This window comes from Rhinatrema bivittatum, chromosome 2 (assembly GCF_901001135.1).
Source record: "Rhinatrema bivittatum chromosome 2, aRhiBiv1.1, whole genome shotgun sequence".
NCBI lineage: Eukaryota > Metazoa > Chordata > Amphibia > Gymnophiona > Rhinatrematidae > Rhinatrema > Rhinatrema bivittatum.
Window position 1 is genome coordinate 651,131,610 of NC_042616.1, and position 288,358 is coordinate 651,419,967.

The 288,358-nt window shown below is 45.1% G+C and overlaps 1 protein-coding gene across 1 annotated transcript; it reads left to right on the forward strand.

The window, feature by feature from the left end:
- The first annotated feature begins 21,241 nt into the window (after positions 1-21,241).
- YTHDF3 (YTH N6-methyladenosine RNA binding protein 3) lies at positions 21,242-206,711 on the forward strand. The gene is given in 6 exon segments (XM_029591383.1): positions 21,242-21,595; positions 22,056-22,080; positions 40,921-41,006; positions 107,356-108,055; positions 108,058-108,932; positions 204,266-206,711. Coding segments are annotated over 6 exon segments (1,734 nt in total). The 5' UTR covers positions 21,242-21,571; the 3' UTR covers positions 204,290-206,711.
- Positions 206,712-288,358: the final 81,647 nt, after the last annotated feature.

Sequence of the window (288,358 nt, forward strand, 5' to 3'; positions counted from 1 at the left end):
ATGAAAATTTTTTTTCGTTTATTTTTTTCATTAAACATATGGGAAAATTATTACAGTCTATAATAGGCTGTAGAATAGTGAATTAATTTTATATCAATTGTAATGAAACTTGGGAGAAAAAATCATGAAAAGGGGGAAAGAGGCACAAGGTATTTTAGAAAAATGCAAAGTAGAATCAAAATGGTTTAGGGTACAAACATTATGGGATTGGCAGTTCTCTAATTCAGTGTAAGTGAAACAAAGAAGCAGGAAGAAGAGGAAGAAAACCTCAAAGTTTAGAAAGAGGATGGCTACCCAACAATAGTGCCATGAACAGTTGAACCCAAGTAAATTGAAAGGCATTTGAGAATGGTCCCGGCCTGTGGGCCTTCGGTCACTCCAGAGGTTCCAGGGGATTCACTAATTATTACTACCACTTTATAGCATACTACTCCTTGCTGGCAGTGCCCTCATGGCTATGATCCGTAAAGGCAGCGACACCAAAAACTGGTCACCTGAAGCCCTCACTGCTTTCCAGAAACTTAAGGATGCCTTCCTCTCAGGCCCTTGCCTGCGCCACCCAGACCCGTATCACCCCTTTGTTGTGGAAGTGGACGCCTCTGCCTTAGGGGCTGAGGCAGTTCTGAGTCAGCACTTGACCCAAGGAGTCCTCCATCTGCAAGTTTTCCTCTGCTGAGCAAAATTACAGTATCGGTGATAGGGAGTTGCTCGTGATTAAACTTGCCCTCGAAGAGTGGCACCCCTGATTTGAGGGTGCTCAGTTCAAGTTCACCATTTTCACTGACCATAAAAACCTCAAGCACCTTAGACACGCCCAGCATCTCAACACTCGCCAGGCCCGCTGGGCAGTTTTTCTCCCGGTTTAACTTTGAGCTTTGTTATTGTCTGATGCAGAAGAACCTTTGAGCGGACGCTTTCTCCTGCTCCTTTGAACCAGATGACACTACGGAGAAACCTAATCATGTCATCAATCCCGCCTGTATCTGTCTGTCTGCCACCATCACATTTCCAGCCGGGAAGACAGTAGTACCTCACCGCCTCCGAAAGGTCTTGCATTGGGCACATGATTTGAAGATAGCCGGTCATCCAGGATGCGCCCGAACTCTGTCTCTTCTCCAATGCTAATATTGGTGGCCCACCATGTCTACCGACACCCGTGCCTACATGGACACCTGTCCAACTTGTGCTCAGCAGAAGCCACCAGTAGGTCGACCCTGGGGTCTCCTTCAGCCATTATCTGCACCCAAAGAGCCATGGACCCACTTATCCACAGACTTTTTGGTGGACCTTCCACCTTCTAAAGGGAATAGGGTCATCTGGGTCATTGTGGACCGATTCTCCAAAATGGCTCATTTTGTCCCCTTGCCTGCCTTACCTTCAGCCCTCGAGCTAGCATGTCTCTTTTTCCTGCACGTGTTCCGCTTGCATGGTCTACCCACAGATATTGCCTCTGACAGAGGTCCCCAGTTTGTCGCTCGCTATTGGCGTGCCTTGGGTAGTAAATTTGGCATCACCGTCAGCCTGATGGCTGCATATCACCCTCAGGCCAATGGCCAGGCTGAGCGGATGAACCGCTCACTCAAGAGCTTTCTTCGCACCTACACACCTACTTGAAGAAGGCCATGGTGGAAATTGCTGCAACAGGAGAAATAACAGGATTCTGTGGACCCAGCATCTCACTTTAGTGAGATCAAATTTAGGGCAACTTGATGATATCATCAATAGCACACAAGTTGCAGCATCCATTTCAATTTGTTTTCTTTGCTAGCGAGTGTTGCGCCAGAGGTGGACCCTTGGCCCGAAGTGGGGTTGACGCTACCCGCAAGACAACTGGGTGGAGTTACTTACGTGGGCGGAGTTTCCCCACAACTCCCACATTGCAGTGGCCACCGGTGTCTCACCATTCTCCATAGTTTATGGCAGGCAACTGCAGCTCCCGTTACCAATCCTGCTTTCGGTACCCTCGCCAGCAGCTCAGGCCACTGCAGATGCCTTCCAGGCGCTTTGGGCCCAAACCAACTTTCGTCTGTGCCAGGCCGCGGCTCGGGCCAAGAAAGCTACAGATGCTCATTGTTGACCTGCTCCAGAGTTCCAGCCAGGCCAAAAGGTCTGGTTAAGTACACACTCTATTCGACTCAAGCTTCCTTCACAGAGATTTGCATCAAGATTCATTGGCCCTTTTCCTGTTACCCGGCGTATTGGACCAGTCATGTACCAACTCCAACTATCACAGACTCTTGGTATACATAATTTATTTTTTATTTAGAAACTTTTATATACCGGCATTAGTGGGGACATCATACCGGTTCATAATTCCTTTCATGTATCCTTACTTAAACCGGTGGTACTCTCCTGGCCTTCTCGTAAGACTTCTGTGCCTTCCCAAATTACTGCTGAGACTGATACTATATATCAAGTTCAATAAGTCCTCGATGTCCGCAGAAGAGGCCGCCGCTGGGAATATCTTCTCTCGTGAGAGGGCTATGGCCCCGAAGAAAATTCATGGGAGCCTGCGAGTAATATTCTGGACAAGGGGCTCCTCCTCCGATTCCATCGTGCCCATCTGGGCAAACCCAAGCCTCCAAGAGGGGGGCGTAAAGGGGGGGGAGGTACTGTTGCGTGTCCCATTCATGGCAGGCCCACGTCCTGGCCCATTTACCCTCGGCACCCAGCTCCCAGTCCTGGTCTGTCCTCCCTTGCAGCTGTGGGCAGCTGCCTACGCTCCCGAGCCTTTTCTGCCATCCCCGGCTCCACCATGGACCTCTCTGCTTCCCGGCGGGTTTCCCCACGTGTGCCGTGGGGAGATGCCGCTGTCCAGCACCCTGCCACCCTCTAGGCACGCACGTGCACCTTGACAGGTTTTTAAGGGGTAGTGGCGGGAATCCAACCCGTGTCCTTGGATGATGATGTCACCAGGCCCTGCTATATAAGGCAGGGCCCACCACTTGTTCCCTGCTTTGGCAACAGGTCTCCACGCTTGCTGTGTGCTCGTTGCTCATTCCTGATCCTGACTCCGTTCCTTGTTCCTGTTCCTGATCCGAACCTGGTCCCTTCCTTATCATGCTTGGACAGACTTCTGGCTTGACCCTTGCTCACTTTGACCACGCTTGGACTGATTTCTGGCTTTGACCCTTGCTACGTCTGGACCACGCTTGGACTGACTTCTGGTTTTGACCCTTGCTCGTTTGACTGCCCTTCCATGTCTGCTGCCTGCCCTGATGCCAGCCTGCTCTCTACTACGTCTTCTGGTATCTCCCTGGACTTGGCCTTTCAGGCTCCGGCCTACTATTATTCGGGCACCACCTGTCTTCATGTCTGGATCCCTGCCTCGTCTGGACCTGCTTTGGCCTTCCTATTACCTTTGTTGGTCCCTGGCTGATTACCACTTCATCTACTGGGAGTCGTCTGACAGAGGCCTGTCTAAGACCAGCCTGCCCTGGCACCCAAGGGCTCAACCTGCGGGGAACATGGGCTGGTATTGGCGAAGCTCCAGTCGGCCTCTGTCTCTCAGCCAGCTCCGCCATCTGATGGTGGGGACCGGTAGGGCTTGCCCTGCGGGTAGCGTCAACCCCACTTTGGGCCAAGGGTCCACCTCTGGCGCAACACTCGCTAGCAAAGAAAACAAATTGAAATGGATGCTGCAACTTGTGTGCTATTGATGATATCATCAGGTTGCCCCTAAATTTGATCTCACTAAAGTGAGATGCTGGGTCCACAGAATCCTGTTATTTCTCCTGCTGCAGCAATTCCCACCACGGCTTTCTTCAAGTTAATTAAAATAAATCTAGCCCCTGGTTACTATATTGCAAGACTTCTTTCCCAAGAACTGCCTACACTGGGAGCCTCTTGTTACTGTGTCTATCAACACTGAATATCTGCTCTTTCTAGTTTCTTTACCTGGTCAGCAGAGCATATCCTCCTGTCTAAAGTAGCAATTTGGTCTCAGAAAGTGAGAATGAGGAATGTGTGCATGTGTTTCATCTCATGTCTTAGGTGCAAGAATGGAGCAATGTGCATTTCTAGGTGTAAACAGGATCTTTAGAACCTCAGTTATCATCCAGCTTCTCTTTCACACCAACTGAAAAATCTAATTAATTATAATTTCATATTTTCCCTTAATTTTTGTCTTCAGTCTCTAAGGAATCATACACATCATGGCAGAGCTAAACATACATGCTCAGACCTGCCAAGAGACCAGATTGCTAGAGGGTATCTTTAGGCAGTCAAGGTTTGGGTCATCCTTTTCCCCTTCTCAGTGTTGCCAGTTGGGTAGTCTTCCCACTCAATTGGGTGAGTTTTTGAGATAGACTGCGGGACATTTTTGTCTTTTTTCAGTTGAGATTTTTTGGGCGTCTTTTCTCTCTCATGCAGAACAAATGCCGAACGGGTGCAGAGTGGGTAGGGCATACGGCCTTAAAGCTGCAGGCAGACGTTCAGTCACAACATATCTTATTTCTTTGTAGCATTGTCTTATAAAATTGTGGGATAGTCTCTATGGATGATTTATTCAATCTAGTATGGTAATATGGCTTATCTATTGCCTATGCTGTTTCGTAGTTTTTGTAGCTATGTATTTTGGGGTTGAATCAAGCTATTTACCCTGCCATATATAACTCACGGAAAAGGTTTGATCCAAACCCTTATATATGTTTGCATTTTATAAATATTTTGGCAGTGTCTTGTGCATTTTACTGTTCAAAAACTCATCAGTGAGATTTAAAGATGTGTCAGTAGTTTTGTTGGGAATATTAAAAATGTGCATTGATATACAACCTACACTTTTTATAGCTATGAAAATTATTAATATTTTTGTCTTGTAATATATAATATCGGTTGGCATTTTTATGTGATTTCAAAAGTGTACCATAAAAATAAATACTCTGTACTCTTTATTTCATCGGAAGTTTTGCAATTGGGGTACGTCTGAAAAATACAGTTTTAATGGAGTCTGTACAGCAGTTTTATATAAGGTAGCTGGGTATATATGATATACCACTGAAAAAATGGATGCATGGACCTCATGGTGAATGTCTGAATTATGTTAAAGGGTAAATACCCTCAAAATTATTTGTCTGTCCTGATGTGTTTTTCCATGCCCCAAAATATTTGAAAGTGTCTTTCGGATTCTTAAGACTTTCTGTATCTTAGCTAAGTGCAGAATTACCAGTTTAAAGACTCTTTTGCACACTTTTCAAAGCGTTACTCCTGTCAGTCGCAGATGGCTGCGAGCATTAATGCTCACTTCTTTCTTTGCTGCATTATCATCCTTTGGAAGAACAGCGGCCAGTCACCGCCGACCAGCCTGGAGTTCTGGGATGGCTTGGGCGCTGCCGACCACCATCTTGTTCCAGGAATTACTTAGGCACAAGCGCGCATAGGCCACCTTTGTACAAGTCATGGCGGGAACCTCAGGGGCATCCCCTCCGGATGACGTCACTCATCTCTTGTACTTAAGCTGGCTGGCCCTTGCTTCTACAAGTTAGCAAGGAGTTCCCTCGTTGCTGAATTCCGCTCCATCCTTGGACTTCCAGTTCCAGATTCTACGTTTGGCATAAGACATTCTGGGTACCTGCTCCTCAGGGGTCCTACTTCGTCTCTGGCTATCTGCTCCTCGGAGGGCCTTTCCACCTTGGACTTCTATCACCCACGCTTCCCGGGACCTCCACCAGAACTACCTCCTGTGAGTACTTAGTTCTACAGGATCTCTACTATCAAGCCTCGTTGTAGGATCCTCTTCGGTGTACCCCGTGCCTCGGGCCACTACCGCTTCATACCAGAAGGAACCACTCCAGTATACCCTGCCTGCAGGTCATTACTGTACCACTTCTACAGGAACTTCATCGGGGTGCCTGTACCTCGGACCACTACTTCATCACTATCTCTCCGGCATACCCTGCTCTGTGGGCCACTACTGGATCTATACATCTGAGGTATTTCTACACTACTGCAAGGTTTCCTGGTGTACCCTGTTCCGTGGACCACTACCGGATATTCACATCTGAGGTATCACTCTTGGGTATACCCTCCTGCTCAGAGCTTTACTTTACTGCAACTCCCGCTCCATGGGTTTTGCTTTTCTCTTCTTTTAATAAAAAGACTATTCCATAGCTGTGTCTGACATCGCTGAGACCGCGTCTACCGACGGTGAGGCTCACAGGCCTCCTCCCTGTGGGCGGAGACACCTCTCACCTCGGCCCAGGGGTTCACACTTTTACAAAACATAACAGATTGCTAACTCCATGAACCCGGCTCAGGTCTCAGCCATCCAGGCCATCCCTGGCCTGGTCCAACGGATCTCAGAGACTTTGGCTAATGCCATCAATCAGCTAAGCTCTCGGCTGGATTCAGCCTCAATGCCTGTCAAGCCCACCTCCACTTCACAGACGCTGCCTGTATGGTTTTTCTGTGCCCTTGCCAGCACCTACTCATTTTACAGGTGATCCCTTGTTATATAGGGGCTTTCTGAATCAATGCTGTATGCACTTTTCACTGCACCATACCTATTTTCCAGACGTAGTGTCCAAAACTACATACATCTTGTCCCTTTTGGATGGGAAAGCCCTGGCCTGGGCATCACCTCTTTGGTAGAGAATGGATCCAATCCTCAATGATTTGACAGGTTTCCTTACTCTATTTCATTCTGAATTTGACGACCCTGCTCACAAGGCTGTCGCTGGATCTGCACTCCTGCATCTACAATAAGGTACCAGACTTTTAACTGAGTATGTGATTGAGTTTAAAACCCTGTCCTCGGAACTACATTGGGATCTGGGATGTCTACATGCTATATTCCTGGAGAGTCTCAATGCACGCATTAAAGACAAATTAGCTGCAAGTGAGCTCCCAGAGACTCTGGACTCTCTCATTATCCTCGCCGGTCACATTGATCGTCGCCTGCGTGAGCGATCCCAGGAGACGAAGGGCTCCAAGATGTTCTCGGGGGTTACGCGCCCTCGTCCAACACTGGTCACCCAGACTACTCCCACATCCTGTATCGAAGAAGAAAAACCCATGCAAATGGGCCGCAGTCACCTTTCTGCTAAGGAGAGACGTCACCGGCAAAGATTAGGCCTCTGCATGAACTACGGTCAGCCAGGGCTCGCGGCACCCTCTTACCTTATCTGTCCTGGAAACTCTCAGACCTAGTATCTGCTGGAGGACTCCTCCTAGGTCTCACCTCTCCATCTCCTCCATTGACACTTCCAGTCTCCATTAACTCGGATATCTTTGAGTTTCATACTTTAGCCATGGTGGACTCCGGTGCCAGGGGAACTTTATATTCAGACAACTCGTGGAGCACCTATGAATCCCCACCGTTCGGACACCTACACCTCTGCTATTATCATCAATTCATGGCAACCCATTGCCTGGCAAAGTCACCTATTCCACGCAACCTATCAAACTCCGCACTGGATCTCTGCACACGGAGACCATTTCCTTCTTGGTCTTAGATAAAGCAATACACCTGGTGGTACTTGGACTGCCATGGTACAAATGCACACACCCCAATTCGACTGGAGTACCCTGCAATTGTCTCAATGGAGTAATTCCTGCCATGGGAAGTGCCTAGAGACTATGACTCCTATGCCTTGCCTGACCACCACCACATCTCTTCCGGGTTTACCTCCGCAGTACTCCTCTTATCAAGTCATATTCTCTAAGAAGGTGGTGGACACTTTGTCTCCTCACAGATCTTTTGACTGCGCCATAAATTTATTACCCAACACAGAACCCCCCAGAGGAAGGGTGTACCCACTTTCTCTGACGGAGACCAAGGCGATGTCCAATTATATGCAAGAAAATTTGGCGAAGGGTTTTATTCGGCCCTCCAAGTCTCCTGCTGGAGTTGGGTTCTTTTTTGTGGGAAAGAAGGATGGATCCCTTCGCCCATGCATAGACTATTGCGGTTTAAATGAGATCACTATGAAAGACCGCTACACATTACCATTGATCTCTGAACTCTTTGATAGGCTCCAAGGGGCCACATTTAATACCCGCGACGGCCATTTTGAATATTTAGTCATGTCCTTTGGCCTCTGCAACGCCCCGGCCATTTTTCAAAACATGATGAATGAAATCTTCAGGGACATGATTTACAGCTGAGTAGTAGTATACCTAGATGACATACTGGTCTTCTCTCAAGATCTCCAGAGCCATCAACTAGACGTCATTAACGTTCTGCAGAGATTACAAGACAACCACCTATATGCTAAATTGGAAAAATGCTCCTTCCACCAGGAGTCTGTCCCCTTTTTAGGCTACATGGTGTCCAGCAAAGGGTTCCAGAAGGATCCGCAAAAAACCAAGAGCATTCGGGACTGGCCACAACCCATTGGCCTTAAGGCTCTGCGAAGATTCCTAGGATTCACTAACTACTACAGATCATTCATTCATCATTATTCTACATTGACCGCTCTTACAGCCATAACCCGAAAGGGAGCTAATCCCTCTCTTTGGTCTCCAGAAACCGTGACCGCCTTTCAGGAACTTAAAGAGGTGTTTCTCCAAGAGCCGTGTTTTCGCCACCCAGACCATTGACAACCCTTCATCATAGAGGTGGATGCTTCCGACATAGGGGATGGTGCTATCCTCAGCCAACATAAGGACAACCATACCTTACATCCCTGCTCATTCTTTTCTCAATGATTTTCCCCTGCCGAGCGAAACTACGGGATTGGAGACAAAGAGTTATTGGCAATTAAGTTGGCATTCGAGGAATGGTGCCATGGCTCGAGGGTGCACAACATCAAATCACGGTTTACACCAACCACAAAATCCTTGAATACTTATGTCATGCGCAACGCCTGAACCATAGGCAGGCCCGCTGGTCTTTATTTTTTAATCGCTTTGACTTCCTCTTGTGATACCGTCCCATGGACAAGAATGCCCGCGCTGAAGCACTCTCCCATTCCTTTTCCATGGAAGATGTACCTGATACTCTGCGTCACATCATTGACCCTGCAAGAGTACTCCTATCCGCTACGCACACGGTTCCGGCCAGGAAGATGGTTGTTCTGCAAGTGCTCAGAAAAAAATCCTCAGATGGGCACATGACTCCCTGCTTGCAGGTCATCCTGGGGAAGCCAGAACACTTGCCACTCTACAGAGGTTCTACTGGTGGCCCACCATGAAGAAAGATGTCCAGACCTACGTAGTTGCACTCGACAAAAATCACCGGTTGGTCGTCCCTGGGGACTCCTTCAGCCACTCCCTGCACCTAGCGAACCGTGGATGCATATAGCCATGGATTTCATTGTTGACTTACCTGTATCCAATGGCAACAATACCATCTGGGTCACTGTAGGCCGCTTTTCAAAGATGGTTCATTTTGTGGCATTACCCGGGTTACCTTCAGTTCCTGAATTGGCGAAGCTTTTCATCCAACATGTCTTTTGTCTGCATGGCCTGCCAAGACATAAGAACATAAGAATATGCCATGCTGGATCAGACGAAAGGTCCATCAAGCCCAGCAACCTGTTTCCAAAGAGGCCAATCCAGGCCATAAGACCTGGCAAGTACCCAAAAACTAAGTTTATTCCATGTTACCATTGCTAGTAATAGCAGTGGTTATTTTCTAAGTCAACTTAATTAATAGCAGGTAATGGTCTTCTCCTCCAAGAACTTATCCAATCCTTTTTTAAGCACACCTATACTAACTGCACTAACCACATCCTCTGGCAACAAATTCCAGAGTTTAATTGTGCGTTGAGTGAAAAAGAACTTTCTCCGATTAGTTTTAAATGTGCCACATGCTAACTTCATGGAGTGCCCCCTAGTCTTTCTATTATCTGAAAGAGTAAATAACCGATTCCCATCTACCCGTTCTAGACCTCTCATGATTTTAAACACCTCTATCATCTCCCCCCCTCAGCCATCTCTTCTCCAAGCTGAAAAGACCTAACCTCTTTAGTCTTTCCTCATAGGGAAGCTGTTCCATTCCCTTTATCATTTTGGTTGCCCTTCTCTGTACCTTCTCCACCGCAATTATATCTTTTTTGAGATGCAGAATTGTACACAGTATTCAAGGTGTGGTCTCACCATGGAGCGATACAGAGGCATTATGACATTTTACGTTTTATTCACCATTCCCTTTCTAATAATTCCCAATATTCTGCTTTTTTGATTGCCGCAGCACACTGAACCGACAATTTCAATGTGTTATCCACTATAATGCCTAGATCTCTTTCTTGGGTGGTATATATATCTACTCCCACTTTGCCACCTACTCTCTAAACTAGGACTACATTTTTTTCTTATATGCAGACGACGTACAAATACTTATTCCCATTCGGAAATCCCTCAATGAAACCCTGCAGTACTGGGAAATTTGTCTGACATCCATCAACACTCTCCTCTCCAATCTCCACCTTGCACTCAATGCCTCTAAAACTGAAATCCTTATCCTAACAAATCAACCAATCGACGCGATCCACCAAATGATTCAAAACGCCTCACAAGCTCACACACTACCGCCCAGTGTCAGAGACTTAGGAGTTTCCCTAGACAATCAACTAAGCTTCAAATCCCACATTAAATCACTGCTAAAAGGGGGCTTCTATAAACTTCAAACCCTCAAAAAACTGAAGCCCCTCCTACACGCCCATGACTTCCGTACTGTTATGCAAACTACCATATTATCTAAACTCGACTATTGTAACTCCCTTTTCATAGGCCTCCCAGCTTCCACTATTAAACCCCTTCAAATCCTCCAAAATGCTATGGCAAGAATCTTAACAAACACCAGAAAAACTGATCACTCCCATATTACAAGATCTACATTGGCTCCCCATTGCCTTCCGTTCCCAATACAAAACACTTACCATCCTCCATAACACATTATACAAAAACAACTCCCCCTGGCTTGAAGATATGCCACAGTTCCGTCAAACTAATCGCCCTACTAGAAACTCCCTTGCTGGCACCCTTCAAACCCCCTCACTCAAAATTGGGCACCTTACCACTACCAGGGAAAGAGCCTTCTCCATTGCGGGTCCCACCCTCTGGAACTCCCTCCCTGCCAAACTCCATTTAGAACCGTCCCTGAGCCATTTCAAAAAAGGAATCAAGACATGGCTCTTTAAACAGGCTTACCCCAACTCCTCTCAACCCTAGTCATTGTTCATCTCTGAACTATCTCAGCTCCCGCCCAGCCTTCATACCTTCTCCTTGACCTCCCTCTTACCATCACAGTACCCCCCCTGCTCCCTCCCCCACACCCTTCCCCTGCGCCCCGCAGCCTCCCTTCCACCCCGCCCTTCACCCCTTAGCAACCTTTCCTTGAAAGTACCTTGCCATAATGTTTCCTTGTTCCCTCCACCCCCTCCTCCTTTCCCCTCCTTGCTCCCTCCCTCTTCCCCCTGCATATAATTGTGCATAAGTGCACATGCCTCCTTTATACTGTAAATAAGTTCATATACTAAGTTTATAAGTGCACACACACGCCTCCTTATCATTGCTTATGCATATTTAATCTTAACATGGATAAGCAAATTCCATGTCGTTCAACAAAGTTGTATCCCTGCTCGTTGACTCTCTATCCTGTACTTTCATATGTTATCCAGTTTTGTATATTATCCAACTATTTCCCAGTTAGCCCTCCATCCTCGTTCATTGTTATTTCCTTTCTCAGTTACTTGTGAACCGACATGATGTGTCCTACGAATGCCGGTATATAAAAAGTGTTAAATAAATAAATAAATAGCACCTAATATGGAACCTAACATTGTGTAACTATAGCATGGGTTATTTTTCCCTATATGCATCAACTTGCACTTATCCACATTAAATTTCATCTGACATTTCGATGCCCAATTTTCCAGTCTCACAAGGTCTTCCTGCAATTTATCACAATCTGTTTGTGATTTAACTACTCTGAACAATATTGTATCATCTGCAAATCTGATTATCTCACTCGTCGTATTTCTTTCCAGATCATTTATAAATATATTGAAAAATAAGGGTCCCAATACAGATCCCTGAGGCACACCACTGCCCACTCTCTTCCACTGAGAAAATTGTCCATTTAATCCCACTCTCTGTTTCCTATCTTTTAGCCAGTTTGTAATCCACGAAAGGACATCGCCACCTACCCCATGACTTTTTACTTTTCCTAGAAGCCTCTCATGAGGAACTTTGTCAAACGCCATTCTCTCCGACCGAGGGGTCCAATTTACAGCAAGATTCTGGAGATCCCTATGCAAAAAATTTGACATCTCCCTGGATCTCACATCAGCTTACCATCCGCAGGCCAATGGACAGCCTGAGAGGACGAACTGCACACTAAAACAGTTTCTCCGGGCATACGTTAATTCCAGACAGAGTGACTGGTCCGAATTGTTTCCCTGAGCCGAATTTGCATTAAATTCACACCAGTCTGCTTCAATCGGTTCTTCACCTTTCCAAATCGTCTACGGACGTCAACCTTTACCTTCTCTCCCAGTGCCTTTGTCGGTAACGTCATCTGCAGTGTATCCTTCGGTGCAAGAACTGCACCAACTCTGGGAGCATACCAAGCAACTCCTCCAAAAAGCTGGGCAAAAGGCTAAGAAGTTCTGTGATGCTCAGCATCGTGCAGCTCCGCAGTTGCAGCCTGGAGACAAGGTGTGGCTCAGCACCCGTTTAATCCACTTAAAGCTGCCCTCTGCTCAATTTGCGCCGAGATACATTGGACCTTTTTTGGTACTTCACCGCCTGGGTCCAGTCATTTATGGCCTTCTGTTGCCCTCTTCTCTTAGAATCCACAACGCCTTCCACATCTCCTTTCTAAAACCACTCATTCTCTCGGAATTCTCAAAGAGTACACCTGAACCTCAACCTCTTACTGCAGAAGAGGACATTACTTATCAGGTCGAGGATTATTGGATGTAAGAAAACGCGGAAGGCACTGAGAGAATCTCATCTCATGGGAAGGATTTGGTCCCGAGGAGAATAGTTGGGAACCTGCAAGCAACATCCTCAACAAGGAGTTGATCAGACAATTCCACATTTCTCATCCTAGGAAACCAAAACCCTCGGGGAGGGGCCCTAAGAAGAGGGGTACTGTTATTAGAGATGTGAATCGTGTCCTCGATCGTCTTAACGATCGATTTCGGCTGGGAGGGGGAGGGAATCGTATTGTTGCCGTTTGGGTGTGTAAACTATCGTGAAAAATCGTTAAAATCGTGAGCCGGCACACTAAACCCCCCTAAAACCCACCCCGACCCTTTAAATTAAATCCCCCCCCCTCCCGAACCCCCCCCCCCCAAATGCTTTAAATTACCTGGGGATCCGGCGGTGGTCCAGAACGGCGGCGGTCCGGAACGGTCCCCTCAATAGAATCGTGTTGTCTTCAGCCGGCGCCATTTTTCAAAATGGCCGCCGCAAAATGGCAGCGGCCATAGACAAAAACGATTCGACGGAGGAGGTCGTTCCGGACCCCCGCTGGACTTTTGGCAAGTCTTGGGGGGTCAGGAGGCCCCCCCAAGCTGGCCAAAAGTTTCCTGGGAGTCCAGCGGGGTTCTGGGAGCGATTTCTTGCCGCAAATCATTTTCGTACGGAAAATGGCGCCGGCAGGAGATCGACTGCAGGAGGTCGTTCAGCGGGGGTTCCGGACCGCCGCTGAACGACCTCCTGCACTTGATCTCCTGCCGGCGCCATTTTCCGTACGAAAACGATTCGCGGCAAGAAATCGCTCCCGGAACCCCGCTGGACTCCCAGGAAACTTTTGGCCAGCTTGGGGGGGCCTCCTGACCCCCACAAGACTTGCCAAAAGTCCAGCGGGGGTCCGGAACGACCTCCTCCGTCGAATCGTTTTTGTCTATGGCCGCCGCCATTTTGCGGCGGCCATTTTGAAAAATGGCGCCGGCTGAAGACAACACGATTCTATTGAGGGGGCCATTCCGGACCGCCGCCGTTCTGGACCACCGCCGGATCCCCAGGTAATTTAAAGCATTGGGGGGGGGGTTCGGGAGGGTGGGGGATTTAATTTAAAGGGTCGGGGGTGGGTTTTAGGGGGTTTTAGTGTGCCGGTTTTCCTGCCCTCCCCCTTCCCCCTTCCCCCGATTTACGATTTTTTTAACGATAAATCGGGGGAATTGGAATTGTATCGTGGCCCTAACGATTTTTTGACGATTTAAAATATATCGGACGATATTTTAAATCGTCAAAAAACGATTCACATCCCTAACTGTTATACCCGTCAGTTGCAGACGGCTGCGACCACTAATGCTCACCTCTTTCTTTGCTGCATTATCATCCTTTGGAAGAATGGTGGCTTCTGCCAGCCACCACCGACCAGCCTGGTGTTCCCGGGATGGCGTGGGCAGTGCCGACCACCATCTTGTTCCAGGAATTACTTAGGCACGTGTGCATGGGCCACCTTTGTACATGTCATGGCGGAAACCTCGGGGGCGTCCCCTCTGGATGACGTCACTCTTCTCTTGTACTTAAGCTGGCTGGCCCTTCGCTTCTACGAGTTAGAAACATATAGAAACATAGAAATGATGGCAGAAAAAGACCAAACGGTCCATCCAGTCTGCCCAGCAAGCTTTCTCACTTTTTTTTTTCATACTTTTCTGATACTCATGTCCCTTTAAATAATTTTTTTGGTTCTATTTCCCTTCCACCCCCGCCATTGTAGATAGCAGTGCTGGAGCTGCATCTAAGTGAAGTATCCAGCTAATTGGTTTGGGGTAGTAAACGCCGTAATAAGGAAGCTACTCCCACGCTTGTTTACCCAGCCTGTGCAATTCAGTCCTTGTTGGTTATTTGAATATAAATCCTCTTTTCTTCATTCCCCTGTCGTTGAAGCAGTGAACTGCGCTGGATATGTATTCTAAGTGAAGTATCAGGCTTGATTTGGGGAAGTAACCGCCGAAACAAGCAAGCTACACCCATGCTTATTTGTTTTACCCAGACTATGTAATTCAGTCCTTGTTGGTAGATGTCTGAAAATAAAACATCTTTTCTTCATTCCCCCTGCCGTTGAAGCATAGAGCTATGCTGGATATATATTCAAAGTGAAGTATCAGGCATTTTTGGTTTGGGGTAGTAACCACCGTAACCAGCAAGCTACTCCCCTGCTTTTATGTGGATGCAAATCCTTTTTTCCACATTTCCTCTTGCCGTTGAAGCATAGAGCAGTGTTGGAGTTGCATTAACCGTGTGTATGTTTATTGAATAAGGATATTCATCTCCAGGTAGTAGCTGTCATTCCCGCAAGCCACCCCCATGCCTATTCTCTTCATTCACTTCCTCTAGACTTTATGGATCCACAGTATTTATCCCATGCCCCTTTGAAATCCTTCACAGTTTTGGTCTTCACCACTTCCTCCGGAAGGGCGTTCCAGGCATCCACTACTCTCTCCATGAAGAAATACTTCCTGACATTGGTTCTGAGTCTTACTCCCTGGAGTTTCAAATCGTGACCCTTGGTTCTGCTGATTTTTTTGCAACGGAAAAGGTTTGTTGTTGTCGTTGGATCATTAAAACCTTTCAGGTATCTGAAAGTCTGTATCATATCACCCCTGCTCCTCCTTTCCTCCAGGGTGTACATATTTAGATTCTTCCATCTCTCCTCATAAGTCATTTGATGAAGACCCTCCACCTTTTTGGTCACCCTTCTCTGGACCGCTGCCATCCTGTCTCTGTCCCTTCGGAGATACGGTCTCCAGAACTGAACACAGTACTCCAGGTGAGGCCTCACCAAGGACCTGTACACGGGGGTAATCACTTCCCTTTTCTTACTCGATATTCCTCTCTTTATGCAGCCCAGCATTCTTCTGGCTTTAGCTATCGCCTTGTCACATTGTTTCGCCGACTTCACATCATTAGACACTATCACCCCAAGGTCTCTCTCTCCTGCCCCGTGCACATCAGCCCTTCTCCCCCATTGAATACAGTTCTTTCAGATTTCCACACCCCATTCAATGTACGTCTTGGCATTGAATCTCAGCTGCCATATCTTCGACCACTCTTCCAGTTTCCTTAAATCCCGTCTCATTCTCTCCACTTCTTCGGCGTGTCCACTCTGTTGCAGATCTTAGTTTCATCCGCAAAAAAGACAAACCTTACCTTCTATCCTGTCCGCAATGTCGCTCACAAAGATATTGAACAGGACTGGTCCCAACACAGACCCTTTCGGCACTCTGCTCAACACCGCTCTCTCTTCAGAGTAAGTTGCATTTACCATCACACATTGTCTTCTGTCCGTCAACCAGTTTGCAATCCAGGCCACCACCTTGGCACTCACTCCTAAGCTTCTTAATTTATTCACCAGTCTCCTGTGCGGAACCGTATCAAAAGCTTTGCTGAAGTCCAAGTAGATGACATTGAGTGCTCTTCCTTGATCCAATTCCTTGGTTACCCAGTCAAAAAAGTCTATCAGATTTGTCTGACAGGATCTTCCCCTGGTGCATCCATGCTGCTTCTGGTCTAGCAATTCTTCCGACTGTAGATAGTTCACTATTCCTTTTTTTAACAGTGACACCATTACTTTTCCCACCACCGAGATGAGGCTAACCGGTCTGTAGTTACCAGCCTCTTCTCTGTTTCCACTCTTATGAAGCGGGATCACCACCGCTGTTCTCCAATCACTCGGCACCACTCCCGTTTCTAGGGATCTATTGAACAGGTTACACAGTGGACCCACCAGCACATCTCTGAGCTCCTTCAGTATCCTGGGATGAACCTCATCAGACCCCATGGCTTTGTCTACTTTCAGTTTCCCCAGCTCTTCCCATACATTCTCTACTGTAAATGGAGTTAAATCTACTCCATTCCCCTCTAGTTTCTTGTTAACTAGTGACGGTCCTTCTCCAGAGTCTTCTTTAGTGAACACAGAACTGAAGTATTCATTTAATATTTCTGCCATTTCTTCGTCTCTCTCCACATATTAATCCTTTTCACCTTTCAATTTCACTATACCACTTTGAAATTTTCTCCTTTATTTATTTATTTAAAAATTTTTCTATACCGTCGTTAAGTTAAATACCATCCCAACGGTTTACAGAAGGGCACGATAAAGAGAAATATGGGTGGTATGGATTACAAATTACTCGTGTGCCATCATAGTATGGTAACAATTTAAAATAATAAACTAGGTGTGTAAGTTAAACCTGATTGTTAGGAACAAATTAGGCAGTTTGATTTTAACATTAATATGCTTATGTAGGTTACTAAAAACATCTAGCTTGGTGCATCCTTATCGCTCAACTATTTTTCTCCTTTTCTTTATCTTTTCTTTATCCTTTCACTGATGTATCTGAAAAATGTTTTGTCACCTCTCCTTACCTCTTTGGCAATCCTTTCTTCTGCTTGAATTTTTGCCGTCTTGATTACTTTCTTTGTCTCCCTCAGTTCTACCAGATATTCTTCTTTGTGCTCCTCCCTGTTCTTTGTGCTCCTCCCTGTTCTTTTAGTCTTTATGTTGTCAGTCACCTCCTTGGAGAACCAGAAAGGTTTCATTTCATTGCTGAATTCCACTCCATCCTTGGACTTCTGATTCCAGATTCTATGTTTGGCGTGAGACATTCTGGGTACCTGCGCCTCGGGGGCCCTACATCTTCTCCGGCCGTGCGCTCCTCGGAGGGCTTTTCCACCTTGGACTTCTATCGCTCCCACTTCCCGGGACCTCTACCAAAACTACCTCCTGTGAGTACTTAATTCTACAGGATCTCTATTAAGCCTCGTTGTGGGATCCTCTTCGGTGTATCCCGACCCTCGGGCCACTCCTGCTTCATCCCAGAGGGAACCACTCCGGTATACCCTGCCTGCAGGTCATTACCGCACCACCTCTACAGGAACCTCATTGGGGTCCCTGACCTCAGACAACCTCAACACTACCTCTCCAGTGTACCCTGCTCCGCGAGCTACTACCGGATCTACACGACTGAGGTATCACCCTTGGGTATAGCCTCTGCTCAGAACTTTACTGTATCTCCCGCTCCGCGGGTTGTGCCTTTCTCTTCTTTTAATAAAAAGACTCTATTCCACAGCTGTGTCTGACATTGCTGAGACTGCATCTACTGACGGTGAGGCTCACAGAGCTCCTCCCTGTGGGCGGTGACACCTCACCTCGGCCCAGGGGTTCACACTTTTACAAAACATAACACAAAGTAGCAGCTTGATCTACGTCTTTTTATTGACATTTTGATGCAGGCTTGGGACACTGTTTCTCAGGGAGTTTTATGAGACGTGAGCTCAAGCAACAAGAAAAAATGAGTAGCACTTTCAGAAAATGTAGCTTTAAAAACAAAATCAGCAAAATTGTTGATGCTGATATTGCAAACAAAAGGAAGGATGAGTTATAGTTTATTTTGGTTGATTTATATGGAAGATGGCAGGGTAATACCAGAATTTGTTTAAAAAAAACCAAACCCTGAGGGCTTGACTTGGCTGGCTAAGTTTAGGAAAATTTTCAGCCATCACCTTGTCAACCACATTGTGGCTGAACATTTGTCCAAGCTAACGTAGCCATCTAAAATCTAGTTGGCTAATGTAGGCATCTAAAATCTAGTAGGTCAGGGGCTTTTGAAAACATACCCCGGCAGAACTTAGGGTTATTTCTGACCTTAAGGGTCTTCTGAAAAAAATGAAAAGCTTTTATGGTTGATTTTTAAAGATGTTTAATGATGATAATGTTTTTTTTTTAATTCTTTATTTATCACTTTTTCTAATACATGAAGTATTTTAAAGTATACAGGAAACGTGATACCACATTAGAGAACATTTTTAACATAAGTAATTACATATATAACACAAGAAAATTCGAATGCGCTAACCCCAATCTCAATACAATTGAAACTCTGGAGGCTAAACTTAGAGTATTAGGAAATTAAGCAAATGTAATAAGGCTTTACCTGATCACAGAGCTGTTTTTCTTTTATTTATCTGGTTCCCTATGGTACTTCCTGGGAAAGAAAAGAATCTAAATAAACTCGCAGCTATTCAGGAGAATAGAATATATAGGTATCACTCTCTTTCTTTATGATACATTTGCAGGGTATCGTAATATAAAGGAGGCCCCTTTAGATATAGCCTCCTGTCTCATGTTTAGAAAACCCTTCCGTCTCTCCTGAGTGACCATGATGATATTGTTTTATTGTACTGCTATTGTTTTATGTTTGCTTAGTATTTTGTAAATAATGGCAGTTAATAAGTATTATAAATAGGGCATTTATTTATTTATTTAATTGCCCCCTTAAGTGTTGCGGCAGTGGACCCTTGTTCTGAGATGGAGTTGGCACAACGTGTAGGGAGGAGCCCAGCAGGTTCCCACCATTGGCAGGTGGAACTGGCTGAAGCAGAGACCCAGTTGGAGCTTCACCAATTCCAGCCATCGTTCCCCTTAGGTTGTGCCCTCTGGTGCCGGGGCCAGCTGGACTTAGGCGCAGGCCACTGTGGTGGTGAAGATCTGTGGCATAGAAGATGTTGCAGGCCAGCATGGAGAGGCTCGGAGACAGGACAAGCAGCAGCCAGGGCAGGCAGCAGACAAAGCAGGGTCAGAGTCAGGCTGTGGTCAGAGGCAGACAGAGTTCTTTCAGAGTCATGGTTCAGACAGTGGTTAGGGCGGGCAGCGTTCAGTCAATAATGATTCATAATTATTATTATTGTTATTAATTCTTATAGCTATGTTTGCTAGTATTTTGATTTTATTAATGTTATTGTATTTTCCCTACTTTTACTGTATTGTAAACCATAGTGAAGGTTTTACTGATACGAAACTAATAAACTAGAAACTAAAAACATAGGCAGTGATCAGTGGCAGGTGAAGGTCAAGCAGCATTAAGGTCTAATCTAAAGCTAGAAGTCCAAACCGAGGTCAAGGGTAGAAGATCAATCCAAAGACAAGGATTGAAAGGAGGACGAGGGACCACAGGAGCAGGACGAGGAGCAGAAGACAGATGAGGAGGACTGACCAAGAAAACAAGAGCTCAAGTTGAACCAGATTTCCAACAGAACCAGGCACAAGACATGGGAACTCAGGAAACACAGAAGGAATCATGATCAGGAGTCAGGAACCAGGAACGTAGAGGCTATGCACTTCTCTAAGGAGTCAACCTATTGCTGAGGAAAGGAAGGCCTGCCGCTCTTGTCTCTTACAGGCCCCAATGTGAGACATCATCTTCAGGCGCCTCCGGGGTTTTCCCACCATGGACACTTTAAGAGGGAAGCCGTTGGCAAGTTGTGCCCCTAGGAGGGACCTGAGGCAGAAGCAGTGATGGCGGCAGGCCAGGCTCAGTGGCCTAACGTGAGTCAGCGGGAAGCCCAGCAGAGGAGGTGGATGAAGTGCATCAGTCTGCTGCATGCGCACAGTGTGATCTCCCTCAACGTTGGCAGCTGGCATCTGGGGCTGGAGGTAAGAGCAGCGGTCCATGGGATGGGTCCGCAGATCGCCAAACATAACATTACGTTAGCTGGTACAGCCTTAGGGAAAAAAAAAAAGGATCCCCCCCATACTCCCACTCTGCACCCTGATCAGACACATATGCTGCTAGTAGGGCTCTCTCCTAGCCCATTGGCCACAACACATATATACAGATTTTCTGACAACACTGAACACAACAACCTAGATTTCTAGGCTTTTCTAGTCGATTTTAAACTTTATATCCATAGTTACTTTTGTTAACTTGTCTGCATGCAATGCAGGACTTTGTAAAGAATCTTGAATAATTTTTTTTTTGTGCATTTTTTTAAATGTTGGCCTATTTTTGGGCTATGTTTTGTGATCAGTGGGGTTATAAAATTTTTTGACATCTGGCAACACTGCCTCTTCTGTTTCAGCCTGACATATAGATTGCAGATAACTTAATTGGCATGACAATTTTAGGTGTTGCCAAAGTAATACATAGAATTATTAGAACAGAAAAACATTACAAAATGGTAATGTCAAGTAAAAGACAGACCTGGACCTTTATTTACATGAGTTAAAACTTTAAAAATTCAATATAAAAAAAATCCACTGGTATACTTTTTTTCACTGGAAAGTTGTTGATAGTAATTTTGATTTATCGATTGCAACTTTAAAAACTAGAGATGAGCCATAACGTTCCTGTTGTCACTAGTAGCTCTGCATTCGACTTTCAAGACCTAGACCGCAACATAGCTCTTGGCGAAGCAAGTCCTAACCCTCCATGTCTCCACAGTGCCCACAGACATTCCCAAATGTATCCGCCCCCTCGCGCGAGCCCACGCTCACGTGATAGGAGGAACAGGGTTCGCGATTGACGTCAGGAGCGGAAGGTCAGGCTGCTCTGGAGCGGAAGTGAGATTACTAGCCTGACAGCCATAACAGAATCAGAGGAGGACGAGGGGGTTGTATAGGGAAAGCTGCCCAGTCTGTAATTTGCGCCTCGCCACCCGTGGCTGTGTCCCGTTTTTTTTTTTGTGGCGCAGGCAGAGAGCACGTGTGTGCGAGAAAGGGAGTGAACAGAGCCCTCGAGTTGCCAGAATCAGCGCCGGGCAGCCGAGAGCGCGCGGGAGCGCGCGCGTCCGCCCGCGTCTGACTTCCCCCTCCCCTCCCCTTCCCTTCCCCCACCCCTCTGGCGCAGGCGCAGACACAGCCTGAGTCCGAGCGGCGGCGGCTCCGAGAAGAATGTCAGCCACCAGTGTCGACCAGGTAACCGGGAGCAGAGGGAGGCAGAGACCAGATCACCGCCGCCCGGGGACAAGTCATAGCTGGGCTGGAGCGGACGCACCTTTTCCCCATGGGAACTGTTATGTATGTGGTCCGGGGCCTTCAGAAGCTGCCGCCACTAGTTTCAGGGGAAGGGCGGTGGGAACAAGTGCCAGGGGCCTGATCTCCGGGACTGATGCGGCCCTTAGCCGGAATCCTGGAGCTCTTAGCTGACTGTAGCGTTTCACGATTTGGGATTTTTTCGCATGTGAATTTGGCAATAGTGTTGGTGTCTGGAGGTCCCCTGGCTTCCTTTCCAGACCTTCTCACGTTTTTAGCAAAAGGGACGTATACCCTCCGGAATCCTGGTCTCGCACGGCCCGTAATATTTACTTATCTTTATAGACTAGACACTGGTTATACGTTCACTTTCTGCAACTTATTGTCGTTCTTTCACTTACAGAGACCTAAAGGACAAGGAAGTAAAGGTGGGTGTTTGTTTTTACTGTTGGCAACCTGTGATCCTGTGCTGTGGTAAACAGCTACTGTTTATTTATTGCATTTATATTCTGTCTTTTAGCCATTTTAAAAGGGGATTCCATTCAGGTGCTATGATTGCCAACATATTCAGTGACTTGGAAAATTATTTGCCCCCCTGAAAAGGCCAGCAGATTTGTGTTGATTACAGATTGTTCCAGACAATGTTTATTGTAAACCAGTATGCTTGTAAAGTAATTTTTCAAAGTTATAATTTGTCTGTATTTTTTTGTAAAATAAACTGAAACATGCTGCTTGCATAAGTATTCAGCCCTGTGCTGTGAAAGTTACACAGATGAAAGATAGTGCCTACCAAGTGACTTGCAATTGGCCTTTACCTGTGAATCATTAAAAACGTCTGCTTTTCTGGATAAAAGACCCCCTAATTTCAGTACCATTGGTCAGACTGTGAATCTGAAGGAAAGTTGTGAAAATGGTCTAAAGAGCATTCTAATGAAATTTAAAAATAAAATTATAGACGTACACAAGATAAGAAAAAGCCACACAATGATATCCAAGTGATTGGATATCCCAATGAGCACTGTTGGATTAGTTGTGAGGAAATGGAAGCTGCATCATATCACCCAGACAAAGCCATCCCTCAAAACTCAGCTTCAGAACAAGGAGACTTGTGAGGGAAGCCGAAGAGAGGCCAACAATCACTTTGAAGGAACTACAGAGTTCAGTGATTGAGACTGAAGTTGGAGGTGCACCAGTCAACCATATCAAGAGCTCTGCATACTACTGATTTGAATGGGAGGGTGGCTCGAAAGAAGCTATTACTGTAGAAAAACCCCATCAGAGCATGTCAGAAGTTTGTCAGAAAGCATCAGTGACCCAGCTAAAATGTGGGATAAAGTTTTGTGGTCAGATGAGACAAAGCATTTTGGCCAAGATTCAAAATGCTGTGTGTGGTGCAAACCTAACACTGTCCATTCTTCATCTAACACTATCCCAACAGTAAAGTGTGAGGATGCTCTTCCTCAGTGGAGACTGGGCATCTTGTTAATTTGGAGGACAAATTGATGGTGCAACATACAGGAAAATACTACAAGACAGCCCAGTTTAGTCTGCTAAAAACTAAAACTTGGGATAAAGTTCACCTTTCAGCAGGACAATGATACCAAGCACAAGGCCAAAGCAATAAAAAGCTGAATGTTCCACAATGGTAAAGCCAAAATCCAGATAATCCAATAGAGACTCTGTAGCACTATTTGAAAATTGCTGTCCATAAGCATTATTCAACCAGTCTGAACAACCTGGAGCAAATCTGCCAGCAAGAATGGGCAAAAATCACTCCAATGTGCAAAGCTAGTGGAAACTTACCCAACAGACTTAAAGCTGTTGTTGCAGCAAAAGATGGTTCTACCAAGGTCTGAAAGAGGTGACTACTTATACAAGTAGCATTTTTCAGTTTTATTTTATAAAAAATGCAGAGAAATAATGAATTGTGACTTTGAAAATTTTCTTTAAGAGCATACTGGTTTTCAATAAGCATACTGTCTGGAACAATCTGTGTTTGTAATCAACACAAATCTGCTGACTTTAGGTGGGCAAATACTTTTGCAAGCCACTGTAGTTGGTGTTCTTAAACTGTGCTTTGGATTTTTATATATAGAATTAGGTAACTTTTAATTTGCTTTTGGTATTAAATGTGTTTAAAGTATTGAAGGGGTCTTTTAGTTTGATAGCTTTTTCCATCCTAGAATCCAGGGAGTTGTAAAGAAATATACATAGGCTGTACCAAAAGTAAGACTTGTGAAAGTTACAAGATAGGAAGTAAACGAGGTAAATAATTTTTTTTCCCCAGTGGAAAGGAAGGTCTAGGACAAGGGGCCATGGTATAAGGTGAAAATGGGGTAGACTGAGGAGTCCAAATAATGTAAGGGTGTGTGAAGACAAGTAAATCACTGATAGGCCAATTCAGTATAGTCCGCGGGAGAGCGGGCAAATGCCCGCTCTATGCCCACTCTCCGGCGCGCACACAGGCCACTCTCCTGTGCGCGCGATTCTGTATTTAAATGAGGCCCGGCGGTAAAAACGGGCAAAAGGAGGTGCTAGGGACACTAGCGCGTCCCTAGCGCCTCCTTTTGGACCGGAGCGGCGGCTGTCAGCGGGTTTGACAGCCGCCGCTCAATTTTGCTGGCATCTGTTCTCGAGGCCGCTGACAGCCACGGGCTCGGAAACCGGACGCTGGCAAAATTGAGCGTCTGGTTTTCGACCCGACAGCCGCCGGCCAACTTCAAATTTTTTTTAATTTTTTTTTTTACTTTTGGATAGTTTCGGGACCTCCGACTTAATATCGCCATGATATTAAGTCAGAGGGTGCACAGGAAAGCAGTTTTTACTGCTTTTCTGTGCACTTTCCTGCTGCCCGAAGAAATTAGCGCCCACCTTTGGGTAGGCGCTAATTTCTGAAAGTAAAATCTGCGGCTTGGCTGCACATTTTACTTTCTGTATCGCGCTGGAATATCTAATAGGGCCATCAACATGCATTTGCATGTTGTGGGCGCTATTAGGTTTGGCGGATTGGATGCATGTTTTTGGCCCCCTACTGAATAAGGGGTAAGGGAAAATGTGCGTCCAGTGGCGGGTTAACAGTGCGCTCCGGAGTGCACTGTTCTGTATCGGCCTGCCTGTGAATAAAAACTGCTTCTAGTCTACCACTGTCTTTGTGCCTGTAGATGATCTACTTGTCCTGACACACCCTTACATTATTTGTATTTTTCCGTTGGTGTGTCCTGCTCTCCACTTATTTGGTGGTCGACTGAGGAGTATCATAAGGAAACATTTCTTCACAAAAATGGTGGTGGCATCCACCTCAATCTGGCTGGGCCAGTTTGATTATTTGTAGAGAGAGGCACTTGGTGCTTGCCCACCTGGAAATTTGTTGTGCCTCCTCTGTGCTGCCCTCCCTCAATACAAACATTTTTGGAGCACTTGCTGAGTTTTGTTAGTTTTTGTTTTTAATTGTTTTGAGTATTTAGTTATTTTTAGAGAGCTGTAGTGTAGAATGTACCCAGCACCTTAATAAATGCATATTTTGTGTAATAAGAGATTTAATCTTCCCATTGTGGCCAGGGTCCAAATTGCTTCATGTCTCTAGTGAGGTCTGGTGGTAGTGCATTAAATACCCATATTGAACAGGCTCTCAGTCTCTGCCAAGTGTTCAAGAAGTTCTTAGTCCTAATACATGTTCTTAGCCAGGAAGAGGCCAAGATGATATAAAATGACTGATTACTTAATATTTACTTGTCAGAATGTCTTTAAACTATGGCCCAAAGGCTAGATGCAGGGTCTTGGCTGAATTTTTTCCAGCCTCTAGCAGCAACGGCAGAAGAGGCTTGAACTGGCCCGCAGCAGTGATGATAGTTTGATCTGGCCTGCAGTGGGAGCACATTCTGCTGCTATTGAGTCAAAAGTACATCATCAGAGCGGCATGAACAGGACATGCCAGTGCAAGGCCATCACTGATTTGGCTGTATTATGCATTATTGATGTTAGTGCCACTTGTATAGGTGGAACCAAGTGGTAGATAGCGAGAGAGGCTGCAGTACAGCTAGAAGGAGTTTTTGGCCAGGGTGGTGTAGGTAATGGGGAGGAAGCAAAGGAAGGTAATGAGCTGTGGATTCTGTGGGGCTGCCAAGAAAAGTCAGGTAAGGATGGTAGTTTCTGGAGCACATAATCCATGTTTTTATCTCTTCAGAGTTGTGGGGGAGGGGGCATGGGCATGGTCCCATAAGGATTCAGGCTTTGGAGTGCAGAAATCCTCATTAGTATAACCCAGATACCAAGTTCAGTGTTTCTCCTTGGATTAGGGTCTTGTTTTGTTAATACCATGAATTTGGCATATTGCAAGAGAAGGGGGAATGAGAGGGAGGGAAAATAGGAGAAGTAGAGGGAGCAAGATTGCATAGGGCTTGTGCACACCATACACACAAATACCCACCCACTCTCTGCCATCCATTCACCCTTCAACTTTCCTGTCCCTGCTTCTCTAGGTGGGCAGATATTGGTGAAATGTTTCTGGAGTGTGGCAGGACTGTCAACGTTGGAGAAATACTGTCAGTAATATCTGCTATACCCTACATCACTGGGAATCCTGCCTTCTACCTTCCCCCTTCCCCCTAGCATTTCAAATCACCGAAAGGGCTAGACATGCACCCTCCCAAATAAAGGTCATCCTTAAGCAAACGACTCCAAGAGTCTCACTCCCCGCTCCCCTCCTTCAGCAAATTCCTTACTCTTGCCCTTATGATTTGAATTGTCCTATGTGGCCCTTCTCTTGAAAAATTTGCTAATCCGTGACCTGTGTGTCTGTGACATGAGGGCGGGGTGGTCTTTATACTTGTACTCAACCCATTTTGTACTGGCATGTTTGGTATCTGAAGAACATAAAATCCCATTGAGTAATAACCTGGAGCACCAGGGAGAAAATTATAGATTTAGTTAAACAATTAATATGAATTGAACATTAATTCACAAATTCAGGCACATGTTGTTTTATGATGTTCCCAAGCATCTGAGGCTATGTTTCCAGTATTATAATTTTAGATCCAAATGTTTGAAAAAATGCAAAGAAGGGCCAGTAAGCTAATAAGAGGATTTGGTGACTTAAGTATACTGAACTGTAGGTATTTATATTTTAAAAATAGATGTGATTTAATTACAGTATATAACTATATTCATGCACAATAGGGTCTTTCCAAACCTGTCCTGTTGATCCCATAGCGAGTTGGGTGTTCAGGATATCCAGAATGAATATCCATGTTTGGAAATCCTGATGCACTGCTCTACAAGAATTGCTTTTTGTTTCCTTTTCCCCAAGCAGTTTTAAACAAACCAAGATGATGTCTTGAAGGGCTAATGGGTAATATATTTCACCATCTTCAAGCAAGATTTTTTACTTCATAGCAAAATTATGGAACTTTTGCCAGCAGAAATAGTCATGGCGACGCTAAATTAATTCAAAAGTAAATTGAGCTGAACACCATATTTGGGGGTCAGGAAGAGTTGCTGAACTGGCTACAGATGTTCAGTGTTTTTCAGTCAGAGGAAAGAAAGTTGTGTTCAGTGGACATCTGATATTCAGCCTAACCAACTATTTAAAATATGGTACAATAGATAGTAGTTATGGAGGGGGTGAGGATAGAGCAAAGAAAAGTCTGAGACCCCCTTTCCCTCAAAAGAACAAAAAAAATACTGTACATAGAGTGGAATAAGAAAAAGCAAGCTAAAGAGCCATAAAAACTAAGAAAAAATTCCTTTGCACTTAAGTTTTATATATGTTTCGTTCCCTGATCATAGGACTAAATTTATCTTAGAATCCCAGATCTGTGTCTTAACAGACTTGACTTAGTGAGCTACTGCAGCTGATTTGTCTGACTCTAATGGACTTCATTAAGCCTTCTGAGACTCCATGAACAGCATTTAAAGTGGTTTCAGATTTCATGAATTGTCTGTTGGTGAAATGGGTGACTTGTCTTGAATACAATGATATTACTGTGAACTTGATCGCCTTGTATCAATATTTGTTCTGTTAGTAGTTTGTACATGAGCAATGCTTTATAGTTCTGCTTGTTATAGTGGAAATATCCATCAACACATGCTGAGATTAATAGGAAAGATGTGGTATTGGTATTAGAAATGCAATTTATTCCCTTCTGAATTCTTCTGTTCCACTTGGCTGGGAATCTCACTGTAGATATGAACTTTTTAAGGTTTAGAACTAGGTCACTTTTTGTCTGATATTTAATTTAACAATACATACATGGTTCATTAGTAACATTTCTAGCAGGCCAGCAAGTTTCACTCCCTGTGGTCAAAAGGTGGTAGACCATCCACAAGGTGTTTGATTTAATGGCTCCCTCATATCAGTATTTGAATTTTGAATATAATGAGCAGTTTTGAAAGTATGTGCTACTTGATTTGTCATAAAACATTTTTCAGCAGGATTGTATTTTAATTACATGAAGCATACCGTCTTCTTTTCTCTGATGGTCTGGGACGTTATTAGTGACATCCTGCATTGTAATGATAGCAGAAAAAGACTAAATGGTCCATGAGTCCGCCCATCAAATTTCTTATGGTAGTAACTGCCACTCCGTGCAGGTTACTCCCAGGCCTTATGTTAAGGATAGTAATATTAACAAAAAAGCAAGCAAAGGTTAATCCCACATTTATTTGTTCTAGAACAGTGGTTCTCAACCCTGTCCTGGGGACCCCCCAGCCAGTCGGGTTTTCATGATATCCACAATGAATATGCATGAGAGAAAATTTGCATGTTATGGAGGCAGTGCATGCAAATTTCCTCTCATGCATATTCATTGTGGATATCATGAAAACCCGACTGGCTGGGGGGTCCCCAGGACAGGGTTGAGAACCACTGTTCTAGAAGGAGAAGTAATTTGCCTTCAGCAATCCCTGAATGGGATCTGAACCCTGGCTTCTCTAGTTCAGAGCCCATTGCTCTAATCACTAGGCTGCTACTCTATGCCAAAAAATGCCATGCTGGTTCAGAACAAGGTCGATTGAGCCCAGCATCCTATGTCTGACAATTAGTATCCAGTTTGCAAGTACCTGGCAGATCCCATAAAGTAGATTTGTTTCTTGTTGCTCAGGCCCAGAGATAGCAATAACTTTCTTTAGTCTACCTGACTAATAATTTGTTATGGATTTTTCCTCCAGGAGCATGTAAATCTGTTGGTGGTTAGTTTCATGGAATGTCCCCTTTCTTTTGAAAGGGTAAATCATTCTTTTATTTACCCATTCCATGATTTTATAAATGGCTGAGAGGGGACACAATAGACATCTTTTCCATGCTGAAGAGCTCTAGCCTGTGTAGCCTCTCATCATAGGAGAACTGTTCAATTCTTTTTTATCATTTTTGTTGCCCTCTGCACCTTTTCGAGTTCTGGTATTTACCCAGGATCACATTTTCTTCTCCAGAGCCTTTGATGCTGACAGTGTACGTCCAGTTGTACCTGCTCTTGCACTGCCCTTTGTAATGATACCAACTTTCTTCACTACAGATGACAAGCGTTAGCACGAATAGGTTGAGGTGAGGAATTGATTACCTGCAACACACATTTTGGAGATTTTATAATATGATTTGTAAGTAGTTAAGATGTCGCAAGTTCCAATCTGCATCAGTTCACTCTGAGCCATATGCATCCCATGAAACAGGTGGAGTGTGACGGATCAGCTGCTGACACAACCCTTGGCATCTAGTTCTGTCAAACACTTTGACTTGTGACTCATAACTGTTACTTCCTGTGTTGCATCCATGCATTCAAACAAAGCTTTCCAGAATGAGTAGCCTGGGCACCTGATTTTGGAGTTTGATTTTTCCCATGCTGCAGAATCTCCTTTTACATCGACTAGGTTCAAAGAAATTAGAGAGCCAGTACATTGGGAGTCAGCTTGGCTGTAGGAACTGCCATTATGAAGGAGGCCATCCATTCATCTGCCTGTTGGTGCTTCACTCCTAGACTGATTGTCAAAGCTAAAGAGCTCAGTCTGCCCTGCCATTGAGAGGGCTAGTAGCTACAGTCTCATGGATGTTAGGTGTAATTTCCTATGTCAGGGTAAGGATTGGTCTAATACTCCACCCTGGGGTGCCATTTTGCTGCAGCCATTGGCATCCAGAGGCTTGCCGGGTCTGCATGGTAGCAGCCCAGTGTATGTTTGACAATTGCAATTAGTATCATCAACTTTTTATTACAGTTTCAGGCAAACAAAGTATAACCTAGCTGTTCATGTTAGACTGCTAAAATTTGTTACCCTTTTTATGCACTATGGGAACCAAAATGTTACTGGGAGAAATGTGTAGCATATTTGTGTAATATTTTACTAATGCAACATAAGATCAAGTTGCTTAATGTAAAGTAATTTATTATATGTAACTTAAATTTTAATTTTATTACATTTTTTTCCAGTTAATATTTTGCATTCTACGGTAATGCTGGTTTCATTTAATTGAGTTCTGTGTTCATTTCTGGAGATCGTATCTCAAAAAGGATAAAAACAGGATGGAAGCGGTCCAGAGAGAGCCAACCAAATTAGTGTGGGGTCTGCACTGGAAAATTTGAGATGACACTGAAGGACATAAATATGTACACCCTGGAGGAGAGAAGGGACAGGGGAGAGATGCTAGATTTTTAAATACATGAAAGGGGTTAATAGAATTCAAAAGGACATGGGATAAACACAGATGATCCTTAATGGCTAAAGGATAGAAATGAAGTAAAGGGGTAACCTGCACAGAGCGGCAGTTACCACTCTTAACAGAAGGTGTATTGGGGGAGTTAACATGGCAGTTACTGCTCTAGGCAATTGACTGGGCATAATGGATGGACCATTTTGTACTTTTTGTGCTGCTGTTTATTATACTATTATGACAGTGACCTTTAGGCTTCAGAGTGAAAGACTGAACTGAAGTTCATTACTTCTTGGGACAATGCTTGGTTAAAAGATGTTTGATGTGCTGGGGAAATAAGCAATATGAGAGTGCCTACTTAAAGCTTAACACATTGAGAGGGATGCATGTATTTCAGAGAGCCCTGAATATACAGTGCCTATTGAAAATCAAAGAACATAAGGAGTTACCATACTAGGTCAGATCAAGGGCCCATCAAGCACAGCATCTTGTTTCCAACAGTAGCCAGTCCAGGTCGCAAGTACCCAAACATTAAAAAGGTCCCAAGCTACTAAAGCTGATGATAAATAGTGGCTATTCCCTGAGTCAGCTTGATTTACAGCAGTTTATGGACTTTTCCTCTAGGAACTTATCCAAACCTTTTGTTAATCCCAGCTACCCTAACTGCATTAACCACATCCTCCAGAGCTTAATTGTGCGTTGAGTGAAAAAGAATATTCTTCAATTTGTTTTGCTAACTTCATGTAGTGCCCCCTAGCCCGAATTGATTCACATTTAAGAACATAAGAAATTGCCATGCTGAGTCAGACCAAGGGTCCATCAAGCCCAGCATCCTGTTTCCAACAGAGTCCAAAACCAGGCCACAAGAACCTGGCAATTACCCAAACACTACCCTAACTGCCTTAACCACATCCTCCAGAGCTTAATTGTGCGTTGAGTGAAAAAATATTCTTCAATTTGTTACTGATGCAATTAATAGTAGTGGCTATTCCCTAAGTATAATTGATTAATAGCCATTAATGGACTTCTCCTCCAAGAACTTATCCAAACCTTTTTTGAACCCAGCTACACTAACTGCACTAACCACATCCTCTGGCAACAAATTCCAGAGCTTTATTGTGCGTTGAGTGAAAGAATTTTCTCCGATTAGTCTTAAATGTGCTACTTGCTAACTTCATGGAATGCCCCCTAGACCTTCTATTATTCGAAAGTGTAAATAACCGAGTCACATCTACTCATTCAAGGCCTCTCATGATCTTAAAGTCCTCTATCATATCCCCCCCCCCTCAGCCATCTCTTCTCCAAGCTGAACAGCCCTAACCTCTTCGGCCTTTTCTCATAGGGGAGCTGTTCCATCCCCTTTATCATTTTGGTTGCCCTTCTCTGTACCTTCTCCATCTCCGTTCAAGTCCTTTCATGATTTCATAGATCTGTATCATAACCCCCCCCCCCCCAGCAGTCTTCTTCAAGCTGAACTGCCGTAACTTCTTTAGTCTTTCCTCGCAGGGAAGCTGTTCCCATCCCCTTTTATCATTTTGGTTGCCTTTCTCTTCACCTTTTGCAGTGCAACTATACCTCCTTGAACATTTTTCACGTTTGGGTGTATCAGTGTGTCAAACTTGAATGTGTTTAGATGAGATGAATTTTTACCAACTCATAAATGCACCAGACTCTACACCTTTCAGTGCCAAAAATGTTTTATTGGGGAACAAAGTATATACATAGCGAAAAGACAAATCTGAAATCCAACAATGTAAGTCCTTACTCTTCTCCCCTTTTCCCCCCTCCCCTCACCTGAGTCAGTACTTGGTGGAAGCACCTTTGGCAGCAGTTAGAGCTGGAACCTGTTTGGCTAGGTCTTCAACTTTGCAACCTAGTTTTATCAGTGTTAGACCATTCCTCCTAAAAAAAAACAAACCAAAACAAAAACCCAAGCTCTGTCAAGTTCCTTGAGGAGTGTTAATGGATAGCCATCTGCAAGTCATACTACAGCTTGCTTATTTATTTATTTTATTTATTATTTTTACTATACCGGCTTTCATGACATGGATCACATCAAACCGGTTTACATTTAACAAAGTGTGCAAGAAACGTGATAACTCAAAACAACTGAAACAAGAGCATTGTAAGGAGAGTGACAGTTACATTAAAACAGGGAAATAAATAACTGGGAGTTAGAGGTGAGAAGAGGGGGGATATAACTTACAGCAAATTATTTACAAGGTTACAAGATTGAAGCTTGTAAAGATTGATTACAAGATTTTACAAGATTACAAGATTACAATATTACAAGATATTACAAGCTTGTCAGTTTAGATTGATTTTAGACTCTCACTCTAGGACACTTACTTTTTTGTTCCTTAGCCACTCCAGTGTAGCTTTGGCTGTATGCTGTGGGTCATTGTCTTGCCGATTGTCTGTTTCAACTTTTGTGCAAAGGGCAGCAGGTTTTTCCTCAAGGGCTTTTCTCTACTTTCATCCTTTTATTGGCTCTCCTATCCTGACAAGTGCTCCAGTCTCTATTGATGAGAAACAGCCCCATAACAATGCTACCTCCCCCATGTTTCATAGAAGGCATAGTATTTTGTAGGCTCTGTGCTTTGTGGAGTTTGCACCAAACATGCTTTGCATTTGGGCCATAAAGTTCTATTTTAGTTTCATCAGACCCCAAAACCTTTTGCCACATGGCTAGCGTATCCCCTGTATATTCCTTTGCAAACTTCAAACAGGATTCAAGGTGTGCTTCCTTGCCCCTATATCATACAGGCTAGATTTGTGGAATGCTTGGGATATTGTCACATAAACACTTTGATAATCTTGGCCATGGAAGCCAACTCTTTTTCAGTTGCCATTGATCTCTTGGTTGCTTCTCCGAACAATCTACTTCTTCCTCAGTCATCCATTTTGGAGGGATGGCTGGATCTAGGCAGGGTTTTGCTGCTGTCATACACCTAGTTAATAATTGTCTTGACAGTGCTCCAGGGGATAGTCAAGGACATTAGTTTTTTATACCCACCCCCAAATCTGTACCTTTCCACAACTTTATCTCAGAACTCTTTTGACAGCTCCTTGGTTGGGTCTTTGCTTTGAAATGTACTGAGCAGAGAGAACTTACAGGACCTGCTGAATTTATCTTCTCTTCATGTGAATCAATACAATTTAATGCAGGTGGGGCCAATTCACTTGTGTGCTTTTGAAAGCAATTGGTTATTCCAGAGCTTTTAGTATTTCTACAGAGGTACAAGGGAGATGGGGGACTTTTCTATGCTTTTATTTCTGCTTTATATGAGAATTCCTTTGAAAATATATTTTTCATTAGGCAGTTCTGGGGTGTAGGATATGTGGGTACACGGAATAAACCCTGTTTTTAATGCATTTTACTTTCCAGGCTAAAGGCAAGACAAGGTGAACATTTTGGAAGGGGGTGTAGACTTTCTGTAGCCACTATATAATTAGATGAAAATGACAGGATTTTTACAGTTTGGAAGGTTTGAGGGAGTGAATGGATGGTAGTTGGTGACTTTTCGCCTTGCACCAGAGTCTCTTCTCTCCCTCCACACCAGGTTTTCTCTGCTCCCTCTCCTCCCCACCATTCTTTCCTTTTTTTTTTTTTTACTCCAGCCTCTTTACTTTCCTCTTTCTCTTTCTGTTCCACATCCTACCATCTACCTTTTCCCCAATTAGCCTTCTTCCTTTCAGCAGGCTCCTTCCCTTTTTTCTCTCCCTATCAGCTTCTGTCTTCTTTCTCTCAGTTGTGCAAGGAGTGCTCCATGTGGAACAATTTCAGTTTTGCTTCAAAATGTTACAGGATTAGATGACAAAAGAGTGGGCTGATATTTAATGGTGGCAAAATATCCATTCTCTAGATTGGGAAACAATTTATTGGACCTTATCCAGATATAGCTCTGGGTAATCATATATTGCAGGTAAAATATGAAGCTTGCAATTTAGGTATATTAATAGACTTGAAATTGTCATTATGATCACAAATCAATAGAGTGGCCCAATTAGCCTTTTATAAACTTTGGCTTGTTGGTCCGCTTAAGAGAGTGTTAAAGAGTGTTAAGAGAGTGTTTGGGTACTTGCCAGGTACTGTAGCCTGGCTTGGCCACTGTTGGAAACAGGATACTGGGCTTGGTGGACCCTTGGTCTGATCCAGAATGGTAATTTCTTATGTAGTGTTACCATTTAATGAGTTTTAAACTTGTGAGATAAGCCCTTGTGTTAAGTCATGACTACTGTAGTTCTGTCTATTTTGGACTGCCTGCTTATTTGCTTAAATTACAACTGGTGCAGAATGATGTAGTGAGAACTTACCCCCACCAAGCCTGCCCCTATCCCCTCTTTCCTCCACTTGTCTTCATGCTGGCCTCCAATGACTGATCATATTGCTGCTACTGCTTCCTCCTTGTTGACCCCCCTTGGGCCAAGTATTTTGTTAAACAGTAGACTGAGGTGACCACAAAAATAAATTTAGATAATGAACTGTTACTACAAGAAATGAACGGCTTCAGACTGTTCATAAGGATATAATTCACTGCCTCTTGCCTTGCAAAGGGCTGCAAGCGGTATCAGACAGCAGCACTGAAAATCATTCATTTGCTGGTTCAAGTGTGACTACTTGGCCTCAAAAACAATTTTTTATTTTCCCAAAACAATCTAAACCAAAATAGTTACCCTTACTAATCAGTGTGTACATAAAAGTAAAAAAGGACTTATCTCACATATTCCTTGTCCTTATTTCCTAACATGCAAACACCAAATTCTATGCAGCCTTGATTTTGCTTGATGGAATATTCCAAATCATTACTGCCCAACATAGGCCCATGTTTTGGCAGTGAAATCCGCCTGCTTCAGGGGGTCAAACCCATTTAGTTCTGTAAAAGATAAAAAGAAAAACCACTATCTAAACAAATCCACACAATGCCAACATATATAGTTCTAAAGGTTCGCTCACTCCACACATGTACCTATTAAATACATAGATATCTCAAAATGGCAGCAGCTGACAAAGAATGCAGACTAATCCTCCCTTTTAAAAACATTTCAACCATTCAGAAATACTCAAGCACACAACCAATCAAAAATATAAAAGAAACAAAAAAACCCTCTCAACCCCTTCTCAACCACATTATAAAACCACAGTGATGTGATGTTTAACTGCTAATTCCTTGCTTTTTACAATAAAGTAAAAAAACCAAAACCTTTAAAGAACATGCCACTGATATGACCTTTGTATTCAACAGAAAAATAATACCCGATGAATAGCGTGAAATGCTTGAGTCAAAACAAAGAAAGTATTCCGCTATATATACGGGCTGTGCGGGATTTATATAAATATAAGAACGATGACCGTCCTACAAATGCCCTTTACAGCTTGTGGCTTATGTAAAGCCTTTTAGAGCGCCGGGCTTTTCTAATCCTAGGTCTGCATTGTGAAAGATTCACTCCAAAGTTAAGTGCATTGTTATAGCCCCAGTAGGGGAATTTTGAACACACACATAAGAACGAGACCTAGGATTAGAAAAGCCCGGCACTCTAAAAGGCTTTACGTAAGCCACAAGCTGTAAAGGGCATTGTATGACGGTCATCATTTTTATATTTATATAAATCCCACACAGCCCATAAGAACATAAGAAAATGCCATACTGGTTTAGACCAAGGGTCCATCAAGCCCAGCATCCTGTTTCCAACAGTGGCCAATCCAGGCCATAAGAACCTGGCAAGTACCCAAACACTAAGTCTATTCCATGTAACCATTGCTAATGGCAGTGGCTATTCTCTAAGTGAACTTAATAGCGGAATACTTTCTACTTTGTTTTTGATTGATATGACCTTAGCATGCAGCCTACTCAGCTTCCTTGTTCAAACTATGGGGTGCTATAGTATTTAATTTATAAATCCATCTTTGCTCCTTCCTCACCAAAAACTCACTATTGCCACCACGGGAATAATCTGAGAGCTTTTCCAATACCGAGAATGTAAAATGTTCAAATGAATTGTGAGCTGATATGTAATGTTCCACTAAAGGAGCATCCTATTTCTGTTGGGTAATTTTGATCATACACACTCTCAAAGGTCTTTATCTTACTGATATAAATCAACTGGCATGTACACCTCATTGTTAACCATCCCTTGGTTCTACAAGTAGTGCAAAATCTCAGAATAAGTTTGTAAAAACTCAAAAGGTAAATATATTACCATCAAAAGACTGGTCACACATTGAACAGTGGCCACAAGGGTGATTACCACCACTAGATTGTAAAAGTGCAGAATGTAATTCATCATTTCAAACCCCACAGGCTAATCTTCTCGCTCTCGCCGATATGCTGGCCATCACGGACCAGTCGTCTTATTGTGCCTCCATGCTATTCCCTTTGCATGAATACCACTGGTGCCCCTGTTTGTGCTGATGTCACAGCGCCCTGCAGGCATCCCTCCCCCCCGATCCCCTAAATATCTTGGGGTGGAGTGCCAGGAGTTTGAGACAGACACTTATCTGGCAAGTACCCAAACATTACACTCTGCATCAAGGATGGGGGATGGCAGGAAATTTGAATCAAACAGTTATCAACAAGGGCCCTGAACTTGGTGGTTGGTGAAACAGATAAGTATGGGAAAATAAGTGTGGGAGCTTTCTGGGCAGACTGGATGGGCCGATTGGTCTTTTTCCTGCCGTCATTTCTATGTTTCTGTTTCTATCTAATAGCATAAGTGTAATCAGTTGTTCTTGGAAGATTAAAGCTGAGGTTTTAGATACTTAAAAAATAAGCAAACTGATATTTAGGTGGTGGTTCCCCTTTTGGTTTTATCATTGTTGTCTTGTTGTATTTTATACTAACAAACATTTGGAATAAAGTAGGTGATTCTTTTTATTTATGGTTAAGTTTATTTGTATTGTGGCTCCTCTGTTTTTAGAGCTCTCCTTTCTCCAGGTGGCTATACATTTTTTTGTACTTTTCATACCCAGAATTTGATTCTTTTGTATGACTTTTAGGTGGTTTATCACAGCAGTACCTGGAATACTGAGATTTATAACACTGATAGTGGCTAAATAGGGAAAACATTAACTACCTCGGAAATTATAAATCTGAATGAAGAAGAGTGTTTTTTTTAACAACATTTCAACTAACTGAATTCTCTTGTACTTTTTGTTCAGAACTCCTAGCACAATTTCCATCCCCCACTGAAGTTTTTATTTATTTTTCATTTTTTCCCCCTTAATCACAAGGAAAATCACATTTCTTGTGATTCACTCCTACAATCTGACCTTATGCCAAATGAGTTCTTCAAGTACTTTCTCCAGCACTAACGGAAATGAAAATAATAAACAGCTGATATTCCTTCCCAGTTCTCAAATTCTTGGCATGGGAAGGGCAGGCCAACATTTTAATGGAGGCTGTAAACAATGTAGAATTTTTATAAGAGTAAAGGTTGAATATTTTTTTCCTGAGTGCCATTCTGTTTTGAATCCTGTAACTCATTAAAACACACTCCATTGCTCCGCCAAGCACACTAGGTATGGAGTAGGCAAATTGGACAACAGCTTCCTAAACCTGGTTGTAATTTTATTAAATTTAGAAATTGTTTCTAAAACAATTTCTTCCTCCTCTGTAGGTACAGTATAGGAGGTATCTCCTACTTGCACACTGAAATAGTCATGGCAGCCTTTGTCCAGTTTTACTACTCAGCACCTAGTGTGCTTGGTAGAGAAATGGAGTGAAGATGTAGGGCAGAGCTTTCCAAACTTTTCATGTTGGTGACACACTTTTTAGACAAACATAATTTCATGACACAGTAATTGTCTACTAGCAAACCAGAGGTTAAAGGTTAAACGAGCAAAACGTAGTTCAACAATGTATGTATGTTTCCTTAAATATATACATACATTTTTGTGGATTACATAATGTTACACCCACACTGACCCCCAGGCAGCTCCCATTCATTCTCATACCGCTCCCCCCCCCCCCCCCCAGGCATGCACACATACACCACACATAGGCAGGCACCTATTCTCACACAGACAGACCCCAGGAAGACACCCATTCGTTCTCATACACAGATACAGCCTCAGGTAGGCACCCATACATTCACACATATACACCCCCAGGCAGACTCCTATTCAAACACTTGCACAAACTGAAGGCAGACCCTCCCCCTCTTTCTTTTGCCAGCAACCTCAGAGCCTCTCTCATTCCTTTGCTACTGCTGTCACTGCTGCCGCGTGGCTATTGGGGAGGTGCTGATTGCTGCTACTGGCACTGAAGCCCATTCTGCTGCCGCCTCTGTGCATGCCCAGCGGTATTAAAGATTTGTGGGCTTCCACTTCCTCCATGCCGATCTCGTACATTGCGAGATCGGCATAGTGAAAGTGCTATTCTTGCACATTCCCAAAGATAACAAATGCCAATCACTAAAATAATTTTTTTTTACCTTTGCTGTCTGATCTTAGTTTTCTAATCAGTTGGCAGGCTTTTTTTCCACCTTCCTTTCTTTTTTTGCCAATTCCTTTTAGTCTTTTTTTTTTTCTATTTTTCTCTTCATCTGTCGTCTTCCCTCAAACACACAATCGGGTTCTCATTCTCACAGCGGCCCTAATACGGGTTTCCTCCTCTTCTCGGGCCACCGCGACGTGGGATATGCGTCGGCCCATTAACGCCGCTCTTCTTCTGTACGCGGTAGATGCTGCTCCTCCTCCCTGCCCACGCGGCTCCGGCAACATTTTTCTTACGGAGCTGCGCAGGCAGGAAGGAGGAGGAGTGAATGTGACCCTTTTCTTCGGGCCGTGGTGAGGTAAGCATTTGGAATAAAGTAGGTTTGGAATAAAGCATTTGGAATAAACTCCGATCTTCCTGCTGTAGTTCCCTGCTTCCACCAGCCCTGCTGCTATGTGGACCGGGCGACACACCTTCCCACTGCAGGCGACACACTAACATGTCGCGACACACAGTTTGGGAAAGCTCTGATCTAGGGATTATGATCCCAGTCAAGATTGACTCAAGCTTTTGTAAAAATATACCATTACTTCCTTTCAGCTAATATGAGGGAGATGGAAATCAAGCTACTTCATAGAAGATATATTTCAAGGGTATTGTGTGTTAAAATGAAACTTTGGGACTGATTTATATCTGAAGTGCAAGGTCCTTCCTGGCAGTTTTTGCCATATGTTAACTGGCTGCCAAAAGCTCCAATATTTCTTTTGGATAACGTTACAGGATTTATTGAAAAAATCCTTGGCTGTGAAGTTTCCTGGTTGGGGGTTTTACTTTACCTTTGCATTTGGGAAAATAATATTGGTTTGCCTAAAGGGGGAAGGGAGAGAAATTTCACTGCCATAGCTCTTATAGTGGCAAAAAAACTAAACTGCTATGTTGGAGGTCGGAAGAGCTTCCAATATATGGTCAGTGGTTGCAGTTGATGAAACTAATTGCACAGTTGGAGACCCTCCGGAAGAAGGATGCATCATGTCTCCGGAAGAAGGAGACATGATGCATGTCTCCTTCTTCCGGAGGTCGGAAGAGCTTCCAATATATGGTCAGTGGTTGCAGTTGATGAAACTAATTGCACAGTTGGAGACCCTCTGGAAGAAGGATGCATCATGTCAAAAATATCTAAATAAATAAATAAAATGTTCCAAATCATTTTTCTCTCTGAAAAGATATTTTGAATTGTGGGATAAAGTGCAGCCACAATTTAGAAGCAAAGTGCATGATTATGGGAGTTGTACACAGGTGCTGAATACTGTGCGTGTGGTTTGAATGAGTGCATGGGTATGAATATGGTGTGTATGTTGGGGGCTGTTACCGATTTTGGGGGGGGAGAAATAATCTGGAAAAGCTGAGTCGAGTTCACGTTTATTGGTGCATTGCCTTTCACTATTTTGCTTATGTTTATTGTTTAAAGTCAAGATGACTTGTACATTTCGTGACTCAAAGAGTTAAAATTAGTATGTTTTTTAAATTAAGAAAAACCCAAAAACCAAAATGTTCGTGAATCAGAGGTTCCCCAAAGACTGAGCTGCAATCTTAGTGTATTTCTTGTTCATAGGTAGCTCTCAGAAAAAAATTACCTCATTGTTGCTTCTTGATTATTTATTAGTGAATGTTAAAAACTTTCTTACCCCTAAAGCAATTTAGAAAAACATAACCAGTGTCTGGCTATTTGAGCTATTCTATGCATTCAGTTAAGTGCCAATTTAAAATGAGTTGATAGAAATTTGCTGTAGAAGACGAGTACCTTGCTAGGTACTTGTAGCCTGGATTGGCCACTGTTAGAAACAGGATGCTGGGCTTGATGGACCCTTGGTCTGACCCAGTATGACAATTTCTTATGTTATCTATCTCTAGGTTCTTGATCTTTTTCCATTGCTGATAAATAGGAAAGCATGTTGTATGGCGGTTGGTATAGTATCGAATATACTGGGTCACTGTTAATCTCCTTCATAACAGACTTTGGTTGTAAGAAACTGAAGTCCTGTCCAGAAGACTAGGTCTTGGCTAGAATTTAATTTTTTTTGTTTTTCAGATGAAATCCTCTTTGGTTAGCTGCCTTCTTAGCCCCTTTGTGTGATGGATTATGATATATTGAAATTACTTTTTATCACTGTATAATACAAGGTTTTGTACTTCTTTAGTTTCAGTTCAGAACGGTTCGATGCATCAGAAGGATGCAGTGCATGATGATGATTTTGAGCCATACTTGAGTAGCCAGACAAATCAGGTAAGCTACAACAATTCAACAAGAGAATCTAAAATTGTAAATTATAAAGTATGTTTTGATAGTGAATCTTCTTCCCATTCCCCTGCCACTTTTACCCTACCTTCACAGCTCAAACTGATCAACACTTCCTCCATTGAACAGAATGGTTATGAATTGTAACATTTACTTAGCTTTGAATTTAGAAAATTCTTATAAGAGAGTCTGACTTTATAAAGTCGTCATGTCTGTGTATCTGTTTTTCCCTCTAATAACCTTTAAGCCATTTGTCCAATTTCATTCAAATTTGTGCCACAGAATGCCTATTGTCTCCAAGCTTTTGCTTTCCATGTTCCCAAAATGACCCTAATGCTTAGAATCCATATTTATTTTTATTAACTGTAGGGAAATAGTAATGTTCAGAATACATTGTGTTTCCCGTTGATAGCAAGGTCTGAATTAGCCATGCTGTCATGGGAACTGTCTATCTGGAGCCGGGAGGCGGAGCTGTCTAAAGAGGAAATCAGAGCTTTTGCTCCCTGTGGCTGCGTGTCTGTTCCCGCGCGGGAAACAGAATATCCTCAGTCTGTTTCTTTCCGCGCGCGGGATCGCACACGGAGCTGACTTCTCCTCAGCGTTTTTTCTCTTTGAAGTCAAGATGTCTCAGAAAACAGCTCCGAGGCCGTCTGGGTTCAAACCCTGCAAGTGCGGTAAGATCATGTCTAATACTGATGGCATCGACCATGACCAGGACGAGTGTATACACTGCTGCTGCATGTCACTTCGAGCCAGAAGACAACGGGCACAAAAAGTGGAGGACTTGAAGAATCAGGCAGGAGATTTGTATGCCCCTCCCTCCGAATTTCATTCCTCGCTGGGCCCAGCTAAACCCCAGGGCTTACCAGCGCGAAGAGCCTCCTCAATGGAACCCTCAACCTCCAGTCCTTGGAGGTACAGGAGAGCCCAAAAAGATTGAAGGGGGTCAGGAACCTCACAAGACTTCTTCCAAGGGACACCGGGACAAGGCACAGCGATTGCGCCGCTCTCACCCGGAGCAGTCTACGCATGACCGGAAGCACTGCGCCGAAAATCTCTTAAAAAGCCAAGAATTGCGTCGACCGCAGACGAGTCCAGCGCAGCAATTGATACAATCGGCGCCGAAGCCGATGCACTGTCCGGCGCCACAGCCGACACCCCATCCATCGACGTCTACGCCATGTTTGAAGCATCCACAGGAGCAGAAGCAAAAGGCGTCGGCGTCAGCTGCGTCAGAACATGTGCTGACAGTGATCCACAGTGCTGCTGAAAGACACAGCTCAAATCTTCGATGCATAAACCTAAAACCTCGACGCATAAGGTGTTGCTTGCGCCGCAGGAGTTAGAGGACGAAACATTCACCCTCAGTGTGTCTGCTCACATAGAAGAGGGAACATCAGAGACTGGGACCAGTCTGCCTCGTGTATAAGAAATCCAACTTCAAGCATCGGATTCCTACCCATTTTTCCAGTGAACTTCCTTTGCACAGAACCGGATGTGATTCCACGCGATCTCACTCACCCATGTCCAGTTTTCATCATTCCAGACGATCCACTTCTGCGGGACAACTGGATCTAGAAGATCAATCAACATCGGAAGATGACTGGTTAAAAATTACATCTCATTCTCATTGTCCGTGGCATCACAAGTTTTTTCTGACCTCTCCTCTGTCGCTAAACGGCGTGCACAAGACAGAAACCTACAGGAACCACTTTCCAAAAAGCGGAAAGTAGAGGTTGAAAAGGGACAACATCGATCTCATGGTGGGACAGGAAAAAAGACACACTCAAGGCAACCGTGACACCTCGGCACCATCACAAACCACCAAAATCACGTATGCCACCCCAAACGCAGCAAGCGTTTTCGCATTTATTGGAAGCCCTCTCCGGGTTCTTCGACACGTTACAAGCTTCTTTTCAGTTGCCACCCTCGCCCACAGCAAGTTCCGCTTCATCGACACCTCCTTTGAGGGAGGCCTCTCTGCATCCACCTACACAAGATCAACCATATCATTCACAAGACCCTGCTCAGGTACCGCTTTCACCGGTCCATTCCAATACCCCTGTATCATCTCCAGATATATCTACAGGTTATCCTTCAGATCCTCCCGAAGATCCCCCAGAACCGTACTCTCCACTGGAAGATCTTTCCTATCCCAAATTCCTTGAGAAAGTGGGTTCCATTCTACACCTGGATGTGCAAAAGTTGACAGACCCTAGAGCTGAAACCTTGGGCATACTAAAAATTTTTGATCTACCAGCAGAGCCCACTTTTCTACATTCGCACCAGGTTCTTGATACGCTTCTTGAAAAAACCTGGGAATCACCATTCACCAATCCTCCAGTCGCCAGAAAAATTGACTTGAAGTTTAAAATAAAACTCTGTTTTACTCCCAACCACAACTTCCTCACAATTCAATTGTGGTAGAATCTGCCCTACAGAAGGTGAGGAACAGAAACTCCATGCTTCCATGCCGCTGGGTAGACATAATCTTCTCTTAGACGAATTTGCTAAATGTGCTTTCCAATCTGCAATGCTGGCATCACGCATCAATCATCACCAGTTTTACATCGTTCAATATTTATTTGAATGTGTATAAGCCATGAAGGGGATGATTTATACAGCGGAATTGCCCTCAATGTCAACATCTCAACTAATATAGGACATTGAGGAGGGACAGACACTTTCTCAGGACCATCTATGAAGGCTTTGAAACATCAACCAGGTCTTCAGCATCAGTCAGCGCGGCATGTAGAATGGCATGGCTTCGTGCCAGTACCATACGTGAAGACGTACATGAAAAACTTGCAAATCTCCCTTGTGAGGGGGATAACCTATTTGGCGAAGGATTCCAGGAGACTGGCAAAATTGAAAGAACAGTCTGTAGCAATTCAGTCCCTAGCTGCACCTTCCACTTTTCATGCGCCATGCCGCTACTTCTCGGGTTCTCGCAGGCAAGCTTTTATACGCCGTCCTTTCCAGCCTTGCACCTCGTACCGCCAGCCACCCTACCAACCTCAACAAAGATCTCAACCAACATAGCTCCAAAGCAGAAGGGGAAGACCTAGATCTCAACGTTCTCAAACCCAACCGCAAGTGACGTCAGCCAAACCGTCCCAATCTTTTTAAGATTATTTACACTACTGCTGCAACCATCGCCGCCAGGACAAATAACAGCACGTCTACAGGCATGGGAGGCCATGACGTCAGATCAATGGGTACTGGAGATCGTACAGAAGGGATGCCAACTATACTTCCTCACCCCCACCCCAGCTTCCCCATCCATCAAACAGAGGACCCAGGTTACACCAACCCCAGTTGGCATCGGAAATAGCCTCGCTGATCAAACAACGAGCCGTCTGCAAGATTCAGATTCATACCCACAACACAGGGTTCTATTCTCCATACTTCCTAATTCCCAAGAAGTTCGGAGACCTCTGTCCCATACTGGACCTCCGAGAGTTGAACAAATATCTAGTGAAGGAAAAGTTCAAAATGGTATCCTTAAAAACCATTCTATCCCTACTCCAACCCAAAGATTGGATGTGTGCGATAGATTTGAAAGATGCATATACTCATATCCCTAACCACCTATCTTAATGGTGTTACCTGTCATTTCAGTTCCAACACACTCTATACCAATACACAGTCCTTCCATTTGAACTATCAGCAGCCTCCAGAGTGTTCACGAAATGTATGGCAGTGGTGGTGGCATCTCTGCGACAACACGGCATGAGAATTTTCCCCTACTTGGACGATTGGCTACTGGTAGCATCGGATCCCACAACTGACTCAAGTGCAACAAATCAGAGTTCTTGGACCAGCTTGGCCTAGCCATCAACTACCAGAAATCTCTGACCCCAATGCAAATTTTGCAATTCATAGGAGCGCATCTGGATACCACACAAAGCAGGGCATTCCTACCAGAGGACAGGCAATTACAGATGCACTCTCTACTACGCTCACTCAATGACACAACAACCTTCAGCATGGCAGAGGCTTACAATATTGGGAGACATGGCAGCAGCCATTTATACTGTGCCCAACACCAGATTGCATATGCGTCGCCTGCAGTGGGGGTTGAAACATCAGTGGAGACAGCACTCACATCCACTGACTCAAAAACGTTTCCTAACCCAGGAGATGTTACAAGACGTGGACTGGTGATTGAACAAAACCACCTGTTGAAGGGAGCTTTTTCCACACTACGCCTTACAACGAAGTTCTCATGACGGATGCCTGGGGGGCACACTTGGACAAACTACAAACACAAGGTCAATGGTCTCTTCAAGAACAGTTTGCACATAAATCTCCTGGAACTCGGAGCAATTTGAAACATCCTACAGGTTTTTCTCCTTCAACTTCAAGGTCGCCGTGTCATGATATACACTGACAATCAGGTAGCAATGTTCTACATCAACAAACAAGGAGGGTACGGTTCATGGTCCCTCTGCAAGGAGACACTGCTAATATTTGACCATGCTCACCGCCATTCCATCCACCTCTAAGCGACATACTTGCCGGGGATTGTCAACACTCGAGCGGACAGACTGAGTTGAATATTCTACCCCCACGAATGGTTGATCAACCAACAGGTGATTCACCGCGTATTCACTCAGTGGGGGCTACCAACCTTGGATCTCTTCGCCATGGAGCAGAACACGAAGGTCCCTCGTTTCTGTTTGGTGTGGCCCAGTCATCGTCAGATAGCACAGGATGCTTTCCTACTCCCTTGGACAGAATGTCTACTGTACACATTTCCTCCAATTCCTCTGATCACAAGGACTATTCAAAAATGTATGCAGGATGCAGCTCAGCTAATACTGATTGCACCAGCTTGGTCCCGGCAACTGTGGTACACCTATCTACTACATCTCTCCATAGCAGAGCCCATCCAGTTATCAGACCGGCCAGATCTATTGACACAAGAAGGGGGAACCCTTTTTCACTCCATGCACTCTTCCCTGCACTTAACAGCCTGGAAGTTGAGCGGAGCCTCATGACAGAACGGGGCGTTTCCGAAGAGGCCCAAGAAGTCCTTGTGGAATCCAGGAAACCTTCCACGAGAAGGAACTACGGCTTCAAGTGGAACCGATACTCCACATGGTGCACTTCCAAAGGGATACTACCTCCCTTAGACTGTCCACCGGAATCACTGCTGGACTACCTTCACACACTATACAAAGGAGGTCTCACAACTTCTTCGGTGAGAGTTCATCTCAGTGCCATAGCGGCATACCATCGCCCACAGTGGCCAGCCAGTCTCATTGCATCCCTACGGCCACCCATCGCAAAACCTCCAGTACCATGGAACCTTAACCTCATCTTGGAGCAGCTCATGCTAGCACCCTTTGAACCTATGGAGTCCGCCCACATGAAATACCTCACCTGGAAAGTGGTTTTTCTTATGGCTGTAACCCCGGCACGCAGAGTGAATGAACTACAGGCATTAGTTCTCTACAGCCCTTATCTACAATTTTATCACCACAAGGTCGTTCTCCGGATGCATCCATCCTTTCTTCCAAAGAGTGTTTCTTAGTTCCATTTGAATCAATCCATAGAGCTACCCACATTCTTTCCCAAACCCCATCAGAATGACAGGGAGCGTTTACTACATACCTTAGACTGTAAACGTGCGTTGGCCTACTATAAGAATAGAACACTCACGGATTCCAGAGCGTCACAGTTTGTTTCCTTCAATCTGAATGTACCAGGACTACTGGTGGCTAAACGTACCATCTCTAGCGGGATTGTTCAATGCATACAATTTTGTTATCACAAAAATAAACTCATCCTTCCGTCCCACCCCATAGCTCATCAATTGAGAGTGGTGTCGACTTCCATAGCTCACTTGCGACATGTCCAACCTATTGACATTTGTAAGGCAGCCACTTGGTCTTCCTTGCATACCTTCACATCACAATACTGTCTGGACCAACAGTCGTCAGAAGATGCCAGAATGGGTTGGGAGATTCTCCAATCCTTACCAACTTAAGAACACGGTCCACTTTCCACAGACTTGAATCATGCTCAACCAGATTACTTAAACCACAGCATGATAGGGAGCTTGGGACTCACATGACAACATGGCTAATTCAGCCCTGCTATCGACGGGATAGCAGGATGAATTAGCCATGCTGCACCTCCCTGGAAAGTTGACAACACCTTCGTTTGATCCTATACTGCTTAATCACAGACTGAGGAGATTGTTTCCTGCGTGCGAACACACGCGCAACCGCACAGAGCAAAAGCTCTGACTTCCTCTTTGGACAGCTCCGCCTCCCAGGCCCTGATAGACAGTTCCCATGACAGCATGGCTAATTCATCCTGCTATCTATGGAAACACAGTTTACGGTAAGCAAACTTGCTTATGTCCCTTGCCTGCCATTGGTTGGCATTTTGAAAATTGCCATGCCATTGGTTAGTGCCTGTAGCCACCAGCTGACTTCCTTTCTTGTCTAGTTTCCTGTAGGGAAAAAGTTTAATAATTAATGATATAGTTAAAAAAAAAAAAAAATGTTTGTAATGTGCAAATTTGTGTACCAAGGAAGAAAACTAGAGGACATGAAAGGTTCACATCTTCTTGTTTAAAATAGTTAATTATTCTGTGTTCTATTGCATTTATTTTTATTTGCATGAATTTGGTGAATTTCTGGAGTTAGATTATTGTGATTAATATACTACTGTTCAAAATTTTAAAAGGTGAATTTTAAAAGCTGGATGTGTGCTGAAATTAGGAGATGTGCAAATGTTGGGCTGGTGCATGCTGATCGAATTTTAAAAGCTGGCTGGATATGCCTGTACTTGCTGCTGCGTGCACAAATGAAAAGGCTAAAAAAAAAAAAAAAAAAGGGGAGGGGGGAGGGACATGGACTCTCTGGGATTTTTTTACATGAAATTTGCACACAAATATGTGCACTGGCACGTGCCAGTGTCCCCTGCTGCGTAACTTTACTTATGCTATGGATGATGTGTAAGTAGTAAAACATGAAAACATAGGCAGGTTAGCGGGATTTTAAAACTCAGGCTAAGGGGGGAGGGAGGCAATTAAACTATGGGGGTTTGAAAGTCCTATCCCTTAACTGGATGAACTGGGAACAAACTGGTAATGGCCAATGGCATTGGCGTGCATGGCTTTTAAAATTCCCCCACTTATGTGACAGAAATGACATTTGCCCGCACATGTGCACATGGACAGGCACATACATTGGAAGGTGACCAATATAACCCCAATATTTAAAAAGGGCTCCAGGGGTGATGGAAACTATTCTAAAGATCAAAATCATAGAGCATATAGAAAGACATGGTTTAATGGAACACATTCAGCATGTATTTACCCTTTTTTTTTTAAAAGGGGTTAATGTGGATAAAGATGAACTAGTAGATGTAGTATATTTGGATCTTCAGAAGGTGCTTCACAAAGTCCCTCATGAGAGGCTTCTAAGAAAACTAAAAAGTCATGGGATCGGAGGCAATGTCCTTTTCGTGTATTACATATTGGTTAAAAGACTGGAAACAGAGTAGGATAAAAAGGTCAATTTTCTCAGTGGAAAAGTGGAGTGCCTCGGGTTCTGTACTTGGAATGGTGCTTTTCAATATATTTATAAATGATCTGGAAGGGAATGCAATGAGTGAAGTAATCAAATTTTCAGATACAAAATTATTCAGAGTAGTTAAATCATAACCTGATTGTAATAAATTTCAGGAAGACCTTGCTAGACTGGAAGATTGGACATATAAATGGCAGATGAAATTTAATGTGGATAAGTGCAAGGTGATGCATATAGGGAAAAATAACCCATCTTGTAGTTACACGATTTTAAGTTCCATATTAAGAGCTACCACCCAGGAAAAATATCTAGGCATCATAGTGGATAATACATTAAAAACTGCAGCAGTGAAAAAAGCGAACAGAATGTTAGGAATTATTAGGAAGGAAATGGTGAATAAAACAGAAAATGTCATAATGCCTCTATCGCTCCGTGGTGAGACAGCATAAGAACATAAGGTATGCCATACTGGGTCAGACCAAGGGTCCAACAAGCCCAGTATCCTGTTTCCAACAGTGGCCAGTATGTCACAGGTACCTGGCAAGTACCTAAACATTAGATAAATCACAAGCTACTATTGCTTATTAATTACCTTAATAGTTTCTGGATTTTCCTCTAGTAACTTATCCAAACCTTTTTTAAACCCAGTTACGCTAACTGTTGTAACCACATCCTCTGGCAATGCAGAGCTTAACTATGCGCGGAGTGAAAAATAATTTTCTTTGATTTGTTTTAAATGAGCTACTTGCTAACTTCATGGAGTGCCCTCTGGTCCTTCTATTATCATACAGGCCCAGTAAAGTGCGCTCAGGCTGAGTGCACTGTTAGCCTACTTTTGGCTGCGTGTTTTCGAAGCGCTATTTTTACTCCTTATACCAGTGATGGCCAACCTTTTGAGCTCAGTGTGTCAAAATTCATAAAAAAAACCGAGCATAACTCGGGTGGTGTGTCACTTCTAGAAAAATCCATAATTTTGTGATATTTGTAGCTCTAATCAATAACAAAGTTATAATTTTAATATGTACTGTATTTATTAATAAAGCAAAAACAAATAATTCTTTACCTTACCTGCTTAGTGACTTTTTTGTTGCTGAATTTCATTGGCTAAATCTTCAATTGAAGGTTGGTATTTCGTACACTTCAAGTCCAAGCAAGCATTACAAACTTTATCTGTCAGTCGGTTTCTTTTATTGGCTTCCATTCATTTTTACACCTTTCCCTCCCCATCCCCCAGGCATGCACACATTCATTCTCACACACACAGACCCCCAGGCAGGCACCCATGCATTCACACACATACACCCCCAGGCAGAGTCTCATTCATACACATGCACACACTAAAGGCAGACCCCCTCTCTTTCTTTTGCCAGCAATCTCGGAACCTCTCTCATTCCTCTGCTGCCACTGTCACTGCCTCCGCATGGCAATTGGGGAGGTACCGATTGCTGCTACTGACACTGAAGCCCATTCTGCTGCCTCCTCTGTGCAGGCCCCGTGGGCTTCCACTTTCTCCATGCTGATCTCGTACATTGTGAGATCCGTAGAGAAAGTGCTATTCTTGCACATTCCCAAAGATTACATGTGCCAATCACTAAAAAGTAATTTTTTTTTTTTTTGCCTTTGCTGTCTGATCTTAGTTTTCTAATTGGTTGGTTACAGGCTTTTTTTTTCCACCTTCCCTTTCTTATTTTTTTGCCAATTCCTTTTATATTGTCTTTTTTTCTGTTTCTTTTCTCTCCATCTTCTTCCCTCAAACACACAGTCAGGTTCTCTTTCTCACACACACAGGCTTTCACTGGCACATGCTCTCTCTCTCATACAATCATTCATACACACAGGCTCTCACTGGCACATGCTCTCTCTCATACAATCATTCATACACATAGGCTCTCACTGGCACATTCTCTCTCTCTCTCTCTCTCTCTCTCACACAAACACACAGAGGCTCTCACTTGCTGTCTCTGCAAACATTCAGGTCTTCACTCCCACACACAGTCTCTCAGCTCATCTCAAACACGCACACATGCACACTCTACAGACCCTCAGCCTCTCTCTCACCTCTGGGCCTCCTCTTCGCGGGTCGCCGCAGGATGGGCTCTGCAGCGGCCCTGATCTTCTCGGGCCGCGGCGGCCCTGCTACCGGGCCTCTTCCTCTTCTCGGGCCGCTGCGACTTGGAATTCGTGGCGGCCCACGCAAATGCTGCTCCTCTTCTGCACGTGCTGATGCTTCACATCCTTCCTGCCCACGCGGCTCCGGCAACGTTTACTTCCGGGGACGCACAGGCAGGAAGGAGGAGGAGCATCAGCGCATTTAAACGTGATCTTTGTCTTGAGCCTCATCGCTGCGCCGCATGAGCCTCCCTGTGCCCGGGGGCATTGGTGGAGGGCTCCAGAGGGTAGGTCGATACTAAAAAAAAAAAACAAACAAATTTTAAAGGGTCGGCGCAGCCGATTAAAAAAAAAAAAAAAAAAAAATCCCGATAGTCCTTGAAACGCTGCATGTGTCAGCAAAAACGTCTCGGCGTGTCACCTCTGACACGTGTGTCATAGGTTAGCCATCACTGCCTTATACAATAAGGCCAACCCCCCCCCCCAAAACTAATAGCGCTCGTAACATGCAAATGCATGTTGATGGGTCTTAGTCATTCCTGTGTGATACAGAAAATCAAATGTGCAGGAAAGCCGTACATTTTACTTTTGGAAATTAACGCCTGCCAAAGGCAGGAGTTGAGTTCGGCCGGCACCGGGAAAGTGTACAGAAAAGCAGAAAAAACTGCTTTTCTGTATACCCTCCGACTTAATATAATAGCGATATTAAGTTGGAGGCCCCAAAAATTAAAAAAAATTAAAAAAAAAAATTAAAAATCTGCCCGCGGGTTGGAAGATGGATGCTCAATTTTACCGGCGTCCGTTTTCCGAACCTGTGGCTGTCCAGTGGGTTCCAGAACAGACGCCGGTAAAATTGAGAGTAGGCTGTCAAACCTGCTGACAGCCGCCACTTCTGTCAAAAAGGAGGCGCTAGACGTGCTAGTGTCCCTAGCGCCTCCTTTTACCGCGTGTCCTCATTTGCATACTGGCCGATACTGAATTGCGCCCAGGAGAGTGGGCTGAGTGCGCTCCGGGAGAGCGGGCACTCACCGGCTCTCCTGCAGGTTTTTCTGTATCGGCCCTTGAAAGAGTAAATTACCGATTTATATTAACTTGTTTCCTTTCACGATTTTGTAGACTTCTATTATATCCCCCTCATTCATCACTTCTCCAAACTGAACATCCCTAACTTCTTTAGCCTTTCCTCATACGGCAGCTATTCCATGCCCCTTATTTTGGTCACCATTCTCTGCACTTTCTCCAGTGCACCTATATTCTTTTTGAGATATGGTGACCAGAATTGCACATAGTATTCAAGGTGCGGTCTCACCATGGATCGATATAGAGGCATTATGACATTGTCTGTTTTAATTTGCCATTCCCTTCCTAATAATTCCTAACATTGTTTGCTTTTTTTTGATCCCCAAAACACACTGGGTTGACAATTTCAATGTATTATCCCCTATGATGCCTAGGTCTCTTTCCTGGGTGGTAACTCTTAAAATAGAACCTAACATTGTGTAACTACAGCAAGGATTATTTTTCCCTATATGCATCACTTTGCACTTGTCCACATTAAATTTCATCTGCCATTTGGAAGTCCAGTCTTCCAGTTTCGCAAGGTCCTCCTGCAATTCATCACAATCTGCTTGAGATTTAACTACTCTGCATAATTTTGTGTACTGTTTACAATTCTGGTCGCCACATCTCAAAAAAGATATAGTTGCACTGGAGAAGGTACAGATAAGGGTGACAAAAATGATAAAGGGGATGGATTGACTCTCCTTTGAGGAAAGGCTAGAGAGGTTAGGGCTGTTCAGCTTAGAGAAGAGGCTGCTGAGGGGCGTTATGATAGAGGTCTATAAAATCATGAGGTCTAGAACAGGTAAATGTGAATCAGTTATTTACTGTTTCGGATAGGTCCATTAACTGCTATTAATCAAGTTGACTTATGGAATAGCCACTACTATTAATGGCATTAGTAGCATGGGATCTATTTAATGTTTTGAGTACTTGCCAGGTACTTGTAAATTGAATTGGCCACTGTTGGAAACAGGATGCTGGGCTTGATAGACCCTTGATCTGACCCAGTATGGCAACTTCTTATGTTCTTTTATATAAGGGCTTTTATATGGCCGTATCTATGGGTGCAGGCTAACTAATGCGTCCGCGTGCTTCTATGAAGGTTACCGTTTGTGTCCAATTCTTGGCTGATGCAGTAACCTGGGCGTTGAGAGCCTGTGGGCTGAATTTCAGCATACAGTTTTAACGCACAAGTTAATATATATATTTTTTTAACTCCTAGTGCTGTAGCTAATGCTATGCTAAAGTATTGAGAGTTAAAATGAACATACACAATCAATATGCTTGGCCAACACAGGCTGAAAATACATTTCAACTCTGGAGGGAAGGGGCTGAACATGAGAGCGCATAGAGGAGCTTATCTTATGTTGTGCTCCCAATTTAGGTTCCCATCCTTTGCTATTCGCCAATTAAGGAGCTCATCTTTTCTTGTGCTCCTAGCCAGCTAGTACGGTTAGGCTTAAGATTTCCTAGTTTCTCACAGGACAAGCAGGATGGTAGTCCTCGCATATGGGTGACATCACAGGATGGAGCCCAATCACGGAACACTTTTGTCAAAGTTTCTAGAACTTTGACTGGCCCCTACTAGGCATGCCCAGCATGGCACTGACCCTGCAGCCAGCAGGGGTCCCTCTTCAGTCTTCTTTTTTTCCATGCAGTAGTAGCCACACGGTTAAGGAGCTCTGCATGGATTCCTGACAGGAATTTTCCTCACGGAATTAGTAAAAGTTAAATTGCCCCACAGGGGTCCGTCCGTTAACTTTTTCAGTCCGTGGTACTCGATAAGTTTTTACCCGTTTTCCGTCGATTACCATCGAGTTTGGCCCTTGCGGCCTACTGACCGTCGACCGTACCGTGGCTCGATTTTTCTATGGCCATGGCGTCGGGGTTCCATCAGTGCCTGGACTGTACTCGTACCATGTCCATTACAGACCTGCATAAAGTCTGTATAATGTGTCTTGGATGAGAGCACGATGTCTTGACCTGCACCAAATGTGCCCTAATGACACCAAAAGGTCTCAAGGCCAGAATGGAGAATATGGGACTTCTCTTCCGTGCTCAAACCTCGACTCCATCCATTGCATCGACGTCATTTGAACCGGCACCATCAACGTCGCGCCAGCATAGACCACCGACCGGCATTGACAACTTCTCGGCCTTCGACACCCTCTTCTCCCCCTCAGGACCGAGTGGATCATAAAGAGAAACATCACCATCAGCACCGAAAGTCTCGGACCATCGAGGGAGCAAAACCATCGACCTCGCCATCGTCCGAGCCGCCGTCGAAGAAACCCCGTCCAGAAAAGGCACAGACCTTTCCGGCGACCGAGTCACCGAGGCAATCCTCGCCTGACAGGGCATCGGAAGCCGTGACTCCGCCTTTAATGGTGGTCCCTCCAGCTATGCCTCTGCCTCCTTCTTCTGTTCCGGTGCCAGGGCTGCTTGCTCCAGGTCTCCGAGAAGAACAGGACTGGATGGTTCAGGAGGCCATCAACAAGGTGATGCACAGACTCCAGGTTTCCCCGGCACAGACATCGGTACCAATAGTGGAACCCACTACTGACCCGATTCCAGCAGCCTTGGCACCGCTGCTATCGAGGATGGAAGCGCTTATAGCCGCTTTTCCAATGATGGTGCCCTCCCCGCTTACTTTATCATCGGGCGGAGAAACACCGTTCCACATCCCTCCATCGGGAGTTCTGCCTCAGCCATCGAGATCGGTGCCGATACCTCCATCAGTGCCATTGAGCCATCCACCAATGCCCTCGATGCTTGCGCCAGGGCCTTCATTGCTTTCATCGGTGCCTCCGGTTATTCCTCCGATGCCTTCGGAGCCTAGACCGGGACCTTCAGGTATCCAACTACCCCATCCCTCTCCAGTTCCTAGAGGGACAGGTGCTGATCCTTATGATACCTGGACTGATGATTTCTCACCAGACACCGATGATTTGCCATCACCTCCTTCACCCACTGAGAGTAGAAAGCATTCTCCTCCAGAGGATCTTTCTTTCATAAATTTTGTGAAGGAAATATCTGAATTGGTCCCCTTCCAAATACTGACTGAACATGACGACAGACATCAAATGATGGAGTTGCTTCAATTCCTGGATGCGCCCAAGGAAATCACCTCCATCCCTATCCACCAAGTTCTTCTAGATCTCCTCAAGAAGAACTGGGATCATCTTGGCTCCATTGCACCAGTCCACAGAAAAACTGACTACCTATTTGGTGCAGTCAGCTCCAGGCTTTCAGAAACCTCAGTTGGATCACCAATCTGTGGTGGTTGAATCTGCGCAAAAGAGAGCAAATAGGTCGAAACATCACACTTCCTTTCCCCCTGGCAAGGAACAGAAGTTTTTAGATAACGTTGGTCGCCGAGTCTTTCAAGGATCAATGCTGATCCTCCGAATTGCCACTTACCAACTTTTATATGACCCAATATAATAGGGTCATTTTTAAGCAGATACAGGAGTTGACAACCTCCATGCCTCAGTCCCTTCCAGAACAACTCCACATCCTAATTAACAAGGGTTTGGAGGCAGGCAAACATGAGATTAGATCATGTTATGACATCTTTGACACTGCAACCAGAGTATCTGCAGCTGCTATTTCAGCGAGACGATGGGCCTGGCTCAAGTCTTCAGACCTTCAACCGGAAGTCCAAGATAGGTTGTCTGACCTCCCTTGCATAGGAGACGATCTCTTTGGCGAGCAGATTCAAAAGACAATGGCTGAACTAAAGGACCATCATGAGACTCTCAAGCAGTTCTCTCTGATACCTTCGAATTATCCTTCCAAACAGCCTTTCTGGAAGGTAAAAAGTCTTTCTACAGACCAAAGAAGTCCTACCCGCCAGCAGCCAGATGTCGTTCTGCGAGACCATTCCTCAAATCACAGTCTCGTCAGACCCGAAAACAAAAGCCCCCAGCTGGGCCCTGCTTCTGGCTTTTGACTCTCGCGTAGAGAGCAGCAGCCAGATTCCATTACCACACATACCAGTGGGAGGGCGGTTATGCCATTTCAACAACATATGGCAATCAATCACCTCTGACCACTGGGTCCTAGCAATAATTGCTCAAGGCCATCATCTCAATTTTCTCTCCATCCCACCGGATTCCCCACCTCTAATGACGTGGAAAACATCTGACCATTCATGCTCCTGGAGCAGGAGGTCTCCCTCCTATTCCAGTCCAGAGCAATAGAACCAGTACCATTTCCTCAGCAAGGCCTATGGTTCTATTCCCGGTACTTTCTAATACCCAAAAGATCGGGAGGCGTTTGTCCAATTCTGGATATATGAGCCCTCAACAAGTACCTCCAGAGAGAAATGTTCAAGATGGTAACCTTGGGCTCTCTTCTTCCTCTTCTACAAAGAGTAGACCGGCTCTGCTCTCTCGACCTCCAGGACACATACACTCATATTGCGATAACTCCATCTCATCGCAGATACCTGAGGTTTCTCGTAGGCCCCAAGCACTATCAGTATCGCGTGCTTCCATTCGGCCTAGCGTCTGTACCACGAGTCTTTACAAAATGCCTCGTCGTGGTTGCCGCTTTCCTTAGGACTCAAGGTGTTCACGTCTACCCCTATCTGGACGATTGGTTAATCAGGGCTCCGACTCAGCAAGCCGCTTTGTCATCCCTACATCTCACCTTAACCACTCTAATTTCACTCTGATTTCTCGTCAACTACGACAAATCCTGCTTAGTCCCATCTCAAACCTTATCGTTCATTGGGGCAGACTTGGACACCTTACAAGCAAAGGCTTTCCTGCCTCGACAACGAGCCCTCACTCTCGTGTCTCTGGTGCATCAGCTGCAGTCTCAATGCTTGACGACTGCTTATTGTTTTCTCATCCTCCTAGGACACATGGCGTCCTCGGTTCAGGTCACCCCAATGGCTCGCCTGGCCATGAGTCATGCAGTGGACCCTAAGGTCGCAATGGACTCATTCCCTTCAGCCCCTGTCGACCATTGTCCATGTCACCGACTCAATCAGTTTATGTCTCTCGCCTGGTGGACGAATCAAATCAATCTACTACAGGGCTCGCCCTTTCAGGCACCAAACCATCAAATAACTCTAACCACCGATGCTTCCAACTTCGGGTGGGGAGCCCATGTGGCCGATCTCCAGACATAAGGTTCTTGGTCTCCAGAGGAAGCCAAACACTAGATAAATTTCCTGGAACTACGAGCAATTCGATACGCTCTCAGAGTATTTCAGGATCGCCTGCCCAATCAAGTCATCCTGATCCAGATGGACAACTAGGTGGTCATGTGGTACCTCAGGGCCACCTACTTGCCGGGAGTGGACAATGTGTTGGCAGAGAAGTTGAGTCGCACCTTCCAACCACACAAGTGGTCTCTAAACCCCTCAGTAGCGAACTCCATCTTCCAAAAATGGGGTTAAACTCAAATAGACCTCTTTGCATCTCCCCAGAATAGCAAAGTAGGCAATTTCTGCTCTCTCACTTGCAGCCAACATTATCCACCAAGAGACGCGCTTCTAATGACTCCAAATGACGGGTGCCTTCGCCACCCCAATCTTCAAGCCCTGTCCCTGACTGCATGGATGTTGAAAGGTTAATCCTTCAGCCGCTTAACCTTTCTGATCCAGTCTCCCGTGTCTTGATTGCTTCACGGAAGCCTTCCACGAGAAAATAGTATTCTTACAAATGGAGCAGGTTCACGTCATGGTGCTCTTCTCAGGCCCTTGATCCCTTTACCTGTCCAATCCCGCAGTTTCTAGACTACCTCTGGCACTTGTCAGTCAGGTCTTAAAACTTCCTCCATCAGAATGCATGTCAGTGCGGTAGCCGCCTTCCATAAAGGTATCGGGGGTGTCCCTATCTCAGTACAATCCCTTGTAACACACTTCTTGAAGGGCTTGCTTCACCTCAAGCCTCCACTGTGTGTTCCGGCCCCTTCTTGGGACCTCAACCTGGTTTTGGGTCGGCTCATGAAACCACCATTTGAGCCTCTCCAATCCTGTGAACTTCGCTATCTCACATGAAAAGTGATTTTCCTTTTGGCAATCACTTCGGCTCGCAGAGTTAGTGAACTACAGACCCTAGATACCTTATCCGCCTTACACTAAACTTCTGCAGGACCGGGTGGTACTTCGCACTCACCCTAAATTCTTGCCTAAGGTAGTATCAGAGTTTCATCTCAATCAATCCATTATACTACCTACCTTTTTTCCCAGGCCCCATTCCAGTCCAGGAGATCAGGCTCTGCATACCCTTGATTGCAATCGGGCTCTTCCTTTCTACCTAGACCGTACAGCTACCCACAGAAAGAGCACTCAATTATTTATCTCTTTCCATCCTAACAAATTGGGGCAGCCAGTAGGTAAGCAGACTCTCTCCTCCTTGCTAGCGGATTGCATATCCTTTTGCTATCAGCAAGCAGGCATTCCACTTCAAGACCATGTTTAAAGCACACTCCGTGAGGGCCATGGCGACTTCAGTAGCACATCTACGATCGGTGCTGCTTCCTGGCATTTGCAGGGCTGGCACCTGGAGTTCTCTCCATATTTTTACAGCTCACTATTGCTTAGACAAAGCTGGAAGACAAGATTCCATCTTCGGCCAGTCTGTCTTGCATAACTTATTTACGACGTGACGTACCAACACCCTTCCGCCTGCCAGGTAGGGTTCAGGATGCCCTCCCCCAAATTCTACCCCAATTGTTGTGCCTGTTGCACGTCTTGGGTACATTTGATGCATGTCCGGACATCCTCAGCTCGGTACTCACCCATATGTGAGGACTACCATCCTGCTTGTCCTGTGAGAAAGCAAATGTTGCTTACCTGTAACAGGTGTTCTCACAGGACAACAGGCTGTTAGTCCTCACGAAACCCGCCCGCCACCCTGGGGTGTTGGGTTCGTTTTTTAATTTTATTTTTCGGCACTGCCTGTAGCTTTGTAACCAGACTGAAGAGGGACCCCTGCTGGCTGCAGGGTTAGTGCCATGCTGGGCATGCCCAGTAGGGGCCAGTCAAAGTTCTAGAAACTTTGACAAAAGTGTTCCGTGATTGGGCTCCATCCTGTGATGTCACCTATATGTCACCCATCCTGTGATGTCACCTGTTACAGGTAAGCAACATTTGCTATCTACTAGACAGATGGATTCAGGACCAGTGACTTATGCACCTCTACCAGCAGATGGAGATGGAGCAAACTGATGTCACAGTATATATATTCCTGCAGTGACAGCCTGCCAGTATTCTCCATCTCTAGCAGATGATGGATGTGCATTTCCCTACTGGGGATTGCTTCAAAAATTAGAGGAGAATTAATTGGAGATTAGAGTTGCCCCTCTCTTCTGTGGTGATTCTTAATGGTCTCTCCCCCAGTTGGGAATTCCTGAGGTGATTTCCGTGGTCCCTCAGATGAGTGCCTTGGTCCAGGATCTGGTTCTTCAACTGGCAAGGACTTAGCTGAATTAAACAGCTCAGTCAGCGGGTGCAGGAAGCAGAGCGTGGCAGTGATGGTATATGCCCTTCCCCCCCCCCCCCCCCACACAGTAGGAGACAGTCTCTTTTTACTCAGCCGGGAAGGCGTTTTCATGCACTTTTTTTCTGCGCATTCAGCTGCTCTCTACAGGAGTGTTGGTGCGTGCAAATGAGTCCAGTTTTGTGTCTGATTTGTACACCCATTTTGTTTTGGGCGCGCTACCTGTGCGCACATTCTGGCACATATCAGTTGTCTGCCCAGGTTTGGCACAGTGACAGTGCGCTTAGTTTTGTGGTGCATAGACTCAGGATACCTAAATTTTGTGCCCCTAAATTTTTCAGTATGAACTCAGCTGGACGCACAACTTTAGTCACTTGCTAAGCATACTGACAAACTATTGGTGCCAGTGGCTAAGAAACCTAAGCGCCTTTCCCGCTGTGCTGACTGTAATATTTTGGGCATCTCAGCCTGGAGTGCCCTCTAACTTGTGCCAGCGCTGCTTATTGGCTCAAGGAGAATTATCTTCCCTTGATTTTACTAAGCCTGGTTCTTCCCAGCCTGTTGATGACCTAATTAAGGACATGTCAGGAGGTACCATATAGGACCATGTTGTGGTTCTTTCATAGAGATGAATTGCCAGCCCTGATTTCCCAGACGATGATGCTGGGAGTACCTGGGGCAGATTCATGTTTGAGCCAAAGAAAAAGCCTCTTGTTTTTTTTTTCCCTGTTATGGAGGCCATTCAAGAATTGATTGATCTTGAGTGGGATGCCCCAAGGCATATTTCAAAGGGAGTTGGACCTTGGAAGGCCTGTGTACCCTTTGGATACAGTGGTGAGAGAGCATCTGCGTTTTCTGAAAGTGGATGTGCTTGTCTGTGTTGTCACTGAACAGACTGCTATTCTCGTGGAGGGAGAAGCGACCTTGAAGGATGTGCATGATAGAAGGATTGAGGCTATCCTTAAACAAGCATTTGAAGCAGTGGCAATGATATTGCAGATAGTTTCCTGTTTCCCATTGATAGCAGGGCTCAATTAGCCATGCTGTCATGGGAACTGTCCCATCAGGGCCCAGGAGGCGGAGTTTTTGAGTAGAACACAGTTTTGTTCTGTGCGGCTGGGCATACCTTCCTGCACAGAAAAATGTCTCTCCTCAGTCTGGGAGCTAGTTTCTCCTCAGACCTAGTAAAAAACAAACAGAGGAAATGGCACAAAAACCGGCTCTGAGGCTTCCAGGGTTCAAACCATGCGGTTGCGGCAAATCGTTGCCTGGAGCCGCACCATCAGCAAGCCGCATGCAAACATTGCGGCAGGATGTTGCTGCAAGCCAGGCGGTAGAGGACCCATAACATTCAGGCCCTGAGGGAAGCGCATGCCCCACCTTTGGAGGCACACTCGTCACCGGGTCCAAGACAGCGCATGACTCCCAAGGTAAAGAGAGCGGCATCCGTGGAGCCTTCCACCTCCAGGACTGGAGGATCGGAGGAAGGAGAGAGAGCCCGGAGTCAAGGCCTTTATAGCCACGACTCGATGAGGCATATATCGCGGGGGCGTTCGAAAGAGCCGAGGCCGTGAGGAGCAGGGGACTCCAGTACATCTGGGGTGTCGGCGTCGAAGCATGAGTCAGGGACCCGACCGAAGCAGTCCACCCCATCGCCACCAAAATCGGTGCATTCCCACGCATCAACGCTGTCAAAGGAATCTGCGTCGAGGCACAAAATACCGACGCATGATAAATCAAAGCCGAAGCATAGAGCGTCGATGGCGTCACAAAGCCTCAGAGCTGATGCGCGAAGCATCAGCAACGATGCAAGATGCACCGGGATCGACGCATGAAGCATCGAAGGACGCAGGGAGCGTCCACATCGACGCCTAAACCTCCAAAATAGACGCAAAAAGCATCGAGTGAGACTCAAAAAGAGTCTGCTTCGAAGCAACGACCAATCACAATGTCACATGTCCCCTCACCAACTCCACATTCATTAAAATCGATGCATGGCAAATCCAAACAAGCAATGACGACTCCACCGCACACATCTAGGAGTCATACAATAACAAAAGCCATGGGCAGCAGCCTAACCTCTTCAATATCCTCGGAGGGAGCAGGGATTCTTATCTCACACCCTCCTCCCCAGATACTCCATAGCTCCCGGTTCTCGGGCCAGTCCTTCTCCCCCAGAAGTGAAACCCATACATCGGGACCACAATCGGAAGGGGAATATGTAAGAATTACGTCCTCGTCCCTCCTCCCTGAGACAACATCATGCATCACGATCTCCTCGAGAAAGGGAGGAAATATTGCCCCCACCACCTGTAAAGAAACGGAGAAAAACAGGTGTGACTGGGGTAGAACCGTCACCCCTTCATGCGGACACACATGGCAAACAGAGTATGCCACCAAAAACCAAGGAGGCATTTTTTCAGTTATTGGCCCTATTGGGACTTTTCGAGACACTGCAATCCTCATTTTAAATACCATCATCCCCTACGAGTACTTTGCCACCGTCACCTCAACAAGGGTCATCACCGGAAAGAATAAGAAACCAGCCTCCTCCAGGACCATCACAAACACCTAGAACCTCAGAAAGGGAACACTCTTCAGTAAGAACAGATTCGGATTCCCCTCCATCACCTGCATTATCAATGGGATATCCCTCTGATCCTCCGGAGGATATTCCTGAACCTTACTCGCCTCCGGAAGACCTCTCATATCCCAAATTCCTGGACAAGATGGGGAAAGTTCTTAACCTACAGATCCAAAAGTTACAGGACCTACAGCGGAAACGCTCGGCCTTCTTAAGATATTTGATGTTCCGGCTGGGCCTACATCCTTACCATCCCACAATATATTGGATTCGGTCCTTGAAAAATCCTGGGAGATGCCATATACTATCCCGCTGGTCTCCAAAAAGACAGACATCAAATTTCGAATGCAAAAATCAAAATTTTATTCCACAACACAGCTGCCCCATGCTTCGTTGGTTATGGAATCCGCAATGCAGAGCATCAAACGATCTCGACTGCATGCGTCAACACCTTCAGGGAAAGACCAATGAATCCTGGATGAGTTTGGTAAGAGGGCATATCAATCATCTATGATCTCCTCCAGAATTGGCCAACACCAATTCTACCTGGTCCAATATCTGTATGAAAATCTGCAGACCTTGAAGGCAGCTTTACCTGTTCCGGAGACACCAGCCGATACAAGACCTCGAGGAGGGAATTCGACACCTTCTCTGGACAGTATACGAGTCGTTCGAGGAGTCGACTCATACATCCGCATCAGCCATTGCCGCCTGCTGTATGGCCTGGCTCTGCTCCAGTGCCATTAGGGAAGACCTTCATGAGTGTCTAGCGAACATACCATGCAAGGGCAACAACCTTTTTGGAGACAAGTTCCAAGAAACTGTGGCGAATTTGAAAGACTAGGCAATAGCTGTCCAATCGTTGACACGTACCTCATCCTTTGCCGCACAACGGAGATATTACTCCACCAACTGCAGGCAACAATATCAACGACTCCCCTATAGGCAATATCAGCAGTTTCATTCTATTCCTTACAACTCACCACAAAGGACACCACCACCAGGCGAGGAGGGGCAGGGTAAGACAACAGAACACCGGCACAACAGCCATCATCACTACCACTGCAACCCCCCCCCCCCGGGGAGGCTCACCTTATACCTTCCATGCTGGGAGTCCATAACTACAGACCTAATGGGTTCTAGAAATTGCAAGACAGGGATATCAACTTCGCTTCCGCAACAAACCAAATCTACCACACCTCATTCCCGGTCACCAACAGCAAAACACAGGAAACTTCATCCCTACTGCAACAACGAGCGATCCAACGGATTCCTCTACATGCTCGATACAAGGGTTTCTATTCACCTTATTTCCTCATTCCCAAGAAAACAGGAGGACAACGACCAATTTTGGATCTGCAGGAGCTGAACAAACATCTAATCAAAAAATAGTTCAAAATGGTCTCCCTAAAGACCATATTACCACTTCTACAACCCAAGGACTGGATGTGCTCAATAGATCTGAAAGATGCTTACACACACATCCCTATCCACCATTCTTCGTGGCGGTACCTCTTTTTCCATTCTGGAATGCCACTTCCAATACAGAGTACTACCCTTTGGCCTCTCATCAGCCCCAAGGGTCTTCACTAAGTGCATGGCAGTGGTGGTGGCATATCTTTGCCAAAAGGGCATCAACATCTTTCCTTATCTGGACGACTGGCTCATAGTGGCCTCGTCACAGCAGTCCCTCAAAAAATACCTTCACCAAATGCTACAATGCCTACATTGTGAATAATGGTAAACCTATGGTAAACCACCAGAAATCCAATATGCTACCGACGCAGTCTCTTCAATTTATTGGAGTATGTCTGGATACCCTCAGCACCAGATCTTTTCTACCAGTAGATGGGAGACTAGAGATGTGACGCCTTTTCCACTCCACCAGGTTGCTCAAACAGCCCTCAGCGCGACAGATCCTCATACTTCTGGGTCCCATGGCGGCAGCCATTCATACGGTCCCGAACACCCGACTTCACATGCGTCGACTTCAATGGGGTCTCAAAGGGCAGTGGAAACAGCACTCCCAAGCATTAACGACCCGAGTGCGACTAACTCACTCCATGCTACAAGATATAACGTGGTGGCTCCAGCCAAAAACACGAAGGGAGCACTATTCACGATACCCCCCCCCACAATACAGTTCTGATCAGCGATGCCTCTCGCAAGGGTTGGGGAGCTCATTTGGACCATCTGCAAACACAAGGCTTATGGCCCCAGCAGAAAGGAATCTACAAATCAATCTACTCGAACTCAGAGCGATAAAGAACACTCTCCAAATATTTCTTCCGCACTTAAGAGGCCGGCGAGTCATGGTCTACACAGTCAATCAAGTAGCCATGTACTACATCAACAAACAAGGAGGGTCCGGTTCATGGTCCCTCTGCAGGGAAACTTTACAAATTCTGGAACATGCGTCACGTCACTCCATATACCTTCAAGCGACATACCTACCGGGAGCCATCAATACTCAAGCCGACCGTCTGAGCCGTATATTCTACCTTCACGAGTGGTCACTCAATCAGCAAGTAGCAGATATGTTGTTCGAACAATGGGGATGACCAACGATCGACCTCTTCGCGACAGAACTCAACGCGAAGATCCCTCGCTTTTGTTCAGTCTGGACCAGCACTCGGCGAACGTCTCAGGATACGTTCCTCCTTCCATGGACAGAACCTCTGATGTATGCGTTTCCCCCAATACCCCTCATTACCAGAACGTTACAAAAGTGCATAAGACGCAGCACAGTTAATTCTGATAGCGCCAGCGTGGCCACGCCAACCGTGGTATACCCACCTTCTACACCTATCAATAGCGCAACCAATAACACTACCAGATCGCAGGGATCTGTTGACGCAAGAGCAAGGAACACTGCTCCATCCCATGCACAAATCGCTACATTTGACAGCATGGAGATTGAGCGGCTCCTCTTGACGGAACAGGGAATATCAGTCTCCGCACAAACTATACTTCTCGCCTCAAGAAAACCATCCACACGAAGGAATTATAGCTTCAAATGGAAAAGATATTCATCCTGGTGCTCTGCACAGAGTATACCTCCATTAGACTGTGCATCAGAAAAACTGTTGGACTATCTTCACTACTCATACATCATGGGACTGGCAACTTCTTCAATCAGAGTACATCTCAGTGCGATAGCAGCCTACCACCGGCCATATAGAGGATAACTCATCTCTGTCTAGCCCTTTGTCTCCCGTTTCCTAAAGGGACTGCCTCACGTCTGGCCTCCGATTTCCAAGCCACTGATACCATGGAATCTGAATGTCGTATTGGAACAACTAATGGTAGCCCCCTTTGAACTGATGGAGGAGGCACACATTAAATATCTTACATGGAAAGTAGTATTTTATTGCCTTAACATCCGCATGCAGAGTCGGTGAACTACAGGCACTGGTATACTACAGCCCTTATATGCAATTCTATCATAACAAGGTGGTACTTCGCACACATCCTTCTTTCCTTCTGAAAGTGGGCAGCCAATTCCACTTGAACCAATCAATTGAATTACCCACATTCTTTCCCAAGCCTCACCAAAATGATAGAGAAAGATTACTACACACCTTGGACTGCAAAATAGCACTATCATATTATAAACAACGTACGTAGTCCGAGTCAAGAGCCTCTCAACTATTTGTCTCTTTCAAGCCGAACGCTCCCGGTCTACCGATAGCAAAACGGACCATATCTAGCTGGATAACCCAGTGCATTCAATTCTGTTACACAAAACACAACTTAACCTTGCCTTCACAACCTAATGCACATCAGGCAAGGGCAATATCGGCCTCCCTGGCCCATCTTTGACATGTGGCGGCCATAGATATTTGCAAGGCATCCACCTGGTCATCGGTACATACATTCACATCTCATTACTATCTGGATCAACAGACAACTGATGATGCTAAACTTGGACGAGTTATTCTACAAACTATGTCCACCTGAAACTTACTTGACTATCCACAAACTTGCATCACGCATAATACTTTCCTAAATACCTGTGTGCGTGATTGGGAGCTTAGGACTCCCATGACAGCATGGCTAATTCAGCCCTGCTATCAACGGGGAAAAAGCAAGTTTGCTTACCATAAACAGTGTTTCCATAGATAGCAGGATGAATTAGCCATGCTGTGACCCACCCACCTCCCTGGATAGTCAATCACTTAAGTGAGTACGCTACTTAATCACAGACTGAAGAGAGACTGTTTTTTCCGCACGGGAAGGCCCGCACAGAGCAAAGCTCTGTGTTCTACTCAGAAACTCCGCCTCCTGGGCCCTGATGAACAGTTCCCATGACAGCATGGCTAATTCATCCTGCTATCTATGGAAATACCGTTTACGGAAAGCAAACTTGTTTTTGTTCCCTGGTGGCTCGCTCTTGTTTGCTTCTCTCTCAGGAGGTTGATGACTCTGTAGTGAATTCCAGGGCAGCTATGGAACCAGATGCCTCCTTTTTTAGCAGATGTGGGCTGTGATTTGGTCTGTACCTCAGCCAGAGGAATGGCTTTGGTAATAGCAGTTATGACTGAGAAATTGGTTGGCTGATGCGACTTCCAAAGCTAATCTTACAAAATTGCCTTTTAAAGGCTTGCTCTTGTTTGTGAGTGAGTTGGCTAAACTGGCCAGTAAGTTGGACAAATCCTTGATTGCTGGAGGATAAGAAGCAGTTGCCATGCTCCTTTGGTTTGAGGGGTCATCACAGGGGTTCCAAGTGGTTTTGTCACTACACAGGGACAACCTTTCAGAGGACTCTGCCTTGCGGCAGGTCTCAGTCCTTTGGTCACAGACAGCCCAAGTGAGGCACAGGCTCATTTTAGTTGAACCTCCTGAGCCTCCCAGTGAAAGTTTGCCCACCCCTGGGAACAGGAAGTGGGGGGGGGGGGGGTTGTTCCTCTCATGTCAGAGGTAGGTCAAGATCACATCAGATCAGTGGGTCCTGGAGGTGATAAAAGGCTACATGTTGGAGTTTCTCAGTATTCCTCGGGACATGTTCATGGTGTTTCCCTGTCATTCCCTGCAGAAGAAGCAGGCAATAGAATGTATACTGTCAAGGCTCCTAAGCCTGAGGGCTGTGGTTCCAGTACCTACGATTCAAGAAAATATGGTTCGATATTCCATTTATTTTGTTGTGCCCAAGAAAGAGGGCTCTTTCAGTCCCATTTTGGATCTCCAAAGAATCAACAGTCATTTGCAGGTGACTCATTTTTGCATGGAAACATTATGCTCAGTGATAATGACCATACAGTCAGGGGAGTTTGACCACCTTGGATTTGTCCAAGGCGTACCTCCATATTCCCATTTGATTGGAGCACCAAAGTTTTTTTTCTGTGTTTTGCATGTTGGGGTGCCATTATTAGTTTTGGGGGCTACCTTTTGGTCTGGCCACCGCTCCCAGAACTTTTTCCAAGGTTATGGTGCTGGCAGCAGAGTTGAGAAAGGATGGGGTCCTCGTACACTCTTATTTGGACAATTGGCTGATTTGGGCCAAGTCTTTAGAAGAGAGCCACCTGGTGATCTCCAAGGTGATCTCCCTGTTGCAGGAGCTCGGTTGGGTAGTGAACCTACAATCAACCAAAATATGGGGAATATAAATTTTTGTGAATAAACTCTGGTATCTTTATTATGGGTAACAAAAAAAAAATAGGAAGTACCTCAATGCTAATATATACAGTTTTTACTTTTAATTTTATATATGAACTTGGTGAACTTGTGCTCCGATATGTGTGTAGCCATTATACTCTCAACTTTTGAAAAGTCTTCTTAAATAAGCTTTCCTTGAATAACCACAGGCCTTTACATGTTTTAAGAACGGCTGGTGTTGTGGGTAACTTTCTCAAAGCACTGTAAAGCCGCCTTAACATATTTCTAGAACGGCTAGTGATACTGATTTAACTTGCCATGAAAAGTAAACGGTCCGCCACTTTGCAGGTGATTTTCTCAAGGCGCTGTTCATTTGTTCATTTTTCATCGATCTAAAAGAATAGACCTGAAAGAGAATTGATAATCTAAGAGTTGACTTGAGAGAGCCAGGTAACTTTTTTTCTCTGAAGGTCGGGGGTGACAGAAAACCTGTAATTCATACAGACAGAACAACTTTCATTTTTTTGGCATATTGTATCTTCATACTGCTATAATAAAGAGACAGAATGGTCAGTGCTTTTCGGACCGATAATAAGATCGCGGTCATGGATATTTACAGATTTTCTATTTGGATTATTTATATTTTCCATAGATAAGCAGCTGAATTAGCCATGCTGTCTGGGTACGTCCTCCGTGCCACTAGGTGGCAGAGCTCTCCAAGGTCACCCAAAGTCTTTTGGTGAGGTGTTCCCTCCTGCCTGTCCCTGTGCCTCCTCGAGGCTCCTCAGTCCGTTTTTTTCCACGTGACTGAATGCACACGGAGCTCTTCTCTCTTGTGAAGAAAAATTTGTTGTGAGGAGAAAAACTTGATAAGAGTTGTTTAAAAGTTACACAGAATATTTAACTTAAACATGCCTTGTTTTTGTGACTGTGGAAAAATGTCTGTAACTGACAGACATCAATTCTGTTATCTTTGCCTTGGTCCAAAACACGATCAGGCGAATTGCAGGGACACTGGACGCATGTCCCCATGGGCACAGCGCCAAAGAGCCACGCGGATTGCCCAGCGCAGAGGAGGCCTCAGGCTCGTATGCCCCCTCTGAAGCTTCAGCCAGGTTGTCTCTGGGACCGAAGACGTCCCCTAAACCGCAAAGCCCATCGAAGGGCCACCTCTACGGACCCTCTAGTTCCAAAAGGGAAAAAGAAATCTAAAGTCCCCTCGACGCAGGGCGCGGGAGATGCGCTGCGGACGTAGCTTGCGTCCAAAGGATCATGGCGTTGAAGCATCTACACATAAAAGATAAGCCGACACATTGATGCTCCAACACATCGGAAAAACATTGACGCACCGGAGGAGCGCCGATGCACTTATGACACTGTGCCAAAGCCGAAGTCACCGGAGCTACCGATGCAACCCACAAAAAAATCCAACTGGTCATAAAAGACCTAGAAGTCCATCCCCACTACTAGTGGTAGACTCTGAGGATAGTCTATCCCCACCACGACTATCAGTAACCTCTTCTCCATCATCTGAGGTTTTTTCCGGACTCTCTGCGGCCTCTCATCACTGTAGCAGGTTACTATTGCAGGATCCACTAAATCCCAAACTTTCCTATCTACGGAAAGATGTCTGACGTCCTAGAGGACCAGACATCCTCAAAGCAGCCCTATTGCCATTAGGCCAAAGACTGGATCCAAAACTATCCACTCCAACTTCAGCTGCTGATACTTTAACACAGATTACTACTATCTTATCACAATTTTTGACATCTGTTCAGCAGCAACACCAACCAATCCCTACTGAACCGGAGAAAATACCTTCATCACCAAAACCTGGACTAGCACCAAAAACAAAACCTTGCAGACCATCACCTCCTTCAGTGGATTTTCCTAGTCCATCCTCTTCCCCAGGGCCGTCAATCAGCTACCCCTCTGACCCACAAGATTTACCTTCGGAGCCGGTTTCACCACCGGAGGATCTCATACTCCCAATTCTTAGAGAAAGTGGGTCAGTGATTGGGAGTGGAAACAAAAAAGATACCTGACCCTAGACAGGAGATGTTTGGCATCTTGAAAATATTCGACACTCTGGCTGAATCCACAGCACTTCCTTCTTACCCAGTGCTAGAATCAGTATTGGAGAAAAATTGGGACTCTGTTTTCCACAACCCCAACCTCGCAGAAAATGGACTTGAAATATAGAATGCGAGATTCTGTGTCATACACCATCGTGCAATTACCGCATGCATCAGTTGGAGTTGAATCTGCCATGCAAAAAGCACGCAAATCCAGGTTATATTCGAATAATCCACCAAGCAGAGACAATAAGAATCTCGATGACTTCGCAAAGAAAGCTTTTCAATCAGGAGTTTTGAACGCCAAGATACAGAATCACCAATTTTACATAGCTCAGTATTTGTTTGAGTGCCTGCAGACCTTAAAACCTTTTTTACAAAAAGATTCAGAAGACAACATACCTCCACCTGAATTTCATGATATGGAGGAAGGTCTATTTGAGGGATTTGAAACCTCAGATCTAAAACCACAGCTAACGCCATAGCAGCCAGACTGGCATGGTTACGAGCGAGCGCCATAAGAGATGACAAACACGATAAGCTTGCCAATCTTCCCTGTAGACTAGAAAACCTGTTCGGTGATAATTTTGACACAGTTTCTGTGAGTTTAAAGGAACAGAAAGTGATGGTGCTTTTGTTGATCCATGACACGTCATTTTGGTTCATATAAAAAATCTTACCAAAGACGTCTATGTCGGCCTTATACTACCTAGGCCCCAGCAGTATCAAACAAATCGCCAACAGCCAGCTTCACGTTGTGGCCCACGCGCTCCTCGTTAACCACGCCAGTCTACAGACCCTCCACCCCCTAAAAACCAACAAAGTTTTTAGAACTAATTCGGCCACCACTACCCACCCAGAAAGTAGGAGGACGGCTGTCCCACTTTCTTTCACAATGGAGCACCATAACATCATATTCGTGGGTCCTTGCTATAATACGAGATGGATACTCAATTTCACATCCCCTCCATCTCTCCCACATAGTTGTCACCAAACATCAAACTATTCATCGGGGAGACTCTTCTTCAAGAAGTCAATCACCTACTTCAACAGCATTGTATACAAGAGGTATCGCCCATCCCGACATCAGAAAGGATTTTATTCACAATACTTCCTCATTCTCAAAAACTCGGAGGCTTACGACACATTCGGAAAGAGAAATTCAAAATGGACTTCTCTCAAATCAGTTCTTCCCTTCCTATAGCCATGGACTGGATGTGCTCCATAGATCTCAAAGATGCATATGCCAACATACCAGTGCACCCTCAAATCTTGTACTTCTGTTTTCAAACAGAAAGAAACACTTTCAATACAAAGTCCTTCCCTTCAGTCTCTCATCTGCTCCCAGAGTATTCACAAATGTCCTAGTGGTAGTGATGGCACCACCTCCATCAACAGGGGGTTCGATATTCACTTATCTCAATGATTGGCTGTTAGTAGGCCTCAATCCTGTTTTCCTCAGAGACAATTTAGTTCGCAAAATCAACTGCCTGGACAGTCTGGGTCTCCTCGTAAACTATGAAAAATCATATCTTCCATCTGCTCAGACGTTGGACTTCAACGGAGCTTCTATAAACACCATTCAAGACAAAGCTTTCATACCACAACCTCGAGCGCTAGCTCTTACTACACTAGCCCATTGTCCTTTTGAATCTTACGACGACTACAGTCCACCAAGTCTTGACCATACTGGGTCATATGGCAGCATGCCACCTACATGGTTCCACACATGAGGCTCCACATGCGTCACCTACAATGGGGCCTAAAAAACCAATGGTCTCTGTTCCGAAGCCCATTGACTACCCTAGTGACATTACAACCAATATGAAAATAGACCTACGCTGGTGGATAACCCCACCAGCATTGACAGAAGGCTCACCGCTAAGGCCCCCTCAACATCAATTGCTTCTTATTACAGATGCCTCGCCCACAGGATGGGGAGCTCATCATCATACAACCTACAAACTCAGGGATTGTGGCCCGTCCACGAACACACTTATCACTTCAACCTCCTGGAACTGCGGGCCATCAAGAATGCCCTTCGAGCTTTCAAACACAATCTGTGACACCATGTCATCATGATTCATACAGACAACCAAATAGTGATTTACATAAAAAAGCAAGGAGGGTCCGGTTCATGGAACCTTTGCAAAGAAACAATAAAGATTCTAGAATGGGCCCACAGCAAGGGAATCTCCCTACAAGCAAGATACCTGCCAGGAATCAACAATTCCAAAATGGATAAGTTGAGCAGGATATTTCACCCACACGAATGGGAACTAGACCAACAGTTAGCAAATTGGATTCTTTCAATTGGGGTCTTCCCCAGATCGATCTTTTTTGCAAACAGAACGCCACAAGAAGGTCAACCTTTTTTGTTCAGTATACCCCAGCACACACAGATTGCTACAGGACACATTCCTCCTAGATTGGTCTCAGGGACTCCTTTACGCATTCCTTCTGATCTCTCGCACAGTACAGAGATGCATCGAGGACAAAGTGGATCTAATCCTCATTGCACCAGCATGGGCACGCCAACCGTGGTACAGTTACCTAATTCAACTATCAATCTGCAAAACAATTTCCTCTAGAGAACAACCCCAGCCTCCTCACCCACATGAAGGTTTACTTCTCCATCCGCTTCACGCATCCTTGAATCTCACTGCATGGAGATTGAAAGGCTCATATTTCAAACACTAAACATCTCTCCACAGCTAGAGAATATTCTCGTAGCATCAAGGAAACCATCAACACGACTTAACTATCAACGAAAATGGAAACATTATGCTCCATGAGCATAGACCCACTCATATGTCCACCTGAACGTCTTCTGACTTACCTCCACCTACTTTACACACAAGGTCTGGCCACCGCCTCCCTTCGTGTTCACCTCAGCGCAATATCAGCTTACCACACTCCCCTCAACGGAGAATCTATAGCTTGTCATGTTCTGGTTTCCCGGTTTATGAAGGGCATACTACGCATACGACCCCCAATCTAGAAACCACTAGCTCCCATGGGATATCAACCAACCGTTCTGGAACAACTTATGCTACCGCCCTTTGACAACCATTGGACACTTGCCTCCTAGATACCTTTCCTGGAAAGTACTATTTTTTAGTTTCCCTCAACGTCCGCAACGGCGAATCAACAAACTTCAAGCATTGATTCACTACTCACCTTTCCTTGAATTTACCATAACAGGGTTACACTACGTACACACCCTAACTTTCTTGCTAAGGTAGTTTCCAACTTTCACTTAAACCAAACCATAACCCTATCAACTTTCCATCCTAAACCGCACGCAAATGACAGCGAGCGGCGTCTTCGTTCCTTGGACTGTAAATGTGCTCTTGCCGTACTATAAAGAAACGCACTCTCTACTACCAGACCCTCACAATTTCTTCCTCTTTCAATCCAAATACTCCAGGTCTTCCTGTTACTAAAAGAACATTATCATCCTGGCTTTCCAACTGTATACGTTTCTGCTATAAAAAATGTTCGGACTCCTTATCTTCCATACCCAAAGCACACCAAGTTTGTGCGATGGCTGCTTCTGTTGCTCACCTCCATGATATATCTCTCTTGGATATCTGCAAAGCAGCCACATGGTCTTCACTGCACACCTTTGCATCCCATTACTGCTTAGATAAACAGGCGGGGGATGGACGCAAGGATTGTGGGCGGATAATCCTCTAAAAGAACACTTGATTACTTCGACAGCCTTATAAGAACCTGCCCCCGCCTCTTATTCTGTTTTGAGCAATAACTTACCTACAAAATACTCACATAGATTAATACACTCAATACGTAAGCTGGAGGACTCCCATACAGCATGGCTAATTCAACTGCTTATCTATGGAAAAAAGCAAGCTTGCTTACCGTAAACAGTGTCTTCTGTAGATAGCAGATGAATTAGCCATGCTGACCCTCCCACCTCCCCAGACAGTTCCAGCATTGCATATAGTCCTTGCTTTGATACGAACTGAGGAGCCTCGAGGAGGCACAGAGATAGGCAGGAGGGAACACCTCACCAAAAGACTTTGGGTGATCTTGGAGAGCTCCGCCACCTAGTCGCACGGATCAAATGGCTAATTCATCTGCTATCTATGGAAAACACCATTTACGGTAAGCAAACTTGCTTATACATACACCCAGCAGTTTCTTTTTCATTGACGTAAAACAAAGGACCTGAAAGAAAACTGACCATATAAGAGTTGACCAGAGAGAACTAGTAAACATCTTTTTCTCTGAATGTCAGAATCTCTCATTGAGATTAGAGAGAGATTCCATCAGTATCTGAATGTTTGTTTTTGTGTGTGTGTGTTTTTTTTTTAGCCAATCCTCATAAGATGAGGGTGGGACAGAGTCCCCTTGTAAGCCATCATTGGTCCCGGTTTCCTTTAAATATTTAGGAGGACAATATGGCCACCGTCCGATTAAACAGCAGAGTCGTCCATATCCCAGTTTGATATCACAGTAAGTTTTTTGAAAATGTAATTGTGCTATATACTCTGTCAATACGGATATTTATTCTCATGTTGACAGTTGCCCCTCTGGCCCCTGAAGCAGGCATAATCTGCTGAAACACTGACAGTGTCAGGGTGGCTTCGCAGCGCCTTGAGAAAATCACCTGCAAGGTGGCGGACCATTTACTTTTCATGGCAAGTTAAGTTGGTATGACTAGCCGTTCTAGAAATTTAAGGGCTTTACAATGCTTTGAGAAAATTACCCGCAATGCTAGCCATTCTTGAAACATGTAAAGGCCTGTAGTTATCAAGGAGAGCTTATTTAAGATGACTTTTTTAAGATGACTTTTCAAAAGTTGAGTATAATAACTACACACATAATGGAGCACAAGTTCACTAAGTTCACATATAAAATTAAAAGTAAAAACGGTATACATTAGCATTGAGGTACTTCCTATTTATCTTACCCATAATAAAGATACTGGATGTTAGTTTATTCACAAAAATTTATATTCCCCATATTTTGGTTGATTGTTAAAGAAAGGGGGTATTTTGTTTTGAGGTTCGGTAATTTTGCGTAGTAAACCTAGTCAAGAGCAGTCTTCACCTATCTCAGTTGTTGGCGTTACCTGGGTGTTCGGTTCAATGCAAGGCAGGGCAAAGTTTGCTTGCCAGAAGCTCATTTTCAGAATTTGATGTCAAGTGCGTCACCAGACAGTGTGGTCCTATCTACAGGTATTCGGTTTGATGGCAGCAACCCTGGAAGTGGTGCCATGGGCGAAGGTGCATATGCATCCTTTTCAGCACTCCGTGCTGTCTCCTTGGAACCAACAGTCTCAGGACTATCTGATTCGACTCCACCTGCCGATGGAAGTCTGCTAATGGAACATAGTTGACAAAGTCCCTCATGAGAGGCTTCTAAGAAAACTAAAAAGTCATGGGATAGGAGGCAATGTCCTTTCGTGGATAACAAACTGGTTAAAAAACAGGAAACAGAGTAGGATTAAATGGTCAATTTTCTCAGTGGAAAAGGGTAAACAGTGGAGTGCCTCAGGGATCTGTACTTGGACCAGTGCTTTTCAATATATATATAAATGATCTGGAAAGGAATACGACAAGTGAGGTTATCAAATTTGCGGATGATATAAAATTATTCAGAGTAGTTAAATCACAAGCGGATTGTGATACATTACAGGAGGACTTTGCAAGACTGGAAGATTGGGCATCCAAATGGCAGATGAAATTTAATGTGGACAAGTGCAAGGTATTGCATATAGGGAAAAATAACCCTTGCTGTAGTTACACGATGTTAGGTTCCATATTAGGAACTACCACCCAGGAAAAAGATCTAGGCATCATAGTGGATAATACTTTAAAATCGTTGGCTCAGTGTGCTGCAGCAGTCAAAAAAGCAAACAGAATGTTAGGAATTATTAGGAAGGGAATGGTTAATAAAACAGAAAATGTCATAATGCCTCTTTATCGCTCCATGGTAAGACCGCACCTTGAATACTGTGTATAGTTCTGGTCACCACATCTCAAAAAAGATATAGTTGTGACGGAGAAGGTACAGAGAAGGGCAACCAAAATGATAAAGGAGATGGAACAGCTCCCCTATGAGGAAAGGCTGAAGAGGTTATGGCTGTTCAGCTTGGAGAAGAGACGGCTGAGGGGGGATATGATAGAGGTCTTTAGGATCATGAGAGGTCTTGAACGAGTAGATGTGAATCGGTTATTTACACTTTCGAATAATAGGACTAGGGGGGTCATTCCATGAAGTTAGCAAGTAACACATTTAAGACTAATCGGAGAAAATTCTTTTTCACTCAGCGCACAATAAAGCTCTGGAATTTCTTGCCAGAGGATGTGGTTAGTGCAGTTAGTGTAGCTGGGTTCAAAAAAGGTTTGGATAAGTTCTTGGAGGAGACGTCCATTAATGGCTATTAATCAAGCTTACTAAGGGAATAGCCACTGCTATTAATTGCATCAGTAGCTTGGGATCTTCTTAGTATTTGAGTAGTTGCCAGGTTCTTGTGGCCTGGTTTGGCCTCTGTTGGAAGCAGGATGCTGGGCTTGATGAACCCTTGGTCTGACCCAGCATGGCAATTTCTTATGTTCTTATGCTCTCACCTCCAGTGGTGGTTGCAAGCGGGATCCTCTGAGAGAGGGAGTTTCCCTGACATAGTTGGACTTATTTGCACTGATGACAGGTGTGAGCCTTCAGGGTTGGGGAGCTCACTTTCATGAACTAACTCTGCAAGGGCGTTGGAATACAGAAGAGTCTCTCTGGAAGCCTGGAAGTCCAGTTGGCGTGCTTGCAGTTCAGCGGCAGGCTGTAGGTTTGAGCAGTCCAAGTAATGTCGGACAGTGCAATGATGGTGGCTTACATCAGTCGGCAGGGAGGAGCCAAGAGCCAGCCAAGTGTCACGGGAGAGATAGACCAACTTATGGAATGGGCGGAAGCCCATCTTCAAGAGATCTTGGCTTCACACATTGCAGGAAAAGACAATGTAAAAGCAGATTTTCTCAGCAGGGAGAGTCTGGTCCCAGGAGAATGGGTATTGTCGGTTGAGGCGTTTTCAGCTGTTGGTGGGGCCTCCCATTTCTAGACCTGCTGGCAACTTCTCACAATGCGAAGGTTTCTCTCTCTCTCTCTCTCTTTTTTTTTTTTTTTTCTAGTCACAGGAGAGATCCAAAGTCCTTGGCTATTGATCCTCTTGGGCAGAATATTTGAGGATCGAAGGGCACAGGGGGATGTTGCTTTTGGTGGTACCAGATTGGCCCAGGTGACTGTAGTATGCAGATTTGTGAAGACTCTTGGTAGACTCCATCTTCTGGCACACAGGAATCTGTTGCAGTAGGGGCCTGTTCTTTGCGAAGATCTGGCTCTTGCAGTGGAGCCATTTTTAGAAACTTTAGTCCACCTCTGACTAGGAGCTAAGTTTCTAGCCCTAAGAAATTAAGCACTCAGCCAGCACACCTCTCTGTATTGGGAGTGAATGCTTAATGTCTTCATTTGCATGGAATTTTCCATGTGAGTGCAGTGCAGTGAGCGCACATTTTGTTTAGGTAAAATGCCTTTCTGCATTGGGAGTAATGTTAGGTGCCCATTTTGTGCAGGCAAACTGGGTAAAACCATGCTTTCAGCTGAATGCATTTTATTGCCTTGTACGGAACCACTTAGAGTTGTTCCATGTGTTGTCAGAATTTGAGTTGATCAATCTAAATCAATCTAAAGGGGCTTTTCTGGCGTATAAAACCCATTTATATGAAAAAGTTAAATTGGACACTTGCTTTCAGATGTTCTAGATCAGGGGTGTGTAAACTCTTTTGTGGTGGGCCCACATTACAAGTAATTGAGCTCAATAAGGGCCAAAGGGCATGGCGTGGTAAGGCGGATGCAGTGGGTCCAAGACAACGCAATCGAATCTCTACAACTTGCTGCAGGCATTTTAGTATCCAGCAGGCACCTTGATTAAATTCAGAAATACCTTAAACCCAACAGGTACAGCTATCAGACCTTACTTCTGTCACAAATGCAGGCTATAAAGAATAAGTAGTAAGGTGCAGACAAAAAAAACTGGACTGGAAACCACTAAAAGCCAGACTCATATGCAGTGTAATAAAACAGAAATATCACCATTCCTCATAAAACAGTCAAATTTTTAAAGGTTTAGCGGGCTGGATAGAAGTCATTGATGGGCCATGGTTTGCCAACCCCTGTTCTAGATAGAATTTAAAATGTGATAAATAACTTTCTGCAGAACTTTATTTTAAAGCATTGTCTTCTAAAAGTTGAGGTAGTGATTTTGGTGATTTTTCCAATACATTTGCTTGATGAACATCAATACTATCAAAATGCATGATGAGTGAGGTTGATGAACAGTTCCTTTTGCACTTATGGTATATCAACAAGCAAATAAATCCAAATACAGATGAAAACTTCAAACATACCTTTCAAAAATTAATCTTTGAATTTCACCAAGGAAAGTTAATTTGATCCCGTGTGTGTGTGTGTGTATTCCCAAGGTGCCAGCTGGAGAAGATCACAAGTTCCTTCTGTCTGCAGATTGGGCTTCCCAGGATAGTTCCACCCTTCTGGTATCCTCCAACCACGATGAGGTTCTTGGCTCAGAAGTGGTCTCTGGGTGGGCCCACACACCTATTCCAGCTTACTTTAATGTCCAGCGCCACAGTTCCATGCAAGCTCAGCTCCGAAGTAAAGAATCAAAGTCCACAACCAAAACACATTAATGGTGCACAGTGTCCAGGGTGATCGCTTCTTGAGCCCACCGATCCAAACAACTGTTCTCTATGCACTCCTCAACCCCATGTCCTGTTTCTCTCATACCAGGCTGTTGAGGACCCTCTGGGGCAGTCCCCTTCTCTGTCTTGTTCAGGTCAGATGAGGTTCTTCCTCACAATGCAAATTATAGATTCCTTCAGTTCGTTGGGAGTGACAAACAAGCTTTGCTTTCTGTCAAGCGAACCGGCCTGCTAGGCAGTAGCCCAACATGCCCCCTTCTCCCCACTGCTGTGCTTCAGGTAACAGTCTTCCCAATCCTTAAACAAACAAACAAGCCATTGAAGCAAACATCTATCACAGATCTAACATTGAAGACTGTGTTTTTAGTATCTATCACTTCTGCTAGATTACTAAACTTCAATCCTTATGTAGAGATCCATTTTTAAAGATAAACACATTTAGCAACTATAACTCCTGTATCTTCCTTTTGCCAAAAGTAATTTCACCTTTTCCTTTAAATCCATTCACTTGCCAGCATTTTTAAAGGAGGAATTTCAAGAGGAAAATCCTTAATTTAAAATGTTCAAATACTAATTAAATACTTAGAAGTTAAATTCATTTTGCAAGACAAGTTTGTGGTTTTTGGGGGACAATGCAAAGGGTAAGCAGTGCCCAAAGCAACAGTAGCAAGTGGTCTTAAACAATTTCTTCTGAATACATATTGAAAAGAAAACAGGTTTCGGAAATAAAAATACACTCGAGCGCATTTGTCTTCATGGGCACAGTTGAGTGCAGTTCATCTAGTAGATATTTATAAAGCAGCTATTTCTTCATCATTACATACCTATTAGACATTACAGGCTGGATGTTCTTGTAAAGGAAGATGCAGGTTATGGAGCAAACATCCTAAAAACGGGTTTAACGTCCTCTCACCCAATGTAGTTGGGCTTTGGTACTTTCCAAATGTTCTGGACTGGTGTAACAACGACAAGGAACAAAAAAATTAAAATCAGATAATTTTCTTTCCTTTATTTCTGCTACATTAGTCCAGAAACCACCCCCCCCCCCAAAAAAAAAAAAAAAAAAAAAAAAAAGTTTGAAGGAAAGTTTAAGAGCTGCTGCTTAAACAATTATTTTAAGAATTATTAGTTAGAATACTCTCCAGATGGTTTTGTGATCCAAGCTTTGAGAGAGGATCAGGTTCTACCGCCTTCAGTCGTAGTGATGTCATATTAAAAAAAAAAAAACCAAAAGAAAAAACACCCAGTACTCTGCCTCCATCAGGTGGGAGTGGGACAAACACACACATTTTGGGCTGATGTAGCAAAAAGCTAAGAGAATTATGAGATACAGTTTAAATTTTTCTCAATTCATTTCATTAAACTGAACCATTCCACCTTGGCATTCATGTGCTGCATCTGTACTGATTTTAAAATGAAAATACAGTATTGCTCATACTGATTTTAAAGCCACTTCTTCATCACTTCCCCCCTCTCCCACAGAAGATAGAACTTGATCAGTGATCTCCAACTGAGATCAAAAAAAGTATGTTCTGCAATGTTTTACCCTCTGTGCTTAATTTTAGTGTGCAGACAAGTCATGTTCAATTAAACCTATCCTTGATGGTTTTATTAGACCCATGTAGGATTTTAGGCAAGGACAAACAATAACATAGATTAGAAACTTTGAAAATCTGTACTACCAGTAAGGGTATGCCCCCAGTCTGTACCTTGTATTTTGTGCTTGCATATTGGATTTTTACTTTAAAATCAGTACGGCTGCAAGGCATGAATGCTGAGAGAGAGATGTACATTTTAATGTTAATGTTCTATTAGTTCAGTCTGATATCTTGCCAGGCATATAAGGGGTAGGAGACGTGACCATTGGAGAAATTTCTACACATTTCCCTACAAGGTAACTAACTTTAAATATGACCTGTGTGGTTTGCCTGCAGAATGTTATTTTCGAGAAAGATGCTAAGTTGGAGATGTAATAGTGTTCCCTGATGCAGAGCAATCCAAACATGAACTTGTGTTGGCTGGGACAGATGCCAGATAAGTGATGGGATAAACACACTTTTGGAAGATAAATTTAAGATTTCTGATACAATTTTAATTAAAAAACAAGACTAATGGATCCATGATTATATTGAGAAATATATACAAGGCAATTCATTTTATAGCGCCAAAGTGGTCCACATAGATGCTCCAAAAACTTTAATATCCATGACTTGACGGACATTGGATCAAATTAACTTTTTGGTGAAATTCAAAGGGGTGAACTTTTGAAGGGTACTTTAAATAATACCATAAAACTATTAACATTGAGATCACAGATGAAAAAGAGTATAGAATAAACAATTTAAACACCAAGGGTAGATCTGTGATTGCCAAATTCTGATTTCTGGCCTATTCCCACATTTTTCTTCCATCCACTGCTGGTGCAGGTTGTCTTAAGTTTTCAGCTGGCTCTGGGCTGAACAGAAGTTGTCTGAATCAGGAAGCTTCAATTCTCTTCTATCAGCAGGAGTGTCCATATGAAGATCGGATCACCATCCATGATGGTTCTGCCAGGCTACTGAACAATTGTCTTATCTGTGTTCAGTGAAAGAAAGTGTTTTGAGACTAAAACTAAAGATTTCTGATGTCATGCCTTTTAAGTATATTGTGAGGAATGAAGTACAAGTCTCATACAGCATCCTAACACACAACTCTGATGCTGATTTTGAACTGGATGTATCTTTGAACTGGCAGAACTTACCTGATAGTTTAATATATTGTTCCTCAGTATGTAAATGCATACAGTACTCTATTATTGTATTTGTTTAAAGAGCTTAATGCTGTGTAGATAATTTACATTTCTGAGCCTTAAGAACACTTCTGATTTCTTTTTCTCTGAACTTCTGAATATCTTTTTGGAAGTCTGGTAGAAAAAAATAATTTAGATGTGGGCAGCAGGAAATGTGAAACCACATCCTACTATACTATTAGTCAATGCACAGAATAGTCTGCTGACATCATTACTGGCTTTTGTTGAGTGCTTTTCAGTAGAGCATGTGAATGATCTTGCCAGCAGAGTAGGAATAAAAATGGTTCCTCTTATGGATGTGTTATAAAGACTTAAGTTGACATCAGCCAAAATATTTTATCTAAAAATCCACTTAAGGCCACATTAGAAGAAATCTTTTTTTTTTTTTTGGTTAGGTTTTTTTCTTGGCAGCCAATGGTAACAGCTGTTTTGATTAAGGAGTCACAAATCTCAATCTGCAGATTGTTTAGCTAAGTAGCTTGGAATGGGGATGCAAACTCCTTTCTTCTTGGTCCATAGTTTTTGAATCTCGCCAAAATAGGTAGCAACAAAGTTGCATGAAATGTGGTGTCTGTCCAATTTTCAGTTTCATAGTGTTCATTTTGCTAAAATTCCTCTATCATAGTTGGCTTTAATTGGAGTGTTTGTGTGTAATGAAAGATTGAAAAGAGTATGGTTATATACAGATTAAAGGACAAAAGATGACCTAGAATATTGCTAAACTTTGTGACCACTCAAACCTCATGTTCAGGAACTGGAAATGGAGAATGGCCTGCACATCTCCTTTATACTGATGTAAAACAATTCTTTTCCACGAACCTCAACAGAAAAGGGAAATTTATTCCTGTGGCAATCGGCTAAAGTTCGTTTTAAGGTCATCTTATAGTTCTCTTTCCATTGGGATTGTACAGCTTTTTTACTGTTTTGTTTCACAGAAACTTTCCAAGTTCCCTCATTCAAAGCAGCTAACGTTCCACCCAATCAGTCCTCACACAAAGATCTTTAAGTTTGAAATCTTTATTATAAAGCTAATTTATAATACTTACAAGAGTTGGTTTCAAACGTCTGTGCCACTGGCAGAGATCCTTGTAGCTGGATGAAGGCAGGGGAAGGAAGGTGAAGATTCTTGGGGCGCAGGGAAAGAAAACGTGGGGTTGAGGCTGATTAGTCTTATAAATAAGCGGTAGGAGGAACGTAAAAAGCTGTTCTGTAACAACGGTTACAGGCACGTAAGTCTGCTGCTGGCTTGGCTGGGACTAACCCACCGTCATGGCAGTGAATACTGGAGAAACTCTCCTCAGGCTGAGGTAAGGGCGAGAACCAATAGCAGAGAGCCCAGGACCCAGTGTCTCAGGAGGGAACCTGAAGGGAGGGGGCTTTTGTTAAAGGCATACTCCCTTTTAAAGGCAGGGCTTTCAGACTTCTCTGCTGGGTTACTGAAAGTGTCACAATTACTAGTAAGGAGGGGCTGTGGTAAACACAGGTGGGCTGCACTATCTGCAAACATAAACATGTACCCATTAATGGGGACAGAACACTCCCCGTCTGGTATCACAAGATACCACAACATCAGTTATCATATAAACATGCAACAGTGAAAAGTTCATTGTAACTGGATCTTTTCGACGTTCAGGGAAGTTCACAGTCGTCTCGGTCATCCAGTCATCTAGGCGGTGGATGATGTCTTCCTCAAGGAGTTTCACCAAGCTGAAACAAGACAGACAACCCAGAAAGAGAGAGAGAGAGTCTTTGGTGTGGACAGCGGTCCACGAAGTTCAGGTTTCTTCACGTGGCATGAGGAGTACCACTTCACTGACGGGTCTGTAGAAGATCTTGGCTGTTCCTTGGTTCGTAGTCTTTACTTCGATCTTACAAATTCGTCCGTTTCCGGGGTGAGTCTTGATGACGAGCCCCAGGGGCCAGCTGTTGCGTTGGGTTTGATCATTTTTGAGAAGAACAAAGTCCCCTTCTCGGATGTTGGGTTTGTTGGATTGCCATTTGCTTCGAAACTGGAGAGTCGGTAAGTATTCTTTCTTCCAACGACTCCAAAAGGAGTTGGCAAGCTGTTGGACTTGTTTCCATTGGCGTTTGTGAATTCGTTTGCCATCAAAGTCCCCATGCGGCACAGGAATGTTATTAGTCTTTTGTGTTAAAAGCATGGCTGGGGTCAAGATCAGTGGTGACTCGGGGTCAGTGGATACCGGGACTAGTGGTCTCACATTGAGGATAGCCATGCTAGGAGAGTGGTTAGGACTTCATGGGTGAGTCGAGTCGGACTAGTTTCTATCAGCATGGCATCGAGGATTCGGCGGGCCATCCCAATCATTCGCTCCCATGATCCGCCCATGTGTGAGGCGTGGGGCGGATTGAACTTCCATGTGCATTTCTGATTGCCAAGGTATCTTTCAACGGTAGGATAGTCAATCTTAACAGAGGCAATGTTTAGTTCTTTGCAAGTTCCTACGAAGTTAGTTCCACAGTCGGAGCGGATTTGGGCGGCTGGACCTCTGATCGCAAAGAATCTGCACAATGCAATTATGGAACTAGAGGTATCGAAAGACTCGACGACTTCAATGTGTACAGCTCTAATACTCATGCAGGTGAATATCACTGCCCAGCGTTTGTTGTTCGCTCATCCCCCTCGGGTGCGCCTGGATGTGATCAGCCAGGGCCCAAAGACGTCTAGCCCCACATAAGTAAACGGAGGCTCGGTACTGAGTCGATCTGCTGGCAAGTCGGCCATTTGTTGTTGTTGGAAGGTACCACGTAGTTTGCGACACTTGATGCATTTGTGAATTACGGAGGTGATGCATCGTTTTGCTCCCACAATCCACAGCCCTGCTGCTCTGACAGCTCCTTCAGTGAAGTGTCGACCTTGATGCCGCACCTGTTCATGGTAGTGTCATACAAGCAGGACAGCTATGTGATGCTGACCAGGAACAACGACGGGGTTCTTTTCTCCCATGTCCAGTTCTGCTTGGGTGAGACGGCCACCAATTCGCATCAGGCCGTTCTTGTCAATGAAAGGATTCAACTTTCGGAGGGGGCTGTCTTTGGGCAAGCCCGCACCTCTGCTGATGCGTTTCCATTCTTCTGCATACATTTGCCATTGTACACAGCGTAAGATGGTGTTCTCCGCTCGGGTGAGCTTGTTCACCGAGAAGGATTCTGTACAGAGGTGCCATCGACGACAGGTGTTCCGCCTATTGTTAGCTGGTAGGTGTCTTGATAGCGCTATATGGATGAGGAGCGCCATCGCTTTTCTCAGTGTCGTCCAGCTTGAAAAGCGCAGGAAACGGTGAGCTCCCAGACCGCTCCTGGGAACAATACCGGTGAGGAGAGTAGTTGTGACTGGGTGAATCTCCGAATCTGCGTCGGGGTCTGTGAGATCGAATAAGCATTCGGGAGACCTGTGTTCTGGTTTCCGGAGAAATTCTGGTCCCTTCAGCCACATCGTTTCCATTAAATGGGATGCTGGCACTTCTTGTCGCGTGATCTGCTGGATTCTGATCGGTGGGCACATAATGCCATTGTTCTGGGTGTGTTGACTTGCGTATACGTTCAACTCTGTTGCTAACATACACGTGGAACCTTCTTGTCTGGTTGTAAATGTATGGTCAAATATATATTTTTAAGCTATCCTGGGTCTACCACAGGTATTATCACTAGTAGTGCACAAACAATATACCCGTGTTTACAATTAAATGTTTCAATTTTTATTTCTCAACACTTTTTTTTTTAAATACATAAACCATACCTATTACATCAAAACCATTCATACCACACTCACCTAAACATTATACAATGTTAAAATTTCACAAAACAAGTCAGTTACATTTTAACTTTCAGCATACACAAATATTGCAACAATCCCTAGTTACAATGTAAACATTCCACAAATATTGCAACAATCCCTAGTTACAATGTAAACATTCCACAAATATTGCAACAATCCCTAATTACAATGTAAACATTCTTTTATCCTTGTTCCACCTCATTTAACAATGATTCCCTATGAGTTAATTAAACCTTTTTGGATGTAGTTAATACTTCTCTTTAGACTACTTTTAAACTGATAGTTCTTATTGAATTTTATTAAACAATGTCCCGACAGGAAGCTCCTGTTTCACCCGTTGGTTTCTTCAGGGGATTTGCTCTCAAACTCACATCCAACGATTTTCATATAGCATCTTCTTAAATTCAGAACTCCCGCTTCAAATTCATTGCCCATTCACAATGTATTTAGGGAACCTACATTCCAGTGCTTACTCAACTTTCTCTATTTCCAACGTCGCTTAAATGGCTGTATATTTCACTAGTGTCAGCGCTCTTCCTGTAAAACTTTATTGTTCTGTTCTACGAAATCATATTTCTCTCAAACTGCTCTTATCCACCACTGCTTGTATCTACAATTTCTTCGTTTTAATCGAGCCTCTCTTTCATTTCACAGAGACCGCCATAATTCAAACCTCTCCTCTTAGCGAAACAACGCTGAAGAGTGCTGACACTAGTGAAATATACAGCCATTTAAGCGACGTTGGAAATAGAGAAAGTTGAGTAAGCATTGGAACGTAGGTTCCCTAAATACATTGTGAATGGGCAATGAATTTGAAGCGGGAGTTCTGAATTTAAGAAGATGCTATATGAAAATCGTTGGATGTGAGTTTGAGAGCAAATCCCCTGAAGAAACCAACGGGTGAAACAGGAGCTTCCTGTCGGGACATTGTTTAATAAAATTCAATAAGAACTATCAGTTTAAAAGTAGTCTAAAGAGAAGTATTAACTACATCCAAAAAGGTTTAATTAACTCATAGGGAATCATTAAGTGAGGTGGAACAAGGATAAAAGAATGTTTACATTGTAATTAGGGATTGTTGCAATATTTGTGGAATGTTTACATTGTAACTAGGGTTTGTTGCAATATTTGTGTATGCTGAAAGTTAAAATGTAACTGACTTGTTTTGTGAAATTTTAACATTGTATAATGTTTAGATGAGTGAGTGTGGTATGAATGGTTTTGATGTAATAGGTATGGTTTATGTATTTAAAAAAAAAGTGTTGAGAAATAAAAATTGAAACATTTAATTGTAAACACGGGTATATTGTTTGTGCACTGGTTGTAAATGTAACCTAGTACTACTTTGCTATCCGTGTAGTAGTGAATAGCGTCAATTTGCGTGTCTATCTCGGCTGTTATCAGCTCCATTATTTCCACTGCTAGCACCGCTCCACACAATTCTAGGCGTGGTATGGTGTGGTCGGGTTGTGGTGCTAATTTTGCCTTTATTAACTTAATCGTTTCCCTTGCGGTAGGCAAGGACTTTAATCCGTCATCTACGTAGAAGTCCTTCTCCACAAAGCGTCTGGCTTCTGTACCATACTCTTTTTCTCCTTCTTGAGCTGTCCTCCTGAGCCCGTATGTGGCTACTGCAGGCGATGGACTATTCTCTACCGAAAGGGTAGGTTTGTCGTCATCCCTGGCGACTTGAAGCACTGGGTCCCCTAGATGTTCCTCTGCATCTGATGGGGAGGTGATCCGGCTGGTAGCTGAATTGAGATTTGGTCCTTTACAGCTTAGGATCTCCTTGGTGCTTAGGTGGTTAGGGCACGGTTCAAACAGGGTAGGATTTCTATCCTCTGAGATATTCGTGGCGTATGTCTGAACGCTTGGTCCTTTTGTTCGCTTCAAGCCGACTTCGCCAACTATTACCCATCCCAAGGCGAGTCGGTATGCGTAGGGACCGGCTGTTGGGCCATCATGCGTCTCTAAGACCTTGGTCAATGCTGGTGCGTCTCTGCCCAATAACAGCAGGATCTCTGCTTCTGGGTCTAGTGGTGGGTTCTGGTGCATTATAGACTTTAGATAAGGAAGGTGCCGAGTGGCTTCTGGTGTGGGAATCTCATCCCTGTTGTCAGGCATCTGGTTGCACTCGATGAGCGTAGGCAAGTTTGACTTGTAGCTGCCGTCCATCGCTTCTACCACGTATCCGCCTGCCCTCCTCCCTGTTACACGGGTGACTCCTGAGCAGGTTTTGAGGTTGTACGGAGTATAGTGGTGACGGATGTCAAACAAGTCGAAGAATTCCGGCCTTGCCAGGGATCTGTTGCTTCGCTCATCTATAATGACGTACATTTTGACTGCCTTCTCAGGTGACTCTTCGGGATACACTCTGGCCAAGCATATTTTTGTGCAGGATTTCCCATCACTGTTCCTCCCACACACCTGTGTACATTTTGGGACCACTTCAGGTTCTGGCGTTTGTTCATCCTTCTCCTCCCCGCCGTGGTTTGAACTGGGGTGTGAAGTTCTTGAAGGATGAGGTTTTGCTTCATCAGGGTGCAGAGCGCTATTATGTTGTTCGCTCCCACACTCTGAACACTTGATGATTGTGTTACAGTCTTTTAGCCATGTGGCTAGACGAAGAGCAGCACCTGTAGCAAATTCTGTACTTTTTCAACAGTTCTTTGCGTTTTCAAAGGTTTCCCTTTGAATCCTCGGCACTTTCTGAGCGGGTGAGGTTTTTTGTGTATGGGGCACTGCCGTTCCGGATCCTCCACCTCACTCATTTCAGGAAGTTCATCTTGTGTAGATGTCTTGGGTGACACTTCCGTTTTGTGCACAGAAATGGGCCTCCTGTTGCTGCCATACTTTTTGGCTGGCTTTTCACCCACTTGGTAGCTGATTCGGTGTGTCTCACGTGTGCTGAACTGGAAGCTAGGGTCGTTCCTGTGCTTTGCCAAGTCACGTATGAATTTTGTGAGGACATGGAACGGTGGGTGCATGTTGTTGTCCTCTTTGTACTGTGCACCGTGAGATGCCCATTTGTCTTGTATATCGCTTGGCAGTTTATTTATAATGGTGTTCATGCCCCGTGGTGTGTCTAAGATGCTGAGACTCGGGTAAATTAGTTCGGCTTTCGCTGTCTCCACCTCTTGGAGAAGATCTCCCAATTCTAATAGCTTTCGGTTGTCTTTTCTGGATATTTCTGGAAAGTTTTCCAGTTCTTCGAACCATGCATTTTTTTATGGTGACTGGGTTTCCATAGTATTGCTAGAGTCTCTCCCACATTTCCTTTAATGCTGCAGAGGGAGTCTTTAGTTGGGCGGTTCTCAATCTGCTCACGTGTTCAGCCGATTCCCGTCCTAACCATTTCATCATCAGGTTCACCTCTTCTGACGATCCCAACTTCATATCCTTCACATCATGCCTGTGAGCGTAAGTATTTACGTGCAAATTTCAAGGTGAAATCCAGGAATGCCCATGCCCCACCCAGACCATGCCCAGAGCCTTTTTTCTGAACTTTTCATTTGTGTGCATGGAAGGAGATACGAACGTACACGGGTGGCTTGTAAAATCCGCTCGGCGCACATTGGCCAAACTTCAGCACTTATCTCCCAGTTTTAGCTCACACCAGGCTTTTAAAATTCACCTTAAAGTGTACCAGAACTAGCACCAAGGCGAGTCTCATCCTACTTCCTAGCCAGCAGCATCTAATTGACTACATGACAATTTGTGGCATTCTCAGGTGTACCAGAAAACACTGAATTTCCTGTCCCAAAATGCAATCCCAGAGTGATCAAGTCTAGTGGCTATAACATTTATGTGCAAGTACAGTGGAATCTGAAATTTTATACCCCTGTTCTGTCCCCATTAATGGGTACATGTTTGTGTTTGTAGATAGTGCAGCCCACCTGTGTTTACCATGTCCTGTAATCCTTGGGCTGATCGTTGAACACATAGAGGCTGGTGGTTATGAGTTCTCGGTGAGACATGTACCTTGATAAGTCTTCTCTTTCTGAAGGCTCCTCCTGAAAGGTGACGGGCCTCGCTGGATTAATATCCTGTGGTTGACTATGCACATCTCTCCTGTTGTGCGTTGGCTCGGGGTGTTCGGCTGGAACGTTTCCTGTGTGTGGCTGCCTTACATTCGCATGATTTAGAACCAGTGGACTGCTGCCATGAGGTTTGGTACTCATGGCCATTTGTGCTTCAGGTTTGATTTCTCTGTTTGAGGTCTCTATTTGTGAAGGGAGGTGTGCTCCTTCCCGATGCGGGGGTTGCTCTGGAGGAGGCGACGCGCTGGCATGAGTTAGAGGGTGAGTTATGACGTACTCTAGCGTCCGTCGGACTGGTTCTTGTTGGGCCGTGCATTTGAGTAGGTCCTCCCCATTGTCCTGATCTGGGGGCGCATCCAGTACTTTAATTTGAGCTTCAAGGGCTGCTGCTTCTCCCTTTTGTTGCAACAGGTCTAAGGCAATCTCTAGCTCAGCCTTTCTGCGCTCCTCGGCGGCGGCTGTAGCGGCAGCAGCTGTGGCAGCGGCTTTCTGTTGTTCTTCTATTTTGAGCCCTTCTATCTTGAGGGCTGCTGCTTGTTCAGCATACTGTATGCGCGCCCTAGCTGCTTGGGACTCTGCTTTCTTTTGGAGGATGATAGAGCTGAGTTGAGAGTGGCTCGAGTATCTTGACCCTTGTGACCTAACAGATCTTGATGTACACTTAGAGGTGTGAGAGTGCTGAGAGTTGGTCTCATCTATTACGTCACCTGCTTTTGCACTGTTAATAGTGTCTGTTACCATTCTCTGGCGTATTTGGTGAAAACTCTGCTGGCGGCCCTTTTCTTCAAGGCTTTCTGCAGTATTAATCCGTGTTAAGAACCCTAGATACTCTTCTGTGTTGAGCTGATAAGTTTGAAAATAAAGCCTCAGCTGCTCTGTGATACTTAAGATTGGTGGGGTTTTCTAAAATCTTTTCCTTTTTCTTAGTAATGGTATGCCATTCCCTTTCTAGCTTGTCTTCATACTTCAGCTTCTTTTCCTCATATCTCTGTGCAGCTCTGTCTGTAAGCGCACACAATCTCTTTGATTCCCTGCCTTCATCTTTCTCTTCTCTGCCTTCCTTTCCCTCTTGTGTGTCACTTTGTACTGTGATGGCTTTGACTAGCTGTTCTGCAGTTTCAGCCATGATGCTCCCTGTAATTGTGTCTGTTCAGGCTGAGTTTCTCTTAATTGACACTACAAAGGTTTGTTTTGCTAGTCTATCAGAGTGTAGTGAAGAGGGTGAGAAGTTTTAGCAGCGAAGTGTAACACAGGGTTGTGTGGAAGGTTGAAATAACTTCTATCTTCCCTGCCTTCCTGCCGTGGCTTCTGTTCTCTCTAGTCCCTGTAACAGAAGGACTCCTGCTTTGGTTTCTATGGCAACTGACTGCTCTCTGCTTGTAGCAATTGCAAGGGGGGGAGGGGTGAGTTCCTCAGCTTAGAAACTTCCCGCCTCGTCTCTGCTCACACAAAGCCAACGTTTCTTTACTGCTCCTATTCAATGTATACCTTCTGTGGCAGGCTGAAATCCCTTTATCCTTCTACTGCACACGGGTTTTTTAAAGGCTTCAAAGTTTCACAGATTGTACAAGTGAATTTAACTGAGTTCCTTCTTTGCTCTTCTCCAAGCAGCTTTTACTTTTTTTTACCTTCTGTGTGATCTGAGCTTTATTTATAGATCACTGGCTGCCTTTCTCTGCAGCTCCCAGTAATATGCTCCACTAAGGCAGACTAGCTTCCGCTTGTAACCCTCTTCAGAGAAACCAGCTTTTTACTGTACAGTTCTCAACTGTACAGCATTTCACTGTACAGCTTTTTTTACTGTTTGTTCACAGAAACTTTCCAAGTTCCCTCATTCAAAGCAGCTAACGTTCCACCCAATCAGTCCTCACACAAAGATCTTTAAGTTTGAAATCTTTATTGTAAAGCTAATTTATAACTACCTACAAGAGTTGGTTTCAAACGTCTGTGCCACTGGCAGAGATCCTTGTAGCTGGATGAAGGCAGGGAAAGGAAGGTGAAGATTCTTGGGGCGCAGGGAAAGAAAACGTGGGGTTGAGGCTGATTAGTCTTATAAATAAGCGGTAGGAGGAACGTAAAAAGCTGTTCTGTAACAACGGTTACAGGCACGTAAGTCTGCTGCTGGCTTGGCTGGGACTAACCCACCGTCATGGCAATGAATACCGGAGAAACTCTCCTCAGGCTGAGGTAAGGGCAAGAACCAATAGCAGAGAGCCCAGGACCCAGTGTCTCAGGAGGGAACCTGAAGGGAGGGGGCTTTTGTTAAAGGCATACTCCCTTTTAAAGGTAGGGCTTTCAGACTTCTCTGCTGGGTTACTGAAAGTGTCACAATTACTAGTAAGGAGGGGCTGTGGTAAACACAGGTGGGCTGCACTATCTACAAACACAAACATGTACCCATTAATGGGGACAGAACAGGGGTATAAAATTTCAGATTCCACTGTACTTGCACATAAATGTTATAGCCACTAGACTTGATCACTCTGGGATTGCATTTTGGGACAGGAAATTCAGTGTTTTCTGGTACACCTGAGAATGCCACAAATTGTCATGTAGTCAATTAGATGCTGCTGGCTAGGAAGTAGGATGAGACTCGCCTTGGTGCTAGTTCTGGTACACTTTAAGGTGAATTTTAAAAGCCTGGTGTGAGCTAAAACTGGGAGATAAGTGCTGAAGTTTGGCCAATGTGCGCCGAGCGGATTTTACAAGCCACCGTGTACGTTCGTATCTCCTTCTATGCACACAAATGAAAAGTTCAGAAAAAAGGCTCTGGGCATGGTCTGGGTGGGGCATGGGCATTCCTGGATTTCACCTTGAAATTTGCACGTAAATACTTACGCTCACAGGCATGCTGTGGGGACCCTGGCACGTAAGAACTTCCTCTATGGATAGTGTGTAAGTCGTAAAACAATAAACACATCAGTGGGATTTTAAGAGTCAGGTCTAACAGGGAAGAAGGGAGGATGTTCAACTAGGGGTGGGGGGCCTTTGGAAGACCTGGGTGAACTGGGAACAAACTGGTAAAACTGGTAATGGTGTTGGTATACTTGTGTTTTAAAATCTCTCCACTAATACAATAGAAGCGTTTTTTACGTGCATAAGCACGTGTCCACTTAGAATTGCACGCACATACACACAGGCTATTTTATAATATGCACATATGTTATACAATAATGTGTCTCTAGGAACAGTCTGAACATGCACAAGGCCCCTGCATGCCTGTTTATAAGTTACCATCTTACAGTATAAGCCATAGAAAAGGCCAGAGAATGAGTCTTAATATCCACTATAGTTTTAAAAGTATCTGTATATTCTGGTACAGATTTGCAGACTCAACATGTCTTCAGTTTCTCTTTCGGTGACATATTGTTGCTGTTAGTCCACTTGAAAGTGTACAAATAAGGTATAGATGATACCTTTTATCGGATTAACTGCATACATCTGCGACTAGCTTTCAAGGGATGTGTACTTCATTAGGTTAGTGAAGAAATGGCATGGTTACTAACTTTAAATAGGTCTTAGCAAGACCTTGGCTTGTCTGGATAAGCTCGAGAATGGGGCTAGGATGAATAGAGGCAGCAGTGATAGTCTTTTTAAACTGTAAATTTATCCTATTACTGATAATAGATGAGAAAGCCGGTGCCCTTATTGTATCCTTTTATGGTTTTTGTTTTTCCAGTGATCTTAATTTCAAATGTTTTGCATTCTTTAAGTACGGATTGTGAAATTAAGGGAGTGGTCTTCCTTTAAGAAATGTTAATCTACTCAGATGTCACTCTGTATTTTATCTGTGAAGGTTTATTCTTGTTAATTTTTGGCTTTCTTCATTGATGTAGCATCCCTTTTCACATTTTTTTGCATTGGATCATGTATACTATTTATTTATTTTATTTATATTCTTTTATATACCGAAGTATAGCTGAGTGCCTTCACCCCGGGTTTACAGTGAAACAACTTCATACAGAGAACGAGTTATAAAACTTCATACAGAGAACGAGTTATAGGTTGAAAATAATTACAGATAATATAAATATAACATCTCGGCAAAAGGCAGAGTAGAATAAGTTATCAGTAGGCAATATATAACTTAAATAGAAAAAGGCTTGTTACAGAAATCAAGAAGTGGGATAAACCAAGATTTATCAATCAGTCTGTGAATGATTGTCTAAACAACCATGTTTTTAGTTCTTTTTTGAAGGTTTTGGGATCTCTGATAGAGCTTAGGTATCCTGGGATAGAGTTCCATATTATCGGTCCTGCTATCGAGAAGGCTCTATCTCTAGTGGCCGATAGTTTCGCAGATGACAGGGGTGGAATGATTAGAAGTAGTTTGTCAGAGGATCTTGAAGTACGTGGTGATTTGTGTATTGAGATCATGTTGTTCAGAGGAATTGTTATCTTTGTAAATTTCGTTATGGAGAATGGTTAAGGACTTGTATTTAATTCTTTGTGAAATAGGTAGCCAATGAAGATTTTTTAGGGTTTGAGAAATGTGATCAAATTTTCTTTTGCCAGTGCAGCGGCATTTTGCAGTAATTGTAGTGGTTTTAGAGTAGCTTTGGGTAGCCCTAAGAAAATTACGTTGCAATAATCCAGGCTTGAGAAAATGAGGGTTTGAAGAATTGTTCTGAAGTCATTTGGATACAAAAGAGGTTTTGAGGTGTTTGAGAATCTGGAGTTTATGAAAACCTTCTCTTGTTTTTATAGCAATACAATTCTTGAAGCTCAGATCATTATCTATCCAGATGCCAAGATCCTTTATTGGATTCTTCATTTGAATATTGGAGTTATCAATTTGAATGTAGGGTATTTGTGAGGGGTTGGACTGAGGAGTTTCTTTTTATTAGGATCCATTCGGTTTTGTTCATATTTAAACATAGTTTTAGTTGGTTTAGAAAAATTTGGATTGATTTGAGGTATTTTACTTTAGGCAAATGGCTTCTTCAATAGTAGATGTTATAGGGATTAGTAGCTGGATGTCGTCGGCATAGAGGAAGAATGAGATGCCTAGATTAGAAATGAAGTGGCAGAGTGGTAGAAGATAAATATTAAATAGGATGGCAGACAGGGCAGATCCTTGCGGCACACCTGTTTCAAGTGGGTAGGGATCAGATGAGCAGTTATTAAAGGTGACTTTGAAGAATCTGTCTTTTAGAAATGAAGTGAACCAACTGAGGGTGTTTCCAGTTAGGCCTATGTTGGCAAGGCTTGTTATAAGTAGATTATGGTCTACTGCAGTGGTTCTCAACCTTTTTTCTGTCGGGACACACCTGACAGATGGTTCTCACATGCGTGACACACTGACCCATGATCGTCACGGGGCTAGATGTAAAAATACAGTTTGCATCCACGGGAACCCCCCTGACCCACAATAATGGATGTAAAGCAGAATTATGACATTCCCCATACAACTCACCCTACAAAAAAGATATTCTGGTTCTGGTGTCATCTCAGTAACAGCAACTCAAACTCCTTCTACTTCCAGGCTCAATAGCCCTACTTATGAAAAGACAGCAGTTTACCACCAATGCATGTCCTCTTGAGAAAACACAACAAATAAGACTGATAAAACTCTTACATGCTAGTAAAATATTTCATCTCTGTAACAGACACAGAACCGACCTAACATACTCCCAGGATCTGTAGTAATGCACATAAACTAATCCGCACACATTTACACCTGTATTATGGAATACACTCAAATAGGAGCAAACCTATCTATGAAAAGGCAACACTATAAATATTAAATCAGGCCCTAAAAACCAATACACCTCTTATTAGGAAAACAGAACTAGCAAGCAGCTATAGATCCCCACACAGAAATAACTGTAAAACTATACTAATAAGCAGAATAAATGTTTCTAAACAGCTATGAACAGAATAACATCCAACAATTAAAAACTCATAAAAACTATTAAATTCTCCAAACACCAATAAAATATTTCAAAAAAAGCAGACACATCACATAATATTAAATAATTAAAATGGAAGTCAATCAAGAAAAATAAACTTAAAAAGCCACCTTTACTTACCCCCTCCAGCAGCTCTCCTACTCCTCTTCCATGCAGGCCGTAACACACAGCAGAAGCAGCAGTAGAGGCTAAGCTCTATACTCATGGTCCTCTTCCTTAATGCCCATGTCTCTCACACACACACACCATACCAGTCATGCCCCCATGACCAGTTTTTGTCTCTCACACACTAATCATCTCCCAGTCTTTGACACACACACCAGTCACCTTCCTGAACAGTTTCTCTCATGCCATACACACACATAGACTTCCCACTCCCTTGTTCTACTTACATATACAGGCTTCTCACTCTCATAATCATTTTCTCTGTCTCACACACATACACCAGTCTCTCACTCCCATGCTTGTTCTCTCCACATGCACAGGCTTCTCATTCCCATAATCACTTTCTTTCTCTCACACACACACACACCAGTCACCTGATCTCTCTCATGCATACACACACACAGGCTTCCCACTCCCATGTTCTTTCAGGTATACAGGTTTCTCACTCCCATGCTCACTCTTCACATGCACAGGTTTCTCATTCCCATAATCACTTTCTTTCTCACACACACACCAGTCACCTGATCTCTCTCATGCATACACACACAGGCTTCCCACTTCCATGTTCTGTCTTGCATATACAGGCTTCTCCCTCACATGCTGTGTCTCACACACACCCAGGTTTCTCACTCCCATGCTCACTCTCTTCACATGCACAGGCTTCTCATTCCCATAATCATTTTCTCTCTGTTACACACACACACATACATACACACACACACACACACACACACACACACACAAGTCTCTCTCTCATTTCCATGCTCGCTCTCCACTGCACAGGCTTCTCATTCCCTGAATCACATTTTCTCATTCACACACACCAGTCTCTTTCTCTCACACACCCCGTCACCTTACCAACCAGTCTCTCGCTCTCATGCATGCACACACACAGGCTTCCCACTCCCATGCTCTTTCTCTCACATAATAAGGCTTCTCACTCCCATGCTTTTTTTCACACCCCCCCCCCCCCCAACAGCAGGCTTCTTACGTCCATGCTTTCTCACATACCCAGATTTCTCACTTCAATGCTTTTTCTCTCTCACACACACACACATCAGTCACCTCCCTGACTGTCTCACACTCTCACATACACATCAGTCATCTCCTTGAGCAGTCACTTTCATTGTCTCTCACATATACACACACATCAGCTCTCTGACCAGTTTCTCTCACTCACACACATGCTCTATCACACGCAGGCTGGCTGCTTCTTTCTCACTCACTTCCTCTTCCCCGCCCCTCCCCAAGCACAAATGTTAGCTGCAGCAGCCTCCTCCTCCAGCCCCCGCAAGCCAAGAAAGTAGAATTCCATCGGCCGCGGGAGGCTCAAGCTGCTCTCTCCTTTCTCGATTACCGGCTGCTTCGATTGCCCGGGGGCGATGATGCTGCCGCTGCTACTTTATCACGCAGCACGGGCCGGCTCTTTCTCCTTCCCGCGCACCGCGTATCACTTCCTGTTCCGGGTCACGGGGGGGGGGGGGCGGGGCGCGGGAAGAAGAAAAGGCCCAGCCACAAGTGCCACAGCTTCTTTTAGCGCCGCTGCTGTTCCCGCTGGGCTTGAAAGTGCTGTTAGCCCAGCGGCAACGGCAGCAGGGAAGAAAGAGCAGCGGGAGAGACCGGGAACACGCGACACAGCAGCCGGTGCTTGGCGACACACTAGGGTGTTGCGACACACCGGTTGAGAACCGCTGGTCTACTGTATCAAAGGCAGCAGATAGATCAAGCATAATTAATAGGTGATTCAGTTTGTTATCAAATCCTCTTGTTAATTTATTAGTTAAATTTATCAGAAGGGTTTCAGTGCTGCGGTTCTTTCTGAAACCATGTTGAGCAGGGTGAAGTATGTGGTTGTTTTCAAGGTGCTCATTTAGTTGAAATAGAACAGTTTTCTCAATCAGTTTGGCTAGTAAAGGAAGGTTGGAAATTGGACGATAGTTATTTAGATCATTGGGATCAAGGTTCTTTTTCTTAGGGATCGGAGTAATGGTTGCAGTTTTCAGGTTGGTTGGGAGTAAGCCTTCTTCGAGTGACTTGTTTATAATTGCGGTTAATGTAGGAGCAATAATATGTGATATTTCCTTTATAATTCGAGTGGGAATAGTATCGAGCTCATGTCGTGCTGGGTTTATTTTTTGAAGTATCTTTTCTAGTTCAATGTTGGAAATTGATTCGAATTTTGACCAGGAAGTTGATGATGTAGTGTGAGGAATATTAAAAGAAGGGGTGTTAAAAGTTTGTGATTTTGTCAATTTTGTTTTTAAAGAACTTTGCGAGGTCTTGACAGATTATTAGTATTGGAGGTTGGTTTACCTATGCAGCTGCTTTCTATTAGGTTCTTCACTATGTTGAATAGGGAGTTTGATTTATTTGTGGCGTTTTTAATCTTTAGACTATAGTATTCGCGTTTGGCATTTAGGATCGCTTTCTTGTATTCAGCAAGTTTTGAGCGATATCTTTGGTTGGTTACTTGGCATTTGGATTTGCGCCATTCTTTTTCCAACTTTCTGAGGTTAGATTTCAAATTCAAAAGTTCAGAATTGAACCAGGGATTGTTTTTTGCTCTCTTGTGTTTTATAATTTTTGTTTTCTCTGGATTTATGTTGTTAGCAGTTTGTTTTGTGAGACTAAACCAGGACTGGGTAGCATTCTGGATGTTGGATAAATCTAGGTTTGTGATTTGTTTACTCAATTCTTGTTTGAGGGAGTTGAGTTGGAAGGGGGGGGTCTGTATTTGAAAGATAGTGGCGTTTTGTGTTCATAAATTTGGTTTGTGATTACTTGGGCACTGCATTTAATGAGAAAGTGATCAGACCAAGGAACTGGTTTAATAGATGTTGTGTGAGTATTAAAGTAATGGTTAGTGAAAATTAGATCTAGGGTGTTACCAGCTCTGTGAGTGGGGTTGTTTATAATTTGGTTCATGTTGAGGCTGGAAAGCATGTCAAGTAGCATTTGATAATTTTGTAGAAGACTGTAAACTGAATTTTCTTCTCATGAGGGTAGTTGTAGGATCCTGTGATATTCGCTGGTGCAGCTTACATTGTGGTGTTATGCATATTTTTGTGCCATTTCTTTTTTTTTATTTGGGACACCTACTTTCAAAGCTCCAGTTTCCATCCTTTGTATATAAAGTCCATAAGCTTCACTATACCACCATTTAGTTCTGACCCAGAGAACAGGGACTGTACTTGATAAACAAAAGGACTATCATTCCAAAATGATCTCCAAGAAAATCATGTCCTCAATCAAAATATTAGGGAACATCTACTATAGTACAGAGGAGAACCATAGAGCAGATACTATTCATAGTAACATACAACCCAGAGGTAGGAAACCTAAGAGGGACCATTAGGCCTATAGCCATTACTACTAAAGGATGAGAATTACTGAAAGAAACATTCTCTATTTTTAGTTCTACCATTATGGGAACACCTAATCTGAAACAAAAGTTAAGTAGGAGGTTTCAAGCAGAACCCAAGATAGAATAAAATGGCATAACACCCTGCAATATACTATGATGTGAGAATATCACAGAAACCTGCAGCTACCCACATGGGAAGGATGCTCAACATGAAGGCTTCATGCTGCTCTATGAGCGTGGTATAAATAGGCCAGTGCAATGGTGTAACAAGCCTGAATTTGAGGGCAAGAATAAACCACCTCAGAGGACAAGCAGGATGGTAATCCTCACACATGGGTGACAACAGATGGAGCCCCGATGTGGAAAACATATGTCAAAGTTTCTAGAACTTTGACTAGGCACACTGAGCATGCCCAGCATGTCTTATACCACGTGTCCAAGTGGGGTCCCTCTCCAGTCTCTCTAATTCCACAGAGCTGTAAGCCTTGTGGTGTGAGTGAGCTTACTTTTGGCTGTTTTTGACCTTGTGGAAAACCTTTTTTTTTTCTCCTTGTGTTTTTCATGTTTTTTTTCTCTTGTAATTTCTTCGCTGGGTCCCTCTCAGTGCCTCCCCATAGTTTTACTAGTCAGGGTGTTCAGCAAGTCTGGTAAGTTTCCTTTCGCAGTCGATTTCTCATGGTGATGCTCGCCTGCCGGCATCATTTTAGTTTGTGCCCCTCTTTGTTTCGTCTCAAAGTGGCCACAGTCCAGTTTTAGGCAATGCCCCGGTGTCTGAGGACTGTCTATCACTGATCCGCATGAGATATACCCTCTGCCTTTGGGAATCGCATGATATCTGGGGTCATCTGGGCGCAAAAGCGGCAGCCGCGAAGGGATGTCTGCTTTGACTCGACAAGAAGGAGCAGCTCTTCGTGTTGAAGCTTGAGCCATTGGCATCGATGGATCTGGGAGCCTCACCAATGGACACCATACCGTTGGTGCCATCGTGGGATAGGGGCGCCAGAGACAGACCACTGTCTCTCCTCCAGGCCGAGGACGTCTGGCTCCTCGTTGTCAGCCTCGGCACCAAGGAAGGACCGGGCCAAACATCGTAAGAAGCATTGGCCCCGGTCCCCATTGATGCATGGTGCCAAGCACAGGGATGTACCAGCTCATGCCCCATGGCGAAGAGAGAGCCAGTCCTCCTCCAGTGCCAGGGGTCTGTGATGGTCTCCACCGGTCCTGATGCCAGTCACTGATCTGCCTCGTGGGTCAGAAGATCTGGCCACCCCTCCTTCCTCCCAGTCAGGGTTTGGCATTGGCAACATTTTGAGGAGGAGCTGGATCAGTCAGTCCAGCTGGCGGTCTACCAGATGCTGTAAGGCTTCTGACCAGTGGCACAGACAGCACCAGACCTGATGTCGCTCATCCTCATACCGCTGCTGGAGAAGCTCAACGTGCTTATCTGTGCATTACTGACCCAGCTGGCCTCTGTTCCCTGGACAGCATCTCTGTGCGGTGGGGCTCTGAAGCCTCTCCCTACAGATACGGTGGTTGTTGCCAGTTCCTCCAAGGATGAAGCTCCATCTAGGCCGGCAGAGATGCAAAGGCCTGCAGTCCCTCATCTAGTGCCAGCACCTCTGGACGAAGGCCAAGCACCTAGGGCCCCCATCCCCTGTAGCCTATAGTGAGGAGGAGGAGAAATCCTGACTCCTGGGGGCATGATGCTTCGGAGTCTTCTGAGGGCTCTAATGGTTTCCCATCAGGCCCTTCTCAGAGGAAGTCTCCGTTGGAGAACTTGACCTTTTCAGGTTTTGTGAAGGTGATGGCAGAAACCATCCTGTTTTAGTTATTAATGGAGGAGGATGCCAGGCACAAAATGATTGAGATCCTCCAGTTCGTGGAGCCTCGTAAAGAGATTGACTGTCCTGGTACACGAGATCCTTAAGGAGCTGCTGCTAAGGATATGGGAACACCCCCTCACAATGCTGCCTGTTAAGAAGGCGGACAGAATCTACCTTGTCCAGAAGGCTCCTGGATTTGATAAGCATTAGCTGCCCCTACCAGTTAGTGATGGTCAAGGGCAAAGCGCTCTGACTCACTTCTTGGAACCATGGGGAAGGAAAGTAGAGCGATGGATGCTCTTGGAAAGAAGGTATTTCAAGGTGCCATGCCTATTGCCTGCATAGCTGTCTCTACCAGCTCTACATGAGCCAGTATTTGTGGGACATCTGGAAGCAGGTGTAGGAGGTGGCCGAGCAGCTGCCTCAGCAGCAGGACACCCCCATGTCGCTGGCGTACAAGGACTTGGTGTCTGGAAAACACAAGATCCATGTGACCTACAATGTTTTCAAGACTGCATGGAGAGTCTCTGCAGTGGGCATCGGGGCCTGCAGAATGGTATGACTGTGGGCCTCAGATCTCAGACTAGACGTACAGGAACAGCTTGCCAACATACCATGTACTGGGGAGAATCTCTTTAGAGATAGAGGGACACTGTGGTCCAACTTCGGGAGCACCATGAAACCCTCCACCAGCACTCCTGACCCATCCTTCTCTTCCAGGAGGTCAGCGAGATAGGAATAAAGGAAGTCTTTCTTTCACTATAGTAAGTACTATTCTCCACTCCCTTGCTTCCATTAACACCATCAGGTCTCTTGCGGCCATCCTAGGCAGCAGAAAGCCCCCAAGCCGGAGCCTCAGTCAACTCCAGGGCAAGGGTTTTGACTGGGTCGTAGGGAGTGTAGGCCAGTTGCCCATATCCAGGATGTTGGAATCTCCGTTCAAGGGTAGGCTGTGGTTCTTCGCGAACCAGTGGCCCAGTATAACCTCAAATCAGTGAGGTTTTTTTTTCCCATCATCCATCAAGGGTACCAATTAAATCTATTGGATGTCCTGCCAAATTTTCCTCTGAGATTGTGGGCAGGTAGTGTGTCAGGAGGTACTGCTAATGGAGCTCTCCTCCCTCTTAACGGCCAGAGTGGTCGAGCCTGTCCCACTAGGGCAGAAAGGGTGGGGATTCTACTCCAAGTACTTTCTGATTCCAAAGAGAACAGGATGACTCCATCCCAACCTAGCCCTAAGGACCTTGAACAAATTTCTAAAAAAGAAAAGTTCAAGATGATTTCCCTGGGCTTCTTGATCCCACTTTTACAAAAAGGGGACTGGCTATGCTCCCTCTCTCTCTAAAGGGTGAATACTCACATTGAGATCTTTCTCTGTCACAGGAAGTATCTCCAGTTTGTGGTGGGAAAACAGCACTTCCAGTACCGGGTGTTGCCATTCGGGCTAACGGCAACCACATGTGTCTTCACAAAATGCCTGGCTGTGGTGGCAGCGCAACTTCACAGGCTGGGTGCATGTTTTCCCTATCTGGATGATTGTACATCTTAAGCAGGAGCAACCAGGCCCCTGTGCTTGATCCATCCAGGTGCTGGAGTCACTAGGGTTTGTCGTCAACCACCCAAAGTTCCATTTCAGACCGTCACTTCATTTGAATTTCATAGGCGCCCTGCTACACACAGCTCAGGCCAAGGCGCCTCTGCCTCATCAAAGAACCATCACCTTGACAACTATCGTGACAGAGATTCAGTAGAGCCAGCAGGTATCAGCCTGGCACATATTGAGGCTGTTGGGCCAGATGTCTGCAACTCTGCATGTTACTCCCTTAGCACTTTTACACATGCGCAGAGCCCAATGGACCCAGAGGTCACAGTGGCGCCAGGCCACTCAAAGCCTCCAGAATTGCATCAGTTACCCCGTCTCTCCAGAACTCGTTGTGGTGGCAGGTACTTTTAAATCTAGAATGGGAGATCACTTTTTGAAGTCCCCCTTCCCAAATTGTCCTAACCACAGATGCATCCACCCTGGGTGTGTAGCTCATATAGATAGGCTCAGCACTCAGTCTTTGGTCTGCTTAGAAATGCTCTTGTCAAATCAATTTCCTGGAGGTTCAGGTCATCAGGTATGTGCTATGGACTTTTAGAGATCAGCTGATCTAAACTGACAACCAGGTAGCCATGTGGTATGTCAAGCAGGGAGTCACAGGATCATACCTCCTGGGTCAGAAAGTGGTTCAGATATGGTTTTGGGCCCTGTCTCACGGGATGGTGTTCAGGGCCATGTACCTGGCCAGGATGAAGAATATGGTAGCGGACAGGCTGAGTAGAGTCTTCAGACCCCATGTGTGGTCCTTGGACTGGAGGTAGCGAATCGGATCTTCCACCTCTGGGGGAGCCAGGATGTAGATCTGTTAGCATTCCCCTGCAAACAGACAGGTGCCTCGGTTCTGCTCCCTGTACAGGTTAGATGGCAAATTAGCCTCGGATGCAGTTGCCAGTCATTGGAGCAAGGGACTTCTGATTGCTTATCCTCAAATTCTCTTTTTTTTTTTTTTTAAATTCTTTATTTATTGCATTTTAAACATAAACAAAAAGAAAACATTTGCTTATTAGAAACACCGTGAATACTTTCATTACAAAAAGCAAATACAAATTCCTTTGCCACTTCAAATAAGAAGAAAAAACAATAAATTTATATTCATATCTTTTTAAACACAATCTTAGTATGCAAAGGATTTATATAATTCTTTAACCATTATTCATATAATTCTAGTTTCACTCCCAGCAGAAAATAATTTTAGATCCAGAAAACATTTAAGGAACATATAAGGTAATTGACAAACTAACTTTACTGGTTGCACGTAAACTGCAGTCAAAATCTATATTTAGGTTATGATGTTGGTTTTCCTGGCTTCTATAAACTCCTGTAATTGTTTAGGAATGAAGAACACCAAATCGCTCATTATCTTTCATGAGAAAGCATTTACAAGGAAACTGTATTTTTACGATATATCCCAGCCTCCTAGCCTCTTGTCTGAGGGATAAAAACCCCCGACGCCTGGCTTGGGTAGCTGGTGCAAGATCAGGAAATATTTTTACAGCTGCCTCATGAAAATTCAGCGGATATTTTCTAAAATATGCTTTCATTACTAGGCGGATATCTTTAACAGTTATAAAGGACACCAAAAGCGTCCCTCTATTTATAACATCTAATGTCGAGTCCTCTAAAAATCCTGTTAAGTTCCCTGCAAAGGGAACGTTTTCAGGGTTCCCTGGGCGCGTCGACAAAGGGAGAAAGAAGCAGGAGTTAATGGAAGGCATATTTAACTCGGTCAATTCCAAACTTTCAATAAAGAATCTCTTCAAAGTGGTGTATGGGATTTCTCCCACCACTTTGGGAAAATTGATGATACGAAGATTCAAATATCTAGATTTGTTCTCAAATTCTCTTAGTGGTGAAGACTCTCTTGAAGCTTTGCAAGGTTAAGGGGACTATGATCCTTATAGCCCCTTATTGGATGAGACAGGTCTGGTTTCTACCCCTATGGGAGTTGTCCATCCGGAGACCAATCAGTCTGGTGACTTCCCCAGATTTCATCATGCAAGATTAAGGCCAGCTGCAGCATCCAAACCTCCAGGCCATTGCTCACACCTGGATGTTGAGAGGTTAATTCTGCAACTGCTCGATCTCTGAGAGGATATGTTTTGGATCCTGGTAACTTCCAGAAAGCCTTCCACTAGAACGTTCTTATGGACTGAAGTGGAAAAGTTTTTTTCCATGTGGTGTGAGCAGAAGGCCCTAGTTCCATTCTCCTGTCCCACCCAAAAACACTTGACACCTTCTACACATCAGAAGCTGGCTTAAAAACAAACTCCATTAGAATTCATCTCAGTGGAATTGGTGCATACCATCAAGGTGCAGATGGTACACCCATTTCTCTAAAGCTTATAATTGTATGATTCATGTGGGGCCTACTTCATTCGAAGCCTCCGCTGTGTCTTTGGATCTCAGTGTGGTGTTGGCTCAGCTGATGAAAGCTCTTTTTGAACCGCTGCATTCCTGTGACCTGAAGTACCTGATCTGGAAGGTCATTTTTGGTGGCAGTCACTTCAGCATGCAGGGTCAGCAAGCTCCAGGCCGTAGTGACTTATCCAGATTATACTAAGATTTATCATGACAGGGTGGTCTTGCGTACATACCTTAAGTTCCTGCCTACGGTGATGACAGACTTTCATCTTAACCGGCCCATCGTCTTTTCAGCATTCTTTCCCAGGCCTCATTCGCACCAAGGCGAACTAGCACTTCACAGCTTGGACTGCAAGCAAGCTTTAGCCTTCTATCTGGAGTGGACAGAAGTCCATAGACAGTCCACCCAACTTTCTATTTCTTTTGATAGGAAAAGGTTGGATGTTGCCATTCCAAACTATCTAGTTGACTAGCAGGCTGCATCTTCTGTTATGCCCAGTTGGGATTGCATCTTGGAGTCATGTCCAGGCTCATTTTGTCAGAGCCGTGGCAAAGTCGGTGGCCCACTTGTGAGCAGTTCCCGTGGAGAACTGCAGGGCTGCGAAATGGAGTTCTTTTCGCATAATCACATAGCACTATTGTCTGGATAAGGATGGCTGACGCAACAGTAGGTTTGGCCAGTCTGTCCTTCGGAACCTGTTTGAGGTGTAAAACCCAACTCTCCCCACCTAGACCCTGTTTAGGTTCAGGCTGTCTCCTCTCTCTGTTACCAACAGCACTACTGTTGTACCCTTTGGCATCTGGTTGGGTGTCTGTTGGTCCCCTTTTCTGTTAGGGAGCAGCCTGTAGCTAGAGATTCACCCATGTGTGAGGACTACCATCCTGCTAGTTTTTGGAGAAAACAGTTGCTTACCTGTAACAGATGTTCTCTGAAGACAGCAGGATATTAGTCCTCATGAAACCTGCCCGCCACCCCGCAGAATTGGGTTTCTCCTATTTTTTTGTTTCATTTATAAATTCTATGTTACAAGATTGGAGAGGGACCCTACGTGGGCATGTGGTATAGGGCATCTTGGGCATGTCTAGTCAAAAGTTTAAAAACTTTGACATAAGTTTTCCGTATAGGGGCTCCAACTGATGTCACCCATGTGTGAGGGATAACATCCTGTTGTCCTTGGAGAAATCTTGTTACAGGTAAGCAACTCTGCTTTTACAGATCAAAATAACACATTACAGAGCATTTCTGTAAGGAAGATCACATCCTTGATCTCATAATCAACTTAAATGGAACTGCAGGAGTACACAAGAATACAAAACATTAGAAATTAAGGTGATCAAACATTTTGAAACAGAAATAATTTTCTAAAGATACTGGCTTTCTTATTCCTTGTCAAGCGTAGGCTCCTTGAACTGTAAAGATTTTGCTGTCATTGTCCCCAGGGCTGACCCTAGGAAATTCAGGGCTCCCTGAAATTAAATGGGGGTGAGTGAGGATGGTGCTTCTCCCCCCTCCAAGATTGAATAAGAGGGAGGGGGGTGTTCAGACCCTCTGAGACAGTAGCTCTGCTGTTTTTGCTGCACAGACTGTTGCAGTTCCTGGGCCACTGGCATTCTAGCAGTGATAAGGGAGAAACAAGAAGTGAGGACAGCTGTCAAGAAATTACTCTTTTCTAAGGAAGGCCTTGACTGTTGCCCCCTCCCCCCTTTTCCCAGATCTGCAAGGGTATATGCAGATAACCTAAGGCCTAGCCTACTCTTTACTATTTAAATCAAATGACTGCTGTTTCCTCACTGACCTGGTAAAGGGAGTATAATTCTTGAAAGCTAGTCACAGTTTGTAAGAAATAGTTTCACATGGAAGGCTATTGAGCAACAGTAAATTGCTGAAACTCTGTGGTACAGCTGTGAAGAAGTCTCTGGTATGCAGTATTAAAATATATGGAACAAATCTCAGACTTTAAAGGGCAGCCTAGGATCCAGTCAGATATAGTTACTTTTTTGTTTGGACACTAGTTACAGAGAACATTTGCTGGTAAAGCATCATGAAAATCTCAGTTCTCAACTGTTAAAGGCTTTAGTCTTCTGGTCGTTTTGCATGCTATGCTTCTTAGAATAATTTGGTGTAGATGTGCAAGCCTAGTGACAGAAGATAAGCTAATAACCAGTGTCCTGATACTACCGGTATGTTGCATTCCTCTCTACTTTATTGGTACCAGATTTGCTTTCTTGTGTCTCTATTTTCTCCCATTGTAGCTTTTACTTCAGCAGCTAAAAAATACCCCATTCTCTGTGAGGAGCAGATAATAGCTCCTGTGACACTTCCGGGTTGTGAGTAAATCACTAATTACTATTTGGGTAATGTAATCAGCAAACAATGACAGTCTCTCAAATATAACCAGTTAAGCTATCTTTCAAGAAAGTAACCTAAACAGATGGCTACTGCAATTTGTGTTTTTGACTATTGTAAATGAACATGATTTATTACTTCTCATGTAAATTTGTATTTCTGGAAACAGCATAACTTTTTTTTTTCTTAAATGTTTTAGAGTTTTTAATTTGACAGTGTGATAGTGTAACACTGGTTTTCCTGTTAACAGCATAAAAGCTTCTTCTGCAGTGGTGTGCGCAGGAAAATAGCCCAACAGTTTGATATTTGGGCCTTTATATATACAGACAAGGCCTCAAAGCAATTTTCTTTTCATAGGGAGGTTTTTTTAGGGCCACTTTTCCACTCTACTCTTCTCAGGACTTCTGATATTTACCCTCTTCTCTCACATTCCCTATTTGTAGGCTAACTATCACAGTGATTTCCTTTAGATAGAGAAGAATACAGGTTCTTCAGATACTGCTTCTTGCTCATTTTGGCTTTATTCTTAGTTTTTTCCTTCTTCCAGGGGCCAAGAATTGCTTTAGCAGCCTCATCAGTTGTGGCCTGCAGCAAGAGCTGGAGGCAGAGCCTGGTCATAAAGGAAGCCATTTTTAAGAGCTTGGTTAAATGTTTCACTAATGTGACATATTCAGTTTTCATTTCTTAAACATTTCAGATACCATGTAGATATCATAAGATATGGTAATACAAATTTTATTTTTGCTTTTGAAGGAATGTGGTGGTAGTGTGTTTGAATTGTTAAAGGATGTAATTTTGTTGTATTGAGCTTTAAGTGAACAGAAGGCACAATTCAGCATGTGTATAATTCAAGTATGTATGAGTATTGTGAACAGATTCCAATAATGTCTAAAAAGCTTTGTGATCTGTTTGAATATATTTCTGTATTTTGTAAAAATGTGCACTTCTGATATTGCTTTATTGTCTTGCAGAGTAACAGCTATCCACCAATGTCAGACCCGTACATGCCTAGTTATTATGCTCCATCTATTGGATTTCCATACTCTCTTGGGGAAGCAGCATGGTCTACAGCAGGAGACCCACCAATGCCATACTTGGCTACCTATGGACAGATGAGCAATGGTGAACACCACTATATACCAGACGGTGTGTTCAGTCAACCTGGGGCTTTGGGAAACACCCCGCCATTCCTCAGCCAACATGGATTTAATTTTTTTCCTGGGAATGCAGATTTTTCCACATGGGGTACCAGTGGATCTCAGGGACAATCGACACAAAGCTCTGCTTATAGTAGCAGCTATGGCTATCCACCCAGTTCCCTTGGCAGAGCCATAGCTGATGGACAGGCTGGATTTGGCAGTGATAATTTGAGCAAGGTGCCTGGTATTAACAGCATTGAGCAAGGCATGACTGGATTAAAGCTTGGTGGGGATATGACATCTGCTGTGACAAAAACTGTGGGTTCAGCTTTGAACAGTGCAGGCATGACCAGCATTGCTGCTAACGTGCCACCAGTTAGTAGTTCAGCACCTAAGCCAACGTCATGGGCTGCCATTGCTCGAAAACCTGCTAAACCTCAGCCAAAACTTAAACCTAAAGGCAATATAGGACTTGGAGGTTCTGCTGTCCCACCGCCTCCCATAAAACACAACATGAATATTGGAACTTGGGATGAAAAGGAGCAGTGGTAAAAACTTCTCCTACTCAACCAGTTCTGCCTCCTCACCCTGTCATCCAGCAGCCTCAGCCATTAATTCAGCCACCACCTATGGTGCAAAGCCAGTTGCCTCAACAGCAGCCTCAGCCACTACAACAAGGACCTCAGCATCAAGCTCTGCCTCACCAGGTTCAACAGCAGCAGCTGCAAAGTCGCTGGGTAGCTCCTAGGAACAGGGGAGTGAGCTTCAGTCAGAACAATGGAGCTGGTAATGAGAGCTTTGGTTTAGGTGTTGTCCCTGTGAACTCATCACCTTCTGGTGCTGAACTGCACCCAGTCCTGGAGAAACTAAAGGCCATAAACAACTATAACCCCAAAGACTTTGATTGGAATGTGAAGAATGGACGTGTGTTTATAATCAAAAGTTACTCTGAGGACGATATACACCGCTCTATTAAGTACTCCATCTGGTGTAGTACTGAGCATGGTAACAAACGTTTGGATGCTGCTTACCGCTCTCTGAATGCTAAAGGCCCACTCTATTTACTCTTCAGTGTGAATGGCAGTGGACATTTTTGTGGTGTGGCAGAGATGAAGTCTGTTGTGGATTACAATGCATATGCTGGAGTCTGGTCTCAGGATAAGTGGAAGGGCAAATTTGACATTAAGTGGATTTTTGTCAAAGATGTTCCTAATAACCAGCTGCGTCACATTCGCTTGGAAAATAATGACAACAAACCAGTTACCAATTCACGAGACACTCAAGAGGTACCTCTAGAAAAAGCCAAGCAAGTGCTTAAAATAATTGCTACTTTCAAGCATACCACCTCAATCTTTGATGACTTTGCACATTATGAAAAGCGTCAGGAGGAGGAGGAAGCCATGCGTAGGGTAAGGATACCAACACTAGAGTGGTAACAATCTTTGTTTTAGTATATTGTGAGATATATATATATATATATATATATATATTTTTTTTTTTTTCTTTTTAAAACAATAGCTTTTTTTTCACAGGTAATGCAGGAAATATTACTGTTTTCACCAGATACCATTTTGACAGTGTGCTTGTCTGAATTTAAACATTCAAATTCTGTCTAACTGGGTTTGGTTCTTAAGTGATGAAAGTGAATGCCCCTGGTTTAAAAACGTGTGGTTAGGCATCCTAATGTGTGTGTGCAAGTGGCCTGTAAATTATCACCTGCCTTAGGGTAGGTAGAAGTTGAAATGTGTGATCTCAAAATCAAGAGTCTACTGAAACTTTTTTTTTTTTTTTAAATTCAGAACTTGCATTTGTATTACCAAACTCAAGGTCAGACTAACCTTTTTAGAACGTTACTAAAATAACTCTGGGACATACTACATATTTTTATTCAGGGTATGAAATTGAAATCACCTTTCAAATATTCCCTGGAGGCACAGAGCTATAAATTTACTTGTCAAGTATGGGAGCACGTGGCTAACTGAGCATTCTCTTTTCTTCAGTGATTACTCAAGCTTCATATTAAAATTGATTTGACTGTTCTTAACTTTCTTGAAATATTTTATTTGTGTGAATGCTTTTTGTTATTGAACTTAGCTGTGTTATCACACCGTTCCCAAGAAACCTGTGAATATGGTAACTAGCTCTCAAGCCTTTTGCCCGTCTCTCATGTGGGACAGAAAACCCATTAAAGTAGTATTAACACTAGTTTTGTCCTACTTTCAGGCTGATCCATTTTCTAGGGGTGTGGGGCTTTTTATCTGAGGAAAAATAAAATAAACTTGCTTCAGTGCTGTTCTTAGATGTGTACCAGCGGGTGTTCCTCTTTTGGTTTGGCAGAAAGTTTCCTTACCACTGTCAAGTTTCAGCTTTCATTTATTCTATTTTAAGTTGAGGTATTGGCACTCACTGTAGTTTAACTGTAGCCTAAATCTACTGTGTAAAGTTCCAGTTAAGGACATGCTACTTGTTGAAGGAAAATTCAAAGCTGCCTCCCTGTGGCCCTTAAAAGATTGCCTTACTGCCTGTATAGAGGTAAGCCAATGGAAAGGAGCATATGCAAATCACAGTAATGCTAAAAAAAAAAAAAAAAATCATATCTGTTGCACTCAATACAGTAAATGGGGGGTTTTGCCCTAAAACAAGGCAAAAACCCCATTTAATGTATAGAGTATCTTCTAAAAGTCTTCACACTGTATTTTTCATATTCTTATCAAAATGCATTATAGTAACTTTCAGTGAGCTACACAAAATACTGTACACTTTCATCATGAAAGAACAATTAGAATCTTCCAAAAGTAATTACTGTAAGAATAAGTGTCTTGATTTGCATAAGGGTTCACATTTTTATCACCACAAACCCAAATTAGCCCAAATTATTAAAAAAAAACTATCTTAAGGCTTAGAATTTAGTCTACCTGTGTCCAGTCATAATAGTTGAGCTGAATCAAATCTTCTGGATAAAACGTGGAACTGTTACTGTTTGTGTGAAGTGAATTTGATGCAAGGGTCAAAATATGCTGAACAAGGAACTGCCAAAAGAATTTTAGGATAATGTTATTCAAAGGTACAGATTGGAGGAATGCAATAAGATTATTTTCTGTCAATTAGCAGGTTTTTAGCTCTACTGAGCATGTGCAAGAGTTGCCTCCTTAGCCGGCTCAGTCACTTCATCTCTATTTTTTTTCTTCAAACTTCTTTGTTTTAAAAACTTGTTTCTGCCTTGCTTCGCTGCTGCTGCAGTCATACAACAGCACTTTTCAATGCTACAAAACAAGTGAATTACTGAAGTGGTTTACCTCAGCAAAAAACTCTACTACGGTGAGTGGATTTAAGAATTATCTGCGACAAGATCATGTTGCTCACTAAGAGCCCCGAGTTCTATCTTCGGTGTCTGGGAGCTGACCACGACCAGAAAAATTGTGAAGCCTGAGGATGAATGTCTCAGAGTTCACAATGCTCTAGAGCATTGTGCATGGAAGAACTGTAAATCTTTTGAGTCACAGTAGGTCTTCCTCCCATAGTGCAGCATCATGGGCCAACTTAGGAAAAGTCTCTTGAACATCCCAGAGCAGAAGCACTTGTAATTAGGTGGAATATAAATTACTGTAAATAAAGAGCAGCTCTTCCAAAAATCCTCCATACGCTTAGACCAAGGCAACAGGGTTGGCATGACTTCCTGGAGCTGGCCCAGTCTGTCAAAAAAACCCCCCATAAACATTGCAGTGCATCAGCACTAGCGCCATCTGAGCACTTCCTACTCGTTGCTGGAGGTCCACGGTGCTACACAGCTTCATCAATACATGATCCCTTGATGCACTCAAAACATGGTGCACTGAAGTACCAGAAGAGTGGTGCATCTGAAGTACATTGCACCAATGCACACTATACCAGCTCACTCAATTTGCACAGATACTATACATCAGGCCTTTGATGCCACAATGATGCACTCCAGGCATGATGCATCGGCACACTGTATGTAGGCTTTGATGTACTTGACACACTTCACTCCATGAAGATCTGGCTGATCAGTCTCAAGCTTTCAACTCCCCTCCCCTCCCCAGGGCAGCAGAAAAATACTTCAAAGGGCTCACAGTCCTCTGGAACATCCAGGCATTCAGCTCCCTTGCCCCATTCTGCTTTCTTGAATCAAGCAGGGTTGCCTACACAGCAATATACTAATCTTAAGTTCTGCAGGAGAAAGTGTGAGGTTACCTTTACCACCTCCTATAGTTAAAAGGCTAACATCTTAGTTATTGTGTGTGTGCAGTAGTTCTCCAATGGGAAAATTGACCATTTATCCTTACTATTTTCTATCTTTCAACCAGTTCACAATCCTTAGTAGGAAACCGCCCCCATCCCATGATTTTTTAATTTCCTAAAAGCCTCACGTGAGGGACTGTGGAATGCTTTCTGGAAATTCAGGTACACTTTATCCACATGTTTGTTTATCCCCTCAAAAAAATGTAACATTGATGAGGCAAGACTTCGCTTGGCTAAATTCTTGTTGGCTTTTCCCCATTAAATTATGCCTTTCTATCAGGTTGATACTGTAACGTGCGGTTGAAGATTTCCCGTCTGTAACGTGCTGGGAGCGCACAATTCGGACACGTAAGGCGATCCAGCGATACAGTCTCCAGTTTCACGCGTCCTTAGCGCTTCTTAAAACAGACGCATAACCCTTTCCACACGCAGCATGTATATGATATGTAAATGAACGAATTAGCTGTATAATGAAGGAATTAGCTATTCCCCTCCGATACTGTGACGCGCGCTCCGACTATCGCTTTTTTTCCCTGCCGATTTGCCGCACGTTTAACCTGTTAGTTTACCGCCTACCCCAACCCCTGCGTTAGAGGCAGGAGTAAGGGTAAGCGGCAAACTTTCCCCCAGCCCCCGCTCACCTGCCCTGGTCGCGTCCATGGGCGCCGGTCTCCAGGGTAGCCCCAGTCCTCTCCCTCCTCCCGAAGCAAAAAAAAAGCGAAAAAAGAAAATCCAATGCGGCCCGACTTCGGCAGCTCCCCTTCGGCAGCCCCCTTCGGCGGAGACGGCACTGTAAAGCGAGACAAACCGCGGCGCAAGGAGAGGAGGAGAGAGAAGACGCAACTTACTCCAGCCAGCCCTCCTCCAGACAGCGGCTCCTCTGCCTCCCAGCTGCCGGCGAAAATAGACGCCCGAATGGGTAGGCCCCTCGTGCAATTTGACCTCAAGGCGTGACGTGCATGCCGTTGACGCCAACGTCAGTGCACGTCACGCCTTGAGGTCAAATTGCACGAGGGGCCTACCCGTTCGGGCGTCTATCTTCGCCGGCAGCTGGGAGGCAAGAGGAGCCGCTGTCCGGAGGAGGGCTGGCTGAGTAAGTTGCGTCTTCTCTCTCCTCTCCTTGCTGAAGGTCCGTCTTGCTTTACACTGCCGTCTCCGCCATAGGGGGGCTGCCGAAGGGGAGCTGCCGAAGTGGGGGCTGGCTGGAGTAAGTTGCGTCTTCTCTCCTTGCAGCCGCGGCTCCTGCCTCCAGCTGTCAGAACAGATGCATCGCACGTGGGAAAGCGGCCCCTATGCGTGCAATTGGCTGCTCAAGACGTGACGCCAAACGTCGTGACGTCACGTCTTGAGCAGCCAATTGCACGCATAGGGGCCGCTTTCCCACGTGCTGATGCATCTGTCTGACAGCTGGAGGCTGGAGCCGCGGTCGTCGCCGATGTCCGGAGGGGGGGGGCTGCAAAAGTAAGTCGCTTCGTCGCTTTAAACTGCCCCCCCCCCTCCTCCCGGAGTAAGGCTGCTTTTCGCGCCCTGCTTCGGGAGGAGAGGAGAAGGGGATTAGCAGGCCCGAGCCTAGGATTGCCCGTCTCCCCTCGCTCTCTTGCTACTTTTTCGGTTTTTTTTTTTTGCTTCGGGAGGAGGGGACAGGACTGGGGCTGCACCGGAGACCGGACGTGGCCAGGGCAGGTGAGCGGGGGCTGGGGGAAAGTTTGCCGAGCATCGGAGAACATAACTGTCCACTTCCTGGTACCTGTCATTTCAAATGTCATTTGAAATGACAGGTACTTTCTGTGACCGTATTTCACCAGCTTACATTCGTTATATTAGCTACCCATCAAGTATAGAATTAAGTACAAATTGGCTTCATTGATTCATATTCTTATACATAGTCTCAGCGTATTAGTTGGAACAGTTTTGCGGGATTGTAAGCCTACTTGGAAAGCAGATCTCAGGGCAAGTTTGCTGTACCGTATTTTTCAGACTATAAGGCGCACCGGATTATAAGGCGCATTATCAAAAGGTGCCTGCTAATGCGTCCTGGTTCATATATAAGCCGCACCGGATTATACTGCTGGAGCACAGAAACTCCGCGGGGATCCTGCGCAAGGAGCTGTACGCAGTGGGTGGGCGGCCGCCTTGGGCGCCGGGTCTAAGGCTCAGAGCCTTTTTTTTAATCGGTTGCGCCCTTTAAACTACGGTACCGGTACTTTTTTATTATCCCCCATATGCCCCCGGGGGCAGATCGGCAGGCGCTGATGCTGGCTCCCTGCCGCAAGTAACAAGGAGGCGGGTTCTGGCTGCCGCGGAACGCAGCTTGATGTCGGCATCTCCAGCCACATGGATGGTTGAAAGCGCTGCATGCGCTGATGCTCCTCCTCCTTCCTGCCTGTGCGTCCCCGGAAGTAAACGTTGCCGGAGCCACGTGGGCAGGAAGGAGGGGAAGCATCAGCGCATGCAGCGCTTTCAACCATCCATGTGGCCGGAGATGCCGACATCAAGCTGCGTTCCGCGGCAGCCAGAACCCGCCTCCTTGTTACTTGCGGCAGGGAGCCACGAGTCTTCATCCTTGTCTTCAGCGGCATGGAGCCGCCACCGCTGGGGCCTGTTCTGTGGCCTGGGTGGCCCCTGAAGGAGTCCTTGCGGCAGGGGACGCAGCGGCCCGAGAAGACGAAGAGGCCCGGTGAGTGAGAGACTGAGTATGAATGATTGTATGAGACACAGCATGTGACAGTGAGAGCCAGTGTGTGTGTGTGAGAGAGAGAAAAGCATGTGAGAATGAGAACCTGTTTGTTTGAGGGAGAAGATGGAGAGAAAAGAAACAGAAAAAAAATTCATATATAAGGTGCACCGGACTATAAGGCGCACTTCCGATTTCTGAGAAAATTGTAGGTTTTTATGTGCGCCTTATAGTCCGAAAAATACGGTAAGTTCCCTTGATAAAGTCTACACATTTAGTCTATACTAGAGCGAGCTGTCTCTGTTACAGGACTGAATTTCTGGAATTTACCTGACTACATCTGGAAGATGTAATATCAGAACTCTCTTAAAAAGGCACTGAAGACCTTTTTGTTCACAAGAGCATATATTCAGAGGCTTGCCTCTTTTAATCTGGGCAACTTTTCTGTCAAGCTTAAAAGCAGTTGTCATAGCCATAGGCCTTCTTAGTCCTGAATTTAGACATGGCACAGGCTGTATTGCATTGTCTTATGTATGTTGTAACGTTTGTTAATGGAATATTTATATTTTAATCCACATCGAACTCTGTGAGACTAGCTCGGACAATACATTTTTAATAAATAGAAATAGGAAAAATAGCTCTGATACTGACTGAGGAGGCTCATGAGGCAACACCTGTGTGGGAACTCCCGCACATACACAGTAAAGCTAAAAGCTCTACAAGCTTGGGGGCCTCACTTGTTAAGCATTTTTCCGATAGATACAGAATGAGAGGAAAGCCGTAGTAAATCAGGCTTTGGAGAGAAGTCTGTTCGGTGCCACCAGATGACATTACCCATCTGTAATTCATCATGCAATCTATGCAAAAGACAGTTTTCAGTAAGCAAACTTGCTTTTCAGTGTGTTTGAATATCCCTTGGGGTACATTCAGATTTATCATTCTAAAGTAGAAACAATTTGGCACCGCCAGTACACTGCTGTGATTGGGCCATTCCTTCAAAGTCAGAAGCCTTGGTCTAAGGAAACTTTCACAGAAGGTCACTGAGGTTTAAGATTGAGACTGGAGAAAATATTGACTGTTCAGTTTCAGGATTACTTGTCGAGCATGGCCTCTATAGGAGGGTGGCATGAGAAAAAGCCACTGCTGAAGAAGAGCTATGTGATGTGCCATATGTTTGCAAAAAAAAAAAAAAAGGGGTACCCTGCACTCATTTGAGGGAAAAAATTGTGTGGTGTGAGGCCAAACTGGAACTTTTTGGAGTCGGTGCAGAGAAATGTGTGGACACAGCACATCCTGCTAAAACCATTTTCTACAGTAAAGCATTGTGCTGGCAGCATTATGTTGTGATGCTTTACAGCTTATGAAGCTGGAGGGAAAGATGAATGGTGCAAAGTACAAGGACTATCCTGGAGGAAAACCTGTTGGTCCATAGATCTGGGAATTAGGGGGGCGGGGGGAAGTTTCACCTTTTCAGCAGGACATTGATCCTAAGCACAAAGTCAAAGTTACAATGGAGTGGAGAGCAGTGAGAAGAAAACTCCTCGCATGGCCCAGTCAAAATATAGACCTGAATCCTGTAGAAAATCTGTGGCAAGACACAGACTACAGTCCACAGGCTATCCCTAGCCAACTCGAAAGAGATTGAGCTTTTCCGCCAAGAATGGGCAAAAGCTGCATCATCTTACTTTGCAAAGTTGGTAGACACATCTTAAATGACTCATGGCTATTATTGCTGCAGAAGGGGTTTTGCCAAGTATCAAGTTGCACTGTGAAGACTTGTGCAATCAAGATTGTTTTGGGTTTTTTTTATTCTTAATTACTTTTGGAATATTTATATTTTTTCATAATGAAAGCATTTTGGGGCGGATTTTCAGAGCCCTGCTCGCCTAAATCCGGGCGGATTTAGGCGAGCAGGACCCTGCATGCCGGTGCGCCTATGTTCAATAGGCCTACCGGCGCGCGCAGACCCCGGGACTCGCGTAAGTCCCGGGGTTTTCCGTCGGGGGCGTGTCGAGGGGGCGGGCTCGATATGGACGGCGTTTTCGGGGCGGGCTGTAGCGTTTTGGGGGCAGGCCCGGGGGCGTGGCCGCACCCTCCGGACCAGACCCCAGGTCGCGTCCCGGCGCGCTAGTGGCCCGCTGGCGCGCGGGGATTTACGACTCCCTCCGGGAGGCGTAAATCTCCCGACAAAGGTAAGGGGGGGGTTTAGACAGGGCCGGGCGGGTGGGTTAGGTAGGGGAAGGGAGGGGAAGGTGAGGGGAGGGCAAAAGAAAGTTCCCTCCGAGGCCGCTCCGATTCGGAGCGGCCTCGGAGGGAACGGAGGTTAGGCTGCGCGGCTTGGCGCGCGCCGGCTATACGGAATCGATAGCCTTGCGTGCGCCGATCCCGGATTTTAGCGGATACGCGCGGCTACGCGCGTATCTACTAAAATCCAGCGTACTTTTGTTTGCGCCTGATGCGCCAACAAAAGTACGCCAAATCGCGCTATTTGAAAATCTACCCCAGTGTGTGTATTTATTTAGTAGTTTTTATATACCGATGAACGTTGGGAACATCTCATCGGTTCACAATAAACGAAATGCAGCAAAACGTGTAGATCAGTGAAACAGCCTTCTACCTTAATGCATTTTGATTTGAAGTTTTTATGCAGCAGAATATGAAAAATGTACAACTGTGTGAAGACCTTTTTGCAAGGCACTATAATAGTAATGGGCTATGTGTGCTTTTGCTGCATGATATTATTCTGGTGGCCTTTGCAGTGAAATCTACGATTTAAGGTCATCTTTAATTTATTTATTTATTTAGAAACTTTTATATACCGGCATTAGTGGGTACATCATACCCACTAATAATAATAAATAATAATAATAACTAATAATAAAAGAACATTTGTCTACTAAAGTCACTAGTATGTAATGTAGCATGTTGACCAGCATGTTGCACACGTATAATGTAGTGGGAGCAGGTCGTCATAAATACCTGTAACTTTTAGCATCATGTAAGTCTGAATCCGAAAGCTTTCGTGCAGCTCCTGTTTTTTTCACCCTGTCAGGGCTCGATGTAATATGCGCTCGACTGTATATTCTTGTTTACACCTGGTTGTGTGTGCAATTTTTGAGTTCTCTACTGATTTAGCAAGGAGTTTTTGCACTGAAAAAAAATGTACACGCAACCAGGCGCTAATTTGTATGTGCGAATTAGGGTTCCTTCATGCAAATCCTATATTAATGATGGCATTACCTATTACTTCTCAATGCAGAGGTGCGCTAACTTCTCATGTTTTCTTAGTGCTGGAAACTTAACTTTGTCAGAGGTGGAGTAAAGTTTCCAGAGCTGGTGATGAAGCTGAAATACAGATGCCTGCACCAGTACTCGAGATTTTTGTGTAGAAAATGTAGTTTGTGTGCACAAACTGTGTTCTTCCCAAAAATATGATTTTATATGCAGAAATCATGGTGTTAAGAACTGTAAACTTTCTTTTTGAATACATTTTTTAGTTAAGTGTGTTTTTTTTTAAACTTCTGTTGCATTAGGATAGCATTTACTTATTGCATCAGGAGTGAATTTTTTTAAAGCATGCTTTAAGAATTTGCTGAATTTCAGCACACAGTTTTAATGCATTGATCAGCCCTTTAGTTTTTTGTTTTTTTTAAAATACCTTTTGCATCCTACTGGCTTTGAGGGGTCTCAAAATTTCTTGATCATTACTGATTTTGTTATATAATTTTAGGCATACTTTTCTCAGGGTTTGCTGATTTCACAGTCTTCCTGCCTCCTTGTTTGATGTTGGTCCATTTTCTGTAGCTGTTCATACACTTTTGTAAGATGGACTTCTTGGTATAAAAGTCACTTGTAGCGCACAATTTTTTTCTATGCTGTTACAAAAGGGGTAGATTTTAAAAGGCCCGCGTGTGTCCATGTGTACACGGTTCCTGGCATGCGCACATGGACGTGGCTATTTTATAACGTATGCATGTCTGCGCGTGCATGTTATAAAATGCGATTCTCATGCACATATGCGCGCTGGTTTTTAATGTTTGCATGCACATGTGCGGGCAGATGGCCACCTTTTGGTGTGGGGAGCGGGGAGTTTAAAAGAATTGCGCAGTGATGCGATTGGGCCTTTGCCCAGTTCCCTCCCAGTACTCTACAATAAAGGAGTGGACTGGGAGGGAACATCCCTAAACTTATCCTTCCTACCTCTTCCCCTCTCCTCCCCAACCCCTAAACCTACCATAGCTAGCCCCAATTTTTTTGTGTTTATACTTATTGCTCTTCTGGAATAGAAGTGAAATCCACGTGCCGGCCAGCTGCAGACGCGCTTCTCTAGTACAGTGTCTAATGGTGCTGTCCTGGCCCGCCCCTTTCTTCAGGCCCGGCACTTCTGCACGTTTCGGGAGTTACACACATGGCTGGACCCTTTCTAAAATGTCTGATCACTTGAGTTACCCCTGGTATTTGTGTACACAGACCTTTTAAAATTGACTTGAAATTGTCTAAAATCCTATCTGAGAAAGTCAGTAGGGAATTTAAAAAATATATTTAACCATTGCCAAAGTGACTTATGTTGCTATGGACTTCTGAGAAAATGCTTCTGACCTGTGGTAGGAACAGACTAAGTACAAGACATTTTTGTCCTCTTGGTGAAATATCAGAAGTTTATTTTTAAACATATTAGGCCATAGCATTGTGCAATAAAACCTTGACCTCTGAGGAGAAAACTTGATTTAAAAACACGTACGTCATCATCACGAACTTTGAGCCAGGACTTGTGTCACTGACTTTGCAGACCTCGAGGAAGTGTTAAGCTTGACTTTGAGCAGGGCATCATTCTCCCTCCCTTAAAAAAAAAAAAAAAAAAAAAGGCAGTACAAGATAATTTATATATTTCTTTTTGTAAATCTAAAACCAGGAAAAGATGAAGACGCATAGCATTATGAAGTACATGGCATAGACTGGGATCGCTGTATTTGTTTTCAGCATTTAAAATACTCATATGTTCAATTCTGCCAATATCCCTTGAAATATTTCATCAAGAAGATATTTTTTCCCACCATCCACCTGCTAGATAATTTTCTGCTAATGCAATGCAAACATTTTATAAATGGAAAAGCTGGTTGAAAATTAACATAAATGTTTTCCAGTTGCTGTAAACTGTTGAAACCAAGTACAAGCTTTGTTTGAGGCCTTCTTACAGACAGAGTAAATGCAGCAGCCAGTGCAGAGGTGGAAAACTTTTAGAAAAGTTAAGACACAGGCCAAAATGCTTAAGAGCAAGGGCAAAATTTTATGGTGTTTTTATACATTTATTTTTTAAATCTCTGGCTACAATAGGTTTCTATTGTATTTATTTGCTGAGAGGGAATATTGTGATGCTGTTGTAATATATATATTGGTTTATATAGTTTTTATATATGTGATTAAGCCTGTTGTAACATGTGTGGATTTGTGCCATAGAGGCATGAGTAACCCTAAACTCTTGTTTTATCTTTTTTTTTTTTTAATGCTTTTGATATTTTATGCTCTTTTCTCTCAACTCTCCTCTCCTTCCTCCTACAGCCTGGCAGCGGTACCTGGCTCCAGTGGCAGGTGCTGCAGCTTCCATACCTAGTACCCTTTCCAGCCCCAATACTTGTTTCTCCTCTTTCTGGCCTTGAACACTCCCAACTGCTTGTCCAGCCTCTCCACCTCCCACCCTGGCAGCCACTGCTCCTCCCTGGCTCCAGCAGGCCGTCGTTCTTCCCGGACCAGGCCCCCTTCCTCCAGTCCTGGCAGCCCCTTCTCCTTCTAGCTACTGCTGCTGTTCTTCTTTCTGGTTCCATTTCCCAGCCCCAACTTCACTACCAGGCTTCTCTTTCTAGCCCTCAGTATATTCATACTGCAGGTGCCAGTTGACAGGTCCTGTCTACCAAGGGTTTAGAAACCTTAAGGCCTGATTTTTAATCCCCTGCGCGCAGAGACAACGGGGGTTACGAGTGCGGCTGAGTGCATTTTAGAAGCGGCCCGGCCACGTGTGTAAGGTCCATTACGCGCACAGGAGCCAGGCCTCTTCCAAGAGGCGGGCCATGGGGCGGAGCTGGAGGCCGCTGTGCTTGGGGGATCGTGCGCCGGCAGCCTGCCACGTGCGCAGCTTACGCCAGTTCAGGAGCTGGTATAAGTTCGAAAACGAAAAAAAAAACAAAAAGGGCCTTCAAAGGGGGAGGGGGAAGAGGGTGGGAGGGTAGGTGGGGTAGGGAACTGGGGGAAGCCTGATCTAGTCACCGGGCACAAATTGCTATTTTCAACCCCCTCCTTTGCATGAGCCGCCCCGGATTTTATAACATACACGTGTGCCGGGTAGCCCGTGCACATGGACGCGCACACGTATTTTTTTTTTTTTTTAAATCTACCTGTTAATTTTTGTAGGGTGGTTTTTTTTTTTAAAATCAGGGATTTGTTTATTATTACAAGAACAGAAACAGGATAAAATCAGTGGAAAATTGTGACTCATTATTTTTCTGGGTAAATATCTGAGTTTATTTTGGTGGACAGAAGCAAGGTCAATAAAACAATATTAAGCAGATTTACCCACTTAGCAGTATCCCTATCTCTACTCCATCTCCTGCCAAGTCCCTTTCTCAATTCATGCCCACTCTTCTTCTCTCCCCCCTCCGCCATTACAACAGCATTCATTCTTGCTAGTGGTTTCAAACCTCCTCTATCCTTCAGCATTATGCTTACTGAGGCTCCTGTGCTCTGCAGCACTGCACTACTTCTGCTTTTATGCAGGGCTAGGATAATCTCCCTGGTGAACATGGCGTGCTTTTAAATGCCTGATTGGCAGCACCAAACAAAGGGTACTTTGGCTGTTTTGGAGAGGGAATGGGAGATAGGACTTGAAATGCCATGTTAGTGGCACTGGTTGGCAGGGGACTTAAAACACTGCAAATGTTTTGGCTCGCACTGGCTTCCAACAGTTGCTAGAACTACTCAGACACTGCATCTGCAGTTCTGGAGCTGCCCTTTAATCAGGATGAAAATTGGTTTAAACTGAAAACAAAGGATCCTACAAGGGTTATACCCAATTAGCAAACCTGAGTTCTTGGTTTACTGAAGTCAACAGAATATCGTATATACTGTAAATAATTACGCCTCACTCTCTTAATTCTCTCTAGCTTTCCCTCTTCTCCCAGTTTGATCAGCCTTGATTTATTGTAACTTCATGGTTTCTTTTGCACTCGTTCTATGTTCTTGTTTCACCCACTCCCCCTGTTAATTGTAAACCAGCACGATGTGATTCTATTATGAATGCCGGTATATAAAAACATTAAATAAATAAAACAGGGCTATGCTTTCAATTTGAATTTCAGACACTGATGTGCTTGGATTCAATCCAGATAGGAAGTAGAAAAATTATTGTAGCTTAATGAATATAGGTGGTGGTGGTGATCTAAGTTTAGAAACTTAATAAACCTTCCATTCATTCATAAAATAAGGCTTGCACGGTCTGTTAGTAAAGTCTGTAATTGTATTATTCTGTAATTGTATACATGCTGAGTGGTGCATGATATACTCCTTCACTGTTTGGTTTGTGGGGGTGAGTAGATAGGCTCCCTTTTCAAAGTAAAACTGCAAAATGTATGTGGATTTGTTTGTATTCATATAATTCAGGTGAAAACTTCTTCAAGTGGAACTGTATAGTAATCTGAGCTCCAGTTTGAAAAGAGGAATTTTTTTGTGCATTCAGTCTGTACTACCTTAATGTCTGTTTACAGTATGTTGGTGTCTTTCACTCGGGGTTTGTCTGGATTGCTACCAGTTTTCTCTGGCATATTCCCTTCATTTATTTTGTTTTTAATGCTGCAAAATAGTATTAAAAGTAAATGACTGAAACTTAGCTGAAGACCTTGTAGTTCATTTCTCTTTGGTTTGTTTGTTAAAATAAAATTGCTGGTTCATAAACTTTGTTTTTGTTTTGGGGGACTGATATTAATAGGTTATTCATTTTAAATGTTGAAATATTTTACAGTTGTTTGGCTATAATCAGATATCTTGACCAGAGTAATGCAATCCTCCTCATCTTTGAGGATCGCAAACAGGACTAGTTTTCTGGATAACTATACTTAAAATATTCAGTGATACTGTATACCAGTGGTTCTCAACCTTTTCTGTCAGGACATACCTGACAGATGGTTCTCACATGAGTGACACACTGAACACATGATTGTCACGGGGCTAAATGTAAACATATACTCTGTATCTACAGGATCCACCCTGACACCCCCCCCCCCCCCCCCCAACAATGGCTACAGAATAGAACTAGGACATTCCCCATTCAGTTTACCATACAAAAGAGAGATTTATGTTGCTGTTACTGAGATGACACCAGAAACACTCTCCTACCAGGTGCAATAGTCCTCCTTATGAAAAAACAGTAATTTACCACCAATGCATGTTCTATTGAGAAAACACAACAAATACTATTGATACAAATGCTTACATGCTAGTAAAATACTTCACCTCTGTCACACACACAGAATCGACCTTCACCAAGTACAGAAAGCCACAAATTACAAATATGGAAACAGAAACTGGAATGGAAACCCAAAAAAGCCACTCTGCATCCTGTGCAAAACAGAAATATAGCACCTAACAGATTTCCAGGATCTGCAATAATGTACACAAATGAATGCGCACAAAGTTACACCTGCATTATTGAACTCAAACAGTAATAACCCTACCTATGAAAAGGCAGCACTGCAAAAATTACCTAAACACCAATATACCTCCTATTAATAAAATAGAACAAGCCAGGCTGTTATAGATCCCTACCAAGAAACTACAAGCTCGCAGAACACCCTTAGCAGGGTCATACACGCAGAACACAGACAGACCCTCACCAAATACAGAATAAAGTGACCATAAAGCTATTGTTTTTGTTTTTTGCATTGTTGCACTGCATACAGAGTTTGGCTTCTTGCTGTTTCCAGTTCAGATTTTGTTTCCACATTTCTATTTATACATTCCTCGAGAAATATAAAATTTTAAAATTAGAATGTTTCAAAACTGATAATGGAATAACATCCAATCATTAAAAATTTTCAAAATTATAAAAAATTCTCCAAACGCCAATAAAATATTTCTAACATCAGACACATCACATAATACCCAATAATTAAAATGTCAGTCAATCAAGAAAGATAAACTTAAAAAGCCACCTTTACTTACTCTCTCCAGTAACTCTCCTTTCCCTTGTAGGCCAATAGCACTTACCAGAAGCAGCAAGGGCTGCTGAAGCTCTGTCTGTCGTTCTTCCTTAGGGCCCATGTCTAGTCTATTTCACACACACCAGTCACCTCACTGACCAATCTCTTTCTCTCTCTCTCTCTCACACACACATTCTTTCATTACACACATGCTGGCTTACTCTCTCACGCACCCCCACCCACAGCACACATGACAGCTATAGCACAAGGTAGCCGGTATGCTGCTATTAAAAGCAGCAGGAGTGAGCTCCCCGCACCCCAGTGGTAAGAAGGCAGCACTCAGCTGATTGCTTGTGCTGCTATCACAGCACAGAGCAGTCAGCCTAGAATGTAATTCTATGCTTTTTCTTCTCCCCACCCCAGCCTTATTTTTTTTTTTTTTTTGCAGTTTGATTATTATTTTTGTTTTCTTGCTGTTGCATTGGCCAGAGAAGGGGAGGTCAGAGCCAGGCCAAGGTGGGGGGGGGGGGCAGGCCAGCAGCGGCACCATACTCCTGCAGCCCCTGACAAAGTGGCCAGCATCGATCTTCAACTCCGGGTCCGGGCAGCTGATGGATGGCTTCCCCAACAGCCGCGTGGCAGGAAATCCCGGCGGCCACATTCTCAGCTGACTACTCTGTGCCGCGATGATCGCAGCACAGGCAAACTGCTGAGTGTAGCGGGACTGGGAAGAGCCTTGGGGTGCAATTTCTGAAGCAGCAGCATGCATGCATGGCATTTTCTTCTTCCCGCGTGCCCGGTAAACATCACTTCTTCTTCCGGGCCACAGGGGCGGGAAGAAAAGGTCATGTTCCATTGCCGGCTTCCATAATCACTGCTACTGTTCCCCCTCGGGGCTTGCATGTGCTGATAGCCTGGGCAGGAACGGCAGCAGTGTTGGTCTCGCTGAGGTGAAGAGGGGGGGGGGGGAGAGCAGCGGGGTGTACGACACACCTGCCGGTGCTTCGCGATACACTAGTGTGCCGTGACGCACGGGTTGAGAACATCTGCTGTATACTATGTTCTATTTTAAATTGAAGCATATTTATTAATTGTTAATATATTTTATTACTTTTGAGGTAAATTTAATTTGTATTGTCCTGATGGTCAAACAAATGGATAAAGTGGCAAAAGCCAGAAAGATGCTTACTGCATATGGAGAGGAATGGTCAGTCGAAAAAGGAAGATATTGCACCTATATAGGTCCCTGGTGACACCTCATTTGGAATAATTTGTGCAATTTCTAGACCGCACCTTTTTTTTAAATTTTATATTTATGCAATTTTACAATATTTCAAGAACATAAATCTTGTACAGAAAAGAAAGAACCATACAATCATACAAACTGTATTTTTACAATTTTCATACTTAAACCACAGACAAATTTTATAGTTCCTCTTCTAGAGATCCACAAAAATAGAGGGGGAGGATCGACCAAACCCAAAGAAAATAGTATATAACTACACAATATATTACCAGATAATTAGTGTCATATTTTCATAGAGGACTTAGAGCCTCTTCACGAGGTATTTCAGCTGTTACTAGAGACTTACCCACTAAGAATTGGGTTAACTGGGGTGGATCGAAAAAAACATATGTATTTTGTGAATGCTTTACCACACACTTGCAAGGCTTTTTGAGGAAATATCTTGCCCCAATTAACAAAACCTGCGGTCTCAGGAGTAAGAAAGCTTTCCTCCTCCTCTGTGTTTCACGGGAGAGATCAGGGAAGGCCCTAACCAAAAGCCCAAGAAATCTTACACTTCTGTGTTTTATACTCAGTCTTAATATCCTTTCCCTGTCTATCTCTGAGGAAAAAGTCACAATTAAAGTTGCAGGAATAGCCATCTCAGTGTCAGATGTTTCTAGGAGTGCTGTTATATTTAAAAGTTGATCATCAATAGGTGCCATGTTCTCAACTTCTCCTTCTTGATCTACTGCTTCTATTTTAGGTTTCGGCAAATAGAATATCTTTATGACTGATGGAACTTGATCCTCTGGAATTTTCAATATTTCCAACATGTATTTATTTAAAACTTCCCTTGGTGATCTCATTGGCAATTGAAGGGAATTTATATATCTTAAATTTCGACTCTTTGCATAGTTTTCCAAATTTTCTATCTTTGAAACAATAGTCGTATTGTCTCTCATCAGCATTGATTGTGTTTGCTGAACCATTTTTATCTCAGTCCGAATAGTTGCAGTTTGTTGATCCAATTCCACATTTGTCTTTTCAAGCACTTCCAATTTCTTTTCATGCCCTTTAATTTGTTCCCTTACTGGCATAAGTTGTTGTAATACATTAGTTTTCATTTCATTTATGGCTTCCCACAAAGTTTCAAAAGAAAACACAAGCGGTCTTACCAATGATGGTATCTCTATTACGGGGGTAAGAACAGCAGCAGCTGAGACTTCTCCTCACGTGGCTCCATTACCTTCATCGCTTTGCCCCAGCACTTCAATGGGGCTCGATGCCGCCGGCGGGACTTCTCCATGCCTCGCTGGTGAAATCTCCTGCACACTCAGGTTGGAGATTCCTTCCCCTGGATACAGTACCTCTCTCCCGGCGGCTGGGTTTAGCGGAGGAGTCCTCTCCTTGGGACTCAAAGGTGATATCGAGCCAGGCAATGAAGGGAGCTCAACTTCCCCTCCCCTACACTGCAGCGGCTGGTCTCCCGATGTTCTAACACTGCGTGTGACATGGGCGTCCATCGGGCCGGTCGGAGCACTCACCAAAGGCTCTGCGGAGTAAGAAATCCTTGGTTTGTGCTTCATTTCCATTATTGAGGAAAAAAGAAGGTCGCAAGAAAAACGTTTTTAGAATTGCATGAGGACGCTCTGAACACACACCCTCATCCGGTGGCCATCTTGGATCCTCCCCCTAGACCACACCTTTAAAAGGATATAAACAGGGCGTCTTCCACTAGAAAGTCCTATGGACTGAAGTGGAGGAGGTTTGCTGTGCATTGTGAGCATAGGGGCATAGAGCCTCTCTTCTCCACACAAAAACTGCTTGACTACCTTCTGCATCTCTCTGAAGATGGTCTTAAACTGTTTTGGTACACCTTAGTGCAATAGGTGCATATCATCATGTAGGTGAGCCCAACTCTGTACAGCCTTTAGTTGTATGCTTCATGGGGTTTTGTTTCATTTGAAGCCTTCCATAAGACTTCCTACTGTGTCTTGGGACTGCAACCTAGTTTTGTCCCTGCTGATGAAAGCTCCCCTTGAGCTGCTGCACTCCAGTGAGCTGAAGAACCTGACCTGGAAGGTTGTATTTTTGGTGGCTGTTCCTTCAGCACGCAGAGTCAGTGAACTTGATGCCTTAATGACTTATCCACCCTAAATATTTTTTCATGATAGGGGGTAGTCTTGCATATGCACCCTAAGTTTCTGCCTAAGGTGGTGTTGGAATTCCATCTTAACAAGTCAGTTGTCTTTCCAACCGTCCGGCATCGACGACATCTCAGCCTTCGACACCCTCTACTCGACCGAGGGGACCGTAGAGACAAACATCGCTATTGACACCATAAGTCTCGGGCCATTGAGGGAGCAAAATCATCGACCGAGCTGCTGTCGAAGAAACCCTGTCCAGAAAAGGCACAGACCTTTTTGGCGACCGGGTCACCGAGGCAACCCTCACCCGACAGAGGATCGGGAGCCTTGACTCCACCTTTAACGGTGGTCCCTCTGGCTATGCCTTTGCCTCCTTCTTATGTTCCGGAGCCAGGGCTGCTTGCTCCAGGTCTCCGAGAAGAACTGGACTGGGATTGTTCAGGAGGCCATCGACAAGGCGATGCAACGACCCCAGGTTCCACTGACACCGGTACTGATTGCGGAACCGTCCACCGACCCGGTTCCGGCAGCATTGGCACTGCTGCTCTTCAGGATGGAAGCGCTCATTGCCGCTTTTCCATCGATTGACCCTGGTTCGCCGATGGCTCCAATGCCCTTCCTGCTTACATTGTCATCGGGAGGAGAAACACTGTTTCCCATCCCTCCATTGGGAGTTCTGCCTCAGCCATCGATGCCAATATGTCCCTCACCACCGATCCAACAATCGGTGCAGATACGTCCGCCACTGAACCATCCATCGATGCCCTCTACGCCTGCGCCGATGCCTTCATCGGTGCCTCCGATAATTCCTCAGATTCTTTCGGAGCCTAGGCCAGGACCTTCAGGTATCCCACCACCCTGTCCTCCTCTACTTCCTAGAGGGACAGGTGCTGATCCTTATGATACCTGGACTGATGACTCCTCGCCAGACACCAATGATTTACCTTCACTACATTCACCCACTGAAAGTAGGAAGCATTCTCCTCCAGAAGACCTCTCCTTTATACATTTTGTGAAGGAAATGTCTGAATTGGTTCCCTTCCAGTTGCAGACTGAACAGGATGACAGACAGACATGATGGAGTTGCTCCAATTCTTGGATGCACCTAAAGAAATAATCTCCATTTCTATCCACTAGGTTCTTCTAGATCTCCTCAAGAAGAGCTGGGAACATCCTGGATCCATTACTCCAGTGCATAGAAAGGCTGACACTACCTACTTGGTGCAGTCAGCTCCAGGCTTTCAGAAAATTTAATTGGATCACCAATCTGTAGTTGTTGAATGTGCACAAAAGAGAGCAAAAAGATCAAAGCCTCACACTTCTTTCCCCCCTGGCAAGGAACAGAGCTTTCTAGATGCCATTGGACGCAGAGTATTCCAAGGCTCAGTGTTCATCTCCTGGATTGCTGCTTATCAGCGCTATATGACCCAATATAATAGGGTCATTTTTAAGCAGATGCAAGACTTGACAGATACCCTGCCTCGACAATTCCAAGATCAGCTTCAAACCCTAGTAAACAAGGGTTTTGAGGCAGGCAATCATGAGATCAGATCATCCTAGGATATCTTCGATACTGCTACCAGAGTGTCTGCAGCAGCTATTTCAGCAAGGAGATGGGCCTGGCTCAAGTCTTCTGACCTTCGTCCTGAGGTACAAGACAGGTTATCACCCACACAGGGTAGGTCAGATAACCTATTTGGAGAACAGATTCAACGGACAGTGGCGGAACTTAAGGACCATCATGAGACTCTGACAGCTCTCATTGATTCCTCCTGACTACTCTTCAAAACAGCCCTTCCGAAAGGACTCTAAGAAGTCCTTCTTCCGGCTGAAGAAGTCCTACCTGCCACCAACCAGATCCCGTGCCACGAGACCTTTTCAAAAACCCAGTCTCGTCAGACACGAAAACAAAAGCCACAAGCAGCTCCTCAGCCAGGGCCTGCTTCAGGTTTTTGACTTCCACCTAGAGAGCAGCAGCCAGATTCCACTGCCTCACCAGTGGGAGGTTGATTGTGCCACTTCCACATCATATGGCACTCAATCACCTCAGACCAATGGGTACTGGCAATAATTAATTGTTCAGGGTTATCATCTGAACTTTCTCTCCCTGCCACCAGACTCCCCACTTCTACCGATGTGGAGAACATCCGATCATTCCATCCTTCTGGATCAAGAGGTCTCCCTCCTTCTCCAGTCCAAGGCAATAGAACCCGTACCCTACTCTCAGCACGGCATAGGGTTCTATTCCTGGTACTTTCTAATCCCCCAAAAATCTGTAGGCGTTCGTCCTATCCTGGACCTACAGGTCCTCAACAAGTACCTCCAGCGAGAGAAGTTCAAGATGGTAACATTAGGCTCACTTCTTCCTCTTCTACAAAGAAGAGACTGGCTCTGATCTCTTGACCTCCAGGACGCATACACTCATATTGCGATAACTCCATCTCATTGCAAATACCTGAGGTTTTTAGTAGGCCCCACGCACTATCAATACCGAGTGCTTCCATTCAGCCTAGCATCTGCGCCATGAGTCTTCACAAAATGCCTCGTGGTAGTTGCAGCCTTCCTCAGGACCCAAGGTGTACATGTCTACCCCTATCTAGACGACTGGTTAATCAGGGCTCCCACTCAGCAAGCTGCTCTGTCGTCCCTCAATCTAACCTTACAGACTTTAATTTCATTAGGATTTCTCGTCAACTACGACAAATCCTACTTAGTCCCCATCTCAAACCTAGTCGTTCATTGGGGCAGACTTGGACACCTTGTAGGCAAAGGCTTTTCTGCCTCGTGAGCGAGCTCTCACTCTCGTCTCTCTTGCTCACCAGCTGCAGTCTCAGCACTCCACGACTGCATGCCACTTTCTCATCCTCCTAGGACACATGGCGTCCTCAGTTCAGCTCACACCAATGGCCTGCTTGGCCATGAGTCATGCAGTGGACTCTAAGGTCTCAATGGACTCAAAGCATTCAGCCCCTGTCGACCATTATCCACGTAACAGACTCACTCCGTCAGTCTCTTGCCTGGTGGAAAAATCAGAACAATCTCCTCCAAGGCTTGACCTTTCAGGCTCCAGACCATCAAATAACTCTCACCACCAATGCTTCCAACCTCGGCTGGGGAGCCCATGTGGTCAATCTGCAGACACAAGGATCTTGGTCTCCAGAGGAAGCCAAACACCAAATAAATTTTCTGGAGCTTCAAGCAATAAGATACACTCTCAGAGCATTTCAGGATCACCTCTCAAATCAAGTTATCCTGATCCAGACGGACAACCAGGTGGCTATGTGGTACATCAACAAACAAGGGGGCACGGGCTCATTCCTTCTGTGTCAGGAAGCTGCGCAGATATGGGTGGAAGCTCTCTCCCATTCGATGTACCTCAGAGCCACCTGGTTGCCGGGAGTGGACAATGTGTTGGCAGACACACTGAGTCGCGTCTCTCAACCCCTCGGTGGGGAACTCCATCTTCCAACAATGGGGATATCCTCAGTAAGACCTCTTTGTGTCCCTTCAAAACCGCAAAGTAGAGAACTTCTGCTCTCTAATTCGCAGCAAACACTCTCAGCCCAGAGACGCATTCTCCCTCTCATGGACAACCGGTCTGCTTTATGCATTCCCTCCACTTCCTCTTCTCTCGAAGACTCTCATGAAGTTACGTCAGGACAAGGGAACTTTGATCCAGATAGCACCTCCCTGGCCACGCCAAGTGTGGTTTCCAATACTACAGGATCTCTCCATTCGCAGGCGTATTCCCTTAGGAACGGACCCGCTCCTGATAACTCAAAACGACGGGTGCCTCTGCCATCCCAATCTTCACGCCTTGTCCCTGATGGCATGGATGTTGAAAGGTTACTTCAGCCACTTAACCTTTCTGACCCAGTTTCCCGTGTCTTGATTGCTTCACGGAAGCCTTCCACGAGAAAAGCTTACTCTTATAAATGGAAAAGGTTCACGTCATGGTGCTCTTCTCAGTCCCATGACCCCTTTACCTGTCCAATCACAAAGTTTTTGGACTATCTCTGGCATTTATCAGAGTTGGGTCTAAAAAGTCTTCCAGTAGGATGCATGTCAGTGCGGTAGCCGCCTTCCATAAAGGTATCGGGGATGTTCCTATATCAGTACAACCCCTTGTAACACGTTTTCTAAAAGGCTTGCTTCACCTCAACCCTCCACTGCATCCTCCGGCCCCTTCTTGGGACCTTAACCTGGCTTTAGGTCGGCTCATGAAACCACCATTTGAGCCTCTCCACTCCTGTGAACTTTGATATCTCACATGGAAAGTGATTTTCCTTTTGACAATCACTTCAGCTCGCAGAGTTAGTGAATTACAGGTCCTAGTTACCTATCCGCCTTACACTAAATTTCTGCAGGACCGGGCAGTACTCCGCACTCACCCTAAGTTTTTACCTAAGGTAGTTTCGGATTTTCACCTCAATCTATCCATCATACTACCTACCTTTTTTCCCAGGCCCCATTCCAAGCCAGGAGAGCAGGCTCTACATACCCTAGATTGCAAACGGGCTCTAATGTTCTACCTAGACCGTACAGCTGCCCACAGGAAGGGCACTCAATTGTTTCTCTCTTTCCATCCTAACAAATTAGGACAGCCTGTGGGTAAGCAGACTCTCTCCTCCTGGTTGGCGGACTGCATATCCTTTTGCTATCAGCAAGCAGTCATTCTATTTCAAGACTGTGTTAAAGCACACTCTGTGAGGGCCATGGCGACTTCAGTAGCACACCTACGATCGGTGCTGCTTCCTGACATTTGCAGCCCACTATTGCTTGGACAAAGCCGGAAGACAAGATTTCATCTTTGGCCAGTCTGTCCTTCGTAACCTGTTTACAACGTGACATACCAACACCCTTCCACCTGCCCGGTGGGGTTCAGGATGCCCTCTACCAAATTCCACCTCAGTTGTTGTGCCTGTTGCATGCCTTTGGGTACATTTGGTGCATGTTTGGACATCCTCAGCTCGGTACTCACCCATGTGAGGACTACCATCCTGCTTGTCCTGTGAGAAAGCAAATGTTGCTTACCTGTAATAGGTGTTCTCACAGGACAGCAGGATATTAGTCCTCAAGAAACCCGCCCGCCGCCCTGCGGTGTTGGGTTCGTAACGTTTTCTTATTTTATTTTTCGGCACTGCCTGTAGCTTTTAAACAAGACTGAAGGAGGACATGGTAATTTGGAAACTTTCTGTACCTTACTTAAAAATACCCTGGGATGCCCTGTTTTCCCTGTTCTTAGTATCCTTCAGCGAGACATCATTCCAAACCATGCACTTCCGAGCAACTGTCTGCTTTCCCCCATCTAGTTTAAAAGCTGCACTATCTCCTTTTTAAAGGTTAGTGCTAGCAGCCTGGTTCCACTCTGTATACATCTACAGAAAACATTGTTTATGGTAAGCAAATATGGTGACAGGCTGGTAGTAATTGCCAGAGAGGGCAGAGCAAGCCTAGGCTGATGATGGAGATGTTTGCCAGTGAGTTTATCTGCCTGCAGAATTTATGGCCCTTGTTGGCAGCAGTGATGATCACTGAAAAAGGAAAAGTTGGGAGCAGACCCATATCATTCCTGTAGTACCCGGATCAGTCCAGACAGTGGGTTGAGCCTCCTTTCCAGCAGGTGGAGACAAACTAAAACTTGAAGGATGCCCTATATCAGGGCAGAGCCTATCCTCTAACCCTTCAGTATTCGTCTGTCTCCAGCAGGTGCAGCATCTCCCCTTCGGTTCTCTGCTGTAGGCTAGTCAGCCTCTTTTCTATCTGTCTTTTGCTAGGCTCAAGCAAGTATTTCTTTTGGTTCTTGCTTGTTTAAAAAAAAAAAAAAAAGAAACAGAGAAGGGAAGTTGCCTTTTATTTTTAGTGCTCTTCCCTTTCTGTGTGGGAGACTGTTTCGTCTCCCAGCTCTTTCCCGGCTCAGGGGGGCTTTGCCCCTTTTGCAGGAGGGGTATTCCCTGCATAGCCTGAGTCCATGGACGCTTCCAGGTGTGGGGACTGAGTCTCTCTTGGTCTCGTTCCCCCCTCTGGCTGCCGAGAGGGTTTTTTGAGCACGCTGCTGCGCTCAGTGTAAAAAAAAAAAAAAAAAAAAAAAAGTTTTAAACTTTAAATAAGTTGCAGGTACTCACCTACCTCTAACTTATTTGCAGCAGTTGACCAGCATTTTTTATTTTTTCTGGTCAGAGCAGGCCTTGAACCGGCAGCCAGACTAGCAGGAGGCAGCAGGTTTCCCTCCTGCTCTCTCCTGCTGTGCAGGCTGTCAATGAAACCTTTTTTTCTACTTTTTTTTCTTCAGCCGCGGCTCTGCTATGTCCCGCAGGTGGGCTGCCCTCTTCGCGTTTTTCACGGCAGGGTCTCTGCACTGCTTGCCTGCCGGGTGGGGAAGGTCCCTCCTCAGCAGGACAAGCAAATTTAGCCTGGGGCTCCACTCCTCCCGCCAGGCCTTTCCCGGGTCAGCAGAGCCCGGGAACGGTGGCCATATTGGATTTTTCGTCGGGGCTGATTTCAGTGCTCCCTGGGGCTGGGGGGCCGGATATTTTTGATTTAACCCCTGATTTGGCCCCCCGTGGGTCCCCAGGAGGGGGTCCTCGCCCCCCTCCCCCCCCCCCCACCGTCAAATCCAGGGTCCCTTTTTCAGCAGATTTCATCCTCCTCATGCACAAATCTTATTTAGCTAGCTTGCATGAACAGGACGAAAGCCCCCCCCCTGTTCCCCCCCCCCGCCAAAAATCCCTCGCTCAGTGCCGTTGACTGCCGGACTGGCTGCGGAGCCCCAGGGACCAGTGCGGGTGGTCCGGGGGTCATCCCCCCCCCCCCTCCCGGTGTCTCCCGGGTCCTCGGACCCTGCCGCGTCCTCGGATTCGGCAGATGCCCCCCCCCCCCCTTGAGGGGGTTGATCCCAGAGTCCTTCGCCTTTTTCGTAAGGAGGAATTGGAGCCCCTCCTGCCCTTTGTTCTGCAGGAGCTGGGTCTGGAGAGTCCCTCCATGGATAATCTCATGGCCTCGCTTCCTAAGGATATGAACCCGGTCCTGGGGGGGCTCGGCCTTTCCCTTCCACCCCCATGCTCAAGCTCCTTATCCTGCGGGAATGGGAGGCCTCCGAGGGTGCGCTCCGGGTGGGGCGTGCAATGGATAAGCTCTGTCCCCTTCCGGAGGAGGGTTTGGAGCTGCTGCGATATCCCTCGGTGGATTCTTATGTCTCTGCGGTGGCCAAGCACACCACGATTCCGGTGGAAGGTTCCACGGATCTGAAGGATCCACAGGATCGTAAGTTGGAGGCTCACTTGAAGCGCATCTTCGACGTTCTGGCCCTCGGGGTCCGGGCCTCTTGCTGTAGCAACCTCATGATGCGGGCAGGCCTTCAGTGGGTTCAACAGTTACTCTGTGCCCGGGATCTTCCGCCAGCAGAGGCAGAGCAAGCAGAACGTCTGGAGGCCGTAACCGCCTACATATCGGACGCCATCTACGACCTGGTCCGTGTGCAGGCGAAGGCGATGGTTTCGGCGGTGGCTGCCCGGAGGCTCCTTTGGCTACGCCATTGGTCGGCTGATCAGACGTCGAAGACTAGGCTGGGCACGCTGCCCTTCAAAGGTAAGATGCTCTTTGGAGAGGATCTCGAGAAGCTTATGGACTCCTTGGCTGACAACAAGGTCCATAAGCTTCCAGAGGACTGCCCTAAGTCTTCCCGGTCCTTCGTGCCGTCCCGCTCTCGCTTCAGGGGCCAGCATCGCTTCTCGGGGGCGGGGCGGCTCCGCGAGGGGTTCTTCTCGTGCTCAGTCCTGGTCGCAGTCCTTTCGTGGCAGGCGGCCCTTTCGTGAGGGCCAGCCCGGGCGTGCCACCTCTAAACCTGCCACACAATGAAGTTTCAGCTGACCCATTCCTTAGTTCCTTACCTAGGCGGACGCCTCTCCCTGTTCTTCGTGGAATGGGTCAAGATCACGTCAGATCAGTGGGCCCTCGACATTATCAAAGACGGGTACGCTTTTGAGCTCGTCAGGGACCTGCCGGATCTCTTTCTTTTCTCGCCTTGCGGACGGGCCAAGAGGGATGCGGTGGTCCAGGCTCTCTCCAAACTCCTGGATCTGAAAGCGGTGGTCCCAGTTCCGGAAAAGGAGATTGGCGCAGGCCAGTATTCTATTTACTTCACCGTGCCCAAAAAGGACGCATCCTTCCGCCCCATTCTGGACCTCAAGAGGGTCAATCGGGCCCTCAAGATCCCCCACTTCCGCATGGAAACCCTGCAGGCGGTCATTGCGGTGGTCCACCCCGGAGAGTTCCTTGCTTCTCTCGATCTCGCAGAAGCGTACTTCCACATTCCCATCCACCACGACTACCAGAAGTATCTCCGATTCCACATCCTCAACCAGGACGTCCAGTTTCGAGCTCTCCCCTTCAGCCTCGCGACCGCTCCTCGCACCTTTACGAAGGTCATGGTAGTGGTAGCGACGGCCCTGCGCCGGGAGGGGATTCTCGTCCACTCCTATCTGGACGACTGGCTCATCAGGGCCAAGTCGGAGGCCTCTTGCCAACGGGCGGTGGCTCGCATCTTGGAGCTCCTTGCCTCCCTCGGGTGGATAGTGAACTTTTTCAAGAGCAAGCTTCAGCCCTCCCAGGAGTTGGAAATTCCTGGGAGCCCACTTCGACACCCGAGTAGGCAAAGTCTTCTTACCACGGGTGCGCGCCCTCAAGCTGATCGATCAGGTCCGGAATCTGATCGCGCTACCTTCTCCGACCGCCTGGGATTATCTTCAAGTCCTGGGATCCATGGCTTCCACCATCGACCTTGTCCCCTGGGCTTTTGCTCATATGCGTCCATTGCAGAAAGCTTTGCTATCCCATTGGCAGCCAGTGTCGGAGCAGTTTCACGTAGTCCTTCTGTTTTTGGATTCTACTGCCGACGAATTACAGTGGTGGCTGTCTCTTCCTAATCTTCTGCAAGGGATGCCTCTTCAAGCTCCACAGTGGACGATAGTGACCACAGACGCCAGTCTCCTGGTCTGGGGTGCAGTCTGCCTTTCTCAATCCTCCCAGGGAATATGGTCGCAGACTCAGTCGCGCTGGCACATCAATCGACTGGAAACCTTGGCGGTCCGCCTGGCTCTTCAGGAGTTCCTTCTCCTGATCCGCGCAAGGCGGGTAAGAGTCCTGTCCGACAACTCCACCACAGTGGCCTAGGGGGCACTCGCAGTCCCCTGGTAGCCTTGGAAGCCAGCCGTCTCCTCTCTTGGGCGGAGCGCCACCTACAGTGCCTTGCGGCCTCTCACATAGCAGGCAAAGAAAATGTTCAAGCCGACTACCTCAGCCGGCAGTCACTCGATCCGGGAGAGTGGGAGCTCTCGGACGCGGCCATGACTCTGATAGTGGACAGGTGGGGTCCTCCTCACCTCTACCTCATGGCGACCCTGCGCAATGCCAAGGCAAATCGATTCTTCAGCCGCTGGAGGGAGCTCGGTGCAGAGGGCGTGGATGCTCTGGCTCTACCTTGGCCAGCGGACGTCCTTCTGTACGTGTTCCCCCTGTGGCCACTGATGACCGGGGACCGGTGATTCTCGTCGCTCCCGAGTGGCCGCGAAGACCGTGGTTCGCGAATCTCATCAATCTAGCGGTGGACGGGCCCTTGCGACTCAGTCATCTCCCTCGTCTTCTCTGGCAGGGGCCTGTATTTTTCGACCAGGCCGATCGCTTCTGTCTAGTGGCCTGGCTTTTGAACGGCGTCGCCTGAGGCGCAAGGATTATGAGGAGGAGGTCATCTCCACCCTGCTGCGAGCCCGGAAGCAGTCAACTTCTCTGGCCCATGTGCGCATCTGGAAAGTTTTTGAGTCCGCGTGTGCGGAGTCTGGTATTCCGGCGCGCTCTGCCTCTATTCCTCTGGTCCTTTCTTTTCTTCAGAAGGGTCTCTCTAAGGGCCTCTCCTTCAGTTCTCTACGCGTTTAAGTCTCTGCGCTCGGCTCTCTCCTGGGTCGGGTGGACGGTCATTCCTTAGCTGCTCACCCGGATGTGATTAGTTTCCTGAGGGGTGTTAGGCACCTTCGTCCCCCCTCTCGTGCCACGTGTCCATCGTGGAGTCTCAACCTAGTCCTTCGTGCTCTCTGTACGGCTCCCTTTGAGCCTCTTCGCCACGCTACGCTCAAGGATCTAACACTCAAAACTGTCTTTCTGGTCGCTATCTCCTCTGCTTGCCGGATTTCCGAGCTCCAGGCGCTGTCCTGTCGGGAGCCCTTCTTGCATTTTTCTGATTCCGGGGTTTCTCTCAGGACGGTTCCTTCCTTCTTGCCTAAGGTTGTCTCCGCTTTTCATGTCAACCAGTCGGTAGAACTGTCCGCGTTCTCTCCGGAGGAGATTGCGGGTACTGCTGGTGGCGATGTCAAACGAGTCTTGCTTCGCTATCTCCAGGTCACCAATGACTTTCGCGTTATCGGACCATCTCTTTGTCCTTTGGAGTGGTCCCAACCAGGGTAAACAGGCTTCTAAGTCTACGATTGCGCAGTGGTTGAAAGAAGCCATTTCCTCGGCATATCTTTGTCAAGGTCGTCCGCTTCCTGAGGGTCTGAAGGCCCATTCTCTACATTCTCAGGCTACTTCATTTATTTTATTTATTTATTTATATTCTTTTATATACCATAAGAACATAAGAAAATGCCATACTGGGTCAGACCAAGGGTCCATCAAGCCCAGCATCCTGTTTCCAACAGTGGCCAATCCAGGCCATAAGAACCTGGCAAGTACCCAAAAACTAAGTCTATTCCATGTAACCATTGCTAATGGCAGTGGCTATTCTCTAAGTGAACTTAATAGCAGGTAATGGACTTCTCCTCCAAGAACTTATCCAATCCTTTTTTAAACACAGCTATACTAACTGCACGAACCACATCCTCTGGCAACAAATTCCAGAGTTTAATTGTGCGTTGAGTAAAAAAGAACTTTCTCCGATTAGTTTTAAATGTGCCCCATGCTAACTTCATGGAGTGTCCCCTAGTCCTTCTACTATCCGAAAGAGTAAATAACCGATTCACATCTACCCGTTCTAGACCTCTCATGATTTTAAACACCTCTATCATATCCCCCCTCAGTCGTCTCTTCTCCAAGCTGAAAAGTCCTAACCTCTTTAGTCTTTCCTCATAGGGGAGTTGTTCCATTCCCCTTATCATTTTGGTAGCCCTTCTCTGTACCTTCTCCATCGCAATTATATCTTTTTTGAGATGCGGCGACCAGAATTGTACACAGTATTCAAGGTGCGGTCTCACCATGGAGCGATACAGAGGCATTATGACATTTTCCGTTTTATTCATCATTCCTTTTCTAATAATTCCCAACATTCTGTTTGCTTTTTTGACTGCCGCAGCACACTGAACCGACGATTTCAATGTGTTATCCACTATGACACCTAGATCTCTTTCTTGGGTTGTAGCACCTAATATGGAACCCAACATCGTGTAATTATAGCATGGGTTATTTTTCCCTATATGCATCACCTTGCACTTATCCACATTAAATTTCATCTACACTTATCCACATTAAATCTACACTTATCCACATTAAATTTCATCTACCGAAGTATAGCTGAGTGCCTTCACCCCGGTTTACAGTGTAACAACTTCATACAAAGAACACGTTATAAGTTATAACGCAATTACAGATAATAGATATAACATCTCGGCAAAAAACAGAGTATAACATGTTATCAGGAGACAATTTATAACTAAATTTAGAAGATACTTATTAAAGAAAGAATTAGGGTTCAAGATGAAGACTAAGATTAATCATATCAGTCTGTGAATGATTGTCTAAACAACCATGTTTTTAGTTCTTTTTTGAAGGTTTTGGAGTCTCTGATAGTACTTAGGTAGCCTGGGATAGAGTTCCATTCTTTCGGTCCTGCTATCGAGAAGGCTCTATCTCTAGTAGCAGATAGTTTCATGGGCGGAGAGTCAATCTGTCTCCCCGCAGGATATTTGCAGGGCCGCCACTTTGGACGTCTCTGCACACTTTTGCTCGGCACTACCGTCTGGATGTGCACGCTCTAGTTTTCGGTTCCTTTGGGCAGCAAGTGCTTCGAGCGGGACTGTCTCGGTCCCACCCAGTTTAGGGAAGCTTTGGTACATCCCACTGTCTGGACTGATCGGGTACGTACAGGAAAGGAAAATTAGTTCTTACCTGTTAATTTTCGTTCCTGTAGTACCACGGATCAGTCCAGACGCCTCTCTCTGTCCTCTCGAAACTTGTTTTCTTGCAGGTTTGCAGATTTTCATATTTCACTTTGTGCAAGATTACTGAGCAATTACACCGGAAGCCTTGGTTGTTTGTATACCAAGTTTATGCAAGAGCGTATGGTTATACCATGTTTCTACTTTTTCTATAGTTGTTCCTTTGAGCTTTATGGTTACTTGCTTGACCCTATTCTTGGGTTTGTTGTTTTTTTCTGCTTTGACATACGTTATACTGAAGGGTTAGAGGATAGGCTCTGTCCTGATATAGGGCATCCTTCAAGTTTTAGTCTGTCTCCACCTGCTGGAAAGGAGGCTCAACCCACTGTCTGGACTGATCCGTGGTACTACAAGAACGAAAATTAACAGGTAAGAACTAATTTTCCTTTTCTTCCTGGGCTGGTAGTGGTATACATGGTCCCTGTTCACTCTTTAGCGGATAGGTGTGTATGAAAGATAGCAATGGAGAACTGACATTCTGCTGTGCTCAGCCTAATGGCTATTAGGAAAGTACAGGCTAGCTATATTCATCAACTGATCACATGGTGGCAGCTGTACCTACATAGACTTTTTTTTTTTTACTTGTGGATGTACTCATAGTGGCAAACCACAGTTTTGAAAATGCTGCTATAGGAACAGGTAGCTGGAATGCTGTAAGTAATATTGGTGTGTGCTAGCTCTCAAATTGTGGAGAACTTTTTTTTATTAAAAAAATAAATAAAAATTGTACAGAGCAGTATATAGTATTACATTTTAATGTTCTGTACCCATAAGACTGTTTCATCATAACTGACTTTTGAACTGAAATGCTATATTTAACTGTGCAGACTGCTTTAAAAACTATCTTTGCAGTGATCCACTAGTGATTGTGAAAAATACTTTTCATATAGCTTTCACACACTAAAGTGAAGGAATTGAAGCAACCCTAAAAATTGCTTTTACAGATTCCTGAAGAAATGTTGCCAATATTATTTCATAATGGATTCAAGTGTAATTTGCCTTATTTAACTGTACTTTTCAGATGCAAAGTTTTTTATTGGTACTGTTTAATATGCTGGCTAGATCCTCCGAAAGATTTACAACAGGACAATTATTTGCAACAAATCCATTCTTTATCAAGGCTTTCCTGCCACAGCCCAGGGATAGCACAAGAGTTAGAAAAATGTGACATGTTCAAAATTACACAGATTCTGCAGCATTTTGGAATATAGTTTAAAATATTTAATATGCAGCAAAACCAATTTTATATTCATTTTTTCTTTTAAAATGTTCTTATCCTTTTATGTATCTAATTTTTTCATAAATTTTCCTTTCTGTACTGTTATTCTTTAAATTTTTTCCTTTTTTTAATTACTTTATTTCTCACAGGACAAGCACTATGGTAGCCCTCACATATGGGCGACATCACAGGATGGAGCCCAATCATGGAACACTTTTGTCAAAGTTTCTAGAACTTTGGCTAGCACCTACTGGGCATGCTCACCATGGCACTAACCCTGCATCCAGCAGGGGTCCCCCTTCAGTCTCTTTTTTTTACGTGCAGCAGAAGTCACGCGGGTTAAGGAGCTCTCTAGAGATTCCTGACAGGAATTTTCCTCACGGAACTACTTTAAAAATTTTCAAAAAATTCTACCCCATAGGGGATCCCCCTATCGATATCCGTACTCCGCAGTCGAAAGGTAAGGCTTTACCCTAGTTTGCGGTCGATTCCCGTCTAGTTTTCTCTTCAGGGCCTACTGGCCTTCGATCGCACCGCAGCTAAAGTTTTGTCTAAGCCATGGTGTTGGGTTTTCGTCGGTGCCCCGATTGTCCTCGGACAATGTCCATCAAAGACCCGCATAGAGTTTGTGTATTGTGCTTGGGGTCCGGCCATGATACCCTAACTTGCACCAAATGTGCCCAAATGACGTCAAAGGGCTGTAAAGTCCGCTTAGAGAAGATAGTTTCTTTTTCATTCAAAACCCCCGACTCCATTGACCGCTTCAACTTCATCTGAGCCGATGCCATTGACCTCTCGCCAGCAGCGGGACACCGGTGCTGCCCGACCGGCATAGACTACTCCGAAGGTGTCGACTTCTTCCTCATTGCCTTAGGAGAAGGACCGAGGAGAACATCATGAAAAGCGTCAACACCGGCATAGGAAGCCTCAGTCCGTTGATCCCGGAAAGCCCCCCCCCCGGCATCGGCATCAACAGAGCCACCGACAAAGAAATCCCGTCCAGAGAAGGCCCCATCCACCTCTGTGACCGAGTCACCGAGGCGTTCCCCCACCTTCATCGGTGCAGGGAGCCGCGACTCCACTTTTACCGGTAGACCCTCCGGCTACGCCTCTATTGCCTCCTACTCCGGAGCCGGGGTTACATGCCTCAGGCTTCCATGAGGAATTGGATCGGATGATCCAAGAGGCCATCGGTAAAGCACTTCCAGCCTCCATTGACACCTGTACCAGTGCCCGAGCCGGTCACCAATCCGATTCCCACGGTGCTCGCATTGCTACTGGGTAGACTGGATGCATTGATAGGTGCCCTTCCACCGCTGGAAGCAAGGACCACCAGTATGCCCTCTTCCTTCGCAGATACATTTGTCATTGGAAGGCGAAGAAACACAGATACCCATACCTCCATCTGGAATTCTGCCACCGACTCATCCATCGATATCGCCGGTTCCATCGGTGCCTCTTCCGACGCTGTCGATGCCTAGGCCTGGCCCTTCAGGAATAACGCCATTTCTCCCCTCTGAAGATCCTCAAGGAGCTGGTGATCAACCTTATGATCCTTGAACTGATGGTTCTTCCCAGGATACAGATGATCTCCCTTCAGATCCCTCTCCTCCTGAAGAGAGAAGGCGTTCTCCTCCAGAGGATCTGTCCTTTATTAACTTCATTAAAGAAATGTCTGAGACAATTCCATTTCAACGTCAGGCTTAAGAGGATTCAAGGCACAAGATGCTGGAAATACTCCAGTTTCTTGATGCTCCTAAGGAAATCATGTCTCTTCCTATTCATGAAATCCTAATTGATCTTTTAAAGAGGAATTGGGAGCACCCAGGTTCGGTTCCGCCTGTCAACTGTAAGACAGATGCCACCTATCTTGTACATTCAGCTCCTGTTTCAAAGATCACAACTGGATCATCACTCTGTGGTTGTGGAATGAGCCCAGAAAAAGGCCCGGCATTCCAAATCTCATTCCTCCATACCTTCAGGGAAGGAGCAGAAATCCCTGGATGCTTTTGGCAGACGGGTCTTTCATGGCTCAATGCTTATATCTCGCATTGCTTCTTACCAGTTATATATGACCCAGTATAACAGAAACCTTTTTAAGAAGATCCAGGATGAGCTTAATGCTCTGGCTCAAAAAGGTCTGGATGCGGGCAAGCATGAGGTCCGCGTTGCGCACAACATATTCAACACTGCCTCTAGGGTGTCCGCAGCGGGGATTAGTGCAAGAAGGTGGGCCTGGTTGAAATCCTCCGACCTAAGACCCAGAGGTACAGGACAGGTTGGCTGACCTGCCCTGTGCTGGTGCTAATCTCTTTGGAGACAAAATCCAGGAGACTGTGGTGCAGCTAAAGGACCATCATAGAATGCTGCGTCAACTTTCTTCAGTGCCTGCTGATTTCTCGTCCAACTCCAAGAGGACATTCAGGCGAGACTCTGTAGCTGGCCTACAAACCAAGAAGGTATTATCCTCCGGCTTCCTGAGGTCGCCTTTCCAAGCCTTATCAAAAAGGTCAGTCCAGGCAATCCCGACCTCTGGTCGGGATTGCCTGGACTGGTCCCGGACTGATTGCCTGGACTGGTCCCGGACTGATTGCCTGGACTGGTCCCGGCTGAGGAGCTGGCCCAGCCAGCTCCTCAGCCGGGACCAGCATCAGGGTTTTGATTCCTCCCTGGAGAGCATATGCCAACCTCCTCTTCCGGTCAGCGGTCGATTGTGCTACTTCACCAACATTTGGCAAACAGTCACCACCGATCAATGGGTGCTTGTGGTAGTCACCTCAACTTCCTGACTACTGGCGGACTCCCCACCTCGGCTGATATGGGGATCGTCCGACCACCCTTCCCTTCTAGAACAGGTGGTTTCAATCCTCCAGTTCCGGGCAATAGAACTGTACCCCTCTCCCAACAGGGGCAGGGGTTCAATCCCCGGTATTTTCTCATCCCAAAAAAGTCAGGTGGCGTTCGTCCAATCCTGGACCTTCGCGCCCTAAGCAAATATCTACAAAGGGAAAAGTTCAAGATGATAACCTTGGGCTCTCTACTTCCTCTTCTACAAAGAGGAGATTGGCTGTGCTCTCTGGATCTCCATCTCAATTGTTCCATCTCATCGCAAATTCCTGCGATTCCTGGTTGGCCCTAGTCACTTCCAGTACCATGTACTACCATTCGGCCTAGCGTCCGCTCCACGAGTCTTTACCAAGTGCCTCGTGGTGGTTGCAGCCTTCCTCAGGAGTCAGGTGTCCATGTCTACCCTTATCTCGACGATTGGTTGATAAGGGCTCAGACTCCTTGCGTCTCACTCGCCATACCCTGATTTCCCTAGGGTTTCTAATCGGCTATCCCACATCCAAGATAGTTCCATCCCAAACTCTTTCCTTTATAGGGGCCGACCTAAACACTATACAACCCTCAGGACCGGGCTTTCACCCTGGCCTCTCTGGTACATCATCTACAGGCTCGAGTATCCTCAACTGCTCCTCACTTCCTCATACTGCTGGGTTACATGCGTCCGTGGTGCATGCTACGCCGTTGGCCTGCCTAGTCATGAGAGTAATGCAGTGGACCCTAAAATCCCAGTGGGTTCAAGCTTGTCAACCAATGTCCAGCATTGTTCACGTTATCACACAGCTCCGCCTGTCGCTCACCTGGTGGATACAACACTCCAGTCTACTTCAAGGCCTTCCATTTCAGGCTCCAGAACATCAAATTTCCTTGACAAGACGCCTCCAACCTAGGGTGGGGTGCTCATGTCGGCGACCTACAGACTCGGGGAACCTGGTCTCCAGAGGAAGCCAAACATCAGATAAATTTCCTGGAGCTTCTGGCGATCAGATATGCCATCAAGGTTTTTCAGGATTGCCTTTCGAACAAAGCCATCCTGATTCAAACTGACAATCAGGTGGGGATGTGGTACATCAACAAGCAAGGGGGAATGGACTCCTACCTCCTATATCAGGAAGCTGCACAGATATGGGCGTGGGCCTTTTCCCACTCAATGTACTTCACAGCCACCTACTTGCCGGGCGTGGACAATGTGTTGGCGGACAAGTTGAGTTGCACGTTTCATCCGCACGAGTGGTCTCTCAACCCCATGGTAACGGATACAATATTCCAACATTGGGGTTACCCTCACATAGTCCTCTTTGCGTTAGTCCACAGCCACAAAGTAGAAAACTTCTGCTCTCTAACTCGCAGCCACCACTCGCGATCGAGGGACACTTTCGCCCTCTCGTGGGCCAGTGTCTCCTCTTCCACTCATATTGAAGACTCTCGTGAAGTTACGGAGGGACAAGGGCGTAATGATTTTGATAACCCCTCACTGGCCATGCCAAGTGTGGTTCCCAATCCTCCAGGCCCTATCTCTGACTGCCTGGATGTTGCAAGGTTAATACTCCAACCTCTTAACCTTTCAGAGTCAGTGTCCCGAGTCCTGGTAGTGTCACAAAAGCCTTCTACGAGAAAGTCTTATCGTTCTAAATGGAAGAGGTTTACGGTCTGGTACACTTCCATAAGAATTGCCATGATGGGTCAGACCAAGGATCCATGAAGCCCAGCATCCTGTTTCCAACAGAAGCCAAACCTGGCAATTATCCAAACACTAAGAAGATCCCATGCTACTGTTGCAATTAATAGCAGTGGCTATTCCCTAAGTAAACTTGATTAATAGCAGTTAATGCACTTCTCCTGCAAGAACTTATCCAAACCTTTTTTGAACCCAGCTACACTAACTGCACTAATCACATCCTCTGGCAACAAATTCAGAGCTTTATTGAGCGTTGAGTGAAAAAGAATTTTCTCCGTTTAGTCTTAAATGTGCTACTTGCTAACTTCAGGCAATGCCCCCTAGTCCTTCTATTATTCGAAAGTGTAAATAACCGATTCACATCTACTCGTTCAAGACCTCTCATGATCTTAAAGACCTCTGTCATATCCCCTCTCAGCCGTCTCTTCTCCAAGCTGAACAACCTCTTCAGCCTTTCCTCATAGGGGAGCTGTTCCATCCCCTTTATCATTTTGGTTGCCCTTCTTTGTACCTTCTCCATCGCAACTATATCTTTTTTGAGATGCGGTGACCAGAATTGTACACAGTATTTAAGGTGCAGTCTCACCATGGAGTGATATAGAGGCATTATGACATTTTCCGTTCTATTAACCATTCCCTTCCTAATAATACCTAACATTCTGTTTGCTTTTTTGACTGCATGCAGCACACTGAGCCGACGATTTTAAAGTATTATCCACTATGATGCCTAGATCTTTTTCCTGGGTGGGTAGCTTCTAATATGGAACCTAACATCGTGTAACTACAACAAGGGTTATTTTTCCCTATATGCATCACCTTGCACTTGTCCACATTAAATTTCATCTGCCATTTGGATGCCCAATCTTCCAGTCTTGCAAGGTCCTCCTGTAATGTATCACAGTCTGCTTGTGATTTAACTACTCTGAATAATTTTGTATCATCCGCAAATTTGATAACCTCGCTCGTCGTATTCCTTTCCAGATCATTTATATATATATATTGAAAAGCACCGGTCCAAGTACAGATCCCTGAGGCACTCACTGTTTACCCTTTTCAACTGAGAAAATTGACCATTTAATCCTACTCTGTTTCCTGTCTTTTAACCAGTTTGTAATCCACAAAAGAACATCGCCTCCTATCCCATGACTTTTTAGTTTTCGTAGAAACCTCTCATGAGGGACTTTGTCAAACACCTTCTGAAAATCCAAATATACTACATCTACCGGTTCACCTTTATCCACATGTTTATTAATCCCTTCAAAAAAATGAAGCAGATTTGTTAGGTAAGACTTCCCTTGGGTAAATCCATGTTACTGTGTTCCATTAAATCATGTCTTTCTATATGCTCTACGATTTTGATCTTGAGAATAATTTCTACTATTTTTCCCGGCACTGAAGTCAGGCTCACTGGTCTATAGTTACCTGGATCACCCCAGAGCCTTTTTTAAATATTGGGGTTACATTGGTCACCCTCCAGTCTTCAGGTACAATGGATGATTTTAATGATAGGTTACAAGTTTTAACTAATAGATTAGAAATTTAATTTTTGAGTTCCTTCAGTACCCTAGGATGCATACCATCTGGTCCAGGTGATTTGCTACTCTTTAGTTTGTCAATCTGGCTTACTACATCTTCCAGGTTCACAGTGATTTCGTTCAGTTCGTCTGACTCATCACCGCTGAAAACCATCTCCGGAACTGGTATCTCCTCAACATCCTCATTAGTAAACACAGAAGCAAAGCATTAATTTAGTCTTTCTGCAATGGCCTTATCTAATGGTCCAAACGACTCCCTCACAGGTTTCTTGCTTTGGATATAATTAAAGTTTTTATTATGAGTTTTTGCCTCTGGCCAATTCATTTCAAATTCTCTCTTCGCCTGTCTTATCAATGTTTTACACTTTACTTGACAATGCTTGTGTCGTATCCTATTTTTTTCAGATGGATCTTTCTTCCAATTTTTGAAGGATGTTTTTTGGCTAAAATAGCCTCTTTCACCTCACCTTTTAACCATGATGGTAATCGTTTTGCCTTGCTTCCACCTTTCTTAATGTGTGGAATACATATGGACTGCGCCTCTAGGATTGTATTTTTAAACAATGTCCAAGCCTATTGAACACTTTTAACCTTTGCTGCTGCACCTTTCAGTTTTTTTTCTATTTTCCTCATTTTATCAAAGTTTCCCTTTTGAAAGTTTGTTAGAGCTGCAGATTTACTTATTGTCCCCCTTCCAGTTATTAGTTTAAATCTGATCATGTTATGATCACTGTTGCCAAGTGGCACCACCACAGTTACCTATCTCACCAAATCCTGCTTTCCACTAAGAATTAAATCTAAAATAGCTCCCTGTCTTGTTTGTTCCTGAACCAATTGCTCCATGAAGCAATCATTTATTACATCCTGGAACTTTGTCTCTAGCAAGTCCTGATGTTACATTTACCCAGTCAATATTGGGGTAATTGAAATCTACCATTATTATTGCACTGCCAAATTGGTTTGCTTTCCTGATTTCTCTTATTTCACCATCTGTCTGACCATTTTGTCCAGGTGGACGGTAGTATACTCCTATCACTATACTATTACCCAATACACATGGGATTTCTACCCATAGAGATTCTACTGAGCATTTAGTCTCTTGTATGATCTTTATCTTGTTGGACTCTATACCCTCCCAGACATAAAGTGCCACACCCCTACCAAGTTTAGCATTGTGATATAATTTGTATCCTGATATAGCACTGTCCCATTGGTTATCCTCCTTTCACCAAGTCTCTGTGATGCCAATTATGTCAATCTTATTTGCTGCTATACACTCTAACTCTCCCATCTTACTTCTTAGGCTTCTGGCATTGGCATACAGACATTTCACTTGTTCCACAGTGAAGTTTCTGGACTATCTCTGGCACCTGTCATTCAGGCCTTAAAACTTCCTCCATCAGGGTGCATGTCAGCGCGGTAGCCGTGTTTCATAAGGGCATGGGGATGTTATTTCAACACAGTCCTTAGTAACATGCTTCATGAGAGGCTTGCTTCACTTAAAACCTCCACTGCACCCTCCGGCCCCTGCTTGGGACCTTAACGTGGTTTTGGGATGGCTCAAGAAACCTCCGTTTGAGCCTCTCGTGATCTCCGCTATCTCACCTGGAAAGTAGTTTTTCTTCTCGCTATCACCTCCGCTCGCAGAGTTAGTGAGTTGCAGACTTTAGTTACCTATCCGCCTTGTGCTAAAATTCTGCATGACAGGGTAGTGCTCCGCACCCACCCTATGTTTTTACCAAAGGTATTATCAGAATTTCATATTAATCAATCCATCATCCTACCTACCTTTTTTCCCAGCACCCCATTCAAACCCAGGAGAACAGGCTCTGCATTCCTTGGACTGCAAACGTGCCCTAGCCTATCTAGACCGCACGTTAGCCCACAGGAAATCCACTCAATTGTTTCTTTCGACACCATCAAATTGGGAAATCCTGTGGGAAAGCAGACTCTCTCCTCCTGGTTAGCGGACTGTATTTCTTTTTGCCACCAGCAAGCAGGCATTCTGCTGCAAGACCGTGTGAAAGCATACTCCATCAAGGTCAGTAGCACGCCTCCGTTAGATGCCGCTTGCCAATATTTGTAAGGCTACTACCTGGAGTTCTCGCCATACCTTCGCAGCCCATTATTGCTTAGATAAGGCTGGCAGACAAGACTTAATCTTTGGCCAATATGTTGTACGCAACTTGTTTTCAGTTTAACTACCCAACATCCTTCCTCCAACCCATTCAGGGTTTCAAGATGCTCTCCTTACCAGATTCCACCCCTGTTGTTGTGCCTGTTGCACATCTTTTGGGTGCAATTGGTGCATTGCTCGGGCATCCTCAGCTCGTTACTCACCCATATGTGAGGACTACCATCCTGCTTGTCCTGTGAGAAAGCATAGTTGCTTACCTGTAACAGGTGTTCTCACAGAACAGCAGGATGGTAGTCCTCACTAAACCCGCCTGCCACCCCGCGGAGTTGGGTTAACTTACGTTTTCTTATTTTATTTTTTGCACGTACTTTTTACTATAAGACGAGACTGGGGACCCCTGCTGGATGCAGGGTTAGTGCCATGTCGGGCATGCCCAGTAGGTGCCAGTCAAAGTTCTAGAAACTTTGACAAAAGTGTTCCGTGATTGGGCTCCATCCTGTGATGTCACCCATATGTGAGGCCTAACATCCTGCTGTCCTGTGAGAACACCTGTTATAGCATTGCTTCCCACTTCCTTTATTCTGTCTCCTGATTTCATACCCCATCCTCTCATTTTTATGCTTTCCAACCAATAGAATGTTAAAAAGCAATTATATATGAGGTTTCTATCCATCTGAATACAAAATAATTTTCTGAAAAATGATTTGATTATATTTTATTCTCCACTTGGAGCCTGCATCCAAAAACATGGAAAATAACCACGCTATTTAAAAATGTAAAGGTATAGACAGTTAACAATGTGGCATACTGGAAGAAAATGTGTTTATCTTGAACAAGTTCAGTACTTTTGGAGAACAGCGCCTCCCAAAACATCCTCATTACTTTTATTATAGAGACAGAGGCTATGGAGTTTTGGCACATGCCCTACACCACCACCTTACCCCAGCAGCTTTACTTGGAGCAGTGTTAAAATTTGCTCAGAATTTTACCACAGACCATAGTGGTGTAAATTAAATTTCTGAAAGCAAGGAAGGAGGAGTGGACTAGTATAATATGTATATTATACAGACTGGCATCTGACAAGTTGCAAGAAGTGGAAAAAACAAATTGAAGCTTATCAGAGACTAAAAAAGGAGGAAAAGCATGCAGAGTTTGACTTTGGAAATGTTTTCCAATCTAAGCCAAGCCTCTGCCAGGAAATAAAATCTTCCTTGTCACCCCATGTCCAGGAAACAGGCTGTGAGGTAGTTGGGGGTTGAGGGCTGTTGGTCTGGGTTGGAGAGCTCACCGGCATTCTTAGTCGTAAAACCTAGTTAAGCAGTCCAGCTTCCTTCATCCAGTAACAGAATCCAGGTGAGAAGTATGCGTCATCACTTGGTAGCCATGTATAAAAAAAAAAAAAAACACTCTGAAGTTATTTTGCCCCCAGATGGACAAACAAACTTATTTTACCATAATTTTTCCAATCATGTTTTGATTGGAAGCTATAATCCTGCACTCCTCTTGTAGACCAGTCCCATGAGAAGGTGAAATGAGGAAAGGACCCTAGAATCCACTGACCAAGGGGATCTGTGTTAAAATTAGCAGTCTTTCAAATTCCTCTGGAGAATTGTTTATTTAAAGTGACATTTAATATAAGAAATACCAAACTGGGGGGCTGATGCAATATTATTTGCGGAAAGGGGCCGCGGACTTTTCAGTGCCCGCTTTCTTAACGCCCGCATGGCGCCCGCAAGGGGGGTGCCATGCAATACTCAAATTAGGGGGTTGCGCTAGCAAGGAGGCGCTAGGGTCGCCTGTTTGCCAGTCTGCCAGTAATGAAAATGGCCGCTGAGTTTATCAGCAGCCATTTTCATTTCTGGCAGACGGCCGGTTACGAAAACAGAAGCAGAGTTTACTGGCGGTCTGCCGAGTTATTGTATTTTTTTACTTTAAAAATGAAGTACAGAAAAGCAGTTTTTTCTGCTTTTCTGTACTTCTTTTCAATGCGTTCAGCTATTAACGCCTGCTGTAGTCAGGCGTTAATATCTGAGCAATAAATGTGCGTCTTAGAAGCACATTTATCTTTTTGCATTTGGAGTGAATGAGTAATAGCCTCATTCACATGCATTTGCATGTGATGAGCTCTAACTCATTCACTCCGCATCCGACGCGCGTTAAATAGGCGCTGATACCCCTATTGTTTAATCCACCGCGTCCAACAGCGGGTTAAACAGTGCGCTTGGCTGAGCGCCCTGTATTGCATCGGCCCCTGTTAGAGACCAGTGGTCCATTGAGCCAGCATGCGCTCTCCTACAGTGGCCAGTCTAGGTCACTTGGAAATACCTGACAGATCCTGATTGGGAGTGGGGGGGATCTATTTAACATTGCTCAATCCTAGAGGGTAAGAGCTGGCAACCCTCAATTCTGTGTTGCTAATAATTTCTAGTAGATCTTGTCTTCAAGTACTTGTCCAAACCTGTTGTAGCCTGCTACATTACTCGTCTTGACTGCATCCTTGGCAACAAATTTCATAGCTTAATTGTATATTTATTGAAAAAAATGCTTTCTTTGTTTTACATCTTCCAGTTAGTTTCATAGATTGTGCCCTAGTCCTAGTACTATTCAAAAGGTTATGTTCCCTATTAACTTATTCTACTCGTGATTTTGTAAACCTCTTATCATATCCCCTCTTTGTTGTTTCTTCTCCAAGCTGCTGAATCCTGACCTGGTTAGTTTTTATTCCTTTCCATGCCGTTTATCAGTTTGTGTGTGTTTTTTGCCCTTCTCTATACTTTTTCTACTTGTGATGTGCTTTTTGAGATGGGGCATAGAGTACTTGTACTATTTGTGGACACACCTTGGATTTATACAGTCATGATATTTTCAGTTCTATATTCAGCTTTTTTTTTTTTTTTTTTTTACCACTGTTATGAGTTGAGGATTTCAAAGTGCTGTCTGCAATGATTCCAAGGTCTTTTTGAGTGGTAACTTGTAATATGTAACCCAGCATTTAGTTGGGTTTATTTTTCATCAATTGCAAAATTAACCATCACTTTGCGGTTGTGCGCACAAATTCTACCCTCGGTTGAGATGTCCAGTTGCCCAGTTTCACAAGGTTGTCCTGGAATTCCTAATTCTGCTTGTTTTAAATTACTTTCAATAATTTTGTCATCTGCAAATTTGATCACCTCACTTATTGCTCCTTTTTCCAGATAATTAAAAAGTTAAACATACCCAGTATAGATTCCTCTGTTCATTGGGAAAATTGATCTTTTAATAAGTCCTGCCTTTTCCTATCCTTCAACATGTTACTTGTCCACAGTATGGAATATGTTTTATGCTGATTTTGTTTGCTGAGGCTCCCTATGAGTTGTCAGCAGAGTAGTGAGTAATAAATGAGTACAAAAAAAAAGTCTCCTATTCAAATACATTTTAAGTTCCTGAGGGATTTCTAATGAAGGACTAATCCGGATTCATTATATTAGCTGGCTAGCCTTTGTCCACATGCTTGTTTTTGTTTTCACTTTGAAAGAATCCTAGTAGGTTAGTAAAGCATGACTTCCTTTTGCTAATCCATGCTGGCACTTTCCTGACATTTTTATCCATATATCCAGTAATTCTCTTCTTAATAGCTTCTGCCATTTTATGTCACCAACATCAAGCTTACTGGCCAGTAATTTCCTGGATCACCCTTGGAGCCCTTTATAAAAATACTATTATATTGTCTCATTTTAATCATAGTTTACATATTTCCAGTAATAGATCTGTAGTTTCATATTTGAGTTCCTTCAGAACTCTGGGGTGAATGCTATCAGGTCCTAATGATTTGTTACAATTTAGCGTGTCAATTTGCCCACCATCTTTTCCAAATTTATAGCGATTTACTTCAGTGTCTGTCATAACCAACAGTAAATGGCTCTAGTGGATAACTCCCCAGCATCCTCTTCAGCTTTTCTGCTATGGTTTTATTCTCTCTATTTGCCCTTTGGTCTCTCCAGTTATCTAATAATACAACAGAGTCCCTTTCAGGCTCCTTTTTTACGTATTTAAAAATGTTTTATTTTTTGCTTCTTTGACAAGGTAATCATCAAATTCTTTCTTGACCTCTGTTAATCTTTTACTCGCGCACACACACACACACCCTTAATGTATTTGTATACCATCATTCTATAAAAGAATCATGACTGTTTCCAAATGGTGTATGTACAATTAAATAACTAAGATCATTAGTACATGAATGATTCACACAAGTTAAGTACAATCAATTAAAAACATCATTAAAAGAACAGCATTTATATTAAAATCTAAAATGAATAAAATAAAGCTAAATACAATCTAAGCTTATACTCTCATTTTCCTCATTAGATCCTGCTTTTCATTTTTTAAAGAAAGGCTTCTTGGCTGTAATAGCCTCTTTCATGGCACTATTCAGCTATGCTGGCATGGCTTTTGATCTTTTTATCATGGCTTTTTTAAATTTGACCTGGTAGTTTCTCCTTTATCCTTTTTTTCTTCACCTTAGTCTGATCTAGTGTTGGGATCCTAACACCATGAGTCTTCATTTGTGACTACTCGGGGATTTTTCCCCTGTTTCAATAAACACATTGTTTCTCTGGTCATTGCAGCAAATGGTCCTAAGGCTACCAAGTGTTGTCCTTAATGACCATGACTCCCTTCCCACTGGAGCTTTGAAGACTGTCTCCCAGCCTCAACTGACCCAGAATACAGAAGATCTAATCCAAGAATTGAGCCATGGACCTTCTGTATTGGGTTAGACAGCACTGCCATTGAGCCACCTGGTTGGCCCTTCATATTTTTAACCCTTATAACTGCAGTTTTTGTTTTCTTTCTAATTTCTTCTTTTTCTATTAGTCGCCTTTTATAAAGTTAAATCCTAATTACTGCACTTAATACTTCCAGTGATTTTTGAAAATTTGCCTTATTGCCAAGCAACACTGCCTCTTTTACGCTTTACATTAGGCTCTATGTTCAACTGAGAACTAGATCTAAAGTAGCTCCTCATCGATTTCTGACCAGCTCCAAAAAACAATCATTTATGGCAGCTAGAACCCTTACCTCTCGAGTATGCCCTGAGAGGATATTCACTAATATTGAAGTATTAGTCTTCCCTTATTTAATTTCCATTTTAATTAGCCTGTCTAATCTCTATTAAAATTGGACACAAATTACAATTAACGAGTTGTTCACCCAGGTTAGACAGGTCATTATTCATCCTTCTTTCACAAAGGGTGAGGCATTAGAAAAAATATATTTTCCTAGCGTGTAGCCAGATGGACTCAGAACAAGTGGGTATAGTGTGCTCGTGCTAGCAGTTGGAGACGGATCTGACGTCAGCACGGGTACATATACCTCCACAGGAAGTGAAGCAACTCAGTAATTTCCGTCTCCAAAGCAGTTTGGAGAGCCTGCATGCTCGCTGAGCGTGTTTTCCAATACTACTTACTAAATTTTCCACAGGAACATCGAGCCCCGCACTCCTGCGGTGATACCCTCGGGTCCCTCTCCCAGCTGAGTTTCCCGGGGTGATTTCCGCGATCCGTCGGAGGTCTAGGCCTCGGTCCGGTGGCCGACTCGCAGCAGGGATCTAGCCCCCGAGCGAGAAGGGCTTGGGTCGTGCTGAGAGGCGCCTCGGTCCCGGCGTGGACCTAGAGGCAGCGGGTGCATTTCCTCAAGCGCGGCGGTGAAGGTATTTCCCCTCTCCCCCCGTAGCCGGAGACCGCCCGGGTTCCAGCCGGGAAGCGCCGAGGATCAGGTAAGGCGTACATCTCTTACTTTTGGTCTCTGAGGTACGAGGATCGGCGGCGTTGCCTGTACGCGGCACGCCGTGGAGGTCGCCATTTTGTCGGCCTTGTTCAGGTATTGAGCGCCCATGATAGGCGCCTGTATATCATTGAGCGTATATAGCTGCCACATATTATTGAGCGCATATTGTATTAAGCGCATATTCTTCAGCGCTGCATTCGCAAGCCGCAATGGAACACTCGAACGCCCCGTCGTCTCCGGCGGCGCCTTCTGATTCCGGCGTGAAAGCTCTCGGCCTCTGCTCAGCATGCCAGCTTAGAGCCACGCAGAGTGAGGAGCCAGACTCCCTTTGTGCCCAATTTGAGGAGGCCGAGGGAGCCTCGGGCCAGGACCAGTCTCAACCGAGGTTTGCCGACAGTTCCCCAGGGGCCACCCCGGATCTAGCGGGCAGTCTCGAACAACCTGGAATCTCGGGGGACCTGGTACCCCGACGGCTAGAGACCGCTTCCATTTCCTGGGTGGATCTCTTTAAGGGGATCCATGCCTTTGTACAGATGCAGTCAGCTTCCCGTCCAGGCCCTGCTGCCGCTCCGGCTGATCCCGCCCCTGGACCTTCGCGCCTTTATCGTGGGCACCCGCCTCCGGGCAGTCCGGCTCATGTGGACTCTGATGTCTCGGAGGACAAGTCTGAACCCCTCGAGGAGGGGGAACTTCCCTCGGGGATCGAGCCATATCTAACTATGAGGCGGTTCTTTCCCAAGGAAGATCTCTCCAATCTGGTTTCTCACTGTCTGACGGAGTTGGCTATTACAGGCCCCAGCACTACGGTGCCGGCTACAAGAACCCCCTGCTGGAAGGTCTTCGTCCTACAGCCCACCATTTTCCCTTCTTGCAAGCAGCACAGCAACTGATAGATTTGGAATGGGCTGCACCAGCGGACTCATTCAAAGGGGGTGGGGCCCTAACGGGCATGTACCCTCTGGACCCGGCAATCAAGGAGATGCTGGCGTGCCCTCAGGTGGACGCCTTGGTTAGCGCTGTGGTCAAGTGCACTACCATTCCAGTTGAAGGGGGGGCGGCCCTCAAGGAGCCTCATGACCGGCGACTGGACGCCATCCTGAAACAGACCTTTGAGGTGGCAGCTCTATCTTTGCAGATCGCAACCTGCTGCACAGTGGTGACGCGTTCCTGTCTGTCACAGGTCAGGATCAATGCTCCGGCAGCGGACATGGAGTCAGCTCTTTCGTTCCTCACGGATGCAGCATCCGACCTAGTCCGTACGACAGCCAAGGGGGTCTCATCCTCGACAGCTGCCAGGAGGCAGCTCTGGTGCCTCCTGGTCAGCCGATGCTCCTTCTAAGACACGCCTCACCAGAATGCCCTTTAGGGGTTCTCGCCTGTTCGGCAGCGACCTTGATAAACTGGCCAGCACATGGGGCGCCTCTTCAGTACCTCGACTGCCGGAAGATAGGTTCAAAAGGAACCAGCGCGCCTTTCCGAGGCCCTCCAGAGGTAGAAGCTCCCAACACTTCACTCCCTATAGGAGTCGCTATCAGGCACCTCGTCCTCAGGCCAGGAACCAGTCCTTTCGGACCAAGTAGCATAAGAGGGGAGCTAGCTCGGGTTCACGGTCCGGCCGCGCCTCCCAATGAGAATCAGCCGATCCATCCGGGGGACGGAGCCATAGGAGGCAGGTTAACCCTCTTCTACCCCAGATGGGTCGAGATTACGTCGGACCAGTGGGTCCTCGCCATCATCCGAGAGGGGTATTATCTGGACTTCCATCACCTCCCTCCGCACAGGTTTGTGGAATCTCCGTGTCCAATCCACAAGAAGGCAGCATTGGAAGCTACCCTGGCGAGGCTCCTGTCCTTGAAAGCCATAATCCCAGTACCTGCATGGGAAATGGATTATGGGCATTATTCCATTTACTTCATGGTACCCCAGAAAGAGGGCACTTTCCGGCCCATACTGGACCTCAAGTCAGTCAACCGATACTTAAGGGTCCTGAGGTTTCGCATGGAAACTCTGCGCTCCGTCAAGACCGCAGTACAGCTAGGAGAATTCCTCACGGCCTTAGACTTGTCAGAAGCCTACCTGCATATCCCGATCCATCCGGATCATCAACGCTACCTACGCTTCAAAGTTCTGGGATGCCACTTCCAATTCCGGGCTTTGCCCTTCGGGTTAGCCACGGCGCTGCGGACCTTCACCAAGGTGATCGTAGCGGTAGCAGCGGCGCTCAGACGGGAAGGGATCCTTGTCCATCCCTACCTAGACGATTGACTGATCAGGGCGAAATCACGAGAGGAGAGCCATCGGGCAACCAACAGAGTGATCACCCTTTTGGAAAGCCTGGGATGGGTAGTCAACCTAAACAAGAGTTGCCTACAGCCTTCCCAATCACTGGAATACCTGGGCGTCCAGTTCAACACCCAGGCAGACAAAGTCAGTCTCACCACCAAGAGAAGGTTAAAACTTCAGACGCGTCTCCGGTCCTTGATGGGAGCCATAGCTTGGGATTATCTGCAGGTTCTCGGCCTCATGGCATCCACCCTGGAAGTGGTACCCTGGGCAAGGGCCCATATGAGACCTCTACAACGCTCCCTGCTCTCTCGCTGGAGCCCCCGCTTCCGGAATTACTCCGTGCATCTACCTCTGCCAGCCAGAGTGCGGACCCAGTTATGGTGGTGGTTGCAGGCCAACCACACGTGCAGGGGGTCGAAGATGTCCTCCCCCACGTGGATTCTGCTCACCACAGATGCCAGCCTGAGCGGATGGGGAGCACACTGCGAAGAACTCACCACACAAGGGCGGTGGAACAGAGAAGAGTCAGGGTGGAACATCAACAGTCCGGTTAGCCTGCCTGCAATTTGCTCACAGACTGAGGAACAGAGCAGTCAGAGTGATGTCCGACAACGCCACCACGGTGGCATACATCAACCGTCAGGGCGGAACCAGAAGCAGACAGGTGTCCCTAGAGATAGCCCCGCTGATGGCTTGGGCAGAGGCGAATCTCCAGGACATCTCCGCCGTCCACATTGCCGGAAGGGACAACACCACGGCAGACTTCCTCAGCAGGGAAAGCCTAAATCCGGGAGAATGGCAGCTGTCCCCCACAGCCTTCCAGATGATTGTGGATCAGTGGGGGATTCCGGACATGGACCTACTAGCGGACAGGTCCAATGCTCAAGTATCCAGATACTTCAGCCGCAAGCAAGATCCGTTCTCTCATGGGATCGACGCCCTGGTTCAGCCATGGCCTCCAGGGACACTGCTATATGCTTTTCCTCCGTGGCACCTGCTGGGCACCCTTATACACAAGATTCAGAAGCACAAGGGCCTAGTTCTTCTAGTGGCACCAGACTGGCCAAGAAGACCCTGGTACGTGGACATGAGAAGACTACTGGCAGGGGAGCCTCTTCCCCTGCCTCCTCTCAGGGACCTGCTACGTCAGGGTCCCATCCTCCACGAGGATCCGGCTCAATTCTCTCTTACGGTCTGGCCATTGAGAGAGCTAGACTGAAAAAAAGAAGTTACTCGGAGCCGGTGATAGATACACGCCTCCGAGCTCGCAAGTTTTCCACATCCCTCACCTACATAAGGATCTGGAGAGTATTTGAAGCCTGGTGCGACACTCATGGCACCAATCCACATGCGACCTCAATCCCTATTGTTCTGGATTTCCTACAGGATGGCCTTCAGAAGGGTCTCTCCCTAAGCTCCATCAAGGTTCAGGTGGCTGTGCTGTCTTGCTACGGTCCCAGGAGGGATGGCAAGACCATTGCCACGCACCCAGATGTTTCCCACTTCCTGAAAGGAGTCAAGCACATTCGTCCGCCACTGAAGTGGACAGTGCTCCTGTGGAACCTCAACATAGTTTTGGATTTCCTCGCGGATCCACCTTCAGACCCCTCCGGGGCCTGTCTCTCCGTTCTCTAACTTTGAAGATGGTGTTCTTGCTGGCTGTGTGTTCCGCACGCCGCATTTCGGAACTACAAGCGTTGTCCTGCCGTGATCCCTTTCTTAGAATCACTCCAGAGGCTATCCATCTTCGCACGGTTCCATCCTTCTTGCCTTCTTACACCTCAACCAGACCATATCTTTGCCAACCACGGCGGGTCTGAAGAAATCAGAAGAAGGGCGTTTGCTACGCCATCTCGATATCGGCAGATTGCTGCCCAGATATCTGGAAATGACAGAAGCCGTACGAAAGACGGACCATCTGTTCGTCCTGCACAGCGGGAAGAAACAAGGAGAAGCGGCTTCTCGGCCCACCATCGCCTGCTGGATTAAAGAAGTTATCAGAGCGACCTACGTAGAGGCCGGGAAGTCACCGTCTCTACAAGTCAAGGCTCATTCTACCAGAGCCCAAGCAGCATCTTGGGCAAAATCTAGGATGCTGTCGCCTGCTGAAATATGTAAAGCGGCGACATGGTCCTCCCTCCATACCTTCTCCAGGTTTTACCGTCTGGATGTCCAGGCCAGGGAGGACACAGCATTTGCGAGGGCAGTCCTACGCGGTCCTCAGGCAGCCTCCCACCCAGTCCGGGAGTAGCTTTTGTACATCCCACTTGTTCTGAATCCATCTGGCTACACGCTAGGAAATGTTGAGATTACTTACCTGATAATCTCCTTTTCCTTAGTGTAGACAGATGGACTCAGCATCCCTCCCGGCTGCCGGTATACATGGGTTTCACCGATTCAAGATAAGCCATGTCATTTTCTTACATAAGAGCGTCCCCTTTGCCAGGTGTCGACTCCTTCCGGTTGGGAATGCTGGTGGTCTCCAGCTCCTATCAATCGGTCAGGGGAATCCTGTTTCACTATTTCATTGATCGTCAGTACACATATATCTATAACAGCTTTTGCAAGGAAGATTACTGAGTTGCTTCACTTCCTGTGGGGGTATATGTACCCGTGCTGACGTCAGATCCGTCTCCAACTGCTAGCACGAGCACACTATACCCACTTGTTCTGAGTCCAGCTGTCTACACTAAGGAAAAGGAGATTATCAGGTAAGTAATCTCAACAATGTACGTATATATATTTTTTTTTTCACACACTCGGCTGGAACCATTTTTTAGGCAGTGGGTTGCATTTATGGTGCACCTCTGTCAAATCTTCAACCTAGAGATCTGGTGCAGGAGCCCTCAGTCACCTCTTGTATTTGGGTATGGATAAAACCTAGATCCTAACGTTCCTCAACAGTTCTTCCTTAACTTTATATTTAAACTCCATTTTAAAGCATGCCTGCCCCCTGTTCATTGGGACCTGTCCCCATGGCCTCAAAAACATTTCAAATGAATTTTCAAAATAGTTGCTCATATAAATGTAATATACTATCATAGAAATTTGCAAAAGCCATTTTCCTAGCGTGTAGCAGATGGACTCAAAACAAGTGGTATAGCGTGCTCGTGCTAGCAGTTGGAGACGGATCTGACGTCAGCACGGGTACATAAACCCCCACAGGAAGTGAATTCAGTAATTTCTGTCTCCAAAGCAGTTTGGAGCTCCTTCACGCTCGCTGAGCGTTCTTCCAAATTCTAACTACTAAATTCCTAGACGATATCTAGTAATGACGAGCCCCGCACTCCTGCGGTGATACCAGTCGGTCCCTCCCCCGGTTGAGTTTCCCGAGGTGATTTTCGTGGTCCCTCGGAGGTAAGTGCCTCGGTCCGGTGGCAGACTCGCGGCAGGGACCTGCCCCCGAGCGAGAAGGGCTCGGGCGCGGCCTAGAGGCAGCCTCGGTCCCAGCGTGGACTTGGCCCCCGAGCGAGACGAGTTCGGGCACGGCCTAGAGGCAGCGGGTGCACCTCCTCGAGCGCGGCGGTGAAGGTACTCGCCCTCTCCCCCCGCAGCCGGAGACCGCCCGGGTTGCAGCCGGGAAGCGCCGAAGACAAGGTAAGGCGTATATATTTACTTGGTCTCCGAGGATCCGAGGAGAAGCAGAGTGTGCCTCTGGGGCGGCCAGTTCAGAAGGCCGCCATTTCGTCTGCCTGCTCGCCATTATCTTCTACCTGAAGCGTCCCCGCCTATTCCTACGCGCACGGCGATAGGCGTCCGTTGCTAAGTGCACGACCGTTGCTAAGCGCACGGCGATCGGCGCATAGGCGCACATTACTAGGCGCACATTGCTAGGCGCCCGCTCATTGGCGCACATTGCTAGGCGCAAGTCCTTAGGTGCCCGTTATAGGCGCACATTGTTTGGCGCAAGTTGCTGAGCGCTGGTTTCAGGCGCCTGCTTTTGCGCACAGTGCAGACTCTTATTGAGTTCACTGGTGGCATGGAGAGTAAAAGTGACCAGGCTTCGGCAGTGCCGGCACCTCCAGAAGTAGGCATCAATCTCTGCTCTGCATGCAACCTCAGGGCCACACAGAATGAGGATGCAGACTCCCTATGTGCCCATTGTGAAGAGGCCCTGGGAGTACCGGGCCAGGGCCGGTCACAGCCCAGCGTTGTTGCCGGTTCCTCAGATACCCCGGAACCAGCAGGCAGCGGGGAGCAGCCAGTGAACCAGGGGGGCCTGGTTCCCATGCGGCCAGATATGGCTTCGATCTCCTGGGTGGAGTTATTCAAAGGGATTCATACCTTTGTCACGATGCAGTCAGCTCCCCGACCGGGTCCGTACGTCCAGAATGACCCGGCCCCTGGACCCTTGCGGCCTCGGCGCGGCCACTCGCCACGTGATAGCCCCAATTCTGGGGATTCAGACTACCCGACAGAAGATGATGAGCCCCCCGAGGAGGGAGAGCTTCCCTCGGGGGTAGAACCTTATGGGACCATGCAGCACTTCTTTACCAGAGCGGATCTTCCAGACTTCATCTCGCAATGCCTGTCAGAACTGGCCCTTCCGGGCCATGACACCCCAGGGAAACTAGAGGGAACCCCCTGTTAGAGGGCCTGCGCCAAACTTCTCACCACTTTCCCCTCCTACGAGTGGCACAGCAGGGAGTGTCATCCTCAGTGGCAGCCAGGAGGCAGCTCTGGCTACGTAACTGGTCGGCTGACTCCTCTTCCAAGACTTGTCTCACGAGAATGCCCTTCGAGGGATCTCTCCTGTTCGGCAGCGACCTGGAGAAGCTGGCCAATAAATGGGGCGCCTCTCCTTTACCTCGTCTACCAGAAGACAGACCACGGAGGAGGCAGCGCCCGTCTTCTAGACCACCCAGAGGTAGAACCTCTCAGCGCTTCAACCCTTACGGGACTCGCTACCAGGCACCTCGGTCGCAAGCCAGGAACCAGTCCTTTCGGCCCAAGCACAGTAAGAGGGGAGCCGGCTCGGGTTCCGGCTCCGGCCGTACCCCACAATGACAATCAGCCAGCCGATCCGGGGGTAGCAGCCATAGGGGGCAGGCTGACCCTCTTGTACCGCAGGTGGGCCGCGATTACCTCGGACCAGTGGGTCCTCACCATCATCCGAGAAGGTACTACCTGGACTTTCTTTGGCTCCCGCCAGACAAGTTTGTGGAATCTCCTTGTTCACCCCTCAAGAGAGCGGCGCTAGATGTTACCCTACAGAGGCTTCTCTCCCTCAAGGCCATTATTCCAGTGCCTGCAGGGGAGATAAATTCTGGGCATTATTCCATTTATTTCATAGTGCCCAAGAAGGAGGGCACTTTCAGGCCCGTCCTGGACCTCAAGTCAGTCAACCGCTACCTACGGGTACCCAGCTTTTGCATGGAAACCCTGTGATCTGTCAAAAGTTCAGTACAGCCAGGGGAGTTTCTCACCTCCCTAGATCTGTCAGAAGCCTACCTGCATATCCCAATCCATCGGGATCATCAGCGCTACCTACGTTTCAAAGTCTTGAACCAACACTTTCAGTTTCAGGCGTTACCCTTCGGGTTAGCCACAGCACCGCGGATCTTTACCAAGGTCATAGTAGTAGTGGCGGCAGCCCTCAGGAAGGAGGGAATTCTCGTCCATCCCTACCTGGACGATTGGTTGATCAGGGCAAAATCGCCAGAAGAGAGCCATCGGGCAACCAGCCGAGTGATTGCTCTTCTAGAGAACCTAGGCTGGGTAGTAAACTTAAACGAGTTCCCTACAGCCTTCTCAGTCGAAAGAATACCTAGGAGTCCTATTCGACACTCAGGCAGACAGTCAGCTTGACTCCCAAAAGAAGAGAAAAGCTCAAGAATCGTCTGCAGGCCCTGCTGCGCGCTGTCCGGCCCAAAGCTTGGGATTACCTACAAGTCCTCGGCCTGATGGCATCCACTCTGGAGGTGATACCATGGGCACGGGCGCATATGAGGCCGTTACAACACGCCCTCCTATCCCGGTGGAGCCCGCGATCACAAACGTACACCGTACACCTACCTTTACCAGCCAGGGTACGGAATCAGCTGCGATGGTGGCTGCAGCAATGCCACATGAGCCGGGGGTCCAGGATGTCCTCTCCGACCTGGACCCTGCTCACAACAGACGCCAGCCTGAGCGGCTGGGGCGCACATTGCGAAGGACTCACCGCCCAAGGGCGATGGAGCAGAGAAGAGTCGGGATGGAACATCAACCGAGTAGAGGCACGGGCAGTCAGGCTAGCGTGCCTGCGACTTGCCCACAGACTGCGACACAGAGCAGTCAGAGTGATGTCGGACAACGCCACCACGGTGGCATACATCAACCAACAGGGCGGAACCAGAAGCCAACATGTATCACTAGAAATAGCTCCCCTGATGACTTGGGCAGAAGCAAATCTCCAGGACATCTCCGCCGTCCACATCGCCGGGAAGGACAACGTCGCGGCGGACTTCCTCAGCAGAGAAAGTCTACATCCCGGGGATTGGCAACTGTCACCCACGGCGTTCCAGATGATTGTGAATCAGTGGGGGACCCCGGGCATGGACCTACTAGCGGACAGGTCCAACGCTCAAGTATCCAAATATTTCAGCCGCAGGCGGGATCCTCGGGCTCAGGGGATCAATGCACTGGTGCAACCATGGCCCCAGGGGAGTCTGCTGTACGCTTTTCCGCCATGGCCCCTGCTGGGTGCCATTATACACAGGATTCAGCGGCACAGAGGCCTGGTTCTTCTAGTGGCCCCGGATTGGCCAAGAAGACCCTGGTACGCAGACATGAGAAGATTGCTGGCAGGGACTCCACTACCCCTGCCGCTGCACAGGGACCTGCTGCGTCAAGGTCCCATACTCCACGAGGATCCGGCTCAATTCTCTCTTACGGTCTGGCCATTGAGAGGGCTAGACTGAAGACACGAGGATATTCAGGATCGGTAATAGATACCCTCCTCAGAGCACGCAAGTTCTCCACATCGCTAACTTATATAAGGATCTGGAGAGTATTTGAAGCTTGGTGCGAAGCTCATAGCACCAATCCACATGCCGCTAAGATTCCTATCATTTTGGACTTCCTGCAAGATGGTCTTCAGAAGGGTCTGTCCCTCAATTCCATCAAGGTCCAAGTGGCAGCACTTTCCTGCTACGGTCCACGGAGTGACGGCAATAGCATCGCCACACACCCAGACGTTTCACGTTTCCTGAAAGGAGTCAAACACATTTGTCCGCCACTGAAGTGGCCCATACTTCTGTGGAACCTCAACCTAGTTTTGGACTTTCTAGCGGGACACGCCTTTCGTCCACTTCGAGGCCTGTCCCTCCGTTTGTTAACCTTGAAGATGGTGTTCCTGCTTGCTGTTTGCTCCGCACGCCGTGTCTCCGAGCTACAAGCACTGTCTTGCTGTAATCAGTTTCTCCGAATCACGCCAGAAGCCATCCATCTTCGCACAGTTCCTTCCTTCTTACCCAAAGTAGTCTCGCACTTCCACCTCAACCAAACCATCTCTTTACCTACCACAGACGGTTTGAAGAAATCAGAAGGTCGAGTTCTACGCCATCTCGACATAGGCAAGCTACTGCCCAGATACCTGGAAGTGTCCGAAGCAATACGAAAGACGGACCATCTGTTCGTTCTACGCAGCAGGAAGAAGCAAGGGGAAGCGGCCTCAAGGGCAACTATCACCCGCTGGGTCAAAGAAGTTAACAAGGCAGCCTACGTAGACGCGGGTAAACCACCACCTCTACAGGTCAAGGCTCACTCTACCAGAGGGCAAGCGGCCTCATGGGCAGAAACGCGGATGCTGTCGCCTGCTGAGATATGTAAAGCGGCAACGTGGTCCTCCCTCCATACCTTCTCCAGATTCTATCGTCTGGATGTCCAGGCCAGGGAGGACACAGCATTTGCGAGGGCAATCCTACACGGACCTCGGGCAGCCTCCCGCCCAGTCCAGGAGTAGCTTTTGTACATCCCACTTGTTTTGAGTCCATCTGCTACACGCTAGGAAATGTAGAGATTACTTACCTGATAATCTCGTTTTCCTTAGTGTATGCAGATGGACTCAGCATCCCCCCCGGCTGCCAATATTCATGGGATTTCACAGGCTCAAGGTAAGCCATGTTTTATTACATAGGGCATCCACCCTGCCGGGTGTCGACGCCTTCCGGTTGAGAATCCTGGCGGTCTCCAGCTACTATCAACCGGTCAGGGTAATCCTGTTTAATTAATCGATTGGTCAGTACTCATATAGCTATGACAGCTTTGCAAGGAAGATTACTGAATTACTTCACTTCCTGTGGGGGTATATGTACCCGTGCTGACGTCGGATCCGTCTCCAACTGCTAGCACGAGCACGCTATACCACTTGTTTTGAGTCCATCTGCATACACTAAGGAAAACGAGATTATCAGGTGAGTAATCTCTACATTATTTACCTGTGTTAAGTGCACTTAATGTAGATAAAACCTATTGATAACTCAATGATACATAGCAATTTTCAAAAGCCCACTTACACAGGTAAAATGTATTTACACATGCAAAACTCAGTTATAAGCTTGTAAATGCTTTTGAAAATCAGGCCCTTTAGTTTTTAGGATCAGCTAACATCTGCTAGGAGATACATTCGGTCAGTAATTACTAAATGGGAAGAGAGTACCAGGAGAAAACAATGGAAATATGCAGACCCCTTTTGGTAAGAACTTCCCTTCTCTTAGAGCTTCTGTATGATGTTTTGCTGCCTAAGTAGCTCATATAATCTCCAAATTGTGATAATTGGAACAGCATTTATTTCAGTACCTTGTAAAAGTCTTCACATTCTTACATATTTTTCATGTTATATTGCCTAAAAAAAATCAAAATGAATAAAGTAAAAGCTTGCTCACTGATTTACACAACATACTCTACTATTTCATTGTGAAAGAACAATTATAGAAATCTTCCAAAAGTAAATGCTGTAAGAATAAACCCCAAAATTCTCAATTTATAAATCTTTGCACAGTTTGTTATAAGAAATCTAGAGTAGCTTTAGTTCCAAAAATTGCCTTAAGAAGGCCCATAAGTTAAAAAGAGCCCACATATGTCCAGTCACAGTAATTGAGCTAATTCGAATAGTCTTGGATAAAGAATCAAACTGTTTCTATTGTGTAAAGTGAACTTTAAACAAAGGTCAAAACATACCAAAAAAGGAGCTGCCAATAGAATTCCAGGATAATGTTATCCAAAGGCATAGTTTGGGAGAGGCTATAAACAAATATCAATATATTTTAATATAATTAGGGCACTGTCATGTCCATCATTGTAAAGTGGAAATAGTTCATCATCAAGACACTGCCGCAATCAGGCCATCCCTCTAAAGTTAGTAGCCTTTGGTTTTGGAAACTATTGCAGAAGGTCACTGTGCAGCCTAAGATTACTTTAAGAGAACTACAAAGGTCACTGCCTGAAACTGGGGAATCTATTAATTGTTCATGGAATAATCTTGAAATTGTTGAACATGACAGCAAGGAAGCCACTGCTGAAGAAAAGCCGTATGTCACATCAAACTTGCAAAGAAATACGAAGTGTGTTGTATATAAACACAGCACATCACCCTTCTAAAACCATCCCTACAGTAACGAATGGTGGTGGCAGCATTAGTTTTTAACAGGGAGACTTGCAAAGTACAGGGAGATCCCAAAAGAAAATCTGTTCCATTCCGCCATGGACCTGGTTCTGGTGAGAAGATTAATCTTTCAGCATAGATCCAAAGCAAAAGCAACAATAAAATGGCTCAGCAAGATTAAAATGAATGTTCTCAAGTGGCCTAGTCAAAACCCAGGTAAATGAGGATAAAATCCCGACTCCTAATAGTAATCACAAAATGGCATAAAGGTAAGGCAGAAAGCTTCTCAGTTGTCCTTTTTTTGTTCAAAAAGGATTATTTAACTTCTTTTAGATGTATCATAGGTTCTCATAGGACAAGCAGGATGGTTGTCCTCACAAATGGGTGACATCGAGGATGGAGCCCACCACGGAAAACTTCTGTCAAAGTTTCAGAAACTTTGACTGGCCCCTACTGGGCATGCCCAGCACGGCACCAACCCTGCAGCCAGCAGGGGTCTCCCTTCAGTCTTCTTTTTTCTGCGCAGCAGTAGCCACGCGGTGAAAGAGCTCTTAACCACGTTCCTGACAGGAATTTGGAATTTCTTATTCTGAAGAAAAATTTGCCCCTCAGGGGTCTCCCTTCAACTAATTTTTCATTCCGCGGACCTTCGGTAAGTTTTCGCCGTTGTTTGGTCGACTTCTGTCGAGTTCCACTCTCGAGGCCTGTTGGCAGTCGACAGTCCCGCGGTTAAATTTTTGGCTCATAGCCATGGCGTCGGGTTTCCGTCGGTGTCCTGAGTGTACCTGGACTATGTCCATCACAGACCCCCACGGCGTCTGTGTTTTGTGCTTAGGTAGTGAGCATGATGTCCTGACTTGCACCAAATGTGCCTTAATGACGCCAAAAGGTCGCAAAGCCAGGATGGAGAAGATGGGACTCCTTTTCCATGCTCGTACCCCAACGCCATCGATTGCATCGACGTCTTCGGAACCGGCACCGTCGAGATTGCACCATCGGCAGCCCTCCGGTGACCGTCCGCCATCGACGATTGCACAGCCATCGACTCCAGTCCCTCCCCCGGATGGTCGAGGAGACCGGAAGGACAAGCATAGTCATCGACGTCACAAGTCTCGGCCTGTCGAGGATCCATCGTCATCGACCTCCATTCCAACCGAGCCACCGACTAAGAAGCCGAGATCAGATCTGGCACCGTCCACCTCTGGTTCGCAGGCACCGAGGCAACCCTCACCCCCTCGGGGTTTGGGAGCCGCGATTCCACCCGTGACAGTGGTCCCTCCGGCTCAGCCTCAGCCTCCCTCTCCTGTTGAGCTGGGTCTTGTTACCCCTGGTCTCCGGGCAGAACTGGACCGGCTGGTCCAGGAGGCCATCGAGAAAGCGATGCTCAAGCTCCAACCTCCACCGGCACCGACTCCGGCACCGAGAGGGGAACCGGCCACCGAGCCGATTGCTGCAACCCTGGCACCGCTTCTCACCCGGATGGAAAAGCTCGTATCAGCCCTTCCACCGGCGATTCCAGTACCATCGAGACCTCTGTCACCGACAGACCTTTCATCAAGTGGAGAAACACCGTATTTGATTCCCCCTTCGAGGGTGGTTCCATCGGTGCCTTCTCGTCCATCGCCACTGATATATTCTTCGGTTCCACCGAGATTTCCGATGCCGGCACCGATTCCACGGCGACCGGCGCCGGTGCCCTCGATGCCATCACCGGCTCCAGCACCGATCCCATCGAGGTTATACTCCAAGCCCTCGGTGCTTTCTTCCAGTTATCCAGAGCCTCAACCAGGACCTTCAGGAATTCAGCCTCCACCTGGTCTTACCGGTCATCCTGATCCTTATGACTCTTGGGGTGATGATACTTCTTCTGACACAGATTTACCTTCACTACCTTCTCCTACGGAGAGTAGAAAGCGTTCTCCTCCTGAGGACTTGTCTTTTATAAATTTTGTGAAGCAGATGTCAGAAGTAGTCCCTTTTCAGCTCCACTCTGAACAAGATGACAGACATGAGATGATGGAATTGCTCCCAAAATCATCACCTCCATTCCCATCCATCAGGTTTTTCAAGATCTTCTTAAAAAGAATTGGGAATCGCCTACATCTGTTACACCAGTAAATAAAAAAGCTGATTCGACATATCTGGTACAGTCAGCTCCCGGTTTTCAAAAACCTCAATTGGACCATCGCTCAGTAGTCGTTGAATCAGCACAAAAGAAAGCTAAACGACTAAAGCCTCATTCTTCTACACCACCTACTAAGGAAAATAAATTCCTAGATGCTGTAGGCAGAAAAGTCTTTCAAGGAGCTATGCTGATATCAAGAATTGCCTCGTATCAGCTGTATATGACTCAGTATAACAGAGCCATTTTCAAACAAATGCAGGACTACTCAAATACTTTACCTGAACAATTTCAACCACAGCTTCAAGCCCTTATAGACAAAGGTCTTGAAGCTGGAAAGCATGAAATAAGAACTTCATATGATGTCTTTGATGCTTCCACAAGGCTTTCAGCAACAGCCATCTCAGCCAGACGTTGGGCTTGGCTTAAATCATCCGATCTTCGGCCGGAAGTCCAGGACAGACTCTCGGATTTACCTTGCCTAGGAGATAATTTGTTTGGAGAGCAAATTCAGCAAATAGCTGAATTGAAAGAGCATCATGAGACGCTGAAACAACTCTCATCCACTCCTTCAGACTTACCCTCCAAACAGCCTTTTAAGAAAGACCCTAAAAAGCCCTTCTTTAGGCCACGACGATATTATCCACCATCGGCTAAGTCCCGGCCTGCACGTACCTCGCACAGGACTCAGCCACGCCAACCTCGTAAACAAAGGCCTGCCACAGCTCCACCTCCGGGCCCTGCGGCTGGTCTTTGACCGTCACATAGACAGCAGTTACCAGACCCCTCTTCCAACTATCCCAGTAGGAGGTCGATTGTGCCATTTTCTGCACAACTGGCTTCGCATTACCACAGATCAGTGGGTGATAGCAATAATTACACAGGGTTACCACCTCAATTTCACAACTCTTCCTACAGACTCCCCGCCTCTACAAACATGGAGTCTTCCCAATCATTCTGCTCTTTTAGAGCACGAAGTATCCCTTCTCCTACAATCAAATGCTATAGAACCCGTTCCTCCCTTACAACAAGGACTGGGATTCTATTCCAGGTACTTCATGATTCCAAAAAAGGCCGGGGGCCTACGTTCCTTCCTCGACCTGCGGGCTCTCAACAAGTACCTTCTCAAGGAGAAGTTCAAGATGGTAACCCTGGGTTTGCTTCTCCCCCTGTTGCGAAGAGGGGACTGGCTATGCTCCTTAGACCTAACAGACGCATATACCCACATTGCGATTACACAATCTCATCGCAAATACCTGCGTTTTCTGGTAGGCCAAAACCATTACCAGTACCGAGTCCTACCTTTCGGCCTAGCATCCGCACCACGAGTCTTCACCAAATGCCTCGTGGTAGTGGCAGCATTCCTCAGGAAAGAAGGTGTCCACGTCTACCCCTACCTGGACGATTGGCTAATCAGGGCTCCAACTCAACTACTTGCTCAATCCTCCCTAGCATTGACAATTCAGACTCTCCTTTCCTTAGGATTTCTTGTAAATTACGAGAAATCTTGCTTGGTCCCATCTCAAACCTTATCCTTCATTGGGGCAGACTTGGACACCTTACAAGCAAAGGCCTTCCTTCCTCATCAACGGGTTCAAACCCTCGTGTCCCTAGCTCGCCAGCTGCAGTTTCAACACACAGCCACAGCTCGCCAGTTCCTTGTTCTACTGGGACACATGGCTTCCTCGGTTCAAGTAACTCCCATGGCCCGTCTGGCCATGAGACTTACACACTGGACTCTAAGACACCAATGGATCCAAGCTCTTCAGCCTCTATCCTCCATTGTCACCCGCATCTGCTCACTCAAAACGACGGAAGCCTCCTCCATCCCAACCTCCAAGCCTTGTCCCTGACGGCATGGATGTTGAAAGGTTAGTCCTTCAGCCATTCAACCTTTCAGATTCCGTTTCTCATGTCCTGATAGCTTCACGAAAGCCCTCCACCAGAAAATCTTACTCATACAAATGGAAAAGGTATACATCATGGTGCACTTCTCAGTCCCTTGATCCCCTTTCCTGTCCAATCTCTAACTTCTTGGACTATCTCTGGCATCTCTCAGAATCAGGTCTAAAGACCTCTTCCATTAGAATGCATGTCAGTGCGGTAGCCGCCTTCCATAAAGGTATCGGGGGTGTCCCTATCTTAGTACAACCCCTGGTAACACGATTTCTTAAAGGATTGCTCCATTTGAAACCGCCTTTACGTCCTCCGGCCCCATCTTGGGACCTTAATCTGGTTCTTGGTCGCCTGATGAAGCCGCCTTTCGAACCTCTCCATTCATGTGATCTAAAATATCTCACATGGAAAGTGTTATTCCTTTTGGCTATCACTTCAGCTCGCAGGGTTAGTGAATTACAGGCCCTAGTTACCTATCCGCCTTACACTAAACTCCTGCAGGACCGGGCGGTGCTCCGCACACAACCCTAAATTTTTACCTAAGGTAGTTTCGGAGTTTCACATTAATCAATCCATCATACTACCTATCTTCTTTCCCAGGCCCCACTCCAATCCCGGGGAACAGACTCTGCATACCCTAGACTGTAAACGAGCTCTAGCTTTTTATCTAGACCGTACAGTTTCTCACAGAAAGAGCACTCAATTATTCGTCTCTTTCCACCCTAACAAGTTAGGACAACCTGTGGGTAAGCAGGCTCTTTCCTCCTGGTTGGCGGACTGCATTTCTTTTTGCTATCAGCAAGCTGGCATTCCTTTTCAAGACCGTGTCAAAGCACACTCTGTGAGGGCCATGGCGACTTCAGTAGCACACCTTCGATTGGTGCCGCTTCCTGACATCTGCAAGGCTGCAACCTGGAGTTCTCTCCACACCTTTGCAGCCCACTATTGTTTGGATAAAGCTGGAAGACAGGATTCCATCTTCGGCCAATCTGTCTTGCGTAACCTTTTTCCAACTTGATGTACCAACACCCTTCCACCTTCCCGGTAGGGTGCGGATGCCCTTTACCAAATTCTACCCCTGTTGTTGTGCTTGTTGCACGCCGTTGGGTACATTTGGTACAAGTCAGGACATCCTCAGCTCGGTACTCACCCATTTGTGAGGACAACCATCCTGCTTGTCCTGTGAGAAAGCAAATGTTGCTTACCTGATGTAACAGGTGTTCTCACAGGACAGTAGGATGTTAGTCCTCACGAAACCCGCCCGCCACCCCGCGGTGTTGGGTTTGTTTTTTCTTTTATTTTTCGGCACTGCCTGTAGCTTTGAAAATCAGACTGAAGGGAGACCCCTGCTGGCTGCAGGGTTGGTGCTGTGCTGGGCATGCCCAGTAGGGGCCAGTCAAAGTTTCTGAAACTTTGACAGAAGTTTTCCGTGGTGGGCTCCATCCTCGATGTCACCCATTTGTGAGGACTAACATCCTGCTGTCCTGTGAGAACACCTGTTACATCAGGTAAGCAACATTTGCTATATTCCAGTTTGAATATAAATTATAGTCCCCCGACCTGGACCTTGTTTTGTAGGAAAACTGTATTGGGAGGGACCATATATCTAAATCAGAATAAATAACTTGTTAAAAGGGGCAATGTGGCATCAGACACACAGATACACATTCAAATAGGCTGCAATGACTTACCAAAGCTTAAATAAATACAAAGGTTAGAATTGTCTTTATTTGTTAATGGAAATGAAAACAAATCAGAAGGTAAACATATTGTATGGTTCCAGGCTAACTCAATACAGTTAAAATGCAAATGTAAATTCCAAGACCATGTCTCAAAAAGACCAGATGTATGGCTTACCAATCATTTTAGCATTTGTAAACAAGGATGATACAGTGGGAAAAACAAAGCTCGCTGGTAAGTTTAAATAGTCTGCAGGATACAAACTGTGCAGAAAAATCACATGATATCAGCTGTCTGTCAAAATAGGCCTGCCCAAATTTGTGTGGTGTCCGATCTAAAACAAAATCTGTCAAAGGCAATGAAGTGCAGAAAGCAAAAACATCTTTTGCATTATGCTGGCACAAGGAACAAAGACTGAGAGGTCAGTGAAATTAAAAGAACATAGATGGTGGTATTCAAAATACAAATCCATCTTTGTTCATGATGCGTTAAGAAACAAGAGCAATGACCCCCCTCAGGGGAGAAGTAACTCTCCTCAGTTATAAAAAAAAAAAAAAATGCACGTCGTCTATCACATGTTGGGCTTCCTGCCAATGTTTTACAAGGGGCGCATTCTCTCAGTTTAGATGCAAACAAGATCAGTTTTTATAAATATGTATGGACACTATGGGTGGCTTTCCCCACATATAGTAGCTTACATGGGCATTGAATAAGGTACACCACACCTTTTGATTGAACAATCAGATGTAAATTTTAAGCTGAGAGGCTTCTTGACAGAGGATGTGTAAAGAAATAGTTAATGACTATGAACATACTTTACAATGACCGTACGGGGAATGCCCATAGGGCATAGAAACAGTGGGAACAATTTTCTTAAGTCTGAAGGTAATGTGCATGCTTAAATGCGAAACAGTGTTTTTGGAACACTGGATGGAGTTGTAACTTTGACCAATGTTGGCAGATCAAAGAACAAATATGCCAGCTTGCTGCTGAATAGGGAAGTGCATAAGTTATCACATCGTCATTCAGAGGAGATTTCAAAAAAACGTCACAGTTGATGTAAAGCACTCTCTTATAAGCACGTTTTTGTCGTTTTACAATTTTCATAGGGTATCCATGGTGTAAAAAATTTGGTCATTATCTGTGCCTGGGAAATAAATTCCTCACATGTTGTGTATAAATGACATAAATGGAAAATTTGGCTGACAGGAGTATTTTGCAAGTAACGTAGATGACCACTCTCATACGATAATGAATTGTTGGTAGGTTTCCTATAGATTGAGGTGACAAACTCATAATTCAACAGGCATATTGTAACATCTAAAAGGGCAACTTCAGATGGATACACGGTTGCAGAAAAGTATAAATCAATTTATTTTAACCAGATTTTAATAAATGGCCAAAATATTGACTGATACAAAAATCCGTTTTCAAAAACGGTCACATACAGGCAAGCGATATCGGAGGGCCATTGTGGCCTCCATTGCAGTGCCTTGAATCTATTGATAAAGTTGGTCCTTGAAAGAGAGAAAATTCATTGTCAGGGCAATCTGGGTGAAGGCTCCCAGAAGGGGGAACCAGGGACTGTGGGACATTGATGCAGTCAGAGCTGTATCAACTACAGCAATAGCTTCCAACTGAGGAATATTTGAATATAAGGATTCCAAATCCAGCGTAATTAACTGAGAGCGGGGGAGAGTCAAACCGTGAGTTAATTGAATGAAGTGCCCAGAGTCATGTATATAAGAGCATGCTTGAGAAATCAAGTCTCAAAAATAAAACAAATATGTTCACAAATGGGACAAAGGTTCTCAAAGAGCTAATACCAGACACGATCGGTCTGCCCGGTGGATTAGAAAGAGATTTATGTATCTTTGGGAGGATTTAAGATCAGCACGCAAGGGTTCGGTTCAGTGAGAAAATTAGCTTCATGAGAAGTAATCGGTTGAGTGCTAGCAGCATTGGATACTAAATCTGAAATCTGATTTGCAGAACCAGTGTGGTATTACTGGGTAAAGGAATATAATCGAGATTGACTAATTGTTCCATTTCAGCTATGTATTTACTGCAGTCCATTACAACCACCCCATCCCCTTATCAGCAGGCTTAATAACAATAGACTCATCTGCAAGTATTTATGAGCACTGTTTTGTTTGCGTCTAAACTGAGAGAATGCACCCCTTATAAAATACTGGCAGGGTGCCCAATGTGATAGATGACTTGCAATTTTTTTTTTTTATAATTGAGGTGGGGTACTCCTTGCCTTGTGGGGTCAATTTTTTCCATTTCTTAATGCAGCCTAAATTTTTATTTATTTATTTTATTTAAGGTTTTTATATACCGGCAATCATGAGAACATATCTTGCTGGTTTACATGAAACGGGAGTGCATTAAATACATCAAACTAGAACTGAGGTGACCGAAGGTACAGTTACAATTAACAAGGGTAGCAAAACTTGGTGAAGAGGAAGAAATAGGAAAGAATAAACTGGTTAAACGATATACAAGTCAAATTACAAGTTATGTGCAAATGGCATGATTAATGGCTGAATGGCTAAATAAAGATGGATTCATATTTTGAATGCAACACTTTTCCCAGTATAGACTTGTGTGTGTATAAAATGTATACAATGCAGTACTGATCCTCAATCTATTACAACTATACTAAATAGACCATCATATTAGGTGTCATCGGAGAAAATGTTGGACACTTTTGCTATCTTCTGCTTTATTTATATTCATAGGTCTGTGGCTATATGCCAAATGTTTTTGTGTTTTTTGCAATTAAAACATACCATGAAATAGACAGCAAAGTCCAAAAACGTATCTTGTAGTTCACCAGACATAGCAGAAAAAAACGCCAAATAGCCACCGGGAAAATTTTTTTCAAGAAATGCCTCTCTTCTCAGTCCAACACGGGATCGTGTTTCTAACTCAGTTCTTCATCAGTGCTCTTGTTGCGTACTCATTGCCATAGTGGCATCAAGTGGAAATGATGGTAAAATTGTGTTTGCTTTCTGCAGTTCATTGCCTTTGACAGATTTTGTTTCAGCTCTGACAACACACATTATTTGAGCAGGCCTATCTTGACAGACAGCTGATATGTTAGATTTTGGCACCATTTGTATTCTGCAGACCGACTATTTAAACTTACCAGCAAGCTTCATTTTTCCCCGATGCATCATCTTGTTTACAAATGGTTAAATGACTGATAAGCTATACATCTGGGCTTTTTGAGACATGGTCTTTGAATTTACATTTGCATTTAAACTGTATTGAGTTAGCCTTGAACCACACAGTATGTTGACCTGGTTAGTTTTCATTTCTGTTAGCATATAAAGGTGATTCTAATCCTTGGATTTATTTAACCTTTGGTAAGTCATTGCAATCTATTTGCATGTATATCTGTGTCTTTGATTTCACATGGTCCATTTTAACAAGTTATTTGTTCTGATTTAGAGATATGGACCCTCCCGATTCAGTTTTCCTATGAAACACGGTCCGTGTCAGGGGACTGTTGACTTATATTCAAACTGGAGTATCCTATGATACATCTGAAAAGTTAAACCTTTTTCAACAGAGAAGCTTTCTGCCTTACCTTTATGCCATATTGTGACTAGTCAAAACCCAGACCTGAATCCAATAGAAAATTTGTTAAGACTTGAAGACTACAGTCCAAAGATGATCCTCAGCCAACTTGAATGAGCTTGAGTTCTTCTGGGCAGAAGAATGGGTAAAAACTGCACCATTTCACTGTGCAAAGTTGGTAGATATTCTAAACAACTCATAACTGTTGCTGCAAAAGGGGCTTCCACCAAGTATTGAGTCAAAGGATACGAAAACTTATGCAACCAAGATTTACATTTTTTTTTAATCAAATTACTTTTGGAATATTTCTCTAATTATTCTGTCACAATAAAAGGGAAGCATATGATACGTAAATCAGCAAAACATACTCCTTTAATGCATTTTGATTTTTACTTTTTAGTTTAAAGAATGGGAAAAATGTACAAGGATATGAAAACTTATAAGGCAGTGTAGATGAGGGACTTTTGGAAATGTTTTCCTATGTCCCTTTAACACATTGACCAGACAGACAAATGGACTGTTTTTCTCTCTCCCCCCTTCTTTTTAAAACAATTTCTTTGACAAATTTAAAAAAAACGGTAATGCTGTCAACATCTCCTATTTCTCCACACTTGTAGTCCAACTTCTTAAGGAGAATCTGCAGACCAAAAGGCTTGTTATTACTTGTGGTTTGATTCTCCTTAGAGCATTGCATTTTAACACAGTCTAAAAACTGGTCTACCTCTCACCTTATACAAGTTATCTGATAAATATAAACTTTTTTCTAATTATTTTTTCAAGATGTAGTTACAAAAAAAAATGCAACAAATAATCTTTTAAATTTAGTTTGATAATGTGTTGCTGATCATGTGTTCTACTGTATACGTGCCAAACCTAAAAAGAAAAAGTTCAACTCAATAGAATGACAAAAGAAAATGAAAAAAAAAAAGAAACAGAATTCCAGGAGAAAAAGTAAGCCCATGCCACACATCACTCATAACAATTCCAAGAACAAGGAGGCATGTAACGCTGAGGCACATATTTCTTCATCAAAGAATTCCAGGCAAAGGAGCAAACATGTCGTCATGCATGCCAAATGTTGATCCAAACAAAAACATTATGCAGAAGAAACATTAAATATGAAAAACATGCTGGGCATGTTAATAGACCCCTGTAAACATGAAATTGTGTTAATTTGTAGGTGAAGGAATTGGTTTTAGCTAAGATTGTGGCACTTGAGAGCTAGCAGCCTTAACTATTTTTGTAGCATTCTGTTTCTCATGGATCCTAGGATTATTGCTCCCAAAGATCATGAAGGGTAGATAGTTCTGTCCCCTACCCTCATTTCTCTCTCCAACATAGTTGAGGTCTTACAGTTCTATGCAAAAGTTTAGGCATCAATGAATTCGAGTGAACAGAAACTGACATTACCTTTACTTGGTACAATGTTGACATCTTTCTGCAGATTTTAATTCAAAATTACTATTTGAAAATTCTAACAGAACAAAAAACCTTTTTATTTTGTTTCCTGAATGAAGAAGTCTGCCAGTGGCTTCAAGAGGTTTCTTTTGTGTAACAGGTTCTTGTCTGTCATGGATTCCCAATATAGATATGTTCTATGCATGGGGGCCAGCCACAATGTCTTGGCATGTCGACCATGATTCCTAGGGGTACACAGGTCCCAGATTTACTTGAAGGAAAAGTATTTGGAGAGCTGCAGTTCTGGCTGACTGGTTTTAGAGCCATCAACATTGATGGACCCATGAGCTGCTTTGGAAGCTGGTGGTGCTTCAGCATAGAGATGGCATTGAACCCCCCTCGACATCAGGCGCTGGGAAGAACCAGGGTGACAGACCATTGTCTCTTCTCCTACCCAAAGAAAGCAAAGGGTTCAACTTCTTCGATTCCATCATAGAACTGTTTCAGTATCTGATGACGGTCCAGTAACCTGTTGAGAGCCAGCAATATCTTTGTTGTGGCCATGAAACCACTTGAAGCTTTCCAGTGTCTAGAACTCATCCTCTATGCATTCCTAGGAATCGCAAAGTCTCCATGGGTCCAGGTGTCTGCCATCAATACATGTTTCCCTGGAAGAAGGGCAACCTCTCTTGCCTACCAATAGTTGTTGGAATTGGCAGTCTTGGAGGAGGAACTGGACAAAAAGACAGCAGGTCTTGCACAAGGCAATGTGGAGCATGGTGTACCGCCATCAATGTCTATGCAAACCGATGTCCAGCTGATGCTGGTGTTTCTATAGCTGCTCGGCAGTTTGTACTGATATCAGCCATACCAATGGTGATCTCCAGCCATCATGATAGGAAGGTTCCCTGAGACACAGGAGTTTCTAGAGATCTGGCCCTAACAGACAAGTGCTCCCCACTGAGGTCTTGTCTGCTAATCAGGAAAGATCTGGGTTCTTGTCCCTGGCCTATCAGTCAAGTTTTGATTCAGAATACTCCTGGGGGTAAGGCTATGGATTGAGGAATATACAAGTCTCTCCTTCAAACCCTCTCCTCTGCAGTAAAAGAAGTCGCCAGCTTATGATCTCTCCTTCACTTGCTTTAACTAGAGAATGGCTGATGTCATTCCCTTTGCTTTGCAGGAGGAGGATGTCAAGGATCAAAATGCTGAACATCCTCTAGTTTGTGGAGTCTTCTAAGGAGATTGTGGGTTGTCCTAGTGTATGAGATCATTCAGGAAGTACAGACGTTTCAGAGCACACTTTCTCTGTGACTCCTGTGAATAAGAAGGTCATAATATATTGTCTAAAAGGCTCTCAAATTCAGAGATCAGCTCTCACGTGAATATGTGGTAATCATATCTACTCGGTTAAGAGACCTGGAACCCATTCCTGTGTCCTTAAGGAAGGATTCTAGAACCTTGTACACTCTTGGGAAGCTATTCTTAATTCCCAGTAACATTCTGTCAGCTCTTCATGGGCCAATATATATGTGAGACAACCTGAAGTATAACTTCAGACATTTAGGTCTTCAGCATAATAAGAAAGGGGTACAGATTACACCTATTGGAAGTCCCTCCAAATTGTCCTCCCAGCCTCGCTTAGAGACCACTTCAGCATTAAGAAATGCTGCAAATGGAGCTTTCCTCCATCTTTGGACTTCAATGTGGTCAAACCCATTCCACCAGGGGAAAGTAAGTGGGGATTTTTACTCCTTATCCCAAAGAAAACAGGAGGATTCTGCCCATACTAGTCCTAAGGCCCTTGAGCAACCCTTAAAGGGGAAAATTTCAAGATGGTTTCTCTGGACACCCTGATTCTCTTTTTTAATAAAAGGGATTACTATACTCCATCAATCTGAAGGATGCTTACACCCACAAAGAGATATTTCCAAGTCATAGAAAATATTTCAAAATTGTTTCTAGATAGCTCCCTTTAGAATCACATTGTGCCTTTTTGACCTAGTGTCCGCTGCATGTTTTCACAATGTATTTTCATGATGGTGGCACATCTACACATATTGGGAGTGCACATATTCCTCTACCTCGGATTGGTTTGGTCAAGAGCATATCTCAAGTAGGTGCCAAAGAATCAATGTGCAGAACCATCCATGTGTTGGAGTTACCATAGTTCATCAGCTACCCCAAGTCCCACTCAAGCCTGTTAGCTTCATAGGAAAACCTTTTCAAGTCACCCTGTCATTACTGCACTGTGAAATTGCATTGGTCAGACTTGAAATATTATTCAAGGTTGCTGACATGCCAGAATATGGTGAAACACTCGAATATATGGAAGATGTTAAAGTATGCCAAAGTTCAGCCTTAAGTTTCGTTCCTGCCTTCTGGACTCAATTTACAAGAAATCACATGACTTATAAGAATCCCAGTCCTATTAATTAACTTATATGAGAGTAAACTATAATGCCAACCAAATATGAAAATGTTATGTAAACAAATTAGCTCATTGCTGTGAAAATTGGAGATGGTAATCTATTTAATTTGTGTCAGTGCTCTTGAGTGATTGCTTCTGAATTGCCTTGCACTCTCCTGGAATATTCCGTACTTTAAATAAAGATCTTTCTTAAGATGCCACAGCACAGTTATCTCAATTACAGTTTTATAGGAGCACTGCTTGACACGGGCAGAAGCTTTCCTTTCCCAGAAGAAGGCTTATCATGTTGATATATGTAGAGGAGCTGATTCAAATGAATCAGCAAGCATGGGATGTGTCGAGGCTGTTGGGTCTGACATCTACAGTGCATTTTTTTTTCCCTTGGCACGTCTTTATATGAGGAGCCCAATGAACCTTCAAATCACTGTGGACACAGGCCACTCAGAATTTTCAACACAGCATCCGCCTCACTCAACTGCTCAAGGAATCCCTATCCTGGTTGCAGATTCATTTCAATCTGACCAGAGGTATTCTTTTCCAAATTCCTTCTGTCAAAATGTTCTTGTTTGCAGATGCATTCAGTCTGAGTGAAGGACCCTTTTAGAAGGGCTTTGCACCCAAGGTCTCTTGTCAACTCAGGAAAAGCTTAGTTAGATGAGCTACAGGTGGTTAGATATACAGAGTAGTTGGCCAACAAAAGTAATCCTTGTTCAGATGTGCAATCAAGTAGCAATGCTTTTATATTAAGCAGGGAGGAACAGGAGACTGTCCAGATCCAGGACTGGGCCATTTCTTAAGGAATGTGCCTCAGGGCCATGTATCATATGGTTGACAGATTGAATTGGGTCCTGGAACCCTATCAATTGTCCCTGGATTTGGGGGGGGGGGGGGTTGCAAACTAGATGACTAGATATTCTATGAGTGGGGCAAACCGGTGGGAGATTTGTTTGTGTCTCCCGATTATCAAGTTCCTGTTTTTCCTGTTCCAGAAAGGGGACTTGGGGCAAATAGCCTCAGACCCCTTCTCGATTTGAGCTAGGGCTTGCTGTATGCATATCTTCCTAGTTCTGCTTTTTGCACAGACTTTGTTGAAGCTCAAAAGAAACCTGGGAATTATTTTCCTAATAGCATCATTTTGTCCAAATCAGATTTGGTTTCCAATCCGGTGGAAGGTGACCATCAGGAATCTACTCAGGCTGGGGAATTCCCCAATCCCTTAACTCAAGGTTAGGGCCTGCTATGCTATCCTGACATCAGAACCCTGACTCTAACAGCCTGGTTATTGAGAAGATAGCCTTGCAATCTCTAGATCTTTCAGATGTCTTGTGTTCTGGCTTCAAGGAAGGACTTTACAAGGAAGTTCTATGAACTAATGTAGAGGGGGTTTACCTTTTGGTGTAAAGACTTTGGGTCTTTTTCTTCTCCTCCACTCAAAAACTTTGATTACCGTCTATATCTTTGAGTCAGGTTTCAAGATAATCTCGGTAAGAGTTCATTTTGGTGCAGTTGGCACCTATCATCACCACATAGAAAGCAGACCCTTCTCTGTACAGCCTTTAATTGTCCAGTTTGTGTTGGATCATTACCACATTGAGGCCTCTCTTGAGGTCTCTCATGAGAGGCTTCTACGAAAACTAAAAAGTCATGGGATAGGTGATGTCCTTTCATGGATTACAAACTGGTTAAAAGACAGGAAACAGAGTAGGATTAAATGGTCAATTTTCTCTGTAGAAAAGGGTAAATAGTGGAGTGCCTCAGGGATCTATACTTGGACCAGTGCTTTTCAATATATATATGATCTGGAAAGGAATAAGACTAGTGAGGTTATCAAATTTGCGGATGATACAAAATTATTCAGAGTAGTTAAATCACAAGCAGACATTACAGGAGGACCTTGCAAGACTGGAAGATTGGGCATCCAAATGGCAGATGAAATTTAATGTGGACAAGTGCAAGGTGTTGCATATAGAGAAAAATAACCCTTGCTTTAGTTACACGATGTTAGGTTCCATATTAGGAGCTACCACCCAGGAAAAAGATCTAGGCATAATAGTGGATTATACTTTAAAATCATCGGCTCAGAGTGCTGCAGCAGTCAAAAAAGCAAACAGAATGTTAGGAATTATTAGGAATGGTTAATAAAACGGAAAATGTCATAATGCCTCTATATCGCTCCATGGTGAGACCACACTTTGAATACTGTGTACAATTCTGGTCGCCGCATCTCAAAAAAGATATAGTTGCGATGGAGAAGGTACAGAGAAGGGCAACCAAAATGATAAAGGGGATGGAGCAGGTCCCCTATGAAGACAGGCTGAAGAGGTTAGGGCTGTTCAGCTTGGAGAAGAGACAGCTGAGGGGGTATATGATAGAGATCTTTAAGATCATGAGAGGTCTTGAACGAGTAGATGTGACTCTGTTATTTACACTTTCAAATAATAGAAGGACTAGGGGGCATTCCATGAATTTAGCAAGTAGCACATTTAAGACTAAACGGAGAAAATTCTTTTTCACTCAACGCACAATAAAGCTCTGGAATTTGTTACCAGAGGATGTGGTTAGTGCAGTTAGTGTAGCTGGGTTCAAAAAAGGTTTGGATAAGTTCTTGGAGGCGAAGTCCATTAACGGCTATTAATCAAGTTTACTTAGGGAATAGCCACTGCTTTTAATTGCATCAGTAGAATGAGATCTTTAGTGTTTGGATAATTGCCAGGTTCTTGTGGCCTGGTTTGGCCTCTGTTGGAAACAGGATGCTGGGCTTGATGGACCCTTGGTCTGACACAGCATGGCAATTTATGTTCTTATGAAAGTCCACTCAGCTTTTTGTTTATTTTTAACAAACAGGGGATTCAGTTGCCAGATAAACTATCAAATTGGATATCAGATTGCATTTCCTTCTGTTAATCCCAGGCAGGCCTGAATCTAGAGGGTCATGTCAAAGCTCATTAGTGTCAGACCCATGGCAATGTTGGTAGCCGACCTAGAATCTATCTTCATGGCTGCAACATGGAATTCTCTCTACATATTCACATCGTTTTATTGTTGGGTCAGGGACTTCCAGTATCAGTAGGTTAGTCCAGTCTGTCTTGACAAGTCTTTGAGGTGTAGACTCTGATACAATCCGTCCTAGTCCCCATTATTTCTATTCCATGCTGCCCCTTTAAAAAAAAAAAAAAATAAATAAATTTAAGATTTGTTGCCACTAAAAATTGTTGGGTTGCCTGTTAGTATTGATTGGCTGTCATCACATAAAGAACAAAATTTGTTGTGTAGGCACTTGTTGGAAAGCATTTCCATATTTGTGGAGAACATTTTTTTCTTTTTTTTTTTTTTGAGGTGACAGTTGGGATGCTTGGATTACAAAATAATTTTGAAGGTATTGTGAAACTGATTAATTATGACCACTGTACATGACCTGTTGGGCATTTGTTATACTTTGGTCCCTTATTTTTCCAACAAGCCATTACATACGTGATTTAATAAACTAGATGCTTCTGGAGATTCTTTTGTGCCAAGTATGTTGGGGAGCCTGATTTTGGTGCTGAGAAAAATCATGGAAACTGTTAAAAAAAAAAAAAAAAATAAAAAAAAATCATAGGACATTTAGACAGACATTTAATGGCACACAGCCAGTATGGATTTACCCTGGATTTACCCAAGGGAAGTCTTGCCTCACAAATCTACATTTTTCTGAAGGGGTGAATAAACAAGGATAAAGGTGAACCGGTAGATGTGTATTTGGATTTTCAGAAGGCTTTTGACATACAATAACAAATATGTGGCACACCAGCCTCTGTGGAGCAGGCAGTGCAGACAGAAATAACTTATTTATTTATTTATTTATTAACTTTTATTTACCGACATTCGTGCAGCACATCATGCCGGTTTACAAAGAACTCAAGTGGGTGATACACTGAAACATTATAACAAGAACAATGTACAATGAATAAAATAAAAGTAAAGTTATAACGATGTAACCTTAGAACAAAATACTATTCCTTACAATAAGGTCACATTGACCGATCATGATCAAAAATAAAATTAAGCCGTAGGGGGAATGATGTTTCTTCTAGGGTATCCATGGGTGGTGCGGGGGGAAGCGGGGGAAGCATAGGAAGGTGTGGGGAAAGTTCGAACTTATATTGCCAGGAGATGAGCTAGGGAAGCATTGAAAGCCCTGCACACATTTCTGAAAAATTTTAAAGCAAAGGAAGAAAGGGGACAAAGACACACATGAACCCATCACAATACACCCCACAGGAGAAGGGAGAAGTTGGTGTGGTGTGGGCAGACAGCTCAGTTACCTAGGCTGCCGCATGTGGCTGCCCGAGCCCCTTTACTGTGCCACTGCTGCTCATAACACTAAGTCAAATCCAGTGCTCAGAGTATATTCTCTCTTTCTCAGCTCAGTCTGATAAGACAGCGGCTTGAGCAACTCAAACATGGGGAAAGTGAAGAGGTGGTGTGTGTGCTGCAGAAAGGCAGTCCCATTTACCCATGCTCTGCATGTTGCCTATTAATTGCCACACTCTGAGATTCATGCTACAGCTACGAAGAATCCAGGAATGTGGAAAGGAGTTCCTGTAAGTTTAAAAACAGGGTTACGGACTCCTGAGCATTAGGCAGTGGTGATTTTTCTGGGGCACACCAGATCATATCTGAAGCCACACTAGTTGAGAAATCCTGTTCTAGGCCCTGAGTGTTGATCAGTAGTTAATTCAGTATTTCAGTCTGGGGTATGCAGCATCAATAATTGCTCTAGGAGCCAGTGATTTTCCAACTTAACTTTTACTGAGTAAAGATGGGAATCTGATGAAAATGTTAAATTAGATGTTCTTGCGCTTTATAGTCTTATACCATTGATCCTCAATACATTTGTGACTATACTTTCAATAAATGTGTTCTGTTGAAATCAAGTAAATCTTTTATTTCTATTCCATTCCAATCCATGGGTTACTTTTTAAACTTCCTCCCAATAGCTGGTGGATAAGGTGTAACAGAGTTTAGATTTATTTATTTATTTATTTTTTTTTTTTACAGTCCCAAGCCTCATACCTTTAGTCCATTCGCTCAAACTTTTTCTTCTCTGTGCCACAGATCTTCACAGGTTCCTCCCCAGGAATGAATGCAGATTAATTCCTCTATTAAGAATAGTCCCATTGGTTCTCTCTGGATGATACCAGTCCTGTATGGAAGATTCTGAGCCCCTGGATCCTAGGGTACTTAGGCATATTGTAAAATTAAACCTGGAAAATGGAAACGGAAAATAGAGCGAGGATGTGTGGAACAATTTCCTTCTATAAATTGGTGCTTCTCAACCCAGTCCTCAGGACACACCTAACCCTTCAGGTGTTCAGGATATCCACAATGAATATGCATGAGATAAATTGCATGTACTGCTTCCATTGTGGATATCCTGAAAACCTGATTGGCTAGGTGTGTCCTCAGAACTAGGTTGAGAAGCACTGGTCTAAATAAAAAAGGTTCCAAAAAGGCATCTTAAAATGGGCAAAGGCCCTTCCTACTTTTCTTTACCTAGGCCTAATTTTTGGGGGCTCAAGGCCCCCCTCCCCCCCCAAAAAAATGCAAATGAGTCAGCATAAGGACATCCTGCCTCTACCAGGGATAACTAAAGAATCCACACACTAAAATGGTGGCACTGGGTTTTAAGGCTCAGCCATTTCCAGTCTCCATTTCCAACACATTTCTCCTATTCCCTGTGTGAACCTATAGGGTTCCCTACACATATTGTTTGTGTCTTAGTAATACTGAAGTCGTCATAACCACCAGTGCAACAATAAAACAAAATCTAGGGTTTGGGTGATGATTGATCCCTAAAACTCACTTATTGTTGAACAGCAGGCCATTTTATAGAAGTTTAATTGCTTCTAAAATTCTTTGTTGTTCATGTTATCGCATGCTTCTGCATATGATACTAAATCTTTTATAGATTTTAGGGAAATATGCTATGGTGTTTTTTTTTGTGACAGGATTGCTGAACCAGGTTGTAAATGACAGTAGATAAAGTTCAAAATAACTCATCTAGTCTGCTCAGTAGTGATTTTTTTTTTTTCCCACTTTGGGAAGCTACATATGTTCTCCTATGACAAGCAGGATGGTAGTCCTCACATGTGGGTGACATGCGATGCAGCACGGTACAGAAAACTTTCTAGAAACTTTGACTGGCAGACTGAGCATGCCCAGCCTGCTGCTATCCATGCGAGGTCCCCCTTCAGTCTCTTCTTTTCTGCGGTTGTTTCCTGTGTCGGGTCCCCCTTCACGTTCGGTTCCTCCGTTCGGTAGGTACCCTTGTTTTGCCTTTCGTGGTGCCCATCTGTCATCAACGGTGCCCCGAGTACCCGCGGACCACGTCCATCACAGATCCGAATGAGGTATGCATTCTCTGCCTGGGGTATCGCACAACGTCCAAGGGTGTCGTTTGTGTGACCAAATGACCTCCAAAGGGCATTGAGTGCACCTGGATAAAATGGAGAAGCTCTTTGGGTCTCCTAAACCCTCTACTTCGGCTTCGGTATCCATGATGCTTAAGGACCACAGGGAACAGTCTCCATCTCTTCCCCTGGTGGTCCCACTATCCAGTATCCCTAAGGATCAGGGAGAGGGAGGTCGATCCTTGGTGGTCTGTCCTCTCTCGCTAACCTCAGGGTCCTGGTCATCAGTGGCGCTGGGGAAAGACCAGGCCGAGCACCGGAAATTCAGGAAGCATAGAATACCGGTCACAGTCTCGCTACAGTTCCTGATCCGGAGCGGCATCAGCAGCTGCTGAGCCACCATCGAAGCGGCACTGGCCACCAGAGGCCCCATCCTCTGGTGCCCCCGGTAGCCCAAGACGTTCTCCAGTGGCAACTGTGCAGGGTGCCGTGCCACCTCATGATCCTTCAGAGGATGTGCCGGGGATGCCTCGTCCCCCTCCATCAGTCCTAACCACCCAGGACTTTCAGGAGGAGCTGGACAGCAGGGTGCTCGAGCCTCCACCATCAATTCTTGCACCCCAGCTGGAGTGTCTGGATGTCCTTCATGGCACCCTACTGATGCAGCCGGTGTCCGAGAGGCCTTCAATGCCGCCTCAGCCACCAACACCCTCCACCGGAGTGATCCTGATTCCCAGGTCCTCCAAGGAAGATGAGGGCTCGGGGACCAGGCACCCTTGCCCGCAGTTTCTCCGAGCCACCACCGGTTCCCCCGGCGTACCGCAGCTGATGCCCCCCTCAATGCCGGGGGTTCCATCGATGCCGTCTGTGCCCCCGCAGCCTTCAGTGCCCTTGGGACCCTAGGCCCATTGCCCCTCCCGTCTCCCGCCCTAGGCATCCGGGCCCCAGTGAGGAGGAGGGGGTGATAACTCTTCAGATTCATCCTGAGTTCTCAGATGACCCCCTCTCGGAGGGGGTCATCGGAGGAACAGTGTCGGTCTCCACCCGAAGACCTGTCATTTACCAGCTTTGTAAGGGCAATGGCAGAGTCTATCCCCTTCCAGCTCCTGATTGAGGAAGATACCAGTCACAAGATGCTGGAAGTCCTCCAGTTCGATGCTCCTAATGAAATCATGGCAGTGCCGGTCCAAGACATCTTTAAGGAACTCCTCCATATGTGGGAACACCCGGTATTGGTGTCCTCTGTTAACAGGAAGGCCAATGTGCCCTATCTGGTGCAACAGGCTGTGGGCTTTGAACAGCGGCATCTCCCCCACCAGTTGGTGGTTGTGGAGTCTGCGATTAAGAAGGCTAGATGCTCCCAGACACCTGCATCTGCCCCTCCGGAGCGCAAACCGAGGGAGCTTGATGGCATAGGAAGGAAAATATTGTAGGGGGCTATGCTGGTGGCTCGCATTGTGGCCTACTAGCTATACATAACCCAATACAACCATAATATGTGGAAACAAGTCCAGGACTTTGCAGAGAGCCTTCCCCCAGCAACAGCAGGAATCTCTTGCAGCCATTGCCATGATGGGCCTTGAGGCGGGTAGACACGAGGTGAGGTCTACCCTATGACGTGTTCGAGAATGCTAGCCGCCGGGGGCGTTGGTGCCAGGTGGTTGGCTTGGCTCCGAGGCTCAGGACTCAGGCCAGAGGTTCAAGACAAGCTTGCGGATCTCCCCTGTACAGGCGAGAACCTGTTTGGGGATAAGGTGAAAGAGGTCATGGCGCAGCTGAAAGATCAGCATGATACTCTTCAGCAACTTTCTGCCAGCCCCTCCGTAGGCCCTTTCTCTGCCAGGAAGTTCTCCAGGCCGGGTTCTCGCAAGCCCTTTTACCAGCTGAGTAAATACTACCCTCCAGCCACCGTGCCAGACCACCTTGGATCAGTCCCAGAGGTCATGGCCGTCAGCAGCAGATACTGAGGACCCAACCAGCCCCCCAGCAGGCCCCTTCTACAGGGTTTTGACTGGCGGCGAGAGGGCACGAGCCAAATGCCAGTTCCCCTGGCGGTCGATTCCCCGGTCGGTGGCAGGCTCCTTTGCTTTGCCTGCCGTTGGGAGGCGATCACTTCGGACCATTGGGACCTCTCCATTGTCCGCCAGGGTCAGTGCCTGAACTTCAGCAGGTTCCCAGAGACCTCTTCTCCATGTCCATCGTGGGGTTCGCCCGCTCATCACATCGTCCTTCAATCAGAACTTTCCGCCCTTCTAGCAGCGGGCGCAGTGGAACCGGTTCTCTGCGAGCAGCAGGGCCATGGCTTCTACTCGAGGTACTTCCTCATTCTGAAGAGGAACGGCGGATTGCGCCATATTCTCGACCTCAGGACGTTAAACAAGTTTCTCATAAGAGAAAAATTCAAAAAGGTCTCTCTGGTCACGCTGAGCCTGCTCTTCTGAAGAGGAGACTGGCTTTGCTCCCTCAACTTAAAGGAGGCTTACACCCACATTGCAACTTTCCCCAACCACAGGATGTACCTCCGCTTTCTGATGGGGACGGCACATTTTCAGTACAAACAGCTGCTCTTTGGGCTGGCATCAGCCCCACAAGTCTTCACCAAATGCTTGGCGATGGTGGCTGCCTACCTCAGGCATTGCTCGGTCCATGTCTTTTCATACCTAGATGACTGGCTGATCCGGAGCGACTCCCGCTCCGGGGCCTTGAATGCACTGGCCCTGACTGTTCAGACCTTGCAGACATTAGGCTTTGTCATCAGCTTCCCCAAGTTGCATCTCTGTCCTTCTCCATGGCTAGACCTTATTGGTGCCAAGTTGGATACTGCACAAGCAAAGGCTTTCCTGCCCAAGGATCGGGCGATTGCCCTCTCCTCTCTGGCCACCCTCGTTTGCAACAGAAAGTGGGTGCTGACCCGTCGTCTGCTCCGCCTGCTGGGCCACATGGCAGCCTCAGTCCAAGTGAGCCCCCCTTGGCCCGCCTCCACATGAGGCACCCTCAGTGAGCCTTGCAGTCCCAGTGGTGACAGGCATCCCAGGATCTGGAGGCGCCGGTTACGTTTACGGACCCTCTCCCTAATCTGGTGGGAAGCCCTTATCAATTTGGAAACTCGGGCTCCTATTTCAGCCTTCGCTGCTCCAGATGACCCTCACCACCAATGCCTCACCTCGGGTGGGGGTGGGGGGGGCCACACGGACGGCCTGCATACCCAGGGTCTCTGGACTACGACTGAAGCCCGCTGCCAGATAAACTTCCTGGAGCTTTGGGCGATCCATTACGCCTTGTGGGCCTTCTAGGATAGGCTGTTCTCCAAGGTCAGACTCAGAAAACAAGAAGGTAGGCGATCTAAGGAAAACACAAAAAAGGATTAAATACCCAAGTCTTTTTCAATCTTTTATTGCGGTGGAGACGTGTTTTTATTTAAATTGTTGCACGATTCAGGCCGAGTTTCGCCGTCCTTTTGACGGCTGCCTCAGGGGCTTAGACTCTCATTGAAACTTGGGACCATTTAAGGAAGCATCAAGCTTAGAGATCAACCTCATGTAAACAAATCCGTAATGGGAGCCACTCTTCAATGCTCTGCAAAAATCATAAACTCATGGGCTCTATCCAAATGACATGGACTCTATCCAAATGTCAGTGCTAATAGTGGAGACTGCACATCCGTTTTGGCGAGCGAAGGCACTGTCATTTGGATAGAGCCCATGAGTTTGATTTTTGCAGAGCATTGAAGAGTGGCTCCCATTACGATTTGTTTACATGAGGTTGATCTCTAAGCTTGATGCTTCCTTAAATGGTCCCAAGTTTCAGTGAGAGTCTAAGCCCCTGAGGCAGCCGTCAAAAGGATGGCGAGACTCGGCCTGAATCGGGCAACAATTTTAATAAAAACACGTCTCCACCGCAATAAAAGATTGAAAAAGACTTGAGCATCTAATCCTTTTTTGTGTCCTCCAAGGTCATCCTCATCAGAATGGACAACCAGATTGCGATGTGGAACATCAACAAGCAGGGCGGCATGGGCTCCTTCCTCCTCTGCCAGGAGGCGATCCAGTCTGGGATTGGGACCTTTCCAGAGGGATGTACCTATGGGCCATCTACCTGCTGGGTCACCTGAACACACTGGCGGATAGCCTCAGTCGGTCCTTCCAGCCACACAAATGGTCCCTGAACCCTGCTGTGGCAGCCAATTTGTTCCATCGCTGGGGCACGCCGGTCATGGACTTGTGATTGTGGGAGGGAAGTTGAACAAGGTGAGCATGTTCTGCTCCCTGATTCCGGGGAAGGGCCATCCGGCCTGCGACGCCTTCTACCTTCACTGGGGACAGGATCTCATGTACGCGTACCCCCTATCCCACACGAGGAATCTGAAAACTAGAAGAGGACGAGGGACCATGATCCTGGTGACACCCTCCTGGCCAAGGCAGGTGTGGTTTCCTCTTCTCCAGGACCTGTCAGTGAGCGCACCGGTTCCACTGGGGACGGCTCCCAACCTAATATCGCAGAACCAGGGCACCCTGTGCCACCCGAACCTCTGGGACCTCACTGCGTGGCTGTTGAGCGTATGATCCTCCAGCCTTTGCATCTGTCAGTCTGGCCTCCAAATGTGCATGGTGCCATCATTGCAATCATGGGCCCTGAATCTGTACACAAGGTCACCCTTAATGACCATGGTTTCTGGCTCTCTCCTCTCTATCCTGGAAGCTGTGAATGTTGCCTCTTCAGATGTTATATTTCTTGTGGCATTGAAGTGTGCCAACTAGCATATATTTCCTGTTCTGATGTAGCTTTCTGTAAAGAATTGGTTAGGAATTTTTAATCTTCATGTCCTACATTGATGACTGTGTAAGGCATCTAGCAGTTTCTAGGTGGATGTTGATGTTTTAATCAGTCTACTTTTTCCTATGTTAGCATACTTGTTCCTATTCAATACCACTAAAATGTCTTTTTGGCAATGGTGGGAATTCAGCCTGCAAACACATTTTCTATTCTGTGTACCATAGTAGTCCTTACTCATTCTGAATGCCAGAACTAGATTGAAGTTTACAATCCATTTTCCAGTTCTTGCCTAAGAAAAACTAGATGTTCACAATTCATAAGGATATATTTTCTAGCTTTTGTAAATCTTGCACAAATTTGATCCAGTACATACAGAGATTAAGGTTTGTTCTTTCCGATGGTGGCTGTCTTGATAACTATAAACCTAATGTTAGTGATATCATTGGATATTCTTTCAGTACAAAGATTTATGCATCAAATGTAACTATATCTACATGCTTGTCACAATTTATCACATTTAATTTTTCCTAAAGTATTCTGAACTGTATGAAATACATTGTTACACAAGTGAAGACCATGTGTATACAGAGGAAACAAAAAAGTCTTTGTGCAGTTGTGGTATTTTTTTCTATAGAATTTTAGTGGTCAAGATGTATTTAACTGCAGTGTGTGCTAATCTTTCAGACCTTTTTGTGAGGTCCGCCCTGAAAAAAATTTAATACAGGAAGATGCATAATAAAAATGACTGACCTGTATATTGGCTTATGTGTGACTTGGACATTAAGTAAATGGGTGTCAATTTTTATTTCTTCAGGTAGATGCATGTGAAAGGAGAAAATAAGGAATATACTCCATCTTTAACAAAAAGTGTAGGGAAGACTAGAACAGAATATTTCAAAGATTGTAAGCACTGCTAAGTATGTTTGCTAAATGCAATGTGGTTGTCATTTTATATAATGGATGTAGCCATTGGATTGATAGTAAAGAGGTTTTTTTGCCTCTAATACTCTAATGTATGTTGAATGGATAATAAGTGTCTCTTGCAAGGTTGCAGAATCATGAGGCTGACTTCATAAGTCAAACTAAATCAGAGCACCTATTCTTAACTCAGTAAAAACAAAAAATAGTTTATTTGTGCACGTAGGCATGTTTTTGTTTTTCTCTTTGAAATATGCATTTTTTAAGCCAAATTGAAATCATACTTGGTACTATTAGTTTTTAAAATAAATTTAAACTACTTATCACAAGTTCTTTAATTACTGGTTGCTAATAAATATAACATAACTATAACTTACGGACTGATGTAATAATCACCATTAAAACGTGCTGCAAAAATTAGTGCAGATTTTTATAACTATTACAATTTCTTTACTTTCAGTAAATAAAATGATATGCAGAGCACACATGGTACATTAGAAAAACTGCTCTAACAAATATAATACAAACAGTAAAGTAAAAATGTGCTAAGAGTAGTTGACTTAACTTTACTACTGTTTTTTTGAAACTTTAGATAGAAGTTTAGTAGCTTAAGTGTTACCTCAAATAACAACAAAAATCAGAGGTGCTCTGGAAAGTTACTTTAAACATTGCGAAATATAAATCATCTTGTTCCAGAAGTGCAATCAGTATTTTCCTCCTGCAGCATAGTGGCAAGACCTTTGTCTAGTCACTTCACAACTACTATCTTCAGCCTTTGAGGGTAGGATTTTTTTTTTTTTTTTAGATCTTTTTCTAAAATTTGAGTTTCTTTGGTTTGTGGAGAATGCCGACTGGAGGAGATTTTCTAAGTTCAGATAACTAAAACTTTCTTCTGTTTACTATGTTAATGATTTCTATTTTTAACTTATTTTTTCAGCTTTATAGATTGGAAAAAATTAAAGCATGCTTAGATGCCCAAGGCAAACCTTAACTGGAAAGGATTTTGGTGGTTTTGTTTACTGCCAAAAACCATGGCATTGCCACATGCAAAGGGGATTAATATAGAGTATTGTATTCAATTTATATTTAAGTATACAGAGGTATTTCTATAAGAATCAATTTCATTAAATGCATTTCTAGGAAAAAAATTGGGTGTATAATTGAACCCTAATTACCCTTCATGATAGGGGACTGGGTGTGAATTATAACTAAGGCTTCTGATTTTAGGTTTTAACTGATAAACAGGTAATAGTTCCGATGCCAAAAAGGTTTTTATTGGACAAACAATAAACACTACTTCTCTAGTACTCACCTTTTCTGTTGCCTGCCTTGGTACACCACTCTGTTTTTGTGCCTTTTCTATGCTGATGACTCAGCTGCGCAAACATATATGTACTTAATTGAATTGGAAAGGGTACCCAGCAATAATACCTGTGCCAGAAAATAACCAATACAGATTTTTTTTTTGTGTTCTCAAAGAACCACTAGCTAGAAAATAAATGCCAAAACAATTTATAATCACATAATAGAATCCCTAATTATAATCAACACCTTTTCTGTATCTTGGCACTCATCCTTGATGTCATATCAGGTGATGTGATAAGAATTTTGGACGCAGAGAAAGTTGTATAAATAACTTTTGGAAAATTGTTGAAAGTAGTAGTGAATCTTTCCCTTTTAAGGGAATTTGGATGAACACTACTCAACTTTTACTGTCTGGGCAACAGAACTGTTTGAAAACTGCCACAGAGGTGTTTGACATGTAAAACAGCCCTCATTGTAAGGGCGGGGAGGAGCTTCCAGAGGAGGCCCAGAGGTGGGTGAGAAGAGAGTAGGCCAGGTGGAACAGGAGAGTGCTTTCCCTCTCTTTAATGCTTGCTTGTTGCCACATCTACAGCTGACTGATTCATTAGCACATCTTGCAAGTGTTGCTTACCATGCTGGCACTTAATAGAAATGACGGCAGAAGAAGACCAAACGGCCCATCCAGTCTGCCCAGCAAGCTTCACATTTTTTTTCCCATACTTATCTGTTTCTCTTAGCTCTTTGGTTCTATTTTTTTTTTTTTTTTGCCCAGCAAGCTTCACATTTTTTTGGATCCACCCTGCGCCATGCGAGGAGGGGCCCCCCTTAACATGGCACTTGCCAGAGGGGAGTCCCCCCCCCACCACCACCTTACCTCCAGAGCCTCGCAGTGTCGAGGAGGTTCTCCCGGATGAGGGAAGTGGGGAGATGATGCACGCAACGTAGCGACGAGGGCACATCATCACGTGATGATGTCAGCCTCACGAGTATCGCGAGGCTGAGGCCACCAAAACCGCAGTGAGCTCCGAGCCAGGCCTCTTTTCAAATTGTTGAAGCCAGGTGGACAGTTCTCTCCCTCGCTCTCCTGTGCAAATGTTTAGACACACTTTTTAAAACATTTATTCTTTGTCTCAGAAAAGTCAAAGTTGCCACTTGTTTTGTTGTGGCCTTTAATTTCAGTTTAAAATAAAATGGTCTAGGTGCACATTTGCTCAAATTTTTCATCTTGTTTAATGTCTTTAATCATAATAGTAATGAGCAAGTATAAATTTCCTATGTACATATGGGACCAAAAGATTTTATATAGCCACCAGGTGGCTCACTAGTTATCTCTACTTTTTTGAATAGCACAGCACACATAAAGGGTTGAATTAGCACAAGTGTCAAAACTTCAACTCTAGCTACTGACATGTCTCATAATCATTTGTAATTGTTAGCTTAAAATACAAAATTAAAAATCTTACTCCACACTTGAATTGATCCAAAAGTTTGGCATAGTGGTTCTGATTCTTTTAAGACTTTTTGCGTTGAGTATATTATTTTGAAAACTTCTAGTCAGCCTTCCCAGTCTACAGGCTGTCCAAGACAGTATATAATACTGCTTATAAAATAAAAAAAAAGACACAACCATTATGAAGTAACATAAAACAGGAATTTAGATCATACCTTACTCTAAAACCAGTTTAGGATATTATTTCAATCCTACATTTTACCAGCAGTTTTAGGGGAATAGCCATGTTTCCACTTCCTTATGAAAGCTCAAATTTACATATGCATTGGGAAAGGAGGTTTATGGTTGGTTGAGAGTAAATAGAAACATTTATTTTAGTAGCAAGGAAGCTCATTTGGAGAGTGATGCTAAAAATGTAAAAAGAATTGTACGTGGCAAAAGAATCAGTAGAAAGTAAAAATTTCCATCTCATTTTTCTCCATTTCATTCAGTTGTTATCCAAAATAATTGGTTCCTGAAGACAAACATTGTAATACCAGAATGATAATGATAATGTAACACTCCTTTCTCACAGGACAAGCAGGATGGTAGTCCTCACATATGGGTGACATCACAGGATAGAGCCCAATCACAGAACACTTTTGTCAAAGTTTCCAGAACTTTGACTGGCCCCTACTGGGCATGTCCAGCATGGCACTAACCCTGCAGCCAGCAGGGTTCCCCCTTCAGTCTTCTTTTTTCCGCGCAGCAGTAGCCACACGGTTAAGGAGCTCTGCAGAGATTCCTGATAGGAATTTTCCTCATGGAATTACTAGAAATAAATTTATCCCACAGGTGTCCTTCTTTAACCTTTGCAAGCCGCGGTACTCCGGTAAGTTTTTTACCTGTTTTCCGTCGATTACCGTCGAGTTTGGCCCTCGCGGCCTACTGGCCGTTGACCTACCGCGGCTCAATATTTTCATGGCCATGGCGTCGGGGTTCCGTCTATGCCTGGACTGTAATCGCACCATGTCCATCACAGACCCCCACAAAGTCTGTGTAATGTGTCTCAGACGTGAGTACGATGTCGTGACCTGCACCAAATGTGCCCTAATGACACCAAAAGGTTGCAAGGCCAGAATGGAGAAGATGGAACTTCTCTTCCACGCTCAAACCCCGACTCCGTCCATTGCATCAATGTCATCAGAACCGGCACAGTCAACTTCACGCCAGTATCTACCACTGGCCGGTGACAGTCTGGCGTCGATGACATCTCGGCCTTCGACACCCTCTACTCCCCCTCAGGACCGAGGGGATCGTAGAGAGAAACATCACCATTGAAAGTCTCGGACCATCGAGGGAACGAAATCATCGACCTCGCCATTGACTGAGCCGCCATCGAAGAAACCCCGTCCAGAAAAGGCACCGACCTTTCCGGCGACCGGGTCACCGAGGCAACCCTCACCAGAAAGGGTATTGGGAGCTGCGACTCCGCTTTTAACTGTGGTCCCTCCAGCTATGCCTCTGCCTCCTTCTGTTCTGGAGCCGGGGCTGCTTGCTCCAGGTCTCCGAGAAGAACTGGACCAGATGGTTCAGGAGGCCATCGACAAGGCGATGCAATGATTCCAGGTTCCTCCGGCACAGACACTGGTACCGATTGTGGAACCGACCACTGATCTGATTTCCGGCAGCGTTAGCCACCGCTGCTCTCCAGGATGGAAGCGCTCATTGTCGCTTTTCCACCGATGGATCCCGGGTCACCGATGTCTCCGGTGCCTTCCCCGCTTACACTGTCATCGGGAAGAGAAACTGTTCCGCATCCCTCCATCGGGAGTTCTGCCTCAGCCATCGATGCCGATACATCCCTCGCTACCGGTCCAACCATCTGTGCCGATACGTCCGGCGCCACTGAGCCATCCATCGATGCCCTCGATGCCTGCGCCGGTGCCTCCAATTATTCCTTTGATTCCTTCGGAGCCTAGACCAGGACCTTCAGGTATCCCACTACCCCGTCCCCCTCTAGTTCCTAGAGGGGCAGGTGCTGATCCCTATAATACCTGGACTGATTATTCTTCACCAGACACAGATGATTTGCCTTCACCCCCTTCACACTCTGAAAGTAGAAAGTGTTCTCCTCCAGAGGACCTTTCCTTTATAAATTTTGTGAAGGAGATGTCTGAATTGGTTCCCTTCCAATTACAGACTGAACAGGACGATAGGCATCAAATGATGGAGTTGCTACAATTCCTGGATGCTCCCAAGGAAATAACTTACATCTCTATCCACCAGGTTCTTCTAGATCTCCTCAAAAAGAACTGGGAACATCCTGGCTCCATTGCTTTAGTCCACAGGAAAGCTGACACTGCCTATTTGGTGCAGTCAGCTCCGGGTTTTCAGAAACCTCAATTGGATCACCAATCTGTAGTGGTAGAATCTGCACAGAAAAGAGCAAGGAGATCAAAACCTCATACTTCTTTTCCCCCTGGCTAGGAACAGAAGTTTCTAGATGCCATTGGTCACAGTGTCTTCTAGGGATCAATGCTCATCTCCTGAATTGCCGCTTATCAATTCTATGACCCAATATAATAGGGTCATATTTAAGCAGATACAAGACTTGACAGACTCCCTACCTCAGCAATTTCAAGATCAGCTTCAAACCCTAGTAAGCAAGGGTTTTGAGGCAGGCAAGCATGAGATCAGATCATCTTATGATATCTTTGACACTGCTACTAGGTTATCTGTTGCTGCTATTTCGGCAAGAAGATGGGACTGGCTCAAGTCTTCCGACCTTCGCCCTGATGTACAAGACAGGTTATCAGACCTGCCCTGTGTAGGAGATAATCTGTTTGGCGAACGGATTCAACGGATGGTGGCAGAACTCAAGGACCATCATGAGACCCTAAGAGAGCTCTCTTTGATGCCTTCTGAGTACTCCTCGAAACAGTCCTTCCGCAAGGATTCTAAGAAGTCATTCTTCCACCCGAAGAAATCCTATCCGCCACCAGCTAGAACTCGTTCTACGAGATCGTTTCAAAAAGCCCAGTCTCGTCAGATACGAAAACAAAAACCACAAGCAGCCCCTCAACCAGGTCCTGCGTCCGGTTTTTTACGTCTGCATAGAGAGCAGCAGCTAGCTTCCATTGCCTCAGATACCTGTCAGAGGTCAATTGTGCCATTTCAACAACAGGTGGCACTCAATCACCTCGGACCAGTGGTCCTGGCAATCATCACTCAGGGTTATTATCTGAACTTCCTCCCCATTCCACCGGACGCCCCACCTCTACCGACGTGGAGAAATTCCGATCACTCCCTCCTCCTCCTCCAGTCCAAGGCAATAGAACCAGTACCCTGCTCTCAGCACGGACTAGGGTTCTAGTATCTGAGGCATCGTCCAATTCTGGACCTACGTGTCCTCAAGAACCTCCAGTGAGAGAAGTTCAAGATGGTAACCTTGTCTCGCTTCTTCCTCTTTTGCAAAGAGGAGACTGGCTCTGCTCTTGCGACCTCCAGGACGCATACACTCATATTGCGAGAACCCCATCTCATCGCAAATACCTGAGGTTCCTAGTAGGCCCCAAGCACTACCAGTACCGAGTGCTTCCCTTCGGCCTCGCATCTGCACCCCGAGTCTTCACAAAATGTCTCGTAGTGGTTGCAGCCTTCCTCAGAACCCAAGGTGTTCACGTCTACCCCTATCTAGACGATTGGTTAATCAGGGCCCCCACTCAGCAAGCTGCCCTGTCGTCGCTGCACCTTACCTTGCACGCTCTAATTTCACTAGAATTTCTGGTCAACTACGACAAATCCTACTTAGTCCCATCTCATACCTTATCGTTCATTGGAGCAGACTTGGACACCTTGCAGGCAAAGGCCTTTCTCCCTCAACAGCGAGCTCTCATACGCCAGCTGCAGTCTCAGCACTCCACGACTGCACGCCACTTTCTCATCCTCCTGGGACACATGGCGTCCTCAGACCAGGTCACATCAATGGCCCGCTTGACCATGGGTGTCATGCAGTGGACTCTAAGGTCACAATGGACTCAAAGCATTCAGCCCCTGTCGACCATTGTCCACATAACCGACTCACTCTGTCAGTCTCTTGCCTGGTGGACAAATCAGATCAATCTCCAAAGCTTGCCCTTTCAGGCTCCAGACCTGCAAACAACTCTCACCACTGATGCTTCCAACCTTGGATGGGGAGCCCACGTGGCAGATCTGCAGACACAAGGATCTTGGTCTCCAGAGGAAGCCAAACACCAAATAAATTTCCTGGAGCTTCGAGCAATCAGATATGCTCTCAGGGTCTTTCAGGATCGCCTCTCCAATCATGTCATCCTGATCCAGACGGACACCCAGGTGACTATGTGGTACATCAACAAGCAGGGAGGGATGGGCTCCTACCTTCTGTGTCAGGAAGCTGCACAGATATGGGCGGAAGCCCTCTCCCACTCGATGTACCTCGGGGCCACCTACTTGCCGGGAGTGGACAATGTGGTGGCAGACAAGTTGAGTCGCACCTTTCAACCACACAAGTGGTCTCTCAACCCCTCGGTAGCGAACTCCATCTTCCAACAATGGGGTTATCCTCAAATAGACCTCTTTGCGTCTCCTCAAAACCGCAAAATAGAGAACTTCTGCTCTCTCATTCGCAGCAAACACTCTCAGCCCAGAGACGCATTCTCCCTCTCGTGGACAACCGGTCTGCTCTATGCATTCCCTCCACTTCCTCTTCTCTCGAAGACTCTCATGAAGTTACGTCAGGCCCAGTGAGGTGATAGCACCTCACTGGCCACTCCAAGTGTGGTTTCCAATACTTCAGGATCTCTCCATCCGCAGGCCCATTCCTTTAGGAAAGGACCCGCTTCTGATCACTCAAAACGACGGGTGCCTGTGCCACCCCAATCTTCAAGCCTTGTCCCTGATGGCATGGATGTTGAAAGGTTAATCCTTCAGCCACTTAACCTTTCTGAACCAGTTTCCCGTGTCCTGATTGCTTCACGGAAGCCTTCCACGAGAAAATCTTACTCTTACAAATGGAACAGGTTTACATCATGGTGCTCTTCTCAGTCCCTTGACCCCTTTACCTGTTCAATCCCGAAGTTTCTGGACTATCTATGGCACTTGTCAGAGACAGGTCTAAAAACTTCTTCCATCAGAATGCATGTCGGTGCAGTAGCCGCCTTCCATAAATGTGTCGGGGATGTTCCTATATCAGTACAACCCCTTGTAACAAGTTTTCTGAAAGGCTTGCTTCACTTCAAGCCTCCTCTGTGTCCTCCAGCCCCTTCTTGGGACTTCAACCTGGTTTTGGGTCGGCTCATGAAACCACCATTCGAGCCTCTTTACTCCTGTGATCTTCACTATCTCACATGGAAAGTGATTTTCCTTCTGGCAATCGCTTCGGCTCGCAGAGTTAGTGAATTACAGGCTCTAGTTACCTATCCGCCTTACACTAAACTTCTGCAGGGCCGGGCGGTACTCCGCCCTCACCCTAAATTCTTACCTAAGGTAGTTTCGGATTTTCATCTAAATCAATCCATCATACTACCTACCTTATTTCCCAGGCCCCATTCCAATCCAGGAGAGCAGGCTCTGCGTACCCTTGACTGTAAACGGGCTCTAGCTTTCTAGCTAGACCGTATAGCTTCCCACAGGAAAAGCACTCAATTATTTGTCTATTTCCATTCCACCAAATTGGGGCAGTCTGTGGGTAAGCAGACTCTCTCCTCCTGGTTAGCGGACTGCATATCCTTTTGCTATCAGCAAGCAGGCATTCTACTTCAAGACCGTGTTAAGGCACTCTGTGAGGGCCATGGCATCTTCAGTAGCACACCTCCGATCGGTGCCGCTTCCTGACATTTGCAGGGCTGCCACCTGGAGTTCTCGCCATACTTTTACAGCCCACTATTGCTTGGACAAAGCCGGAAGACATTCCATCTTCGGCCAGTCTGTCTTCTGCAACCTATTTACAACGTGACGTACCAACACCCTTCCGCCTGCCCGGTGGGGTTCAGAATGCCCTCTACCAAATTCCACCCCAGTTGTTGTACCTGTGGGCACGTCTTTGGGTACATTTGGTGCATGTTCGGACATCCTCAGCTCGGTACTCACCCATATGTAAGGGCTACCATCCTGCTTGTCCTGTGAGAGAAAGCAAATGTTGCTTACCTGTAACAGGTGTTCTCACAGGATAGCAGGATGTTAGTCCTCACGAAACCCGCCTGCCGCCCCGCGGTGTTGGGTTCGTAACGTTTTCTTATTTTATTTTCGGCACTACCTGTAGCTATTTAACCAGATTGAAGGGGGACCCCTGCTGGCTGCAGGGTTAGTGCCATGCTGGGCATGCCCAGTAGGGGCCAGTCAAAGTTCTGGAAACTTTGACAAAAGTGTTCCGTGATTGGGCTCCATCCTGTGATGTCACCCATATCTTGCCTGTGAAGTCCTGACCACCACAACCTGTGGACCCAAACTAAGAGGGAGGTGTGGCAGTCAGGTAGAAAATCTAGCCATGTAGTGTATCAGCTGCTGCCTGTTAAGTCCTATCTTGTGCCTGCACAAGGGCTTACTAATATCTGCTCATGACAGATGCAGTGTATTATATCCTATATTACCATATTTTGGTGGTTCAAATTAGTCAGTTTGTAGCAAGAAGTCAGGCTTCTCAGAAGCATTGCAGCAGGTATTGAGATTCAAAGCTATGATATTTCATTTATTTATTTATCAAGTTTTATATACCGTCCGGTTTCACCATCACAACGGTTGACAATGTTTCAATGTTTAATAGTTTCTAAAAGGTTCTTGTGATTGTTAACATAGATATTGTAGGCTTTATAAACATATTTCGGATGTCAAAACTATACAGTTTCGGTTATGTGTTATATTACGTGCTTGCATTGGCTCCACATGTTTCCATAGGATCGGAGTAGGGAAGTGATGTTTGAGAGTCATTGGATGAGTTGGTAGGCTTTTTTTTTGAAAGTTTTTAAGTTATGCTGCGTTCTAAGTTCGGTTGGGAGGGTGTTCCAGAGTTTGGGGCTTCCTAGGGATATGGCTCTCTTCCGCGTTGAGGTGAGTTTTTTAGAACGAGCAGACCTTTATTAGCTGAGCAGAGGTTTCTGTTTGAGTAATATGGATAGTATTTTGTATTCTATCCTAAATTTTATTGGGAGCCAGTGTAGTGATATAAGTGTAGGAGTAATATGATCATGTTTTTTAGTTCCAGTGAGTATTCTTGCAGCTGTATTTTGGAGTGGTTGGATGGTGTTGAGAGGTAAGTTGAATAGCAGGGAGTTGTAGTAGTCCAGGTTGGAGAAGATGAGTAGTTGAAGGACTGTTCTGAAGTCGTTGCTTTTTAATGTTGCGTTTGAGTTATTTCATAGTTTTATTGATGCATGTGCATGGAGGAACATGCAAATGACTCATATAGATAGGAACTTGATGAGAAGCAATATGTAAATCTATTGGGAGCCTAAGTGCCTTGATATTTCATCATCCTGTACAACTCGGTGAATGCGATGTGATGACCTGGCAGTCACTTTCCTGCTTTGTTTGCGCAATTAGTGCAGTATATCATTAGTGTTTGGGATAATGTTCCCTACCCTCTAACCAATTTGTCAGACCTGTGAAAAAAATTAAATTATGCTGAAAATGTAAAACAAATTTACAATGACTAAATTAATTTCTCTTTCTACATTCAGTTAGGAGTATTTTTAGATTCATTAAGGGTATAAAAAATCCTGGGCCCTTGGGAGGAAGAAATCCAAGGAGAGCTGCACTAGGCCAGAGCTGCCCTTGTCATCAGGTCAAATAAAGGTGGAGAGTCAAGAGGAGGGAGAGAGGCTAGTAAAAAGAAGCAGGAGAGAAATGAAGGAAAAGTGGCTGGAAGGAGAGAGAAGAGGCAAGAAAAGAGGAAAGCATAGAACATCAAAAGGTAAAAAGTTTAAAAAATGAGCGAAATAAGCAAGGATCAAGTAGCTGTACTGATCGTAAAGAAAACTGGATTCTGCAGATTGATATCTCTCACAGAAATAACCTGAAACATATCAAAAAATGCTATACAGGAGCTTTCATGCCACATCTGAATAAATAATTCACATGGTTTCATACACTCAAACATTTTTGTATAAGTATGTTGGTCCAATGAAAGGTATCACAACATGCAAAAATTCTGTAGCATAGTTCCAAAGTTACATCTAAAATAGGAAAAAAGTCTTTAAGAACTAGCAAATTCAAGTCCAGGTCCCATGGCAAGTCGAGTCTATTCCCATACTGCTATCCCAGGACTGAGCTCCTCAGGACCCATTCCCTGTCCTCAACAGTGAGGACGAGAGAGAACCCTATGACTCCCGGGGGAGAGACTCCTCAGGTGTTTCGTATCCCGATGCCTCCCCTCCAACCTGTCTCTTCCCGATGGCAGAAGAAATTCTTCCCCGGAAGGCCTCTTCTTTGCAGGCTTTGTTAGGTTGATAGCTGAGGCTATCCTATTTAATTTTCAGATGGAGGAGGATATCTGGCACAAGATTCTGGATATTCTCCAGTACTTGGGAGCCTCCTAAGGAGATCATGGCAGTCCCGGTGCACGAGATCCTTATGGAGTTGCTGAAGAGGATGTGAGAAAATGCCCTTTTAGTGCCTCCCATGAATAGGCAGGCAGGCACAATATATCTTGTCCGGAAGGCTCCCAGATTCCAGCAAGTGTCAACTGTTATGTCAATCGCTCGTGATAAAATCTGCTCAAGAATGCCAAACTACTCAAACCCATTCCTCTGTGACCCCAAGAAAGGATCAGACCATGGGTGCCCTTGAGAGAAAAGGGTACTATACTTATCGCTTCCATAATGGCCTACCATCTCTTCATGGGCCAGTATATGCAGGGCATCCTGAAGCAGATGCAGAACATGGCTGAACAGCTGTCTCAACAGCAGCAGGACACCCTCCAGTCACTGTTGCACAAGGGTCTAGAGGATGGAAAACACAGGGTCTGCTCGACCTATGATGACTTTGAGGTGTCATAGAGGGTCTCTGCTGCAGGGATTGGTGCCAGCAGACTTGGCTGGCTGCGGACCTCTGATCTCCATCAGGAGTTGCAGCAATGAAGTGCTGACGTACCATGCCCAGGAGAGAATCTCTTTGGAGATAAGGTGAAGGACACAGTTGCCCAAATTTGTGACCACCGTGTAACATTCTAGTAGCTCAGCAATACTATTCAAGAACTTTTCTCATCCAGGAGGCTACAAGTTCTGGCCCCAGGTAGTTTTGGGTTTTGTTTTTTGTCTCGCCCTCTCTCCCCCCCCCCCCCTTCAGAGGAGATACTGTACTCCGCCACCTCGGCCCCACTTTGCCCTTGTCCACATTAGATTTCATTTTCTATTTGCATGCCCTGTCTCCCAATTTTGCAAGGTCCTCTTGCAATCTCTCTCAATCCTCTTGTAATCTAACAACTTTGAATAATTTTGTCTCATCGGCAAATTTGAATATCTCACTCATTGCCATTTCCAGGTCGTTTATAAATATATTAAAAAGCAATGGTCCCAGAACTGATCCCTGGGGCACAATGTATGCTATTCTGTTATTACTTTTATACTGCCTTATGCCCCACAAAGGGACCTGAAGTGGTTTGTATCATGTGAGAGTAGCTATGTGATTGCTTTATTTGGAGAGAGAGAGAGACACTGCTGCTGAGGTCAGTGGTAGAAAATATTGATTCCAGGGAGAAAATACTGAGTAATTATATTGCTGGATGGCTGAAGTTGCATTTTTCCATTAGATTGGCAGTTTGATTTATGATACAGTATGTAAACGGCAAAGGAAGTCTTGTGTTATTACGTCAGCTACTACTTGGGTCTTTTGACTGTCTGGAATGAAAATGGTCTGTTAGCTTGTTTTGCTTCAATGTTTCTGTGTACAGATGTTTAGGTATAAATATATATATTTCACCAACTTTATATTTTCTTGACAATTTTAGAAATAATACATAGATGACTTGTTAGCATTGTTAATGCAAGACCAGTAAAACCGTACTCTGAAATTTCTCTCCTAATCATTGTTTTTCTCTCATTTTTGCAGGAGAAAAATAGAAGCAAACAGTAATCAAATGGAAATGTCCTGCTAGAATTACAACACTAATGATGTAGACTCTGGAAATGCCTAATACGTTGAAAACGACGTTATTAAAGCTTTTTTTTCTGCTTAAGGTGACATCTTTGAAGACTTTAACACAAAAATGGACTTTTCTTGTAACGGTTCTCATCCGTGCATCTGAATCTCACCAAACACACTTGAGAACTGTAACTTTGTCAAGCACTTTTTTGTCCTGAAGCTTTTACCAGTGTCTGCTGTCTTTTGTAATTATGCATCCTAGCTACGGCACAGGAGACGGAACGAATGCAAGGATTCATTAACTCTGAGTTTATTAAATACTAACAATTAACCATTAGAAACATGGTGCAATGATGACTTACATTGCTTTCAATCTTAGATTTTTTTTCTTTGTGTTGTGCTTTTTGTTTTGTTTTTTTTTATTTTTGGCAATTTAATTTTAGCAATTTAGTAGATTGAAATGAACATACCAAATCATGCCATACTTAGTCCTGGATTAAAAAGTTAAGTCTAAATGTTCATGTAAGATTTTATTGTAGTAAACTTACTATGGGAATCCACCTACAATTGCAGCTTAGCCATATGAAGAGCAACATAATATTCCCCCAGATTGCATATGGATAATAACATTTCTCTCCTTTCAAACTGGTTGGTTAAAAAGCTACTAATTTACAGCTTGGTGAGCCTTACCAATTCCATGCACATTACTTTATATTTTTTTCTGTAATCTGAATACTGAAAAATGTGTTTCGCTGAGGAATCGTTTTATTACTACTCAATGAATATGTGTTTTGAGTAAATGTACCTCAGTCTAATACAGACATTTTAGGACCTTTTTAACGACATTTAAAATAATCCTCAGTTCCTACTTCTGGGTGTTTGCAACCTGACAGATTGCTATCATGAAAAGTGAAAATGTACTCCTCTGGGCTATTCACTAGCTAAATAAACATATTTCTTGTTTAGCAAGCCTATACGCCACGTTTCACAGCTTCTTTTCTCCAGTTTTGTTTGGATTAAAACTCCTACCCTATTTTGTGACCTGATCCATTGCTAAATGTCTTTATAAATGTAATGTATTCTGATTGATCACAATTATAAACTTAAGTATTTGAGGCAGCATTCGTGTTTGGATATTCCTATTCTAAACGTAAGCAAGTTACTCTTCGTAAGTTATTTCTGTACAGTTGAGCAGTCAGGAAAAGAAGTTTTGTTTATTGAAGGAGAAATTTGTACAATCAAAAATGTCAACTAGCTGTATTAACTCATTTGACAGCTTAATATGCTGAACATTCTGTGCTAGCTCCCGGGATATCTTTCTCTCTCTTTAGAAAAGCAGTGAAGGAGATATGTGAAAGCTTAAAATAGATCCAGAATGTTGTAATGTACTTGCAGCCTTCAAATACTTTTGGGAAAAAAAAATGTTCACATCTTGTTTGGTAATTACTCAATTGTAACAACCTTTGGTGGTCACATGTGTTATTGGTGCTGAGATTAGGGCTGCAGGTTTTTAGGTGTTTTTATTTTTTTTGAGGGGGGGGGTGGTGAGCAGCTTTTTTTATTCTTGTGTGATTTTTTTTAAATTAGTTATATGAAATCCAGCAAGTATTTCATATTTTTCTCTGAAAACATGCATGACCTGTTTTAATACTACCTATCTTTGTATTCATGGGCTTTTGATTTTATCTGGGAATTAACATCTATTTTAATGGTTTACAGTATGATAGAAAATGAGTATAGATTGTTTTTATAATTTTGGGGGGTTATTCTGGCTTCTAATTTAGAGTACAGGTTTTTTACCCCTGTTTTGATAGACTTGTACAACTATCGAGAAGAGCTATGATAAATTTATCCTGGAAGTGCCTGTCAGTGATACGGTGTACTACAAGAAACACATCTAATTAGCATATATAGAGATTTTGATATTGGTGTTACCAGCTGGACTGCATTTTTTAAAATTATATTTAGTGTTCATCATTTAAAGGCATGTTACCTGATATTGGTTTCCCTTATAATCTGTTTTAGAATCCATAAACTATAAAACAATTCTGAAAACTCAGGAATTTTTGAGTGAAGATCTGCAAAAATAGAAATCGAGGGGGCTTACTTATTTACATGTCTAAAGCAAAGACCTTATGCTTTGTAATAGTGGTTTATTCCTATCATTGATAAATCAGTGGGAAAAAGTTACTGTTACAAAGAAACAGGATGATTTCAAACTTTCGTTCCACTTATGACTATATATATCTTAAGTTTTGGTGGAAGAGTTATGAAATCTGTGTTAAGTTCAATTGGATGTAATCTCTGGTATGTGTGTTTGATTTTAGTAAAAAAAAAAAAAAAAATTCTTCTACAAGAACTTTCAATTGTAAGGCAGGGTTACTACTTAAGAGTGCCTGAGTGACATGATTTTTCTTCTAATAAGTCTCTATTTGAAATGGATTCCGATACACTACTACCCTCCCTTATTAATATGAACTAAAGTTTTCTGCTTGACCCAAGTGACAGAACTGAGCAAACAACTTTTTTTTTTATTCCTTTTGTCGTGTGCATAACATCTGTTTGTGTAGGAGAGCCAGTTGTATTACACTGTGAACTCATTGCTGCTTGTTGGGGGTTATTTATAGCTCATGATGAGATAACTGCTCTCATACATATTTTGCCATTTATAATAAGGGAGCTATCCGTATGTAGCGCCTTATAGTGATGTACTATTTCTTCATATTTGTAAGTGTTTGGGAGCGCATGAAAAGGAGAAAAACATCCTTTAAAGAAGGGTATCCTAGACAACCTCTGCAAAGTAGTATCTCCAAGTCTGCAGAGTTTATAAAGGGCAGAATCAGTTGTGCTACAGCAGACTGGAGCACACATTTATGTTTCAACTGATGTGCACTCCCACTAAAACATTGCAGTGTTCCTGCTTAGTTTTGATAGTATACTTAACTGTTCACAGTTAATCATTCTTTTTACATAAGGGAATACATCTCCTATTCTTTTTATTTTTAATGTAATTTTCATTTTATTTTTGTTACCAGCTAGCCTTGTTTCCTGAAGTAATGTTTAGAGCAGGGGGTCGGTAGCTCAGGTCCTGGGGCATGTTTGCAATGAATATGCATGATATATTTGCATACAATAGAAGCAATGCATGCAAATATACTTCATGCATATTCATTATGCTATCCTAAAAACTAGACCTGGTTCTGGCATTCCAGGACCGACATTGCCTACCCCTGATTCAAAGAAATGGAGAAAACCTTTGTTTCCCTAATTAGTTGGGTTTTTTTTATCTGTCTTTAAAGAATGATTATACAGTAAATTTTCCCCCAGAAATATTTTTTTTGTATTCTAGATTATGCCTTGTAAAACTTCTTTTGTCAAGGGAAATAGATGAAACTGTTTGCCTTCCCGCATCACAAAAGTTTGAGGCAATTCAGAATCGGCTGGTGGTGTGGTTTAACATGAATAACAAAGATAGTTGATTTTCTGAGGCTTTCTCTTACAAACACAGACCTTGCTATTGGTGCTTTGCTTCCCTGTGAGTCTTTCAATAAAATTTTAATGTTGCAGACGTTTGCGCTTTGATTTTAAGTTATCTGTTTAATACATGCAACAGTTTATTTTATACTCCTGATAGAATAATGCTTAGTACAATATAGTGATCAATCATATTAGGACAAGAACAGCATGGGCTCCCATGTAAGAAGCATCATTGACCTGTAACCACCCATCCAAAGCTAAGGGAAAATGCTGTGGACCCTTAGCACTGCCCTGTTGCTGGACAAGAACATTCTCTGTTATTGGTCAAGTGAATAAAATTATAATGTAAAGATTTAAGAATTTGTGGTCTAGTCCAGTCATTTGATAGCAGCATTTTTAGGTAGAATTTAGGATGCATGCATAGAAACAGAATCATGACAGCAGAAAAAGGCAGTCTGCCCATCTGTCTATTTTAGCATACAGAGTTCTGAAAGGACCCAGTGACTGTGGCCTCCTGTTCAAACTTTTTCTATGAAGACTGAATTAGAGGAAGTAGATTTAGGTCATTTTTGGGCAGAGGCAACCTTTTGGCCACAAGTGAAGGCCACCTGTGCCTCAGATTCCACCCCCCTTTTATTAATGGCATTGAACAAGATTGGAACAACTTCCAGCTTATCAGAGCCAAGCCTGGAAAAGGAAAATATGCCATTTTTTCATTTTAGTAGAATCTAATCCTTAACGGCAGAAATATGCATGCAGTACACTTACAGGTGCGTATTACAACAGCTTTTCTGTTTAGGACCACTGTGGTATGTTCTGAAGAGTACAATGGAGAAAAATAAACCTACAGTACCTGAATGTAATCGGCTTTGAAGTACTGTAAAAAGCGGAATATAAAAATCTAAATACATAAAAATAAACATAAATAGTAAGTCTTGCCTCCAGTTCTCCACCACAAAAAAAAAAATCCTGTTTAAAAATCGCTACTCTTCATCCAGTCAGACCACACCAGTGGGTTAGGCATACTAACCAACACATGGAGCCAGAGGTCAACAGGCTCACTGATATCAGTCCTATGCCTCCACATTGACACCAGCCTGCAAAGTATTCTGTCTTCAATAGATGGTAGGCAAGCATCCTGTGCTAGGAGTTAAGTCCTACTGACTGAGCAGGAAAATATTTTTGGTGGGCAGCTTTTGAGGTATAAAAAATAGTTCTCGCATCCTCAATCGAGTTTGGCCCTGGGTACAGAGGAATTTCGCATTGGTAGCTCCTGTGACGACAGCATAAGGCTCTTTCCCAGTTAAATACAGCTGGATGTGCCAGGGGACTACTGCTAGAGGTACTTGGTTCTCTCTTCTCCCCCCCCCCCCCCCCAATCCCCACCCCAGTTTGCTCTCCCCTCCTTTGCTGCTTATTTAAAAAAAAAAAAAAAAAAGTCTGTGAGGGAGCAAAGAGACATTGCAGTATGCCAGTAAGGCTATTTGAAAAAAATGGAATGGGGAAATTGCTTCAGTTGCCCCTTAAGTGTGGCACTGCGACAGTCAGTAGCAGGGAAACTGGTTGGCGACAGGCTCGGGTGAGTATTCTTGGCTCTGGCGATTAACTCTCACTGTGAGGGTGTTAGAGGAAGCATGGCTGCCTCTAACGACCTCACAGGAGGCAAGCCTGTGTTGTACATTGCCATTGCAGCTCAGAGCAAATTCTTCTGAGGGCAGGGTCTGGTAATTTGTGCTGCATTTGCATGGAACAGCAGAATCAAATGAACTCCTTGGCTTTAAGGGGTTTTGAGGTGCTCTGTTGCAGGCACTTCAGCGGGGCTGCTTACACAGAAAGTTCCCGCTGTGGAGAACAGTGACCCAGGGGGAATGGCAGCCATCTTAGGACCATATGCATTGCATTGTTAGGGCCCCTCTACTCTGTCCTGCAGAGTGGGAAACCTGCAGGTTGGCTGTTGGACAGAAATTTAATGGTCTTATCTCCAACTTCTTCTTCCCTGATCCTGGACATGGGCTTCCTTTTTTAAGGACATGAGAGCCTTTCTGTGAGGCAGAGTCCAGTCTAGAAGGTTGCAGCAATATTTTGTCCTTCTGCCAGTTTTAGTTGGTAAAAAGACATCTGAGCAATTCTTTCCTGGAATCTGCTCCTCTCCCATTTGTTGGTCTGGGGCTGCTGTTTTTGTTGAGCTAAGGTTCCTGGCATAGCTGGCTGTTTGTAGAGGCCTCCTCCATGCTATGGCATCAGTTCCTAAGTGTTCTTAAAGGATTCTTTAGCAGACATTTGTTATAGGGAGGTGTCCCTAACTTTGTTCCAGGTATTACTTGCCAAATAGGGCCAGAGTGGCGAAGAGAATGGTACATGGATGCTAGGAGGAGGCTATTTCTGGGTCCATGGTTTCCTAGATAGACTTAAAGGCCCAAAGAACACACACATGTAGAAGGACCTAAAGAACAGAAGGAAAAGGGAAATTGGAACTCTGTGCTCTGCTTAGCTGTTATTCCTGGAGTTTTGTGGGAGACTATGCTCCCAGGTCCCACTCCAGCATTTATAAGAACTCAGCAAAAGATCAATATTTTCTAAGACACATCCCCCACTGGCTGCCCAGGGGAGGTTGTCCTAAGAACATCAGTGGCCTAGAAGGGGAGCATTTCTTGCAGAGGGGCCTCTGTCCTGATAGTGTCCATGCAAATGTGATTCTGAGCATAGTAAATCCACCGCTAAATCACAGAGGATCTGGGAGTCTTGTAAGGGAGTTTCCAGTAACTATGGTTGGGGTAGTCCACATTTTGGCAATACTGCGTCCTTAGAAATCTTAGCTAATGGCAGCATGATTTCTAGGAAGGATGGTTTTAGGTTCCAGTGTCTATACTGTGATCAGAATTCCCCCTATAGCCAAGAAGGCTGGTGGTTATGTAAACTTCTTGCAGTGGAAGAATTTCATGTTTAAAAAAAAAAAAAGGGGGGGGGGGGGAGCAGCTCCTGAGGTGGCAGACTAAGGGTGCAAAGGGCTCAGAAGTTGTGTTGCCAGATCAAAGCATTGAAAGTAATCAGGAATCAGATGGTCTGGTCCTTCTTCCAGACACTTGGAGCCATGGTGATAGCCTTGGATCTTGTACTGTTGTCAAGGGTGCACAGGCGTCCTCTTCAAAGGTTTTGCTTCCACTTGGTATCTCCAGTCCCAAGATTATTCCGTGAGACTGCCATTTCCAAGACAGAGCATGCATTAATGACTAAACTGCTAGTTTCTGAAATAGGAAGAACATGCCATACTGGGTCAGACCAAGGGTCCATCAAGCCCAGCATCCTGTTTCCAACAGTGGCCAATCCAGGCCATAAGAACCTGGCAAGTATCCAAAAACTAAGTCTATTCCACACTACTGTTAGTAATAGTGGCTATTTTTTAAGTCAACTTAAAAGCGGGTAATAGGTTTCTCCTCCAAAAACGTATCCAATCCTTTTTTAAACACAGCTACACTAATTGCACTAACCACATCCTCTGGCAACAAATTCCAGAGTTTAATTGTGCATTGAGTGAAAAAGAACTTTCTCAGATTAGTTTTAAATGTGCCACATGCTAACTTCATGGAGTGCCCCCTAGTCTTTCTATTATCTGAAAGAGTAAATACCTGATTCACATTAACCCGTTCTAGACCTCTCATGATTTTAAACACCTCTATCATATGCCCTCTCAGCCGTCTTCTCCAAGCTGAAAAGTCCTAATTTCTTTAGTCTTTCCTCATAGGGGAGCTGTTCCATTCCCTTTATCATTTTGGTCGCCCTTCACTTTACCTTCTCCATCGCAACTATCTTTTTTTGAGATGCGGTGACCAGAATTGTACACAGTATTCAAGGTGCAGTCTCACCATGGAATGAACAGAGGCATTGACATTTTCTGTTTTATTCACCATTCCCTTTCTAATTCCCAACATTGTTTGCTTTTTTAATTGCCGCAGCACACTGAACAGATGATTTCAATGTGTTATTCCACTATGGCGCCTAGATCTTTCTTGGGAGGTAGCTCCTAATATGGAACCTAACATTGTGTAACTATAGCATGGGTTATTTTTCCCTATATGCATCACCTTGCACTTATCCACATTAAATTTCATCTGCCATTTGGATGCCCAATTTTCCAGTCTCAGAAGGTCTTCCTGCAATTTATCACAATCTGCTTGTGATTTAACTACTCTGAACAATTTTGTATCATCTGCAAATTTGATTACCTCACTTGTCGTATTTCTTTCCAGATCCATTATAAATATATGAAAAAGTATGGGTCCAATACAGATCTGAGGCACTCCACTGCCCACTCCCTTCCACTGAGAAAATTGTCCATTTAATCCTACTCTCTGCTTCTTGTCTTTTAGCCAGTTTGTAATCCACGAAAGGACATCGCCACCTATCCCATGACTTTTTACTTTTCCTAGAAGCCTCTCATGAGGAATTTTGTCAGACGCCTTCTGAAAATCCAAATATACTATATCTACTGGTTCACCTTTATCTACATGTTTATTAACTCCTTCAAAAAAGTGAGGCAGATTTGTGAGGCAAGTCTTGCCTTGGGTAAAGCCATGCTGACTTTGTTCCATTAAACCATGTCTTTCTATATGTTCTGTGATTTTGATATTTATTTATTTATTTATTTATTTATTTATTTTTAATTTTTATATACCGAAGTTCTTGTAGGGACTACAAATCAATCCGGTTTACATAAAACGAAGAACTGCTCTACAAATCAATCAGGTTTACATAAAACGAAGAACTGCTCAACAGAGAGCGGAGCTTTACATGGAACCGAGGAACATATGGAACAGTATAACTGATTGACAATTTAACATAGTGCTAAATAAAGTAATAATTGTTTAACTGGAAATAAATAAAGAAATATAATATTTTATATAGACAGTTTAACTGTTTAACGTATCAATAAATATAAATATAAGCAATGCCAAATATATATATGAAATATAGTAAATTTTTGAGCTCAACGATAATTGTCCAGTAGCAGAACACTTTCTTTATTTAGAACACTTTCCATGATTTTTCCTGGCACTCAAGTCAGGCTAACTGGTCTGTAGTTTCCCGGATCACCCCTGAAGCCCTTTTTAAATATTGGGGTTATATTAGCCACCTTCCAGTCTTCAGGTACAATGGATGATTTTAATGATAGGTTACAAATCTTTCCTAATAGGTCTGAAATTTCATTTTTTGGTTCCTTCAGAACCCTGGGATGTAAACCATCTGGTCCAGGTGATTTACTGCTCTTAGGTTTGTCAGTCAGGCCTACCACATCTTCTAGGTTCACCGTGATTTGATTCAGTCCATCTGAATCATTACCCATGAAAAACCTTCTCTGATACGGGTATCTCTCCAACATCCTCTTCAGTAAACACTGAAGCAAAAAAAATCATTTAATCTTTCTGTGATGGCCTTATCTTCTCTAAGTGCCCCTTTAACCCCTCGATCATCTAACGGTCCAACTGACTCCCTCACAGGCTTTCTGCTTCGTATATATTTTTAAAAGTTTTTACTGTGAGTTTTTGCCTCTACGGCCAACTTCTTTTCAAATTGCTCTTAGCCTGTTTTATCAATGTCTTACATTTAACTTGCCAACGTTTATGCATTGTCCTATTTTCTTCTGTTTGATCCTTCTTTCAATTTTTGAATGAAGATCTTTTGGCTATAATAGCTTCTTTCACCTCCCCTTTTAACCATGCTGGTGATCGTTTTGCCTTCTTTCCACCTTTCTTAATGTGTGGAATACATCTGGACTGTACTTCTAGGATGGTATTTAACAATGACCACACCTTGCACACTACCTTTGTAACTGCTCCTTTCAGTTTTATCTATTTTTCTCATTTTATCAAAGTTTCCCTTTCCCTTTCCCTTTCCATTTTATCAAAGCAGGAGACTCCGGAGCTCTGCCTGCCTCTGGGGACCTGTGTGTGGAACAGGGAGCATTTCAGAGAATGCTACCCTGGAGGTTCTGGATTTAAGCTTTATCCCAGGACAAGCAGGATGGTAGCCCTCACATGGGTGACATCACTGGATGGAGCCCTATCACAGAAAACTTTGTCAAAGTTTCTAGAAACGTTTGACTGGCACATTGTGCCTACTGAGCATGCCCAGCATGCCATGATCCCTAAAGCCACAGGGGTTTCCCTTCAGTCTCTTTTCTTTTTTCTTCGCTGCTTTTATCTTCACGTTGAAGGAGCTCTGTGAAATTTTTCACATTTTTTCCTCACAGAAAATGAAGGATTTTGATAAATCATTTTCAAAAACCTCCCTTATAAGGGTCTCCCTTCGGTGACACTCTGTGAGTACCGTTCCGGTGCATTTTTTCAGACTGTTCATTTACCTCATACCAATACGCGAAAGTCATCGACTGTTTGCGGCCTATAATTTTATCATTGCCACGGATTTAAAAAAATGCCCCCGAACGATGTCCATCACCGATCCGCATGACATATGCGTCCTATGCCTAGGTCCAAGTCATGACATTCACGCCTGTTCAACCTGTGCGCAGATGACCCCGAAGGGCAGGCTGGCTCACCTTGATAAAATGGAGGACTTGTTCAAAAAAGTGACTCCATCGATGTCAACTCAATCCTCACCGATGTTATCGCCCTCTTCCTTCGAAAAAGTTCATCGAGGGGAAAAAGAGATCTCATGATGGTCCATCACCAACTCCTTCTGCGGCATCGGTGGCTGCTTCGGTTCTAACTAAAGAAGAAATCGAGCAATGAGAGAAAAAGCGTCATCGACATCGGACGGACACCATACCAGAGGGAACCGGTACAGCATTGACATCGATGGCCATCGATCCGATAGCAAAGCGGGCCTGGGTACATGAGTCTACATGCCCCTCTGTACCGGAGGAACCGAGGCGCTCCCCACCGGGATCGGTGTTGGGAACTGAGCCACCACATTCTAATGTGGATAAGCCAGTAGCGCCCATCATGCCTTCCCCTGTGACTGAGGATGCTACTCCAGTATCCAGGGGAAGAGATGACTACATTAGTCAAGCAGGCAGTCATCGAAGCACTTAAAAACCTTCAGCCGCCACTGATACCAGTTCCCGCACAGACACCTGAGCCATCGATCTTCGCTTCTTTGTTGAACAGACTAGAAGTCTTAATTGGTGTGTTTCCTTCGCAGCCATTGCCGGTGCAAGCGAGGGAACCTTGAATAACTCCACAGACAATCCCGATACTGGATTCATCGGAGGAAGAGGAACCTCTACCTGGTCCATCAGGTCTTCAGAGACCATACCGACCGGACCTTCCATCTACACCATCTATGCCTCTACCAGATCCATTGGGAGATACTAGCCATCGATTCCCGTCTATGCCGGGCGAATAACCATCGGTGCCCATCCACCCTCCATCGATGCCCATGCATCATCCATCAAAAATATCGAAGATTCCATCAATGCCAAGACATCCAAACATACAGGACATTCTTCCTCCACAAGGGTCCCATTCAGAACCCCAATATAACCCATGGGAAGATGTAGACACTGATAGAGATTCAGATGACATCCTTTCAGAGCCTTCCCCACAAGAGGAAAGAAGAAATTCCCCCCCCCCCCCCCCCCAGCGGACCTTTTTCTCTACCTTTATTAAAGAAATGTATGAGACAATTCCGTTTGACCTAGTTACAGAAGAGGACACCAGACATAACTCTAGAAGTCCTCCAGTTCATCGATGCCCCCAAAGATGTCATGGCAATACCTGTCCATGAAGTGCTTTTAGATTTACAGCACTGCCTTTGGGAGTATCCCTGCACAATACCACCTGTCAATAGACTAACAGATGCTACATACCTCATTCAACATACACCAGGTTTTCAAAGGCCCCAACTACCACATCAGTCTGTGGTGGTTGAGTCAGTGCAGAAAAAGGCAAGGAAACAGAATACTCATTCCTCTACACCCCCAAGAAAGGAAAATAAATTCTTGAATGTCTTAGGCTGAAAATGTTTTTCAAGGTTCAATGTTAATATCACGTATTGCAAGTTATCGGCTCTACATGACACAATACCAGAGAAACTTGTGGAAACAAGTTCAAGAACTCACAGATAATATCCCACAGCAGCATAAGGAACAACTCAATGCTATCATTCAAAAAGGCCTTGAATCAGGAAAGCATGAAGTACATGCAGCATATGATTCTTTTGAGACCTCTGCACGTATGTCTGCTGCGGGAATCAGCACCAGAAGGTGGGCTTGGTTGAAGGCTTCTGATCTAAGGTCAGAAGTACAAGAAAAATTAGCTGACCTGCCATGCACCGGAGACAATATTTGGTGACAAGGTTCAGGAAGCCATGTTACAACTGAAAGATCATCATGAAACACTGTGACAGCTTTCAAAAGATATTATCCACCATCCTCTAGGGTATGTTCTTCATGACCATCTCAACATGGTCATCTTCGTCAAACCAAACAACCCAGACCTCAACCAGCCCCACAAGCTGGACCTGCATCGGGGTTTTGAAACATTCTCAGAGAGCAGCAGCCACTCCAACAATCCCAGACCAGACTTGCCCGTAGGAGGTTGTCTCCATTATTTCAAACACAATTGGAGCCTTATCACCACAGATCAGTGGGTGTTAGCCATCTCGAACCTAGGATACCGTCTCAACTTTCAAACAATACCTCAGGACTTCCCACCTACTCCACTGTGGTCACAAAACAATCAAACATCTCAGTTAAAGTTAGAACTTTCCACCCTGTTGACTGCCAGAGCCGTAGAACCTGTTCCCCCGTCTCAACAAGGCAGAGGGTTCTACTCCCGCTATTTCTTAATTCCAAAGAAAACAGACGGTCTCCGCCCCATACTAGACCTTTGCAATCTCAATAAATTTCTTCAAAAAGAAAAATTCAAGATGGTCTCCCTCGGGACCATTCTTCCCTTATTACAGAAAGGAGATTGGCTCTGTTCTCTGGATCTTCTAGAAGCCTACGCTCACATCCCCATTTCCCCACATCAAAAATATCTACAATTCATAGTGGGACAACATTTTCAGTACCAAGTTCTACCATTTGGACTAGCTTCAGCACCTCGGGTATTAACCAAATGTCTGACAGTGGTTGCTGCACATCTAAGAAAAGACAGCATACATGTTTTTCCCTATCCAGACAATTGGCTCATCAGGAGCCCATCTAAGCAAGGAGCTCTGGTGGCCTTAAGAAGAACCATAACTCTATTGCATTCCCAGGGATTCCTGATCAACTATCAAAAATCACATATGACACTGTCTCAGCTGCTTACTTTCAGCAGAGCAGACCTTGATACCACAGTCGCAAAAGCTTTTCTTCCAAGCGACTGTGCGAACAACCTAGCAAATCTAGCAGCCTCACTGATCAATTGCAAGTTTGCCTCTGCCCATCAATTTCTTATACTACTGGGCCACATGGTGTCTACGGTCCACGTAACCCCTATGGCAAAGTTAGCCATGAGAAGGACTCAATGGACTTTTAAATCTCAGTGGATCCAAGCTGTTCAACCACTATCATCCCTACTACGAGTCACCCACCATTTACGTTCTCTCCCTCCACTGGTGGACAAACCAGCCTGCCTTATGGAACTGGTCTACCATTCCAGCAACTGGCTCCTTAAGTAACCTTTATCACGGATGCATACAACTTGGGATGGGAATTTTCGTCGACCTTCTCCAGACACAAGGTACGTGGACTCCACTCGAAAAGAAGTGTCAAATCAACTTTTTGGAACTTAGAGCAATACGCTATGCCCTTTATGCCTTCAAAGATTATATCAGCACAGTTTTGTGTGAGAGGCAAACAGACAGCACAGTAGCAATGTGGTACATCAACAAACAGGGAGGCACAGGCTCCTATCTCCTGTGTCAAGAAACAGTGCAGATCTGGGCCTGGGCCCTGACACACTCCATGAATCTCAGGGCAACTTATCTAGCAGGCATACAAAATGTCCTAGCAGACAGTCTCAGTTGACGTTTCCATCCCCACGAATGGTCTCTGGATCCCTGTGTAGCGAGCAAACTCTTTCAACGCTGGGGTAATCCAACCATCGACCTCTTTGCATCCAAACTAAACCACAAAGTAGAAAGGTTCTGCTCCCTCCACAGCCGTCGACAGACGTTCAACAGGGATGCCTTTGCTCGCCCCTGGAACACAGGCCTTCTATATGTGTATCCTCAGATTCCGCTAATAGCCAAAACTCTCGTGAAGCTACAACAGGATAAAGGATCAGTTATCCTCATAGCCCTATACTGGCCTCGACAAGTTTGGTTTCCCATACTTCTAGACCTTTCAATCAGAGAACCAATTCACCTGGGTACAGCACCCACTCTCATAACTCAGAACCAAGGCAGTTAACGCCATCTTGAACCTACAACCCCTTGCCCTAACAGCTTGGATGTTGAAAGCTTGATCATACAACCACTCAATCTTTCAACTCAAGTCTCTCAAGTTCTCGTAGTTTCACGAAAGCCTTCCACATGTAAATCTTACCATTCCAAGTGGACTAGATTTACCAAGTGGTGCACTCAAAAAGGTATTGACTCTTTCTCCTGTCCCATTCCATCTCTATTAGACTATCTATAGCACCTCTCAGATTCTGGTCTCCAGACTTCTTCTGTGCATGTATACCTGAGTGCCATTGCAGCATAACACAAAGAAACAGGAGATTCCCCAATAACAGCGCAACCCCTAGTGAGTCGGTTTATGAGGTGTTTACTTCAACTTAAGCCTCCCATTCGACCACCAGTTACAGAATGGGACCTGAATGTAGTGCTTACAAGACTCATGTGGTCCCCGTTTGAGCCTTTGCATTCCTGTGATATAAAATTTCTTACATGGAATGTCTTTTTTCTAGTAGCTATTACATCTGCTAGAAGAGTCAGTGAGTTACAAGCTCTTGTTACATACTCACCCTACACAAGGTTCCTGCATGACCGAGTGGTCCTCCGCACTCACCCCAAATTTCTTCCTAAGGTGGTAACGGATTTTCACCTTAACCAATCCATAGTCTTGCCCACTTTCTTCCCAAAGCCCCACTCTAACCAGGGAGAGAGGGTTTTGCACACCTTGGACTGTAAACGTGAACTTGCATTTTACCTAGACTGCACTGCAGTCCACAGAAAATTCACTCAGCTCTTCGTTTCTTTTGAAAAAACAAGCCAGGAGTTGCAGTGGGCAAACAAACTCTCTCCAACTGACTAGCAGACTGTATAGAATTCTGCTATGAGAAAGCAGGCCTTCCTCTCCAGGGGCGAGTAAAGGTGCACTCAGTGAGGGCTATGTCAACATCCATAGCATACTACCGTTCAGTACCTGTTGCTGACATCTGCAAAGTTGCAACTTGGAGTTCTCTGCATACATTTGCAGCTCATTATTGCTTAGATAAGGAAGGACGTCAAGACTCTGCCTTTGGACAATCTGTCTTGAAAAACCTATTTCCAGTATAATAGCCAACTCCTTCCACAACCTCCTGCTGTGATTCAGACTGCCTCATCATAGTCAATGGCATTCCAGTTGTTGTGCCTGTTGCAGGAGTTGAGTGCCATTGACCTGTTAAAAGATGAGTCGGCCTGTAGCTTGCTAATCACCCATATGTGAGGACTACCATCCTGCTTGTCCTAGGATAGAGCAGTCACTTACCTGTAACAGGTGTTATCCCAGGATAGCAGGATGTAGTCCTCATGAAACCCACTCGCCACCCTGTGGAGTTGGGTTTGCTACCATTTTTTATTTTATTTTTTCGCATGCACTTATTGCTACAAATGAGACTGAAGGGGGAGACCCCTGTGGCTTCAGGGATCATGGCAAGCTGGGCATGCTCAGTGTGCCAGTCAAAAGTTTCTAGAAACTTTGGCAAAGTTTTCCGTGATAGGCCTCCATCCAGGGATGTCACCCATATGTGAGGACTACATTCTGCTGTCCTGGGATAACACCTGTTACAGGTAAGCAACTCTGCTTTCTACCTAAGAGCCTAAATTTGGCTTCCAGAACCTCCCTCTCACATTTTCCTATGTTGTTGGTGCCCACATGTACTATGTCAGCCGGCTCCTCCCCAGCACTGTCTAAAATCCTATCTAGGTGACACATGAGGTCTGCCACCTTTGCACCAGGTAGGCATGTTACCAGGCAATCCTCACACCCACAAACAGTCTAACTTCAGTTAGCCAGAGTGACTTGCTGTTCTCTTGATTAACAATCCAAATCACACTACCTTAACACCTTTCCAAGGTGAGTGCTGAACTTTTCAACCTTTTTATTTAGGTATACACTGCTCCTGGCTACTTAAGTGTGTGTTCTTTTCTTTTTTTTTTAATATACAAACTACTGCTTATTAGCTGCCTTACTGACTGACTATTTAAAAATACAGTCTAACTTCAGTTTATTCCCTGCCTTACTGACTATTAAAAGCACAAACACACTAAATAATATTCCCAAATAGTTAACTTCATCCCAATACTTTTAAAAAAGAAAAATTCCCAAGCAAAAACTTTGATTCCTTTCAGCCATTAGCAAGGTGATCCTTGTTAGTGACCGCTATCTGAATTATAGTAACATTAGATGCCACTCTATTGAGCTGAGGGAGTGTACTGTCGGAAGCTACCGGTGCAGGGACAATGGATTCCCAAGGAAGCAAACTTGTCCATTAGCCACTTGGAAGCCAGGGCATTTCAACTGGCTCTTCTCAAATTTGTGCTTCAGATAATGGAGCCTGCAGTCAGTACCATGGCAATAGTATACATAATTATCAAGGAGGGACTGGAGTCACCCAAGTGGCATTGTTTATTTTAAAAACATATAGCTCACATTCATATAGAATCATTTGAGGTGGTTTGCAATACAATAACATACATAATACAGAATTGACATGGGTCTGTACAAAGACTGAACAAAGAAAAATATAAAATATTAAAAAACCACTGTTGATCACTCATATCAAATGAGCAGATTCTCCGAAAGCCTGTGCAAATAGGTGATTTTAACGCCTTTTGAAATAGTTTGGTGCATTGTATTGTCCAGAGTTGCTCAGGCAATGCAGTCCAGGGGCTCGTCCCTTTCACTGTAAAGGCCATTTTCCTAATACCACCAAGATGCTCAAACCTAATTGAAGGGTTTTCTAGAAGGCTTTTATTAGTTGATTTTAGTGCAGAAACAGATTGTTAAATTCACAGTACAGCATTAAACTCAAAGAACAAGATTTACTCTGAAGGTGTCTGTGAATTTAACACTTTATATTGAATTTGCCAGTGGAGTGGTAGCCAAAGCAGGGAAAGTAGAACGGGTGTAATATGGTCATGTATCCGGCCCAGATCAGTAGACGAGCCACCAGTCTGCATCACTCTGATTGTATTGGCCTGGAGCCCAGGGTATAAGGTATTACAGTAATCAATGCTTGTTAATGTAAGAGACTGTAAAACCATACAAAAATCTTGTGGATTTAAGTGTACGAAGCCATTACAACAGATGAAGTTTATAAATCAATAGCCTAATAATCTGAATTTGTGGTTTAATTCATAGATTGGTATCAATAATCAATCAAGTTTATAGCACATTAATGGGACTGGAATAGCGTGACCATTGAAAGTAAACACCAAGAAAGTATCAAATGAATTATCACTGAGAGTATTAGGAAGAATAAATTCAATCCTGTCAATATTTAAAAGGAATTTATGGAAAAACCATCTCTTAACAGAGTTAATGGTAATGATACCAAATGTATAAGACCATGATGACGTAAATGAAATAAAGGATTGGATGTCATTGGCATAATCCAGTAGTTCACACTGAAGCACATCAGTACTTTTCATAAAGGTGCGAGAGATATATTGAGTAATGTTGCTGATGGGGCTGACCCTTGGAGAATCCCGGTGGTCACATTAAATCAGCTGGACCCTGAACTACTCAGATAAATTTGCTAAGAGGATCCTATTAAGTATGATTAAAACATTTAATAACAGTTCCAGATATTCCAAGTGATTACAAGTGTAATATGAGGATGATATGAACAGTGTATCAAATGCTGCTGATACACCTAGAAGAACCATAATGTAATTAATACCTTTATCAAACTCTTTTAAGGCAATATCAGTGCTAGAGATGAGCAGAGTCAGTATTAAAACCTTACTTAAATCCGAATTGATATTGATCTGTAAGGGTCTCTTAGAAATAATACAACTGAACTAATACTGCTGATTCTATTATCTTGGGCAAAGTAGGAAAGGTATTAGGCAATGGTTAACAGGCAAGGCCTGGTCAGCATTTGTCTTCTTGAGATTAAGCCTAACTGATGCTTATTTAAGGGTGGATGGTAACACAGATAACACAGAGGTTCATGATACTTGCAACAGATTTAGCAATATCTCCTTCACAGCCTTCAGTAAGACTGTTGATCAGGGATTAAGAGAACAGGTGGTATTCATCTTTGCTTTCAGTTGAGAGGTGGTAAATTCAGAGACTTATCAAAAGAACTCCAAATTGGTAAATCAGTAGGCTGATCGCTCTCAATTGTAAGAGCAGAAGTAAAATTTTCACAAGTTGCAAATTGATTGCAACAAGCTACAGTGGCATCAGTAGTAGACAGTTCAGATAATGTTTCATAGTGTGAAATAGTTCAGCAAAATGATTACCGGAGGATTGAATTTTACTTGCAAAACATCTTCCTTGGCCATATTTACCTGATTTTGTTGGAGATAGATCTGCTTTTCATGTGGATTACCTCATTCTATGTCATGAACCTGAGGTAATGGTCTCTCTCTCATATGGGACTTTCAGTCGCATTGTTACCAGATGGGGTTGACAGGAAGTGAAGGCATACAGGTTTTTTGGCTGGAAGAAACATGCTCATTCTTATGGGATCGATACACTCATTTAGGATTGACCGACAGGAGATTCTTTGCAGATTTCCTCGTTGGCCCATAATGGATAGATTATTTCAGAAGGTTGCAGGTCACTCAGGACTAGTGCTACTAGTTTCTCCGACTTGGCCTCCCAACCGTGGTATACATATGTTGCTGCACAGCAGATGCTTAGTTATCTATTGCTTCTGATGTTTCAAATGGATCTGTCTCAACATTATCTTAGTTTGTGCCTTGATAGGGCATGTTTCATGAAAGGCTATTTTCTGGCCTTGGTGGCTACTGCCTAAAGTCTAGAAATTCTTTGAGGACAAGCAGGATGGTAGTCCTCACACAAGGGTGACCTCCAGATGGAGCCTGATGCGGAAAACTGTCAAAGTTTCTAGAAACTTTGACTAGGCACACTGAGCATCCACTCGGGGTCTCTTATTTTCCACAGAACTGTGAGCCTCAGGTTTGGTTTACCTCCAAAATATTGGCTTTTTGCCTTGTGGAAAACTTCAGTTTTTCTATTTTTTGTTTTTCATAATCTTTTTCTTCGGTCCATTGCCGGTCCCCTCTTGGTGCCTCCCCATAGTGCCCCCAGTCAGGGTTTTCAACTTTCGAGTAAGTTACATTTTGCAGTGTGTCCCCTCCATGGTGGGGGTGCCTGTTGGCCGTCGCCTCCCACCGCCATTGTTCCGTCATTATGGCCGCATCTGGTTTCTGTCGATGCCCCCAGTACCCGAGAACCATCTTTATCACTGCTCCCCATGATGTTTGCATTCTCTGCCTGGGAACATTGCATGACGTCTGGGGTTGCCGCTTGTGTGCACAGATGACCCTGAAGGGACATCTGCTTCAACTGGACAAGATGGATCAGTCCAAGGCATTGGCTATATCTGCATCGAAGGACACTTTGGCATCAGCAAGACTGTCTGTTCCGTTGAGGTTGGTGGGGTGGGTGTCCTGTCTGATACAGACCATTGTCTATCTCCTCCGGGCTGAGGATTCTGGGTTTATTGTCCTCGACCGCTGCACTGGGGAAGGATTGGGCTGATCAGTGTGGGAAGACCAAGAAGCATCGGCAACAGTCCCCTATGATGCAAGGGGATGCACCGGCTTTTGCTGTGATGCCCCCTGGGGCGTAGAGCGCTCATCCTCCAATGCCCAGGGTCAGCGACGGTCTCCACGAGTCCTAGTGCTAATTGCGATCCCCCTCACGGGTCCGAGGAAGATCTGGCCATCTCTTCTTCTTCCCAGTTGGTGTTGGCATTGGCAATGTTTGAGGAGGAGATGGAGTCTAGCTGGTGATGGAATGGACACTGCAGGGCTTTGGTCTTGTGGCACCAACAGCACCAGAGCTGGTGCCACCCATCCTCATACCACTTCTGGAGAAGCTCAATTTGCTCATCGGTTTTGTTAGCAAGCCAGCTAGCATTAGCTCCCGGGGTGGCACTGGTGCCTGGTGGGGCACAGAGGCCTCCCCCTATGATAAGTGGCCATCGCTGGTTCCTCAGAGGAGGAAGCTCTGCTGAGGTTAGCAGAAATGCCAAGTCTTGTAGTCCCCTGTCCATTTCCTTCGTGCCTGCATCTCTGGACATAGGCTGAGCACTTAGGGTCCCTAGGATGAGGGTCCCTATGACTCCTGAGGGGATGTTCAGATGGAGTCCTCCATCAAGGATTCATATGGCCTCCCATCAGACCTTTCTTCAGAGGAGTGAAGAAAGTCTCCGTCTGTGGATTTAACCTTTGCAGGTTTTGTAAGGGTGATGGCGGAGGCCACCCCTTTTCAGCTTTTGACTGAACAAGATGCCAGGTACAAAATGCTTGAGGTTTTTCAGTTTATGGAGTCTCCTAAGGAGATTATGGTGATCCTGGTTCACAGGATCCTTAGGAAGCTGCTCTGAGGATTTAGGACATCCCCTCACAGTGCCTCCCATGAATAGGAAAACGGACTGGGTTTACCTCATCCAAAAGGCTGCCGGATTCGATAAGTGTCAGCTGCCCTGCCAGTTGATGGTGGTCGAATCTCCCCTCGAGTACCAAGCACTGTCAGACCCACTCCTCAGCGCCCCTGGGGAAGGACCACAGAGCAATAGAAGCTTTTGGGAGAAAGGTGGTCCAAGTTGCCATGCTTATTGCCTGCATCACTGCCTACCAGCTCTACATAAGCCAGTACTCGCGGGACATCTAGAAGCAGGGGCAGGAGGAACTTGAACAGCTGCCTCAAAAGCAGCAAGACACCCTCATGTTGGTACACAAGGCTCTGGAGTGCGGAAAACACGAGGTCCGTGTGACTGATGTTTTCGAGATGGCATAGAGGGTCTCTGAAGTGGGAATTGACGCCCGAAGAATGGCATGTTGGTGGGCCTCGGATCTCCAAGCAGAGGTACAGGAGTGACTCGCTGATGGGCCGTGCACTGGAGAAGAATCTCTTTGGAGATAGGATGAGGGATGCTGTGGCCCAACTCCAGGACCATCGTGAAACCCTCTGCCAGTACTCTGGAACCGTCCTCATCCAGGAGGTCATTTAGGTTGGGGCCAAGGAAGCTTTCATTTTGTCAAATGAAGTACTATCCTCAGTCTCCTCTATCCTAACAACGGCAGCAGAGAGCTCCCAAACCCCAGCCAGCTCACTCAATCAACTCCAGGGGTGAGGTTTTCACTGGGCCATAGGGAGCGTAAGCCAGTTGCCTATACTCGGGACGATAGACCCTCCAGTGGGGGGTCAGTCTGTGGTTCTTTGCGAACCAGTGGCCCAGTGTAATATCAGACCAGTGGGTTTTGTCCATCGTCCGCCAGGGGTACCGTTTAAATTTGATGGGTGTCCTGCCAAATTGCCCTCCATGCCTATATTGGGGGCTGGTGATGCATCAGGAGGTGCTACAAGAGGAGCTTTCCTCCCTCTTAACTGCCAGAGCGGTTGAGCCTGTGCCGAGAGGGCGGGGAGTCTACTTCAGGTACTTCATGATTCCAAAGAAAACAGGACGACTCCATCCCATCCTAGACATGAGGGCCTTGAACAGGTTTCTAAGGAAAGAAAAGTTCGATGGATTCCCTAGGCACCTTGATCCCCCATTTTGCAAAAAGGGGACTGGCTATGCTTCCTCGACCTAAAGGACGCATACATCCATATCTAGATCTTCCACTGTCATAGGAAGTATCTCCAATTTGTGGTGGGAAATCAACACTTCCAGTACCGGGTGTTGCCATTCAGGCTCGTATCCATCCCACAGGTCTCCACAAAATGCCTGCCCATGGTGGAGGTGCACCTCCGCAGGCTGCATGTTTTTCCATATCTGGATGTGATTGGCTGGTCAAAAGCATGTCTCAGACAGGGGTCACCAGGTCCATGTGCTTGACAATTTGGGTGTTGGTTAATAGGGATCATTCTCAACTTCCCATCTCAGTCCGTCACCTAGGTTGGACTTCATTGGAGCCTTGCTAGACACAACTCAGGCCAGGGCCTTTTTGCCATGCCAAAGGGCCATCACTTTTGGTGACCATCGCGGCAGAAGTGCAATAGCCAGCAGGTGTCAGCCTGGCACATGTTGAGGCTGGGCCACATGGCATAAAGAAACTTTAAATAAATAAGTAAATAAATAAATGGCTGCAACTGTGCATGTCACTCCCTTAGCATACTTAATCATGCGCAGAGCTCAGTGGACCCTGAGATCACAGTGGCGCCAAGCCACTCAGAGCCTCCAGGATTACATCCAAGTCACCCCATCTCTCAGGGACTCCTTGTCCTGGTGGCGGGTACTTTCCAATCCGGAACGGAGTATTTCCTTTCAGAGTCTCCCTACTCAAATTATGCTAACAGATGCATCCACCCTGGGGTGGGGAGCTCTCATTTGATGGGCTTGGCACCCAGAGACTGTAGTCCGCTCAGGAACTTTCTTGTCAAATCAGCTTCCTGGAGTTTCGGATGATCAGGCATGCGCCCTGAGCTTTCAGAGATCGGCTGTCCAGTAAAGTTGTCCTGATCTGGACTAACAACCAAGTATGTCAGCAAGTAGGGAGGCAGGGGATCGTACCTCCTGTGTCAGGAAGCGGTCCAGATCTGGTCTTGGGCCCTGTCCCATAAGATTGTGCTCAGGGCCATATTCCTGGATGGAATGGAGAACGTGGTAGTGGACAGGCTGAGTTGAGTCTTCAGACACGAGTGGTCCCTGGACCAGGGGTAGCGATTCAGATATTCAGCCTCTGGAGGAGCCCGGATGTTGATCTGTTCACGTCCCCCTGCAACAGAAGTGTGCCTCAGTTCTGCTTCCTGTACAGGTCAGATGGCAAACCAGCCTCAGATGCCCTTGCCCATCATTGGGGCAAGGGTCTTCTGTATGCGTACCCTCCGATTCCTTTAGTGGCGAAGACTCTCTTGAAGATTTGCATGGACAGAGGGACTATGATCCTCATAGCCTGTAGGTAGGGATTCACCCATGCGTAATGACTACCATCGTGTTTGTCCTTGGAGAAAGCATAGTTGCTTAAACCTGTAGCAGGTGTTCTCAGAGGACAGCAGGATGTTAGTCCTCATGAAACCTGCCCGCCACCCTTAAGAGTTGGATTTCTCCCAATTTTTTATTTTGATCATAATTTTGTTATGAGACTGAAGAGGGACCCCCACTTGGACGCATGGTATAGGACATGCTCAGAGTGCATAGTCAGTTTCTAAAAATTTTGAAATACGTTTTCCGCATCTGGCTGCACCTGATGGATGCACCTATGTGAGGACTAACATTCTGCTAACCTCGGAAAATACCCATTGCAGGTAAGCAATTCTCTTTTCTCCACTTCCTTGGTTTATGTGCATGTTTGGACCGTTTTTTCGGGTTAGTGTTCTGGTTGTCACTGTAGACCTAGACGCACATTTGAACCATTGATTGCAGACTATTTACATGAAGGCTTCTTATTGCGGAGACTGGAATTGGTCGAAAATTACTTAAGACATTTAAACATTAGATGTCTGAATTTTCCTAAGATAATGGGTGAATTGCCTTTACTTACGTTGAGACGATACTTCAAAGAGGTTTTAAAAATCCAAGATGATAGGATTCCATCATTCAAGAAGATCAGCTTTCTGAGTCAGAAAACTGTTATTACTCAGGAAAAAAGGGAGATAAAACCAGAGTTTCTAAATCTGACTCAATATCTAGAAAATTCGGACTTTGAATTAGTGGATAGAGCGACATTGTTTGTGTCATGTTATTCAGAACAAGATTTTGCTCTCATTTTGAAAGCTTATTTCAAGAATTTAAATGCTCTATTCCACGGCCAGAAAGTTCGACTGTTCCTGGATTTGGCCAGACCCACTCAAACAAGGCGAAAAGAGTTCTTGCTACTAAAGCCTGAAGTAACGGCGATTGGGGAGAAATTTTTATTGTTACCCATGTCGCTGTATTGTAAAAAAGTCCAATAATACATGAAGGCTTAATGCCTTAGAAGTACATGTATCAGCTCTCTTGTTATACAGAGCGTTTACGTGGCAGACCTTGATGTCTCATTTTTTTGAGAGGCATTAGGCATACTGGCTTCTGGTTCCATTAGGGAATCTGAACTTGGGTTTGTCCTTCTTGGTGGGATCGCAGTTTGCTCCTCAACAGTATTTTCTTGAAACTTCTTACTTTTGAAGATAGTTTTTCTAGTCGCTATATATTAAGCTTGGTAAATATCTGAGTTCCCGGTGCTTGTAGACAGCCTTCTTACTGATTACGAAAGATAGGGGCCAGTTTTGTACAGTTCCTTCCTTTCTGCCAAATGTAGTTTCAGAATTTTACATGTCACTTTCCTGTTTTTAGTAGGCAGACAGATTCTGAAGATTATGCAATGCTTTGACCCTTGAACTTGAGAAGACATAAGATATCTCAGGGTCATTAGCACTTTCAAAAGACCTGACCATCTTTTTGTCCTGTATGGTGGAATGTGGACAGATGAAGCTGCCTCTAGAGATGGATAAGCAGGTTAATTTGGAATCCTTTAACTCAGGTGGTTCTTTTCTCTGCACCATTGTCTCATTCATGAGTTGAGACTTCAGAGCTCTGCTTACTTCTGGGGTCCTGGAACATCTCAGAGAATGCAAACCAGGAGATTCTGGATTTATTTCGCTTACAGAAGCTCTCTCCCATACCATCCTATGTCATTGCTCACATGTACCTCGACAGCTGACGCTTCCCTAGCACTGTCTAAAATCCTAAGTAGTACACCCCAGGTAGGCACCTTACCAAGTGATCCTCATGTCCAGCAGTCACCCAGCTATCTAAATCCCTAATAATTGAATCACCAACTATGATGGTTGATCTTTCCTAGCGTGTAGCAGATGGACTCAGTACCAATGGGTATAGTGTACTCCTGATAGCAGTTGGAGACAGTCAGATTTCAATCTGACATCAGCCTACATATACCTGTGCAGAAAGCACTGTTCTTCAGTATTTCTCCATCTCCTTGGCAGTTTGGGACTCTGCACACGCTTGCACAGCATTAGAAAATCCAAACCAAGAAGAAAGGAAAAAGTCTTACCTCTACAAGATGAGCCCCGCTCTCCTGCGGTGATACCTAAGGGTCCCTCCCACAGTCGAGAATTCGTGAGGTGATTTCCGAGATCCCTCAGAGGTAAGCCTCGGTCCGGTAGCAGGTTCCCGGCATGGATTTAGCCCCCAGGAACGGGAGTGGCTGAGAGGCAGCAGGTGCAATACAGAGCGCGGCGGTGAAGGTATTCCCCTCTCCCCCCGCAGCCGGAGACTTCCCGGTCTCGCCGCACAGATTGCCATCCGGCGTCTGTTCCATCGAGCAGCCCCATCCAAGCTAGGCCCTGATCCGATGTGAGAGTCCTTCCACGTGGAGACCCTCCGGGTGTGGGTCACCAACTTGCCCGTGTGGTCGTTGGTGCCATTTCTCCCCTCTGGTTGCCGTATTGCCCGCACTACTGAACCGTGCGCACAGCGGCGAGCAAACTACGTGTGCGCACAGCAGCGCGTGCAACAGTGTCGGGCACACACATAAACCTGTGCGCACATCTCCGGCATCTTGCACACACAGCATTGGCGCACAAATAAGCCTCCCGGCATGCACACATAAGCGCATAGACTAGTTTTGAACAGCTCCACGCACACAAATCATGGCACTTCCAGCCAAGGGACAAGCCCTCTGCCCAGCCTGCCACCTGAGAGCTGCGCAACACTAAGTGGCCTCTGCCCTGTGCCTACAGTGCGAAGAGGCTCTGGGGGGACTGAGCCAAGGCCCCCCCCCCCCCCTGCCAGTAGAGGAATCCGGCTCCACCAATGACAGTACACTGGACCTCTCTATCCCCGGCTCGGGCCCTCCTCAGATGGGCTCCTCGGGGAACACCACTGGATTCAATATGGACCCAGGGACCTTTTCCTGGGTGGAATTCTTCAAAGGGCTGCAAACCTTCGTCCAGGTATAATCAGTGCCACCTGTGACACAGCCACAGTCTCCGCCAGAAGAGAAAAACCTTCCAGGCCCCTCTCGACCTCCTCGAGACTTGCATCCTCCGGACAAAAGCCTCCCCTTTGGGGACACAGACACCTCGGAGGAAGAGCCGGACTCCCTGGAGGAAGGGGAAATCCCTCCAGGGACGGAACAATACCGAACCATGATGTGTTTCTTCTCCAAAGACGAGCTATCAGATCTCGTGTCTCTGAGCCTGAAGATGCTGGCCATCCCAGGCACAAGCTCCGCAGCTGAGCCAAAGACGAACACGGTTCTGGTCGGGCTCCGTCAGGCCTCTTGCCATTTCCCAATGCTGCAGGCCGTACAACTGATTGACCTGGAATGGAATGCCCCTGAGGCCAGCTTCAACGGAGAACGGGCCCTAGAAGTCCTATACCCCCTGGAACCCTCAGCCAAAGAACTCCTGGGGTTCCCCAAAGTGGACGCCATGGTCTGCGTGGTCTCAAAGTGCACCACTATTCAGTCGAAGGAGGAGCTGCACTCAAGGATGCCTAGGACAGACATCAGGAATCCATTCTTAAACAGTCATTTGATGTCGCAGCTATGTCCGTGCAGATCGCGGCCTGCTGCGCCATGGTGACATGTGCCTGCTTGTTGCTGTCCAGGGATGCAACCACATCCGTCGAAACATTAGAACCGGCGATATCTTTCCTCATGGATGCGACCTCCGACCTGATGCGCACCTCAGCCAGGGGCGTCTCATCCATAGTGGCATTCAGAAGGCAACTCTGGCTCTGAAGTTGGTCAGCCGATGCGACTTCCAAGACTAAACTCACGAGAATGTCTTTTAAAGGAGCCCTCCTGTTTGGAAGCGAATTGGAGAAGTTAGCCAACAAATGGGGCGAATCCCCAGTACCTCAGTTACCGGAGGACAAGAACAAAAGAAACCAACGCCCCTCTCCCCGAAGAACCAAGGGCAGAGGATCCCAGCGTTTCAGACCATACAAAACCACATACCAAGCACCTTGCCCCGCAGGCAGGGGCCAGTTTCTAACTTACATACGAATATGGAGAATATTTGAAGCCTGGTGTGAGAACCACGACATCCTTCCGCGGGCAGTCAAAATCCCCATGATCCTGGAATTTCTGCAGGACGGCTTGAAGAAGGGGTTGTCTCTCAACTCCATTAAGGCTCAGGTGGCCGTACTGGCCTGCTTCAGAGCCAAAGTGGGCGACATCATCCCATTCAGATGTTTCCCCGTTTCCTGAGAGGGGTCAAGCAAATACGACCATTAAAGTGGCCGGTGCCCCTATGGAATCTCAATCTAGTACTAGACTTTCTGGCGGGAGCTTCCTTCAGACCTACACGTGGTCTGTCTCTACGGCACCTGACCTTGAAGACTGCATTCCTGGTGGCAGTATGTTCAGCCCATCGCATCTCCGAACTTCAAGTACTATCCTGTCAGGAACCGTTCCTTAGATTCACACCGGGAACCATACAGCTCCGCACTGTCCCCTCCTTCCTTCCAAAGGTGGTTTCTCAGTTCCATCTAAACAAAATCATCTCGCTGCCATCTCCAGACGACCATAAGGACTCTGAAGACTCACGCCTTCTACGCCATCTTAACCTCGGCAGGCTCTTAGTTCGATACCTGGAAAGATCGGAATCCATACGAAAGACGGACCATCTATTCGTCCTTCACAGCGGGAATAAACAAGGGGAAGCGGCCTCGCAGGCACCCATAGCTCACTGGGTCAAAGAAGTAATCAAAGCGGCCTACATAGAGGCAGGCAAGCCTCCACCTCTACAAGTCAAGGTCCATTCCACAAGGGCCCAGGCAGTGTCCTGGGCAGAAACCAAGATGCTGTCACTTGCCGAGATCTGTCGGGCGGCAATGTGGTCCTCTATCCACACCTTCTTGAAGTTCTACCACCTGGATGTTCAGGCCAGAGAGAACACAGCATTCACAAGGGCAGTACTAAATGGGCCACGGACAGCCACCCACCTGGTACGGGAGTAGCTTTTGTACATCCCATTGGTCCTGAGTCCATCTGCTACACGCTAGGAAATGGAGAAATTATTTACCTGATAATTTCGTTTTCCTTAGTGTAGACAGATGGACTCAGCATCCCGCCCATGGCTTCCCCAAAATCCGGAAACCTCTGGTGACAATCCCCAAGAGCAAGACAAGCACAGGTAAGCCAGACTTTACCCCTAGTTAAGACACCCATAGTTGCCAGGTGTCTGTGTTTCTCGGTTGAATGCACTGGCAGTCTCCAGTTGGAAATCAGTTCAACCAGTCCATGTTAGTCAAGTTAATCAAATTAGCCAAGTTAATCAAGTTATTCAAACACACATATATCCACAATTGCTTTTCGAGGAGATTACTGAAAAGCAGTGCTTCCTGCACGGGTATATGTAGGCTGACATCAGATTGAAATCTGACTCCATCTCCAACTGCTATCAGGAGTACACTATACCCATTGGTCCTGAGTCCATCTGTCTACACTAAGAAAAACGAAATTATCAGGTAAGTAATTTCTCCATTATACTTCCCTCTTGGGCAGTAACCCTGGGAAATTCATCCTCTGTATGAGAGGACAATGCATCACCTGAAGAACAGATCCTTGCTACAGGATCACTTCCTCCTACCAGGGTGATACTACCTGAGCAGGTGACCTTCTGTTTCCAAGGCAGCACTGGGGCTGCCAGACTGGAGTTGGCTACTATGGCCTTTAAGGCATATACCTCAGTCTGCCTCTGCTCCTCTAGGTCTTCCACTTTAGCCTCCAGAGATTAGGCTCATTCTCTGAGAGCCAGGAGCTCTTTGCTCCTGGTGCCTACATACAACCTTTCACCAACTGCTAAAAAAAAAAAAAAAAAAAAAAAAAGCATATATGATACACTTGGTGCAAAAGACTGGAAAACCCTCCTCTGCTGCACTGCTGCCTCCATAACTAAGAACTCAACAATATTAAGATGGAGGCAGCAGTGCAGCAGAGATGAGGGTTTTCCAGTCTTTTGCACCAAGTGTATCATATATGCTTTTTTTTTTTTTTTTTTTAGCAGTTGGTGAGAGGTTGTATGTATTTACAACTAAGTTTAGGTTGCTAAGGGAGTAGGGATGAGTAAATTAATCCTTTTAAATCTATGTGGTAATCTAGTAGTGACCTGTAAGGGGTTAGTTAAAATCTTGAGAAGGACTGGGGCAATTCTGTTTTAGAGAAAACCCTGATTGATTTTTTAATGTGAAAGAATGATCTAGGAGTGAGTGGGAGGGAGGGAAAGACTCACTAGAATTACTTACCTTATACTTGATTTGTATTTCAATTAATTAACCTCTCCCCCAAACTATTCAAGTCCTAAAATGTCCCAAAGCAATATGCGCCAATCCTCTTCAGCCACCTGCAAAATCATCTCAGTTATTCCCACAGCAGTCAATTGAATTAAAAATTGTATTAAAGTTGTCCACAGTTAGCTAGGTACAGAAATACAGGCAGGCGGGTGTCAGTATGGAGGTATATAAGGAGTGACATCAGTGAACCTGTTGTTTTTGTCCCCATCTGCTAGTTGGTGTGCATGCCCATTGGTGAGGACTGGTCTGTATTCAAGGAAAGAAAATTATTAGGTAAGTTATTTCACCTTTTTATTACAACCCGTAAGCGCTCCTGTATCCATCAAAATTTTCTTTAAAAAATAATAGCTTCATGTTTTAATGTGATAGATAAGCAGACTGAGTCTGTATTTTTAATTTGGTCTTTATGAAAACTAGGTTTCAGAATATAGACTGCAGTTAGTCTGTTTTACTTTTAGCACCCAGAGTTATGTATTAAATGCCATTGATGTTGTTAAATGTTTGGTTTATATTTTTCGCTCTTCTAATCCCAGGAATCTGGTTAAAAAAATCCAATCAAAATCCTTACCTATATTCAATTAAAGCACTAATCTGTTGCAAAATGTGTTTCATCCAACTCACAAATGTTGTACAGTTCAAGTTTTAAGGTCTGTACATAACTTAACCTGTGTGGTGCAAGGCTGCTGTCAAGTTTGGACTGAAACAGCGTAGGTCTAAAGTGCATGATTCTAAATCCCTTGTCCAGATGTAAATGCTCTGAAGGAGAATTGCCCATTTGGTTATAAAGGCTGAGGTACTAAGGTGCATTGCTTTTCACAAAAGTATTCATGCATGAAAAACCAGCAACAAGTCTGTTCCACTTGTGAAATCTTGTGCATGCTAGTTCCTGACTTTATTCACATTATGCAAAGTTCACCACAAAATCTGTATCCTTAAGTAAATAAATTAATTTCCTATTCATAGCTAAATAAGGCAAAGAATGCATGAATTTCAACACAGAGCTATTATCGCAAGAAACAGTTTCTGTATGAGAGTCATACAAACATGAGATTTTGCTAAAACTAATTTTCATGCAATTATCATGCATTAATGCATGATAATGGCTCATATTACTGCACCTTAGTACATTATTCAAGTTATGTGCAGAATATGTACATATACAATAATGCATTCTGGACACATGGAATAAGGCCTCCTGTTTGCTGTTGATGTCACTAGTTGTATAATAGCTTCAGTATAAGCCTGTTAATTTTTTTGCATTGCACTTTGTCCTATGGAATTAACCAAAGTCAGAATAAAAAAACTAAAGATCTCTTGAACTGAAGGTTAATGTTATTGATTATATGCATTATCAAACAAATTGACTCTCATCATATTGGTTTAATGCCATAGTTTATGTTGAAATGCTTCTCTTGGGTCCCCTGCAAGGAGCCAACATTATTTATCATTCCAAAAATAACTCTGAGCATGGTGTCAAGCAAGGGTCTTATGTATTTTCAAGAAGGGCTTGTTGAATGGTTACTGCCTGTGATCTTTAAAATATAAAGATAAGTAAGATGATAAATTGCCTTCTTTCCTAGCATCCAGACAGATGAATTTAGGACCAGTGGGTTATGCACCTCTATCAGCAGATGGAGACTGAGCAAACTGATGTCACAGTGTATATACTCCTGCGCTGACAGCCTGCCAATATTCTCCATCTCCAGCAGATGATGGATTCTCATTTCCCTACTGGGGATTGCTTCAAATTTTAGAGGAGAAATAGATTTAATTTGCCCCGATATCCTGCAGTGATATCAAATGGTCCCTCCCCCAGTTGAAAATTCCTGAGGTGATTTTCATGGTCCCTCAGATGAGTGCCTTGGTCTGGAAGCTGGTTTTCTCAGCCAGTGTGGACTTAGCTGATTAAAACAGCTAAAAGGCAGTAGGTGCAGGAAGCAGAGTGCAGTGGTGATGGTATATGCCCTCTCCCTCTGCAACCAGTCTCTGTGCTCAGCTGGGAAAGGCTGAGCTCAGATAAGATGATAAAGGAAAAAGAGTAGAAGGGTTGTTTGTAGGTCTTCCCCTTCTTCCGGTCTCCATGCTTGACATGCCATTTTGACGTTCGTTCCTGCTCCTGTTGGGAGGGTAAGGGACTTGGGCAGCCTGGCGGGTTGCACAGCCCAGATGAGCTAGACCCCCACTGTTAGGTTTTTCTCTGTGCACCATGTGGTAGGCCACAGTGGCATTTTCATGCATTTTTCTGCATGTTAGGCTGCCCTCTTCAGGACAAGTGCTTCTGGCTGTGCGTCTGAATTGTGTGCCCAGTTTCTTTGGGGAGTGCTGCCTGTGCGCACATATAGGTTGTGTGCTTAAGCTTGTTACAGCGGAAGAGTGCCTAGTTTTGTGACGCTTAACCTTGTGACGCTTAAATTTTGTGCACCTAAATTTTGCAGCGTGAATTCAGCTGGAAACACCTTCAGTTGCCTGTTAAGCATTGTGACGAACCAATGGAACCTGTGGCTGAGAAACCTAAGTGCCTTTCCCCTCTGTACTGTCTGTCATATTTGGGCATCTTCAGGCTCAGTCATCAATCCCGACCAATCCTGTCTGGTCAGAATCGCAGGCGGTAGCCTCTTATTCATCTAGTACTACTGTTAAGCTCTGAAGTAGACCTAGATTGGCAGCAGGGCCTCCTGATAGGAATCCATATGGCGCTGATGATGAGGCTGATCCTGACTTTCTGGAGGATGGGGAAATTCCTCCAGGATTGGAACTGTATAGGTCTCTGTTACAGTTCTTTCATAGAGACAAGCTACTGGCTCTGATTTCCCAGATGTTGAAGATGCTGGGAGTACCTGGGGCAGATACTATGTCTGAGCCAAAGAAAAATTCCATTTTGGTTTCTTTGCGTAAAGCCTCTTGTTTTTTTTTCCTATTATGAAGGCCATTCAAGAATTGATTGATCTTGAATGGGATGTCCCTGAGGCAGATTTCGAAGTGGATCGAGCCTTGGAAGGCCTATACCCCATGGATCCAAAGGTGAGAATGTTTGTGTTTTCCGAAAGTGAATGCACTTGTCTATGCCGTGTCTTAAGCAGACAATCCTCCCCATGGAGAGAGGGAGCGTCTTTGAAGGATGTGCAGGGTAGGAGGATTGAGGCCATTCTTAAGCAAGTGTTTGAAACAGTGGCAATCACTTTGCAGATAGCTTCTTGTTGTTCCCTGGTGGCTTGCTCTCGTTTACTTCTCTCTCAGGAGGTCGATGACTCTGGAGTGAATTCCAGGGCAGTTATGGCCACCACCTTTTTAGCAGATGCAGGCTGCAGTTTGGTCTGCACCTCAGCCAGGGGGGTGGCTTCAGTAATAGTGGCCAGGTGTCAATTATGGCTGAGAAATTAGTCAGCCGATGCAGACTCCAAGGCTAATCTTACGAATTTGCCCTTTAAAGGCTCCCTCTTGTTTGAGAGGGAGTTGGAGAAACTGGTCAGTAAATGGGGCGAATTCTTGGTTGCCAGAGGATAAGAAGCAGATGCCGTACCCCTTTGGCATGAAGGGTTCCAAGCATTTTCGACTCTACAGAGGAGCAACCTTTCAGAGAACTCAACCTTTTGATAGGTCTCAGTCCTTTTGTCCCCAGACAGCCCAGGTGGGGCACGGGCTTGGGTAATGGAAGCTCCCAAACCTCCTAATGAGTTTGCTGACCCACCCTCGGGAACGGGGGGCACCTTGCTCTTATCAGAGGTGGATCGAAATCAAATTGGATCAGTAGGTCCTGGAGGTGATACGAGAGGGATATGCACTGGAGTTTTGCAGTGTTCCTCAGGACTTGTTCATGGTGTCTTCCTGCCACTCTCCGCAGAAGAAGCAGGTGGTGGAGTATACATTGTCCCAGTGTCCACATCTCAAGAAAATATGGGTTTATATTCCATTTATTTCATTGTTCCCAAGAGGGCTCTTTTTGTCCCATTCTAGATCTCAAAGGGGTCAACTGTCATTTGCAGGTGACTCATTTTGACATTGAAACATTGCGCTCAGTGATAATGGCAGTATTATTGGGAGAATTTCTTACCTCCCTGGATCAGTCCAAGGCATACCTCCATATTACCATCTAATTGGAGCACCAACATTTTGTGCGTTTTACGGTATTGGGGTACCAATTTCATTTTTAGGTGCTGCCTTTTGGTCTGGCCACTGTTCCCAGAACTTTTTCCAAGGTTATGGTGGTATTGGTGGTGGTGGCAAAGTTGAGAGCAGATTGGATCCTGGTACACCTGTATTTGGACAACTGGCTGATTCAGGCCACGTTTTTGGAAGAGAGCCGTCTGGTGACTTGCAAGTTGATCTCCCTGTTGCAGGAGCTCAGTTGGGTAGTAAACCTAGCCAAGAGTAGTCTTCAGCCATTGGAGTATCTGGGTGTGTGGTTTCACATAAAGCAGAGCAAGATTTTCCTGCCGAAAGCTTGTATTCAGAATTTGATGATGCAGGTGCATCTCTTGATGAACATTATACGCCCAACTGTGTGGTCCTATCTGCAGGTTCTCGGATGGCAGCATCCCTGGAAGTGGTGCCATGGGCGAGAGCAAATATGCTTCCTTTTCAGTGCTCCCAACTGTCTCATTGGAGCCCATGGTCTCATGACTGTTTGATTTGACTCCACCTACCGATGGAAGTCTGTTCTCATCTCCAGCGATGGTTGCAAGCAGATCATTTAAGAAGGGGAGTTTCCCTGAAATTGCCAGACTGGTTAGTACTCATGTCGGATGCAGCCTCCAGGGTTGGTGAGCTCACTGTCAGGAACTAACTGCGCAAGGGCGCTGGAGTGCGGAAGAGTCTCTCAGGAACATCAATCAGCTGGAAGCCTGGGCAGTCCGGTTGGCATGCTTGTAGTTCAGTGACGGGGTTGAGCAGTCCGGATAATGTCAGACAATGCAGTGGCTTACATCAATCGGCAGGGAGAAACCAAGAGTCAACAAGTGTTGCTGGAGATATTCCAACTTATGGAATGGGCGGAAGTGCATCTTCAGGAGATCTCAGCCTCACATATTGCAGGAAAAGACAATTTAAGATCAGACTTTCAGCAGGGAGAGTATGGACCCAGGAGAATGGATATTGTCAGACGAGGCATTTCAGCTGATAGTGGATCACTGGGGCCTTCTATTTCTAGACCTGCTAGTGACTTCCTGCAATGTGAAGGTTCCTCTATTCTTTATTCGTAGGAGAGATCCAAAGTCCTTGGATATCTATACTCTTGGGCAGGACTGGCCATGGTACAAGCTGCTATGTCTTTCCCCCATGGCTCATGTTGGGCAGAATACTTTGGAGAGTTGAGGGTCATAGAGGGATGGTGCTTTCGGTGGCACCAGATTGGCCCAGCAGACCATAGTATGCGGATCTGCGACGGCTCTTGGTAGATTTCCCCCCTCCAGTTTCCACCGCACATAAATCTGTTGCAGCAGGGACATGTTCTTCATGAAGATCTGACTCTGTTTTGTCTTACGGTATGGCCCTTGAGAGGGCTCGTTTGCTGAAGCGTAGATAGTCTATTGTGGTGATTGCCACCTTACTGCGAGCAGGAAAGTTCTCCACTTCTTTAGCTTATGTGTGGGTTTGGTGAGTATTTGAGGCTTTGTGTGAAGATCGAGGGGTGCTTCCTTGTTCAGGTAAGAGCCTGCTCATTTTGGAATTTTTGAAGGATAGATTGAATAAAAGTTTGGCCCTTAATTCCTTGAAGGTACAAGTAGCTCTTGTGTGTTTCAGGGGTCAGGTGAATGGTAAATCCTTATCGGCTCATCCAGATGTGGCCCTTTCTTGAGAGGAGTGAAACATCTTCGTCGGTTTCCGGTACCTTTATGGAGTCTTTCCTTGCGGTTACTAACCTTGAAAACTGTGTTTCTGGTGGTGGTATGTTCTGCTTGTCGAATTTCCGAACTGCAGCCCTTGTCTTACTGGGAGCTGTTCCTTCAGGTGACTCCAGGGGCAAATTAGCTGTGTACTAGTCCTTCTTTTTTGCCAAAAGTGATCTCAGATTTTCACTTGAATCAGTCCATTTCCCTGCCACCTCTGGATAGGGAAAGAGAAGCAGAGGAAATATTGCCTGTTGTGACCTTTGGATGTCAAGAGACATGTTTTGAGCTATCTGGAGGTTTCTAATCCTTTCCGAAAACTGGATCACCTGTTTGTCCTTCATGATGGAGGTAAACAGGGTGAGCTGGCTTCTCAGGCTACAGTAGCTCGCTGTATTAAGGAGAAAGTCACATCTGCATATATGGATGCTGAAAAACAGTTGCCTACTCCGGTTAAGGCTCAGGCACTGTCATGTGTGGAAGTTAGATTTTGTCTCCAGTTGACATTTGCCAAGCTGCAACATGCTCCTTACACACCTTTTCCATGAATTATTGTCTGAATGTGCAATCCTAGGAGGACACAGCCTTTGCACGTGCGGTTTTGACAGGACTGCTGGCAGCCTTCTTCCCTATTCGGAAGTAGCTTGGGTACATCCCACTGGTCCTGAGTTCATCTTTCTGGGTGCTAAGATATGAGAAACTACTACTTACCTGATAATTTCCTTTTCCTTAAACCAGACCGATGAATTCAGCTTCCCGCCCTTGGCTGCCAAATGATTGTGCTATGCTCCTCCTGTGTGGTTACATGTTCCAGTGCTTACTGGTAAGTGTTAACACTAGTCTACTAATTCATTCTTTGTCTGAGCTTAGAGTTTCCTGTAGCTGACAACTGAAATGGTTATCTGTTAATCGTTTTTTGCTAGTCTATCCACAGTTGGCTTTTGAAGGGAATACTGGCAGGTTGCTGTTATTACAGGAGTATATATAATGTGACTGTCAGTTGGTTCCCTCTCCATCTGCACATAGAGGTGCATAACCTACTGGTACTGGATTAATCTGTCAAAGTGTAGATTGTAAGCTTCCTGAGGACAGGGACATACCTACTGTATCTATATATCTATATCTATATATATATATCTTACGTTGTACAGTCAGTGAAAAGATGTGCTTACTTGTAACTGCTGTTCTCTGCGGACAGCAAGATGTCAGTCCTCACACATGGGTCCATCATCTGATGCAGCTAGGCATAGAACAACTTTTACTGAGCTTCTCTGAGCATGTTCTGCCCTACAATATACTGAGTGCCCATACTGGGACCTCTCTCTCTTATAAGACAGAATTCATAAATAAGAATAAAACCCATAATGTGGAAATCCAAATGTGTGGGGAGGTGGGAGAGCATGGTGAAGGCTACCATCCTGCTGTCCTCGTAGTTCACCTGTTAGAGATAAGCAATTCTGCTTTCTCTGAGGCCAAGCAGACTCATAGTGAATCCCAGGCTCTAGGTGGTCCCCCCTAACAAAAGGAGACCAACAAAACTGGTGCCAAAAGCCACACACCAACAATATTTTCTTTGTAAAGGGTATGGGGCATCTCTATCTAGATGTGAATAAGTGGATGGAACTCTACGTCACAGCTCTGCAACTGTCCTCCATGGGACTGCTTTTAAGTGGGCCATCAACCCTGCCATGGCTCAAATAGAGTGAGCCTTGACATGGCTCCCAAGATGCAATCCCACTTGGGTTTAACAAAAGGATTTTCAGTTTGCTGGCCAATTGAAAAGCATCTGCTTGGCAGCTGTGATCCACAACTTGTCCTGGTCAAAAGAAACAAAAAGCTGGGTGAACTGTCCATGAGCTTCTGTCTGCTCCAGACAAAAGGCTCAGGTACTCTTGCTGTTCAAAATATGCAGGGTTTGTTTGTCTTGATGTGAATGGAGCCTAGGAAATAATGTTGGCAGGATGATGGACTGAGTAAGATGGAAGTCTAACACCACCCTAGGCAGGAACTTAGGGTGAATATATGACCACCCTCTCATGAAAAAATGTAGTGCAAGGTGGATAAGTTACTAAAGCCTGGAACTCACTGATTGTGCTGAAGTGACTGCTACCCAAAATATGACCTTCCAGGTCATGTACTTTAGATCCCAGGAGTGCAGTGGCTCAAATGGAGCTTTCCTCAGCTAAGCTAACACCATGTTGAATTGCCAAGACACAACCAGAGTCTTCAGTTAAAGCAGACCTCACATAAAACGTATAACCATAGGCTGTACAAAGAGAGTCTTACCATCTACACCATGGTGATATGTGCCAATCGCACTCCAATGAACCCTAACGCATTTGGTCTTCAGACCAGCTTCCAAAAGCTGTAAAAGGTAGTCAAGCAGTTTTTGTGGTGAGCAAGAGAAAGGAGCTAGGGCCTTTTGCTCACACCACATGGAAAACCACCTCCTCTTCTGTCCATAGGTCTTTCTGGTGGAAAGCTTTCTTGAAGCAAGACACAACTTCCAAGTGGTCGAGTGGTTGCAGGGTCAGCCTCTCACCATTCAGTCTGTGACAGAGCTTGAAGGTTGGGGTGGCGCAACCTTCCACGATACTGGGTGAGAAGATCTTGAAGTCCTCAGTCTTATTGGTTTCTGGATGGACGACATCTGGAGGAGTGTAAACGAAACTTGTCTCAGCCAATGAGGACCTTTGAGTATCATAGTCCTTTTGTCCTCATGAAGCTTCAACAAAGTCTTTACCAGCAGTGAAGTTGGAGGATATGCATACAGGAAACGCCCCAATAAAAGGTAGAGGCATCTGAGGCTGGTTCGCCATGTGTCCTCTACCAGAAAAAGAACTGAGGAACCTTTCTGTTCCAAGGTGCTGCAAATAGATCTACATGTGGATGTCCCCAAATGCAGAATATCCAATTTGCAACCCTTTGATCTGGGAACCATTGGTGGAGTCTGAAGGAGTGACTTTGTCTGCAATCACATTCTCCATGCCAACCAGATACATAGCCCTGAGCACCATTCTATAGAAGGCCCATGACCATTTCTGGACCACTTCCTGACACAGAATGTATGATTCTGTACCCCCTGCTTGTTGAATCATCATATACAGCACAATTTTGTTAGACAGCCAATCTCTGAAAGCCCATAACGCATCCATGATTATCCGGAGCTCTAGGAAATTGATTTGACAAAGTTGTTCCTGGGCAGACCACAGACCTTGGGTGTTGAGCCCATCAATATGACCTTCCCAGCCAAGGGTGCATGCATTTGTAGTTAGCACGGTTTGGACCTGAGGACTTTGAAAGGACACCCCTCGTTCCAAATGAAATTTCCTGCCACTGGGACAAAGAGTCCCAGAGAGGTGGAGTGACTTGGATGCAGTCCTGTAGATCCTGAGACGCTTGGCCCACTGGGACCGTAGGGTACACTGGGCTTTCTTCATGGGCAGACATGCCAAGGGAGTGACATTCACCATTGTACTCATGTGATCCAGTCTCAACATTTGCCACACTGAAATCTGCCACTATTGCCATCAGATTGATAGTTTGTTGCCAGGGCAGGAAGATCTTGGCCTGAGCCAATTCTAGTAGGATTCAGATGTTCTCACAGGACAAGCAGGATGGTAGTCCTCACAAATGGGTGACATCGAGGATGGAGCCCTGTACGGAAAACTTTTCTGTCAAAGTTTCAACAAGCTTTGACTGACACTGGCACACTGGGTGCACTGAGCATGCCCAGCCTGCAATTATCCCTGTGAGCCACAGGTGTCTCCCTCAGTCTTCTTTTTTCCGCTCTGCAGTCAGCATAGCGGTTGGAGCTCTGTGAGGATTTTTTAACTAATTACCTCATGGAAACACTTAACTTTTCACTTCAAAAAACACTTTTCCCTGCACAGGTCTCCCTCCGCGTACGTTTTTATGACGCTCGGTGAGTACTAATTCTTATTTTTCGGTCGGTTTCTGTCACTATCTTAAGGCTGTTAACTGACTGAAGCCTTCCCTTCCCCCATTTTTCAGTTAGCTTTAAACAGCTTGCGAGTATCTCTGTGACACTCTGCTTGCTTATGCTAGTGGGGTAGGGATTTTTTCCTTAACTTTAGGACCTCTGTAGCTTCAAGTCCTTCGTTCCCTGGTACCCTCACGCAGTCGATACCCTATCGCTACACCGGGACCCTCCTAAACCGCCCTGGGCTTTTATATGTCATCAGCGCCCCTCCCCCCACGGTGCCCTGATGCCTTTATCCATGTTTTTTGCTTTTCAGTGCTACCAGGCTTTTTCCTCCTACGCACTGTTTTTTTCCTTGGGCTTCCTCGGTGCCGTCCCTACCCGGATGCATGCCATTGACGCACACGCTGTTAGTCACTGCCATGCATACTCGGGTCGCCGCCACCGCTGCCCGAGACACTTTTTAACGATCCCAGGGTCACTTCATCGATGCCACCCCCCCTTTTGGGGATGCCATCGATGCCCCATCCTCCCCACCGATGTCCAGCCCTTTTCCATCGGTGGGCATCGGTGCCACATCGATTCGTCGGTGGGCATCGATGCCGGATGGTCCCCATCGGTGGACATCGGTGCCGGATGGTCCCCATCGGTGGACATCGGTGCCGGATGGCTTGTCTGTCGATGGCATTGGTGCCGGATGGCCGTCCGTCGATGGCATTGGTGCCAGGTCCTTTTGCATCGATGGACACCGATGCCCAGGTGTTTCATCCATGGGCATCTATGTTAGAATGCATCCATCGAGGGCAGTCGATGCCAGGCTGCTCCCATCGGTGAAATTCGATGCCCAGGTGGGTCCCATCGGTGGGTATCCATGCCGGCTCGATTCCGTGGATGGGCGTTGATGCCAATGCCAGCCTTATGGCTGGCATCGATGCCCATGCCGATTCCAGGACTGGCGTTGATGCCGGGATGGAATTCATCGACTGGGAGATCCATGCCATCGATTCCATACGTGTCCATATCGATGCCACCGACACACGTGTCTGGGGCACCGATGCCATGTACACTTGGAAATCTGAGTCTGTCCAAATCGATACCGTCAACGTCTGTGGCCCTATAGTTGATGCCCGTGGCCATGCCACAAACGGCATAAATGCCCGCCTCCATGCATCGATGCCCTCGACACCTCCGTTTTCCTTCGGTGTCCTTGACGCCCTATTGATTCGACTTCGACTCAGTCGATGCCGGTATCTTTTTCAATAACGGCAATGTTTTTCGATTATTCGATTCCACATCGTTTCAAAGATACCTATGCCACTGCTGTCAGTGCCCGTCACTGTCATCATTCTCCTGGCCAGTCATCGACGATTTTTCATACCCATTTTGATGATATCCTCGAAGCCCCTTAGGTTGCCTTCAATATCGTCAATACCGACATAGCACCACCACATAATACCCTCGCCTCCTCACATTGCTCCACGCTTTGGGTTCTTTTTTAAGCCCCGTATTAGCTTAAGACACTCCATTGTGTCAGGAGCAGAGCAGGCGTGCTGACAGTTCGTCATCGATCGCCTTCCAGGACGACGAGGGCTTCCATCTCGGCGCTGGGGAAAGACCGGGCCGAGCACCGTGGCACCCATCATCGCCGACATCGTGATCGTCCGCCGCTGACGCCATCCAGCACATCGGTGCCATCCTTCTCCAGGCTGGACAACGCTCGGGCAGAGCGACATCACCACTGCCATCAGCACTGTTCCTACAGTTTTGGCAGTCCTTGGTGATCCAGAACTTCCGGATCCAGGTCCGACAGCTTCTGCATTGGCGTCACGACACATCGAGCCGCTGGGACGAGGGAAGGGAACATGAGTTCCGTTAGGGCTCCTCTGTTCCTGGCGTGCCCCACCGTCAAGTGGTGTGGGACTATGGCCATCTGTTACACTTAGCAGTCTAAACGCCACTCACGCCTGGCCTGTCTCCTCTGTACCTGTGCCACCATACCGGGTTTCAGAGCGAGATGGACGTTTACGTCCCCAGCCTTACCCTCGAGGACTCCGGAGACCGTTGGAGTCAACAATCTTCACCGGCTCGTCTTGCGGCGATCCACGTCGGATGGTAAGTACCCGCTTCGGCGGCATTCCCATAGAGTTGTGTTCTCCCATTCGGACCGTGGTTCGAAAAGTTCTGGGTCATGTGCATTTTAGAACTGTATTAGTGTCACATATCGCTATGTTAGCTATGTTAGCCACAATATCAGGAGAACCCCTCTATCTTCTTGGGATTGCAGCAGGGCTTCTTCTCTTGTCAGTAACAAGTCCCTGTGCCGACCAATGCTCTGACTCTTGGTTCCCTCCCAACCAAGGTCCAGCTGCATTGGCTGATCTGCTAAACATGAGATTCAGCAACCATTGCCCCATGTACAAGTCCACCTTGAGGCCTGGCCACAGGTCTCAGTGTCTCCTTGTACAGCATACAGAAATGCGGGTACCACTTACCGCTCACACACCTGCAGGAGCCTACATGATATCCTCCATTGGGACACCTCCTGGTCTCCCATCTGGTCAGATATCAGAGCGGCCACCCCACCTTGTACCAAAGTCCCGGTACACTCCCCCAGGCGCTACGAAGTGCAGAGGGGAGAAGGGAGGGGGGTTGGGGAGTTTTAATTGCACTATTCTTTCTTTTAACAGAAAATAGTTACTCTCCGCACATCCTGGACCTAAGAAAATCCAACTTTCTTTAGACGTCACAGGTACAATGGTATCTTTGGTTACCATCACTCCATACTGCAGTAAGTACATTATTTTAATGTTTCTATGTGCTTTATGGTGAGTCAACATTACAACCCCAAGCTCTGCCGCTGGCACCAGCTTCGGTAAGTGAACTGTCTCTTGCATCACTGTTGGTGAATGCTGTTTTCTCTGCGGAGTGTAACATCATTCACTTTCCTTGCATAGACTACTGCTAACCACTTTCAGTACATGCAAGGAGCTCTCACTTTTTTCAGGACTCACTATACATTTACTAACTGGGATTACTGTCACTGCCATAAATCCCTTCTGTAACACTTCTGGACACCACAGTCTTAAGACCCTCTTGTCCAGCATGCGCACAGACATTCTGATACATTGTTATATGTCCCTGCGCATATTTTCCATAACCTCAGCCTTTCAACTTTTCATGGTTGGGCTATGGGGTTTCTTCCCACTATGCATTTTTCTCATAATTCAAAACTGCTATGGGTTATATTCAGTGACATTCTATACTCAATGGACCTAAGTGGTTTCATTGCTTTCGTCCCTGATTCTTATCCCAGTTCGAACTAGGACCTAGTCTCCTTCGACTCATGCTCGCAATTCCTTAGGGTTATAAAGTTTCTCCTGAAAGCTGTCAACCCATTATGCATCTATTGCACTCCAGCATAGTTTCTCATAAACTTCCTGGACGTTGCACCCATGAGTTATGCCCTTATGCCTTCCAATACTGCTTTTGCAACAATTCTTTGTGCATACAGACAGACAGCATAGGGACAATGTGCTTTCCAACTCATAAGCACGCATTACCTCTTAGCTGCTCTGCTAGACAGCTGCGCAGCTCTACCCTTGGCCCTTGTTCACTTCATGCTTCCTTGGGCCACATATCTAAGAGATTTAATGAACGCTCTATCAGACCTTCTCCACGTAGGTTCTATCCTCTCGAATGGTCTCAATTACATGGGTACAGGGCAAATCTTTTAACGCTGAGTTTAACTAAACTTTCCTCGGCGTCTGCATCATTCCATACGATGCACAGGTTCTGCTCCCTGCACATGTTTCCTATGCGTTCCCTTAGATGCCTTTTCTTCCATCAAAGGCCTCTTCAATATATCTCTTCTGCTGCCTCTCGTAGCCAGCATTCTTCTAATGTTGAACTGGGATGGGGTTCAGTATTCTTTTCCCCACTCCCTGACTGAGATCAGTATGCTTTCCCATACTTCTCAATCCATCATATCAGTAACCTTTTATTCTCTCACCAGTCAGTCCCAAATCATAGACTTACTGATGTTCTTAGGTTCTGGTAGCGTCACAAAACCTTCTAAACCTAAATCTTGCCGTTTAATATGGCAGGCTTTACCTCCTGACGCTAAAAAAAAAAAAAAAAAAAAAGAGGTATTACCCCTTTTACTTTTCCACCATTTTTTCTTACTCCCTCGGATTCTGTTCTCCAGACATCCTCCACATAGATACACCTTTCTCTTAGGAGGTGTATCGTTTTGGGAGTTGGGTTCCCGTTTTCGGTAATCCTCTCTGAGTCGGCTTACCATGGATTATCCACTGATCAAGCCGCCTCTATTTCTCTAATCACGGAATGAACATATATATTCTCCTTATAAGTCTCATACATTCTATGTTTGAGCCTTTCCAGTCCTCTCTTCCACAGTTTGGCAAGGGAACTTCTTTCCCTCTTAATGTCATTCCTGCCAGCAGGGTCCGTGAGTTATGCACTCTTTCCATACTCACCTGACTCCGTTCCTCTGCCACTGAGTAGTTCTACGCATTCAACTTTCTATCCTTTTCAGGTAGATGTTGTATCTCCTTTCCTCAGGAAATACTCTATTAATTTTTCCTAACCTCTCTCTCTCGCCCTAGGGAGAGACTGGGTTTTCCACATTCCTGGACAGTAATGCTGCGCTTACATTCTATCTACATTGCACTGCATTCCATGTGAATTCCACTTGACTCTTTCCTTCATGCAAGGGTCAAGCTGCTACTTCCAGTGGCCACACAGACCTAATCCTTCTGATTAAGTGGTCTATATTTCCTTTCCTACCAACAAGCAGACATTTCACTACAACACTGTGGGTATCCACATACTGTTGTGTCCGTCTTAGCCTTAACAGCTTCCCTTTGGTTACTGCTGCTTGTACTTTTTTATCAGGTTGCAGCCTGGAGTCCTCTCCATACCTTCGCAGCCTATTATTGCTTACATTTGACTAGCCGGCATGCTCCATGTTTGGCCAGTCCGCCTACTCTTACTTTTTTCAATTCACTACCCAACATCCTTCCACGAACCCATTATGGTGTTGCGGATGCCCTCCGTTCCCATTTCCACCTCAGTCGTTACGCCTTTGCGCATCTGCGGTGTATCTGGTGCATTCCCGGGCATCCTCAGCTCGGTACTCACCCATTTGTGAGGACTACCATCCTGCTTGTCCTGTGAGAAAGCAAATGTTGCTTACCTGATGTAACAGGTGTTCTCACAGGACAGCAGGATGTTAGTCCTCACGAAACCCGCCCGCCACCCCGCGGAGTTGGGTCTGTATACTTTTATTTTAGTTTCGCTTGCGCTTTTTAGCTATAAGACGAGACTGAGGGAGACACCTGTGGCTCACAGGGATAATTGCAGGCTGGGCATGCTCAGTGCACCCAGTGTGCCAGTGTCAGTCAAAGCTTGTTGAAACTTTGACAGAAAAGTTTTCCGTACAGGGCTCCATCCTCGATGTCACCCATTTGTGAGGACTAACATCCTGCTGTCCTGTGAGAACACCTGTTACATCAGGTAAGCAACATTTGCTAAATCCAAATTGAGGTGACAGGCTGAGATGGGGTAGTTGATAACGACATTGGTGACTCCAGCACCCAGATGGTTGAGCACATAGACTCTTTGGCCCCTTCCCGAGAGGTGCTCTTGACTAGCCAAATGTCCAGATAGGGGAAACCATGGGCTTCCCAGTCTTTGAATGTGTGCCACCACCATGGCTAGGCATTTCTTGAAGACACATGGACTCGATGTTAGCACAAATGGCAGAACATTCTACTGGAAGTGCTGTTTTCCCACCATGAATCTGAGATACTGCCAGTGCCTGGGGAAGATCTCAATCTAAGTTTATGCATTCTTCAGATTGAGGGAGCATAGCCAGTCCCCTTTTTGCAGGAAGGGGATTAAGGTGCCCATTTTTCTCCCTTGAAAAATTTGTTCAAGGCCCTTAGGGGAGGACTCTTTCCCATCCTAGATCTGTTTTCTTTGGAATCAGGAAATACTGTGAATAAAATTCCTGCTTTCTTTGCCCTGGTAACGGGCTTGACCTCTCTGGCTGTTAAGAGGGAGGAGTCTCCACTAAAAGCACTTCCTGATATGCTAACAGTCTCCAAAAATGACTTGGGGGGAGGGGGAGCAGTTTGGCGGGGCACTCAGTAAGTTTAATTTGTCCCTCTGCAAAGATGGCGAGGGCCCACTGGTCTGAGTTAAGTCTGGGCCATAGATTTGTGTAGAACTCCAGCCTGCCCCTGACCATTGCCATGGGTATGGCTGACTTGACTATAGTCCTCGCGATCCAGTCAAAACCCCATCCCAGGAGTTGTCTGAGGTGCTGGCTGGGGACACTGGAGCCCTCTGTTGCCTCAGATGGCTACAAGGGGCCTATTGCTGATGGGACTGAGGAGGCGGAAGGTAGTAACTCCTTGGGCAGAAGAAAGACTTCCTGTGGCCATAACTAGAAGGCCTGGATGAGGATGATGTGTCCTGGATGCCAGTGGAGAGCTGCTGGAGTATCGCATGGTGGTCTCTCTGCTCCAGAGACTCAGTTCCATCTCGAAAATATCGTAGGTCGAACTAAACCCGTGTTTCCCACACTCCAGATCTTTGTGCGCCAGTGACTGGAGAGTGTTCTGCTGCTGTTGAGGCAGCTGCTCAGACACTTCCTGAACCTGCTTCAGGATGTCCCCATTATACTGGCCCATGTAGAGCAGGTACGCTGCTATGTGGGCGATTGAGCATAGCACTCTGAAACACCTTTCTCTCGAGCAACCAAGGTGCTCTGATCCTTCCCCAGAGCGCCGAGGAATGGATCCTAGTGCACTTGGCTTTCTTGAGGGTGGATTCACCCACAACGGCTTGATGTGCAACTAATGTTGAATCTGAGAGCCTGCTGGGTGAGATAGATTGCTCCTATCTTCCTATTTATGGGAGGCTCTGAGAGGGGGTGTTTCCACATCCCCATCCAAAAGGATTTTGTGCACTGGAACTGCCATGATCTGAGGATGTTCCACGTACTGTGGAGAGTATCTGGCGTCTTGTGCCGGCTATCCTCAGTCTGTAACTGGAATGGTATGGCTTCTGCCATCAACCTGACAAAACCTGCGAAGGAGAGGTCTTCCAGGTGAGACTTCCTTCTGTCATCATGAGGAGACTGTTCTGAGGGGAGGTCATCTCATGCCTTGTTAGCCGAAATATCGGAAGTGTCATCCTCCCAGGGGTTGTAAGGACCCTCGTCCTCACTGTCAAATACAGGGAATCGGTCTTGAGGCACTCGGTTCCCAGTCAATGTTATGGGAATTGACTGGCTGTGGTGGCCCAGACCCTGAGGCCGTCCCCATAGACCAGGGGAGCTTCCTCCCCTGAGGAACTGAGGATGACCACTAAATGAGCTGGTGTCTGCCCCGATGCCTCGCCAGTTGTTGATGCCTTGGCTACCAATACCAGTGACTGGAGGCGGTAGCACTCTGATGAGCACATGTAGGAATTTGAGCAAGGACTCGAGGAAGTATGGTACTGATGCTGGCTCCTTTAGTGCCTCAAAGAGCTGACAGCAAGGCTCTAAACAGGTGAGCGTGAATATAAAAAAAAAAGTAACTTCAAATTGGTACCAAAACGAGTTACATGACAAACTAGTAACTCAGGAAGAAGCAGTTGAAGTTGTTCACTCTAATCTTTCTCTATACTATGGTTCTTCCAGGATTCTGGAACTTACTAGTTCAGCACTTACAGATAATTTCTTCTCTTTTGATGGCCACATCTATAAACAGATTAAAGGACTGTAATGGGAGCCTCTATGGGCCCTGACATTACCTGCTTATAAGTCTCTGCTTTTGAGTCAAGGTTTCTCTATCCCTCCAAGTTTTGGCTTCATATCTTCATTTGGCTATGTTATATTGACAATGTTTACATGATCTGGACTGGGTCTTTGGAATAGTTTCAATGTTTTTTTGTTTTTTTACAATGGCTTCTCTTGTAATTCCAATCTGGTTTTCTCATATCTACAATGCTATTCTCTTTTATTGATGTTTTGGTCTCTGCAAAATGGCACATTTACCACCTCCATTTATTGCAAACCTACAGATAGGAACACCTTATTAACATACAGAAGTCAGCATCACTCTTGCAATAATATCAGATTGCAACAGCTATGCTCCCACTCTGATTTTTTTTTTTATTACAAGCCCATACAATGTTTCCCCAATTTCAAGAGCAAAGCTATCCATCCCATGTTATTAAATCTGCTCAGATGGACCAAACTTTAATTGAACTCTAAATCTGTGAACAGCTTCCTTAAATTACACTTGAATATTTTTTGAGAAATTGAATTATAACATGTTACAAGAAGCACATCTCCTTCTCTGCTACTGTTAGGTATGTACCATTTAATGCCTAAATCTAAACACTAAAACAGGTAGTAGTAGCTAGAGTTGGGTGTAGATTTTGTAGTGGAGAAGATGTTGCATATTGGTAGATGGAGCAGGGGCCCAGCACACCAATGTTAAACTATTCTGCTGTCATTAACCTTATTAACCTTATGTAATTAGAAATTGTAGTGTTCAGCTATTGAGATGTTTCCTGCCCTCAGTCATCATCCCCATGGCATGACAGATTATTGCCTGAGTGGTATTAGGGCTTGCATATTCCTCAAGAAACAAGACCTGACATGACAGTAGACTAAGCCTGTACCTTGGAAGCTGAATGCATGTTTGAAGGGATATACAATGTTTGACCTAAGATTTAATTGCAACAGAATATATTACGTTAGAGGTAGATTTTAAAAGCGCTGCTTGTGCAAAAACAGCCACATACGTGCATATGTGGACTGTGCCACGAGCAAGGTGAATTTTAATAAGCCAGGAAGGATGCACGTACGGGCATGTATGTGCCTCTAGAATAAGGAGACAGAAAAGGGGCAGGGCATGGGCATTCCAGGGCAGAGCCAAGACTGACCAGTGTAACAATTAATTTTGCAAAGGCAACATGTGCATGTTACCTGTGTAATTTTGCTACAGGTCTTCATGGGGTGCAGGAGTCAGAGAGAGAGAGAGGCTCTGCATAGGGTCATTCTGACACTATAGATATCAGTGAAGAGGGGCACATTGAATCGGGGTGGGTTTTCTAGAAGTGGGTTGGGGCTAGGGGGGTGGTGTTACAATACATACCTCTGAATGTATCTGTAAAATTGACATAACTAAAGAATTTTAGTCCTTATAAGCGCTGAAATGGAGTTGACTTGTACAATGCAGCTAGCAGAGACCGCAGTGTACAAATCAATTCCTTTTGTTAGACTTTTCATTACTTATAAGGACTAAAATTCTTTAGTGTTGTCAATTTTACAGATACATTCAGAGGTAAGTATTGTAACACCAGCCCCCTAACCCCAACCCACCTCCTGAAAACCCACCCTGATTTAAAATGCCCCTCTACAGTGATACCTATATATAGTGTCAGACTGACCCTATACAGAGCCCCTCTCTCCCTCTCATGTGAGCACGTAAGATACACGTATAAAGGCTATTGCCATACACATGCCATTAGTATTTTAAATACTATGCACGTATTTTATAAAATGAAGCGTATGTTTGCTCGTGTTGCAATACAAGTATTTATGGATGCATGCGCATTTCTTTTAAAATTTACCAGTTAGTGCATGGAAAGGCCATCAAATGTAAAGCAGAGTTGCTTACCTGTAACAAGTGTTCTCCTAGAGCAGCAGGATGTTAGTCCTCACAGATAGGTGACATCATCAGATAGAGCCCAGCACGGAAAACTTTTGTCAAAGTTTCGAGAACTTTGACTGGCACACTGTGCGTGCCCAGCATGCCACTATCTGTGCATCCTTGTGCTGTCCCTCTGTAGTCTTGTAACATAGAATTCATGAGTGAAAAAATAAAATAAAATGCAGGAGAACCCAACTCCGCTGGGTGGAGGGTGGGTTTCCTGAGGACTAACATCCTGCTTTCGTAGGGAACACCTGTTACAGATAAGCAGCTCTGCTTTCTCCTAGGACAAGCAGGATGGTAGTCATAAGAACATGCCATACTTGGGTTAAGCCTGGAAGAGTTTGCAAAGGACAGACTGGCCAAAGCTGCTGTCATGTCTACCATCCCTGTCCAAGCAGTAATGGTCAGCGGACATGTGTAAGGAACTCCTGATTGCGGCCTTGCATATTTCGGCAATGGGAACCACTCGCAAATGAGCAACCAATGCCGCCATGGCTCTCATTGAGCTTTTACGCGGCTTCCAAACTGAAGGCCCGCTTGCTCATAGCAGAAGGAGATACAATCCGCCAGCCAGTTGGACAGAGTTTGCTTGCCCACCGCAACGCCCAGCCTGTTCCTGTCAAAGGATATAAAGAGTTGTGAGGACTGCCTGTGGCCTGCTGTGCATTCAAGATAGAAAGCTTAAAGCCCTCCTGCAATCAAAATTGTGCAGAGCCCATTCGCCCTGGTGAGAATGAGGCCTTGGGAAAAAAAGTGAGCAGAATGATGGACTGATTAAGGTGAAAATCAGTCACCACCTTAGGCAGGAACTTAGGGTGCGTATGCAGGACCAATCTATCCTGAAAGAAGTTTGTGTAGGGCAGATACATAACCAACACCTGAAGCTCACTAACCCTGTGCACCGAAGCTCACTAACCCTGCCACCACCAGCAAGAGAACCTTTAGGTCAGGAACTTAAAATCGCAGGAGTGCAAAGGTTTAAAAGGGTCATGCATGAGCCGTGCTGATACTATATTGAGGCACCAGGACCCAACAGGAGGCCAAAGGGGAGGCTTCAGCTGAAGCAAGCCCCGCAGAAATGATCCCACAGTGGGTTACACAGAGATGGGTGTATCACCTACACTCTGCTGCTAAGTGCGGATGGCACTCAGGTGTACTCTGACCGAGTTGTTTTTTAATCCAGCCTCCGAGAGGTGCCACTAATCGATCAGCTTCAGAGTGGGGCAGGTGAAGGGATCCAAGCCATGACCCTCACACCAGATGGAAAACTTCCTCCACTTCAGTTGATAAGACTTCCTGGTGGAAGGCTTCCTAGAAGCTACCAACACCTTAAACATGTCATCAGAGAGGACCAGGGGCTGCAGGACTAGGCCCTCAACATCCAGGCCATCAAGACTAAGAGGTTGGATGGGGCAGTCTGCCCCAATCCTGTGTGATCAGATCAAGAGAGGTCCCCAGATGCATGGGTTCTCTGACTGACAGGTCCCGAAGGGGCAGGAACCAGACCTGTCTGGGCCAGTAAGGGGCCACAAGAATCATGGTTCCTGGTCCTGCTGGAGCTTCAAGAGAGTCTTCATGACCAGTGGAAGAGGAAGTTATGCGTAAAGGAGACCCATGCCCCAATGTCGGGCAAAGGCATCCGAGGCTGGAAGTCCATCTGAAATGAACAGGGAGCAGAATTTTCTCAACTTGCATTTGTAGGGGGAGGCAAAGAGATTCACGTCTGGAATTCCCCACCGGTGGAAGATATGAGCCGTCACTACTGGATCCAGCGACCACTCATGAACCTGGAAAGCTCAACTCAGACTGTCTGCCACCTCATTCTGTTCCAGCTAGGTACATTGCTCTTATTAACATGCCCAGCGACAGAGCCCAGGACCAAATCTGTACCACCTCTTAACAGAGGAGGAACAACCCAGTGCCTCCTTATTTGTTGATGTACCACATTACTACCTTATTGTCTGTCCAGATCAGGACTACTTTGTTGGACAAATGTCTCAAAATGCCCAAAGGGCATAGCAAATCGCTAAAAGCTCCAGGAAGTTGATCCAACACAGATTCTTGAGCTGTCCACTGACCTTGCATATGGAGGTCGTCCACATACACACCCCAACCCAGGGGGGAGGCATTGGTGGTAAGTACCACCTGAGGCATGGAAACCTGAACAGGGTCCCCCTGCTCCAGGTTGGATAGCTTTTTCCCACCAGGACAAGGAGACCTGGAGAGGCGGTGTGACATAGACACATGTTACGAGGTCCTGGGATGCCTGCTGCCTATGAGTCCTCAAGGTCCATTGTGCACCGCACATGCACTAGTGGGCCAAAGGGGTGACATGGACAAATGCAGCCATATGACCCAAAAGATGAAGCAAACCAGCTCCTAAAATACCACTGGAAGTAAGTTTTTACCTTCAAACACTCTGTATCAACATAACAAAACCCAATCCTGTATTTAATTTTTATTGTAGTTGACACAACTCTGCTCCAATCAATAAATTTGTTAAGGTGAGTAGAGGTGGTTTCATATAATGCTATTGATAGGTACCATCCTGGTTACCCAGTAGATTCTTGTGTATAATCATAAACACACTACCTTCCACCTTTTATATTTCTATATAGCAGTGCCACCAAGAATAAAGATATTTTGTGTAAACAATGTGGCTGAGCTTCTTTTACAAAGTCACTATTTTTGTTATTTTAAATTGCTTCATTCATTATATTTTTGAAATAATCCAACACCAACATAATTTTTGTCTGAAAAATTTTTGTCTGAAAAATACTAAATATTTACTGCTGTTCAGACCGTTGATATCCATTCTTTTAATCCTCGCTGTTGCTGCTCGATGTTCTCCCTGCTGCTTTTAAATTCCAACCTGACCAAGTTTTGGAACACCACCTTCCTCAGGGGCTGCAATATAGTCTTGATCCTCTTGTTGTCCAATTCAGCAGCAAGACATTTTATCTTTTTAAATATTGTGCATTCAGCAGCGTACTCTACTTAATAATGGCGGTCATCTCTCAGTGCAAACTGACTCATACATATATAATCACATGGGCCTTGGAGCATCCACGAACTGGAAGACCTCCATCATTTTGTGTTGGTCATCCTCCTCCGTGGGGAGCTGAAATGGGATGGCTTCCACTATAGCCTGGACAAAGCCCGCAAAGGAAATCTGCAAAGGAGATCTTTGCCTCTCATCTAGTGGAGAACGCTCTGAGGTATCCCCCCCCCCCCCCACCAAGGGTCATATGAGGCCTCTTCCTCGCTAAGGTCCCCTGGGAGTCGGCATGGAAGATCCCTTCCCAGGTCTCTCGGTTTGGGCACTAGGGGCATTGACATCACCGAGATCCATGATGGCCCGGGAATGGGATTGGGAAACTCTAGCCGCGGGAACCGAAGACACTGATGGCCACAGTAAGTCTTTCTCTTTGGAGGACCCATGATGGGTATCACTCCCAAGGGGGGAATTGGAGGCTGTTGAGGAACCGATGATCCAGGTACCAGCTGTGTCGGAAGCATACCTAAAAGGGCATCCAGATGATCTAGCACGGGCGCCAATAGAGACAGCGCAGGCACCGGCATAGGGACCAGTGCCGGTGGCAGTTCCTTACCCTGCAGGACTTGGAGCACCACCAGCTGAACCCTGCGATCCAGCTCCTGAAAGCCCGGTGAAGTTAGGACAGTCAGAGGAGGAGGTGTTACCAGAGCCTCCTCGGAGCCCCGAGGAAGCTCAGTGCTCAGCACTGTCATCTGTGGGGAACGCCTGGGACCCCTGGGTCTGATAGAGGATGTTGCCTCTTCCCCACAGGGTCACATTGGTGGCACTGCAGCCACTGATGCCACACCGGTCCTTTTTTCCAGTTAAGAGTGGAGATTACAATCCCGGGTGTGGAACGGAAAGGAAATCTTAAGTTCCTCTATGGACACAGAACGTTGTCAGTATATTTTTCCCATTGGTACCAATGATCATTTACAATATAAAAGCCTTTCATCTTACAATGAAAAACAATGAATCACTAAGCCCCTGAGGCAGCCACTTCAATAGTGGCGAAACTCTGCCTGAGTCGGGCAATTGTTTTACATGTCTCCACCTTAATAAAGAATTGAAAAAGACTTTGGCATCTATCACCTTGTTTTCCTAACTGCAGCCACTGATGCCACACCGGTCCTGGAGCCGTGTGTCGATGGTGACTGGTGATCTTTGCGCGATGCTCAGTCCGGTCTTTCCCTGGCTCTGAGGAAGTTGAAGACCCCAACATCTTAAGAGTATGACAACACCGGAGACAGCCTATTTCCGTCTCCTCTCTCTTGAGATGGGCCTCCTGGCAGAGTGGAAAGAGACGGCGTATCTAATGGCTACTCTCAGCCTCTAGGTGTTGACGTCTCCGATGCCGGAGTAGATGGATCAAATGTTTTGGACCCAAAAAGCTTTTCCACTTTGTCCAGCCAGGCATGATGGCCTTTTGGGGGTCATCGGATGACATAGATGGCACCTACGGATGACGTGCGACACCCCCAGGCAGAGGATACAGACCTCATGTGGACCAGTAATAGACATGGTCTGCAGGCACTGGGGGCAAGTTGAAAAATGGATGACGCCATAAAAAACAGCCAGTGAGTGCTCGTTGGCCAGCAATACCCATCATGGGACACTGACTGGAGAAGAGAGACCCGGTGTAGAAAAAATCGAGAAACGACCAGGAAACACTTGAAGAAAACACTAAAGAGCAGAGCCCCACCACTGCAAGGCAAACTACTTCATGGAAAAATGAGACTGAAGAGGCACCCCACAAGGACACGTGGATAGTGGCATGCTGGGCATGCTCAGTGTGAGAGTCAAAGTTCTAGAAACTTTGACAAGTTTTCCATCCCAGGCTCCATCTGATGTTGTCACCATTCTGTGAGGACTACCATCCTGCTTGTCCTAGGAAAATAGTTTAAATTACTATAAGTTAAAAGGCAAAAAAAAAGCCTGACACCAGCTCATACTTTTGAACAAAGTGACCATTTTATTGGCATCAACATGTTACTATGAGTGTATCTGTGCAAATTACAATATAGAAGGACAAGATATATTAGATGACATGCCAAAGTGACAGAACATTTTTTGCCTTTATATGAAACAGCAACAACCAATGTTACAAAGATCACATGTATAGAGGCATAGAAGTCATCTTATCCTTAAACAAACAGGTGATCACAGCAAAGAGCACAGCATATAGAAGTTGCAGCTTAATATAAACACTTCCCCTGAAAAGGAACAACAGATGCAACAAGTTATAAACTTTATAATGTAAGGCTCAAGACTGCCTATATTGAGAGAGCACTAATACAGAAGCTAGTAACTAAAGAGTCCATATTCAGAAGCATTTAGACAGATAACTGAGAAGTTATCCATCTCTAAATATTTGGTCACTTACAGGGACATTCTTTATTGTGCGATGAGGTGTTATCACATGCACGAGATAACGCCCTACCGCACTTAATATTGGCTGCATCGCGGCGGTAAAATGCTAGTTAGGGGAAGGGGAGGAGTGCGAGCAGGGTTTGGCAATGTTAGGACCCGGTAGCGCTGTGGGCAATAATGATGAATCTAGGCCTTAGCTGGCTATCGTTTTGCCAACTATCTTATCTAGCTAAAATTTAGCTGGATAATTTATGGGCTTTCTGAGGGCATTTTGGGGAGGAGTTATATTAGCTGGCTCAGTTATCTGGCTAACTCCCATATTCATAGTTAGCCGGATAACTTAGCCAGCTAAGTCTGATCAGTCCAAAGAGCTATCCTAAAGTTAGACTGCTAATTTTAAGATAGCCAGCTATGTTCAATTGTATTTTTGCACTATTGAATATACATCCAAAATTAGCCAGATAAGTTTAGCCAGCTAACTTTGCTATTGCGGCAATGAAGACACTTCAGGCAGGATTCATGGCAAGAAGGGAAGTGACGAGAAGGGCTGACCACTCCCGTGGGTCCCTTTTTATTGTACATACATCCATAGCATACAAATGTGCCATCACATCATTGGCTCCCCTCTCCATAGCATACGGACGTGTCATTATATCATTGGCCCTCCTAGCCATAGCATACAGACGTGTCATTAGACCATTGGCTCAGGGGGTGTGTACAGATCATTTCATTGGCTGCTGAAGCTTATACCATATATGTGTCTGTCTTTTGCCTGCAGCTGACTACGTGGCAGCTAGGTATCCTCTCCTTAGGCAGTGAGGGTTAATTATAAGCTAGAGATTTAAGATGTGCTAGTCTTGCTGCATTCAGTGCAAAGGTCAGAGAGAAGGAAAGTTAGTTAACCCCTGACATGGCCTGCTGGCAAAGCTCATAATTCCCCACACTTTGCTATCTGGACAATGATTGAATAAAAATCTGTCTTTTTCTGGCTTAGGCCTTCAGATGTTGAGAAAATGCACTGAAGGGGTGCAGGCAGTTGTGAACTGTAGATGATAGCAGAAATTTCACTAGTGTATACAGAAAAATATGAATTCTGACTTCACAAGATGGATGTGTGTCCCAGCAGAAGAGTATAGAGATGAACTTTGGCCAGAAACCAATATATGATTGTGTTATCTGGTCTTCCACTACACACTGTCAGCTCCCTGCTGAAGATGTCACAAAGTCGGATCACATGTCTTGATCAGTGGCCCAATCACGGGATAGATCAACCCCCCTCCCCCCCCTTGTTGTCCAGCAGCTCGAAGTGAAGAAGAGACCCTATTTCATGCTTCTTTTTTGCATAGCTCATATCAATGGCTTTGTGAGTGATTAGTAAAAAGAAAAATTTGTCTGGTAATATTGATCTGTTGAATGATTTGTTTTATTGTATATTGTTTTAATATAATGATTGTTTTAAATTGCTTTGAGAGATGTAATCAGGAACATGATTAAGAAGTACTTTTTAAATTAAATTTAAAAAAAAAACTATGCATGAGCTCCTACATTTGCATATCCTAGCTTTTAAAAACAGCATGGGAAAGGATCTCAGGAGGGGTAAGGAAGAAGACCAATTAACACCATCAGAAGATGACACCCAAGCCAGTGCTCCCTGCCCCTCCAACCAAGTAGACAAGCTTCAATATCCTGGAGAGCACTGCACTAATTGCGAACTACTGCATCATTCCCGGCTCAGCCACAGAGACCTCGCCAGGGTAAGACTGAAAGAATCTTCTAAAGTTATGGAGATATTTAGCTAAGTTTATTAATAACATCCTAAGCAAGTCAAAGTTTTCCTGATGTGTATTGCTCTGGGTTAATCTATATTAAGCTAAGCTGTAATCATTGTAAGTATATGCTGTGTTGAAGATTGAACATAGTAGTAATAGTAGATTATAGTATGTTTTTTAGCATAAGATGTGTTATTCTAAGTAGTAAATCTGAAATGGTTGAGAATAAAAATGTCTGCTACAGAGATAAACAAGTGTCCTTTCCTGGGCTGCTCGAATCATATATAAGATAAATGAGGAGTAATTTTCAGTAGCACTGTCCCCCCCCCCAAGAGAGAGAGAAGATGGTGGAAAGTGGGCTGTAACCCACAAGCTAAAGTATACCCTTAGAATTCCTTATAGTAGAATAGATACTGGAGACTGGTGGCTTCAGGCAGCCAGCCAGCTCACTGAGATTACTGCTGCTCCAGAGGAGCAGTAAGTAGTAAAATAAAAATTTTTGGGAAAGTTAGGTTTAGCAGGTGGGGAGGAGAGGGGAAGAGGGAGGAAGTTTGTAGGAGGGTAGCGAAGTTCTCTCCCAGTCCACTCCTTAATTGGAGTGGACTGGGAGGGAACTGGGGGAGGTCCAATTGCGTCGCCGTGCATATTTAGTGAAAATTTGCCCCCCTGCACACGCCGCCCGCACATGTTCTTGCGGCCATCAGATTTTATAACATGCACGCGCGCTGCTTTTAAAATCGACCCCATTGTTTCTACAAAGTACAGAAACAAAATAAACATTAAATGAATTAATACCTGAGGAGAAAAATCCCCAAAACAAAAAAATTAAAATAGTTTTTTCCTTACATATCCCTGATTGTTTGGGTGATTAGAGATAAAGATACTAGATGTAATATGCTTGAATTTCATTAAGGCCTTTGACACATTTCTACAAGTGATTTATAAATAATCTGAGCATCCATGGTATGGGCCCTAAAATGAGTGATTAGAAACTGGATAAATGAGAGGTGGCAAATGGTAGTGATAAAATTGAGTTCACTAGGATGATAAGGAGGTTACTAGCCCTGTGCCGCAGAGATCGATCCTTGGACTGGTTCTCTTCAACATTTTCTTGTGCAGCATTGCAGAAGGGTTATCAGGAAAGATATGTCTTTTTGCTGATGAAACCAAAATCTGCAACAGGGTAGACAGCCAGGAAAATGTGGAAAACATGAGAAGGGGGTCTAACAAAGCTCGAGAATGGTCTGGTAAATAAGATTTAATGCTAACAAATGCAGATTTATGTATTTAGGGTGCAAAATCTCAAGGAAGAGGTACAATTTGGCGGTGAAATTTTCTAAACATGAAAGAAGAGTGGAATCTGGGGGTGATTGTATCTGATGAATTTAAGATGGCCAAACAGGTGGATAAGGCAATAAAAGAAGCCAGAATGATGCTCTGGTGCATAGGAAGAATGGTCAGCAGAAAAAAGGAGGTAATATCGTCCTTGTATATAAGTCCCTGGTTAGACATTTGGAATATAGTATACAGTTCTGGAGACCATATCTTCAAAAGGACAAAAACTGGTTGGAGTCAGACCAGAGGATGGCTAATAGATGATCAGTGGTATTCATTCTAAAGCATAGAGGGGCAGACTAAGCACAGGATGGGCCTCTTTCAATAGAAAGGAGTATCTAAAATGAGGGATCATGTGATAAGGATGAAACTGGGTAGACTCTGGAGTTAACTAAGGAAATATTTCTTTACAGAGAGGGTAGTGGATGCCTGGAATAGCCTCCCTGTGTCAATAGTGGAGACAAGGATGATATCTGAATTCAGAAAAGCATGGGATAAACACAGAGGATCTCTAAAGGAATGGTAGGGATTTTAATGCTGAATAGTTGGTGTGCATGGGCAGACTAGATAGGCCGTAATGGGCTTTTTCTGCCTTCATATTTCTATATAATGGCATTTTCCAACAAACAGGTTTTTCCTATTATACTTGAAAACCCTCCTCCCGAGGGAGAGTGTGTAAAGAGCATGCTACCATTTAAATGAACTGCAGCAGAGAAAAAAAGAGGACAATGCAGCTATGTAACATGTGCTGTCAGCCCAGGAAACCTAGAATGAGATTGAAAAGGTTGCAGACCCCTTACTATGAAAAGGTGTTAAATGACCATTGAATAGGTGTGTCAGAGATTCAGGTAAGGGAATTTGCATGTCACAGCCCCCTGGACTATTGTTGGTAACTTGCAGTGAAATATCACTTTAAATTATACAGGACTATGACTGGAAAAGTCCTACATTGGAGAATTCTGAATGAGAGAGGAATTTGTGAGAAAAATATACTGAAAAACAGTCCTAGGAAGCAGATTCTCACCCTGACCATCGAGGTAAGTCAGACCCTTGGGTAACTAGTTCTCAGACAACAGAAGAAAAAAATCCAATCAGGATGGAAGAGTATTGCACACATTCTATTCCCATGGTCCTGCCTGGATCTTGACCTTTTGGTTGAGAGAACATAAGAATATAAGAAATTACCATACTGGGTCAGACAAAGGGTCTACCAAGCACATCATCCTGTTTCCAACAGTGGCCAATGCAGGCTACAAGTACCTGGCAAACACTAAGTATATCCCATGCTACTGATGCTAGTAATAACAGTGGCTATTTTATAAGTCAACTTGATTAATAGGAGGAAATGGACTTCTCCTTCAAGAACTTATCCAAACCTTTTTTTAAACCCAGCTACACTAACTGCACTAACCACATCCTCTGGCAACAAATTCCAGAGTTTAATTGTGCATTGAGTGAAAAATAATTTTCTCCAATTAGTTTTAAATGAGCTACATGCTAATTTCATGGAGTGCCCCCCTAGTCCTTCTATTATCCGAAAGAGTAAAGAACAGATTCACATTTACCCATTCTAGACCTCTCATGATTTTAAAGACATCTATCATATCCCCACCAAGCTGTCTTTTCTCCAAGCTGAACAGCACTATTCTCTTTAGTCTTTCCTCATAGGGGAGCTGTTCCATCCCCTTTATCATTTTGGTTACCCTTCTCTGTACCTTCTCCATCGCAACTATATCTTTCTTGAGATGCGGCAACCAGAATTGAATACAGTATTCAAGGTGTGGTCTCACCATGGAGCGATACAGAGGCATTATGACATCTTCCGTTTTATTCACCATTCCCTTCCTAATAATTCCTAACATTCTGTTTTCTCTTTTGACTGCCACAGCACACTGAGCTGGCGATTTCAAAGTATTATCCACTATGACGCCTAGTTCTTTCCTAATATGGAACCTAACATTGTGGCATGTGCCCCAAAGAAATCTTAGATCGGCAAACAAGGGCCTGCTAACTATCCCTAATGTAAAATCTGCACACCTGACTGGAGTCAGAGAGAGAGCGGTATCCATTGCAGGCCCAAAATTGTGAAACTCATTACTGGTGGAACTGAGACTACAAGCAAACTTTTAAAATTTTAAAGCTTATTGAACATTCGAATAAAATATGTAGATATTGTTTGACAATCTTAAAAAAAAAAAAAAATTAAAGCACATTTAAAAACCTGGCTGTTCTCTTGTGCATATTCTGAAAGTAGTCAAGACGTTTCCATTTAGTTTTAGTGCTGTATTTTAGACTTTCTTAAGATAAACTAGTTTTATATAATGTAATGATTTTAGTGCCTTGACTTAGGTATTTAATTTAAATGTATTAAGGAAGTTACATTTTCATTTTATTATATTTATAATTATATTAATTATTTTGGTTTTAGTATTTGTTTTTATTAGGTAATTGATTTATTTTATTTTGATATCTTATTGTATTTATTGACTGTGATTTTACTGCCAGTTTATCATTGTAAACCGATATGATGGAATTCCTGATATGTCGGTATATAAAAGCAATAAACTATAATAAAGTATAACTATAGCATGGGTGATTTTTTCCTATATGCATCACCTTGCACTTATCCACATTCAATTTCATCTGCCATTTGATGCCCAATTTTCCAGTCTCACAAGGTCCTCCTGCAGTTAATCACAATACACTTGTGATTAACCACTCTGAATAATTTTGTATCTGCAAATTTTATTACCTCACTTGTCATTCCTTTCCAGATCATTTATAAATATATTGAAAAGCACTGGTCCTAGTACAGATCCTTGAGACTCTCCACTGTATACCCTTTTCCACTGAGAAAATTGTCCATTTAATCCTACTCTGTTTCCTGTTTTTTAACCAGTTTGTAATCCACAAAAGGACATCTCCACCTGTCCCATGACTTTTTAAGCCTCTCATGAGGAACTTTGTCAAATGGCTTCTGAAAATCCAAGTACACTACATCCACAGGTTCACCTATATCTACATATTTATTAACCTCTTCAGAAAAGTGAAGCAGATTTGTGAGGCAAGACTTGCCTTGCATAAAGCCTTGCTGACTTTGTTCCATTAAACTATGTCTTTCTATATATTCTGTGATTTTGATCTTTAGAACACTTTCCCCAATTTTTCCTGGTACTGAAGTCCAGCGAACTGGTCTGTAGTTTCTCAGATCACCCCTGGAGCTCTTTTTAAATATTGGGGTTACATTAGCTATCCTCCAGCCTTCAGGTACAATGTATGGTTTTAATGATAGGTTACAAATTTTAACTAATAGATCTGAAATTTCATTTTTTTAGTTCCTTCAGAACCTTGGGATGTATATCATCCGGTCCAGGTGATTTACTACTCATCAGTTTGTCAATCAGGCCTACCACATCTTCTAGGTTCACTGTGATTTGGTTCACTTCATCTGACTCATTACCCATGAAAACCTTCTCTGGAATGGGTATCTCCCTAACATCCAGGCTGGGTAACGACGAATAACTGTCCATGAGCCTAGCGGAGCTAAAATCACAAAAAGTTGATACTGCGGAGGGCCTGAATCACTGAACGCTAAACAAGCCATGTGCTTAGTGGAGCTAAAAACCCAAGCCAGGAAAAGCCCTCCTACCAAGGGAGAGGAACTGAAGGACAGCAGCAGATCTGGAGGCGGCATGATCCTCCAGGTGGAAGGAAACCCCAGCGGCAGGGCAGGAGGTAACTCTAGGTCCCTCTTGAGCAAGGGGACCCCAGCAGCCAATTGAGCAGTACCCCAGCAGGAAGGGGACCCCATAGGCAGATTGAGCAGTCCCCAAGGCAGAAAGGGACCCCAGCAGCAGATCGGGAGGTGATCCTAGGTCACCCTTGAGCAAGGGGACACCATCAGCAGATCGAGAGGTCCTCAGGTGGGTGGGGACTCCAGCGGCAGATTGAGCAGATGCCCAGGAGGGTCTGGACCCCAGCAGTAGGTACAAAGACACAGTTGGGTTCCCCAGAAGGGTGATGACCCCAGCAGTAATCCAGAGGCTGAGTTGTGCTCCCCAGGAGGGTGTGGACCCCAGCAACAGACCGGGAGGTGGAGTTAGGACCCCAGGAGGGCATGGACCTTTCAGCGGAGCGAAAGTGGCATCGAGGATTTGGCAGCAGTTTAGATCCAATGATCTTCCCATTCCAATACTGCCCACCAGCCCAGTTGCATGTTTTCACATGGGTGAAACTTGGAAAACAAATGGGGAGGATAATAATAATACTTGATTAAGTGGGAACTCAAAAGGCCCCTTCTATTCTATATGGTGGTATACTGTGGGGGTCTAAAATCCCAAATTGCAAATATTATATTTTCTTGCTATCTTGTAGAAATGTATATATATATGCTGTTTGAAATCCTATTAGCAATGTGCATAGTCATGCAGAAATGTATATACTTATATAGTCTAATAAACATGTATATATATTTGAACATACTTTCAGCCTTGTTCACAGGCCCATTTGTTTTTCTGGGGTAAAGGGAGGGAAATCTCATCCACTAACACCTTCTTCCGCAGGTGAAAGCACAAGGTGTCAAGAATGGGAGGACCAATGCAGCCTGCCCTGGAGGGGGGGGGGGGGGAGTCTCCTGTCAGCTCGGTCCCAGATCTAGGAATGCCCTGTGAGGTAAACAGTCAAGTATGTGTTACATAGAGTTTTAGGTTTTTCCCATTTTTTATTTGAGGTAATCTATAGCTAGGGATTCTTCATATGTAAACCTGCCATTCTACTTACCCAAGGAGAAAGCAGAGTTACTTACCTGTAACAGTTGTTCTCAGAGGACAGCAGTTTGTCAGTTCTCACAAGCAGCTCAACACCCCTTGAAGTTGGTTTCTCCAAATTTAAGCCAAATTCTAGAATAAAGTGGCTCCAAGAAGGACGTGTGGCAGTACGGCATGCTGTACATGCCAAGTAGAGCATGCTCAGAGTGTCTAGAAACTTTGAAATCAAATTTCCAAGCTGGACTCCTCATGATGTCACTCATGTATGAAGAATCACATCCTGCTGTCCTCAGAGGATACCTGTTATAAGTAAGCAACTTTGCTTTCCCTGCAAAAATATTTCCTGCCCTTTGTTGGTTCTTGTTCTCTTTGCTGAAAATAGCACTCAACTAGAGAATTCCATGTGGGCGACTTAGTGAATTGCTTGTCTCCAGAAAATGCAAAATTGCTTACCTGTAACTGGTTTTCTCTGAAGATAGCAGCTCATCAGTCGAAAATTTCCCTATGTCCTCCCCTTCAGAGTTGTTCTCCCCCAGTCAAACACATTATATAGATCTAAAACGAGTTGCAGTACTGTGGAAACTACCATGCGTGGGGCTTTTCCAGAAAGTTCTGAAATGATACATCTGCTGAGCACCGGACACATATGTGTTTGGTGAGCTGCTGTCTTCAGAAAATTCCTGTTACAAGTAAGCAACTTTGTGTTGGAAAGGTGGACACTTGAGCTGAGACGAGGTTGTCGCTACCACCAGGAGAGAGGGCCTCTGTTGGTCCTCATCATAGGGAGGTGGTACAGGAGAAAAGACCCAACTGGACCTTCACCTATACCAGCCCTCATTCCCCACAGGTTGAGCCCTTGGGTACCGGGGCTGGCAGGACTTAGGCGTGGGTCTCTCAAGGCATGGAAGGCAAAGCTGAAGCAATGTCGGATGGGCCAAGGGTCGAGGCAGGCAGTGGACAGCAGAAACGGGGACAGGCCAGAGGTCGGGACAGGCAATGAACAAGCAGAGTTGAGAGGCCATGTGGAAGGTCAGGGCAGGCGAAGATCAAGCAGAGTCGAGATACCGGGCAAGAGTCAAGGGAGGCGGAGATCAAGCAGAGTTGGGCAAAGCAGGGTCAGAACCAGAAGATCAATCCGAAGGGACGAGGAGCAAGGCAGGGATCGGGAATGCAGACAACTCACACTCAAGAATGAGCAGGACCCATTGCTGAAACAACTTGGTGGTAGCAGGGCAGGGTATATATACCCACCCTGCCTGCCATCATCTTCGTGGGTCAGGGGGAACTTTCCCGCTGCTGGTCCTTTAAATTCACTGCAAAGGCGCATGCGGAGCTCGGTGACGGTGGCATGTGGAGACGCTAAGCGAGTGGCAGCGGGAGGCGGCGATGGGAGAAGCAGGAACGGGCCTCCTGCCTGCCCAGGTATGGGGACCCTGTCGCGGTCTCATATGGCCAGGGATCCTAATAGTACCCCCTCCTTTATGCACCCTCTTAGAAGGTCCAGGTTTTCCCAGACGGGCAGTGTTGGAACTGCTGGAGTAGTGCCTTGTGTTGCATCTGTTGGTCTCAGAAGGCTTAGACATTTGTGCCTCAACTTTCTTCCTTCTCTCTCCTCAAGCCTTGGGAGGTTGGCTGCCACCGTGTCTTCGTGCTGCTCTCCCCGGCGTCCCCAGATCGGCAATGGCAACGGCGTTCGCCGTTTCTCCTAAGGGCCTCCTAGGGTGCGCACGGGTGCACGCCATCCACGTCTTTATTCACTTCATGGCGGGAACCTCGGGGGCATCCCCTTTGAGTGACATGACGTCAGCACATCCTGGTATTTAGCCTGCCCTTCGTTTGCTAACAAACTGAGTTAGCAAGGATTGAATTCACTCCGGTCTAAGTTGCTCTGCCTCTTCCCTGCAGCCGCTGGAATCTCTCGCTCTGCCCTTCGGGGTAATTCATCGCTAACCTGGGTACCCACTCCTCGGGAGCCCATCTTCTCTTTTTCAGGTACCTATCTGGGAAACTGGGTACTCGCTCCTCGAAGGCCTGTGCTCCCTACCCTGGTGCCTGCAACTGCTTCACTTCTGCCTGCCAGGATCTCCATCAATACAGCCAACTACTCAGTACTAATTCTCTCAGTCTGTTCCACCTTCAGCTTCAGCGCTTGGAGTCTACATCCGGGTCCTGCCTCTGCTACCCTGCGCTGCCTTTCATCTACTCAAGAGTGGGACTGGTCTCCTCTGCCGAGGACCCCTGGACTGCTTCTACTGGGTTGCCTTACTACTGTCCACCCCGGGCAGTACCATCAAGCTCTATAATAAATACCAATTCTCTGTGTCTGCGTGTATAGAGTCTAGCCTAGTACTGCAGTTCCTCACGGGATTTCTCCCCGTGGGAGTGGCCATCTCCGCATTACCCAAGAATCCACTTCAGCACCTCAAAACGCTAACACCTTGTTGAGTATATTGGAGGTGGGTTCCCAAGTATTTTCATCTGGTGCAAAACCTGGAGCACCAGCACGGCCCCGCCGCAGCACGAAAGCAGCCTCCGGGCCCCAGAAGGAAGTCATTGGCGGCTCCTGCCGCAGAGAGACGGCGTCAGAAGGGTAGGCAGGCTGGAAGAAAGTAAGTACGCTCGCGGCTAGGCCCGCGAGCAGGAGAACAACAAGGTTAAGTTGCTTCTAGTGTATACCTGTTGGAATGGTCAAAAAGGGGTTAAATGATACTCTGGATCATAAACCACCTAAGTCAAATTAAAATAGTGCAGTAAGAAGCCAGTGCAGCAGTGTCCTTTTACAGCACGATCCAGGGGGTTTAATTTACATTACATAATTCTTGCTTGGATCACAATTGTCTTAGAGGTGCTGGGCTCTACAGGGAGATAATTATAGGACATCATGTGTGGAAGGCATCTAGGGGCAGATTTTCAAAGGGGTACGCAACTAAGATACGCGCGTACCCCCCGAAAACATGCCCCAAGCTACCCTGCATGTGCCGAGCAAGCCCCGGGACGTGTGTCGGGGACGTGTTGGGGGGCGTGTCACGGCGGTGCGTCAATCGGGGGGTGGGGCTGCAGGCGTGGTTCTGGCCCGGGGGCGTTTTGAGGGCATGGCCGAGGCCTCCGAAACTGCTCCCGGGCCGGGGAATCACACGCCGGCCGGCTGCCTCAGGCAGGTGTAACTTTTCAAACAAAGGTAGGGGAGGTTTAGATAGGGCTGGGGGCTGCGCGAACAAAAGTATGTGTGGGCGTACTTTTTAAAAATCTGCCCCCTACTAAGGAGTTAAGCCCACTGCCAAGGAGCTGATAATTTGGTAGATTTTTCCAAATTTTATTTGTACCAGTTTTTATTTCATAAATCATTCTAGTTTTGTGTAATTTGAACGTGCTTAAAACTGTTGATTTTTTTTTTTTTTTTGCAAAGGCACTGATCACAAATGTACAAATGATAGTGGTGGGTGGGACCAACTACAATCTAAAATACAGAAAAGTAAATTAAAGTATATTTGTTTGCCTTCATTTGCAGTCACAGACTTTTAAAAGTACTTGTGGGTAAAGATCTGGCAAGTATATTTTTTCCTCATGAAGTAAAATGCTACAAATGGAACAGCAGAGGGAGCTTTTGAGATTTGGTTGGTTTTAATCAAGTTCTTTTTTTTTTTTTTTACCTTCCATCAGTTATTTTACAAGCATATTTCTCTTGTTATGCATAGAATTTTTTCCCAGCTGTAGGTGAGGGTTTCTTTTTCAATGTATTTTATTTCTGTATTAGCTTTTCTAAAGCTACAAATTTCTTTAAAAAAAAAAAGAAAAAAGAAAGAAAGAAAAATAAATAGAATTTAGTCACAGTGCAGTGCTAGCAATAAATCTATTTTCTTTTATAACACAGTAAGTTTAATGTTATGCTATTAACAGGATTTCCAAAAGACAGTTTTTTTGTGGGGTCAAAAATTAACAACCAGACCCCTGATTGAGTGCTGCTATTTTTTTTTTTAGTTTACTAGTAAGCTAGCTTGAAGTCCCAATTGTTTGTAATTTACCATTTGTATTTTTTTAATTATTTTAAATTATTGGATTTTAAATTATGAATTGTATTTATCTAGTTCCACCTTTCATGTTTGTAATGTCTCTCATACTTTGTTTCATTTGACTTATTTAGACCTAGGTTCATCGATTTGCTGTAAATTTCGCAAGAATAGCGCCCGTGATTAAAAAAAAAAAAAAAAAAAGGGGGAGGTTGTTAGGGTAATTTTCCAAATACCGCAATGCTTTTATCACATTTTGGGCTGCTCCTGGAGAGAGAGAATCTTTATAAGACTCTCATATAAGTAAACTATTTATTTCACTATAAGAGGGGAAACTAGTAACTTAGGGTGAGGTTTTGGTAGTGGCTGAGGTTTTGGAGGGCATTTACATGCAAAGTCAGAAGTACAAACAGTACAGTAGACCTCAGTGAACATTTTGTGGTTTGGAGTGATGACAGGTACACAAAGATGAGATTTGTATAATGTACTCTCAACCTAGCTTGATGCACTCTCTGGCTAGCTTGATTCACTCTCTACCTAATTGCTATCATAGAAACTCAGGGTGAGATTTTGGTGGTGGCCTAGGTTTTTTATTTTTTTTAGGGGGGCACTTTTACATGTACAGTCAGAGGTACGAACAGCATGGTAGATATCAGTGAAGATTTGATGAAATTTGATGAAATGTATACAAAGATGAGTTATACATTGTACTCTCGACCTAGCTTGATAGCAGCCTGTGCATCAAGTTAGGTCAAAAGTACATTGTACAAATCTCATCTTTGTGTTCCTTTCATCACGCCAAATCTCATCCAGTCTTCACTGATGTCTACTGTGCTGCCCCCCAAAATCTAGGCCACCACTAAAATCTCACCCCAAGTTATTAGTTGCCCCTTTTATAGTGGTATAAAATGTTGACTAATATGCATGCCTCCCAGAGTGTCTCTCTCTCTCACTAAAAGGGATTTGTGATATTTATCGCAAATCCTGTTTTGGGCATAACACCCTTAAAAAAAAAAAAGTGTAGTTAAATTGTGTAGTTATTTCTGGTATTAAATCATGCAGTACTGTGTCTTACGCTATTGCACGCAACGATAAACACCCCTCATTTTCATAAACTCTGCCCAAACTCCTCCCTTTTGACTAAATTTTTAGAATTTGCATATTCATCTCGCGATGTGTTATGGTGTTATCATGGGCGTTAGGCGTGAGCGATTTGATAAATGACCCTGTTTGACTGAATTATAACAATTATCTCAAAATTAATCAGTAAGGGTGATAGCCATATAAAATAAGCTATAAGATAGGTAAGGCTAAAGTTCCCAATATTTAACCAGAAAATAAATCATTGTGGATCACGATTTTTTTGGTATCTTTGGAAAAATCTCATAAATTGGCATAACTGTCAATGCTAGTTAGCAATGGCTTTTTACACCAGTAGTATAATCATAGGTCTTGAATGAAAAATGTTTTGCTCAGTGATAGTGGGATCAATCTAGGACATTATAATTTGAAAGTATTCATAATAATGCATAATATTTCATTGCATCTCTTTGCACATTGTATTGCATTATTCGGAGCTTGTTGTTACTTAGCTTGAAAAGTACAGAGGAACACCAGTGAGTCCGTTGGAAAGAGGCTTAAGATGTGCCAGCCTGATACGGACCATGTTTCTGCGTCTGCCTTCTTCAAGGGGCCAAATACGTGTGTGGTAACTGCAGCGGCATTTTCTCAACCAGTAGTTAGTTTCCTCACGGTCCATGTCGGGCTGGCACATCTTAAGCCTCTTTCCAACTTGAACTCACTGGTGTTCCTCTGTACTTTTCAAGCTAAGTAACAACAAGCTTCGAATAATGCAATGCAATGTGCAAAGAGATACAATGAAATATTATGCATTATTATGAATACTTTCGAATTATGTCCTAGATTGATCCCACTATCACTGAGCAAAAAATTTTCATTCAAGTCCTATGATTATACTACCAGTGTAGAAAGCCATTGCTAACTAGCATTGACAATTATGCCAATTTATGAGGTCTTTTCAATGATACCAAAAAAATCGTGATCCACAGTGATTTATTTTTTGGTTAAATATTGGGGACTTTAGCTTTACGTATCTTATAGCCTGTTTGACTGTGTACATCGGCAGATACAAATTGGGACCAGATAATTGCACATACTATTTACATATGGCTTATGTTCAACTTATACTATTACATCTTACTTACATTAAATGTTACTCCCTTAATCTTTTCTCTTAAACTGTGCCCAGCAGAGAGAGAAGTGGAAATTGTATCTTGAGATCAGTAGCAGGAGTACAGATGTTGGTTCATGTTCTTTCTTTAGTGGAAAAGGAAACATATCATCACAGATTGTTCCTGTTGCTGCAAACAGAAAGGAAGCACATAGCAACTTCTACCCCCCCCCCCCTCTCCCTCTCTGGGTCAGTGTCCACGCAGCATCTGTAGCCCAAGGAGCAGGAATATGACCTGTGATCTGAACCCTAACCTCCCACATCATGTGAGGAAACAGTGCAACTGGAACTAGAACTAAGAACTTTCTGGGCTAGAGGCAACAGCGAATATTGATCAGCTAAAGAGAGACCATACTGATGATTAAGCTATTGATGCTCTGTTGCCTCTTCTCAGTTGCACTTAATGAAAAATAAATAGAAAGGGTTTTACCAAAATTGCAGCATTGTTGAGGCACTGGAGTGGCCCAAGAAGCACATTTTTGAACTGATTTACCGTACAGACTACTTTTAAAAAACATCAGGCAGCCAGGAAGCCACTTGCTCTTGGTTGGACGCTGAGGCAACCCTTTTATGGGAAAGTACTTTGAGGAGTTGATGACAGACTGGAAGGAGTAATGTGAAGTGGAAGAAAAGTGGGGTAAACTAAAAGGAGCTTTAATAAGGACTACAAATCTTTTTGTATGAAAAGTAAATGAGTAAGAAGAAAAGCAAACTTCTAAGGTTCTTCAAAGAGCTGTCTGAAAAAGTAAAGGCAAAAAGATCAGCATTCAAAAACTACAATGGATCTCAAAAACAGGAAATGGGAAAGAGTATCTGGAACAGATAAAATAAACTAAGAAAGATACCAGGATGGCGAAAGCATGAATGGATCAAAAGATTGCTATTGAAATAAAGCAAGGTGCTAAAACATTTTTCAGTTACGTCAGAGGAAGGCCAGAGGTGGTATTGTAAGAGTAAATGCTGACCAATGGGTGGAGAGAGATGAGAGAAAAGCATAAATCCTAAATAAATGCTTCAGTTTGGTGTTCATTGAAGAGGACTTGGAAAACTGCTTCTGATTGGAAAAGGGTACATGACAGAATGGGAGAGCTACCACTCCATTTACGGAAGAGTGTGTTTGTGGGGAGCTAGCCAACCGAAAGAGGACAAAGCCATGGGGATGGATGAGGTACATTCTAAAATACTAAGGGTTCTGGTAAATCAAATTGTAGAGACCCTCTAGGCCTCCACTAAATGGTCCTGAGAGGGGGTGTACCGTTCGATACAGCACCTACCCTGAGGTTTGCTGGAATGGTGAACTCCTGTTTGCATAAGGGAGGAGGCATCTAGGGCAGTCTTGAATTGCAGTTGGTAAATTCAGAAGTGTTTGTGTTCTTCCCAATTTTGGGCCTCCACCTAGAACCCAAGGAAGGACACAGCCTTTGCCAGCTCCCTCATACGTCTGGAAGAGAGTGTTTGGAAGAGAAGAGTTTTGAGAAAGTCGTGGCCCTTTTGTTTTGTTCTCTTCCCCTGAGCTTTTTGCAAGTTTTTTTCTGTTAAGACCTGTACCTGTGCTGGGAGGCTGTTTCCCCACCTTAAGAACATAAGATATGTCATACTGGGTCAGACCAAGGGTCCAACAAGCACAGCATCCTGTTTCCAACAATGGTCAAACCAAGTCGAAAGTACCCAAACATTAAATGATCTCAAGCTACTATTGCTTTAATTAATAACAGTTGATAGATCGTTTTCTCTAGGAACTTATCCAAACCTTTCTTAAACTCAGTTACACTAATTGCTGTAACCACATCCTCTGCCAATGAATTCCAGAGCTTAACTATGTGCTAAGTGAAAAAGATTTTTCTTTGATTTGTTTTAAATGACCTACTTGCTAACTTCTTGGAGTACCCCCTAGTCCTTCTATTATCTTGGAAGACCAGAAGAGTCCAGTGAATACTTTTGTCCAGTTCAGGAGGGAAGACAGTGACCTGAAATTCTGAGGGCAATAAAGAGTATTTCTTTAGAGGGTTTTGTTGCTACCTTGTTTTAGCCACTCTTCCTTACACTAGTGCTGGGAAGGGAAAATCAGACATTTCTCAGCCTAAAGTCCTTTCTTCCTGACAGGTCCAATGAAAAAGATTTGGAGAGGAAAGCAGGAGAAAAGGAGAGATGGACACATCTGGAAACTCCCACTGGAGTTTTCACCCCAGGACACAGGATACTGACTGCCTTTGAAGATCTGGATTTCTTCTGGACCTAGGGTGCTTTTAGGAAATGGAATCCCTCCATATAGATGATACCCCGGCCTACCTGCAACACTTATCTTTCCACTCCCTGGAGGGTAAGAACATCTCAGGGCCTAGTACTGATGAACACCTCCACAGTGAAAGACAGATAGAGGAAAATCTTTTGATTCAAGAGAACAGTCTGAACAAGGATGTAACTGGAAACCATGTTTATGCAAATTGATCCTTTGGAACCAAATCACAGTAAACTTGTAATGTGGAACACCTCGCTAGTGAGTCAAGTCTGTTCTTTGTAGTTTGCCCATCTTGACAAGCTGAGAATAATACACAGATTTCACCTATACATTTTGGACCTATATGGATAACCTTCCCCCCACTAGAAAAGATCCCACACGCTGGGGGAAAAGGACTGGTGACTATAAAATTGGGACAGCCCTACATTTGATTTTGGTTCCAGCAATGTTCAGCAAACAGCTTGAATTGGGGCTACACACTGAAGGATTTATTCAATAGATCCTTGGCAATGGGAGTAGTGCCACGGGATGGAAGAAAAGCAGTTGTGGTCCCTCTTTACAAAAAGGGTAACAGTAAGGAGGTTGGAACTAGAGACCGGTTAGCCTTTTCTCAGTGGTGGGACAATTAATGGAGTCTCTGCTGAAGGAAAGGATAATGAACTATCTACGAATCCAGTGGGTTGCAGGATATGAGGCAGCATGGTTTTGCCAGAGGAAAATCATGTCAAACAAATTTGATCAATTTTTTTCAATTGAGTGGCTAAAGAATTAAATCAAGGGTGGGCACTACATAGGTTTTGCTTGGAATTCAACAACACTTTTAATACTGTCCCACATAGAAGGTTCATGAACATCCACAGTGTAAATCCCAAGGTGGTGGACTGGATTAGAAATTGGTTGACTGACAGGCGATAGAGGGTAGTGGGAAGTAAAAGTCACTCTAAGGCAAGAAAATATGGTTAGTGGAGAGCCTCAGGAATTGGTTTTGGGGACAATTCTGTTCAATATCTTTGAGTGAAGTTGTGGAGAGATAGGAATGAAAAGTTTGTCTTTTTGTGAGTGACATTAAGATCTGCAACAGAGCTTGAGGAGTGGTTAAGGTTTGACTGTTAATTTTTAATGCAAAAAAGTTCAGTCATGCATTTGGGGTATAGTAATTGAAAGGATCCAAATGTGATGGGAGGCATGAGACTGGTGTGCACAGACTGGGAGTGAGACCCCAGGGTGTTATCTGATGATCTGGTAGTGAAGCAGTGTGACAAGATGGTGACTAGGGCCAGAGATATGCTAGACTGCATAGAGAGAAGCATAACTAGCAGCAAACAGGAGGTGATAATGTCCTTGTACAAGTCAGTGGTGAGGAATCACCTGAAGTACTGTGCTCAGTTCTGGAGGCCATATTTCAAAATGATTGGGCGAGGATAGAAGCAGTTCAGAGAATGGAAACCAAAATGGTCTGGGAGTCTATGCCAGAAGAGTTATAAGAGAAGATTTGAAGTCAAGAGAGAGAGAGGCAATATAATATTTAAAAGGTAACAAAAGTGCACAAGACACAAACCTTTTCCAATGGAAAGGAAGCTATAAACTAGGGGTCCATAATATAGAGGCAGAGGTAGACTCAGCAACTATTTTTTTTTTTTTCACAGAAAAGGTGGTGAATGCCTGGAATGCCCTCCCGGTGGAGGTGATGAAGCCACAGAAGCTCCCTAGTGGAAAGAGGATAGAACTGAAGCACTGGAGTTCCATATGGTAACTTTTCTGAACTTGGGAAAGCTTCACGGAGTGGAAGTTACAAGCCTTGTGGATGGGATGGATCATTTGGTCTTTATCTGCTGTCATTTATTAAGTTACTATGAATGTTGCCCTTTACTAGAAAGAAATATTATTAGATTAGATTTTTACTCTGCCTTTCTGTTACTTCAAGGCAAATTTCATTCAGGTGCTGTAGATTTCTTTTTATTTGTATGTAGCTCCACCCAGAAGTTGGTCTGTATAGTGATGGATTCCTTCTTGCTGAATAGACTTCTGAGGGGAGCTGTCCCTAAAATAAGTATTCTAGTAGGGTACCCATCCCCTTTTACCCATAATCTATACCAACGTAGAACAGTACAGTTTTTATTATTTCAAGAACCAGGACTGCAGTGCAAGAAATACACATAAAGGGCTGTCAGCAGATATGGCTATAGATGTGCAGTCAAACGAGTTTCCAGTGATTATCTGCCCTAGGGTGATAAACTATAACCTTTAGATTTATTGGTACCAAGGCCTTGTGAACCTTTAGCTTATTAATGAACTCTCTATAACCTAGAGGGCATATATTTACAGTAATAACTGGGCCTACAGTTTCACAGATGCCTTCAGAAGGCAATTGCTGTGCTATACACGTTACCCCCTTCCTTGAGGTACTTTATCCAGGCTGAGGGGAAATTAACCACAAAAGAAAATATTATTATAAATTCTTGAGTTCACTCACCTTTTACGGTGTTGTATCTGTGGACCCTTGCACTGGGGTGAGATTGGCCCTACAGGGTCTCATCACCAGCAGGCTGACTCAGGCTTTACCCAAGGCAAGTCTTGCCTCACAAATCTGCTTCACTTTTTTGAAGAAGTTAATAAACATGTGGATAAAGGTGAACCTGATGATGTAGTAGTCTTGGATTTTCAGAAGGCATTTGACAAAGTTCCTCATGAGAGGCTTCTAGGAAAAATAAAAAGTCATGGGATAGGTGGCAATGTCCTTTCGTGGATTACAAACTGGCTTAAAAGATAGGAAACAGAGTAGGATTAAATGGACAATTTTCTCAGTGGAAGGGTGTGGGCAGTGGAGTGCCTCAGGGATCTGTATTGGGACCCTTACTTTTCAATATATTTATAAATGATCTGGAAAGAAATACGACAAGTGAGGTAGTCAAATTTGCAGATGATGCAAAATTGTTCAGAGTAGTTAAATCACAAGCAGATTGTGATAAATTGCAGGAAGACCTTGTGAGGCTGGAAAATTGGGCATCAAAATGGCAGATGAAATTTAATGTGGACAAGTGCAAGGTGATGCATATAGGGAAAAATAACCCATGCTATAGTTTCACAATATTAGGTTCCATGTTAGGTGCTACTACCCAAGAAAGAGATCTAGGCGTCATAGTGGATAACACATTGAAATCGTCGGTTCAGTGTGCTGCGGCAGTCAAAAAAGCAAACAGAATGTTGGGAATTATTAGAAAGGGAATGGTGAATAAAACGGAAAATGTCATAATGCCTCTGTATCGCTCCATGGTGAGACCGCATCTTGAATACTGTGTACAATTCTGGTTGCCACATCTCAAAAAAGATATAATTGCGATGGAGAAGGTACAGAGAAGGGCGACCAAAATGATAAAGGGAATGGAACAGCTCCCCTATAACGAAAGACTAAAGAGGTTAGGACTTTTCAGCTTGGAGAAGAGACGGCTGAGGGGGGATATGATAGACGTGTTTAAAATCATGAGAGGTCTAGAATGGGAGGATGTGAATCGGTTTTTTACTCTTTTGGATAATAGAAAGACTAGGGGGCACTGCATGAAGTTAGCATGGGGCACATTTAAAACTAATTGGAGAAAGTTCTTTTTCACTCAACGCACAATTAAACTCTGGAATTTGTTGCCAGAAGATGTGGTTGATCCCACTGTACTGCTGCCATCAGCTGGCTCAGTAAAGTTCCTACATGCAGCGATTGCTGTTAGTGTCTCTTAAAAATAATAATTTTGCCGGTGAAAAGCAGTGTCCTTTTTAGAATGAAGCATTATAGTATACATACAAAGCGCTAGAATGTCTATATAAAGCACATTAATGCTTGCTCAATTGTCCTATGCTATTCCATTTATTGAGGAACAGAGTTATTAGCTCTAATGCTTCTGGTGCTTGTGACATAACCAAAGCGCATGCAGAATGCTTTTACAACTTTTGATAAATCCATGCCAGAACAATTCAGCACCTGTGAATCCAGAAGTTTGATGACTGGTTGTAGAGCGGAGATGAGCATATCATCATCAGTATTTGAAAGGCAGTGATAATATACATTTTTATGGCTGTGTTTCTTTCATTTTCCCTGTTACTTAACTCTGAATTTAAGCTTTAAATGTTATATCCATCATGTGCCAACAGATGGCAACAATACAAGGGAATACTCTTCAAGGTGACAAAAAATATTTGATATTTAGCTGCTCCCTAAGGAGTTAGCTAGAGGCCAAATTATAGTTTCCTGGTGTGTAGCCAGATGGACTCAGTACAAATGGGATAGTATCCGTGTGCTAGCAGTTGGAGACGGATCTGACGTCAGCACGGGGTATATAGCCCCACAGGAAGCGTAGCTATTCAGTAATTTCCGTCTCCAAAGCAGTTTGGAGTGCCTGCACGCTGTTCAGCGTGCTTTCCAAGACTACTTTAATTTTTCTCTTTTCTTCTCATTCTAGATTCTACTTTGTTTTCCTGTCTCTTTCAATTTTAGAGCCCTGCGGTCGATACCCGAAGGTTCCTCCCGCAGTTGAGCTCCCGGGGTGATTGCTGTGCTCCCCCGGCGGTGGAAGTCCTCGGTCCTGCCGAAGCGCGGCAGTGACACAGCCCCCGGGCGAGTTCGGGGAGGCATACGAGGCCCTCGGTCCCGGCGTGGACGAGGTAGCGGGTGCATATCCTCAATCGCGGCGGTGAGGTGGCCCTCCCCCGCAGCCGGAGACCGCCAGTGTTCCAGCCAGGAAGCGCCGAAGCGGGTAGGGAGTACGTCTCTTCCTCCGGGTCTCCGAAGTACAGAGGATCGGCGGCGTGGCAAGCCGGGGAGGACGCCATTTTTGGCCCTTATTCAGGTACTCCGTGCCCGTAATAGGCGTGGCTTTCTTCCTCCTTGTGAGTGTATGGCTTGGTTTCTGTGAATTCCTGAGCACCTATTGATTGCCACTGAGCGTGTATTGCTAGCCGCAGAGGGCTGTGTGCCTATTGCATAACAATTCAGCGTATATTGCTAACCGCTTTGTGCTGACAGCCTACTGAATGCTAATTGAGCGCATATTGCTAACCGCTTCCTGCTGAAAGCCTATTGCCTGCTAATTGAGCGTATATTGCTAACCGCTTATTGCTGACAGCCGGTTGACTGCTGATTGAGCGTATATTGCTAACCGCTTATTGCTGAAAGCCTGTTGAATGCCAATTGAGTGTATATTGCTAACCACTTATTGCTGAACGCCTATTTCAGGCCAATTGTGCGTATATTGCTAACCGCTTCTTGCTGAATGTCTATTGCATGCCAATTGAGCGTATATTGCTACCTGCATATTGCTGACAGCCTACTGAATGCTAATTGAGCTTATATTGCTAACCACTTATTGCTGAAAGCCTATTGAATGTTATTAAGCGTGTATTGCTGACCGCTTATTGCTGACAACCTATTGCAGGCCATTGAGCGTATATTGCTAACCGCTTATCGCTGAGAGCCTATTGAATGACATTGAGCGTGGATTGCTAACTGCATATTGTTGAGTGCCTTTTGCATATATTACTGCTGCTTATTATTTCAGGAGCGCCTATTGTATTGCGCCTATTGCTACCGCATATTCTTATTATTATTGTGCGCCTATTGTATTAAGCGCCTATTGCTGCCGCATATTCTTCTTATTGTGCGCCTATTGTATTAAGCGCCTATTGCTGCCGCATATTCTTCTTATTGTGCGCCTATTGTATTAAGCACCTATTGCTGCCGCATATTCTTCTTATTGTGCGCCTATTGTATTATGCACCTACTGCTGCCGCATATTCTTATTATTGTGCGCCTATTGTAGCAAGCGTCTATTGCTGCCGCATATTATTGGTATTGCGCCCCTGTTGTATTAAGCATTCAGCGCATACTTTTCAATGGATCAGAACGCAGCAGCGTCTTCAGCGGCGGCGCCGCCTGTTTCAGGCATTACAGCCCTGGGCCTCTGCTCTGCATGCCAGCTTCGGGCCACGCGCACTGATGAGCCAGACTCCCTATGTGCCCAATGTGAGGAGACCGTGCGACCCTCTGGCCAGGACCGGTCTCAGCCACGATTTATTGACAGTTCCCCAGGGGCTACCCCGGATTTAGGGGGCGGTCTCGACCATTCAGGAATCCTGGGGGAGCTGGTACCCCGGCGATTCGAGGCGGCTTCCATTTCCTGGGTGGATCTCTTTAAGGGGATTCATGCCTTCTTACAGTTGCAAACAGCTTCCCTTTCAGGCCCTGTGGCTTCTGCGGTTCCCGTGGTCCCTGCGGTGGCTGCACCTGCGGCGGCTGCTGTGACTGCTGCTGCGGATCCGGTTCCTGGTCCCTCACACGCTTATCAGGAGCTGGACCTCCCGCTGTTGGATAGTCCTGATCATTCAGACCAGGAAGTTTCACCGGACGAGTCTGAGCTCCCGGACGAAGGGGACCTCCCCCCGGATTGCGCCATATAGAACCATGAGGCGGTTCTTCCCTAAGGAGGATCTCTCCGACCTCGTGTCTCAGTGTCTGGCGGAGTTGGATATTACAGGTCCCAGCGCTTCGGTGCCCTCTGCGCAGAACCCCATGCTGGAAGGGCTTCGCCCTACAGCCCGCCATTTTCCATTCTTGCTAGCAGCAAAACAACTGATCGATTTGGAATGGGCCGCTCCGGCGACTTCCTTCAAAGGAGGCCGGGCCCTGAGGGGCATGTATCCATTGGCATCGGCTCTTCAGGACCTGCTGGCATGCCCTCAGGTGGACGCCTTGATTAGCGCGGTGGTCAAGCGCACTACCATTCCTGTGGAAGGGGGGGCGGCCCTCAAGGAACCTCATGACCGACGGATGGACGCCATTCTCAAACAGAATTTTGAGGTAGCAGCTCTATCATTGCGGATTGCGTCCTGCTGCACAGTGGTGACACGTGCTTCTTTATCACAGGTCCGAAACAACGCTACGGCGCCTGACATAGAGTCCGCTCTTTCCTTTCTGACGGATGCGGCATCAGATTTGGTCCGGACAACGGCCAAAGGGATTTCATCCTCCGTAGCCGCCAGGAGGCAACTCTGGATCCGGAAATGGTCGGCTGATGCGCCTTCCAAGACGCGCCTCACCAGATTGCCCTTTACGGGCTCCTTGCTGTTTGGCAGTGACCTCGATAGACTGGCCAGTACTTGGGGTGCCTCTTCAGTGCCTAGACTGCCGGAAGATCGGTTCAGAAGAGGCCAGCGCTCCTTTCCACGGCCCTCCAGGGGCAGGAGTTCACAGCGCTTTGTTCCTTACAGTGGTCGATATCAGGCACCACGGCCTCAGGCCAGGAGTCAGTCCTTTCGGACCAAGCAGCGCAAGAGGGGAGCAGGCCCGGGCTCGGGTCCCGGCCGCGCCTCCCAATGAGAATCCGCCGATTCATCTGGGGGACGGAGCCATAGGGGGCAGGTTAACCCTCTTCTACCCCAGATGGGTCGAGATTACGTCGGACCGGTGGGTCCTCGCCGTCATCCGGGAGAGATATTATCTGGACTTTCATCGTCTCCCTCCGGACAAGTTTGTGGAATCTTCTTGTCCCATACACAAGAAGGCAGCATTGGAAGCTACCCTGGCGAGGCTCCTGTCCTTAAAGGCCATCATCCCAGTACTTGCCTGGGAAGTGAATTCTGGACATTATTCCATTTATTTCATGGTACCCAAGAAAGGGGGTACCTTTCGGCTTGTCCTGGACCTCAAGTCAGTCAATCAATACTTATGGGTGCCGAGGTTTTGCATGGAAACTCTACGCTCCGTCAAGGCCGCAGTACAGCCAGGAGAATTCCTCACGGCTTTAGACCTGTCAGAGGCATACCTGCATATCCCGATCCATCCGGATCATCAGCGCTACCTACGCTTCAAGGTCCTAGGCCGCCACTTCCAGTTTCGGGCTCTGCCCTTCGGGTTGGCAACGTCACCACAGACGTTCACCAAGGTAGTAGTAGTGGTAGCGGCGGCACTCAGGCGGGAAGGAATTCTGGTCCATCCCTACCTAGACGACTGGCTGATCAGGGCGAAATCCCGAGAAGAGAGCCTTCGGACAACCGACAGAGTGATCGCCCTTCTGGAAAGCTTGGGCTGGGTAATCAACCTCAGCAAGAGCTGCCTACAGCCTTCCCAGTCATTGGAATATCTGGGAGTACAGTTCGACACCCAGGCAGACACAGTCAGTCTCACTACCAAGAGAAAGTTGAAACTTCAGCAGCGTATCCGGTATTTGATGGGCGCCAGTCGGCCCATAGCCTGGGATTATCTGCAGGTTCTTGGTCTCATGGCATCCACCCTGGAAGTGGTACCTTGGGCGAGGGCCCATATGAGACCTCTACAACACGCCCTGCTCTCTCGCTGGAGCCCCCGGCTACGGAACTATTCCACGCACCTACCTCTGCCGGCCAGAGTGCGGACCCAGTTGCGGTGGTGGTTGCAGTCCAACCACATGAGCAGGGGGTCGAAGATGTCCTCACCCACGTGGATCTTGCTCACCACAGATGCCAGCCTGAGCGGCTGGGGAGCCCACTGCGAAGAACTCACCGCACAAGGGCGGTGGAACAGGGAAGAGTCAGCGTGGAACATCAACCGGCTAGAGGCCCGGGCAGTCTGATTGGCATGCCTTCGATTTGCTCACAGACTGAAGAACAGGGCAGTCAGTGATGTCTGACAACGCCACCACGGTGGCATACATCAACCGTCAGGGCGGCACCAGAAGCCGACAAGTATCTCTGGAGATCGCCCCTCTGATGACTTGGGCAGAGGTGAACCTTCAGGACATCTCCGCTGTCCACATTGCCGGGAAGGACAATACCACAGCAGACTTCCTCAGCAGAGAAAGCTTAAATCCGGGAGAGTGGCAGCTCTCGCCCACAGCCTTCCAGATGATTGTGGATCATTGGGGGATTCCGGACATGGATTTACTGGTGGACAAGTCCAACGCTCAAGTACCCAGATACCAGGGCATCGATGCCCTGGTTCAGCCATGGCCTCCAGGGACTCTACTGTACGCCTTTCCTCCGTGGCCTCTGCTAGGTGCGGTCATCCGCAAGATTCAGAGACACCGGGGCCTAGTTCTTCTAGTGGTGCCAGACTGGGCAAGAAGACCCTGGTATGCGGACATGAGAAGACTGCTGGCAGGGGAGCCTCTTCCCCTGCCTCCTCTCCGGGACCTTCTACGTCAAGGTCCCATTCTTCACGAGGATCCGGCTCAATTCTCTCTTACGGTATGGCCCTTGAGAGGGCTCGATTGAAGAAGAGGGGTTACTCGGAGCCCGTGATTGATACCCTCCTCCGAGCTCGCAAGTTCTCCACATCCCTCACATACATCCGGATCTGGAGAGTTTTTGAAGCGTGGTGCGACACTCACGGCACCAATCCACATGCAACCACAATCCCTATTGTGTTGGATTTCCTACAGGATGGGCTTCAGAAGGGTCTCTCCCTCAGCTCCATCAAAGTTCAGGTGGCTGCGCTGTCTTGCTATGGTCCCAGGAGGGATGGCAAGACCATCGCCAAGCACCCAGATGTTTCTCGCTTCCTGCAAGGAGTCAAGCATATTCGTCCGCCACTGAAGTGGCCTGTGCCTTTGTGGAACCTCAACTTTTTTTGGATTTCCTTGCGGGGTCTACCTTCAGACCCCTTCGGGGCCTGTCTCTCCGTTCTTTAACCTTGAAGATGGTGTTCTTGCTGGAGGTGTGTTCGGCACGCCGCATCTCAGAGTTGCAGGCACTGTCCTGCCGTGATCCCTTTCTCCGGATCACTCCTGAGGCTATCCATCTTCGTACGGTTCCCTCCTTTCTCCCTAAGGTAGTGTCACAGTTTCATCTTAATCAGGCTATATCCCTGCCTACCACGGCGGGGCTGAAGAAATCTGAAGAAGGGCGTTTATTGCGCCATCTCGACATTGGCAGATTGCTGCCCAGATATTTGGAACTTACACAAGACCTACGAAGGACGGACCATCTGTTCGTCCTGCACAGCGGGAAGAAGCAAGGTGAAGCAGCCTCTCAGCCCACCATCGCCCGCTGGATTAAAGACGTTATCAGAGGAGCTTACGTGGAGGCTGGAAAGTCTCCACCTCTACAAGTCAAGGCTCATTCTACCAGAGCTCAAGCGGCATCCTGGGCGGAATCCAGGATGCTATCGCCTGCAGAAATATGTAAAGCAGCGACATGGTCCACCCTCCATACCTTTTCCAGATTCTACCGTCTGGATGTCCAGGCCAGGGAGGACTCCGCATTTGCCAGGGCGGTGTTACATGGGCCTCAGGCAGCCTCCCGCCCAGGTGGGAAGTAAAGCTTTGGTACATCCCATTTGTACTGAGTCCATCTGGCTACACGCCAGGAAATGTTGGGATTACTACCTGATAATCCCCTTTTCCTTAGTGTAGACAGATGGACTCAGCATCCCGCCCAGCTGCCTGCGTACATGGGTTTCCCTGATGCAAGGTAAGCCAAGTCATCTCTGGCTATACGAGAGTACACTCTACCAGGTGTCAACGCATTCCGGTTAGGACTGCTGGCGGTCTCCAGCTCCTATCAATCAGTCAGGGGAATCCTGTTTTCACTTTTTCACTGAGCGTCAGTACACACATCTCTAAAGGCTTTTGCAAGGAAGATTACTGAATAGCTACGCTTCCTGTGGGGCTATATACCCCGTGCTGACGTCAGATCCGTCTCCAACTGCTAGCACGCGGATACTATCCCATTTGTACTGAGTCCATCTGTCTACACTAAGGAAAAGGGGATTATCAGGTAGTAATCCCAACAATGTTGACTTCTAAACACCACTGTAGTTAATCAAGATATTTACTCATGTTTTCAAAAGAAGTAAGTAATATTATATCCTTTTTTTTTTTTTTTTTACATTTAGCTGAGGAATAGCAAAGAAGGAAAAAGGAAAGACCTTAGCAGGCAGCACATGTTTTTTGGCCTTGGAACTCTGCTGAGCTTATTAGTAAGTAAAGAATTTTGGGGAAAATCATAGCTTGGCATTAGTAAGCCAAACCAAACGTAATTCAGGTCTTACTGGTTTATGAGGCTGGGGAAGGATGTTTAGTCACTTTGGGGGCCCCATATTACCCAGATCCCAAGAACAAACATACAACATGACTTTCCAAATGTTTTCTTGTATTGTACAAAACAGACAAAATATTGGCAAATGCCAGACAAATAAAATATATGAAATAAAGATAGAGAAGAGTTTTAGATAATGAAAGTGGGAATGCTTATTATCACATCTGTCTGTCATAGGGCCCCCCAGCAACATTTCCCATGGCAAGTAATTCCATGGAAGGCAGCAGTTTACTCTGAAGGATGGCAACTGTCATATCCCTAGCCTGCTTTACTTAAACCACAGTTCTCTATTTGGGTTAAACAGCAGCGCTAACAAAAACAATACAGATTATCTTTGCCTTCAAGAATTCAAGCTTAAATTATATGCTCCTTTACAGCATGGAGCTGGGACAGTCCTTTGGCCCTGGTAATAAGTCCACATATTTCAAGGCAGAATCAGTTTATGGTACTTATAAGAGGTTCGATCCAAAGTCAGAATATCCAGGATCACTTCCATATATACAGAAACAGGTCCAATTCAGTAATCACTTCATTGTAACTTATTCTCAGAGTCATGGATCTCTAAGCAGGACTTGAGCTGCTAGTAAAAAGTTGTTGCCAGGATCATTTTTCAAGGGCCAGGGCCCATTCCAGGCCTTGGGGATTTGGTCAAAGGGCCCTATATCAAGCCTAATATCAGGCTTTTTCTATTATATTCTGTTTTTAGATTTATATCCCACCATAGTTCCTAAGGACTCAAAGCAGTTTACAGCAATATACAATGTTACAAAATATTATCAAAATATAAAATAAAGTATTATAAAATAACCTTACCAATATTCCTCTGCTTACAATCACTCTCTCACAAATCTAAATTTAACCCCACTCAAAAATGGCAGTGATCACAACTCATTCTTACTCAATAACCAGCTAGCAGGGAAATAACTTCTGCACTAACATCAAAGCTGCCCCCAAACAAATTCAAGGGCTTATAAAATGGATTTCCATTTGGTTCATTTGGTTCATTCCTTCATAGGCTATCTGCCTTATATCATTACAGTGATCTAGCAGCAGCCCTAGCCTCTTGCCCAATGTTACAAGCCCAGGTTGGGACAAGAAAATATCAAGGCTTCAGATAGAAACAGCCCTCTTATACCTGTTAATGTTGTATTCACCACCTATGACAGGCATGCTTGAGGTCCCAAATTACCTGATGTCATCATGAGAGGCATGGCTTGACCTAGCAGCCTCTTCAACCTCTTGGCCAGTGTTTCAAGTCAGGTCAGGCCAAGGAAATGGATTTGTATGATCCAGATTTACCAGCGCCATCCAGATGTTTAGGAGGCAGGGCTCTGGTCTTTAGCAGACTATAAACAGTGGAATGAATGGTTGTGTATTACATCATAGAACACACAAACAAACTTATAAAAACAAATACTTGGTTTACTAAATATTGTAAATATTGTAAAAATCAGCAAAAGCAAACAGTATTGCAGTAAAAAAAAAAAAAAGCTATGCATAAAGATTTCTACAAAGACACTTCCCTCACAGTCCCCCCTTGTGAGTCAATATATCTAGGAAAATTGGGAGACACAGGCCTGGAGATCACTATGAAATCACTAAGGCACTCTCTTGCTGATAATCTGCCAGATACTGTTACTTGCCTTTCCCTTATACTCTGGCTCTAGTCCAGGTTGGGCAAGTTCAATTATGGTATCTAGAATTCACAGTTTTTAGCAAGTTTATACTAGAGGTGTGAATCGTGTGATCGATCGTCTTAACGATCGATTTTGGCTGGGGGGGAGGGAAATCTTATCGTCGGGTTTTTTTGTTTTAAAAAATTGTTAATCGTAAATCGGGGGAGGGCGGGAAAACCGGCACACCGGCACACCAAAAAAACCCTAAAACCCACCCCAAACCTTTAAAGAAATCCCCCACCCTCCCGAACCCCCCCCCAAAATTACCTGGGGTCCAGTGGGGGGGTCCCGACTCGATCTCCCTCTCTCTCTCTCTCTGGCCACGGCTGCATTGAGAAATGGCGCCGGTGGCCCTTTGCCCTTATCATGTGACAGGGCAAAGGTAGCGCCGGCGCCATTTTGTTTCCTGGCTCCCGACGTCACGCCTGCTGGAGGTCGCCCCCGGACCCCCGCTGGACCATCACCTTATTTTCGACTCAAAAGCCCTTTTTGCCTACATATCCAATTTAACACAAATCAATGCACCTGACATTCCACTTAACCAAGCTCAAGAAAAAGCAGATGAGTTGGCCCTCTTCTTCAACAATAAAATCTCTAACCTTCTAACACAGCTGACGTCTAATACCTTTTCACCATCCAGCACATATCTCCAACCCAACAAAGACATTTTGCTCCAATCCTTCGAACCCATCACGTCAGAGATCCAAACAGTACTGAGGAAAATGAAACCCTCGTCACATCCATTTGACCATATCCCGACCAAACTGCTTCTGCTAATCCCAGACACCATCTCCAAAGCTCTGGCAGACATTATCAATTGTTCTTTATCCCAAGGAATCTATCCAGAAGACCTTAAAATGGCCTCCATCAAACCGCTCTTAAAAAAAACCAAACTTAGATCCTAAAGATCCTACCAACTTTCGACCAATCTCAACCTCCCTTTCATAGCCAAGGAGAAATTAGTTAACACCA